The sequence below is a fragment of the Anser cygnoides genome, chromosome 13 (assembly GCF_040182565.1).
Source record: "Anser cygnoides isolate HZ-2024a breed goose chromosome 13, Taihu_goose_T2T_genome, whole genome shotgun sequence".
NCBI lineage: Eukaryota > Metazoa > Chordata > Aves > Anseriformes > Anatidae > Anser > Anser cygnoides.
Genome location: NC_089885.1, coordinates 7,046,458 through 7,296,924, shown reverse-complemented (window position 1 = coordinate 7,296,924; position 250,467 = coordinate 7,046,458). Strand labels below are relative to the sequence as shown.

General features: G+C 46.5%; 21 protein-coding genes, 3 long non-coding RNA genes and 1 other non-coding gene across 48 annotated transcripts; 15 read left to right on the top strand and 10 right to left on the bottom strand.

Annotated features, from left to right (window-relative positions):
• The first annotated feature begins 15,582 nt into the window (after positions 1-15,582).
• On the top strand, positions 15,583-21,561 carry PGRMC1 (progesterone receptor membrane component 1). The gene is made up of 3 exons (XM_048079311.2): positions 15,583-15,980; positions 17,548-17,703; positions 19,391-21,561. The coding sequence occupies exons 1-3, from the start codon at positions 15,650-15,652 to the stop codon at positions 19,489-19,491; spliced, it is 588 nt and encodes a 195-aa protein (XP_047935268.1). The 5' UTR covers positions 15,583-15,649; the 3' UTR covers positions 19,492-21,561.
• A 3,344-nt stretch (positions 21,562-24,905) lies between these two features.
• On the bottom strand, positions 24,906-30,097 carry LOC106037674 (A-kinase anchor protein 17B-like). The gene is made up of 4 exons (XM_048079151.2): positions 30,038-30,097; positions 28,450-28,684; positions 25,692-27,204; positions 24,906-25,102 (listed from the first exon to the last, which is right to left on the bottom strand). The coding sequence occupies exons 2-4, from the start codon at positions 28,537-28,539 to the stop codon at positions 24,966-24,968; spliced, it is 1,740 nt and encodes a 579-aa protein (XP_047935108.1). The 5' UTR covers positions 28,540-28,684; positions 30,038-30,097; the 3' UTR covers positions 24,906-24,965.
• A 10,540-nt stretch (positions 30,098-40,637) lies between these two features.
• Positions 40,638-59,234, top strand: SLC25A43 (solute carrier family 25 member 43). The gene is made up of 5 exons (XM_048079219.2): positions 40,638-41,004; positions 43,988-44,229; positions 45,188-45,360; positions 57,182-57,316; positions 58,134-59,234. The coding sequence occupies exons 1-5, from the start codon at positions 40,733-40,735 to the stop codon at positions 58,335-58,337; spliced, it is 1,026 nt and encodes a 341-aa protein (XP_047935176.2). The 5' UTR covers positions 40,638-40,732; the 3' UTR covers positions 58,338-59,234.
• On the bottom strand, positions 46,024-48,054 carry LOC136791837 (uncharacterized). The gene is made up of 3 exons (XR_010834685.1): positions 47,872-48,054; positions 46,626-46,747; positions 46,024-46,079 (listed from the first exon to the last, which is right to left on the bottom strand). It is a non-coding gene; the product is annotated as an uncharacterized lncRNA (long non-coding RNA).
• Positions 59,235-60,774: 1,540 nt separating the features above from the next.
• On the top strand, positions 60,775-62,807 carry SLC25A5 (solute carrier family 25 member 5). Its single transcript, XM_048079267.2, has 4 exons — positions 60,775-60,956; positions 61,073-61,559; positions 61,669-61,809; positions 62,414-62,807. The coding sequence occupies exons 1-4, from the start codon at positions 60,846-60,848 to the stop codon at positions 62,569-62,571; spliced, it is 897 nt and encodes a 298-aa protein (XP_047935224.1). The 5' UTR covers positions 60,775-60,845; the 3' UTR covers positions 62,572-62,807.
• Positions 62,808-63,842: 1,035 nt separating this feature from the next.
• On the top strand, positions 63,843-67,973 carry LOC136791836 (uncharacterized). The gene is made up of 2 exons (XR_010834684.1): positions 63,843-63,991; positions 65,385-67,973. It is a non-coding gene; the product is annotated as an uncharacterized lncRNA (long non-coding RNA).
• Positions 67,552-71,335, bottom strand: STEEP1 (STING1 ER exit protein 1). Its single transcript, XM_067004816.1, has 7 exons — positions 71,160-71,335; positions 70,946-71,063; positions 70,816-70,857; positions 70,220-70,358; positions 69,665-69,754; positions 69,416-69,508; positions 67,552-68,632 (listed from the first exon to the last, which is right to left on the bottom strand). Exons 1-7 carry the CDS (start codon positions 71,281-71,283, stop codon positions 68,570-68,572), a joined length of 669 nt encoding a protein of 222 aa, XP_066860917.1. The 5' UTR covers positions 71,284-71,335; the 3' UTR covers positions 67,552-68,569.
• Positions 71,336-71,517: 182 nt separating this feature from the next.
• UBE2A (ubiquitin conjugating enzyme E2 A) lies at positions 71,518-79,496 on the top strand. The gene is made up of 6 exons (XM_067004817.1): positions 71,518-71,713; positions 72,031-72,111; positions 72,196-72,221; positions 76,488-76,577; positions 77,577-77,665; positions 78,060-79,496. Exons 1-6 carry the CDS (start codon positions 71,670-71,672, stop codon positions 78,186-78,188), a joined length of 459 nt encoding a protein of 152 aa, XP_066860918.1. The 5' UTR covers positions 71,518-71,669; the 3' UTR covers positions 78,189-79,496.
• Positions 79,497-82,330: 2,834 nt separating this feature from the next.
• NKRF (NFKB repressing factor) lies at positions 82,331-90,029 on the bottom strand. Of its 4 annotated transcripts, none has more exons than XM_067004803.1 (4): positions 89,815-89,943; positions 88,836-89,040; positions 86,407-86,528; positions 82,331-84,827 (listed from the first exon to the last, which is right to left on the bottom strand). In XM_067004803.1, exons 3-4 carry the CDS (start codon positions 86,510-86,512, stop codon positions 82,837-82,839), a joined length of 2,097 nt encoding a protein of 698 aa, XP_066860904.1. In that variant the 5' UTR covers positions 86,513-86,528; positions 88,836-89,040; positions 89,815-89,943; the 3' UTR covers positions 82,331-82,836. The 4 variants fall into 4 exon arrangements, with proteins under 4 accessions (XP_066860904.1, XP_066860903.1, XP_066860902.1 ...); XM_067004802.1 differs by having other exon boundaries at positions 88,836-89,128; positions 89,815-89,937; XM_067004801.1 differs by lacking the exon at positions 88,836-89,040 and having other exon boundaries at positions 89,815-90,029.
• A 525-nt stretch (positions 90,030-90,554) lies between these two features.
• Positions 90,555-119,718, bottom strand: SEPTIN6 (septin 6). Of its 7 annotated transcripts, none has more exons than XM_048079175.2 (11): positions 119,586-119,718; positions 114,282-114,396; positions 107,800-107,995; positions 106,807-106,993; positions 106,406-106,567; positions 99,756-99,852; positions 99,320-99,488; positions 98,958-99,090; positions 98,081-98,271; positions 96,125-96,192; positions 92,346-93,665 (listed from the first exon to the last, which is right to left on the bottom strand). In XM_048079175.2, exons 1-11 carry the CDS (start codon positions 119,610-119,612, stop codon positions 93,604-93,606), a joined length of 1,407 nt encoding a protein of 468 aa, XP_047935132.1. In that variant the 5' UTR covers positions 119,613-119,718; the 3' UTR covers positions 92,346-93,603. The 7 variants fall into 7 exon arrangements, with proteins under 7 accessions (XP_066860909.1, XP_047935132.1, XP_066860906.1 ...); XM_067004805.1 differs by lacking the exon at positions 119,586-119,718 and adding an exon at positions 118,783-118,980; XM_067004809.1 differs by lacking the exon at positions 119,586-119,718 and adding an exon at positions 118,783-118,980 and having other exon boundaries at positions 96,125-96,167.
• Positions 119,719-119,916: 198 nt separating this feature from the next.
• Positions 119,917-125,183, top strand: SOWAHD (sosondowah ankyrin repeat domain family member D). The gene has a single exon (XM_067004814.1). The coding sequence runs from the start codon at positions 120,180-120,182 to the stop codon at positions 121,152-121,154; it is 975 nt and encodes a 324-aa protein (XP_066860915.1). The 5' UTR covers positions 119,917-120,179; the 3' UTR covers positions 121,155-125,183.
• Positions 125,184-125,372: 189 nt separating this feature from the next.
• RPL39 (ribosomal protein L39) lies at positions 125,373-128,928 on the bottom strand. Its single transcript, XM_067005192.1, has 4 exons — positions 128,859-128,928; positions 127,875-128,077; positions 127,470-127,573; positions 125,373-125,707 (listed from the first exon to the last, which is right to left on the bottom strand). Exons 1-4 carry the CDS (start codon positions 128,926-128,928, stop codon positions 125,659-125,661), a joined length of 426 nt encoding a protein of 141 aa, XP_066861293.1. The 3' UTR covers positions 125,373-125,658.
• LOC125184972 (small nucleolar RNA SNORA69) lies at positions 126,309-126,440 on the bottom strand. Its single transcript, XR_007169703.1, has one exon. It is a non-coding gene; the product is annotated as a small nucleolar RNA SNORA69 (small nucleolar RNA).
• Positions 128,031-135,964, bottom strand: UPF3B (UPF3B regulator of nonsense mediated mRNA decay). Its single transcript, XM_067004811.1, has 10 exons — positions 135,734-135,964; positions 135,492-135,598; positions 135,300-135,406; positions 133,656-133,754; positions 133,210-133,320; positions 132,484-132,527; positions 131,625-131,813; positions 130,982-131,133; positions 129,971-130,283; positions 128,031-129,123 (listed from the first exon to the last, which is right to left on the bottom strand). The coding sequence occupies exons 1-10, from the start codon at positions 135,908-135,910 to the stop codon at positions 128,977-128,979; spliced, it is 1,446 nt and encodes a 481-aa protein (XP_066860912.1). The 5' UTR covers positions 135,911-135,964; the 3' UTR covers positions 128,031-128,976.
• A 71-nt stretch (positions 135,965-136,035) lies between these two features.
• Positions 136,036-136,708, top strand: NDUFA1 (NADH:ubiquinone oxidoreductase subunit A1). Of its 2 annotated transcripts, none has more exons than XM_067004818.1 (3): positions 136,036-136,251; positions 136,352-136,471; positions 136,612-136,708. In XM_067004818.1, exons 1-3 carry the CDS (start codon positions 136,150-136,152, stop codon positions 136,630-136,632), a joined length of 243 nt encoding a protein of 80 aa, XP_066860919.1. In that variant the 5' UTR covers positions 136,036-136,149; the 3' UTR covers positions 136,633-136,708. The 2 variants fall into 2 exon arrangements, with proteins under 2 accessions (XP_066860919.1, XP_013039079.2); XM_013183625.3 differs by having other exon boundaries at positions 136,040-136,251; positions 136,352-136,441.
• A 1,589-nt stretch (positions 136,709-138,297) lies between these two features.
• On the top strand, positions 138,298-140,719 carry AKAP14 (A-kinase anchoring protein 14). The gene is made up of 6 exons (XM_013183661.3): positions 138,298-138,560; positions 138,711-138,845; positions 138,929-139,020; positions 139,189-139,368; positions 140,120-140,172; positions 140,489-140,719. The coding sequence occupies exons 1-6, from the start codon at positions 138,323-138,325 to the stop codon at positions 140,571-140,573; spliced, it is 783 nt and encodes a 260-aa protein (XP_013039115.2). The 5' UTR covers positions 138,298-138,322; the 3' UTR covers positions 140,574-140,719.
• A 422-nt stretch (positions 140,720-141,141) lies between these two features.
• Positions 141,142-146,214, bottom strand: NKAP (NFKB activating protein). The gene is made up of 9 exons (XM_048079216.2): positions 145,824-146,214; positions 145,491-145,571; positions 144,984-145,057; positions 144,644-144,763; positions 144,140-144,185; positions 143,627-143,742; positions 143,398-143,473; positions 142,758-142,907; positions 141,142-142,116 (listed from the first exon to the last, which is right to left on the bottom strand). Exons 1-9 carry the CDS (start codon positions 146,063-146,065, stop codon positions 141,942-141,944), a joined length of 1,080 nt encoding a protein of 359 aa, XP_047935173.1. The 5' UTR covers positions 146,066-146,214; the 3' UTR covers positions 141,142-141,941.
• Positions 146,215-149,532: 3,318 nt separating this feature from the next.
• AIFM1 (apoptosis inducing factor mitochondria associated 1) lies at positions 149,533-167,773 on the bottom strand. Of its 3 annotated transcripts, none has more exons than XM_048079141.2 (17): positions 167,350-167,773; positions 165,123-165,265; positions 163,130-163,223; positions 162,134-162,157; positions 160,917-161,029; positions 160,657-160,787; positions 159,780-159,870; positions 158,907-158,991; positions 158,172-158,248; positions 157,269-157,377; positions 156,479-156,586; positions 155,478-155,566; positions 155,255-155,395; positions 154,576-154,718; positions 151,979-152,103; positions 150,352-150,548; positions 149,533-149,759 (listed from the first exon to the last, which is right to left on the bottom strand). In XM_048079141.2, the coding sequence occupies exons 1-17, from the start codon at positions 167,573-167,575 to the stop codon at positions 149,688-149,690; spliced, it is 1,968 nt and encodes a 655-aa protein (XP_047935098.2). In that variant the 5' UTR covers positions 167,576-167,773; the 3' UTR covers positions 149,533-149,687. The 3 variants fall into 3 exon arrangements, with proteins under 3 accessions (XP_047935098.2, XP_047935100.2, XP_066861396.1); XM_048079143.2 differs by lacking the exon at positions 165,123-165,265 and adding an exon at positions 163,536-163,663; XM_067005295.1 differs by lacking the exon at positions 167,350-167,773 and adding an exon at positions 163,536-163,663.
• LOC125184748 (uncharacterized) lies at positions 158,246-163,392 on the top strand. The gene is made up of 2 exons (XR_007169133.2): positions 158,246-158,823; positions 159,676-163,392. It is a non-coding gene; the product is annotated as an uncharacterized lncRNA (long non-coding RNA).
• A 470-nt stretch (positions 167,774-168,243) lies between the features above and the next one.
• Positions 168,244-171,678, top strand: MARS2 (methionyl-tRNA synthetase 2, mitochondrial). 2 transcript variants are annotated; one of them, XM_067005297.1, is made up of 2 exons: positions 168,244-168,382; positions 170,449-171,678. In XM_067005297.1, exon 2 carries the CDS (start codon positions 170,476-170,478, stop codon positions 171,625-171,627), a length of 1,152 nt encoding a protein of 383 aa, XP_066861398.1. In that variant the 5' UTR covers positions 168,244-168,382; positions 170,449-170,475; the 3' UTR covers positions 171,628-171,678. The 2 variants fall into 2 exon arrangements, with proteins under 2 accessions (XP_066861398.1, XP_066861397.1); XM_067005296.1 differs by lacking the exon at positions 168,244-168,382 and adding an exon at positions 168,402-168,873.
• Positions 171,679-174,277: 2,599 nt separating this feature from the next.
• On the top strand, positions 174,278-178,910 carry RAB33A (RAB33A, member RAS oncogene family). The gene is made up of 2 exons (XM_048079300.2): positions 174,278-174,645; positions 178,402-178,910. Exons 1-2 carry the CDS (start codon positions 174,424-174,426, stop codon positions 178,855-178,857), a joined length of 678 nt encoding a protein of 225 aa, XP_047935257.1. The 5' UTR covers positions 174,278-174,423; the 3' UTR covers positions 178,858-178,910.
• Positions 178,910-181,865, top strand: RBMX2 (RNA binding motif protein X-linked 2). Of its 2 annotated transcripts, XM_067005290.1 has the most exons (6): positions 178,910-179,040; positions 179,131-179,246; positions 179,409-179,460; positions 179,532-179,661; positions 179,798-179,978; positions 180,912-181,865. In XM_067005290.1, the coding sequence occupies exons 1-6, from the start codon at positions 179,036-179,038 to the stop codon at positions 181,352-181,354; spliced, it is 927 nt and encodes a 308-aa protein (XP_066861391.1). In that variant the 5' UTR covers positions 178,910-179,035; the 3' UTR covers positions 181,355-181,865. The 2 variants fall into 2 exon arrangements, with proteins under 2 accessions (XP_066861391.1, XP_066861389.1); XM_067005288.1 differs by having other exon boundaries at positions 179,409-179,661.
• A 489-nt stretch (positions 181,866-182,354) lies between these two features.
• SLC25A14 (solute carrier family 25 member 14) lies at positions 182,355-189,965 on the top strand. 5 transcript variants are annotated; one of them, XM_067005292.1, is made up of 10 exons: positions 182,356-182,517; positions 182,593-182,740; positions 183,020-183,114; positions 184,265-184,350; positions 185,024-185,119; positions 186,493-186,617; positions 187,696-187,831; positions 188,626-188,765; positions 188,858-188,988; positions 189,750-189,965. In XM_067005292.1, exons 1-9 carry the CDS (start codon positions 182,454-182,456, stop codon positions 188,943-188,945), a joined length of 978 nt encoding a protein of 325 aa, XP_066861393.1. In that variant the 5' UTR covers positions 182,356-182,453; the 3' UTR covers positions 188,946-188,988; positions 189,750-189,965. The 5 variants fall into 5 exon arrangements, 2 of the variants coding, with proteins under 2 accessions (XP_066861393.1, XP_066861394.1); XR_010834881.1 differs by lacking the exon at positions 188,858-188,988 and adding an exon at positions 189,492-189,632 and having other exon boundaries at positions 182,358-182,517; positions 188,626-188,706; XR_010834880.1 differs by lacking the exon at positions 188,858-188,988 and adding an exon at positions 189,492-189,638 and having other exon boundaries at positions 182,358-182,517; positions 188,626-188,706.
• Positions 189,966-190,206: 241 nt separating this feature from the next.
• On the top strand, positions 190,207-195,482 carry GPR119 (G protein-coupled receptor 119). Its single transcript, XM_067005291.1, has one exon. The coding sequence runs from the start codon at positions 194,087-194,089 to the stop codon at positions 195,065-195,067; it is 981 nt and encodes a 326-aa protein (XP_066861392.1). The 5' UTR covers positions 190,207-194,086; the 3' UTR covers positions 195,068-195,482.
• A 2,339-nt stretch (positions 195,483-197,821) lies between these two features.
• On the top strand, positions 197,822-248,495 carry ENOX2 (ecto-NOX disulfide-thiol exchanger 2). 6 transcript variants are annotated; one of them, XM_067005103.1, is made up of 15 exons: positions 197,822-197,946; positions 210,001-210,144; positions 212,365-212,496; positions 217,649-217,804; positions 222,538-222,744; positions 225,320-225,553; positions 226,784-226,996; positions 228,512-228,618; positions 235,908-236,022; positions 236,912-237,093; positions 239,037-239,144; positions 239,976-240,032; positions 241,285-241,393; positions 242,852-242,937; positions 247,124-248,495. In XM_067005103.1, the coding sequence occupies exons 1-15, from the start codon at positions 197,835-197,837 to the stop codon at positions 247,253-247,255; spliced, it is 2,094 nt and encodes a 697-aa protein (XP_066861204.1). In that variant the 5' UTR covers positions 197,822-197,834; the 3' UTR covers positions 247,256-248,495. The 6 variants fall into 6 exon arrangements, with proteins under 6 accessions (XP_066861204.1, XP_066861203.1, XP_066861202.1 ...); XM_067005102.1 differs by having other exon boundaries at positions 212,362-212,496; XM_067005099.1 differs by lacking the exon at positions 197,822-197,946 and adding an exon at positions 201,149-201,733 and having other exon boundaries at positions 212,362-212,496.
• Positions 248,496-250,467: the final 1,972 nt, after the last annotated feature.

The window sequence follows — 250,467 nt, the reverse complement described above, 5'->3', positions numbered from 1 at the left end:
CCAAAAGAAACCTTAATATTAAGAAATGAAGGAAACCTCACTGGAAATTCATGTTTGTATTTAAAAGCAAGAAAGATCAAGTGGCTTTCTAGTGGGAAGGCCCAATCCTAAAGCCAGTCGAAGGATGTAATCCTGATGGCTTTGGAAGAATTTCATCATTTTAACGAGTGTAGAATAAGGCCCTCAAGCTTCAAAAGATTCTATTTTTTGCTAACGTGAAGCAGATTCCCTGCCCCCTAACCACCTGAGATGGTTTGTGTTCAGAATGTTTCCTTTCATTACTCTTTTGTCTTTCATGTAGTTGATTTTGTCTTGAAGTTACTTGAACATGCAAATCCTCAGCTGTTGGTTTTCATTTAGGCCAAACGTAGTCCTGTTCCCAGGAACTGGCAGTTTCACCACACACATTTAGAAAGATCCTTACTTTCCAAGAAGCACTGGTAAACAGTCATTAAAAATAATTACTCCACCTCAGGATTTAATCCTTTTTGATTCTCTATCTCCATATCAGTCTCCAAGCCACTTCATGGTAGCATTCCTCTGATTTTTCATTGCTAGCCCAGCTCCAAATAGCCCCACAGTGAGCTTTCCTGGGATAGATCTGAGCTCTTAGATGTTGATAAATATCATGGCCCCAAGTCCAGAGGTAAATCAGCGCAAGCAAGCAGTTATGCGATGCTGATACAGGCCTTACAGCCAAACAGGAGCCAAGCTGCCATTAGCTCGTTACTTGTTAAGTGCTAAACGAGTGGGCTGCTCTACTGCCAGTTAATTAATTAAAGCTGTTTTCAGCTTGGAAACTAGATGAACACCAAATAACCACAGAATACAGACCTTGGCAAAGCAAAGATGGCTCTTTAAAGATAGGAAAGAGAGCAAGTTCAGACACCTGGATGCTCAGTCAGATCTGGATTTCCTCTAAAGTTTGTGGCTTGGCTTGACTGAAATGGCCCATTCTAGGCCCACTTTGACTTGAAGATTATGGCCTTCCCCCTTGACTTCTTCACGCTCACTGTCATCGCTCTCCCTCTACAGCCCAACATCCACACCACCCTCTGTTACCACTGTACTTCCAAATCTGCCTCGCTTTGTCTTCCAAGTCTGCAGGCAGAGCGAGAGGCCCAGGTGGCAAGCTGCCGGTCCTCGGGGTACCAGCAGGGATGGAAAGGCAGCGGCAGAGCTCCCAGCGCCTGTCAAACTTTCTGGGTTTGTTAGTTCCTCCAGAGGCAAGTCTGAGCAAGGCCCTGCAACCCGATCACTGGGAAATGCTTGCACTAAAATACAGCTCATAAAATCAGCGAGTTACTTGTTTCACAGGCACTTTCACCTGGGCCACTGCAGGAGAGACCTCTTCAAAGTAGGTAACCAACAGCAACAAGTAATCCAACAGGGGAAACTCGAACAGAGCTGAAAGCCCTGGCTTGTTGCCACAGACACTTCCTACACACATACATGGGGTACACACCCGACAGCAGAGGTGTCAGGAGCTACACACACCACCAGCAATTCAAAATACGTTTCGTGTCCATCAGATCTACTGCTTTTCTTGCTGCCTCTTGCAGCCAGATCTCCAAGGGCTGACAATGTCCTCGCCTCCTGGCTCTCCGGCAGCAAACACTTCACGCTTCTCAAATGCCCACTCGAAGCTGGCCTGAGTGGAATCAGGACACGTGTGCAGTACAAAGCAGCAGGGATGGACCAGACATCACGCAGCTGTGAAAATACACAATTCACAAACTGTGTTTAAACATGGCTGTCAGATTATTGGTTTTTTAACCTGTTTTCAGAAAGAGACAAAAGTTTCCTTTGGATTTTTTACCACGCAACTGTAGGGGTAGGAATAGAAATCCTACCAGAAACTGATAGGCCATAACATTGCAAACTTCCAGTACATTTTGGTGTCTCTGAATGGACTTCCTGCATCACAAGGTACACTTCGGTTTCCTGGGGTCACCACAAAAATGCCAGACCATGGAGCTCTGCACACAGTGCACAAGCCTTTTGCAGCCCTGTCCTTGCAAACCATGCAGCAGTTCTCAAGCTGGGGCGAGGCATTTGCTAGGAGGAGAGGGGATGGGGCTGGATAAACTGAAGCAGCCTGTTTTGCCTCTTGCCACCGTTCCCTGCTACGGCCAGCCCGAGCACCACATGCCCTCCTGCATCCTTCCACACGGCTGGAGCCATGCAGCTGCACGGCGTCTCCCCTCCTTCCAGGGCAGGGCTGTGAGCTCTCAAAAAAATGATTTTTCAGTTTATTTGTTTAACTCTGAATAAGTAAGCCGGTCAGTGTCTGGACACCAAATGAGGCATTTGGTACAAATCCAGCAAAATCCAAGTCTAGTTTCCAGTTCTCGTGCCGTTACCATTAAGCAATGAAGGCTAGGTTCATTGAGAACTTTCAGACTAAATGTTATGCTGCACTTGATCATGCCTAAGTATTTCTAAAACTATGCCGTTCCAGCCGACCTGCATGTAGAGCATTCCTTCCATTATAACCTGTAATAAATCCTACACAGAAATCAAACCATATTATTGAATGGCACTTCATACCACAATTCTCTTTGCATTTGGCACATGGATTGTTTAACTGTGTGCTAACATAAATGTGACTATCAGGGAACACCTTCCTGAAGCAGAAACAGATTTAACTTTCTTACAAGTCAGATTCCCGGGCTGGCAAATGGGCCTGGGTTGGGGAGTTTCAGTGAAAACCCTTCAATAATAAAGAAATAACTGAATATGCATCGCTGTTAAAAGCTGCACTATCAGAGCTGTAAACAAACCGGGCTGGAATCAAACACAGCACGCTGCAGAAAACAAAGAAATGGAGATAAGAGGATTTCTGCCTTTCCGAGTTTATACATCCATCTGTGATTAATATTAGGCTTTGACCCTCGTTTTCCTCCTATCTCTGAAAGTAGAGTATAGCCAGGGGCCTCTAACTGTGCCCTGTATCAGCTTTTTATTCATGCATGTGAGCCTGAAGAATTGGCCATGATACTTGCTCTGGAGTCTAATTACTGTATGTTGATCTAATTATGTCTGGTTTTACACTCTGTGTTCAATGCCTGGGATTTGGGGGATTTTTGTTGTTGTTGTTGCTTTTGTTCCCTGTTAGATGTCTTTCTGCAATCTCCTTCAATAAAAAGAACATTTCAAAGGAAGCTGCAATACATATAATCTCTTTGATTCTAGTGTTTGCTAATTCCGAGTATGAACTGTTTCTCACAGTTTACCACTAGCATGCTATCTTTACCTCTGAGGAAGGAGTAAACCTCAGTATGGTGTACCCAGTGCACTACTGATTTCTGAAATATGGCAAAAAAGATAGCGGTATGCTAAATCTGTCCTCTCTAGTCTGTGCCTCCTTTGTGTCCTCACAACCATGAACTCTTCCTGGATTGTCTTGAGATGAAGGTCAGACCACATGTCATTCCAAAGGTAATTTCCCAGAGATTTGCAGCAGGATCACAAATATAACCTCAGACTTCAGTGTCCATCAGCTGCCAAACAAATAATACAAAGAAGTGTTTGTTTGACATTTTACAAATTTACAACAACTGATTTGCATGTAAACACACCATTATTTATAGTGAAACTAGCGGTATCCCTGTATGCATAGACAATATAGCCAGGATGTGCTGCTTCTCAAGTATCTGATTTTTTTCCATCCAAGATCATAAATCTAAATTCTAAAATTTTAATGAGTCTGAATGAAAAGCAGATTTTTATTTTTTGACACAGTGGAAGAGCTTGGTATTTCCTGTGAAAATACGAGCACGGTCAATATTTTATATACGGGAAAACTGTAGCTCTTTTGTCTAAGTTTGGGTAGCGCAGAAGCTGAACAAAGGCGCTCTATTTCTACCCGTTATGACTTAAGAAAATACCACGTTAAAAAACATTAGGTTCCAACAACACAACTTTTCCTTCTTGGTGTCCAGGCAGGCACCAATATGCAAGACCATCTGGAAAGAAACGTGAGAACACTACGTAGCTACAGGCACATGGATCATTGCCTAGTCTAGATGTCGAACATCAGAGGTAACAGTTACCGAGTCTAAACAAATATCCTGAGACGACTTGAATAAGGAATTGAGTTCTCCACACCCCATTCTTCCCAAATTCCCCTCTAGGGATAGATCCAGTCAATGTCCTTGCAACACTCCAAGCTCCCTTGGAGACAGATCAGACCTACGCTGCCAGTAATGCTTGCGCTGTGAATAGCAATCAAGTTTAATGACTTCCCATATATATTAGTTTTGCACTAATGTCGGCTCACCTCTCCGACAGAATTACTCCTGATTTGTTTGTACAGGTATAAGCAAGACGAGAACCAGGGACTCACACATCTGGAAAAATATTCCTAAAACCATCAGCATCCTGAATTTCTATTGCCACCGAAATAAAAATTGAGAAGTGAAGGTCATCTCAGATCCCATCTCCCTGGCTGTCGGCTGGAGTAATAATACGGGAAATCACGGAAGCACAGTTCTGAGGAAAGGGTTGTCTGACTCCGGTGCCTGCAAACACAAGGCTAAAGATAAAATGACCATTAACCTTCAGAGAAGGGCAGTGAGGTCGCAGAACGTCCTGCCTGCAGGCTTTATTGCTCCAAAGGGAAATGAACAGAAAAATACAAGTCAAAACTGCATACTGTTGACATTTAACTCAAATTAGTAGGCAACGGTAACATCTCTTTCTTTGTTAGCTTTCCTTTGTATAAAGGCACAAATGCAGTATCTGTTTCATTTCACAGCCTGCAAAATAAGTAGAAGGTATTGAGTAACAACAAATTTACTCCCACCACTTGATATCTGCAAGATTAATCACAAGCACCAGAGCTGTGTCCCTCCGCACAGAACGGAGTATCTCCCTGCTGCAGATACAGCTGGGAGAACTGAGGCTGAGTAACTCAGTGACTATTCCAGAAGCCATAAACTGCAACTGAACCCATAGTTCCTGGTGCCTGGAACAGTCTTTTAGAGTCTTTTCCCATCCTCCCTCACTCAATAAGGACAGCCAGAAAGCCCCTACAAGAATAGGCACCCTATAAATATCTAAGATAACTTTAAGTTCACTAGCCAGCCTTCAGCTGTGGGAACTCTTACAGAATCACTGGCATCAAAATGCTGGGTTAAATTAAAAATCAATGGCTCCACCTCACGATTTGGCCCAGTCTGTCCAGAGCTTTAAAATCATCACATAATAAAATACTCCCCATCTTGAGCCAATTTCACCAGAACAGTCCCAAACCCCAGCAGAGTCCTTATTCAGCAGTGCGACGTGTCACTCAGATTCAAGTTCTGGGAATCTTTAAATATCCACAGTTTTAAATATCCAAAGTTTGCTCCCGATGGTCTCTTAAACATGTTGGCACTGGTCCCATCATAATGGGAAGGAGAAAAAAAATATCTAATAAATATCTAGAAGCAGGAAATATGCTAATTGAAGAAGAAATTTGCCTAAAACTGTTGAATAGGCTACAGTTCTGAGTCACCGAGTCACTTAACCACGTGCTTAAGTTGGATCTCTGCTTGGTCCTTCCCACTCCAAAGGGTACGACCACAGGACTGCGCGTACTCTCGAGCAACACACTGAGCTGATGAGTTCTCTATCACCACAGGACCAGCGGGAGCTGAAAAAGCTAGTTAAGAGTCACGACAAACTGAAGTCCGCTGCTTTAGTGTCTTTCTGCCCTACCAGGGGGACTGGGAAACTCCGGCCCTGTTGCTGGTCTGCAGACACCACACACCTGAAATCCACTGGCATCGCTTCGCGTGCTGACTCCTGGCTACCAGACTCCTGCCATTTCAGCAGTTTCCACCCAGTGAAACACCAGCTGACACTGGTATTGAACAGAGCCCAGAGGGCAATACAGCCAGTACTGCTCAGTGTGGGGCTTCTCGAGCCCTCAAGGGACTCTGCGCCGCCTGCAGATGAGCTAGTGTGAAGCTGAAAGCTACACTTGGTCTGTGCTCAGCTACAGTTGGACACAGAAATGCTACGCAAGACCTCCATTCATTAAGGAATACTTACACATAATGTGAATTACAGACTGGATAGTATTTAAAAGCTACAAAAGGTTGCTGAGTTAAGTTACGAGATGGAAAATGGCTTTGCGCTGCCTTCTCAGTTACAGAATACCTAAGCTGTAATATTTTCTCACTGTGGATGAGATTTGGTATTTAACTGAGGCAAGTAAAACACTAATGGGACTTCTGGATTTTCCTCCTAGATTGTGCAAAGTTCTTTCACTGCAAATTCATATGTAATTGATAAATATAATAAGATGTTAACAAAATAATAATATAAAAAAAATCCTAGGGAAATGTCATTGAATGTTGTCAACAACTACTGGTAAAAATGTTGATACGCTGAAGCTTTTATTCTGATCAGAGGCTGTTAGAAAAACAGCAAATACATCAGCTCTGAAGAGTCCCACATCCACTACATAGGCAATGCCCCTTTCACCAGAACTAAACCACCTCCAAAATCTGACCTGTTTCTCCTTTGGAGGAAGGAGGCTACACGACTGCTGATGCTGTGCAGCTCATGGTAGAGCCAAAGCTTTTACCCCTCTGGTAACTGCAGAACAAAGAGCAGCAGTGGTGGCCACAGGTGGAGGGCCAGCAGAGAAGAGGGAATGTAATCACCAGAATCAGAGCACTTGCATTTCTCATATTCCTTTTGTTTCACCTTTTCACTTCCACAAAAACTGTGGTGACATTGTTTATAACACAGTTTCTTCAGGCTCATCACAATAATAATGGCTGGTTCGCTCCCTTTTTTCTCTTCCCCTCTATTTAACATGGTTTTACACTGCTTCTCATTAAAAAGATAACATAAACCCATTTGCATAGTCTAGGAGCTTAACAAATCAACTAAAGCAAGAACTTCAGAGATAAATGATAGACTTTCCTTGGCTCAGATTTCTTGCTCTAAGCTGATTTATTTTAAGAATCTTAATATTTTAATATATTTCTTGTACAGTAAGATAGCATTTTTAATTATTGCAGAATCCACAGCTTTAGGTGTTTAACACTCATTAAATCTTCTCTTCAGACATCACAGTAGCAACAGTGATAACGTACAAAAGCTAGATCCCCAAAAAAGAAAATGAGCATTAAAAAAATTCACTGCTTGAAGAAGTACATACTAATAGTTAACAATATGTACAGAAACAGTCTCACATGCTTCTGCTCATGGTATCATTAGTGCTCTTGAGTTCTTAAGAGGAAGCAAATACATTGTGGTTTTGAAATGCGCTCTGACGTGGAATAACTGCATGCTAAGTCTCTTTCAAAGGACCAAAATCTTTAAAACTTAAAAGCTTTATGCATCTGTAAATATGGTCTTTCATAATCTATCTGCAAAGAAAGAAGAATTTTGAAAAGAACTGCCATCCCCACGGCACACAGAGCAGTGCTGAAATGGCACCTCCAGGTGGCCGCTTTCCCAATGCACAGGAGGCTTTCTATGCCCGTTCTCTATTAACATCAGGTTCCTATCCCCCTTTGTTAAATACGATTTAAAGAGTTAGTTATATAAATCCACAAGCTCCCTATGAGGATCTAAATCATTTCCTGGCAGACTCAAACATAATGTATAGCTTGAAAAGGCATGGAAGCACGCTCACACACACTCCCAGCTTGTAGCATGTTCCTGGATAATTACACCATATATATGGGACTACAGCTGAAATTTATAGAAAAGCTCGTGGACCATTTCTCAAATGCCATGCCAACCACACAACTAGATTTCTTTCCCTTCTTCCCACTGTGGTAATGAAATGTGCCACACAAAAAAACAGAGGGCAAATTCAGAACTCAGAAATCCTGGCACTGCTTTGACAGAAAGCACGTTGAGAAATGCCTCTTTTGTAAACCTTCCCCTGCCCGTAATTACCAGTGCTTAGGAATATAGGAAGAGCTCCTTGAACCAGAGGGATAGGTTTTATCCTGGCAGGTGAGGAAGAGCTTCAGACCCCCGTTATCTGCCTGCATGTCAGCAAGAGGCCTGGGAAAAGATGCTGGTTTGCCAGGTACCATGGGCTAGGGTGAGGCAAATGTCCCCAGATCACACAGTATGGGCTACAACTCTAATAGAAACTATTATTCTTATGTAAAAAAACAAAACAAAACAAAACAAAACAAAAAAAAAACACCTTGGCACTCAAAAGAACAAAGATGGGCAAGGAATCAGCCAAACTGCAGTGGTCTGAACGCCTTTGGTGCTGGCAGGTGTCCTTCCCACTTATCCTACTGGAACACAAAGCTGCTGTTGCAAAGGGTAAACTGGGAGAAAGGAAAAGACACACTTGACTGCAAACTACTGTTACATTTTCTGGCTAATTATAGGGATTATATTTAACAGATTTCTGTGAATGATAACAGCCTCGTCTTATTTGTAAGTATCAGTTGAATGTAAGAGCTGTATGTTCAGCAGGAAGACAAACGGCTGAAAGAGCAGATGAAAATCCGAAGAATGGCAGTGAAAGCACGAGAGGCTGTCTAACTCCTTGACATACCATTTTGCTGACGTTAGCCCTAGGGAGGGCATCAAAGTTGTAAGCAAAATAAAAGTATGTGCACTAACCTCTATTTTCCCCCACAGACTTTTAAGGAGCAATTTAAAGAGGAGTTGTGAAATAAGATCCTCGTTACTCCCTACAGTTTTAAGAGCTTACAGTAGGACAGCCACCCCAAATTCAACACTCCTGAGTCAGCACAGCTACACAGTGGCTTAAACAAGTGGGTATTTTGAAAATAGTATTTGGTATTTCAGTTTCTTAATTGCTACAGGTCCTGCTTTCAAGCTCTGTGGCTGTGTATGCATCTTGGCAGTATTGCCTGGTCGGAAGAAGGCTTGGAGTCTTGCACGACCGTTTGGCTGTGTGAGCTATGACCTGAGGAGATCTCATGAGATTTACAGGGAAACTGCAGTAGCTTGCAACAAGGAGGGAGGAACATTAGTTAAAACAATCCTTGTTAATACCACCAGCTGCAAATCTTAGAGTCTGCTGCTCACCAAAGCGGTGGTTTCAAGTTCCAACCTGTAGCACTCCTTCCATCGCACATACAAGCTGTCAACCAGAGATACAGAGATAAGCCTCTCCAGATGGAGAAAAATTTATGTAGCTTTATGCTTAAACTACACAATAAACCGAGCTTAAACTGACAGCAGAATTGGCAGTTTTCTAGAAACTTATCAGAGGGAATGCCAGGGAGACAGGAGTGCATTTCCACTAAAACCAAAGTCAAGTAACAAAATCTCACACAACGTTTTTGAATTAATTTAGAAGAAACTGATGAAATTCAAATGGCATCTCTGCTTGTGGCATTGGCATTGCTTTTGCAAGCTATTTTAGACTTTAAGACGATGTGCATGCATCTGTGTGCTCATGACTCAACATGATGCTGGTGGCATTCCAATAAAGTCAGGCCACTGCTGCTCAAGTCTGGGCCATATCCAGAGCTCATTAGGATCGGTGAGAGTCTTTCCACTGAGTTCAGCCCCTCGTATCGTTGCCCAGGCTTGCGGTCTGAGGTACAGCAGGGACTGCAGTTACGCTGCTCTGCCCCCTGCGTGACTTATCGCACAGCAGGGCGTTTATGTTATATAACTAAAGATATTGAGACCAACCACATCGCACACACTGTCCTCAGCACAAACATCAGGATTACTGAAAATCCTCAGGAAAAAAAAAAATAAATCAACTCCCTAGTTTGCTGAACCCATGTGTAGTTTCTCTTTGTTTGTACAGAAAGAGTTCACATAAATAAATACACATATATGAATGAATCTCTAACATACTTCAACAGTATCAGACACAGTAAGCTTTCTGGTCTAAGTTGTAGAGGATTTTAGGAGAGATTAGGCAGTAAGGGTTGAGGATGTGTTTGCTGGTATTAAACATACTAGGCTCTCTCCCACCTACACAAAGTATGGCTCATTTTGCACACATTTTTCCAGCTGTTAAACAATAAGCAACACCCAGTATTTGCACGTGCACAGTGCTTTCTCGTGAAACATTCTACATAACCATGGAACTCTAAATAAATTTGTTTAGATTCTAAATAAATGAGCCTAAATGGGTCTTTGGACCAAGCACGATTTCTCATTTCTTCTTTGACTGTCCCACATCTTTTTCTGGTAAAAGAAAACATAGTTGTGCTTCTGTCTGCAGCACACTCTGACCAGTAAATTAAACCACATTTCCAGCGCAGAGAAACGTTAACTGTTTCAAAGAGGCCAATGCCAGTAAAACTTCTTAAGTTGCAAAACTTAACTTTGTGGGTTAAGTCTGTGCTTACCAGCTCCCAGAAAGACTTAAGAAAAGTCTAGAGAAGTAACTGCTTCCCAAATGCCTGAATACAGCCAAAAACATGTGCTGTGGGTTCCAAAGGACAAATAGTTTTGAGTCATCAAATCTGCACTGGGCATACCTCCGTCTTTTTGGTCACAGGAATCTGAGACATTTCAGAGAACTTCCATCAAATCTCCGATGGAAACACAAGCAATGAACCTAAGTGGAAAGGTATTCCAACCCACAATGATTTTAGAAAACTGAGAAATTTAATTTGGGTTCACGTAAAATCTAAATAACTTGGCTTTGCATAGCAGAAAAAGAGTGTAGTATACATACGTAGCTGCATAAATTTGCAGTTGTATTTGTTTTATAACAGCAAGAGTTGTGTATATTTGCATTTCTCACTGTACGATGTATCTGCAAAGATGTAGGAGTCCTAATTATCATGTAATGTATTGTGTGAGAGAAAAACAAGTAGAAAACTCACTTTCATGAAGCTGTTAATAACAAATAATGCCACTATACTTTCTTTGCTAAGACTGTTTAAAAGGGTCCCACTGGTAAACTTCAGGTTATCTGTAACCTCCTTCTGTTTCCACCATAAAGACAACACAAAGTGTAAAGACCCCCAGTGACTGTAACCCCAAGGGATCAGAATGCGTATTCTAGGTCATATCCTTCCACTTCTCCAATCCTCTACACCAGGGCTGTGATTACTAAAAACCCGTCTCAATCTGCATCAGAGGAGCTCTGCTGGTGGCGGGGGTCCAGCAGAGGAGCCTGCTCACTCAGAGATTGCTGCAGGACGTGGCACAAGGACAGAGCACGGCAGCTGGAAGGGAAAGGCACGGTTTTGAACAGCACTTTGAACAGCATTTGGACCAAATGGTAGAAAAGCCTGGAGGTGGTGGTTTGCAGGGGCCCTTGCATACTCCCTGCTCATCATACCTCGATGAAAGGCTCGTTACCTTGATGAAAACGCTTGCCCTTACCTGAGCCACTCCTACTGGCACAAGAATTGCATTGCAGGAAATTCATCAGAGATGCCTTGTGGTTAAGGCTTTGCTCCTGCACACAGCTGTTAGTGAGATCATGCTCTTACACCACAGACTGGATGAGCAAACCAAGCACAAAGGAGGCGACACGGTGGCCTTTCCAGCCTGCTACAGGTTTCATGCCCGTGATGCTCCCTCTGCCGCTCTTCTGCCACCGCCACAAACTGGCTCCAAAGAAAAAGAGACAGGGTGGGAACAAAGGGAGAGCTTCCCTACCGTGTGTTGAAAACTGGGTTCCACTGGATGGCTGCTTGGCAAGCTAACCGCATGTCCGAACCAGGCATGACTGAACTGCCTTCAAACACTTAATAAAATCAGAAAACCAAAGATAAAACCGTGTGTGCAACAGACAGAAATCTGGCTTGTACCTGGAAGTGTGTCTAATCAAACCAGGCACCTAGCTGATTTTGGAAAAAAAGCAAGTGATATTCCTTCTATGTGTCTGTCTTGCTACTGCTGTCGCCTTTTTTTACTCAGCTTCCCCATCTTGTCTGTGCTGCTTTGGATTTGGCCATCTAACTAAAGCAGAGCAAACAAAGGCAGCCAAAGCATCCTCCTCTGTACTCAACTGAGGGTCTTAGAAGCAGATTTCAGCTACACAGAAATGTCACTCACACTGAGATGAGAATCCATGCCCATCTTGTTGCATTTCTGTTACTAAAATGCTGCAAGCTTACACCTAGAAAACTCTGCCATCCCAGTTTATTGATACTTCCCCTCTTCTAACCACTAAACCTATTAATGCTGTAGTTGGTTGTCAATTCAGATTGAAACAGAATGGCCTGCTCTGTAGCAGAGGTGGCACGCCAGCAGAGTGGTAGAGGAATAACTGGTCCCACTCCAAGGATATAATGGCATAAGCAGAGACGGCTCACGCACTCAGAAATGCTAAGTAAATGTTTCCAGTGTAAGCAAAATGTGTGCCTTGTGAAGGACACGTGTACATGCAACAGGTATAATTCCCCTACCTGGCACCAATGGGACAGAGAGAATAACAGTTCCTACTCAGAAACAGCGCTACTGATTTGACTCATTCTGTGAATGGTCTGTTTCCTTCATGTCATCCAGTTATTTCAGTTATTTTCCATACAAAAAAAACCCTCCTGGTTCATCAAACCTCTAAGCGAATCCAAGGAGTTATTCTCAGGAAGCCAGGGATTTTATTTACTGTCAATCAGCGTGCTTTCTAGGGACACTGAGACTGTTACACTGCAAGAATCATACAGACTTGCATTTTCTTGTTCTCCCTGCCTCTTCCAGAAATATCTCCAGCCTGTCCAGATTGTTTTTGGCATCTGCTGCCTTTCAAAAAGGAGCTCAAACCGAGTTCTCACCTGGACCTTCTCCTACAGTTAAAAGGCAGTGAGACTTCTCCCCCACATCCTGGTGCGGTTGCTGTACAAACTGACCAAGCGAGCCTTCTTGTCACAGTGACCGTCGGTCCTGTTCGGCATGACTGAGCCAGAAGGCACAGCCCTGGCAGCCCGACAAGTGAGCACAGGGCTGGTGATGCTACAGGGGAAGGATTTGAGTTGCAAGCTCACATCAGTATGTTTCTGAGGAAAGAAATTCTCCAGCAGACTTTTCCCTCTGAGCAGTCCCTGCCTTTCCAACACCCCTCTCTGAGGCTTTTTCTAAAACTTGGTAAATAAAAATTTCATCTGGAGCTGTTTTATGCTGCAGATGTTTAGCCATTTATTGCTAGGATCTTGAGAGCCTTTAGCACACTGTCATCCTCACAGTGCAGGGTTCTTTCTTCTAGCACTTAGCTGGATGGCAAGGAACACAGCTAGACAGTCAGAAGATGTAACTGTAATAATAAGCAGTAATGTGACGGAGATGGATATTTAAAAAAATAAAAGGCCCAGCAGAAAGACAGCCTACGCTTTTGATCTGAGGACTAGACATAATTCAGGACATTCATAGGCCAGGTGCCCGCTCTCTGTACCTGGAACAGACCCACTCCAGCAACAGCTCAATGTAATGTCTGCTGCCAACATTAAGAGCACGTTTGGCCTGCAGGACCTCTGCAGATGAGGGAGGGGTTCTGTTTTCTTGGCATGGGTTGGCACTAGTCAGTAAAAGGAGAGCGAGATACCAGCTTGGCAGCAGCGGTCCCCATATCATCTGCCAAGGTAAAGTGTATCATGGGGAACGCAGACAAAGCACGCTTTGTTTAGAAGCACAAAATATGCTCTGAAAGATTCATTAAATATACCAGACAATTTCTAAAGCAAAAACAGAGCAGTAAGAAGAATGCTGAGGTAGAGCAGAGCTAATTTTGCTTTATCTCTAACAAATTTATACTGCTTAACAAACAAAACAAACAAACAAAAAAAGGAATACTTAAAAACTGTTTGGTTTACTTGTTTACTTTGATTTTTAAGGATATGAAAGTTGTAAGTTCTAGTGCTGTTTTCTTCAGTAAAGACAAAGGGAACTGCCCAGAACCGCTTTATCGCCCTATCTCATGGATGTAGTTAACAGAATGGTTTCAAGGACGAAACTATTGTTGTCTACAGAAAGGTAAGAAAAAAATGTGGGGGGGGCATAGCTAATGCCTGTGGTATTTAACTGGAGCTGGGGCCAACTCAGTTCTGACTTGAACTTCAGCTCCATTGAAACGTATTGCCAAATAAATGTGCTAGCAAGAAATGCATAACAAAGGCCCTGTGAATGTAGATAATTCTAAGTGATGTATCATAACTTTTTTATGTCCATTTATTTCTAAATATCTGTTCTCTTTTTTTTTTTTTCCAAATAACATGCATTTTGAGGTATATGAATATTTTGGGATATGCTAGAAGGTTAAAAAAAAATGAAATTGGGCAACTTAATTTGCAGTACCAGTGCTCGTGTGGAAGATAACTTGAGATCCTATCAGTCTTGGCAGTGTTTCCTGGCCCTCCTTTATCTAAGAATGAATTGTCCTCGCATGGTTTCTCTAGGATACTAGGCATTTTCCCTCCCTTCAGTGCCTGGTTCATGGTCAAATTCAGGGTTGGTGTTGCTTTGGAGTTTGGGTTTCTCCTCTGTCTTGAATAAAATGTAAGCAATGAAAGAAAAATCTCCACATAAATTTCTGTTTCCACATCTATTCCTCTAACGTGTAAAAATCAACATGACAAAATCTAATAGTTTTGTATCGATGCTAACCAGAATTAAGTCCCAGGTTAGGTAATACAGCTCCTAGTTTTAATAATTCTAAAGTTTAGGAGATTTATCTAGTATCCCAAGTAAGATCAAAATCCAGACCTGCCTTATTACCAAATACAAGTTTCTGTCACCAGATCCATGAAACAAGGAGTTTTTCAAGTTACACAGCGGCTAGAAGCAAAAGTCAGCATATACCAAGGCCCAAGTGCTGATCAATCAAACACGGAGCTTCCCAAATCAGACAGCAGGTGGAACCAAACACCATACCTTGCAAGGGCAGAGCCAATATGTTTAAAGATTGTACAACTGAGAGGTCTGGGGTGCATCCCAAAGGCAAAACCCTTCAACGGCAGCCCTGGCAGCACACAGAGTTAAAATTCCTGACAATTAGGAAATAAATGAAATGGACTGTTTCTTATTTACTTAACTGAATGTCCCAATGATAGGTCCCATATAAAATATCCTTTATCCACTGAAGCAATCATCTGAACCACCTGCCAAGCTACAAGGTTAGCACACTGCATCTCCTCTGAGTGATCTTACTGACTTGTGCAAGGGGAATAACGATATTCTGACTGGACATTTATTTATTTTCGTTAAAAATGGTGGTAAGGACACAGTTTATGGAGAGAAATACTCAGAATTTCACTTTTACAGAGACAAATACCCCAAAAGTGGCTTCTGCTTTTCCACAGCGGGTACTCAGGATGGGGTGACACCAACAAGCCGCAGCCAGCGCTCCACACGACCACCACATAAAACAGAGGGAGGTGTCAGCACTTCCTTCGCCTTAAGCTTTCCTCAACCAAAATTTCCCCTGAGAAGAAGCCTGAATAAAGCAGCCTACGGCCGGCCACGTTCTAAGAAGCACCTCAGGAGCTGCCGCCGGAGGGCTGGGGCCATTACCTGACGGACACAACCCCCGGAGCGCTGCCGCCTCCTCACGTTTGCCGCCTCGGGGCGGGCTGTGCAGCTCCTGAGGCGGGTCGCAGAGCTCCTGAGGCGGGGCGGCCGCCATCACGACGCCCCCTGCTGCTTCTCTCCGGCTTCCGCCGCCCCCCGCCTTCCTCCCGGCCGGCCCGCCCCTGGCAAGCCACCGCCCCGCGCCTCAAAGCCCGCCGAGCCCATGGCCCGTGAGGAGGCGGCGGCGGCGATGGCCGGCGAGGAGGCGGCGGCGGCCGGCGAGGGGGGCGGCTTGTTGATGGAGATCGTGAGCTCCCCGCTCAACCTGAGCCTGCTGGGCCTCTGCCTCTTCCTGCTCTACCAGATCCTGCGGGGCGAGCGGCCCGCGGTGCCGGCGGGCGAGGAGGACCCGCCGCCGCTGCCCAAGATGAAGCGGCGCGACTTCACGCTGGCCGAGCTGCGGCCCTACGACGGCCGGAGCGACCCCCGCATCCTCATGGCCGTCAACGGCAAGGTCTTCGACGTGACCCGCGCCAGGAAGTTCTACGGGCCCGGTGAGGGGCGGCGGGGCGAGCCCGGCCCGGGGAGCTCCGGCTCTCGGGGAGCTGCCCCCGGCGGGGAGCGGCGGCGCGGCGCGCAGCATGGTGCGGGGGCCTCCGCTCTGAGGCGAGGGCAGGGCCGGGGCTCCTCGGCCGGGCCTCGGCGCTGGGAAGGCTCCAGCTCTGCCAGCCCACATCGCGCCGTTATTCTTTTATTTTCCCCTACCTAAGCTGTTAGGGCAGGCAGCAGAAGCGGGATGTCCTCTCGGTGTTTGCATTCCATTCCAACTCTTACTGAACTGCATAATACTTATATTAAAGCAATACGTAGCCGCTTAGGTTAAGCCAGCTTTCTGTCAGGGGTACAGGCACTTCAGAAGTGCAAAGAATGAAGTAAGCTTTACAGAGCAGCTGGTGCTGAGGTGGGGGAGTGTGTGCACATAGATACGAGTTTAATCGCCTCCACTTTTACCAGAGGTCTCCGGAGATGCTTCACTGAGGTCTGAAAATTTCTGCTGTCTGGTGTGACCACTCTTGAGCTGTCCAGGCATCTGGTGGCTGTGGTAGTGAGCTGCCACCACTACTCTGAGACGAGAACACTGCAAGAGATATTAGGGAGCTTGATGAGGTTATTACTTGTGGCACAAAGACAGGAGACTGACACTAAGTAATGCTGGGCTGAGTTCAGCAGCACTCAAGATGATACGTACAGAAGAGTTAGTTGTACAGTTCTGTGTCAGTACTAAAACCCACTTGACTTAAGAACCATGCTTTAGATGTTACCCTTCTGGACAACACTAAAAGCTGTCCTTTGTATAAAACGTAGTCACCACAGTGCCTGGCTACTTGGTTTTCTTTTTAATGGAAAAGTAAGATTCTCTCTGAGTACAGGAAAAATGTCACTGTGGGAGGTGTGGAAGATGGGAGGCTCTGTGCGGTAACCAGAGTTCACATCTAGCTTCTTTAAGCTCCCTTAAGAACTTTCAATGTCCAGTTGCAACATGCTTGTCATGCAAGCAAGTTAATGAGTAATGAAGTTTAGCAAGAGTCTGCCTTGATAAGGTATCCCTGATCCACTGTGAACTTCACGTTTTGGTCATTTGAGTTCATCTTGCATTTTGAAAGCCTTAATAGATATTACTTCCAAGATAGTACTTTATAGTATCACTACCACGTTTTCAGTTAGGTCATCCTTTCAGCTCTCTAAGCCCACAGCATCTCTCAGAAAACCTCCGTTTCTCCTCAGGCTTACAAATCCATCCTCTGTTCCTCTTTCTGAGGATGTCCTTCCCAATCTGTATGCTTATTCTTACTCTGTGTTCCACACACTATTGCGTGATTTGTTGCCCAGAAGTTCCAACACACTCGGTGTCTCTTCCCATTGTTTTGTTTCTTGACTTCTTCCTCTGTTTTTCCTTGTTACCAAGTAAAATAAAGTCTGGAAACATTTCAGGAGTTTAAGATACTTCTGACCCTCAAGTCAAGGTAGGAACTCAATCTGTTTCAGTCTGGAGACTCTGATCCTTGAAGATCATACAGCATCTGTTGCCTCTGTAATAATGTTTATGTTTTTATTTTAAAGAGGGCCCGTATGGGATTTTTGCTGGGAGAGATGCATCCCGAGGTCTTGCCACTTTCTGCCTGGATAAGGAGGCTCTGAGGGATGACTATGATGACCTCTCTGATCTCAATGCTACACAGCAAGAGACCTTGAGGGATTGGGAGTCACAATTTACTTGTAAGTAATTTTAAACCTATTTACAAAGAAGTAGCTAACCAGCGTGTAATAGGGGAAGCAACAGTTAAAAGTCTGTTACTAATTTGAAGCATCGGTCTGGAAGCTTACTTTTGAGTTAATGGCTCAGTTTACCAGCTAAAATTCTCATTATTCAAAAAATTAAGAGAAATGTAAGGCATCTTCCCTCCCTCTGTGCCTTACAGAACAGTAAGAGAGTTGGAAACACTCTTTCAAAAGATCTGTAAAACCACCCAAAAAGTTGACAGAAATTGGAAGTACAGCACACCTCTAATACAGTTAAGACACCATCTATAAAGACAATTAAATTTGAAGCTCTGAAAAATGAAGCTTAAGTCCCATCCAGCTTCTCAGAAGTACGAGTAACATTTGAATTATTACTTCTTGGTTACTTTGAGTTTTGAATACCGTTTGAACAAGGCCTTTTTCCCTTTGGGCTCCTGATACAGCTAGATACAGCTATAACTTTTATACTATAACCAATAATTCTGTATTGCCTTGCTGATGACTTTATTAGATTCATGGAAAATTGCCCAGTTGACCTTCTACCCACAAAATGATTAGGAATGGGCAAATGCCATCCCTGGATGTAACTGTACCAGTGATCACCAGAGCAGCACAGGAAAAAGGCAACTTGCACACTTGGGACATTTGGTATAAAATTAACAGAAGGAAGTCATTTTTGTAGTTGCCCTGTTTTTCTCTGCTTAGCAGCGTAGGTTTTTAAAAGGCTTAGTGCCATGTGTCCCAACTTGCTACTCAAAAAGAAAATCAAACCACGGTTTTATGGAAATTGTTGTGTTGACCTTGTACCCTGTTGGCACGATTTTTTTTTCCTCCTATGATTTATCTTACTGATGAAAAATAACTCTTCCATATCTCATATTGCCTTTTAGGCCAGTGAACACCAAAGGGATTATTTCTGCTCAGATAAGACAGAAAATAATTCTATTAGTTAACTTATCTTAGTGAAAGGATTTATATTTATTTGATAAAAATTGCACATGCAAAGTTTGTATAGTAGAAATCAAGTATTTTTTGTTTTTAAATCCGGTATTAAAGATTTACTATCACTAGTTGGAATGGAGCTTTCTCCACATAATGTCATTAGAAGGTCTGAGTCCTGACCTGCCATGCCCCTGCTATTTTGGCTCTGTTTTAATCAAGGCTGTTAATCATGCCACACTGAAGGGTTGTTTTATGATGTTAACAACTACATCCCAGAAAACAGAACTACGTTATCAAATTTCTAACCTAATCTAGTGTTTGTATCTACCTTTTCAAGAGTTGGGCATCAAGATTGATGCTGAATTGCACTCAAAAATTAGCTTTGGCACAGCAAGAAAAATAATCGAATCCATGATTCCTTTTCTTTAGCTGGATGAGTCCCTCATTTTTCATGTGTCGTTACATTAATTCATCTTCTGGCTTAGCCAACAGAAGAATTATATTTCATACACTTTGCATATTTCTTAATTTATTACAACACTAATAGTTGTTCAAGTAGTTTGTTTTTTTCCTTCTCCCCACTGTTTGCAACAAGGAGCTCAGAGGTGTTCTATTACAATAGAGGCTTCTTGTTAATTTATGAAATAGAAGCAGGAGTTACAAAAAGTACCTCTTCAGGGCAGAATAATGACTTGATTTTTTTTTTTCTTCCAATTTTCAGTTAAGTATCACCATGTTGGTAAGCTGCTGAAGAATGGGGAAGAACCCACTGTATACTCTGATGAAGAAGAAAAAGATGCCCAAGATGCAAAGAAAGACTAGAAAGTGCAGTGAGGAACAGTCTATTTTTGTATCTTAAGGGATCGTTTGTAACATTCCAGTTCTGTTTTACAAGTTGCAACAGCAACAATGCTTACAAAAAATCCAGTTACAGTGAATCAGGTTTATTGCTCTAGGCTTCCTTTTCAAATTCAGTGATAAACTAGTAAAGGTCTAGTGTGTCTTCCTTTAAACCTGCATAATATGAAGTATGCACAAAAAATATCTGTGCAAAAGTAAATTGCAACTTTTGCAATAAAGGACTGATTTTATTCTGTCACTATTAGGGCAGAGTAGGGTTGAAATCCAGTTTTTCATTAACCTCCTAGCACTGTGGACACAAGCACAAGAATAACTTCACGTATGTAACATAAATTCCACTAAAATTCATTTAGCGTTAGCTTCTGCAGGATCTGGGCCTTCGGTTGTAATTCCTTTAGAATCACAGAATGGTTTGGGTTGGAGGGGACCTTAAAGACCATCTAATTCCAACCCCCCTGCCATGGGCAGGGACACCTTCCACTAGACCAGGTTGTTGGCAATTCCTGGCAACCAGGAATTGACTGCACATTCAATAGTGAATTAAAAAATATATATCCCCAGGAAAGGGTACGGTACCACCAGCTTTTGCCATAAAAAAAATCATGTAAGGAAGTTGCTTAGTTTAGCTGCAGTTTCATATTTTTTGTTTGCTCGTTCATGAAGCACCATACTCATTTGTGGTGCAATATAATTCAATATTATGTCTGATAATCTGGGTTTTAAAGAGTTACATAGAGGCTTACAGATAAAACACTAACTGCTTAAAAAAAAAGGCAAGAATTTTTGAGAGGTTAAATCACTTTTAGATACTTACAAAATTAGTAAGGACAGATGAATACCTGATGTATTCAGTCATGCAGCTGCATTAATACTCTTTGTTTATTTTTAAAGTACATCTGAAGTGTTACTTAGGTACTGAGTGTAACTACGCATCCTTAAAAACTAGGTTAATAATGAAGTACAACTTACCTGGACTATCATTTGTTCGTTTTTCTTAGAAAAACTATTTTAAGAATTTAAATAAAATGAGATTAAATGGGTAAAAGCAGCTGCTGTTGATTCTTAGGCCTTAAAAAAGACTTGCTGGCATGGCACGATTAACAAGTACTCCTGTACATGCACCTTTAGCAGAAAAACCTTTATGGTCCATGTAACTTATACAAGTTTCCTGTACAAAATAATAAAACGTGGTGTGAGCCATTTCTGCGTCGAGGCTTTTGTTGCTTTGGAATGTTGCTGTTAAAAGAAATGGCAAAATCTCATGCATAACCAGCAATGTTATACCTGGGGGAACTGACTATTGAATTGCATTTCACCTGTTTGCTCTTTTAGTTTACGTCTCTGCTTAATTACTAGGTTTGTCCCAACCATGTAACTTAGTCTCCTACCAAAGGAGGCCGAGTAAATGCGCATGACTGAGGAAAAATGTAAATTTGCCCCTTTATCAGCCAAAATACATTTGTATAATTTTACCAGAAATTTCCAGGGAGATAACTAATGATTTGTTGATCTCTTGTAAATGTGATTCTTGTCCAGGTGATTCTGCTTGGGTGCCTGTCTGGTATAGTTCCCCATTATTTAGTTTCTCTGGTTCAGCTCTTCTGCTGCGTTGTTTCAACTCGGCAGCACAACCAACATGATGAACTGAGGCCTGAGTGGAAAGGCGTGAACTAGACAAAATTGTTCAGAAGTAGAGTGCATTGCACAACAGAAACTTTCATAAATATGTTGACACAACATGCTGAAGTGCCTGAGACCGACTGCAGTGAGAACTAAAGACTTTCCCTCAATCCTCACACTTTCATGGTGTTTTTCCTTTCAGTTACACTGGGCCTCCCACTGAACAGTGCAGCTGTTTGAGCCAGATAGCTTGCATAAAGTGTTACTGTATGAACTACCTAATGAAGGTCTAGAGACAAGTCTAAGTCTTGTCATGGCCTTTGTGTTTTGCAAACTACTTCTAATGGTTTACCTCAAATCCGAAATGTGCTTTTATCTGTTTAAGGCAGAAAATAAATGTCTTGCATAATGGTGGTGTGTGTTTTTATTTACTGCGACTGAAAGTGATGGCTAATCCTCCCCCAGTGTTACAAATTTTACAGCCTACAATCTGTCTTTCTTACGTTATTCAACATGTAGATTGAGTATAACATGTTCAAGCTGAATGGCTCTGAATGTAGTTCTGTAGCATAACAATTTTTAATAGAATACTAAATTCAGAACATGTTCACATATTTTACTGTTGCAAAAGCAGAGTTAGGCATAAAAGAAACAAGTATTTGCTGACACTGAGCAAAAGCTGGAGTTCTGGAAGGCTGTCACGCAGTGGAACTGGGCTGGGCTGTAACCCACCCTTCAGTAGGTCCAACGCTGACTCTTAAGTTAGTCCACAACAAATCCTGAGGAACCAAGCACTATTTTAAGTATGAATCTGCACATCACAATATGATGCTTCCCAAATAAATGACAGAAAACTGGCAGTAACACAGGACAAAGTGTAATATTAAGCACGTGTGCCTCCTGGGAGGGAAGCAGTACAATTCAGATAAGACCAGTACCTTTTCAGAGAAAAAAATCATCATGAAAGGGAAAGGAGTGAATCACAAGAACAGTGGTTTCATGAAGCAGCAGGCACACATTTTCTCCTGAAGTGCTAGAGAAAATGGGTGTTTTCTGTCTTCTTTTTGTTCATCGCAACTTAATCTCTTCCTTCAACTGACTGGTTGCAATGACTAAGCAAAAAAAACACACTGCGTAACTTAATCATTTGTATATTAACCAAGGAGGACAATGAAAAACTAAAAGTAGAGATTGTCAATCTCCCTCATCCAAAGTGTTGAAATACCAGTTACTCGTGTCATGAAAACATACTTCAAGAACTCTAGAGCAAATCAAAACAAGCAGCGTCTCATTCCCAGCCAGTTGTGGCATACAGTCCACTGCTTCGTAAAATACAGAAGTTTCCCTCATCTGGGCACTGCCTGCTCTTAATTATCTCTAGTGGTTTTACAATAGGTGAGGTAAAAGGGCAGATATTTCTATGCACTGCTTGGAATTGCTGGATTTAGAGGAAAAGGACGTATCGCAAGATCTACAGCCTCAGAGCCTTACTTCATACTACAAGTGTCACAGTAAACAACAATTCATAAAAAAAAAGAAAAAACCCAAACCCCATCACTCCTTGAAACACCGTCTGAATACAACAGCATAAACCAAGCTCACGCAAAGATGTGAAATTCTGCTGGGAATGTTATACATTTCTGTTCCTCAACTATTTGAATGCTGATTTTAATGCCTCTTTTCACCTATTAAATGTTCAAGTTATATAAACATTCTATAACTTCCATAATTGAGATGTGACATTTACTCCTAAACACAAATGAAATTTAACTTACAAAGCTATGTGTTTAAAGAGTCTTAAAACAAACTGTTATATACAACTTAAAAGATTAGTCTTCAGGATAATAAGATTATACTGAACAGTCCAGCATAGGGAAAGATGGGGCTCAAATTAAATGTGCAAGTAGAAAAAGTGAGAAACTAATACTAAACCACCTGAGAACAGGTTCTAAATAAACCCACCTGTAAACAAAAAGGGAAAACATATTTCAGTATGAAAATTACCGTGTTGTCTCAGTCGAATGTGCACGTCTTTTATTCAGTAACAATGCTTTATACTGAATGAGGAGATAGAAGGGATTTGCTTTATCAATTTCAATCAATGTAGGTAAACACAAGAAGCAATTACAGAATTGGTGTATTTATTTGTTGACTGTTGTGACAACATTGATAAAAACACTGGAAATTTACACTGAAAGAAATGTAGAGTTCCTGCACCCTTAGATTAACACAAATAAATACTTCCTCACCTGTAATTGAAAGGGCTACCTCTTGGGAAAAGGGTACTTACAGTACAGAACTGTCTAGAGACTGACAGGGGAAAGTTTTGTCTTCTTTTCTTTAATCTGTAAATTTTGCATAGAGAAAAAACACCCTTGGTATGTCATAGCAGTGCAACTGAAACATTTTATGTGGTCAACAAATACAATTTACAGTAATGAAAATCTACTGAAGTACTAAAAAGGAGACTTAAGAGGGGCATGAATGTTCTCCGAAACAGTCAGAAAATAACTCTGTTGAGAAAATAAGGGTTTGTTGTTGGTTTTTGTTTAAGATAGAAGCAATAGATGGACAGTACTTTGAGTAGCAACCATTTGTTATTCATGATCCTGAAAAGGCACTCAACATCTGAACATGCGAAGAGACAGCTGATAAAGTCTGGCAAAGCCCGTAGGAGTCACCAATACTGAACATGGGGAAAACCAATCTACCATGAACAATTACTTTTTTTTTTTTTAATTACAATTTATTAGAGCAGAAGTTACAAACATGGGTAAGATGCTATAAAAGAAAGGCAACATCATCACATTAATTTAGTATATTGACATGTAATAAATTAAGCATACTAAAATGAAAGCTGAAATAATCAGTGTATTGTACTTAGAACTGATCCTCTATATCTTGCTAAGGGACTTTGTCCAAGAGCAACTGTGTCTGTCTTCTAAATATAGCCAGCTGAGTAAATATGGATATAACTCAAGCTCCTAGACTGCGTTTTCACATTTTTACCTCCATGCAGCAGAAATTTAACAACATTAGACAATTCCTCTGGAATTTTCTGTAAGCTAACTTGTACTAAATAGCTATCTCACTGCATGTGCCTTCAAAAGGGCATGGTTTTGAAATCTTGTGAACAAATTTTCAGCCTGCACGTGTGCGAGCTGTCAGCATGCTGACAATCGTTGCCCTTTTACTGTCCAACATTCAGAGCTCTGCTTAGATCATCATTCAGATTTCCGAAGCACTATATTTAACAAAAGTTTTGTGAAATCCCTTCTCCTAAAGACAAGTTTTCAGAAACACTTTCAGAAGATAGGATATTTTCATATTTGGGAAGCTGTTATTCCCCACAACTGAGAACACATGTCCCCCACTCCTTCCAGTCCCATCATTTTAACAATCTGATTGAGGAGGCACTTTGTATGCTTGCCCTAAGACTTACATATCTCCATGTGGGGTTTTGTTTGTTTGTTTGTTTTCCACAGGCTCGTTACTAGTAAATACTGTAACTTTGACATTTACGTGGTTGCCTACCTTTAATCAGACTAAGTCTGAGATCTCAATCTGTAAACCTTCGAATTCTTAGCAACTGGTCCATACAAGTTTGTTTGGCCCTGGGGAAAATTTTGGTCCTCTTATCCAAAAAGCAAATAAAAATTCTGGTTTTGTGGCTCACTACACCACTTAGTTTATTCGGACTGAAGGAATTATCTAAGCAAAAAAAGCCCCAGTATTTCCAATAACTTTTAACGGCTAAAGGGCTTTCTTCTCCCACTTCTACACAGAAGCTTAAGAGCTATTATATTAGTAGCTGTTCAGCATCCTCTTCTGGGCTCTGCTCCACAGAAAGAATCTGAGCAGGGGTTTGTCTGAATTATCTCAAGAGGAAAGAGAGGGCATCCTCTGACATCTGCATCCGTCTCTCTTCTCAACATTAATTTCCTCTCATCTCCTGTAGATAAGTATATGAAAAAGTTACTTGAAATGACTTTGTTGGGGGGAAAAAAAGGTACAGGGAGGCAGATGTTAGGTGGCTGCTAGTAAACTTGAAAGCACAGTGAATTGAGAAAGGGCTGTCAGTAACAATATCCAGAAATGTAGCAATTGTGTATAGAAATCAGATGACCACATACATATTAAAATCACTCACTGCAGACAGTACCTCCCACCCAGATGTACCACATACTGAGCTGCCTAACAACTTTTTGGTGAGTGTCTAGAGCATGGTGAGTCATTAGCATGCACGTTGTTATTAATGGCACAACAACCTATCTGCTAATGCACGAGGGAAACTTTGCTACCTGATTTAAGAGACAAATACTACTCTCTAACCTCAGCTGCTTGCAGTGTTTCTGAGCTGAACCGACAAAACCCTTAATTGCAGAGAAGTCAGTTTTTAAAAAGTACAAATATGGTACAAAAAAAAAAAAAACACTTACCCATTCATCACTTTAAGAAGAACTGCAGCAACTAACCTCACCTGCCAGAGACCTAACACTATCAAACTCACTCATTTCAGCTCCAGTTTACCTCTTTCTCACCTGGGCTCTGGAGAGTCTCTTGAAGTGGCGAGCCATCAGAAGCGGTAATGTCTGGTGCTGCCACAGCTGTGTGAAGAGTCTTGAATTTCACTTTGTCGTGGAATGCTTTATTACATTTTCTTTGTATCTTTCTAAGTGACTCCAGCTGTATGCAACTGTCCGCCTCTGAAAAGCCACATTCATCAGATAAAAGATTAGAAGAAAGCTTTTTTCTCTTTTTCTTCATTTTGCGAGTATTTCTCTCCTCTTCCCTGGATTGTCTCTCACTTTTCTGTCCTTCATGTCTTAACTTACTACTAGACCTCTTGCATGACTTTTTAAGCTTGTGTTCACACTGCCTTGCCAAGCCCTCAAGGGCGGAATTAGAACAGAAGTCACATTTCCTGCTTTCCTTTTCTTGACCTTCCAGAGTTACATTTTTAAGATAAACCAGTAATTTTCTCTCCCTCTTTCTTGTAGGCAAGCACCCTTTATCATAATTGCTGTACATTTCTTCACACCTTCTTTCTGTTCTCTTCATTGCACCACCACACGCCTCACTAAAGTACTCGGAATCACTGATCTCTTCCAACAAATCCTTTAATTTGCAAGCAGATCTACATATTTTGTATGGTATGGTAACTTCATTTCTACCATCTTCTTGATTGAGCTCCTTATCATGAGTAACGGTAGTGCAATCCAAAGAATGATTCAGTCCAGCATATGGTAAGCAATCAACAGAGAGTGTCTCATTCCTCTGTACTTGCAACTTTTTTGCAAGCTGACTTGCATAGGCCTTGTTTTTCAACACTGTGTCTGTTGATTCCAATTCCCCAACTGTGATCACCAGTCTATAATTATCATCACTAATAAAATTTCTCTTGTTAAGGTTTTGTACAAGACTCACTTCTCTGAAATGCTGGCCGTGTTTGTTACTCAAGCTGATGTGGAAACCACTATCATCATCAGACACCACTCTCTTCCACCAGGACTTGTTTGCAGAATTTTTTGGCTCTAAGCAAACACGTGCATAGCTTGGTGTCTGGTAGTAATTTAATAAATAATGAATGAATTCATCAGTCTCGTAAACCTTTTGCTTTCTGCAACCATCCTCAGACACTGTCTGCGTGTGAACTACATTCAATGTTGGGCAGTCCCTTCCATCCAGAGATTTGATGACTTTGCAGTCTTGGGTAACTGTAATCAGCAAAGATCCACAGCCAAAGGAGTTGTGCACATCTCTGCCAGTCAATCTGTCAGAACTCAGGGCTGTACTGTCATTTAAAATTGTCCTGACTATATGAGAAGTAGACGCATGGAACTTAGTCACATCTCCTTCCTCACTAGATAAGCTGCTGCTTTTTTGGGTTAATTGACACTTAAACTCCTCCTTATGCTTCAACTCTTTTTGCGTATTACAACGAGAGTTAATCTGTTCCTGATGAACGTCTTTTAATGCTCTTTCAGAAAAGGAATCGTCCTTCCTTACGCCCAGTGAAGGATCCACTTTTTGACTTGCCAACTGTACAAAATCCTTCAAATAAAAATCAGGAAAATGATTATGTACGTTTATTGAGCGTAGAGAACAGTAAAGACTGCTAAACTGCAAACTCATAAATATGCAGTTGTACATTCAGAAGAATTATACAGGTGAGGGATAAATTTGGCTTCATGCAGAGCTTGATCATACAATCTCACTACTGCTAATCTAAAACTAACAATACTTCATTGTTTCAGAATGCTGCATTCTCAAATAGGACAGTTAATCTTTCAACCAATTCATCTATCTCACTACAACTGCACAAGAAAATATTTATTCTGTTTTATTAAAGCGTCACAATCAGTGTTGTATGCAACAGAAAAGTTGCAAGACATTTGTAGATATAGTAAAGTGATTGTTCTAAATATTCTATGTAGTTTTTATGGGTCCAAATACAACCAATCTAAAGCCTTCCAAGTGATGAAACCAAGAAAAAAGTTTATTTAACTCATTAATTTCACAATTAAGAAGGTCAATATAAGACATTATGGAGCCCTAAAAATTCACACAGAATGGCAACTGTAGCCTCTGACTTCAACTCTTAGTGATAGTGCTTTAGAATCAATCTTTTTCCCCAATCTTAAGGATTGGGGAAAAACACACTTGTTAAAAGATGCAAGCAAATTTTTCTATAGCAAATAGTGAAGAAAAAATCACATTAGCACTCCTTCGATTTCAAACTTTTTTGTTTGTTAATCCCAAAGCACTAAAATAAGCCTCTAAACATAATTTCTCTACAAAACACTCCAATTTTTATCAGTCCTCTGCTGACTTTCTCAAGACATTAGCTGAATCAAACAAAACTGATAGCTTAGTGTTGGCCCCAACAGAGAAGCTATTAGAAATGAAAGCAGCATAATCCATATCAATTTAATTCTTTCACTTGCAGACTTGAGACCAAAATAAGCAGAGACATCTTCCTTTGCATTCCCTAACCTCCCTGTTTCCAATGTTGGATCAAGTCTAAGAGATTGATGTGGTCCTTCCAGCCCTATTTTTACACAGTAAAGACAAGGCCTCAAACAAACATCAAAGACAAAGTTTCTGGGTAGGATCACACTACCTTTGGGTAGGGCAAACTGTCTAAGGGCAAACTGTCACAAGACTTGGACCTCAGGCCTTCTTAATCACTCTCAAGGCATTCTTTTGAGCAGCATCAAGACACCAAACGTCTACTCAACTATTCAAGATCTAACAAATATCCTTCATAACTTAAAATATGTTTGAAAATGTTCTTACTTTCACACGGTTTAACAGGACCGTAAGCAGTCTGACAGACTCCACTCTTCTCTGAGCTAGCAGGGATTTCCTTTCTTCCCATTCAGGCATATTCTCTGGCCACTGCTGTTCTTCAGCTGGTACCTTCTGCTTTTGGGGATGTTTTTCATCTCCATCTATCTGCCTCTCTTCTCTCCTCTTGAGCTTAGCTTTCTTTTTTCTCTCTTGAACTTTTTGTTCATCACCACGTTTTTTTCTAGGTAGTTATCAATATGGGACAATTTAGACGACACTTGTTTTACATTTCGAGTCCTGGGAGATTGGATGTCAGTCTTTGAAATGCTAACAATAAACAACCAGTCACCAAGAATCCACATGTGGCTAATAAGAAATCTTGGCTGTTAGAATGATATATTTAAAAAACATTGCATATTGATGACACGCATCTAACTGATGCACACATTTAGAACACGTTAGTTCTGTACTTGTCTCTTCAAACGGTTTGTATTCTAGGGTTTTCTTTATATGCACTGCCAAGAAGACAGATTCACATTATCTTTTGTCTCCAAGGACACAACCAGAAGCTGATCATTCAGATCTAATTCTTACCTTAACAAAGCTCCCCTACAGATTAGCATGAGGGTGCCATTTAAAAGACATTACAAGACTATTTCCATTGTTATAAAAATTCAAGCTGAAGCTGTCACCACTTTTTGGAAACCTTGTCCTGTAGAAAACAGATCTACTAAACAACCAACATGATTTGTCACAGAAAACTCCAGAAAATTCAAGGAACAAAATGTTCACACAAACATTTAAAATATCTATTTTTAAAGTATTTGAGTAAGAAGATTCTCAATTAGCAACGGAAGCAGAGCAATGTTTTCAGAGATCGATCATACCAAAGGGTTGTTTTTTTTTTTTAATATGGAGGTGTGTAACATGATTAATTACCAGCGACAGTCTCGTGTGCAATACAAACACACTACCAAATATTAAAGCTTCCACATACTACTGTTACTTGCATACAAAAATCCTAAACCACTGCCCTAAAGATAACAACAATGAAAAACTAATATGTAAAAAGGGGTGGACAGGAAGGCAGAAAAAGTGTTTGTTTCTAGCTTTGAACCTTCCAGCCAACTGGAAGGCATACTTCAGAGCATAAAGACATTAATTTGTGGTGTTGCAGCACAGAACAATGAAAAAGCAAACACACAAATAAAAAGCACATGCAGAATTTTAAGTAACCAAGCCTCAGCTCTCAGATTTCACCCCAGGTCCACAGAATCTTAGAATAATCAAGCCTGAAAGGACCCCCGGATGTCTCTAGTCCAACCTCTTTATCATAACAGACTCCTTCATCTATGCCTTACACACAGAATTGTCATGTTGCTTTTTTTTTTCCTGCAGTAACACACAAATTTAGAACTACTCAGTATTGCTTCAAGTTTGTTGCCTCCTGTTTCCTCAAAGCTTTTTTTTTTTAAAAAAAATAAAAACCAAAACAAAAAAAAACAGTAGCATCTCCTTTCCTGGATTTTACTTGGTATGGAATAGTCTAGCAAATCTTAAGAAAATAGAACATTCTCTAAAAATACACTCTCACCTTTCAAACCCTTTTTTCCCCTTGTGCTCGTGTTCTCGGAGTGTCAGTCTTTTCAGGCTTCTCTTTCTTTATGGCTCCTTCACTAAAATTTCTGGTTGTATCAAAAGTCACCTGTCACAGAAGAAAGAATCAGACTTACCAGTCCAGTTTGCCACGTACAAACACAGCCTGCTACACAAACAAGAAACATCCCAGGTGACTACCAAATACTACTTCACTCGAGAGAATTACTTTCTCTGTTGTGGAATACCAGAACATGTCCTCTGAAGTTCACACTACGAAACGTCTGTTAAGCTCAAACACCCACCCCCAAACATCTCCTGCTACAACACCAGGGGTTCGCAAGCTGACATCATACCTTTGGCCAAACTTGTTACTGGCACGCTCTTCTGGAGACCCAAAGTTCAGTATGTTCAGCAGAGAGTTGCTAGCTGTACAATTCATGCAGTTCTGCCAAAATTAGAGTTCGCTGACACTCGGAGCAACATCTTTTGGATCCAATGCTTGTTTACCTAGCAAGAAATGATGAATCCTGTTGTGTGCTGCATTTAATCAGCTTTAAATACCCAGATGCAAGCATGTTAGAAAACATTCAAGCAAATTGCATCAAGATGCATCTACACTAGAAACGTGATATAAAGTGTTATTTCCAGCATTGAGACATATTGTTAGGGTCACAGTTTAGAAAATATCTGCTGGAAAAAGTACTGAAACAGGACACACCCTGATAAATAGTTATGGAGATATGCTATTAGGCTGCTGAAATGAAGCTTGCAGGCTGCAAACTTTCTCTAATAATGCCACAATAAGCATAGCACTTCAATACCAACCACACTGAAAATATTTACAACTTTTAGCTTACCTACGCCAGTTTTCCAGAAAATCAAAAAGTAAGACCCCATTATTGGATTAAAGACCTCAAGTTCAGATATACAACGTTCAGATATCAGTATTGGTTACATCCACTGAAAAAAAAAACAAGTCTTACGTTTTTCCCCTGATATGATTAAATGCCTCAAACTTTATGGAGGAGTATCAGCTGGTTAGCAGACTTAGCAACCTGACAAAAGCCTACAAGCTGGTTGTGACAGGTTAAAAACTCTGCTGGCATTACTTAGGGAATGCCTGTTGGCCTTCAATCTAGGAGTCTGTACGGGGAGGCAAGTGCAGTGCAAGAAGCCACCTGGTAAAAGAGGGTGGCTAAGGTTTACTAAGAATGAACAAAAAAGACATGTGGACTGAAGAAAATGCTAGTGTCGTAAAAAATCAGGACTCTGGAAGCACACATTGCAGCACTGAATTGCTCCTATTAAGGAAATTCACTCCAAACTAAACCAACTTTGTTGGATAAGGCTGACTCTCTGAATTAACCTATGAATGCAGATACTTGCATGCATATATATATATATATATATATGTGTGTGTGTGTATGTGTGTTTTACCTAAGTATGTATGTGTAAAAATCTTCATAGATATGTGATTTACTGATTTACTGCAGTAGCATGTGTACATCACCACGTACAAAGCAGAGCAGATACTTTAAGACAACCAAAGTTCTTACTACAGAACTGGAAAAGTCATTACTCTTTAGAATCCCTTCTACCCACTGTGCATGGAGATAAAGAGCTTCCTACAGCTACCTGTTATTTTATTATAAACCATACTTTTTCCATCACACTTAGATTTGAGTTGAAGCAGGTGAGAACATCCAGACGCTACTGTTGAAACCTGTAAATGTGTAAGACCTGAGAAAGAAAGAGCTGGTGGGCCCAAAGCTCGTCTTTTTCTGCAAGTACGTATTCTATTAAATCAGCTGATACTATCCTGTCTTTGCAAATCCTTCTTCACTGATATCCTTCACAACATCACAGACACAACCATATTCCTACTACTGCATTAAATCACCTAATAGTAAGCTCAAAAGTCTTGGCATAGAGCTGTCTGCAAGTCATCTATAGTGGCTTGGTAGTGCAGGCCATTATCCTTGCTCCTCCCTACTCTTATTCACAGCCAGGAGCAATTTAAGCATTAGAAACGTATTTCTCACGACGTAACTGTGTACAAAGCACATAATTATTTACTATCTCATCCACTGTGGCTTTGCCGCTCAGCTTCGTGGCCTTTTGGAATCAACCCTGACAGATTAATAAGCTGTCATCTTCAGGTTTTAATTCTTCCAACCGATAAATCACAAGGAATCTGACACTAGACCTCATTACCAAATGGATATTCACTTTTAGCCATTCTGCCGTGGTTATAACATTAGGAACACATTTACCCTTGCACTGTTGTTTATTACAGTAACTGCAGGCTCAACTGCCCCTTGCTACCTGCATGTCTTTCTTCTGTGATCACATCTTCTGCTAACCCCAGTGTACACCCACCCTCACCCCCTGCTAAATACTGTAAAATATAAAAAGGAAACAAGGAACTGAGACAGCGACCTGAGACAATACAAATTTGCGATCAGTTCCCAGCTCTGCTGAGGAATTCCTGTGAAACCCAGTAACTTCCTATGCCTCGGGAGCCTAATCTAATACAGCATTACAGAACAGATTCACACTAATTGGTACTATAACAGACCATCAATTCACTTACTCTGGCCTGTGCTGTATTCCACTTTAGTTTTACACCAGTGACAAGGCACAAAACTTAGCCCTCCTATTTGACTAAAAGCACCTCTTCCAGGAGGGAAACCTACCTGGTCCTGCTTTGAAAACACCAGGGTATGAAAATCTGCCACCTCCCATGGGCAGTTTGTTCCAGTCCTTACTCATTCACCAATGAAATGGAAACCATTTGCAGACACCGATTTTTCACAAGCATTCCTGTCCTAGATTCACATATTTTTAATATCTAGATGTGTTTGTGTTTTTCCCTCCTACAGGCTATAATTAAGGTGTCTGTAAGTCATCATTTTGATATAAAATACTGTGTTTGTGCTCTTTAAGAGCTTACGGTCTCTCACTGTAAGGCAGTTTCTCCAGCCTCTGAGTAACTTTCACTGTGCTATTCTAATTTCCAATTTAAATCGTATGAATCCCAAAACTGTACACAGTATGGATTTGGTCAGTGCCATGCACAGAGGAGAATGCACTCCTTCAGGCCTACTTTCTATCACCATTTAAACATATCCCCCACAAGACTGCAATGGAAACCCAAGATACTGCTAACGTATTACAGTAACCCTTTCACATCCTCAAAGAAAACCACAAAGATAAATCAATAACTCTGAAACTGACTTCCCTCAATATCTACATGGTTCTTTTCACATTGACCTAAGTACCTTATAACACCCTAAAATGCACCACCTAAGTTCATACATTAAACAAAATTAGACTTCAGGGAAACATTAACAGCCTGGCAATATTTAATGTGAAACACTGAAACACCCTTTTAGACCATATGAGTAAAGTGCAAGTACTAAGAGTAATTTTATTCAAAGGTGCCACTCACATTTGCACCCAGTACTGCTGGCTTAAACAGCTCTTACCATCCCCAGCTTCCCAGCTGGAAACTCCCACTCATTCCAAGCCCTGGGCCATCACAACCGTTTTTGAGACCTCACCATCAACTGGGTCAGGAAAAAGAGCTAGCCTGGGGGAAAAAGAAAGCCCTATTTTGCCAGGTTACTTTGCAGACAGTTCCCTGCTCTTGTTCACAGTGCAGCCCCACAAATGGTTCCAGCGGCACAGCTGAAGGCAGAGGAAATATCTTCATTCTGCAAAGGTGGGCAGCACGGAAACCTCCCTGCAAATGGCAAGGTGGCAAGAGTACGCATTGATCTGTAGTAGCAGAAGGAGTTTATCACGCAGGGAAAAGCATTTACCAGAAACAGTCACTTGGTGAAGTTTAAACAAGAGGTTTAAACACATGCAGATTTTCAATGGGCAGGATTAGTTTATTCAGCTTGCTCTGCACAAAATTAAGTGAAGAGCAGAGATGATCAGAAGTACTGCTTGCTGCTGCAATATCGCACACAAATATTGCAGTAGAAGGGGCTTTCTAAAGCTAACGCTGCTGGTGTCACTGTTTAATGCTGGATGTTTTGAGGTTGGTATAAGAACAATACAAAAGAACCCTATAATAATTGATAAGCCGGTCACAAGGCCACAGTCCCTGTGCTTAGCAGGACGCATGCTTGAATTCGGACAGCATCTGGAGGCACCACGAGCACGGCTGCTGGACCACCCGCCAAGATGAACCCCGCTGCATGAGCTCGGTGACAGCCAGGCCCGCACCCACCCCTCAAACATGTCAGACAGGCGGTGTCAGCGGGGTGCTGGGGACCCAAGTGGGGCAGGGCCGGACCCACTCTGCCTTTCCCCACACGCCCAGCAGCCTTTCCCTGGGTGCAGCCACCCCACCCGCAATGCCTGTGAGGAAACCCACCGGGCCCCCAGCACCCACTTGGCCACCCAGCGGACCCCCAGGGGTGCCCAACAGGGACACGGGGACAGCCGCTGTGGCACAGGAGGCGGTACCGGGCCGGCCCCGCCGCCTAGCACCCCTCAGGGCCGCTGTCGCCCCTCATTAAGCCCCCCGCTGGCCGCCTTTCCCCTCAGCCTGAGCGGCCAGGCCCGGAGAGGAGCCGCAGCCCCGCGGCCGCTCCTCAGGGCCGGGACTCCCCTCCCCTCCGCCGGCCGGGCTCCCCTTACCCCTCCGGCCGCCGCTGCAGCCGGCTGCCACCGGCAGCGGACGCTTCCAGGCGCCCTTCGCCGCCGCCACCCCCGGGGCGGAGCGCGGCGGGGCTGGGGGAGCGGCCCCCCTCAGGCGCAGCCCGGCCCCGGCCCCAGCCCCAGCCCCAGCCGCCTGCCGCCGCCCGCCCTGAGCGGGGCCGGGGCCCGGCTGCCCGCCTCGCCAGGGGGCGCCGCTCCCGCCGGGCGCCATTTTGTGACGGCTTGAGGTGGGGGGCGTGAGGGGGCGCTGGGTGCCGGTATCTGGGGTTGTGCAGACCCGCGGGGATTTGTGTCAGGGGATTTGGGGAATGGGTCGTAGAATTTGGGGCAGGAGTGAATCCCAAGAGTGGGGCTGGTGGCTGTTAGGTCACCTGAGGGGGACACGGTGAGGTGCCCGGGGTGTCTCACCTGCCTGCTCGCGCCCACCTGGTGTGTACGGTCTGTGATCAGCATGGCTGTTCATTATGGAAAAAAGGAAAGAAAAAGGCAAAAAGTTACTTCATCTCCAATTGCCAGTACCCCTTACTTAGGCATTGGGAAGGCCTAGTTGCAGGGTTCTGCAACATTTTTTGTCTTTGTCTTGGTGACAAAGATAGTTCATCTGTCACCACTTCATCATCTATCACTGCTTCATCTGAGCACTATAGGTACAAGGATTAATATTGTTTTTTCTCTGTTTTTAGTGCTGGTTTGAACATGTTTAACCAATGGAAACACAGTACCTGTATCTATTTGTACAAGCTGACAGTCAAATCTCCACAAAGGAGCAGCTCCAAGGGGTGCCAGGGTTCCTCAAATACACCATTTAAGGTATAATCAACATTTTCCAACACTTTGTTCTTCCTTTAAGGTCTCCAGTGAAATTCAGTTTAGGGCTCTTAGGATACACGCAAGGCTGGGGTTGCAGGCAGAGGTGTGTACTACACGCTTTTTTTCACAGATGCTCTAATTACAGTTACAACCTGAGAACAATTAGGTGTATTTTTAGGGTGGGTCTATTTATTTTACAAATTTGTGTCCCAAAAAGCATTCTGTGTTTTCTCACTATGTAGGTTGATACAATAGATACCATCTTTGTTTGCAAACCTTTTGTTTGGTCTAGTTATTTTCACAGTTGTTGGTTCTCCTTGCATTCTGAAGATTTTCTAGGAGTCTATTATACACTAGTAGTTGTTCACATTTTTCTTGTTCCCTTAAAAGATAAAATTGTGTTTTGATGGTGCAAATTATTAAATTCCAAAGATACTATCTTTCGGTTACATGATTTTTTTTCCTTTCTATGTATATTCCTCCAAAACTATACAGGTAAACTGGAACTTTATACTAGTTTGCAGCTGCAGACTAGTTATTTAGTCAGTACTTGTTGATTTTCCAGAGATGCAATAAGTTGAGAAACTCTAATGTTTTAACTTATAAATAAAATGCTTAATGTAGCTATGCAAAGGTATTTCTTTGTCTGAATGAGGGCTCCTGAATAAGAGAGAAGATACACTAATTACTACTAATTAGTAGTTGACAATGCTGTTAATATTTTGTTTGTCCTTTTATAAGAGGGGTCATACAAAAAGTACATTTCTATTTTCTAACTTCAATGGCAATTGTTTTATCATAATGAAATGCCAAACAATGAACAAACAGAGTTTAAATTTTGTTTTGTATTGAGCACTCTTGAACTCTTTGCCCCAAAAATGTATAATTTTCTTGTTATCAGTGCAGTAGTTTTGAGACTTTAGGTCTCATTGTCTTAGGCTTGTGACTGGGATAAGAATGCTCCCTTCTTTTTTAAGCACAATGCATTGCAGCCCAAGACTATCACATCTTAGGACCTCTGGTACCACAGGTACTCACACGAATGAATTAAAAACTGAAACTATGCCTTCTGGTTGTAGGTAAAACAAACTTAAAAAGTTTCTTGTCTGTAATTAAACAAAGTATATGTAAATAGAGTTTAACTGATATTCTTTATCTATATTTATATTCCAGGGAGCAAATTACTGTAAACTGTGGTCTTTTGCAATTGCAGAATATCCTGCCTACCAGGATAGAGCACGTTGCTGGAGCAGTATGGTAAGTTAACTCTGTGAATGAACAGCAAGTCATATTTCCTCTGGCAAAGGAGACAGGGAAAACAGATGTTATGAAAAATGCTCTGGCAATGTTCTGATGTTGAGAACAAGGGCCATGTGATACTAATTAACAGTGCCACATCCAAAACAGATAGAAGAAAATACTTTTACACAAGGAATAATAAGATGATGGCAGTCATTGATACAAAACATATGAGACACTGAGCACCTTGCTTTGCAAGTGGATTGATGTTTATAGAGGCAATAAGAAAATAGGGAGGTATTTTGCAAATACAACTTTGAGACAATATTAGCTACTAGATTTTATGCTTAAGACGTGACTGAGAAGTTAGAGATCTAGACTGACATAATTATCGCACATCTCCCTTTTGCAGAATAGTTATACTTTTCTCCGCAGCCTGCAGTTCCAGGCTTTATCCCATCTGTTAGCTACCTAGATTGTACAAACCCTGGATCTGCACTACTCTTAGAAAACTATCTTCCTAAAACTAGACAATGAGTAAAGGTGAAACCCTGCCTGCAGAAGTCACATGGTATCTTTGAAAATCAATGTAGGTAAAATGAGTGCAAAGGACTGTGTGCAGAGCCAGCTCTTTTATTTATTATGGGTTTATTCTCATTTAGCTGAAGAGGATACGAAGTACAATGTAATTTTAAATCCAGAGGAGTGTTCACACAGAGATTGCAACATCATAACCTAGCAGGTTTCAGATGGTTTTAATTTAAAGCCTGTCAACCAGTGCTTGAAAACGAGCTTTCTCTGTGAGCTTCAAGAATAGGCTGGGAAAAAAGGTGATTGGAAAAAACTTTGGGCATGAAGGGGTTTAAGTACGTGCAAGTAAAAATCTTGGCTATGGTTCTGCTTGTGGCTTGGTAACGTCATTACATGAATTATGGCTGAATATTATGTACTGCTCAAGTAATTTAAAAGAAAATATAATTTTCCATATCGAGACTATGTATCTCCCTAACTTTAGATGTACAGTCCATAGGAAAAATCAAAGCTTCATCTTGTATTTAATTTTGAAACAGAACAATAAGGGCTGCTTCAAGGGACAGTAGGAAACACTTGCAGTTTTGTTTCATTAATAACAATGCTACAGCCTTGTTTATTGCATGTAGTTGCCATTGCAGGTTTGTGAAACTAATTTGTGGACTGTTGAAATATTTTTTCCCTAGATACTGATTTTATCAGTTACTGAGTGAGAAGCAGCTCACCTACACAACTACTTCCTAGCCAGAAACAGCTGAATGATGGATTCAATACTGCCACCCACTGTCTGGCTGCACACAAATCTTGTGGAACTTTATTTAAGGGAATAGATAAAAGTACTTAATGGAGGGATTTTGTTTGTTTGTTTTTGTTTGTTTAAGGTGTTTAATTTTTCTGTCAGGACTTTCTAATCAGCCTGTATGATGATGGGTTTAATCTACAACAAGGTTACCTCCGAAATACTTTGTATATAGGCAGATGAATTCGCTTAGTGGTTTTAAAAAAATAAAAAGAAAAAAGTTCTTAGTTCAACATTTAAGTTTTGGCTCTAAGGATAGTTAGTTTTCTCAAACATAAACTGTCTAGCCACCAAAGGAAATGCAATAACTTATACAGAAAGTCCAGAATACACAATCCTACATCATATGATTCTGTTTTATAACATTTCTGAGCTATGCTTAGAATATGTATTAGTGGCATTAATTCTAGCACCAGCTTTGTATTATAGACACGAAGAGGGAAGAATTCTTGGTTCCTTTTTCTAAAGTCTACTTTACAACTGACAAAGCCAGCTGGCACTGTGAATCGCTCTTAGTACAGAAAGACAGGCTTGTGATTAAGTCATAGGAGTGGGAGTGCGAGGTCCTATTTCTGGCTCAGTCACAGACGTCCTGGATTATCATAAGCAAATCTAGTAATTTTCACGATTGGTCCCAGGGACAACCCGTGGTGATTGCTGAAGTGGCTTCTCCTCCCAGCCCCGAGGAAGGAACAGACCCAGAGCACATTGCACTCTAGCAGTCTCCAGCAAACGTCCTGGAGAGCAAGGACAACTAAACACCTCAGAGAGCTCTAAATTTAGAGCTTTTCTAACTTGTATCTAGGGATGGCATGAGCAGAAAAGTGGGTTCCTTGACAGCCTTGTTCATTCTCTCTCTCTGATCTAGAAGCTTCCTGTGAGACTTTAAGCGTGTTCTTTTTAAGTACTGAGTGCCCAAGGAAGATGGTTTAAAAATAGAATGTAACTTAATTTTGGAAAGGACAGCAAGCTTCAACACTACCTTTACAAAAAAAAAAAAAAAAGAAAATCAGGGTTTGACAGATTTTAGTGTGGTACCTGATTCTGATCTTAGCCACAACTGCATCATCCTGAAGCAACTTGTTGATAACAACCAAGCTATTTGTAAAGTTCAAAAAAAAACAAACAAAAACCTTGATGTTTTCACTGCAAGAATGTCTGAGGCAAATTTCAGTGATCGCGTGATTGATTAAAATGTGTCTAGTAATTCAGAATGATGTCATTGTGGGAGAGATTAAGGAATTAACTCACAGGTACTTTAAACACCTTGTACTTTATCCTTTATTAACTATGACTATGCAAGACAAGGTCTGAAGAAATACACAGCAATCTTCTTGTAAATAAAAGCTATTTTCAGAATAGCTTTTAAAGGACTTGATTGCAGAAAATGTATGCTCAATTAAATTCAGTCTCCAAGTATAATAGAAGTGTATTTTTATGTGAATAGCAAAAGAGACAAAAGAAAATCAGTTCCCTCTGAGGATTCACTGTTGCACTGGTTGTTCTTGTAGTGACAGCTTTTGAGATACAGGAAACTAAGTAGGACATAAGCAATATAAACTTAATTGGTCTGGCAGAAATAGTGAAAAGAAGCGTTTACATTAAGCATGTTTAGTAATCTCAGATCCTACTGGTGACTTTCTTTTTAATGACCAGTTTTATTTTGGCAGGTCCGTTTACACGGGAGAAAAAATAACAGAAAAAATAACACCAAGGATCATCTTCTCCACGGATTAGATTGTTCTGTGAGAAGCTGAGGACATCTGCTGATTCATTTTACCAGCCAGAACAAGTATGTTAAGAAAAAAAATAAAAAAATTCTCAACCACAAATGAATAATGGAAATGGGAAGACTGAATGGCAAAAAAAAACGTGCACAGGAAGAGTCATAAGCTGAGGCTTGTCTTGTGCAGACTAGTAAGAGAGGCAAACCCCTGGAAGAGACATCACCCTTTTATGGTTAGGAGTCTCCTGTTCCTAAGCAATATTAATGTACAGCAAGTTTATACCTGTGCGTTCTTGTTTCAAAATGGTCCTTTAAAGAGTTGATTTTTATCCCTTCCCTAGCGATTAACCACTTTCTTCCCACCAGGAAACACAACACCCTAAATAGTTGGGATCCTGACAACTAGAGATGTATTTTAGCTCTTGTATTGATTGGGGGATAGTCTCTTGGACGAGAAGCAGAGCATTTTTGCCAAAAGGGGATGTCCTTACGCTGGTTGGATGCACAGTACAGGGTACCAAACACAGGCTCATGAAGGTTTCATTTTGGTTCACGACAAGAAGCAGAGCAGACGCGCTGCACAAATCACTGCTCTTGCCTCCTCACTCCATAAATCCCGCTGGCTGCCTGGATCTCCTTTCCACTCCCTTCTCCCTGCTCCCCAAGCCTTTTTCCTCCTTTTTCCCCTTTTCCCTAGCAGCACATCCCCAAAACCCGCCCTCGCTGACCTGGGGAACCCCAACTAACTCACGCACACCGCCGGCCGAGGGAGGCGCGGGGCTGCTCCGCCCGCCTTGGGCAGGGCAGAGCCGGGGCGGGGCGGATCCGCGGCGCCCCCCGGCGGCCCAGCCTGCCGGAGCCGAGCCCGGCCGTGCTGATCCGGGCCGGGCCGGGCCGGGCCGAGCCGGGCCATGGCCACCTGGCGGCGGGACGGCCGGCTGACCGCCGTGCAGCGGCTGGGCTGCGCCGGGCTGGCGGGCGCGCTGAGCCTCAGCCTGACGGCGCCGCTGGAGCTGCTGACGGTGCTGGCGCAGGTGGGCACCTGGCACTGCCGGCAGGGGCTGCGAGGAGCCGGGAGCAGCCTGTGCCGATCCGAGGGGCTGCGGGCCCTCTGGAAGGGGAACTTCACCGCCTGCCTGCGGCTCTTCCCCTACAGCGCCCTGCAGCTCGCCGCCTCCCGCCGGTAAGCGGGGCGGGGGGACAGGGGATGGGGAGCAGGGAGCTGCCTGCGGGGGGATACAGCTTGAAAGGCTCTGAGATGGTGTTTGGGGGTCGCCTGGCCCCTCTCTCTGTGGAAGCACCTCTCCAGGCTCGCAGCTTCGCTGTTTTATTTATTTAGTTGTAGCTGCTCTTAGGGCTGGGTGATAGGCTGGGAGCATATAAAGGCAGAGGTGTTCTCAGTGAGGAGTGGTTGATAGGCTGGTGACTTTCTTCCGCACGTTCACATTCCTCTAGAAATGCAGTTACAATGTTGCCTACAGGTGTGACTGCGATGTCTGATCTTTGAGACCTGTTTTATTCCCTTATAAGTTTTCAAGTATTTGTATCGTCTATATCAAAGAAAATAACTACATCATGACTCAAATCTTTTCCCTATTGTTATGCAGCTGCTATTATGCAAATCTGATCATTTTTGAAGTTGATGCATGGCATTATTTGCTTTAAAATCTCATTTTCAATAATACCCAGGTGTTAGATTACTGTAAACCAGGGAAGGACTGCAGCAAGGTCTGTACAGAGCAATACTGCCCCAGCTCTGCCAGCCTGGATTCCTAGGATTCCCTTTTGCTGCCAGTATCTTTTAAGCATTGAAGGGACAGCCCGAGCGTTTACCCGCACCAGCATGTTTTGCCAGTTTGAGGGTTGGGTTTCTTTTTCCCTTATGTTTTTTTTTTAAGGTCAGCTACGTGCAGGCTGTGCGCTTGACATTTCTGCCCAGCTGGGCGATGGGTTATTCCAGTTCGTGAGCTGTGCTGGGTGGGGAGAGGCATGGGCTCAGCGCGTGCGGGCCAATCAGGCCTGTTGTGGCTCTCACCCGGGCTGGCGCGCAGCCTGCTGAGGTTCGTCAGCTGTCTGGCTGAGAGAGAGTCATCTCCCCAGCTCTGCCTGCGCCTTTCAGGAAACGAGAGGTGAAGCGGGCTTGGCATCAGGCGGCTGTGTTGTGTCCTGCTTGTGATGAGCACAGCGGTCAGACAAGGGTAGGGACAACGGCAGAGTGAAGGCAGAAACAGTGATTTGAATGGAACTGAAAGTTTCCAGAAGAGTCAGCGTGTTGCAGCATATATACCAGTTGATTTTGAGCAAAATAACTGGATTGTTTGTTCAGCTTGGAACACAGTACGTTCCCTTTGCAAGGCTATAGTTTGCCTCCGGTTTGCGCAGGGCGTTCCTCTCGGTTCCAAGTGGAATTAGGCTACCAGGAAAACTAAACAAAAGCTGCTTAGGCTTATTCCTTGGTACATTATTTGGGGATTTTTTTTAAATGTATTTTCTGATGGGAGAATGCTACGTAAAGGCAAGAAAGACAACAAGAGAGAAATGCTGTGCAGTGACTTCAGAAAATAGTGCTGCCCATGGCAGGAAGAGGTGGGCTGATCAGCGGCAGCCCCGGGAGGGGCAGAGCAGAGGCAGCCAGGGCTGGCTGCTGAGCGGCTGGGAATGAGCTGACTCCACACTCCTCCTGTGGTTACAGCGCACAGACTCTGTCTTTCTCTTGCTGTGGCAGTTTTAAATGTTGTCTGGGTAGTGCTCAGAGCCACCCCCTCACACATGTGTGCACGCACAGGAAGATCAGGCTGTGTTACTTTAGGAACTGTACAGGTCTCATAAAGGAAAAAAAAAAGTTTTTTCTCATAAGGAAAAAAAAAAAAAGCCCTTTCACTTCTGCTTGGCTAGTCTGTTCTGGGCCACAAGACAAGTAGATGCAGGGATCTGCCATGCGGTAGAAAACATCAGCTGCGCAAGCAGTGACTTGTATATCTTTGCAAATGATTTTGTTCTGGACATGGTAACACTGTGTAGTTTCAATACAAATCCTCTGTTTACACAGTTCAGTTAATACTTCAGAAATACAATAGTAGGTTTCTTCATGTGCAGATAACATTCTCCCCTCAACTCTTTTTACTTACTGCCTCCACGACACTTCTCACTGATTTAAGAACGCTTTACATACATAGAAAAGTCCTTCTGTGAATCACAGGTCTATCAATTGTAGGTCAGCCTTTAAAACTCTGTGCTTCTATTTCAGAGTTACAAATTTAGATTTAACCTCCTGAGCATAGTCATGCTTGGCCATAAGCCTTCTCTAGAAGAGCATCCCTGCGGACCCTCCCGTCCCAAGATAAGCAACAGAGGAAGGTTCAGTTGTTCCCAGAAGGCGTTTGATGGAGTTACCTACATATTTCTTCTTACATGATAACTTTGACTAGAGGAAAGCCTCGCAGGAGGTTGGACCATTGTCTGTAGCCAATGACTGATGATCAGAGAATTTCTTGCAGACGTATTTTAAGTTACAGTAATTTTCAGCCTGTAGGGCAAATGTAAATGAGGATTCAGTGGGCGAAAATGACTTTTTAAGTCTCTTGCAAAGCAGGTAAGTAAATTGTTTGAACAATTAGTCTCCATATCTCTGAAGGTTTTTTTTGTTGTTGAATTGGTACTCTGGACCTCCAGCAGGGTACAGCAACTCCAGCTGTGAGTTTAGTCTGTGCTGGGAAGTGTGGTGCAGGCTGAGCTACACAAGCTGCTGCTAAAAAAGCTCTTTCAGGTATTGGAAGCATTCAAGCTCAGTAATACTAAAAGTAAAGCAAATAGCATTTGGGGAGTTCTGTATTCCAGTCCCTGACGTAGCTGTTAATTTTAACTTCTGTATTTCAGCGCTCCTCTGCAGCCGCGGATTTACCCAAAATTTGTTTGGGATCTTAGACACATTGTTTAGCCTCTGCTGATGTTTGCCCATCCCCATGTTCTGATTCACAGAGATCTGATGCTCGTATGGTGTTATACAGCATAGTGAGGTCTTGGATGAAGTACATGTTGAAGTTTCGACTCCTGCTACTGAAGGAGCTCATGAGCAGAACAATCACATCAAGAATAATCCGCCTTCTTATTTCATGGGTTTTGTTCACGCTGCCATTAATAGTACCTCTTTTCTGTGCTTACTCTAGACTTGTTATCCTTTTCACGGATGAGTTGGGTCATATTTCCCACTGGAGGGCCATCATAGCAGGAAGTCTGGCTGGCATGGTTGCAACCATTGTGACTTACCCTACTGATGTAATTAAAACCCGGCTTATTGTGCAGAATCGCCTGGAACCATCTTATGAAGGAATTCTTCATGCTTTTTACAAAATTTATCATCAAGAAGGACTTCTTGCACTTTACCGTGGTGTTTCACCAGCGATATTAGGTAAAATAATAAAGAGGAAAATCACCTCATTGCACGTTGTTTATTGTAGCTGTATAGTGCATTTATTTGCTCACTTGATTCAAAGCAAATAGTAATGTTGATCTGTAGAAGGCATGTAGGTTTAGAAGGCACAACAATATTGGCTTCTGCTGCAGCATTATTGCTTCAAATTATGACCCAGTGCATAGCATTTATATATGGTTAAGTGTTCAGAAAGACACTCCTGTCCTTCTTTTATAGATGATCTAGTTGTGCTCAGATGTAGGACTTCCCTTGCTTAACTCTTTAAAAATGTATACGCGCTGTGTTCCTCATTCCTGCCTAGGTGTGAGGGTGTTTCCCTGTCTATGTAATGAAACCAGTATGAGCAGTGACACGTAGCTGATGTGAAGATAGTGATATTCTCTCTTTAAATAAAAGAGAATTTAAAAAGCCATTAAATGACTTTTAAATTATTTACCATTCATAATTTTTTTAAATGCCACTTGACTTTGTCTACTTTTTCACAATGCAGTGTTACAAAAAATCTGTAGTAATAATGTAGAGTGAAATTTAGGAGAGCGTAAAGCAAACGAGGACAGAAATATTCCTCATCAGCTTGACTGAAGAGGCAGCTCTGTTTACCTCTACAGCTGCTAGGGTTGGACTGGAGAAAGAGCTTGTTGCAAAAGAGCTGACGTGTCATGAGACTAAATCAGTAAATAATTCTGGCAAAACATGCAAATTTTAATATGCAAATATGTGCGTCTGTCACCATATCTAGATGCTACAATATGAGGATTTGGTGGTAAACCAGTGGTTAAAAAGTAAAGTTCCTCTAAATATTGATCTGGTCTGAGCAATGTGAGACGTAAACTGGCAGCAGTTCTTGCTGTCTGTCTAGGCCATGTGTTGAGCAGCTGTTTTCTTGGTGTACAGTGTGCTGATGTAAACCTTCTCTGTATGATTTGCTTTCTAGGTGCTGTTCCATTTTCTGCGGGCTCATTCTTTGTTTACATCAATCTGGACAAAATCTGGCGAGAACCTGTAGTTCGTTTCACTCCTCTTCAGAACTTCATCAATGGCTGTGTAGCAGCTGGGGTGGCACAGACGCTTTCTTTCCCCTTTGAGACCGTCAAGAGGAAGATGCAGGTACTAAGCGTTGATGTTGCTAGTACTTTGTTAGAGGTTCCTGTTTCAGGAGCCTGGGACAAGGTTAGCGAGATGATCATTACTGCCATGTTGTTTCACTTACCAATAGGCTACAGAGGCTTTGTTTTGGGTGTTTGGTTTTTTTTTTGTGTTGTATTTTTTAAAAACATCTAAAAATTCACTGTTATAAATGTGTTGTTACACTTTTAAGGTGTGTTTAAGTATGTCATGGAATTTATGTTTCCACTCAGTCTCTGTCTTTAGCTTTATTTCCTCTTCATAGCAATTCCGTCAAATTCTCACAATTCACAGTTGGCAAATCTTCTGTCAAATACAGGCATTCAGTTCCTTTGGTGGTAAGTGGGATGAATGAGACCAATGTTGTTTCCAGTGTTTGTGTGTCTGCCGTTTATGCCTGACCTACATACTGGCAACCACAAGAAACTTGTGCAGCGCATATTAAATCTGAAAGGTCAGAACTATCCTCACTCTTTTTTCTGACTGGTTAATGGGTGACTTCCCAGTTGCTGGTACTGCTGCTTTCCTGGAGCATCAATAACGTGAGAGCTACTATGTTCTTATATATTATCATGCTACTTCTTTTTCCTGAAAGTTTAGAAATAATAATTTTAACAAACAAACAAATAAAAACCACCCCACAGCTTCCATTTCATTGACATAATTTATTTGATGTTGTCTTCTTTTCATTAGAACTCCACCTGTAGAGTGAGAGTGAATAGCTGTCATCACTTGGTGGCTCTCTGGCTATGGTGTAAGAATTCGTTCTTTCAGCCCAGTTCATGGGACTGTAAACTTACAGGAAGCTTTTCTGATCTTACCCAAAAGTACTCATTTTGTGTGGCAGCATTATAGAATCTCCTTTCCCCCATCCCCTGGTTGATAAGTCACAAGCTAGAAAAAGGTTAGGGAACCTGTGAATTCCCCTTTCCAGCTCCCAGGGTTCCCTTTTTCAGACAGGCCTCAGATCTTAAAATGTGTCTGCTAAGAAAGAGGTTCTGAGCATAAAAACTGGTATTTTTTTTCAAGCTGTATCAGTGGGACTATGAAAAGCAATTACTAGAACTCTTCTTTTTCATTATGTTCTCAGGCTCACAGCAATACTGTTGTCCTGAAGAACAGCACATCAAATGCTTTCCTTTTCTTTTCCATATTAATCATTTTCTGTTGGTACATCAGTTACTTGAACATTCAGTTTTCAGAATCAGTTCAAAAGTAACTTTCATAGTAAATGGTGTGATACTCACTTCGGTGTCCAGCTTTGTCTTGATAGGCAAGCAGAGAAGTGGGATGAGCCAAGCATTCTTTTTGTTGCCACTAGGCTGTGCTCTTTCACTAAAGGGATGCTTAAAGCATCTGACTGGCATTTCTAGAATAAGAATGGAATTGGATTTATTTCCTAAATATGTAGGAAATTGTTATGTTAAATATTTATCTGAATGGAAAAAAGGCTCAACAATGGAGAGGTTTGTGTTTTTTTATCCTCACAGATGCATTGCAACAACTGAACAGTGATTTCCCAAGCTTAGAGAGACAAGACCTGTTCAGTGATTTATTCTGAAGTCATGGGAGAAGGCAAAGGTGTTTCAGAAGTAGCTGTCAACCATAGCTCATTTGGTACTGGAAATGCTGTAAGTCATGTAGGCTTGTCCAGAAATGAGACCCTCAGAAAATCACACCCAAGCTGACGCTAAGAGCTGACTGAAACTCATATAAAGTGATCCAAAAAGTATGTTTTTCACAGTTACCATCAGGATATGGCCCAGCCTTGCAGGAATCAGCTCTGCATTGCACTCACTTGCTGGTGTGCTCGGTTTGCAGGGTGGTGATCAGAAGAGAGAAATGCCTAGGACAGCACCAGCATGGATATCATGCAAAGGGACATAGGAGCGAAGAGAATAAAGAAAGGGAAAACAGCTTCAAGACATTTCAATGTTCTGTAGAAAACGGGAACAGACACCTCTGAGTTCTTGTTTTCCTCAGCCATTTTATTCTGCTCAGCCTCCCTTCCGTGTTTGATCTCTCTAGCTGATAAAAAGAGGGATGTACTGAAGAAGCCTTTAGCTACCCCTGGGCCTCATATGAATGTTTAGCAGTGCATGTAGGGAAATGCAGGCTTTGTTTTGGAGCTATGAATGATAGGTTTTTGTATGAAGAGGAAGCCAGCACATTGTGGAGGTCAATATCAGATGGAGGTAGTGTATTGCCAAAGACTCTTGCAGAGAACCTGTTAGTGATGGGGAAGTAGGAAGCTGTTAGGCAGCCTCAGGAGCTTCAGAAACTGAGATACTAGAGCACAAGGCTGTCCTCTCTTATTCTGGGATAGAGTACAAGCCTGAGACTCAAACATCCAGTTCAGATCTTTACTTGATATGCTAGGCAGTCTTGAAGAGTTAGCTCCATCCATCTCCTCATCTAGAAAAGCACAAATTGTTTGCAATAATTGCAAAGAAAAAAGAATGCTACAGGAGGAGGAGAAGTGCTATTTCTAACCTCTGTTGTAATCATGTTGTTTTATCCTTTCTCATTTTGCATATCTGAATCCTACAGTCCTGACGTCAGCAGCTTCTGTCAGTGACATCTGTGGGAGTAGGAGCTAAGTGTCAGAGAACAATTCTTCCTCTGTGTTTTGGTGATGATTTATGATGTCAGATTTGCTCTGTAACCATGGCTTCTTCCCCCTCTGCTGTTAGAATTATCTTTACCATGTTTACTTTTTTCTTCCAAGATGGTATGTTTGCTAAATATACTTCAATGGCTTTCTTAAAAGAAATATTAATTAACGTGGTTGAGTCCTACTGATTATGTGAGTACTCTTTGTTGTGATTATCCTAATTTTTTTCCTTTGTCTTCGTTTTTTCACTTTGCTCCTGATTGGCATGTGAGAGAATTAAGAGGTACTGTAAGCATGTTTCAGCGTGGACATATGGCTTTTGTTGTACATCTGTAGAAGGGGAATAGTGAAGGAGAGCATTGTTCAAAGGGATGTTTATATTAAATGTTTCCTGACTCACTCTTACGCTCTGTCAGCTTCTGACCAAAACCTTACTGATCATTATATCCTTCTGACTGTTTGTTATTCTTGCCCTTCCCTCCTCACCTCACAGTCACCTGTCATTGTTAAACCCGGTATCTAAGCCATGTTCAAGTCCTGCACTTTTACCTTGCAGGCTTATTTAAGTGCATACAAGAACACTTTTAAAAAAAATAATAGCAGGGAAATGTCTGCCTGTAAAGGAGTCTGGGTCTAAGGGAAGCCCGGGTAATATGCTTCTACTTCCCCATATCGTCTTTTTGTCAATGATGACCTTGATAAGTGCCTATAACACTGAGCTCTGGCATTTCAGCAAGGAAGGATGAATTCAGAGCTGTTACATGCCACACAGAAGATTATTATTAGAATGACACCAATCCTAGGCTATGTGAAGAACTGAGTATCTCTAAACACACAAGGGGTCAGTGCAAACCTAATACGCTAGTCTGGCACCTCCCTCTGTGCATATGACCCTCAGTGGTAGGCACAGATACCCCTCACTGGCACTCCTCAGCTTTCACTCCCAAATGATGTGGGACTTTGTGCGTTTTGCTTTACAAAACCACCAAAGATGACCCTGAAGTCTCACAGATACTCTGTCGACTGTACAGACACTTTGCACCTGCTTACATGAACAAGCTCTGCAGGCTTTGCAGAAGCTCTGTCTTGTGCTCATACTCTGCTGGTATCATTTCTTTTAATTTCTGGAATGAAAACCAATAAATGCTGCTCAGAAATAGCTCTGCCATCAAACCTTTCTAAAATAGAATAGGGATACTTTTAGTATACTGCAGGATTCAGCACACTTTTGGTGTTGACTGCACAGAATCCTTAAGTTTTGAGGACATCTCTCAGGGGACGCATTGTTCAATAGCGTCCGATCTTTCTGTTTTAAAATCCAGGCTATGAATTCCCTCCACTGCTGTAAACAAACAAGCTCGTTGTTCTTGCTTAGTGTTGACTGCTGCCATGCATCGTCCAAGAAGTGGACTCTCTTCAGTGACAAAAGTGAATTGGTTAGACCTCAGCTGCCTATAAATCTGCAGCTTGGGGGAGGGGGGCGTTTATGTTTTTTTTTTTTTTGTCTTTTGGAGCACAAGATGCGCTGCAAGCGTGAAATTTGTTGTAAGTGATGTAAATGTTTTGAGCTCTTTGTAACCTCAAGAAAACAAAGCATTTGTTTTCTTGTTGAGGTAGCTTGTTTAAAGTAAATGCAATCTTGTGCCCTGTTGGCACTTTTCTGAAGCCAGTTAAAGAACATATTGTAGTACTGTTATTTGAGTATTTATTTAAAAATAGTCCCCTTGCTGTGTTTCTTGCAAGGTAGAAGTCAGTCTAGTAGGAACCCAGTGGCTGGGCTATAAACAAAGTTTTGGAAAAAACATAAAAGTTCATTTGTAAAGCACCTTTTCCCCGCTGAAATGGGGAGACAGTGCTCCAGCGCTGCTTAAACTTGAGCAGCTTACAAAGAGTGCTCCATCACTGATGATCTGGTGCTGGCATGGCAGCCTCGGAAAGCTCTCAAGCTGTGGTGTCCCTGCTGTTTGTGAGATCTGTGTTTGTGTCAGCTGGGAATATGTTATTGGAGTCGTGACCTGGTTTAAAAATAAAAAATGCTTTTTGGGTCATGTGGTTCACATGACATCTCAAAAGCATACGTGCTCTGAGACTTGGTGCAGGGAGACCCTTTAGTGGTGAACTGCACGGGAGCCTGAGTCTTGAAAATTTTCAGAGATTGAGCCATTTGACCACAAATTGGGGCAAATTCCATAGTATGGAAGCACGTAAGGAGCAATATTATTACTCTGAGTATGATTTCCTGTGGAAATAAGGTTTGTGTGGTTCCCAGCTGTCTGTGCTTGCCCCCAGTACTTTCGATCCTGCAGTCCAACTTCAGCCCAACTTGACAGAGGTTTCAGTGATACTAATTTCTTTAAGTTTTGTGAAAGAAACTGCACAGATAGAAATTAAATTCTAAAAATATTCTGCCTGAGGGGAAGGATGCAGTGTTAATCCTTACTTTTATTTCTTCTACTCCTTGTGATTTCATGTTCCCCTTTCCTTGCGGCTAGGGTTCAGGCATCAGCCAGGACTCAATATGCTAGTTGTTACTTCAGCTTGGGACCTTCTTAATTTCTCTGATTATTAACAAATAGTTACTAGACTTCGGATTCTGGTTTAGGTAAAATCCCTTCCTTTCTCCTTTTTTGCCCTATGCCTAATTGCTTTCAGCTATAAGCATTTTTATTGTTTTGGTGTCACTATAAAAATATTTCATTCTGCTGGCTCTGAGGCTATTGTAGAATTGTGCCCTACTGCTTTGGGAAGTATTTGGTTGAGTAAACAGTTGAGACAATGCCCGAAAATAAAGCTACCTGAGACTAATGTGGGCTTTGCCTTCTGTAACAGCTTCAGTTAGCTTTTTGTACATGTGAACAAACCTCAGACATGTTTCTGTTAGATCCCCAAACTTCCACAGGAGAGCATCACAGAGCCTGACTGCTTGTGAAGGTGAAACACTAAAGAGTGACAGTGAAAAAAATCGATAAGAGGGAAAAATGATAAATTAAGAATCAGAAGTAGAACTGGGCTGATCTAACAGCCAGGTCTGCCTTGTGACAGTTTGTGCTATTTTTAGGGGTTTTTAACCCTGTTCATCCAAGGTGGTATGGTAAGGACAGCAAGGAGCTGAGGTGGATTACAGCGGTAGCTTAGTGCTGCAGTACAGTGGCCTTCCAGAGAAAAGCAGGAAATTGTACTGTGGCCGTCTGAAGGCAGGAGGGAGGGCAGACCATAATTGTCTCTAGATGGTTTTCCCAGATACTGAGGCGGCAGGTACACTCCCAGTCCTGGGTTTGGCAGTGCCAGCTAAGCGTGGCCACTGGCCTCTTACAGCCTCCGCGGCTCTGTGAGCTGTGTGGTATGAGTGAGAGCTCTCCCTTTGGGGCAAATCAGATGGGTTAACTCAACCCACCTCTTTAAACCATGTAAACTCACCCAGCTGACAGGGCCTGAGATGGAAGGGCACACTGCCGTGCACACACAGCTAGGATGGCCATAACTTTCAGCAGAGAGATGGTAATGTCTCCAGAGCGACAGCTACTGCTGTTATCCCCTGACATGAGTGCTCTTGCATCAGTCATACAGGAGAGCCTTGTACTGGTTTGGAGCATGTCTGTGCTTGGAGTGATGATCCTGTGATATAACTCTGATTAACTGTGCAAAATAGTCCAAAAGCAGGAGCTAAAACTTTGTGCATGCTCTCATATCTGATTTATTCTGATACGCTGTAATTCTGCATCTCACCCACGTGAGGCAATGGAAATACGTCCACTGTAAAGCCCCAGTCCTGCAGAAACATTAACTTTCTCCCCAGATCCTACAAAAACAGCAGGAGATGTGGGAACTAGTGTTGCTCTTCACTGTGTGCTGTGTAGGACCAAGCTACCCTGCCTGAGGGTTTGCACCATTAAGCCAAGCACTGCTCATGTACATGAAAATTGTGCGCCTGTTTGTAAGGGCTGAGCTGAATCATCAGGCAGTCTGAAACCACCCAGAGGTGTCTGTGCGGGGCGTTGCACTATCCGGAGGAAAAAGACCTCTGTGTTCCATGTTGAAGATTTCTTCGTAGCACAAGTGTTAAAAGCAGGGAAAGCTTGCGTTCAGTAGTAAGGGAGGGGTTCTGCAACAACCATGAAGCTTCAGGATACAGGCTTGGTGATAACGTATTTAAAGCTGAGTCAAACTCTTCTGAACAAACAGTAAACTGTTGTGCACGCTTGGTGCCATAAATGTCAGCAAGGCAAAAAGATTTGGCCCCAGTTCAGGTTACAGAGGAAAGGACAACATGTTCCTAGAGTGCAGGAAGCTGTAGGTCAGCTGCTTTGCCGTGGTGCTCTGGAAACGATTGCATCCTAATAGCTTGTCATGGTTTACCTTACCACATGCCTGAGTACCTTTGGTGGACTTTATGTTCCAGTGCAGGGGTAAGTCAGCATTACTACAGCACTGACACAGAAAAGAGCATGACTACCAAGTAAGGCTGTCCTCCAGGAGGAAGGGTTGGTTTGCCCAAGACTGCTTTTTTTCCCCCCAATTTTAATACCTGTTTACATTTCAGTTGTTTCTTATTCTTCTAAGTATTCAGTCTTGACTTGAGTGAAGTTTCTGTGGACCGTAGTGGCATTAGCCCGAATGAAAACTGCAATTTTTGTCCTTCAGTTTCCTTTGAACTACAATTACACATGCCTCATGCAAGTGCCCTTATTAACCCAGGCTACAAAGACATCTTATTTTAGCTTCCAGATTAAGAGTATGGACTTTTGAGCTCTGTTGTAAAATGCCTTCATGTGTTTTTTGTTTTGTATTATTGAAATTGATCAGAAGTGTAGGACACCCAAATCTGTTGAAAATATATAAATAACAATTTTACTGTATCTACCATCAGAATAGCGTACTTCCTATGGCAGCTATAGTACTGCATAGTACTATAATATGCCAATAGTACTGCATACTCCAAAAACAAAGAAAAAAAAAAGAAGAAAAAAAAGGCAAAACTTTGTACCAACAAAGTTTTTACAAACAGGAAAGGGGGAGGGCAAAGTACATTTAATGAAAGGGAAGTATTTCCAAATACTCTCTTCTAACATGTACATTCAGATAGTTGCAAACCAAAATGTCCTAAACTGCAAGTGGGAATTTGGGATCTGCAAAACTCTGGGCACAAACTCAAGTGGCGTAACCACTGTGCCTGCGTTCCAGATGCCTGGTCCCTGCTTTGTCCCTGTGTTGCTACTGTAAGCCTTGGAAAGATTTAAATGATTGATCTTTTGGTGGGCACAGCTCTCACTACAGCTGTGGTGCACTACATCCATCTCGTCCTAAGAGGAAGGGAATAGGAAGGGAGGGCCTGGAGGGGTTCATGGAAGAGGAAATTTTTGAAAGGGTCTGTGAGATTAGTTCCCAAAATAGCACTTTGTTGTTCTGGCAGTCACCTACAGACAGTAGGAGAGATGGTGTCTGGAAAATCTTCACCTAACAATTGTCTTTAACTTAAGCACTGTCACAAGACTCCACCCTTATTGAAATGTTTGGTTTATATAAAAGGTATGACCCAGGGTGCAGGTTGGAAGTTGTTGGTGTTTTTTTGTTTCATTTTTTTTTGTATACATTGCTCTAACTCTTGGGTTTAGATTGTCAAAGTAGGACAGATTGCTGACTTTTGGCATGTATTACACTGACTTCTTGGAGTTGGTGGCCTTTGGATTCTAAAAGACTGGTTTTGAGAGAGCAGATAGAACCAATTCTGCATTCGATGTGCTTTAAGGAGAACCCATCATCCGTCAGATGTAAAACGGTTAGCAACTTAACCCAGCTACTACTGTGACTGGGCACTCTGTTATATCAGCGCAGCGAGCTGTGCTGTATCTCCAGCCTTCTGCAGTGTGAGACAATTGCAGCTGGAGGGGAAGGAGGTCCTGAAAAGTGTTCTTAACAGGCAGGTTTCCATCCAGCCCCCGTATTGTCAGGTGGTATCAAAAGAGAGGAATTTAGGCCACTTAGAGGTCCACGGTGTGAAATGTCTCTGTCCACAGACCTGATCCTTTTGGAATGAGATTTGTTTGTCACAGTAGGTTTCTGTGGAAAAAGGTGGAGAAACTAGTCCGATCTGTTTGGTTACTTCCATTTTCCGGCTCTGGTGCCATAGGGTGGTTGTGAGGATTGTATTGTTGCAGACCTGTTTAGAGGATGCAGAACCTCCCCAAACCCACAGCTATCTTTTTTCATTAAAAGCTGTGCCAAATGAAACACCTTCCTACTTGTTTCTTTTATTAATACATTCTAACTTGGTTTAGCTGTGTTCCAAAATACTGAATTTTTAACTATGTCCTAATGCAGTTTTTAGTTGTTCTTTAGCAGTAGGTGACTCTGAGATTCTGTGGACAGTTGCTACTTAAATACTGTGCCTAAGGTCTTAGAAACATACTGCTCCTATAAAGCAGAAAGACTGGTGAAGCATACTTCACCCCAAAGCCTGAAATCTTGAAAATGGCTGTAACCATAGTGAATGTTACTATAAATAATCCTTCAGTAAATCTCTTAAGAGGTCAATCAATGTCTGTGGACAAATCAGAAACCTGAGGTTTTGACTTACCCGTTCCTTTTTAACCGTCTTCTGGCTGTGTTTGCTGCATGCAGAATCTTACTGAAATGTGCTGCATGCTTGGAGCCTGTATTAGTGTTGTAGGCAAGAGTACTGCAGTCAAAATCCATTGATATGTGCCTTTGCAATGTATACAGTAACTAAGGGGATTAAGTTAAACTCATGCAGTTAATTCTGGTAGGTCATGCCCTACCTACCACAAAGGGACTTAAAAAGGAAGGAAATTGCGTGCTAGCAGCATTCCTGCTTTCCTGAAGCATTTCAGAGAGCTGTTCCTCTTCACCGAGTTGCTGCCTGTAACTGTGCTTTACCAAAAAAGCTCATGGAAACTGGCTGATGGTCCAGAAAGTAGAATAAGATTCTGATTCCAGCTCTCCTATGACTGATGTTGCATTATTAAGGATATTTACATCATTTCGGTGCTCTTCTAAGCATCCCTGGTGCTACTGTCACCATTCTTAGTGGAACTGGTCCCTGAAGTCTCAGTTGCAGCACTCGGCGTCTTCTATAGCATGGTCATGAGAGTCTTTATAGAGGAGTTTCTCAAGTCCTGTCAATTAAGGCTTGAAAAAATATTTCACTTTGCTGGATTTAGCTATTTCTTTTTAAACCTTTATATCCCTTCAGTAACAGAGCCAAGCAGACAGCTTCCTTGTAGCGAAGGAGCAGAAGTGAACCTGTGCATGATCCTCGGCTACCAGAGTAGCTCTATTACCTTGATCTTTCTGTAAAGGCAGGGCTGGTAATGCTGTAAAATCCTGGCAGTTAAATCCCATAACGTCTGCCTCTCTGAGCCATAACCAGGAAGCTGTGGGCACTTGCGCCAGAGATGGGAATTACGGAAACAGCTGTAGCCCTATGCAGCTAGAAAGGCCAGTGTAGACTGAAAGGGAATAAGTGATTAGAGCAGCAGTAGAGCACTACTCTCTACTCTACAAATGTAATCCCTCTCTTGCAAATCAGGTAGGTACACTGTTGAAAAAGTTCAGAGGGAAGCAAATACATGAGCTCTCTCCTGCTTCAAGTGTGAAAGACCATGGATTAAATCCTCAGCCCTACTCAGTACGGACAGGTGCTTTCCCCAAGTCACCTCCCAAAGCCCTGTCAGAATGAAACCGCATGGTTTTACCTGCTGCCTGCTATCAGAAGCATTTCACATGTGCGTCAGTCATACACAAAAAAGTGAGGGGGGGGAAAAAAGCAAGAGTAAAAGAATCTATATGCAGTTTGTGTGGTGGTTAATTTTTGTGTTAGCTTCTAAATTTTCGCTGCAGACTTGCCAGTAATGCAAGAGGATGCAACAGTATTTAAACCATTTGATTAGCAACTTGTCTTGTATACCTGGACCATGAGTCTTGATCCACTTCCATTTCCACCGTCCAAGTTGCCAAGTATTTGAAATGCTATAGCTCAGGCATCTAGAAAATGTCATCACCACTTGTCAGTTAACAAGAGGCTTGTCATCATAGGCTTAGCAACTCTGAGAAGCTGCGGGTTAGTTTGGACAAGCGGGGAAAAATGCTACACCACGTGGTGTTTCAGATCAAAGAGGGGATATTAATGCCCATATTCACCAATCAATTAACTGTACGAGTCCTGTTCTTATCAAGCTTATGCCCTGTGGGGATTGGCTTGTAACAGACCAGTCATCAGTTGTGTCTGGGGTCCCCACACTCTCCTGACTGAGAATTGTCACTTGATGAGGGTATGAGTGAGACCCTGATTTGCTGGTGCAAAATAAGGCCCTGGCTGCATGTACACAGATGGATGAGGATGGGATTATTCAAGGTCAGGTTATCTTGTCTGCGCTAACGCAGTAGGAGATTAATGAAGGAAGGATTTTGCTGTTAAAAATGACCCGCTACACCTCCTCCGTGTGAACTGAGACAGTCTACACTGCAGTTGGGAATGTAGCTGCAGTCCAGCAGGATGTTCACAAGCTCACTTTAACTGGTTTGGATCAACTGGTCACGTAGCAAAACATAGCAGCACAGGTACCAACTGCTCACCTACAGCCCTTGGCGGTGGGCTTGTACAGCCCAGGCTGAAATGTGGCATTCCTTTTCTGCTGTGCTGTTGCTACTCAGTGCGTAGTGCAGTTCACCCGTTTCATTGCAGCCCGAGTCGCCAAAGTGAAGCCAGCGTGCTCTCCTGTTTTGAGCATTATTACAGGAAGGGACCGTGGTGTCCAGGGCCAACCCCAAGCTTCCCACTCGTAGGTGCTCCAATGCCAGCATTGTAAAATAACTCTCCTGAGACCTGAGCAGCTGGAAGGCATGGGCTTGATGCGTTTTGCAGCTCTGGTACTGAGGATTTTTAGTAGTGACATGGCACAAAAGGAAGCGCTGGCAGAAATTACTGCTTTCTTTCTCTTTCACACCTATCAGAGAGTGAGATCCGTTCCTGTTCAGTTTGTGTTTCAAGGCAAAACAGTTGATTCTTTTGGTTAACAGAAGAATTTAGATGAATGTGTTGAAACCTACCATAAAGTGTTACTTATGCCAGAATGGAGGTTACCTACCTACCAGCATGGAGAAAATAATTATCTTTAATTACCTTGGTTTTCTTTTGATTGTTATAAATCTCCCTGGATGTCTCCTGAACAGGCGCAGAGCCCTTGGCTTCCCCACTACGGAGCGGTTGATGTCCATTTCACTGGCATGGCTGACTGTTTCCGGCAAACTGTGAAGAACAAAGGTATACTCGGACTTTGGAGTGGACTCACACCCAGTCTGCTCAAGGTGAGGTTTTGCTTTCATCCGGTTAACTGAACCAAGACACGCTCTTGGACAATTAAAGTTATAAGGCATATGACATCCCTCCATGCTTATTAGCAGCTTATAGATGACGGAGCCCGTCACAGCCCAGGTGTAACCTCAGGCAGGTTACAAACCAGCTTTGGATCATAGCTTTGGTCATACTTCCTCAAGTGTGAGTTTGGCTTCTATACCTCTCTCCTTTCGAGTTCATTTAAATGTCTTTAGAGAAGGGAGTGCTGCTAACACGCGAGACAGAGTATGGCTGGGGGATTGCAAGCAATACACTTAAAACAGATAAACAAGTTCTCATTTTCTGCTCAGCTCCAGTAGTTTGACAGATTTACCTACCTGTAAAGAAAATATCCCTTGTAAAAAACACTTCCACAGAAGTATAAAGTAGTATTTTGCAATGAGCTAGCAGAGGATCAGAGCTGCTGATTCTGCACAGGGCAAAAGAAGAAGGGTCAATCATTCTGCAGTATGCAGAATAAAGCCCACATTTACTATTAGGAACTTGCTGAGGTAATCATCTACAGGCTAACACAGACCTTGTTCCTCATAATATCGTTATAATTTATGCACTAATAATAAACCCCTACTTCTAGCATGATGCAGGTGCCAGCCTAACTTGAAGTGACTCTGACTTTAGATAAATTATCGTAACTCTGTTAGCAGATCACATCTAACCTGAAATTCTAAAAGTTTCCTTTTTAAAAATGTAAGAATACTATTCCTGTATCTAATGTACTGCTTTTTATGTGTTTTTTATTATTTTTTTCCTTCTTTTTTTTAAAATCAGATTGTTCCATACTTTGGTGTTATGTTTAGCACCTTTGAATTCTGCAAGCGGGTCTGTCTGTACAGAAATGGCTATATCGAATCTCCTTTAAGTTACAAGCTAACTCCTGGCGTGGATCAGAGTTTACAGCCACAAGAACTGAGAGAATTAAAGCTCCTCCGAAGAGAAAACTTTGAGCCACGGAAATCAGCTCTTGAAAACTGACATCAGAGTGTTCATTGCAGAAGCTTTTTCTTCAGAAACTTTGCAAGAAATACATGCTAAGCTACAGGTACCAGCATCTCACCAGATTGCATGGTTTTAGGATTGAGATATCGGTGTGAGGGATGACTAAATCTTGTCTCATTTCCTGAATGGATACAAACAATAAGAATATCAAGCGCACACTGAAGAGGAGAGATGCAACTAGTTTGAAAACACTATGCTACTGCAACTTGAACTGATAATATACTAGGTGCTTTTCGGTGCTGAATAGCCATTCTAAGATAAAACCACTTGCAGAGAGCATGAGAACTGAGATGAGTACAAGCTGCATCTTCGGAATATTGAGAAAATTCACATGGATTTTTTGAAGTAACCTGAGATAGCAAGTCGTCAGAAAATGAGAAACAGACTATAGACTATATACAACGTGCAAGCATTTCTACTGAATTTTTTTTTTTATTTTAAGTGATAATATGTGGACATGGCATTCTGCAGATGCAGAATTAGTCCTGGTTCATTCGCACTCCAGAATCCACTCTTCAGTTTTTGAGACTTACTTGAGAATAATAATTTTGTACAAGTCTTTGGCATAACAATGAAAATATGCTGCTGCAACTGTGTTCTTGCTAATGGACTGTAATACACTGGAATGACAATCTTGCAAACTTAAGTGCATACTAGAAAATCTTTCTTCATTTCTCCTGTGTTGTAACTGCATGTACGTGAATTATTTCAGGCTTAGAAAAAAAAGTTTTCCTGAAATTCTCTGAAATATTTCCTGAAAAATGCAGTCCTTATACTTGTTAGATATCTCAGAGCCACAAGCCTTGTGATGTTTTTCAGCATTCTTAAAGCTCTATTTTTATATTAAACTGCTTTCTAGTTCCTGTGCACAGACCCAGGCCTACTGTGCTGCTCAGAACATGCCTGCAGAATAGCACTGTGACTTTCCCACCCGAACTACTGCAGCCCAGGAGCCACAGCACGTCCTTAGGTAGGGAACTCTCTGCAACACCACTGGGTTATTGCCATTGCCAATGGAATTGAAAGGCACCTTCCTAGAGAAAACTTTAAAGCCTGTGTCCACACGGGAAGGCGGCCGTGCCCTCTGTGGTATGTTGCCCACTGGCCTCTGGCTGCGGCAAGCTGCGAATCGCTGCGGCTCAGTAGGGCGTGTGCGCCCGCTGTTCTCCTGCCCTAGCTGCAGCACTGCCTGGTTTCCACAGCTCCTCGTGTGTTTTTGAACCACTTATGTCCTTGCTGAGTGGAAATAAGTAAATCTTATAAACTGCTTGGTTAGGCCAGGTCACAGAAGAGTGAGGCAGTGGCAGACCAGTGCAGGAACGGGCCGTCAATGTGGAGAGAGATTTGCAGAAAGATCAGGGATGATCGTAACACCAGCCTTGCACCTAACTCGCATTGCTGTACCCTGCAGCTGAGGTCTTGCAGTATCGCCAGTAACGGACTTGCTCAGTTGTGCTACGGTGGTGCTGCGTTCTGGCTTTCCTCTCAGAGAGAGATGCAGACCGGGACAGCAAAAGATGGTAGCGAGCAGACCTGCATCACATTGAGGCTGTAAGTAGTTTTGGCTCTCGCCAACCTGCCTAGTGGATGTGTTTATCTGCGCCTCAGTTTCCCTACCTGCACAGCGTAGGCAATAATACCGAGGTTTATTTGAGGTGTATGACTAAGGAGATGTGACTTGTGAGTTGGGAGGAGCTACTTTTTAAGAGTGCCTTTACCTCTTCCAAGTATACTTTTATATGTTTATACATATATTTTTACTAATGTTGTATTTCTTAAAGATTGAGTGATGGGTGGTGCATATGAGTGTTAGATCAGCTCTTCCAACCTCATGAGAGTCAAAGTTACCTCTAACTTGCTTCTGACATGCCAATAACCCCTTTGTATTAGAATGTACTCCGAAGAGCTATCAATCACTTATCAACCTTCTACCAGCAAAGCCTCTGCACTGTGCAGTCCCATCAACTGCTGACAAATCGCCCAAACGGTGACAGCAGGAGACCCAGCACTGCGGCGAGGTGCTTCAGCAGCCAATCCCTGGGGAATGGCGGCACGGTAAGGACGAAGCCGACAGCAGGGCTGAACTGCAGGCTCAGCGTAGGTGGGCGCCCTGTAACTCGGGTGAAGTTGGGGTGCGGGTGCCCCAGGAGCTCGTCCGGCACCGAGCCGCGACTGCTGCGGCAGAGCCTCCCGCTGCCGGCCCGGCCCGGCCCTGCCCGCTGCCCCCGGCCGGCCGCGGCGCTTCCCGCACGCTGCAATGAGCCCCGCCGCCCATTGGCTGCCGCGCCGGCCCCGCCCCGCTGCGGCGGTCCCGCCCCCTCCCTCCGCCAATGGGCGAGCGGGACGCGGCGCGGCGGCGCGCCACCGCCCACGTGTCCGCCGCCGCCCCTATATAAGGCGGCCATTTCGGCAGCGCGCCCCGCCGCCGCCGCAGCGCCGCCTCCCGCCCGCGCCTCGCCCGGCCTCGCCTCGCCGCCTCCCGCCATGGCCGATGCGGCCGTGTCCTTCCTCAAGGATTTCCTCGCCGGAGGGGTGGCGGCAGCCATCTCCAAGACGGCCGTCGCCCCCATCGAGAGGGTCAAGCTGCTGCTACAGGTGAGCGGCGGGGACGGGGGCCGCGGCCGCCCCAAGGTCGCCGCAAGGAGATGGGGACGGGGGGCGGCGGGTGGGCGCGGGGAGCGGAGCTGACGGCCGTGTGTCGGCCCCCGCAGGTGCAGCACGCTAGCAAGCAAATCGCCGCCGACAAGCAGTACAAGGGCATCATCGACTGCGTGGTGCGCATCCCGAGGGAGCAGGGCGTCCTTTCCTTCTGGCGCGGCAACCTGGCCAACGTGATCCGGTACTTCCCCACCCAGGCGCTTAACTTCGCCTTCAAGGACAAGTACAAGCAGATCTTTCTGGGTGGTGTGGACAAGCGAACCCAGTTCTGGCGGTACTTTGCCGGTAACCTGGCATCCGGGGGCGCCGCCGGCGCTACCTCCCTCTGCTTCGTCTACCCCCTTGACTTTGCCCGAACCCGCTTGGCAGCCGATGTGGGTAAAGCTGGGGCCGACCGAGAGTTCAGCGGGCTCGGTGACTGCCTGGTGAAAATCTTCCGGTCGGATGGCCTCAGGGGCCTTTACCAAGGCTTCAACGTGTCCGTCCAGGGCATCATTATCTACAGAGCTGCCTACTTTGGCATCTATGATACTGCAAAGGGTAGGTGGAGTGAAATCACGCTAAAGTGGAGATGCTGGCCTGCAGCAGACCTGTAATGTGTGTGCTGGTGGTTCATCTGCTGTTCTCACGCAAAACCTCTCTTCTGCAGGAATGCTTCCTGACCCAAAGAACACCCACATCGTTGTGAGCTGGATGATCGCTCAGACGGTTACCGCTGTCGCTGGTTTGACCTCCTATCCTTTTGATACAGTTCGTCGTCGCATGATGATGCAGTCTGGGCGTAAAGGAAGTAAGTTTGTACCTCCTTTTTTGGGAAATGTTGGGCAACATTTGGATCAACAGTTGATGGTGGATCGGAGGTGAAGACAGAGCGTTTTGGCTTTTGCCAAAACCTGTCGATGTTCTCTCATACCCTGCAGTTTAAAGGAGGGGCTGCAGAAGTAGCTGTTGGGCAGATCTGCCTGCAGACAGATCAGTCTATGCAGCATTCCTGTAAGGTGGCATGCACAAGTCAGGTTTATTTCAGTAGGTAGGAAGGGCAAAGCTTGCCTAAGGATGTTGCAAACTAGCGTCTCTGGGCCAAGAAGCAAGTCCCTAGTTGCAGGCTCAGCCTGGCTGAGTGCAGTAGCTTTAGGTTCTGGAAGTGTTGGTGTCTAGCAAACAGTAGCTGCCTGCTGCTCAAACCGGTCCTGCCAGTGTCTCCTGGGGGTAGTTCAGCAGCAACACCATATCTCCTGGGCGATCTCCTTCTCTAACGTGATAGTACTGGGGAAAGTAAGTCAAGAAACGGAATGTACTTGAGGCTGTAAAACTGTCAGATACATTAGGCCTTTTCTGACCTGGATTTTGGGGGTCATGGGCACCTGATTCCTAATGCTGTCTGTTTCCTGCAGCTGACATAATGTACACCGGCACTATCGACTGCTGGCGGAAGATTGCCCGAGACGAGGGTTCCAAGGCATTTTTCAAAGGTGCATGGTCGAATGTACTCCGAGGAATGGGTGGTGCTTTTGTCTTAGTTCTGTATGATGAAATCAAGAAGTACACATAAGTTATTTCTTGTTGTGAACTGGCATGTTATAATATGTTATCTATGACCATTCATGGACTTGTACGAAAACTGTCTAGTTACTAATAAGTGACAGATATTTATACAGGTTGGCATGGGGCAGGGGCAACGGCCTGCCCTGTCTTTATCAAGTCATTCCCCCTGATGGGATTCAAACATGGTTTCTATTTCAGTCACTCCTGTTTAAAGAGTACAAAGAAATAAAAATCTGACACCAATTTTCCTTGTCTCATATTTATTTGCACAGCAGCTGCAGTGTGAGGGGGGTGAGGGACCTCTGCATAGTGATTGTGGAGGAGGAAGACTGCATCTGGTCTCCAGCAGGTGAACACAATGCAGCCTGTAGAGAAAACTGTGTGGTGTTTCCTCCCTGATGGAGGCCAGCACTGGGTGCTGCAATAGGGACTGGTAGTAACGAAGGGGGAGGTGCTGGCCTTGTGCCAGCAGTCCTGCCTTTGGTCTGTCTGTTCCATGGGGTTGATGAAACCTCTTTTCAAAAGTGCAAAGTGCCCAAACCTTTTCCTGCAAAGCACCAGCCCTCCCAACTGAGCTAAATGCCTGGGAGACTAGGGAAATGTCGAAGGAGTATTTACTGCAGTCTGGAAGAGAAGAGCTGGCATCACATGCTCTCGCTTAGAAACCGAACTCCCTACTTGGACATGTTAAAACCCAGCCAGAGAAAATAAGTGCAGGTAATTGCTGCTCTTTCTTTAAAGCCCCTGGCTAGATTCACCCTTGTGTGGAGGTGCTGTGCTGCTGGGATGTAGTAGGTGGTTCCTGTGGCCCTGCTGGGTTCAGCAGGCAGGGAGCCAGCTCCCCAGACCCGTCGCTTGCCCCCTGAAAGCTAAGCTTTTTCCCAGCCCCAGAATCTGGGGGAGGGAGGAAATTCCTTCATGCTGCTGGGGCAATATGGGGAAAACAAGACTCCGCAATGTGTGTGGTTTGGCCTTTACCCAGACTTCTGGGGGTCTGTGAGCTGCCCGAGCCCAGCTGTTGGTTTGCGTTCCGCCAGCACCAGGCTGACAGTGGGTGATTCCTCACTGCCTCTGTTCTTTGGTCCTCTGGCTGCTTAGACCTGCTGGAAGCAGTTATCTCAATCACTGAAACTGATCTCAGCTGCTGTCCGAGGCAGGCAGACACGTGCTTGTGTGGCAAAGGGCGGGGGCTGCTGTTATTGCTGAAATGGAACCAGGGCAGCTGGGCGTAAGCACGGCGCCGGCCGCCCGCAGCCAGCACGGTCAGGTTGGTGAGAATGGGTGCGTGACTTTGTGTCAGGGGATGGTGGCACAGGTTGCCACGGGGCTCTGTGGGTGCCAGAGGGGCTGCAAGTCCACAAGAGCCTTGGCTGCTGCTTTTCAACCATCCTTGGGCTCCCGTGGTTGAGATCTCCCCACTACCTGCGGTAGGAACAAAACGGGCTGGAGGTTTCCCCATGAGCAGCAGAGCCGTGCCACCAGCTGTGGGCACTGTGCTGGGCCCTGGCAGGCTGTGCAAACACACCTTAATTAATTAAGGGCTCTCAGAGGTTATCGCCAGCTGCTGCTGAGCTCCCCTGAATTTCAAGGGTCTTTCTGAATGCTTTCCTCCCATGCTGGGAGCACAGGCCGGCAGCATGGGGTGCCTCTGGTGCCTCCTCAGCGAGCAGCGTGGCCTGGGGAAGCGGGCTGGGTGCCAGGGGGCCCAGTGGCTGTGCCTGAGCACATCTCTGAAGGGGTAGGGCCTTTGTTCTTGTGGGGATTTTCTTTTTAAACACAATTTTCCTGTGAGGAGGATCGACCGTCCCTCAGGTCATGCTCTGCTCCTCAGGGGCTGCGCCTTTGCTGGCCTTTGGGGTGGGCAAGCTCCTGTAGTGCTGCTTTCCTCCCAGCCCCTCTGGTGGCAGCTCCCGGCTGTAAATCCCCGGCTTACGAGCTGTTGACGCAGGCAGGCTGGGCACGGGATGGTGTTAAATATTTGCCAGTGGCCAGGGCAGGTGCCGAGCAGTGCTAAATGTTTGGAGCAGCTCCTGCGTGGCCTGGCCGGGCTACAGCTGCAGAGGCGGGGGGAGGATGCAGGGTAAATCGATCCCTTGACGCCCACCCAAAACCCAGCGTGCTGGGGACAGAACTTACAAGCAGATCGGACGTTGATATGCGTAGCAATAGCTGGGTGCAGATGAACGAGCGGCAGGGCTGGCCCGGGCCGTGGGCCCGCCTGTATGCGGCCTGATGGGCCTTTTGGATAGCACCGGCATAAGCTGTGCCTGGTTGGGCTCAGGCTGGTCTGTCAGTGCTGTTCCCCAGCTGCTTGCCTTGTCACGCACCAAAAAATGTTGCTGTGTTTATTAATAGCCACTGCAATAGCCCAGGGAGTCACAGCAAGCTGTCTGTACACCAGGACCCGCACAGCCCAGGGCGAGCTGTAATAGCTGGCCAAAAACATTTGCCTCCTTCGTGCTTTGAGGCTGAGCTTTACAGAGCGTCTGGTGCCGGGCACTGCGGTGGCATCGCCCCATGAGGCTGCACATGGAGCCAAGTACCTCTGTGCCAGCTCGCCCGAGTTACCCTTTCACCTGCTGCAGGAGCGGGTGAAGGGCTCTGCCAATGTTTAACATGCACCTGGCCTGGCCCCAGCGGGTGCCGTTCTTTGGAGCACGACTCAGCACTCCTGTGCCGCCCCTGTGTGCGGGGTGGCAGGCAGGGGGACGCTGCATCGCTCCCATTTCCAACTGCAATCAACACCAGGGATTTCTGGTTACTGCTTCTGTTCAATGTTTACAAGCTGTGTGTGGTTTTTGTTGTTGTATTTTTTTAAAGGTTATGAGGAATAAGGCAGCATTGCTACGCATGGAATTACCCTGACATGGCAATTCAGACCATGTTGTTCCTAAGGCTCTTGGAAATTGGAATGGACTAACCCATGAAACACATTAAGGTAAGACTGGCTATTTCTGACATCATTTTTGGAGTAGACTTCCTGCTCCACTTTTAATTCACATGCTGCTTTGCTTTGCAATACCTCCACATCCGGACAAGTTCTTATATACAAGCTCAGCTAAAGAAAAAAAAAACTACCCACCTCTATTTACAGAGATATAAAAACTAAGGCTGGTTTTTATGGAAACACAAAATCTGACCTTTGTCTGGTCTGAACACTGCAGCTTACCCAGTTACTACCAGGGTGTAAAAAACATTACAGAATAGCTAGTTTTATTTGTAACAAGACATTTTGTTTTAAATCGAGCACTTCAACTAGGAGCCCCTGCTTCCTGTTGCAGTCGTCAGATAACATCTTTTAACTTACTTAGATCTAGAAATGAAAACTCCAACTTGATTTAAATTGTGACCTACGGCTAGTTAAGCATGGTGAGAAATACACGCTAAATAATGTATCATGTCAGAGTCTGTTTTGTAGATGTTTCAGCCACACACTGCATAATTAGAGCGTATTAAAAATATAAAAGAGATGGCAAGCTTGGCAGAATACATTCCCCATTCTGACCGAGTCCATGAGAGAGTCCTGAGATGAACTAGGCGGCTCTCTAATTACAAGAATGAAACAAATGCTCGCTGTGCACGGGCTGGCATTCTAAAAGTGAGAAAAAGTACTTTTGCTGTGCTGTTAACACTGCCTCAGGGCTTGAGATTTGCAGCTGGAGAAGTTGATGATGGTTGTAATAACTACTTTGGCCAACTTACTCTGAGCTGTGTATTTTCTTTGTGCCTCATCAAATTGCAGAGATGTTCCCAGCCCTGCTGGCCACCCTTTTACAGCCCCACTTCAGCTGAAGCCCCATGTCTTGTCCCTCTCAACCTTAACCCTTACTGTAACTGTAAACTGTACCTAACCGTTGGTTGAGTCTTAGCCCAAGACCTGCAGCCACATCTTTATTTAACAGGTTCCCTGCTGTTTTTTATTTATCTTCTTTTTTTCTCCTGCCTACCTGCCTTTGGCAGCCCCACTCCAACTGACTTTTTCTCCACTCCTAACCCCACCCAGACTCACATCCCATTATTAAGGCTACCAAAAACCTGGTGCGTATGTGGTATAGTACCATGCCAACAACACGCTTGGGTGTTGAGCTTCAGTGTTTCCAGAGGAAGGCACACAAGTTACACCAGTCTGGAGTGGGCTTTTGTTCTTGGTGTCTCTTGAAGCAGGACCACACTTCATCCTTTATGACACCTGGGGACTAAGTCTGCATCCAAGCAGACTTCACGCTTTCAAAATTGATTTTCAAATTTCTAAGCTATATTCCATCTTTGGCTCCTAGTTGGAATTTCAATACAATTTCTAAAGAAAATTAAATACAGATGTTAGCCATTAAGTACACCTTCTAGTTTCAGAGGAACAGGTAGGTGAATTCAGCAGTACTTTGTATATAAATGATGGATGTCTTCTGCCCTTTCTCTGGGTCCAGGGAGAAATACTTCTTTGGTTGGAGGGAGGCTGACTTGAGGTTATTTAGGGGTTGGGCTGCTCCTAGGGAGCCCTAAGGCCCTCACCTGGCTGGACTGTGCTACCGCACTTGGAAAAGGGTTTTGTGTAAAGGATCCGTACCCACTCATTTCTCCAGCCCTTCCCAGCTGTTAGACACCCACCACCTTATGAGAGCTCTAGAAACAGGCTTTGGATTAGCTGAAGATCAGCACTGAACCAGATCAGCACTGCTCGAGTTAACTTGAGTATGTGCTTCCCCATCCTGGCATTAATCAGCACACAGACTTCTGCCTTCCAGCGCTGACCAACACATCCCACCCAGGCTGCCAGCTCTTTCCCTCCCTCACACATTAATTTTCCACGGGAAGAGGCAAACATCCTTCATCTAAGCAGACCTGTTTCCCAGTTAAGGTTATAAAGTCAGATGGAAAATGTATACTGATTATAGGAAATCTTTCATAAGAACTGTGAGAAATGAAGCATCTTACACGCTAATCACAGGTTGTTACCATACTCAGGAGTAAGGACACCCTAGGAAAAGTATTTTAGTTCAAATCCGTAACATGTCATTTAATCTCAAGTAGAGCAACACTGACAAGGGGATGACATAAGGAGCAGTGTAATTACATCACGCAAGGGATACAAAATATTATTTCCCAAACAATGCATTTTATACACAGATTCTTAATGTTGTCTTTGTCCAAGTTCTTAATGGTCAATGCATTCAAAAGTTTTCTTCTCCGTATTTTACAGCTGCAACTACTGTTTGGCAGAACATTCAGAGATGCAGAACATCCAGAGATGCAAGTGTATTCTACCTTAACTGATCAGCAATCATAGCAGTAGTTTCCAGTTATATATTTGTACTCATTAGTGGTGTAATACCTGGCAGGTTTTGTTTTCAGTAGTTTAAAATAGGGTTGATTTCATGTTCTTGTAATGGGCAGCATAATTCTGAACAACTGCAGCTTTCCAGTGTTCACCAGGGACTAAGACCTCCAGCCAAGCTTGTGCTGACTGCCTGTGACCGCCTCTCTGCTGCTCAGGGTGAGAAGCAGCCTGATCCCCAAGCCTTGCATCTGAGTCATTCTAACCTGTGTTGAAACAGCACCTCTCTGAGGACGCTGCGTGTTTTGAACACATTTTAAAAATACACAAGTGAACAACACGAACGTAGCTTACTTTTGTAACGATCTCTTTGTTGTACAATGGTCCTATCTTTCTAGTACATTTACGGATATCTTACACATCTGAAAATTCTCAAAATAAAAAGATATGTGAAGGCGCACTGAACTCACAAAGGCACCGAGTGAAGATTTTATGAAAACTAAATATTCTGGCTGGAACTCCTTGCCATTGTGTAGAAAACCAGTTTCAGCAAAGTTCCCAGTGCTATTTGAGTTAATAAAATTGGTAGGAGAGCATCGCCTACACCAGAGGGGTACTCATCCTCCAAGCTGGCTGCAGCACACTGCTCTTGAACGATGTCTTTGGGAACAAACCTGCTGAAGTTCCTGGTAGTTTTCACCTGTCTCCAAATCCACAGCAGACGTAGAGTGCTTTATTTGAACTGGTTATCAATCAGAGTTCCTTTCATCTTCGCTTTCTTGGCTTCCAGCTCAGCCTGATTAAGAAAAATATGACACAATTAAGTAATGTCTGGAAACGTTTCCTTTCAGTGCTCCAGTGAAGTCTGCCCTTTTTATCTGACCACTGCAAGCCTCTCACATAGAAGCAAGAGTAGTTCAATTCTTTTTCTGACTCTCTCCCCCCCTGTGGTACCAAAAGGGAGTACCACCTTTAAAGTCATAAAAAGCCCCAAAATAACTGCACACGACACAATTTCACATCACCTATCCTGAGGTGGAAGCTGCACATTTTTCTCCCCCCCCCCCCCCCCCTCCCATCTCCTACTATCCCGTCACAGCAGGTAAGATCAGCTGTAACGTTCTTGCTGTTAATTCTTCAAGGCACCCTTGAAGAAGGCAGCAGCTGAGCTGGCACGTCCTCCACTACGGTGTTAGTTTGCCCTGATACCTCATGGCAGAGACCTGCTCTGTCAAGCAGGCTTGAGAGCACAGCATTAGGGGTGCTCTGAGTGACAAAGCCTCAGCATGGTCCCCTGCTTCCACGCCCCTTGTCTAACAGGCCGTGGGAGGTCTCCCTACAAAATTTCTGCTGTCTGCTCTTCAGTTAGTTTTGTAGGTAACTGCATATGATTTTATGTTCAAGAGTGGTAGAAAAATATCTCTACACAACCTGTAAGGGAAAAATGGTCCTGCCAAAGCTACTCGTTACCCATGACTGTACCATATAGTCTCTATACTCATAGTCTGACCAGCCATTTAGCTTGTGCGCAAAGCTAACAGATCTCGGGGACTTCTGTTCAACTCTACAAAACACTCACCAACTCCTGTAGCCTTCTTTTGCTCATTCCTTTCCGTTCCAGCTGTTTCTCGATCACTTTTGCGTTCTGTGCGTAGGAGTCTGCAATCTCCCTCTGCAACACACACACACAGTGCCCCTTTGCAACAGCAAATCCTAAAGCATCAACATCTCATCCCAATGGCGAGATGGTCATCAGCTCTGATCGGTGGCCAGCTGGGACAACTGCCCAACTCCCATACGACTGCCACTATGGGCAGAGAAAACTCACTGCTTCGATCTCTTCCTCCTCTTCATCAATTGTGGAGACCGTGACAGAACTGAACTTGCCCATGTCTTTGGTCCGTTTGGTCATCATCACCTAGATAAGAAGCAAAGTATTTTGTTAAACCCGGGAAGAGTTGTGCCACTAGGGGCTACTTCCCCCTCCAAAGCTTTTAAGACTTCTCACGCAAGGCATAAAGATTTCCTGAACCTGTGTGTGGCACAGAATTATCCCCAATAATTTCTGGGCATAGTGCTGTCATTATCAGAGGCAAACTCACTGACATGCAGTAGATTAGCCAGGTTTTGAGAATCGCCATGCAGATTACCAGCCTGATCTATTTACAAATGGAGACTTTCTGGTAACTGAGCCCCAAAATGAGGCAAAGTCCAGACTGCCAAATTTGTTTTGCTTTTCTTTAGTGCTAGGACTCCAAGCTGCAGCGACCTCTCCAATTATAAACTTAAGGCAAACAGACAGGGAGAAGATGCAGAACTGTGTAACTGTTTATGGGTCCTTCTCTTCCTCTTGCTTTTTCTTTCCTCCCCTGGAGCAGGTTACCTTTTTGGGAGGTTCTTGCTTCTGAGTATATATGTTTGTTTTCCCAAAGCCCTGCCCAAACTTGACCACAGCACCATCAACGATGAATGTCACCGGAGCGTTCTTCTGCTGGTGTTGATAAAAGAGCAGCAGTCCACACCTGGAATAAAAGCACATCTGTGTGCGAGAAAACGAGCGTTCTGGCTTCCTATAGCTACCCAGCAGGCAGACTGAAAACTACCAAGGAAAGCCACCACCACACTCCTACTCTTGCAAAAATTAAGGGTTGAAGGGTACTATAAGAGGTTGAAGAATCTGTTCAGAAGTGAAGAGTGAAGACATGAGAATAAATCTGCCGCCATTAAAATCAAAACCCACTAATTAATCTTTAATTGCACTAGGATGCCCATTTCCCTTTGCACACTCAGCTCCTGCTCTCCCAAGCCACGAAACCGAGCTGTACAGCTGCAGCAGGAGTCGAGGTGACAGCACAGTGCCCTGGCAGGAGGAGCAGAGGTTCTGGAGCCATCACAGGGAGCAAACACCCTCTGTAGGGGATCACAGGCAGCTTACACAGAGCAGGGAGCCGGCTGCAGACAACACGCCCCATCACTTACTTGCCGCACTTCTTCCTGAACTGCCGCTCGATGCCTTCGGGCCTGGGGGCACAGAGGGGGCTCAGGGGGTTGCGGGGCGCACAGCAGCCCGCAGCGGCCCCCCCCCAGCCCCCGGATAGCGGCTCCCCACCTGCGCAGGAAGACGCTCTCCTCCTCCTCGGCGTTGCAGAACTTGTGCGCGTGCTTGGCGGCGTCCATCACCCGGGCGCGGTCCCGCGGCCGCATGGGCAGCTTCTCCAGCTGGCAGTCTGCGGGGGGGGGCGGGGGGGGCCGTGAGGGGGCCCGGCCCGGCCCGGCCCGGCCCTGCCCTGCCCTGCCCGGCCCCGTCCCCCCGCCCCGCTCACCCAGCACGAGCACCATCTGCCCGCACAGGCAGTAGTAGACGTGCAGCGGCTTCTCGCCGTCGTCGTACTCCTCGCGGTCGCGGGTGTCGGAGCACACCACGGAGCGCGACACCACCTTCGGCATGGCGGCGGGGGGCGGGGCCTCGGCGTCGTGGGCGTGGCCACCTCACGGGGGGCGTGGTCACCTCACGGGGGGCGTGGCCACATCATCACGGGGGCGTGGCCACCTCACAGGGGGCGTGGCCGCGGCGCGGCGCCCCCGCAGCATCCGGCTCCTCCCTCTCCCCCCCCCGCCCCCCCGCGGCGCTTGGTACGTGCCGGGAGCGCCCGGCGGCAGCGCAGCGCTCGGCGCAGCCCACGCTCGCCGCCTCCCCCCCCTCCCCCCGCAGTGGTAGCGGCCGCGATCGTTCCCGGCCGCCGCCTCAGCCCGAGCCTCCCGCCGCCGCCGCCGCTGCCGGGCGCCCCGCGCTGCCCGCGGCCGTGTATGAGCGATTCGTAAGGGCGGCCGCCATGTCCACCCCGGCCCGTCGGCGCCTCATGCGGGACTTCAAGAGGTAGCGGGGGTGGCGGGGGGGGGAGGCCGAGGGGCGCCGCGCCCGGCCGCCGGCAGAGGAGGGGGCAGCGCAACATGGCGGCGGGGCAGGGCGCGCTCCGCAGATTGCGTAGCGCCGGGCCGCGCCGCCTGCCTGCGGGTTACGCCGTTTGCGCAGCGGCGGGCGGCTACCTGCCGGGGCTACGCCGAGTGCGTAGGGGCGGGGGAGGAGCGGGGGAAGCTGAGGGGACGGGGGGCGGCCTAGAGGGGACCGGGGGGGACACGGGGGGGGGCACGGGGACACCTGGTCCCGGCGCTGAGGCCCGGCTGTGCCCGCAGGCTGCAGGAGGACCCCCCGGCCGGCGTGAGCGGGGCCCCCTCCGAGAACAACATCATGGTGTGGAACGCCGTCATCTTCGGGTGAGTGGGGCCGGGGGCGGCGGCGGGGCTCCCCCTGGGGCCGGGCGGCCCGCGGTAACGCTGTGCTCTGCTTCCCTCCCGCAGGCCCGAGGGGACCCCCTTCGAGGACGGTGAGTGAGGTTGTGGGGGGCTGCGTCCTGCCCCGGGGGGCTCCGTGCTGTCCCGGGGCTGGCTTCCTCGGGGGGGGCTTGGCAACAGGTGGGGGCCTGGGGACACGGGAGGGACGAGGGCGGGTGTCCCACTGCCCACCCACGTACCCAACACCCACTAAACTCGGTTTTCTGCCCTGCTCCGAGGAAGCGTGAGGCCCACTGCTAGGCTGGCTTACAAAAACATGCAAAAAAAAAAACAACAGCAACATCGGGGCTTGTTTATAGTTGCTAAACCTGGGTATCTGAAGGCTAATTTAACCTTATTAAGGTTTCGTTGAGCCCTGGGTGGCGTTTTTGGGGATCCTTGTGTTTGGAGCGATGTCAAACTTGGTGTAGAAGTGCTGTCATTCCGAATTATTTGATTTCTGTGTGTTGTTCTGACACTGAAAGTGCTTTGCAAATAAGTCCCCATGTGAGTCAGCTGCATAAGGAAACAGGCCGGATGTTTGAGGAAGTCCAGAGCAGAATTCTTTTACTTTTGTTCTTGACGTCTACTTCACTGCACTACAGCTGGTGTTGTTTGGGGTTGAAGATTAAAAAGACTTCTTAGCTTCTAAAGCAGGCTAAATGGGTCCTTGTGGCACACCTGCATCCAGCTAGTGTCTTTTTGGTGTTATGGTGAATCCTTCAGCAACCCTGTGAAAACTTGTCAGACACGAAATGCCGTCCAGCTGAAATCAGTGATGCGTTTTTTAAGATACTTTCAGTGCAGGCTATAATTAATCCTAGATCTCCGTGACTCATGGCAAAAGTATAAGAAAAACTCCGTAACTGTTACGTTGGTCTTAGCTAACTACTTTGTCTCTGTTTATCCTTGGAGGTAGCACCTGTAGGTATGCCTGTAAATGACAGATGTTTTCTGTGAAGATTCTGTGTGTTTTAAATACTTCAGGCAGTTACTTTTTTTTTTTCAAGTGATTAGTTAAGAAATTTGGTAGAGTAGAAGACTGATGTTTGGAACTTGAGTATTCCATAACACTGAATGCAGAATAGGTGGATCAAATGTATTTTATTATTTCAAAAACTTGGGATTAAGGGCCCTTTTAAGCATCGGTGAGGGGTTGCCGGAGCTGCCTAGGCTTTCGGTGCTCTGCTGTGAATAGAAGGACTCAATGTTTGGAGGCAGAAAGCCCTCTCCTTGCAGTGTGGTGAAATTCAGGTTGTTTCCGTGTTCAGGCTCTTCCAGCGCAGTGTGAGGTTAACAGGTGATGTAAGGGCTGTTTTCCATATATTTCCATATAGTTGGAGACTGCTTCAGAGAGCCCTGATGTTTTGATTGTGTCTGTGCTTCCCTCTGTGGTAGCGTTGTGCCTTTATCTTGGATACTTGGGGCACCTTGTGCTTGCAGCAGCCTGAAGTTCAAACGAATGCTCAAGTCTGCCACTGCTGTCCTGCTTTGGTTGATCTAATTACACAGTCCTGGTGCGTGATGGATTGCTCTTTTCATAGCAGAGTGTGTGTTTTTCACAGTACACGCTCAGGAAAACAGATAATGCATTGTGTTGCGGGGTATGCTTATCTCTGTCTCTCTGGGACATACCTTACATTTTGCCAGATAACCACAGACTGAGTGCAGCCTGGAGATACGGGGCTGGGGGTGCCGGTGCTGTGCTTTTCCCTGCAGTGACAGGATTCATGGCAGCCCGCTTCAGATCTGGTTAAGCTTAATGTAGCTAATAATAAGCTAATAACTAAGGAACCTTTTATCTAACAGCATTGAGCTGTTCTTTGTTCAGACCCCTGCTGGGGTTCCATAACCCTCCTTGGGAAGCCTTTTGCCAGGCAGTGTTCTTCAGAAATCACTCTGTGTTCCTGTGTTCAGTCTCTGTCACTCCCCAGTGGTACTGTAAGACTTCAGATACCTTAATTCTCGTGAAAGTAGACTGTGAAAAGATTTAGTTGTACTGGAGGTGTAATAATTTCAACATTGTGGGAATTACAGTTCTTCATCCTTGTTCTGGTGAGGCCCTTCTCCACTCTCAGCTTCTGAGGCTTTGTAGCTTTGTCTGAACTGAAATCCCTAGGCTCAAGCACATCTGCTTGCTTGCTGTGCGGAAGAATGCTGCCAACAGCCCTCTGTTCCCTCCACCCCCAGACTTCAGAGGGTGTTTTCACATCTTGGTGTGCAGGCTGACTCGGCCTCGGAGCAACTACTAATTTAGATCAGCAGCCTGCCTTCCATCTTCTGGTTTAAGAGGATTCAATTGCAGGTGTCTGCAGTAGGACCTCAGGGACGTTTATCCTACCCTTTGCCGTGTTTCTCAGAATCTCTGTGCTTGTGGCACGTAACGTGGTAACGCTGTCACTGATGGAAGCCCAGGTTCCTTCCATTCTTCAGTCCTGTTCCTCTGAAACTGAATTATGATATTTTGGTTAGTGCAGGGTTCCTGGCTCGAGAGGAGAGTTCAGTAACAGCTAACGTAGTGTCCTGCCTCTCTGCCATCACACAGGCAGCTAGAACAGACAGCAGAGCATTTGCCCTCCATATGGCTTGTTCCTCACCTAAGGAATGTAGATTTCAGTGCATGACGTGGGGGCTCTTTCACAGAGCCATTGCTTCTCTGGGTCTTGCTTTGAGAATCTGACTGGGGAAATGCTCCAGCTGGAAGCTGTCTAGCCACTCGCTCAGGTTTGTGTAAAAGTAATGCTGTCGTGTCCCTGCTGGGACAGGTGGCTTCCCTTTCTTTTAGTAGCTTTAAATGGATTCCAAGAGCAGACTGCCCTCAATACTCTTCTTTGGCCATCTTATCTGTCCCCTGTGCTCCCACTTCAGTGTTTTAAAATAACATGCTCTGGAGTGTGCTTGTTGAACTCTATTATCTGATGGTTTTCTCCAGCCTACTGCTTGCTTAGTCACTCTCCCACAGAAGTGCCTGCTTTAGTAGCGCATAAAGAGGCTACTGAGAGCTGGAGCTGGGACAGAGAGCGCTGGGAGTTCTCCCAGTACTTGATTCTAAAGTGTTTGTGTTGCCTGGGGCTGTCACTGTGTCGGGAAGGACAGGTAGTCCTGAGCAGATGTTCGCAGCTGGCAAAGTTGTTGCAAGCTTTCCAGGGTTTGATTTCGAGCTGATAGCAAATCTGCTGCTTTGCCTTTGGATGAGCAAGAGTAAAACTGGAAGTCTGCAGTGGGGCTTTCAACTTACTTGAACAATCTCAATGCATAGACTTGTTCAGAAAACCATGCTGTTCTTGTTTTACAGGGAGATAGATAGTATGCTGCTAGCCCTGTGCTCCCATGTTGGTAGGCTGCTAATAAAAAACAAACATGCAAAAACTTATTTTTAGGACAGAGACTTTCCACTGCTGTACAGAAAGCTCTGAAGCATCTGTACTCTGTCTTCATATGCAAACGGGAATGTCAAAGCAGTGACCTTCATTTCTTGCAACTCAATGCTGTGGTTTTTGTCCTTACAAAGGAAGGAGCCCCTGGGAAATACTACAGACCCTTACTGATAGGGGGAAAAAAGAAAAAGAGGTTGAAATCTTTTTTCTTTAAGGGGAAGAAAAAAGAAGTGGTACACCTGCTATGGCAGCTTGTTATGACTATTACTATAAGGTGCATTCCTTCTGCAGGAGAGCTGTGCCTTTATACAGGGGTGCCCCAGGTATTTCTCTCAGGACATATCCAGGCTTGGGTGGTCTGACATGATAGTACGGGAAAGGTGGAGGTCCTTGGTTACTGATGGGACTCGCTAGCAGTGCCTGCTGCCTTGGTGCCACATTCAGGCAGGTTAGTTAACAGACTTCTGATTTTCAGATTAGCATGGCCTGAGGAGAAGGGCTAAAATAACTTAGATTGATGCAGGCTGTTAGATCAGTTGGATTAGGACTTAATTATACAGTTTTCTGACCCCTCTTAATGAACCGTACTCAAAAGAAGGCCATTGAACATGAAGTAAATGATCAGATTGTGTTTTTTAAAATTTCCAATATGAATGTTGCTTGCAATACTGCTCTTCTACAAAATGATCTTGTGATGGGAAGAGTTGTTGATTTTTTTAAAAGTATTTCCGTGAAATTTAAGCATTTTTTTAGCAGTAAGTTAGGGGAGAAACTCTTTGCAGAGAGAAGAATTGCTGTAGGACTGAGCAATCTGTAATTTTTGTCCAGCATATATGTACAATCACAGCTGTATTGGTGTGTGCTTACGGAGGAATGCTACTTGTTCATCCCTCGTGTCAATTCATTCTGACTAAAGGTTACCTATCTCTCTTTCAACTCCAGGAACTTTCAAACTTACAATAGAATTCACAGAAGAATATCCTAACAAGCCACCTACTGTTAGATTTGTCTCTAAAATGTTCCATCCAAATGGTAAGTACTTACACGGTATCTGTGTATTTTAATTACAGCGTTCTCTAAGCCCTATAGAAAGGGACTACTTATTATAAAAGTTTCCCCTACTTAAGAAGCTAGCACCATTCCAGTGTGGTTCTGTGGGGTTTTGATAAGGGGTGCGTGCGAGCAGTGCTCAGGCTTGAGACTAAGGGTGCAGTAAGAGCAGCCTCTGTGCTTTCAGGTGACACAGCCCAGTATTTTTGAGTCTATTCTCTCTCAACCATCTGTTATTAAACCCGAGAGAATATTTTGTACCTAAATAGCAGGTGCCTTCAGCTTTTACCTATACATACTGCATGCATATCAAAACGACCTGAATGCGGTTGTCTGGTATCACTTTCATTTTTCCAGAAGTGACTGCCTGTATGCATGCTGTACCTTGAGATGTAGTACTAGTTTCCAACCATAGCTGGTAATGCTAAGATCACTTAATTAAGCCCCTCCCTTGGTAATTAGAAGGCTGGTTCCTTGTCTCTGAACAATACTAGCTCCATGAAGAAGTACCTGAAACTTTCAAATGTAGCAAGTTAAGCATGTGTGGTCTAAGTGCATCCGGGGAAGGTTCTTCTGAAGCTGTCACGAGAGAGGTGACCAGGCAGTGACTGCTGTAGGTACTTTCCAGGGGAACCTCTTGTGTAAACAGCTCTTTAAAGAAGTGTTCTTTATTTGGTTCCCATGTGGGTAGCATAAATTTTTTGCCTTAAATCTCTTCATGGTTTTCATCCTTTCTGTAGCGCTGGTTGCAGTGTCACAGAGAAGCTTGCCATTGAAGAATGAGCAGGGTTTGAGGCAGCTGCCAGTGACAAGCTTCATCTCTTCCTACATGCAGGCTTGTCTGGTCAATTTAAGTCTCAAACACTATTGGTTTCTGTACTGTTTGTCAGTACCTAGATTTTTCAGGATCAGGCAATACTAAGAAAAATTGAGTAGCTGTACAACTTCTGTTTTAAGCCATTCTTCTTGAACCTTTTCTAGTCTATGCAGATGGTAGTATATGTCTGGATATTCTTCAGAATCGTTGGAGTCCTACTTACGATGTCTCCTCCATCTTAACATCCATACAGGTAAAAGAACTGTGCATGAAAAGGCAGAATGAAATTAGGATGCTCGGACAATAAAAAGAAAAGCTCAGGAGAAGTGTTTTGGTTCCTGGTAGCCAGTACAGCAGCTACATGTTGATATTTGATAGAGTATGAATGCTTACCACGTGTAAATTCTAGACTTACTGACACACAGTGGTCACTGCAGGGACACATCCGGTGATTCCACTGCTCGGGTACTGCTGCACTGTAAAGAGAGCGCTTATAGTAATGTCCAACTGGAATAATGCAATATATCTCACCTACGGCTAGCTGAACTTCTGTGCTCGTACTAGAACTGTGGATAGCTTAACAAATATGTTGCTGAAACCCTACGTGCTGTCGTGTGTCTAAGAGTCTTTTTCTTTTTTTTGCGCAGTCTCTATTGGATGAGCCAAATCCTAACAGTCCAGCAAACAGCCAGGCAGCTCAGCTATACCAAGAGAATAAGCGGGAATATGAAAAACGGGTTTCTGCAATAGTAGAACAGAGTTGGCGTGATTGTTGACCCAGGATGATGCAAATGAACACTCTGGTGATGAGGAAAATACATGAAGTGTCTGAGTCATCATCTTTCTCCTAGCATCACTGCATTTACTTTGAAAGCAGAATAGCTGTTGTGCTGTTGCCACCCTCCCTTGCTGAAGCTTCTTCTCCTTGGACATCAGAAAGCACCCACTTTGAAGTCAAATGTACTGTACTTGGGTTACTTGCAAAAGAATTACTGATGCTGAATTCATTTTCTGTGGTCCCTCTCCAGTCTTAGGGCAGTATTGTGCATTTCTGTAGTGTACACTAAGCTTTTAATTGTAATTGTGTTATACACAGTGATGCTTATGTGTAGCTTGATAAAAGGGATGTTTATATACATACACATTTTTTAACTGATATTACTAAAGTGCTGATCTGTCCAGGCTGGTCATTTACCATTGGTTTAGACCCCACTGCATTTGTAAGTACTGAGTGAAGAAATAACCTTGTTTCTCATCTGTATTGGTTTATCAACTCCTTACTTATGGAAAAAAAAACACAGCTAAACCAATTGCCATTCAGTTAGTAAGACCATGGAATGCTAGTCACTTCTGCACCTCCCATGCAGGATTTATGTACAGGTATACATAAATCACTACAGCTGTGGTACTTTCATCTTTGCTGAGGGTGAGAAACCCCGTTTTATTTTGTTTTAAATAGTGTGTTAAAGGACATGCCTATAGAGACTGCTTAACTAAGTTTCTATAGCCTTGTTGCTGAGGCATTACTGGACAAAAGCAGGTGGAGCTGTGGTATTCTGAATGAGAGACCTTCCCAATTCAGGAAGAGGTAAAGCCTGAAGTGTTCCAGAGGTGGAATTACTCTTTTAGTGTCTTTCTCCCTCCCCTCATCTTTATCTGAGAAAGCTAAGTTCTTTGGGATCCAACTTTGCCTTGTGGAAAGTTTGAATAAAGTATGGGGTAGTCTCTGCAATTCCTGTTCCTTGTTGATTATCGTGTGGTTTACGTGAGCTACTGCTGCATGCTTGAGTTAGTTTTCCTTCCATTTTATGAAAGTATTTTTTTCAACTCTGAAAAAAACAGTTCTAAGTCCAGACTCACTTTTTTGTAAGGCTAAGTTAGTACATTTGGATACAGTACCTTAAGCAGCAGTGTGGGATGAAACCTTCCAGTTGTGTTGTCCACTGTTCCAGTGTCTTTTGTGTGCACATTGGTCTGTTAGTTGAGAAGTATAACTTTGCACAAGTAACCCATGTAAGAAACTGTACATTTTTCAAAACTTGTAAATAAAGTGTAACCTTAATGCTTATTGTATAAATAGGCAAGAGGTGTACAACTGTGATTATTTTACTTGGGACAATAGGAATCGTCAGGTAGAAGCTGCTGACTTCTACAACCCAGGCTATGAAATACTTCCTTACCTCTTGGGCAGGAGCTGTTGTGCTCAGGCTAAGCTCTACATTCACCTTGCATGGAAAATAAAATAAGCCCTTCCAGCTAGATCGAGGAGGCCTGGAGAATAAAGAAGGAAAGACAGGCCAGGATTAACTAACTAGCGAGCAGAGAAATGGAAAAACAGACAAATCCTAGCAAAAAAAAAAAAACCACAAAGCTCAGGACAATTTCATTCCTACTAGTAGTAAGCTGTTGCCAAAAAAAAAAAAAAAAACCAAAACCCCACAAAAACAAATCTATGATAAGTTATTAACAGCAACTTAAAACCCTCAGTAACTAATTGATAGGGGAATCATATTTCTACTTTATGCCTGTCTTGTGGAGAATAGGCTTCAAAATGACATAACGCAAGCTGGTACTGCGCCTTAGCGCCACCGTTAAGCTGCCAGGTTCTTCAAAAGATTTCTATCAGGCTTTACACCTCCTCTGCTGTGCCAACACTCCCCCCCCCCCCCCAACAGGCCTTTTGTCTTACACAGAGCAGCTTTTCACCACTGAAGTCCTACTCAGCAATCCTTGGTAGCTTTCCTAAAGGACAGTGGCTTCTCTGGACCCTTGAACCAGCTGCTTTATCAACCACAAGAGGTAGGGATAGGATTAAACTCCACGCACTAGACCTGATGGGCTCTTACAGACACGGTGAGTCTGCCTCAATTCGTTTGTTTCTTTAGCATTCCCTGTGCACAACTTGCCCAAGCTGGAGCCAACCAAGCAACAAGCATCCAGTTACTCCAAATTACAGCAGTGCAAAACAGCCCCGCTGCCTGCATGGGCCGGGAGGACTGAAGCCAACCAAAAGGTTCCTGAAGGATCATGATTTCCTCAGTATCATCTGTAGCTGGTTCTGCCTTTCTGAATGGCCCAAGTGATTCTAATCTCATAGCAATCCCTCCATTTTTGTGTTTGTCTTGCTAGTCACTAAAATAATAAAAGACAGCATCGACTCTAAGGTAGCCAGAAACGAGCACAGAGGTGAAAAACCTCACCTTTACTCCTTTCCTACACAAGTTACCATCCACTAACTCAATGTTAAACCACGCAGTGCTGGCTCCAGCAAGCTTACAAGCTACATAAATAGGAGCTGGAGCAGGCAGCAGTTCTTCACTGCCAACAGCTGATGCCCAGCCGGCCAAACACATCCACCAACAAGCAGGAAGGCAACAGAAAGGGCTGGCACAGTGCTACCCCACTGAGCAAAGACTTTGGGGCCCTCAAACCCCGGATGCTACCCAGGAGAGAATAAAACCACCACGACACCTTGCACGGACTCCCTGTCTATCACTAACTCTGTTACGGTACCATTACATTTACCCTGTGCCCTCACTGCTCAGCAAAAAGGCATTTTTCAGCCCCAATACCACACTGGTGCTCTCACCACCCTGCCTGGTGTCGCCAAGCTTCAAGACCTTCTGATAACCGAGTCAGGGAGGGGGAGCCACACTCCTGCTTGCAGGAATATCTGCCTAGGAAGTACCAGGCTTCTTCCACACTCCTACACTGCCATCTGCTATAGCCCAGCCTCCCTGGGAGCAGAATTCAGAAGGAGAGAGAGGGAACAGTGCACAAATAAAAAGAAAACACTTTCAGAATTTTCTACCAGATTATTTTTCTTCAAAAACAGCATCTTATTTCAAAAGTCCAAGCTAACAGAAGCTGTGCTGAAGCCACCCAGTTAAAGACAGGAGGGGATGCTTACCTGGAACTGGAATTCTTCCAGGTTAACCTCTTTCTTTTCACACTGCTGGGATGAAAACGTCTCTAGCTGCACATCACCTCTTGGCTTGTCTCCTTCATCAGTAGGGGTCAGCCACCCTCTCCTCAGAGCAGAGAGTATTAAATAAAACAGTATAAGAGGTGGAAAAAAGATGTAGGACAATGCAAAGAAATGAAGAGGCAAATACAGGAAGCAGAAACCAAAAGCTGTAACTGGGACATAAACCATCAGGTGAACAAGTAAAGAAATACTTCATTATGCCTGCCTTTGCGCTACAGAACCATAAGCTGGCCCTACTGGTCACAGCAAAAAACAACCAACCAACAGCATCTCTGAGCCAATCTTACACTTGGCTGCTCCAAGGTCGATCCCTGACCTCCACGTCTCCAGGCATGAAGCAGGCGTTCCTCCGAGGCTGGAGGCTCCGTGCGTGGCGCAGTGGCCGCAGCCCGCTCCCCACACAAGGAGAGGTCTTGGTGAGATGCTGCCCTCACACACCTCCGAGCAACACCACTCAGTTTACTTTTGAACTGCCCCCGACGTACACAAGCATAGGTACATTAAATTAAGCGAGTAGAGAAACGATTAGGCACAGAGTTGGTTTTGCTCAGGATTAAAGAGCTTACATTCAAAGTAAAAAAAATAACTTATGTAACAGTCCCCACGAACATCTCTGACGCGTGGGCTCTGCGGTTACCTCCGGGTTTGTATTTCACACATTACCGTGGCATTTGCACGTGTCAAGCAGTGCTTCGAAGTAAAAATCCACTGGAATTATTTAAGTTCAACCCACTCCTGGCTAAGGTGCTTTCAGTGACTTTCAGTACGGGAGAGACAAGGTAGAAACCTGTGAATAGAACTGTAAGCTGGTTAAGGACACCTCTACATACATACACAGCAGAGACAAACAAGACTGTACCATAGATATGTTTCACAAGAATAAATGCAGTTTCACACTTTTTTTTTTCCCAATACAACACGTGACAAATCTTGTGGTTATTTTTTTTCCAGAAATAAAGCTGTATTTTTATTGTCATTAATACCAACTTTACATACATGTTTATTCCTCCAAACTGCATTTCCTTTGCTTTTTATTCTTTTTTTTGTTGTTGTAAAAAAAAAAAACAAAAAAAAAACACTTTTTTTCCCTCCTTTCTTGGACAGAAAGAATAAGGGAACTATAATTTTAAATGGTGTCAAATTCCTCCTGATTGGACGTGTGTTTTTACTATTACAAAACTATTAAAATGTGAGGGAGCAAGTAATATCAAAGACATACAGTAATAGCACTACTGGTTTGGGGCTGTGCTAATACACTTGAACAGAACTTGGTCAGTCCTAATTGTCTAGTAACATTTCCGAAATTATATGAGCAAGGTAAAAGATTTTACTGTTAATATATCCCGCAATAAGAAAATGCAGCATCTTTCTTTCATCGGGTGTCTAGGAAGTTTCAGTTCATCGCTACTCCCACCAGTGAAGTCGGACACCTAACCTCAGTTTGCCTGAGGCATGATGAGCTCATAATGCCCAACCTGGCCTTCTTGCTTCAGCTGGTCTAAGAGATCCTCCTTGCGCCGCTTTCTGCTTACCACCAAGTACCTATCGTGGCCCTGCCCGTGAGATTTACTCTTAAGACCATATTTTTGGGCAATCTGATGTATCTGTTTCCGCTCGTCGTTCGTCAGTTCTGTAGAGAATGTCAAGTCAACGTGACTTTCTGAGCGTGCATAGTTTCGAATGATCTGTTCGATATCTCTTTTAGCGATTTTATTTACCCTTTCCACATCAAGCCCCAGTCCTTCCCTTTTAAACTGCTCCTTCACTGAAATAGGCTCTCTGATTCCTTCGCCGTCTTTCCCTAGGCCACCACCTGTCCAGCCCATCTTTCTTAAAATTTGATTCCCAATGTTGTCTTCTTTGATCTTCTGTTTGAAAGCCTCTTCTGCTGACCGACCCTGAATCTCGTTTCTCGAGATGACGTCTTCAATGGTGCCTTTCTTCAGATTATTAACAACAGTCGGCTGAGTCTTTTTGAGGATTTTCACGGCTTCCTCTGCTGCCTCATGCTTGACAGATTTCTTCACTCCGACTGCTTCTGCGATGAATTCGTTTTCAAGCAGCACCTTGCACTTCCATCGCATGCCAGTCATCCTTTCGAAGACGTACTCCACTGTCATCTTGTTGAACTGCGCGGTGTCGTTCAGCGTGCACACCGGGTTATCCGAGTTCTCGTAAACCACCAGGTCCTTCAGGTCCTTCTTCCTTCCGGAACCCCGCGAGGAGCAGCCCACTTTCTGAACCTGTGTCACTTTGATGGCGGTTAAATTTGACTGCGTCTTCTGCAAAATCTTCAAGGCCTCGTCAGCTGCCGCGTGCTTGCTGGTCTTCTTGGTGCCGAACCCCTCGGCTAGGCAGTGATCTTGTAGATACACTCGACAACGCCACATGCGGTTGGGCATTAAGTCATATTTATATTCAACAGACATTTTATTATATGAGGCAGAATTGTTAAGGATTCCTATTGCATCGCTAGCGTTCTCCGTGAGGACAAAACTAGTCCAGTGTTTGCTGGTGTTGGGGGAATTTTTCACAGACTCAGAACCAGGCTGCATGGGGACGCAGTCCCTGTTGGCCACCACGAACTCCTCGTGAGGTTTGAGAGCCGGAGGGAAATCCGGGCGGTTCACGCCTGCCTCACACACCACCAGGTCTTCGTGGTAGGTGTGTCTGAACTTGCGCTGAACGACCCTGACTTCTACAGACTTCTGCAGCAGCCTGACTGCCAGCTCCGTAGCTCGGTCCCGCGATCCATTTTTGCTGCCGGCATAACCGGTGGTCAGGTAGACGTTCTGACATCGTACTTCACAGGCAAAGCCATCCGTTAGGAGCTTCTTACTCTTCGGGAGGTCGGCAGGAGCGATTTCTTTCAGAGGAGCATAAATATATTCAGGATTTGTCTTGCAGGCCTGAATTGAACGCGTCAGAAGATACGTATAGTTAATTTTTTCAGTCCCGGTGTTTGCATCTGGGTTAGCAAGGTTTTTCCAGATAGCTGCTGACAGTTTCTCGATAAAACTCTGCTTCAGCATTATAGCTGACGGAGGGAAAGTCTCTGATGCAGACTGGACAGCTGAAGGAGAAACAGAAACCTGCAAAGCGCCACTTGTAGTAGCGTCCACATTATTCACAGCCTTATTGGCTGCTGCTGGCTGGCTTGCGAAGCCAAACCCAGCTGAGTTGGAGAGCTGGGGATCCACCTCCTGTGCGTTCCCTAATGGAGAATTTGTACAGTTCTCAGCCGGCTGTGCCACGCTGTTTGTATTTGCCTCCTGGTTCACTTCCTGCATTTGGTTATCCAGAGGATCCTCCTTCTTGTCGTCCTTCTCCACGCTGGTCACAAAGTGGATGGGTTCAAAACGTGGTCGCACCCGGAACCTGGGGGCCATCTTTTTGGGAGGCTCAGGAACCTCTTCCGGCTCTGGACCTGCAGGGTAGAAGAAAATTACAAGATCACCAATAAATACGTGCTGTGACAGAGAGACAACATCTTCACAGAGCCATCTCCAGGAGGAGCGTGCAGGGTTCAAACACAGGATTCCCACTTAGCCACAAACCAAAAGGAGACACTTACAACTGATCAAAACAGAACACTCGTTCGTGTGCAGGTCACTTCAGGGATACCCCCAGATCCACAAGTACCATACAAAAATCTCTACACATTTAGCTGCACGGATTTTAGGTCTGAATAATCACCTGCTCTGCCCCGCAGAGTGGCCCACCGAACCCATCCAGCCATTTCTGAAGTGAATCCACATTACTGACAGACCTCATTTCTTAGCCAAGAGAGATGTGAATGAGGCGCAACATCCTGGCACACACAGCTACTGCAGAAATGACAAAACAGCCAATAACTCTGTTACTCTACCTCTAAATGACAGCCACGCAAGGCATCTTCTGCAAAAGATTCAGCCCCCACATGCTGAAGCGGTACATGGATGTGATTTCATCAGAAGAGCAAAAGGCCACCCCGGCACCCTGGACCGAACTGCCTGACCCAGTGCCAACGCGTGCAGCTGTGATACGGGTCAGGTAACAGCAGCCTGGGCGTCGTGCTACCACAGCACATTTATCGCAACCTTGTTCAGTGCAGCTGAAAAAAGCACTTCACATACAGCAAAAACAGGCACTCAAATGAGGTGATGAAGCTCTTACACTGGTTCAGTCCTTCAGTCATCACAGTGCTGATGACTTACGGCAACGTTTACATTTCTTGCTCAGCTTGGTACTTGGCTTTCTGCACTGCAGCAGCATCTAAAGGCCCTCAGCAGCACAGCAGCTCTTTGCTGTGCGTGTAGCATGCAACAGAGAACCCTTCCCAAAGCACTGCTGCCTAAGAGACAGACGTAGCACAGGAGGAACGTCGTATTGTTCTCAGCTTTGCAAGCGGGGCAGGGAAGCTCAAAAGATGACCAGATTAACAAAGTATGAGAAGAAACTGATCACCCTGCTCCTTCCCGAGATGGGGCAGGGAGCTCTGAGGGCCTGGAGAGGAGCCTGGGGGTGGAGCTGCGGACCAGCCGGCCTGCTCTGCCCACTGCTTTTCCTCCACAGGAAAAGCTATGGCTGGGAACATTCATTCCTGAGAGCGTGGGGCTGGTCTGAGCTACACAGGACTCTTCCAGGCCAATCCTGACAGCCAGGCTCCAGGCAGGCCCTCCCTCAAACCCAGTAAGTGGAATTCCACACCTCCATGCAGACGTACAACCCCTTCTCAGGTCAGAACATCACCCCTCACTACAGCGAAGGACAAACAGACAGGGATACTTAATGACACAGATCCAACTCCCTAGCACTGTCATTAGCAAAAATCTATTACGTGGCAATTTCAATATAAATTTCCTAAGCAAGGAGAGATCTCTGCGTGAATTACACCCCGTGACATGGCAGAGGAGGGAAACAGCTGCAGCCCAGCAGAGTGCAGCCCGGTCCCTCTCCTGCTTGCTGTGGGCCCGTGCCACCCCACTGTCCGCACGCCCTGGCAGGGACAGGGATGAGGTACTCACTGTCGGAAGGAGAGAGCTGCCTCTTCAGCTTCCTGCAAGGGACGAGCTCAAACGTCCGCATCTCCCCGATGTCGATGCCTTCGGCCATCTTGAGAACCTTCTCCATCACCTGCGAGCCGTATCTGCGTGGATCCAACAGCACACCACGTTACAGCTGCTCCCGCGGGGGCAGCCGGCCTCAAACCAAGCCCTCCTGCACCTGCTCCCGAGCCTAAATCACCCTGAGTCTTTGTGTCAGCAAGGGTCCCGGCACTCGCCCCAGGCAGGTCAGCCAGAATAAAAACACATCTTTTAAAAACAGCCTGTATGATAAGCAGGACCTTTTATTACGGGAAAAAAAAAAAAAAAAACCTACAGCTGTCTGAGACACTGAACGTGGTCCAAAGGAGCCCCTCAGCCTGCTCCAGTACTAGCAAAGGACCTGAGCACTGACCAAAGCCTGACCACCGGCACGGCGAGGCTGGGGCAGGAGAGCCGCGAGCAAGTCGCCTGGCCCCCAGTGAACCTGTCTGTGAATAACAAGCAGAGCAGCCACCGAACCCAGGGGGTTTAAAACTTCAACATATATGCATTATCTGCCTAAATGCAGCATTTGCCAAGGCTGGGAGGATCACTGAGGAACAGAGGGGGATGGAGGAGGCGGCGTCTCAGCGGGCATCACAGAGGCAGTGAGCCAAGCACAGGAGCGACTCGCTGGCACTGAGGTTCCTGCCCGGGTCAGCCGCCACAGCCCGCACGTCACCAATCCCAAAGTCACGGCTGTCAGGTGACAAAGGCACTCCTCTGCCTTTATCGGACACCCTCTAAAAAGCCATACTCGGTTTTCACTTGGGAGCCGTACATGTAAAGTTTTCAACCCCTGAGCCACAGAACAGGCGAGGCGGCCGCCAGAAGCTCTGTGCAAAGCCCGCACCCCGCTGCAGCTCCACGGAGACAGGACGTGCACTGTGAAACCCATCCTGCTCAGCCATACAACCCTGACCCTCTGAGCATCCCATTACTTCTAAGATCTGTCACGTTTTCAAACCATTTGCAAGGCTAAGGCTGAGCAAGAAAAGAAAAAAAAAACTTTCTAACTGAGGCATGTTTGTAAGCTTGGCACAAAACTAGACTTGGACAGCTTGGCGCTGGGGCTCAGAAAGGAGAAAAGGCAATCATGCACCTGCTCCATGACATGCTTATCTTCAAGAGACAGCAGCCAGTGACACCACCACTGAACCAGCTTTAAGCACTGGGGCTCAGATTTCTGCCCAGAGGAAGAGCAAACCTGTCCCGGCATGTGTTCATCCAACCTGGCCGCTGCAATCTCACCTCGTGCAGACTGCACGTGGAGGCAGAGGAATGCCACGCCTCCGATGCCTAACTGAAGTCTGCCTGGTTTGGTTTAAGTTTGCTACCTCTTGCCCTGATCCCAGCATAATGGGTTATTTTCCCCGTTGTACAGCTACCTCTAACACATCTGAGAACGCAAGCACCTTCCCCCAGAGAGCTCTAAGCTAAATGCATGCTGTTATTTAACTGCTTCCCTACAGACCACGTTTTCTAAGGCCTCTGGACATCCTCCAGACAATCCTCCAACAGAACACTCCCTCAGGTTTCATCAGCAAAGACTGACTTGTATTAACTCTGACAAACGGGTGGTCTTCAGCTGTCAAGCAACCAACGATTAAAAAAAAAAACACATAAAAAAACAAGATTTAAAAGAGAAAACAACAAAACTCAAGTTATTCGCACAGCAACAACAGCTCTTCCCGAGCAGCTGAAGGCAGTTCCCGAGCAGGCTGCAGGCTCGCTCCCTTCCTGTCCCCAGGCAGCTCTGCATAAAGCTCCCACCTGCTCCCTGGCAGCGCTGTGCTCATCAGGCCCGTGCAGTGTGTGCAGATTCGTGCCTAACGCAAGCTTTGGGGAAATATCCTTACTGGTATCAACTCTGCACGGCGTGCCTAAACCTATTGCTCGTGTCTCCCCTGAGAGTTGCTGCTAAAGAGGTTCATCAGGGAAAGTATGCACACTTACAGGCGTAACTTGGGTCATTATTTATGTTTTGAGGTCCTGCCACATAGCCCTTCACTTCTGCTATCAGCGCCCTGTGCCCACATTGCAGCAGTGCCGTTCCCAAAAGCACTACCACAAAGAAGGCCCTCCATTAAGAGAGCATAAAAACTTATATACGGACAAAGCAAACCATGTCTGAAAACGATACCCTCAATCTGAATAATCTAAAATTTTTAGAATTTGAAACTACTTTAAAACTAAGGTCAATTTTAATGCTCACCGAGCAGAATGGTTTAGTACTTGGATCAAAAAGAAAAAGGAGAAGACTTAAAGAAGTCAACTTGGATGTATGCAGATGATGCACAGCATTGCCCAACAAAACTCTGGGATAGTAATGTTAACAGAAGTAAAACTTTGTGCCCTTCAGTACTCACAGGTTCCTCTCCTGTCGCTGCACAATTAGCTGAAGTCACTAAGCAGTCCCTTCTTCTGCCTCGTGTCTGGCTGGAAACCAGCCCCAGCACCAGAAGTGCCAGTCAGGACGCATGAGGTTTCTGGCGACCCCACAGCCTGGCTAGTTGTTTCTGCACCTCAGCAGCGATGCTGGTGAAGGTGGGAAACCTCTTCCACTCGCTGGGCCTGTTCCTCTCAGAGAGCATCAAACTGAGCGTTAAGGGGATGGTATGGGCTGCTTTACGCTTGGAGGGATGCTTTCTTCTCAATTAAGCTACAAGGCACACCATGTGCTTAAAAAGCCCTCAGGAGTACAACACCAACACCTACTTCCAAAATACAAAATATGCCTGCACTTTTCTAGTGCCCTGCTCCTCTTCTGCTGCTCCCCATGTCCTCCCCCTGCCAGCACAGGAACGGTGCCCTGGCCCCAACCCCTCCAAAACCCCTGGGGCTGCGCTCAGGGGAACGGGACGGGCCTGACAGCGGGGCTGGGGCCTGTCACAGCCGGGGAGGGCACGGCCACAGGGCTCCTCAGGGAGCGCTCACCTCAGGGACTCCCTCACCTCAGTGCCCCCCTTCACCTCAGGGGCCGCTCACCACAGGAACCCTCATCTTCACCTCAGGGCTCCCCCCAACTCCACTTCAGGGGTCTCACACACCTCATGCGCCCCCCTTCACCTCAGGAACTCCCCTCACCTCAGCCCCCCCCCCCCATTACCTCAGGGACTCCCCACTTTACCTCAGCCCCCTCCTTCCACCTCAAAGCCACCCCCTATTACCTAAGGTACCCCCCCCCTTTCACCTCAGGAACCCCCCCTCCACCTCAGGGGCCCCCCACCCCTCACAGCTCCCCCTCTTTACCTCAGGGACCCCCCACTTCACCTCAGCCCCCCACCCTCACCTCGGAGGCCCCCTCCCTTCACCTCAGGACCCCCCCAGCCCCCCCGCCCCGCCGACCTGCATCCCAGGAAGACGTGGTTGGCCCAGAGGACGGAGAGGGCCAGCAGCTGGTCGATGGCGGCTCCGGGGTACCCGCGGAGGTGGCGGAGGATGAAGCGGCGGCGCAGCGCCCATTGCCGCTCGCTCTCGTGGTACTGCCGCCACTGCTCCAGCACCGCCTCGGGCACCGCCTCCGCTGCCGGCGGCGACGGCGGCGGTGGCGGCATCGAACCGGAGGGGTCGGCCGCCCAATCGCCGGGCATGGGCGCGGCCGAGCGGCGCTCCGGGGCACCGGGCGGGCCCGAGCCCCACGTGCGGCACAGGCCGAGCCTCGCTGCGGGGCCCCGGGGGGTCCCGGTACGGCCCCGGTGCGGCCCCGGCCCCGCGTCCCCCCCCCCCCCCCGCCCGGTGCGGCCTCGGCCCCGCCCCTCCCCCTCCCCGGCTCCGGCCGCGCTCGCGCCGCGCGGGGGCCCCCGGTTACCGCCGCGTCACGTGGCCGCGCGCCACGGCCGCGCGAGACGCCGCGAGACTCCGCCACCGCCACCCCCCCCCCCGCCCCGGTCCCGTCACGGAACGGCGCCGCCCGGCGGCTTACGCTGGGAGCGCAGCGGCCACGCTGGGAGCGCGGCGGTACGCAAAGCGTGCGGCGGCTACGCAAAGTGCGCAGGCGCCCCGCCGCCGCTGCGCCGCAGGAGGCTCCGCTCTCCACAAAATGGCGGCGGAGCGCTGCGAGGGTGAGAGACACAGCAGGACACCGCTGAAAACACGCAGTTCTTCACTTTATTGTCGTTAGAATTAAAGACTTCGTGGCTGCCGACATCGCAAATTGCGCCGCGCTTCTGTTTTTCTTCGCGCGGTTTTCCAAAATCAATGGAACAACAGCAGATTGGAAATACTTAAAGGCTTCAAACCCCGTGGAAGCCCGCGACATTTATATTATTAAAGACAAAATTAGAAAAAAAAATGCTCGTAACAATGTTTGAAAATGTATTCGCTACATCATTAGTCCGAACATCATCACATTTGTGTTTCTCTTCAAGTAAACCAGCAGCCCCCCGCTGTCTTGCCACACAAATCACAAGACACCTTGATTTTAGATACCATGCAAGTCAGTACAAGAGCTTCTTCCCCAGACACTAACACTGAAGGTTTGCTCCCCCCTCCCCAGACATAGGATCCCTAACCTCTTCTAGAAGTGGCAGTCTTCTCCCTCAGACCCCGTGCAGCTGGCGAAGACAGATTAAAAAAAGCTAGAGAGAGAGAAAGGGGAAAAAAAGAGAAAAAAACAGAAGATTAGCAAAAAAGAGAAAGACATTCAAAAAGCAGGGAAAAGAGATGCAACGTGAAAACAGCTGAGAGGAGAGATGGAACCTCTTTCTGTGAGGTTTTCTATCTCATGGCACCTCAGACTTCAAGGAAATTACACAAATAAAAACCTTTTTTCATTTAAAAGACTTTTAATTGCATTCTAAGAAGGCAAATGACCAGGAAGAACAACCAGTGGTTGACCTGTGGCATGGTGTTTAAAAAAAAAAAAAAAAAAACCGACATTAAATGCTTCTTTTATCAGATGTTCCAAAAATCACTGGCAGAACAATGCTGACTGGTTTTGGGAGCAGGCACTCAACAGTAATGGAAGAAGTAAATACTCCGATTATTTTAATTTGCTTAAAAAAAGAACCAAATAACTTTTCAGGAAATAAAACTGTATTTATAGTGAAACAGAATACCTGAGAAAATACACTGCAATCGAGAATTTTAGCTGCCTTGATTGCTGGGAGAGGCCATGGCTGCAGTTTGGTGCAAGCCAGCAAGACTAATGGGAATGGAAGAACTGCTCGTGAGGTCTTAGCACCATCCCTAACACCTCCCTAGCACAACTGTCAGCAGTGGTTTGCACTACAAATGGCATTACCTATCCTGGCTAGCTCTGAGGTGTGCTTATCATCCAAAAAACCTGGGGTTTAAAGGGTTTCTGTTGGAACTATTTGCTAGTACACATCCTGATCTTTTAGCAGGGTTAGGACACATGGGTTCATCCTGCCTGCAGACAGTGCCTGTATGCAGTGCAACTGAAGGATCAGGGTCACAACAAGCAAGTCTGAAATGGAAATGAGTATTAAATGCTAGTCTTTAGGTAGCATGAATTAGCAAAAGAAAACATAAAAGCAAATTAAGAGAGATAGGTGATGTCATGAAAATGACACCAAGTATGAAAAGAAAAGAGTTTTCAATCTCTCGACTGTGATAATTTAACTAAGGTGGTGTTCTCACCTTAAAGTCACCAATAAATACATTTAAACTGCATTGTTATTTCGCCAGCAAAAATAACTCACAGAACTTATTTCCACATTATCTGGGTGGAGAGGGACCAAGAGAAAGGGGAATCTATTAACTGCATGGAAAAAAAAACATTAAGATTTAAAGTTGCAGTGTCCAAAAGCTTGTTAGGACTCATTTTACATTGTTTAATAAAAGCAATAACCACCAGTACATAGTAAAGTCAGGTTCACAATGAGGATATAGGAGAGAGCAAGAGTAACACCATGGAAAGGTCACAGCTGAAATGCTGTCACGTTTTATTAGACCCTGTGATTTAACAAGTAAATGAAGGTCCATTCCAGCCCATTGTATTCAGGGATAATTACTCAGTACAGAGCCATGGGTTACTGTAAAAGAAGGGCAAAGAAAACAAAAAAACAAAAGAAGTAAATGTTAACCAGAATTCACTGTCTGATGAAGACTTTATTTAAAAAAAAAAAAAGCATAAAAAATAAAAACAAAACAAAAAAAAACCACAAAATCATCCAGAAATACACACAGAAGATACCTGCAGGCAAACCACAGTTGGCACTTGGCCACTCACTGAACTCCTGGCCCCAATGAGCAAAACACCTCCCTTTTTAGTGCACATCTTGCATTAAAACAAGGCTTTTGCTGAATAAAAAAAAAATATATGAGGCAACCTGCCAACATCTGTACACTTCTGAACAGATGTCAAAAAAATATATATAAAGGTAATACTTTTTGCATTAAAATTAGAAATTGTTGGAATCACTGAGAAGAAAGTCAAAGAAACATCATCGTCTTTCTTCACAAACACTGATATGTACAGCAAGGTGACCAGCTTTCCCTGAGATTGGATCCAGGAAGTGCATCCAGCCCAGCACACTGAGAGGGCGACAAGGCAAGAGATCCTTCGTGACCCCTGCAGCATTCAGAGAACACTTAGTTGCAAACCATGGATCCAAGTTTGAAAATCCCCCAAGCCTGGGGATTCGAGGTTTGGATTCAAGACCTCACGCCTGTGAGGATGTCAAGTCTTGCAAAAAGTCCTTTAAACTGATTTGAGTTGCGCATGACAGCACAGTGGGGTAATGATGGGTTAGACACAACAAATTAAAAAGGGGAGGGGGCAGCCAGTCTCTTGAGACCACCACGCTGCAGCGCTGGGTTGCATTCACAGCAGTCCCACGACAGGCACGAAATGCACGCCGCCAAGCAGCTGCACTGTCACCATGCAGCCCTCGCACAAAGTGGAGGGGACAGGCAAAAAGCTGAACAACTGAGCAGTGGGGACGCTAGTCCTACAAGCGCTTGGCAGCCTGCTATCGACCAAAAGGGGAGAGGTATCAGCCCCGAGCATCTCTTGCCAGTTCCACGTAGGCTGTTGCTGAGTTTTTCACAAAAAAAAAACATAACCCAGAACAGCCAAGGGTGCGGACTGTCGCTTAAAACAAAATGGTGAGCACAGTAAGGGAGCAATGAGTAAAGGTGAGCAAACAGGCACAATGGCATAGCTGCGTGTTAACCGAATGTGGGGGCATTCGCTTCTGGTGTGAAGGGAAAGGTTCTACAGGAAACCCGAACTGAAAATGAAAGAAAAAGGCAGATTAATGGCTTTATGGATTAATGACAAAATTAAAAAATAAAATAAGAATATAAATATGTTTCCTAACACACACACACAAAGAAATGTTGCTAAGTGTTAATACAGTTTAATTTGACTACAAAACATGCTTTATGCACGCACACATGCATACACACACACTCAGCAGTGGGATGAAACACTTCTTTTCTACAACAATCCTATCACAGTTTTGCAAGCTGCAAGACTCATCAATTGTGGCTTGTTGGTATCCTTGCAAAACAGTGGAGCCCTGCAATACTTACTGGATCAATATTGAGAGTATTTTTCTGAATTCTGGAAAAGTACCATATATACATATTTAATTTAGCAAGGACAAATGCCCTTTGAAAAAGGCACTGCATGCATTTGTGTAGTGGAAACAAAGAACTTCATTTGATTCACAGCCCAGTACACAACAGTGTACAGTTACACCGCCTGCCAAGAGCAATCCAAACCCAACAAAAATCAGTAATGTTCACTCTAACTGCACTTTAGCCGTGCCTCCGTACTCAGCACCAGTAACGAACACTGTTATTCTTTGAGCTTATTTTTCAACATTCATACCCTGAAAAGCAGAGAATTGTTCTTTTCAGTGTGTTACAGTTACTGCTGGCAGCAGAGGCATTCATTCTACCAGACCCCTCAAGACGACTGCGAGCTCCAGTTTGAGTCAGTGCAAGACCCTTCTGAAGCTCTTCTGTTAAGTGGAACATCCCATTGAAATAAAACTCGAATGCCTCTCACTGACAGCGTGATGTTTAGGTGCTATTTCTCTTCTCTTGGTGGAGACAAGAGGGAAGAAATCCTGGAATCAGCTTTTCTCTATTTAAGGGCAGACCCTAAGTTAGTTTGGACTGCATCCAGCAGAGAATGTAAAACCAGGCCAGGTTTGTCTGCAAGGAAGGTGGCCTAGAGGCTGAGATTTTAGGGTTTTATACTTTAAATGCTGCTGTTCCACCACGTTCCTTCTCAGGGAGGTGTGTCTCACACTAGGGGTGCTGTTACCCTCACATTGGTATTGCTGCTCAGTCAAGAAGCAAGACATTTCCATAAAAGCTTTCCTTTTCCTCTCACCAGAGAATCAAGAGCAAATTAAAAAGGCTCATTTAAACATGCCCAGCCCAGCTATAAGTCGCCCACTGCCATTAGCAGTTTAGCTAATAACCCTAACGAGGATCTGCTGCCAGGCTGGTGCATTTCTCACACATCTGGGTTTAAATTAGCCTTCATTTTACAATAGCTGTTGGCACTTCACGCTGCAGACTCTTGCTCATGGTGAGATTTGTTAAGCCTTTTGGGCATCCTTATCTGTTCCACGAGCCTGCCCATGATGACGTATCCACCTTCTCTCCCTGCTCACGTCAAGGCAGAGACACTCTGGACAGGCTCACAGCGTGACACCACTGGCAGGGCTCTGCTCCAGCAGGAACTCCCTGAGCCTTGCCAAAACTCCTCAGAGACTCGGATGCTGCCCTTAATGAGAGGCAAAGTGCTCTGGCAGGCTTTCTGGATGCATCTTGAGCACAGCCTTCTTCTGTCACTAGTCTTACCCCACTGGGCACACTGCGCCTGGCTCCCAGACGTGTGTCTGCACCTGTCTGCTACAGCTGAGTATCTGTCCATGGGGTACCCCACTGGACTATTAAAAATGTCATGAAGTCTCTCTGTCTATATCCAGAGCCTTCGTTACTTGGTAAATGCTCAGTATCTCTCATGATCCTGGACAAACAACTATAACCAGCCAGCAGGTGACTATTTCTCTGGTTATTTAGCAGCGGTTCCTTAACACACTCACACACACACTCACATGTCTTTCTGTATTTCTCCGGTGCGTTAGGACAAATGAAAGCTCTGGTATGGACAGATTTTACCATCTGTTGGGGGGGGGGGATGTTGAAACCAGTCTCGCATCCTTCTTCACCTGCACTGTAACCACAAGCGAGCCCTGCACCTTGCAGGGGTGGGAGGGATGGAGAAGAAAGGGAAGAGACATTTTCAGGGCTAGCTGGGTTCTGTCATCACCATTTCTCCATAGCAACTATTGCCATGGTATCGACACGGCCTACGTGATTAAAGAATATCATTTATTTCTCGGGGAGCTAAAATAAAGAGGACAAAGCCAGCAAAGTGCTGGAAACATTTAAAAGGAAGAGGACCTAATCCTTATTTTCCCACATTAAATATCCAAGTACTGAATCTCCCTGCATTTTACTTTGTGGAATTTTTAATGATTGGCTTCAATGCATCCTTTTTCTACAACTGCATATAGAGAGACTGGTAAGGCATATACAACGAGGGTGAAAGCAGTGGAAAACAGGGATGATAATATTTTTAGGCTTCTAGACTCGCACAGGGTCTGCTTTTTTAGGAACTGTAACTAATCCCACTGTGAGGTCTATATTAGTTAATGACGCTTACCAGGACAATGTGCCTCATGCACCATGCAGCCAAGAGCAGTTAACTGTAAAACAGCATACATGTAAGAACTAATAATGGTGATGATGATGCAACAATATAAAAAAAAAAAAAAAAAAGAAACCAAGTCACAATTAGTACAAATTACCGAGCTTGGGCTTAAAGAAGTCTCTGTGAAAGAAAAAGGCTAGTGGACTGACAGTTATTATTAAACAAGACATGATTAAGCTACTGGCTTGTGAAATTCAGGGATTGTTATAGAGATTTATGAATTAAATAAATACTGAAATGAAACATTAAGGACAATTGGAGAAGTTAGAGCAAAGAAAACATCACTATTTTTAACACAGCTGTTTTCCCGGAGGAGAGAGGCCTCCTATTACCTCCCCAAGCCTGAAGCAAGCACTGACCCACCGCTTTCAGTTTACTGTGCCTCAGACTTAACCAACAAGGACAGTACCAACGTGTATTCATATGGATATGTGTGGTGTGAAGGATGCTTCTGAGATAAGAACTGCTTCTAGGAACAAGTGTGTGACCTGGCCACAGCTACTACTCACTGACACTACAGGGCACGTTGTCCCCCTTTTCTGCATTCCTCACCCAGACTAATCTCATGGCACAAGTCTGCAGTCCTCAAAGTGCAGACGCGTGAGGGCTCTGAGCATGAAAAGAACTTAGTTGTGTATTCCTCACATAGTCCAGGCTGTCCCCAGTCAGTCTCAGGCTCCTCATTTTGCAAAGATATTAAAACCCCCTGAAGGTAATTCAAAAGGGCAAATCAAAATAGGCAGTGGAAAAAGGAACGGACAACCGAGAGAAGGGCAGGAGCACTAATTGCTCATCGCAAAAGAATGTTGACATTGAAGCAGTTCCAGCTCAAAACGAAAAAGACTAAAATAGGATCTGATTCTGGTTATTGGGTTTTTCCCCTCCTGTCTCATTTGATTCCAAGTTTAACAGTAAAGGACTATTTTTCCTGACAAGTGGTTCTGTCAGCTATCTGGGCATGTGCCATATTCTTCGTATTAACAGCATTTCTCCATGTACTTAAAACTGCATCGTGCAGGCAAGATTCCCTGGGTTTGCTTCAGGGATGTGCAGAGAGGGGATTATATGGCAGTGATGTAAAAAACAGACACTTGTTTATCCGCACACTGCTGTTTGTATGCATGCTAAGGTGGCACAGCCCTCCACTTTGGATAATGTACCACAGTGAGAAGAAAAGGAGCTCCTCATTGCTAGGTGGAACAGGAAAACTATTTCAGCTGTACAGCTGGGCTGCTCTTGAGAAATTGCAGAACATTAAGAGCCTGGGATGGGCACTGCTGAGAGCCCAGACAAAAGAACCACGACCAGAGGCTGAATCCTGTTGCACCAGTCCCTGGCATGAGGAACCTTTCTAAATCCATGCATTATTTCTCACTCCTTCTGTGGAGGTCAAAATGTTGGTTTAGGGCTAGAGAGGGTACTAACACTTTTGCAGCCTTACATTTTGCAGATTCAAGAATTTCAGACTATTAGGCTCCCTGAATAATCTCCACTGCATAAACTTTTCCCAAACCTAACCAAGACCCCAGGACAGGACACACTCCTCTCTGGGGGTGGTGGGACATCCCCGTTAACCACACCCTAACCTTGGCAGGCAGTTTTGTTCCACTTCATTACAGGCACTGAAAGACCAAGGGAAGATCAGGGAATCCCAGCAAATGGAAGCAAACTCATCCTCTCCCATGCTGTCAGCAAGCAGTGAGGGAGGTGAGTACTGTGCTTGCTGCTCCTGAGGATGACAGAGGTAAAATGCTTCCAGCTACTGCTCAGGCTTGCTAGAGATTACATCTGTCTGCAAACCTTCCCCTGATATGGACTGGCTAAATTGGAAAAGAGCTATGAATACCCAGGAAAACATTAAGAGAGAACCATTACTGAAAAGCAAATACCACCAGGTTAGCAACTTACTTTTTTCTTTCCTTATCTCTTTTAAGAGTTTGCGATCCTCCAGCCTGCTGAGCCTGAGATTGGAGCAATTCAGCTGCTGTCTTCCTTTGTTTAAATGCATTTACTTCATCATCCAAAGATTTCTTCTTATCCTCTAGCTTCTTTTTTTCATCCTGATGTAACTTCTTCAGACGATCAAATTTTTCATGCAGCTAGAGGGAAAGGAGAGAGGCAAGCATTACTTCAGTTCACTGGAGAAAAGAAAGATGGAAGGCTCCCATGAGACCTCAGACCACAAGTCTCTGTTGGTCTTTACATCATTTCTAGCCCCCTGAGCTGACACTGCAGAGACAAAGGGCAGGGAACAGTCTTCTTCCAAAGCAGCCTACAAACCAGGCAATGCTCTACTGATGCACCATTGCACGGACTAACAGTAGAGGATTAGGAGAGTGTAATCATAAAAACATTTTAATCCACTTATTTTTCTTACCAGAGGTCTCTGCTTTATTCCTCTTTAAAAGGCCAGTACACGAATGCATTTTTGTGCAAATGGATTTATTCCTTTCCCAACACTAAAAGCTGCATGGGTATATTTCTTGTATAACAAGGTTACATCAGGGGCTTTGTTTCTCTCCTTGAATTTTAGCACACCACAGCTGTCTATCAGAATCACAGAATAAGGCACTTTCATGGTGCAGTAAGCTGTATACTGCAGTCGTTGCCATCTAGTTTTGTCCTACAGGATGAACACCTTAATGTCCCCATGATCCCAAGTTAAACTTCAGACTTTTTGATAAAGTCCTAAGCTACACTGCAGAAAGTGCTTTGGCAGCAGCTGCCCACTTGGGAGTAGATCTATCACCCACAACCACCAAGAGACAAGTACTGTAGTCTTCACCTCTTTTTCAGCCTCCTTCAGCTCCGCTTCTTTTTCCTTGACCCTCTGGACAAACATTTGCCTCATTGCCTCTTCCTTTTTCTGCAGTTCCCCCAGAAACTCATTTCTTTTGGCCTCGTAAGTTTCTTGTAAGCTAAAGAAAAAGGAAAGTCCAATGACATGAGCGGGGACAAAATCTGCTTCCCCTGAGCCTCTCAAATCAGGCCCTCATCATGAAAACCACTGGATTTATCTGACCTGGCAGTTTTTCTTGCCACATTGGTTCTTTACATGCTCTCTCAAGGATGCATGCATACACACACACACACAGTGCATCCACCAATGCCTCCCTTGAGCTCCCCTGTCTACTCCAGGGATCCCACCTGAAGGGTTTGCTGTCTGGATCGGTGTCCTTGAAACCCATCTCCTCCAGCTTACACCGCCGGTACAGCTCGTAGTGGCGTGTGTGGGTTTGTTCACGCAGGTCTTCCATGTTCACACGGATCAGCATCTCTCGCAGCTTCACAAAGTCGCAGTGAGCTTCATTCTCCACTATGAGAAGACATGATAAGGAATTAAGGCAGGGGTAGAAACAAAGATCTCTTCCTGCAATCCCCACATCTACTCCTCCAACAGGTTTAACAGCCCTTCTGAACAGAGAAAACTGTTATTATAGGCCTGACACAAGGATTTAACAAGATAATCCCCCGCAAGATATTGAAAACCAGCAGGTCTTTGCTCCTCTTATCAGAGCAAGCCCACTGCCTCCTGGTGGAAGTGCCACCATCCACGCCATGAAAATCCCAGGTCTTGACTCACCCTGCACTGTGCCCCAGGGGTACTGACGAGCTTTCATCATTTTGTTTCCTATTTTCAGTTCCTCTGTGCTCCCGATCACTGCAAACGGCAAGTGGGCCTGGAACACATTTAATGCAACCCTCGTTAGTCCCCCTCAACTCCAGCTGACTCGACAGCACGCGGAGGTCAGCACAACCACTGAGCACGACAGCCATTACGCACAAGCTACTCTCTGGGAGTCTAGTCACTGGCCACTAGCCCAAGGCAAGGAGGGAGAAGGGAGGGTCCTTTTTGGAAACTTTGTTAGTGCTACCATGCTACATCCTCTACCTGGCTGATCCTCCCAGCCACGGGACCTCAGGTGAGATGAGCCAGTTCAAGACTAGCATCAGAGAGACAGCTCCAACAACACGCTGCGGGGCTCTGCCTGCGCTGCTGTCCCGGGGGCTTGCCGTGCCTGAGGAGAACATCTGCACAAGTACAGAAGCAGCAAAAGAGGTCTTGGAGCCTTCTTGATTTTATCCCACCGCTCCCTCGGCTCACAGCAGAGCACAAGACAACCTAGGGAGAATCTCCATCCTTTACTGGATGCGAGGGGAAACCTAGTTACTAAGGATGAGGAAAAGGCTGAGGTGCTTAATGCCGCCTTTGCCTCAGTCTTTAGCGGCAATACCGGTTGTTCTCCGGACACCCAGTGCCCTGAGCTGGTGGAAGGGGATGGGGAGCAGGATGTGGCCTTCGCTATCCATGAGGAAATGGTTGGCGACCTGCTACGGAGCTTGGATGTGCGCAAGTCGATGGGGCCGGATGGGATCCACCCGAGGGTACTGCGAGAACTGGCGGAGGAGCTGGCCGAGCCGCTTTCCATCATTTATCGGCAGTCCTGGCTATCGGGGGAGGTCCCGGTTGACTGGCGGCTAGCCAATGTGACGCCCATCTATAAGAAGGGCCGGAGGGCAGACCCGGGGAACTATAGGCCTGTCAGTTTGACCTCAGTGCCAGGGAAGCTCATGGAGCAGATTATCTTGAGGGTCATCACGCGGCACTTGCAGGGCAAGCAGGTGATCAGGCCCAGTCAGCATGGGTTTATGAAAGGCAGGTCCTGCTTGACGAACCTGATCTCCTTCTATGACCAAGTGACGCGCTTGGTGGATGAGGGAAAGGCTGTGGACGTGGTCTACCTTGACCTCAGTAAGGCTTTTGACACCGTTCCCCACAACATTCTCCTCAAGAAACTGGCTGCTCGGGGCTTGGACTGGCGTACGCTTCGCTGGGTTAGAAACTGGCTGGATGGCCGGGCCCAGAGAGTTGTGGTGAATGGAGTCAAATCTGGTTGGAGGCCGGTCACTAGTGGAGTCCCCCAGGGCTCGGTACTGGGGCCGGTCCTCTTTAATATCTTTATTGATGATCTGGATGAGGGCGTCCAGTGCACCCTCAGTAAGTTTGCAGATGACACCAAGCTAAGTGCGTGTGTCGATCTGCTCAAGGGCAGGAAGGCTCTGCAGGAGGATCTGGATAGGCTGGAGCGATGGGCTGAGGTCAACTGCATGAAGTTCAACAAGGCCAAGTGCCGGGTCCTGCACCTGGGCTGCAACAACCCCAAGCAGAGCTACAGGCTGGGAGATGAGTGGCTGGAAAGCTGCCTGGCCGAGAAGGACCTGGGAGTATTGGTGGATAGTCGGCTGAATATGAGCCAGCAGTGTGCTCAGGTGGCCAAGAAGGCCAACGGCATCCTGGCCTGTATAAGAAGCAGTGTGGCCAGCAGGTCGAGGGAAGTGATTGTGCCCCTGTACTCGGCTCTGGTGAGGCCGCACCTCGAGTACTGTGTTCAGTTTTGGGCCCCTCGCTACAGGAAGGACATGGACGTGCTCGAGCGAGTCCAGAGAAGGGCGACCAAGCTGGTGAGGGGTCTGGAGAACAAGTCTTACGAGGAGCGGCTGAGGGAGCTGGGCTTGTTCAGCCTGAAGAAGAGGAGGCTCAGGGGCGACCTCATCGCTCTCTACAGTTACCTGAAAGGAGGCTGTAGAGAGGTGGGGGTTGGTCTATTCTCCCACGTGCCTAGTGACAGGACGAGGGGGAATGGGCTAAAGTTGCGACAGGGGAATTTTAGGTTGGATGTTAGGAAGTACTTCTTTACCGAAAGGGTTATTAAGCATTGGAACGGGCTGCCCAGGGAGGTGGTGGAGTCACCATCCCTGGAGGTCTTTAAAAGACGTTTAGATGTAGAGCTTAGGGATATGGTTTAGTGGAGTACTTAGTGTTAGGTCGGAGGTTGGACTCGATGATCTTGAGGTCTCTTCCAACCTAGAGAAATCTGTGAATCTGTGAACTTGCTCTGTCAGATCAGGGGACTGAAGTCCCTCCTTCACCCCCAGGATAACAGCTTTCCTCCCTGTCTGCTTCAGGCCTGGTGAGGAAGGGCTGAACAACGTCCCTCCACCAGCTCAGCTTCTGCATTCATGCGTGCCCTGAGGTCTGGCCACCCCAGGCACTGAGGGTGCCCCAGGCTGTGCTGGGAACGACCCTGCATTCACCAAGCCTACCTACTGCTTCTTCTCTCAGCTCCTGAGAAATCCAAAGGAGTGTTGATGGCTTCACAAAATCCTCATGATGCTGATGCTATGCATAGCCACTGCTAGATGGCTGCACAGCAAGAGGACAAAGGAAGCTGAATCCAGGGATCATACCCTCAGGGAGCGACCTTGGGGACAGCATTGCACAGCTGTACTGCTATCTCAGCCATGTCTCATTATGCTCTTCAAGCCAAGACATACACTCCATTGTTGCTATGGTTGATACAAGTACCTTGTATGGTTACAAGTTCCTTGTATGGTTGTCACAAGTACCTGACACTTGACTAAGAGCGAAGGGAATTTGCTTGTTTTGACCCAGAAACACAAAATAGTCACTTTTTAGTGAGAGTTTAAGAGATTTGCCCAGTGCAAGTTCAGCAGAGGTGGAACGAAAACACTGCCAACATCACTACAGGCTCAGAAGACCTCACCTTATGCTCCCCCCATTCCCCAAACTCAGGCAGCCAAGCAAACCCCTCAGACTCTGCTACCTTTCTTCATTTATCTGTTGTGCAGTAAGTGAGATCTTCCCCCACCTCCGCTTCCTCCTAGGAACTACACTGCATTCTGCCAAGCTACAAAGAAGTCCAGTGGAAGGTTTCAAGAATTAAAAATAAAGTTGCCAGTTCCCTGCACCCACCCCTTCTGCTGAGTTCTGCACAGACACATTTGTTAGCTTGAGCCTTTAAACTGCATTTAGTTCTGGGCAATTAAAAGGGCCCCAGGATGCCAATTATATGGAAGATCAGTGACCTTAGATTGCTCACAAGAGCAGGTGGAGAATCTTTAATTTCACAGGTCATCTGAAAACCTGGACACGTTGGTAACAGCCAGTACAAGCAAAAGATTTCAGAGATGACATTTTCTGCTTTCAGAGCGTGGCTCATATAGTAAAACACCAAAGCTGCCTGCAAGCACCCACAAAGATGGGCTCTTCAGCTTTCATTCCCTGCCTTGCAACTCTCGCATGGGGAACACGACAGCATAAATGTGGCTGGTGGTCAAGTGGGTGGGGCTGCTCTGGGCCACGCCGCGGCTCTGAGCACCTGAGACACTCTCCACGCAGTTACCTTTGCAATCATGCTGGAGAGGCCAAGCAGCAGAAAAAGGAAAGTGGTCTCCCAGGTAGAAGGAATCTGATCTTCAGCAGAGGGCTGTCTAATTGCAAAGGATGTGTGCAACTGGTCTGCACCTGTGTCCCACTGTTGGAAGCTCTGCAATGCCCCAGGTACTGAACCCCACAAAGGCCTCCTCCTCTCCAGGCCTACACAGTGCTGTTGCCAGAGGAAAAGCCACTGCAGTTTGGGGGCACCTGAGGCCAGCCAGCACGTGGGCTGGGCCCAAGCTGCTCCCCATCCAGGCCATGGGATTATGCCAGTACTTGCTAGAGGCAAAATGGGCTCCCCTTTGGTGACACCTTCCCCCACAGGCCACCAGAGCTGCCCTCTTCCCATCCTGTCGTTCCTGGGTGAGTTTCCAGACCTCCCTGTTGGCTTCTTCAGGCTGTTCCCCAGGAGCATCCCTTGGCTGATTTCTCCAGCTGCTGTAAATGCCTTTTGTTTGTTTCACACTCAGGTCTCTGGAGGAATGAACTAAAGGGATGTCCAAGAGACAAACTGAGCAATGGGAGCAAGAGGAGCAACCTGGGGCAGTGGCAGAAACTGAACCTTGTCTGTCTGTGGGCTCGGTCACCGTGAATGGCGGAGTCAGTTCCTCCATCACTGTCAACTGTCTGGCTGCTGCCTTCGCCAGGGAGAAAGTGCTGGTGATTTCCTTTTTCCACAAGCAAGTTCCAGCTCCCACCATCTGGGACAGCTCATGTGGTTGCACGTGGTTTCATTTAAATAGCAGGTGCAGGGAAAATATATTAATCGGTCATTAGACTAATTCATTCAAAATGGAAAAGCCAGTCGGGAGTTGAAAGAATAGGAGAGCTTGTTTTTCTTATTATGATTTAAGAATAAAATCCGGATGGGAGGAGATCCAAAGAATTTTGGAGAGTGTTTTCAAGTGGTCTCTACATCTCTGAACTTGTAAATATCGGCATAGTGGGATTATCAAAAAGACCAGATCAATTTCAGGCAAAATCAGGCATCTTGTTCTGAAGATTTGTTTAATCTGATTATTTGCTAAATACTCCACTTGACGCCTTTGTTCATGGTTAAATACTTCTCTTTCTAATCACGATGGCACAGATCTTAAATCTTCAGTTCATCAATTCCTGTCACATCAGGCAGTATTTTGTTTAGTAAGTCAATTCTGTATGCAAAATACCCTGAAAAAAATTACTCATGCATCCAGCACAAGTGAATATAATAAACTAAAATGCACATTAAGCAGTGAGTTTGCATATTTTAAAACCCATTTTTACTTTTCATGGAAAAGACAATCAATGCAGATCATAAGCAAAACATTAAGTAATCAAGAGACCAGTCTCAATTTTCTCTGTAATTAAAAAAAGAAAGGTAACTGATCTAGAATGTTTGCTGGTCAGCAAGAAGCCCCACTTTAGCCTGAAGACTTCATTTATAACCTTTCAAAGATGTTGATCTGTAAGAGGCAAAGACAATGAAGCTTTCTGGAGAGAATAACAAACGTGAAGGTTAAGCCAACTGATTGAAATAAAAGTTTTCCATTCCTCAATTTCAAATCTGATTAAAATTGGCAATTTAAATTTTAAACCTAAATCATCCCATCCTGGCTTTTTTATTGGTCTCAATTCCTCCATCTCCTCATCTCCTGACCTGAAGCATAAGCAGATTTGTTTTCCAAAAAATTAGTATTTGGATACCAGTTTTCCAGGTGTGCAAAACTGCCTTGATTAGATTCAGATTCCAGCCTGCTTAGTCCCCATAAAGCTGGTAATTATGATTTATATCAGTTTAATGGAGGATTTAAAGAGTTGATCTCTGTGCAGCAGCTGACACAATCCAGAACGCCTACGATCTGAGACAGCAATTCCCTGTCAGGAGACATGGAAATGACCGAAAGCAAAGATAAGCAGTTTACCTCCACCCTCAGAAGGGCCAACGGGAGAGGACCTCTCCCTTTGTCATCACATCTCTGGTTCCTTGAGGACCGAGTGATATTGTATCTTCATTTCCAGCAGTAATTTAAATCTGGTGCAGTGAGAGCACTGAGCAAGATGCCATCACAAAATTACTCTGACTAGGAATTAACTTGTGTACTCTGTTTTTCACACACTGGTGGTGCATGGGACAGAAATCCTTGATCTGAAGATGGTCAGAGGCTAAGGAAATATTTGGGGGAAGCATCATATACCTTCTCTCTCTTCTTATGTACTCCAAGAGTGACCAAGAGCAGATGTTTAGAGACGAGAGGGGCCTCTGGTCCAACCCTTGTATTTTATGGCTGAATTACAAATTTCTCACAGCAGCACTTGGTTGTAGCCAAAAGGAAGCCATTACTCTAACCCAGCCTCACTGCACACCCCTGCTCACCCATTCTGGCCAACAGCACCATCCTTCACCAGCGCTGCGAGGCCAAACCAGACACAGGACCCAGCTAAGCAACAGCAGATCAGTGACAAAAGCAGATCAATAATAAAACAGCAACTCAGTGCACAGGAGGAGTACCAGAGCCGGCCAGGTGAAGGGGCTCTGCTCCAAAGACAGCCACAGCCAAGAGGAAACACCTTGTAGAGGCAGAGCTTCACAGGAAACACCATTCCAGGAGAGCAAAGCTGTTTGGTGTGGAACAGTGAAGCGCCTGACTGTAGACAGTCTGTCCCTCACATGAGACACATAATATGCCTCTGATTAATTCATAACCCGTGGCTGTCCTTGCTCTGCATAGCCAGACCTCACCATCTGTCCAATTTCCTGCATGTCTTTCAAAATTTATGTATTAGAACAAGGAAGGGGTTAAAAACCATCTGCTTTCTTACTACAAAACCCTGCCAGAGAGGCCGTAGCCTATCACAAGGCTCTGCTAACCACTACACAGATGGGATCCTCTGTTTTTAAGACACAAAATTAAAGGGAAAATGGATTTAAGAAACACCCCATTATAGGCCACCACCCCTACAGTGAGAGTGCTGAAGTGCTCCGGGAGAGGAGGAAGTGCTGAGTCACTTACATTCATTGTCCCGTTTATCTCCGCCACCGACTCATCGTCTGTTGGGAACTGGTAGATCTGAACCCCGTTACTGACCAGCTCACTTGTGATTTTAATTTTAAATTTGGTCAGCTCGCTCTTGGAAATGGCATCCGATTTGGCAATGATAGGAATGATGTTGACCTAGAAAGGAACAGAGAGATAAGAAGTCCTGAGCTTCGCTCCAGGTAGTTTTTCCAAGTCTACAATACAACTTACAAAAAAATTAAAAAGTGCTTAGGAAGTCTACTGAATTTAGCTGTCAACTCAGCCATCTTCACTAGCATAAAGGCTAAGCAGAGTGGGGAGATATGCCCTGGAAAAGCAGCAGTATTCCCATCATGAGCAAGGTGACCTGCACAGTACCAGTTAAACGTGCCTACCTTGCTGTCAAGCTTCTTCATTGTCACCAAGTCCAAGGATTTCAGTGAGTGGCCCGTGGGAGCAATGAAGTACAAGCAAGCATGGATCCGGGTGTCATGGTAGTTGTGCAAGACCCTCTTTATCTTCAGTTCTTCTTGCAAGTAGGCTTCAAACTGAGCATCGATGAACTCAACGATGGGCTTATAGCTTCAGTGAAAGGAAAAAAGGGTTATCCATCATCTCACAGTCAGAGAGGTAAACAGACAGTATTCCTTTGCTTGCTTTTTAAAAATGAGCTGCTCGTTAGATTTCACTTTTCAGGACCAATTCTCTGACCAATTCAAATCTGCAACTCCCTTCCAAGGCTATCTGTAATACAGAGCCCGTCAGCCTTGCAATATAAAGGGCATCAGTGCATCTTAAACAAAACTAAAAGAAAATCTAACAGACTTTGTTTGCAACAAAGCAAACCCCATCTGTGAAGATGTGCATTGGACAGGGCCTGGTGGAATCACACACCTCTTAACTCCCATGCTCCAGCCCTGCTGGGACGTGAGCTGCCAGAGATAGTTCCCCAAATCACATTTCACTGAACATTAATCGTGCGTCCTTCGGCAAGATGGAAGAGCCCTGCCAGAAGCGGTTGTTAAACCGAACGGTCACTAGACCACGCTAGTGGTTTGGTTGGCAGCTTGCGGTCAGCACAGCACAGGGCAACGAGCACAGAAATGCCCTGGAGCTCTCAGCAAGCCCCACTGGCTGAATTTGGGCAGAAGGCTGCCAGCAGGCCAGATATTGCTCTGACAGCGTACGAAAAGCTGCTGTGACAGCTGGAGCAGTGCTGACACACCGGGGTCTCTCTCCTCTTTTCTCCCTGTCCCATCCCAAAGAGAGGACAAAGGCAACTTGTAAGAAGGAAAGAGGAGAGCATAATCTGGCCCAAGAAGGGCACAAGAGAAAGCAAAGCATGAGAGAACGAGGTCAGGATACGGCCTCTCTCCCTCTTCACTTACCTGTCCTCTTTGTTGATCTGATCCCCAAAGCCCACTGTGCTCACAATGGTCAGTTTGAGGTTGACGTTGCTCTCTTGCAGGTCGTAGGTACTAGACTTGAGCTGGACCCCAGGCTGCGAGTGAGACGCTGGGTCACCTTCAAACTTGGTGTTGAACAGGGTGTCCATGAGGGTGGACTTACCAAGGCCAGTTTCCCCTGTTGGAAAAAAAAAAAAAAGAGTTGAAATGTTTTGTTGAATATTAATATGGCTTGCCCTTTCAGCATCCAAACATTAACAGGGGTGAAATTGTAGCAGATGAAAGCAGATCTCATGCTCCAAAGGGACCGTCTGGCAAGCAGAAAGGCATGTACAATGGGAGGCCTGTATTCCAGGCAAATTACATTTCACAGTCTAATGGCCATTAATATCGTTAGAAAATAGAGATGAAAAGAAAAAGGTGAAAAGGCAAAGGGGAAAGCATCACTCAGATCCTGCAGAATCCCATAACTACACTACAGAAGATCCTGCTTTCATTAAAAGGTGTGGGGGGGGTGGAAATGGGGCTTATTGCCATCTCCAAAAAAAGACTCTCCAGATTAATATTTCTGCAGCCACTGAGATAGCTTCCTTCAGTGCAGAAACAGAGCTGGTTCCAATCCCACAGCAAGCTGTGCAGATGGTTTCTTGTACCCGCAACAGCCTAATTTGGGGCCCAGCCTTCTAGAGCAGAAGGGACATTTTCTGTAATACCTGGTTTCCATATATTAGGAAATATTCGGCTGCACAACTCGAACAACACTCAGAAATCTGCTTCCAGAAGTTCTGCAGCATTCAACTGCTATTTGGATCCCATCTATCAATGGGGAACTATTTCCTTATCTGGCAGGAACAGACAAATCCCAGAGACCAACCTTAAATTTGTTTTAGATACATCCCAGGGAGAACCAAACAAACCCCTCCGTGCACTCATTCCGCCGGGCAGCCTCCCTTACCACGCTCTGGCAGCAGAGCCAGCTTCCCCAGCCCACGGGACCTGACTTTGCACCGAACCTCTAAGCAGTCTGGTTTGTTGCCCCGTGAGGACTGTGGTATTTTGGGGAAATGGCCATTTCTCAGCTACCCGTCTGGTTTTTGCTGAAACTTCAGCAGCCAGCTGAACCCCACCCACTGCGCGGGCTGCTCCTCCAGACTGCCCCGGGACCACAAGGAGCCTGTGTCTCGGTGAAGCAGCCTTTCCTCCCTCCCTCCCTCAACTCCCTAACAAGACATCATCATTTTCCTACTTTGCTCGGAAGAAAAGAGCTTCTTATTTTTGAAGGCTTCGAGTTCTGCAACAGATCCAAACTTGCATGAAACACCCGATTCAATAAGGGGAAACTCCTCCCCTTCTTCCCCCGTCCAAATCTCTGCGCCTCTCCCCTGCAAGCAGGCAAATTCCTCTCTCTTGGCCCCAGCGGGGACTTCTCCAGCTCAGGGCAAGGCAAACCTGCCCTGCTCTGGGAACCACACGCTCTCTGACCACCAGGATCATACACCAGGTACCTTTCCAGAAGGCAGAAAGATCCACTGACATCTGAAAGTCAACACAAACCTCGAGCTGCAATGCTAATAGTGTCACAGATGGATGCCAGCTTCGGCCAGAAGTCCAGTGGTGTTCACACCAACCTTGTCTGCAGCCCCACGGGGAGAGGAGAGAGTCAGCACCGGGTGTGCGGTGCTACAATCCTGCCCCGGTCTGGGCTTTTAGGGCAGCATTTGTCCCCGGTGGGGAGAAGGTGCACAGGGCATGGGGGCCAGAGCATCGCAAGGGTCTGGATGGGGATTTCAAGAGTTAAGAGCAGAAAGCCTGCATGACCTTGCCAGGCCTTTCGCAGGGATTCCAGGAAAACGTCGGTGTAAAAAAAAGACCAAAATCTAAACAGCTTGAGAAGGCGGCAGCATTTCCAGAGCTCCTGCCAAGGGTTGCTGCCCGGACCGGCAGGACGGAGCAGGCAGGCGGCTGCCTGCATCCCTGGTGGGGACCGGGCAGCTGGTCCTGCTGGGGGGGCAGCCCCACACATGTGCCAATGCCCCGCGCACTCCGTCCCATGGAGTTTGCAGTAAGAGTGATTTTAACTGTCGGGGAGAGGTGCAGAAGGGATGCAGGCCAATTCTGAAGACAGAGCATGCTGCTACACTCCATCTCCCGCACGCTGCGCAGGGCCAGTAGAGGTGACTCCGAATTCCGACACCGAAGTTTTCCTTTTGGAAGGGGAAGATGGAAACTGTTAAGCCACGATGACACGGATGACAGCTTCCCATCCAAACACCTACACCTTCGTGTTTAGAAAACAAAGCCTCCAGGCACTAACGCAGCATCTCAGATGTGAAGCCTGCACATCAGCAATCCCACTCCAGATACAGCATGGTTTAACCCCCCTGACACAGCACGGCATCAAGAGCCTGCCAGGGAAGAGGACGGAGGAGAGCAGAACGACTCTCAGCTAACAGAAACGTGGCACTAATGCTAGCAGAGCGACGTGAGATGGTAACGCCCTGCTTAAAGTGCTTTGCTGTGTTAAACATGACCAGAGCTAGGGAGCAGCGCTGCTTTGAAGGGCAAACGGCAAGAACAGAGGATTGCTGAGCCTCCTGGGAGATGCTGCCTGACACAGAGGCAACTTTCTGCTAGCTGGAAGATGAAAACGGTGCCAACTGCTTCTTGTAAGGACGGGAGTCCAGATGGAACAGATGTGCTGATGAAAAGGACAAGCAGTCTGTGCTCATTCCAGCCAGCAGCACTGGAATCTTCTCCAAAAAAACAGAAAGGATGAATGGGGATTAAGGGAGGCAGAATTACCGTGGAAAAAGCAGCGGTGTACGCAAATCGAGCGAGAGGCGTCCTTGGCAGGAAGATTATTTCCTGATGTCAGGCGTAGAGGCACACATGGGATTTGATCTCCAGCACTGCACTTAAGCTTTATGCGACTCTGCAGCGGTCTGCTCTCCTGGAGCAGGACTGGCAAGGCGCTGCGGGGAGGACAAGGTAGGGACGGTGACCTTTATTGTTAGAGCCCGGCACCAGGAAGCTCGCACAGCCCTTGAAACGCGGGAGCATTGTGCCTTTCAGCGCCGGGTGGATTTTAGCTTTCAAGTCTGACGATTTTCAGAGACAGGGGGAAATTAGAAAAGAACGCAAGGGACACTACAGCAGTCGGATTCCGGATGTGTGGCATCCCCACACCAGCTCACCCAACGCCGGGTGAGATGGAAAGGGCCCACAGCCCCAGCACCACACCTGCCGAAGTGCACGCTGTGAAAGCCCTACCTCCTCTTCCTTTCTGAGCCTGGTGGTTCAGTTTGCTTTCCCCTGGCACAAGTTAGGCAGAACAACGACTGACTGCTCACTGGCCCCCTTCTCCACCTCACTCAGGATTTAAGAGACCCTCAGTCGACTCTGCAGTAGGTCAGAAGAGTCCTCAGAGAATTCAGCTGTTGGAAAGCACGGAGTGTTTGAACCCGCACAGAGCCCTTTCAAGAGAGAGCAACCCCTGTCCTTCACAAGGTTAACACCCGTGGCTCCAGATATCAGATAATTCCATCCTATAGAAGACGTACATGCACGCACAGCCCTTTCGTGTGAAGGAACGGGAAGTAATCCGATGTAGCAGGTTTGTCAGGACGAGCCCTGAGGCAGCACAGCCTGATAAGGCCATCTCTCAGGGAAAAAACAGCTCTTTTCATCTGACAGCACACCATCGCAAGGCAAAGGCCAGGCTTGCGGGGGGCAAGAGGAGCAACAGGGGCCCATGAACGATGCAGAAGCACCTCAGAGGAGCCCGGGGCCTCCCAGCCGTGTTGCTGCCATCTGCCCCGCGGGGCAGCGGCTTTTCAGTTGAAGAAAGCCTGTTCTCAGCTGGTTGCAGCGCTGACCACAAAACCCATCGTTTGGCAACTCGCGGCACCACAGCTCCTCACCCCACTGAAAGCCGCCTGCCGGAGAGTTGAGGGCAGCTCTGCACGAGGAAACCCGCGTGCATCCCACCCTTCCCCTGCTGCTGGTGCTCACTGGTCTGGGGACCCAGCACGTGGACTTACTGCTTCTTTAACACAGCCCCCTTGGGGTGACACCTCAAACTTCGCTCCCACCATCACTGAGTCCAGAGTAATTCCAGCACAGACCGAATGCTGGGAAGTAATAAGCCAGAAATGGTTGGGACCAGTTTGGGAGCTGCTGAATGCACACGGAAAAAACACAGGAACCACTCTTTGTGAGTCCTCAAAGCCGTGGTGCAGCCCTTGGGAAAAGAGAAGGTGCTTCCCCAGCAAAATAGCAGTTTCTCATTGCACTGACTAGGCTGCTTAGGACAAATCCCTTGCAAATCCTGGGAGGGAGGAAGGGGGAAATTCCTGCTCATAATGGGATGCTAGTCTAATACATCTATAATCTACCCTGGCCAAAACTGAGAAAGTTCACCAAATAAAAACCTGTTCTTCCCCTCCTTCCCCCACCTCGCTGAGCAACGCAGTCAGCACAGAAGGGCTCAGCCATTAAAGACTTCCCCAGCCTTTGCACTGAACTAACACTCAGCCAGCATTTTAGCAGCGAAGCTTCACGGAGAAAATGGCTGTGCTGAGGAATAAAATATCAGAGAAACCATCCACAGCCCCTAACTTCTTCCGAGAGCTTTGCTCGTTCACTCTATCTTTGGCTTGTCTGAAAGGGGAGACAGCTTTCAGCATGAGAACAGCTAAAAATTGCTCTAATCTGGACGTACTGCTGAGAGCCGCTTCTGAAGCTTTCCCCGGCTCCTCCGCTGGGAGCTGGAGGAGTCGGTGGCTCGGCTCCAGCACGGTGCAGAGTAAAACTGTCGCTGGGTTTTTCCTCCAACCAACTCCACACACAGCTGAAAAATGGGGAGTAACAAAGTGTCTTTCTGTCGTGTTTAGTGGCCTGACTGTGGCATCAGTTCACCTTTTTCCTGTTTTGTTGGCCTCGATCCTCGTTCGTTTTCTGTTCTTTCAGTTTTTCACCCCAAACTCCTGTTGTACAAGTGAGACCCAGCAGTCTAAATGACAGATGGATTCTGGGACCTTTTCTTTTCTCTCCCCAGGATGTTTAAGAGTTTAACTTTGTTACCACAAGTTAACAGAGGCTCTTACAAGCCATGTTAAAGCCTGAGCTCATCAACTAAAAATGTGCACATCTTTTTCTAAGGGAGCTTATTAATTTTTTCTATGAAGCTTCTTTATTTCAAGATTTACCATGTCTGTGTTGTTACCATTCATAAAAGACTGACATTAACAACTAATGCACATTGATCTCGGTGAGCCCTTGTTACTCAGAACAACCGTTTACTGCATTCCCGTTCTGCTGTGCAAAGAGGAAAGCAGGGGTATTCAACTGCTTTCCACACATCCAGGGGAACACTTAACCACGAGAGGCATCTGCCACTGCACCTATAACTTGCAGAAAATAACACAGCAGCTCAGTAAGTGCAAAAGGAAATACAGTAAGGCTTCAGCTTGGGGACAAGAGTTTCACTAGGTCACATCTCATTCGTGTACAGTGGAAATCACCTACTGACTCAGCCTGACAGTGACCTCGACTTGTCAGCAAAGTTTAGCATCTCACAGGAATGCCATTGTCAGGGAAAGTTTTCCTCTCGGCTCCATTTAACAGGGCTCTCAGCACTCTGCTCCTCTCATCCCAGGCTTAACCCTGGGTCCGTGCCCCGCGCTGGGTCTCAGAACAGCACAGACAGCCTTTGTGCGGACGCGGAGCTGACCACCAGCAGAGACGAGTGCCCAGGAGCCATCAGCAGCTGCAGCACTCCCCTCTGTCACGCCAGGCACTGCAGACAGGGCTTACCCCCAGCGGCCACACAATAAATTCCTGTTCCCAGAGGCATCAGCACATCAAAACAACCGTCCTCACCGTGGGGAAGACCTGCGAGAGGGGCAGACACTGCGGGACAGACACCAAGTCCTGCTACAGCGCCAGGGCCCAGCTCAGATGCATACAGCTTGGCAGCCTGGATGGCTGCATGACCAGCTAAGGCTTGGCCAGACACTATTTAATTCAAGAACGCACAGGAAGGAGAAGAAAAAAATAGCTTTAAGTGCTTTAAGAGGAGTATGACTGGTATTTTGTTAAAATAATTATAATAATAACTGAGTGTCTGATCAAACATGACCTCAGAACAGAGTTCTCTGGCATGAATACCTATTTTCTTTTAAAAACACGACGTTGGAACATACCAGGCAAATAAAGATCATAATAAACGCGTGGGACTTCAGGCATTTCATTTCTGTGGTTCACTGCTTGGTAGAAAGCCATACTGCATAACCCCAGCAGGGATTTCCCAGGGCACCACTAAATCTTGTTACTGAAAATAGGCAGAACAGGGGAGTGGAAATTCAAATCAAAGCTACCTTGTTAACTCTATTACCTATAAGCTACATCCAGCTGCAGAAAAGCCCTTTTCAACAAACAGAGCTTCCCAAGATGGAAATACTCACCCACACACAGGATGTTGAAACAAAACCCATGATTAACTGACTTATTAACCAGCTGGTCAGGCAAACTGTCAAATCCCACGTGTCCAGAAAGGGGGACAGTACGACAGCCTTCACCCTGAAATAATGAAAAATACAGTCTGTCATTTTCAAGCAAAATCCACTTATCTCTACATGCCCTTAAGACCTCCCAAGTAGAATAAAGTATACAGTCCACGCACAGATTTGCACATATATTGTAAATCTTGTGATAAATGTAATCAGCATCCATCACTCTTTGCCAAAACAAATGCAGAGAGCATGAATCAAACATCCTATTTGCCCTACACGAGAAGGTAGCCCTGTCAAGAAAATACCGAACTGCGCAAAACACAAACCCAAACACAACTGCTGAAACGAGGAGTTGACGAAACATTTCTATCATATATCTATCTATATCTATCTCCAAAATTATGTAGACACTCAAGTCTCACCTTATACCGAAAACAAAAAGAATCCCCTGGGCAAAGGAATGTATTAGCGATGCCTCCTCCTGCACGCCTATTGCAATGCACATTAAAACTTCAATTACAGAAACGAGCTAGCAACAATTAGGGAAACTGTACCTACATCGGTAATTGAACAGCCCAAACACAGCCTCTGCACAGAGAGAGAGCTGTAGAGAAGCAGCAGAGAATGAAGTCTTTGAGCTACCAAACACAGCGATATCTTCCTTGCTGTTGCAAAGACGAAACTCTCAGACTGCAAACAGGAGCCTGTCCCTGTCCAGACTTACAGAACAGCCATTAGCACCAGGAGACGCACGGATCATTGGAGGAAGCTGCAGGGAAGATGCAAGACCAGAGCCTGCCCCAGTGGTGAGAGGGATGAGCTCCAGCCCCTCCGTGCCACGCACCCAGCACAGCCGCTCGCTAATGGAGAGGGGCTCCGAGACATTCTCCTGGCCACCAGGGCCTCCTTACCTCCCGCCGCCCCACAGAAAGGGATTTCTCTCTGCCGATCACAGGCTTTTCTCTTAAGAATGTATTTTGGTGCCAAATGCAGAAAATTCCCCTCTGGCCTTTTAAGCACATCATCAGCTTGCAAGAAATATTACAACCACGAGGCAACAGTTTATAGGGGTGTAATTTTCAACTTATTCTTTCAGGATGCTGTTTCCACATACATCAAAAAGCTTGTTTATAGGGACAGGCATACTGCTTTTCCTCTTTTGTTAACAACCCTCGTGTTTTAGGTCAGCAGAATGCCCCCAAGGACTGCATCTACCACTCAGAGCTGGTGGTTTTTTTTTTTTCCCCAAATGTGAGGATCCAACTACATTTCATCCATTAACCATATTTACAGCCCTGTGATGTGTAAATATGTTTCCCCCTAGCCATATTTTGTGTATTAGTCTGATTCTCCCTGCCAAGATGTTCACAAATACGGCTCATTATTAACTCCTGAGCACCTTACCTCCAGACAACACGCTAACCAGGAGGGCGCCCCACTCACCCAGCAGATTTTGGTTTTGCCTGCTGAGGATGCAGCTCTGAGGCCAACAATTCACAAACTGAGAGATTTTATACGAAGCAGAGGAAAGGGAGAACCAGAAGACTGTCAGGCACATGGAGTTTGTGACAGCACATCTCGACTCTCCTCCTAAACTGCTTTCACCACCAAAGCCCCAGCGCTGGAGTATCTCGTGGTGAGGTTTTATCCCCAGCGAGGGAGCAGCACGGTCCTGGTGAAGAGTCTGCAGAGGTGAGAGAGACCCACAGACAGCGGTCTTCCTGGGGAAGGAGAAACATCCAGTGTATTTTTAACACCCAGCCTTAAAACTGCGCTGTTGGGAGACTGTTTGAACACTACCCTCTGCAGGAAGCGTGGGTGGGTGTGTAGGCTCTCATTAAGAACAAATCTTCTCCTGGTCCCTAAATATAAGCGTGATCCAGATGGAACAAAGTAAATGGTGAAAGTTAAGCCCCTCTCGGCTAAGAGGAGGCATTTATTGTCGCGCCGAATTCAGCCTGCGAGTCATTTCCTGTACCCTGGTTTTCTAGTCACCTGTGGTTTTATAACAGTTAAACCACGCTTCGCATTTGTTTCAGGTCACGAAACAAATACGACAAAATCTGATTTTCAGTCGCAGCAGCTCAACCTTCACGTTAAGTACACAGCCACAAGGTGCTGCACTGGCTGAAAATCCAAAGCCTGCAATGTCCATGCATTCAGAGATCAGGCGTGTTGAAAAAAAAAAAAAGAGAGAAATTGTGTTTTATTTTATATTTTAAAAAGAATGACGTTTTTTATTTATGTGGTGTTGACACACATCAGAAAGTTGTCAGCAATTACCAAGCCTCTGGAGAGAAAAGAACCATTTTCTACCTGATCCCCCAAGAAACAGGGCAAGTAATAAGTCTTCACATGCCACGAGGTGTCTCTATATCCAGAATGCTGCTATATATAAACAGCACCATCATAAACAACATATGAACACGGCGATTAGTCATACTGCCTGGATATTAGATGTAGATTTGGATTACCTTGTTCAAAATCGAAGGAGAATATGTTAAGCTCATAAAACAATTTGTGCTGAAAAAGTGTTCAAGAGCTGCCATTGTTTACCCTGGAAAAAACAATGTTTCGGTTAAATTTAAAATGCATGAAGAGGTATCAGCAAGGGAAGCGAGGTTTAACTGCTGCCCACGCGGAGGCTTTTTCCGCTAGCACCGCTGAGCGCTGGCTGGCTGAGAGCCCTTCCATATTCTCTGGTTTAAAGTTAGCATCTTCTTGGACTGAAGACAAAGACGGGAGTATCTGGGAAGCCAGTGTGAATACTGGCACTGCACCAAGACACCAGATGCCTTTTTTTTTCCCATACACGCAGAGTGACCCCCCTAGGATAGAATGGGCTGTTGTTGCTCGGGAGGAAGCAAAGCGTGTTTGCCACAAACAAGATTAAAAGAACAAAAAGAGCAACACACTCTCCTGCTGCATTGCCAGGCGGGGCTATTTCAGAGCAAAAGTAAAGAGTAGCCTCTTGTAGAAGTTACTGAAATTTTTTCCCTGTCTCTGGAGGATCTACACACCTTCTGGGAGGGCCTCTCCATGCCACAGGAACCACTGCTGCCTGCTCTAATTCTTACAGAGACGTACCTCAACAGCATGGAAAATACGGAGAAATTAATTACCCCAAGCCAAAAAACCCTGCACATTAAATGCTACTTTACAAAAACGGGCAAGATTTAGACTCCAGGTGTTTGAATCTCTCCAGGATGAAAAAACGATTAGAGAAAAATCTTATGCTGAACTTGCATCTCTGCCTTCCTGCATCTCAGGTACAGCTCCTGGGACGTCCTCGGAGCGCCGAGAGGCGATTGCTGCTCCGTGGGGATGAAGCAGGGTGTCCTCTCCGAGACGAGCAGCGTGCTGCTCAGTGCAAACATCCACGTGCCGTATTCAGGATGGTTTCTGGTGGCCTGTACTAACAGGAATTATGAAAAAGGACACCACGGCTAAGAAAAAGCCTCTTTGGCAGTGCTCAGGCAGATCACAAAAAATCCTACAGCTCTGAACCTAAGGGACCCAGTGTCCAAACGAGGCCTGCACAACAAGAAAATGCCCCCCAGCCCTGCAGTACTACACTTTTTCTGCACTTAATTTAAAAGAGCGCTCCTGTTTGGGACACGTCTCCCCAGACGAGAACCATTTCAGACACCGAGGCCTGGGAAGCTCCCTTCAGAGGGAAGCTAAACAGACCCCAAATTCGGGGTTTTCCAGACTGTCGGGGTTTTCCAGACCGTATTTAAGTGAGAACAACGTCAGATCCCTTCCCATGACCTCGGCGTTGTGGCAGCCACTTCCCCAGACTGCGTTTGGCTCTGATTAAACAACAAATTAGAGCAAGGCTTGTACCAATTAGTTCTCACTTGTACAAGTGTGTAATTCCCTTATGCAATGAGGGAATTATCCAGTAGACAGCAAAAACATTCACCATGAAACAAATGCAATGCGGGGATGTAAAGCGAAGGTATAGACTTGCTCTGCTGACAACAAATCATCAGGGTGAATATAAAAGAAAAACAACAGAGAAGCAGGAGAAATAGTTCTGAATCAGCCACCACGGAAAGCGAGAGAGATCTCCCCAGAACTCCTGACCACTGACCGCTCCCTTGGGCTGTATCGCATCCTTCAGCCATTCAACGTTCACAAACGGGCAAAAGCTTCCAAAATCCCCAAAATCGCCACCAGGAGCCCCCGGATCACCAGGACGTGAGAGCAGACCGCTTTGCCGGCCGCAGCCACGACCCGGGCTGACAAGCCGCCGGTCTGGGTGAAGGCATTTCTAATTTCTCATCCGTCACACGGCTGGTTTTCGCTTTGGCCTCTGAAGAGAGGCTGAGCCGTAACGTAATTCATTCCAGGTCATCAGCAGATGTCTGGAAGTCCTGCACATTATCTGAGGAAAGCCTAACGCTCAATTTTCTTTAAGACAGGGGAGCAAGTGAGTCACTGTACATACCTTGGCACAGCGCACAAGGCAGTGGCTATGTCCAGGAGGAAATAACACCACGAACCGGCAAGGGACGGCTGCATCTACCCGCTCAGCAAGATTTGGTCCGTGAAAAAAAACATGCTTTGAAGCCGAAGCGGCAGGCGCTCGTCCCAGGCAATATTTCCGTGCTAAGGCACAGTGGAAGCCCATCACACCACAAGCAAACCACTTCCACACGCGGGTGCGTGACGGCGGTTCTGTACCGAGCACGGAGGTGGCTCGGCTCCCGCCGCTTCTCTTCTGGATATTTCTCTGAGGACGGACGGACGGGGGGATGGACAAACAGACAGAAGGCTCTGCCCTGAGGCAGCGAGGGGCTTGGGGTCCCTTGGGGGACGAAGCCGCCCGGCTGGGTGCAGCACAAGGCCCTGGGATGGCGGGTTTGTGAGGGGGACGAGGATGGGGATGGGGGCGAGGATGAAGGCGAGGGTTTGGATGAAGGTGAGGCTGAGGATGAAGGGCACGGCGAGGGGCCGTGCTGCCGGTTGTCCCCCCCGCCAAGGAATCCCCTCAGGGCCGGGGGGGCCCGGCCGCAGCCAGCAGCCCAAGGTCACCGGGCACGGCGCTGCCCGCCGCGACGGCGACCGGGGACACCGAGGGGACCGGGGGCACCGATCCCCGCACGCAGCCGCGGCTCCCATCCCCGCACCCCTCGGGGGCAGCCCCGCTCCCCGCAGCCCTCCCGGGGCACACCGCCCCGGCCTGGCCGTGCCGAGCCGTGCCGAGCCCCCCCGTGCTACGCGGAGCCCCGCGGCCGGTCCCGCTCCCACCTGCCGCGCCACCTCGGCCGCCGCCATCGCTGCGCGCCCTCCTCACGGCCCGCCCCGCCCGGCCGGGCGGCTCCGGGCGCGCCCACGGCGCCGCCTCACGGGGGGGGGCCGCGGGCACACGCGGCCCCTCCGCCGCCCGCTGCGCTCCCCGCTGCCCCTCGCCCGCCCCGCCGCCCTCACCGCCGCGGGGCCCTCCCGGTGCCGCCGGTACCGGCTCCGCCGCTGCGCTGCGTGATGCGCTGGGAGGGGGCGGCCCCCCCCGCGGCTGCTGCCGGTGGTGCGGCCCGGGCTGAGGGAGGCGCGGCGGGGCGGGGGGCGGGGGGCGCGGGGCGGGCTGAGGGGGGCGGTGGCGGCCACGGCCCCTCACGGGTCCCGCCCGGGCCCCTCCCGGCGGCGGGGCTCGGCCCCGGCTGCCCCGGGGATGGTCCCGGCGTGGAGGAGCCGGGCCGGGGCGGGTAACGCCGGGAGCCGCCGCCGTCTCCTGGTGCCCGGAGGAGGGCGCCCGGTGCCCGCCGCGGCGCGGCCAAAGGTCGCGGGGCCGGCGGCAGGTGCGGGGCCGGGCGGTCCCTCGGAGGCTCGCCCGGTGCCGGAGGCATGGCCCGGAGGGAGCGGGAGAGGGCCGGCGGCTCGGCGGAGCGGCGGGCGGCGGGGTCCCCCCGGGGCTTTGGGCGCCCGGAGCCGCCCGGCGGGGCCGTGGCCCGGGTGTCCCACCTGTGGCCGGGCGCTGCGGGGAGCAGGGAGCGCCTGCAGGCCCCGCACCCGGCTGACCCCGGCGGGAGCTGGGGCAGGGCGGCGGGCAGGCCGGCCGTCGGCCCCGGCAGCACCCGGAGGAAGGAGCTGAAGGGAATCCTCCTGCAGAGCAGCGGCAGCACGAAGCGGAGCGCCCCGGCACAGGTGGTGCCCGGCGGCAGCGGGCTCCTGGCCGGGCAGCACCAGGAGCAGGAGCCTCCGGAGCACAGCCCCGAGGTGCTGTCCCTTGCCTTGGACCCTCTGGAGCACGAGTGGCTGCTGACGGTGGCCCAAGGCGACGCGGAGAACATCGTCAGGCTGCTGGACCTGGACCCAAGCCTGCTGACCAGGAAAGACTTCGTGACGGGCTTCACCGCTCTGCACTGGCTCGCCAAGCACGGCCACCACGAGAGCTTCATCGAGGTGGTTGCCCACGCCCAGAAGAAGGGTTATCCCGTCAACGTGAACGTCCCCGCCGCCAGCGGCGGGCTCACCCCCTTGCACCTGGCCGCCCTGCAGGGCCACGAGCTGCTCATCAAGTTGCTGGTGGGAGCTTACGGCGCAGACACCAGCTGCAGGGACCACAGCGGGCGCAAGGCCTGGCAGTACCTGAGGGCAGATGCTCCCAGGGAGCTGAAGGAGCTGGCGGGGGCCTTGGAGGAGGACTTGGCCCAGCTGCACATTTGCAACACCAACAACAACTGTAAGTCATCTGGAGAGGCCATGGCAGGGAGGGACTGTGTGGATTTTGGGGCTGGGGGGAAAACCCAGCAGCCCCGTAGCCTGTCGACCCTCTGGGACTTTGTCAAACAGGCGTTCACCTTCTTCCATGAGCGCTGAAGTGCCTCAGGCCCGTGTCACCTGGAAACCCGCACTGAACAGCAGCTGGACAAGCCTGCGGTGAGCTGAGAACTTGGCACGGGCTGGTGCTCCGAGTCCCTGCCAAGCCAGGATTAAGCCCCTGCATGGGGGCACCGTGGCTCTCCTGGGGCTGGCCCAGGACTTGCGTGATCTCCTGGGGCTGTGCCATCTGAGTGGGTGTGGGAGGTGTGGGAGGCCATCAGGTGCATCTCCAAAACACCTCCTGCCCTGCTTTGGGGGATCCAGGAGCACCTTTGCTGCAGCGTGCTCCCCCGTGCTAGGGTGCGAAGGGCGACTTGGGATGCTGCAGCCCTCCTGTCACAGGCACCGGGGGCTGCTCGTGCCCCTGGGGGTCCAGGAGGGGACGTGGTGTCCTGGGCTGGGGGCTTGGGGGAAGAAATTCATGCTGCCCTTCCCGGGCTAATGGCAGACTTTTGCTGTGGCCTTAGCTGGGTCACGTAGCGAGTCGGTGACTGGATTTTCCCATCTGTAAAATGAGGCCGTTGCTCTGCCCTGGCTCCCAGCAATGCTGCGAGGTTGGACTTGTCATTGTTTCTTGGGTGCCTGGACTGGGACACTGGCAGAATGTAATTAAATGTTTCACAACCGTACTGAGTTGTCACAGACCTGGTGCTGGGCAGACAGAGGAAAAGCAACCATGGCTTCAAAAACAACCCTTCCCCCCTTTTCTTTTTCACGCTTCCCTGCTGGCAGGGAGGGCAGGTACCAAAAAGCAGACGGTGTTGTCTGCTGTAAACACTCGTTAGCTCCCGGTGACATCCAAGATCTCTGCCACCTGTGTTTCCTTTGGGTTGCTGTTTGTTTATAGAAGATAAAGCTGGTTCTCAGTAAAGGAAAAGCTGGAGTTCCCAGTTTGTCAGGGTCCAGAGCTGTATGAAGTCCAGGATATTATCTCTGTTTCTACCTCTACAACAGCACAGCACTGAGCGCACCGCTAACTGAGCCAAGGCTCTGCTCGTTTGGGAGCATTCTGTTCGCCACACAGAGCTCTACCCAGCCCGTTTCAACTTGTTTTTCACATTCTCGGAAGGCCACGGCTGCTTCAAACCATCTTCAGAAAAACAACTGCCTCTTCCTCTTTTTCAGCAGCCAGAGGTGATTTCTGCCCCCTTAAATAGCAGTCTGATTTGAGAAGTGATTCTCAAACTGCAGCTGGGGAGTTTCTGTTCCTTTTCCTGGAGCAGCAGCCCTCACGGAGAAGGGAGAGGAGCCGCAGGCTCTTTCTGGCACCTTCCTGAGGTTCTGCAGGGGTGCACACGGGAACTGAGCCCATCTCTGGCCTTGCTGCACAGGTGAACCAACACCTCGATGCAGAAAGATCCACAGGTAACCTGTCTCAGGGAAGCTTCAGCCTGTGGGTTTCACACCCCCTGAGCTAACACCATTTATCTTCAGACTGTGCCCTGAAATGCTGCTTGGACACAGGAATGGTCCAGTCAGCAGTGGATGGTACATGAAGAATGGCTTCCAGGTGACTCAGTGGTGATCCAGTGACTGGATGTACAGATAGAAGTGTCCAGGCAGATTTTTAATCAGTGAGGTCAGCAGCTGAGACATACAAGATGTACTGGGAGTGGATTTAATACCTGATCTACACAGGTTTTGTGATGCTTTAACTAATAGATTAAAGAACGTGGTGACACAGCTCCTTTTGTACCTTGTCTGGCCACATCCATGCCAGGGGAAGGCAGGCTGGCTTCTAACAACTCCAGTTAAATCCACACAAACTCTGTGAAAAGCACCGATGCCAAAGTACCTGTAATCTTTAGGTCTGGTAACCGAAGTGTTGTTGATAAGACAGGTGGGTGCATTTTTTGATCTCTTAGTCCTCTGTCATCATCCTTTCACGGCAGCGTGCTGCTAGGGAGAGAGCACGGGATCGCTCTTACATCCTCCTCTGAGTAAGCCCCAGAGTAAACAGTGGAATTAGTGAGAATGGCCTTGAAGGAGCCGTTTCCTTGGCACTGCTAACGGCAGCTTAGTCACGCTCCACCAGGAAACCTGGACTTGAATTTTCCATTCACAATTGAAATCTAACTGTCAAATGCTACTGCTCAATCTGTATGATTTCTAGTATTTGCCTCCCCTTAAGAGCCAACCAAAACCCCCCTAAAAGCAGCTTTTTTCCCTGTCTTCGGTCACTGGTTTGAAGCCCTGTTCTGGTCCAAGGTTAGCATGAAATCCCTGATCCGCCCCCAAAAGTCTCTTAGGGAAGGAAAGGGCAGAGAGCTGCTACAAAAGAAATTACCTCAAAGGTATTTGTGTTGGTTAAGGTTCTCCAGAAGCTTCATTTTAACCAAATTTTAATTCACACTGAATTTTCCTCATACTACCCCATAATGCCCAATTTGAAATGCAGTTTCAGTCAAATGGGGAAGAACACCACAAGGGGTTGCTTTCCCAAGCAGCTCCATCTGATAAAAATAGCACGGTAAGGAGACAGAAATGGGGGGACAGTTATAAACAGTTTGATCTATTGCTTGGGAAAGTTTTTCCACAAATGCCATGTAGAAAACTGTCTCTTTCCATTCTCAGGTCCATAAAATTACTTTTCCGCTCATCAGCCAGGTCTTAATGGACATGATTAAAGAGAAACTCTGGGGGCAGCTCTGTCTGGCTGTGCAGGCACAGCAATGCAGCCAGCAGGCCTCCAGGGCTGAGCTTCGATCCTCATCACTACCGTCTCTTCTGAACGTGTGCTTGTGTTTAGAGAAGAGCACAGAAATGATTTTTTTAAAAACACGGGGGTAAAAGTGTTTTTTACTGTGACAAAAGAAGTACATGGGCCTCTGCTGAAACAACTTTGAAGCATTTTGAAACATCTCTGGCAGTGCTCTTTGCTGCTTTCCTGTTGCAGCGACTTACCGCTTCCCCCTGATGATAAAGTAGAAACTAGACGTTATCTAGACTATTATCAGACAGGAAAAGAAGCTAAGAGATACCCCTGAAGCATCCTGAAGCTGGTAAAAATCCCAGCCTTGCCTTCCTGTGCTCAGAAAAACACCACTTAAGAGGGAGAGACTGACACGAGATCTGAGCATAGCACATGTTTAGTATGCATCTCCGTGTGCCTGGCATATGCTGCTGCCTGCCGTTATTTACCTTCGACATAAAAGCGCAGGTGTGGCAGGCAGACTTCCTCAGGAAGCTGCCACCTAGGGCCTGAGGCACCGCGGCAGGCTGAACCCAAAGAGCACCAGAGCACTTAGCAGCGCTCAGCGTCAGGAGGGGCTCTGCTGCAGCCACATCCGAGCAGCGGAGAACACAGGCATCGGGGAGCTGGGGTGCCGACTGCTCAGTTTATTCCTTCTTTCTTCTCTCCCCTTTCTAAATTGCTGCTAATTCACCCTCTGAGCACACCTTGCTGCCATTCTGCTGAGAATGATTTAAATTAAGCTGCCCCTGCGGCTGGCATCAAGACATTCTTGATCCAGCCATGACAGAGCTCCCAACAAGACTGAGCAGCAGGTTGTTACTTACTCTGTCACCTGAACGACCAGAAGGGCCTAGCTATGCTATACTGTGGTCCACCCCTGGGTGCAGGAACGGGTTACGTGGGAGGTAACGGGGAAGTGGCAGCTGTGACAGAAGTCAGCCACTGCGGACACCCATGTCAGCGTGATGGGAACTGGAGACCCTCACACAGGAAGCCATCTCACCCAGAGAAACCGTCCCAATGCACTTTGTGTTGCAGCTCCATAAAACGTAACCAGTGGAGATACACAGACACATCTTTAGCAAACTCTGACAATGCTGCTTACTTTTCCTAGTCACCTTTCCTAAAACTAACCCAAAATGTGATCCAGTTTTCTCTGGAGTTAACCAGTCAGACACCGGTACCTCAGTTACTGCAGCCATAGAAGCTGTGGCTCACAAAGTCTGCCTATTTCAAACCCGTAGATGTCCTCTGTCTCCAAAGGACTGTTGTTTTTTTCCCTACAATTTGTCTAATAAAAGATTTTCTTCAAACTAACAGTTTTAAAATCAGTTTTGATGTTTACCCCTTTTCTTTAAAAATTGGTACTCTTTGCTCAGAGCTACAGTAAGTGAAAAGAAGACCTAATCCATCTGGAAAGCTGATGGTTTCTCCTGCTAGGTAAGATTATGTTCGTAGTAACGTTGCCTTTATTCTCTGTGTTGCTGTCCCACCACATACATAGGAAATCATTTCAGCCATTTCGTTCAGGTCCATGTTTATTAACAAGCTCGTACACTGTCAACACTTAGGATGCCTGAAAGAAAGAACACTAATAGAACACAGTCTTCATGTTTCAGATGGCAACCGCCTCAAGATTATTCCCATTCAAATCATTAACCCAAACCAGTTTATACAAAAACAACTGGGCACTGCAGTCCAACACTACGGAAGGAATGACTGAGGGGATGTCCAGCAGTGTGTGGGGGTGTATCAATCTGACGCAGAAAGACAAGTGTTATTAGAGTTCCCGGGAGACAGTCTCTCTTACAAGCCCAGTTTGGTCCTTCTCCAGTGTCTCCTTTTGGAGTTGTACCTAAGACAAAAGCAGTGGAAGTTAGCAAAATGCACACTTGAGGATCCAGGTGGACCGAAAACACCTTCAATTAGTTCAGCAGTAAAGGACAGAAATCTTTTTTACATGCTACAGTTGCAAGCTGCCAACAAAAATCAACTTTGTACTGGTTTTTAATCAAATTTCCATCAGTTTACTTTCTTCATTCACTAATTACGATGCTACTGCAACAGAATCTAAACCCCGAGAAAGAAACATGTCTAGAGAGAGATGCATTAGCACTGGCATGTCAATATTCTGCCTTGTCTTTTGGAGACAAAACGTTTATTGATTGTCCAATGATAATGAATGCTACCTCGTTAATGTAAATTCACAGCCTAAAACAAAAATTATCATTTTTGTCCAAAACATGGAAGAGCAGTGTATGGAAAACACCATCACCCCTGGAAGCATTCAAGGCCAGACTGGATGGGGCTTTGGGCAACCTGGTCTGGCGGGAGGTGTCCCTGCCCATGGCAGGGGGGTGGAACTGGGTGGGCTTTAAGGTCCCTTCCAACCCAAACCGCTCTGTGATTCCATGATTCTTCCAGGAAAGTATGGATATTCATTTATGCACCACAACAGATGTACCTGTTAAGGACAAACGGTTTCACCAACGGGTAGGTAAAACCAAAGACAACATTAACAGAGTTACTCTCAGCAGGGAAATGGCAGTACTCCCACAGAATGAAGCACTGCAATTGCAGCCTGCTTTAGTACACAGTTTGGAATAAAACTGATGACTGAGGTATCAAAGACAAGACAAAAAATAATGGTTTTGCCCCATAATACAGTATTTCAAAGTACTGCAATTCAGCCAAAACAGAAGCCCTTTTAAAGTTGGTATCTGGAAGACAAAGTTTGTGGCACTCAACTTTGATCTTTCCCAGAAAGAAATGAGTTAACAAAAGCAAAAGGACAGAACCTGGGTGCACTGCCTCAGTGCCTGAGCCAGCCACTGCTACTGTCACTCTCCTCACTACTTAGAAGAAAAAAAATAAATATATCTGGGAGAAAGAATCCTATTCCCTCTAAGAAGTCTAGACAGGGAAGCATACAAGCTACAGAGCTGGCTGCATGTGACTAGACTATACTTGTAAGCCAAAGGGCTTGGATAAGCACCACCTTTCATACACCTCACATTTATCTAGTATTCTGCAGCATTCTCTTATCACGCTTCCTGAAATTCAGTGGAACTCCTTCAAATGAATGCCACAGCAGTGAGTCAAGGATCTTATACTGTCAATTTTATAGTGCCTAAACCCAACAAGACCTTTGCTCCTCTACACACCATGCGCATCTCTGAACACCTGCTTTGTGCAAGGTACTCTTCCATGAAGATGCAACAACAGGGACGGCTGGGAGAGAGAGCAAAGGTGCTGGGGAGAGGAGTGTCAGGAGCAGAGTGGCTGCCAAAGTAAAAATTTTGGAATAAATCATCCATATGTTCGGCTTACGCTTTCATGTCTCCATGCTAACATCTGTAGATACTGACAGAGAACTGGAATAAAATAACTGCTACAGGATGAGAAGACACAGGAGCCCCACACAGCCTCAAGAAAACACAGCAGGACAACAGAATTGGGTGATCTGCCCCAGTAATACTCGTATGGCAGTCACACCCATGAAACTGCACTCTTGCACACACGAATGCTGTGACACACTCAGCACCTTCTCACGTCGCACAGGCCGCCTGCTTTAGGGCCCGTGCAGCTCCCTGGAGCACAGGAGCCGGTCTCGTTACCTGATCTTATTGCCTGTTTTCATGCGGATCCACTGCGGGATGGGCCGGTTTTGCTTCTGCTTCTTCGCGAGGAAGCGTTTGATCTTGAACGTCTTGTGGGACGACTGCAAGAGAGAGCGGCCGTTAGTGCTGCGGGAGGGGGCCCTGAGGAACCGTGAGGGGGCAGTGAGGGACCATGAGGGCTCTGACGGGCCGTAAGGGGACATGAGGGACCGTGAGGGGGCTGTGAGGGCTCTGAGGTGCCATGACGGGCTGTGAGGCGCTGTGAGGGAGCCGCCATTTCGCGGGCGGTGAGGGAAGGCCCGATGCGGCGCCCCCCGCCCCGCCGTGTCCCCGCCGCCCCCGGGGAAGCCCCGTCCCGTCCCGGGGCGGCGGATGGCGGCGGATGCCGGCCGCCGGTCTCACCATGGCGCGGCGGTGCCTGGCGTCCCGGCGATGGCGGCGGCGGAAGGGGCGGCCCGGGCGGGAGGAGGCGGTGACGATGGCGGCGACAAGATGGGCGCGGGCCCGGCCCGGCGCCTCCTGGCGGCCCGGCGGAGCTGAGAGAGGGACGGCGGCGGCAAGAGTTTGTGCGAGTTTATTGGGTTCGGTACAAAAAATCGCTATGGCTAAAATTCGCGAGCTTAAAAGGAGCTGCTACTGGTGAAGTTCTCTTTCTCGGCTGTAAGACAATACTTGGAATTAGAGGGGAAGGGGAGCGGGCACCGAGAGGGCAGGAGTGCGGGAGTGTTTCAGGCTCCAGACAAGGGAGAACGCTTGAAAAGAACCCGACGTACAACTACATGTGATCAAAAATAAGCATTTCAGTGTAGGTAGACTTTACATGAGAATTTGTCAACAAGTATCCAAAACTAAGCCAGCTTATTCATACACTCCAACTTAAGTGGTTCTCTGGATAAATTAATTAATTCAGAGGCCTTAGGAAGGTCTCTCCCTTCCCAAGGTCTTTATGCAATTCCAGATGTTCTCTTTTCACGAGCAGAGGGCTCTACTCCACTGGTACCTCAGCCACCACCGCCTGCATACCTGTCTCAGTGCTAGAGCAATACAATTTAGCTAACACAGTCTCAGGTAGGAGCACCACACAACACAGTAACACCCACATTAACTCCGTGCCACTTCAAGCTTGCTCTGCTTAAGTGCATCAAACACTGGCTCTGATTGCTTTACAGTAAAGCTCTGGCATTAGATCCAGGTGTCATCTCCTCCTGACTGCATGACTCATTTAATATCAAACTTAAGGCCACAAAGTCTTTCTACTTTGCAAAGATTCTCTTCTCTGTTGTAGTTAGATGCTGGGAAAATAAACTCAAATAACTGAAAATACAATGAGAACACATTTCAAATTCCGAATCTACAACTGAGGTTCTTTAGCCAGAAACATCCAACAGCGCAATGCCCCCTCTTCTTCCTTTGTTCCTTCTTCGCTTCGAAGGCACTTCTGGATTGCGTAGTACATGCTCTTTGGCTGCACAGACAGTCAGAACACATAAGGCCTGCATGCTAGTCACTCCTCTTCCTTCATGTTACTGGTCTCACTCTCTTGTTTCTTATCCGCTCCCTGATCTGTCGGCTTGGCAGCACTGTCTTCGTACTGACACAATCTGCTTCGGCTTCGGGCTCCTGGCTGGTACAGCTGCATTGCTGGACGATCCTGAAATAAATCAAAGCTATTTAGACCCTTTCATAGCCTCAGTGCTCTCGTGGTTATTACGGTATCAGCAAGATTAAAAATGGCTCAATTTCAAACTTTTCAAGATGCTCTAAGCTATTATTCCACCAAAGTGGCAATGTAACTTCAATTGTCTTGAATCAAGGCTGTTCCTGTTCAAGCCACAAAGAACACTGCACATTGAAATTATTTGTAATTTACTTTTATCTTTGACAGGTGAGTTCTCCCTCTCTCAGAATACAGACCAACTTTAAAGATCCTCCAAAACTTCTGAGTTCCATTTGTATCCAATAATGTCTCAAGTGACAAAGAAAACTTATGTACTAATACTGCAAAAACAGATTTACAAATCATATAAAACTGAATTCAAGACATTATATCATGAATTTATACTATCGTGTGTTTATTCTATCACATTCCGCATGTAGCAGAATCGTCCCTGTTTTGGAGAAAACTGTTCAATCACTCTCCCATGTCGAGATGTCTTTTCAGCCATGCATAGCATCAGCAAAGATACACAGATAGAATTACTGATGCTCTGCTGACACCTTAAAGATTGAGCCTACCGGCATAAATCATCAAATAAAGTGAAATCAGTGCATTTACAATTTAGCCCACTACCTTGGCTTAATTCCTATACAGTTACAAGAACAAAAAAAATCACAAAATTTAGTAAACAAATGCGGAAGCTTTCTAGCAGGGGCAAAGTTCGTTACATTAACATGGAAAAGTTTAACAGAAACTATATTGTTCTTTCCTTAAGTGTATTAATCCTAAAATACATACTGGCCCCTATGAACTAGCACATGAATTTAAAGAAACCCAGCACCTTGTTTCTGATACGATCCCTCTTAATTGTATCCTCTTTTTTATCGTCTTTGGTTACTTTCTCAGATTTGTCCATGCCGCTGGTAAAGTCTGTAAGATCACTTTTCTTTCCCTTTTCTCTGAGCAAGTCTCTTTCCTTTTTCACCTCTTCCTCTTTTCTTCTAAAAACCTTCTCTTTCTCAAAGCGCTCTTTCTGCCTCCGACGCTCTTCTTCCTGGCGTCTCAGTTTCTCCCTCTGTGCTCTCTCATATTCTCTGTCTCTTTCAAAATCTCTATCTCGGTCCCTGTAGTCCTTTACACACTCATCTTCTGATCTGTATGAAAACAAAACTGAAAATGAAGCTCAAAAGATTCATCAAACAGAGCTGGGAGATCAATGTAATACTGGTGTAAATTTGCAATATGAAGACGACAGATTGGTAGGTTCTAGGGAGCTTTTGGGAAACTGTCCTAACCCGAGTCATGCATGATAACCAGAGATGGCACTGAGTGCTAGCATTTCTTAGCCTTCTGCTCACATAGCTGGCTGAGTTTCCTCTGGCTTTGGAAAGCACCTCAATTTCTCTGCCTCACATGGTAGAACTGAACCTTGAGCAGATCATGGAGCTGTTGAGAATTAGACTTTCCACTCTGAACTTCTACAAGACTTAAAAGGCACTAGTAACTGGAGTATGCCTCTCCTCTTGCCACGGTTATAATTCTCTCATTGCAAGGATTGTGCCCGCGGCCTGCTGTAGGTCCTCTACCCCTGGGCTTCTCTTGCAGAGCTCCTAGAGAAAGTTGCAAAAATATTCAAATTTGTCCACTAGTGAAGAAATATCGGGTAATTCACACAGCTTCTTGTAATCATGGGGATGTGCACAGCCACAGAGAACACATCCCAAGCCTTTTATCAGGAAAATGATTTGAAAAGAATTTCAAAACATGGTCATGGCAGAGCAGCCTGACCTTCAGTATGATCAGGAAACAAGTTATATATACATATAGATATTTATAGCAAGTACTAGAATACTTTTTTGCCTTCTCTTCTTTTGTCTCCCCATCAGATCGTTTGGCAGATGCACTACTCGCATTTTTTTCCTCCCTCAGAGTCTCTTTTTCCAGTTTCTTGGATTTTTCTTTTTTCTCCAAGTCTTTTTCATCTTTTTCAGGCTTCTTAAGTAGCTACAAAGAAAACAGAAGTCTCAACTAAAAAGCTCACTCTAACACACATTGTTTGGCACAACACCGAAATTGCATCAAAGGAACCACAGTCCAGTAGGAAATATACGTTAACGTTACTGCAAATCGCAGTACTTCTAAAAGCTGGAGTGTATGAGTAAGCGTAATCCACACAGCAGACTAGGGTTTTTCTCCTAAAACACGCCATGTTAGGAAGCTTAAGAATAGTCTCTATTCCATAGTAAATTCACAAGTCTGTTCACCACAGCATGTACAACAGTCACATGACAAAAGTTTTAAATAGTACTATGAAGCATTACAGCACGTTAACTTTTACAATGCCTAATATTGAGTGTTACAAAAAAAGTGGTCATTTACTAACACCAAACCCATGTGTTTCTTCACACAATACTCAAAGCACATTTTGAAAGACTGATATACAAATAATAGGGGAAAGGGAATGTAACAGTTTATAATAAAGAACTGTTCTAGACCTTAATCTTTGGTTCTTCTTTTGATCTGTCTCTTTCTTTTTCTGGACATCTGTCTACTTTCTTCAGTTTTTCTGCTTCTTTTCTCTTCCTTCTCTCCTCCTCTTTCCATTTTCTTCTTTCTTCTTCTCTTTGTCTTTTTCTTTCCAGTTCTCTCCTCCTCCTCTCCTCTCTTTTCTCCTCTCTCAGTCTCTGCGTTTGTAAAAAATCAAAAGAGAAACAGTGCATTTTTATTATAGAAAACATCCCTTTAAGGCCAGCAGGATATCTTGCTACAAAGCGATGGAGTATTCCATCAGAAAATAACTCATCTCAAAACTGTCCCTATTGTTAAAGAAAAACGTGTTGTTGTCTCTATTGCACTGTTGTGAACCTGAATTTTTACAGCAGTTTGTTGTGGTTTTGTTTTTTAAAAACTGTACAAGTCAAGACTTATGAAAGGAAATAAACATTAGACTTAGCCTTTATCATTCTGATTTCAGTTAAATCTGACCGATCTGTGATTTTCTCCATCGCTAAAAGTTAAAATGATACATTGCAGGAGAAAGATCACCTACAAGGACCTCAGCCACAACTGCATTAAAATGGAATCTGATTTTGCAGCACCACAGAAATATCTAGCACGCTGCTAGCTGTGACCAGAACGTGCATAAATCGCCACCATTAATACAAAGGCCAGCACTCTAATAGTGTGAACCATATATTAACACGGAATTTGGGCTGAAAGCTTTTTCTTTAAAAGGAAGAGCAGAAACATACCAATTTATACCTTGCAAAATACGTATTATACATATTCGTACTCTAAAGGAGCAAATTAATGCATCTGCAGGCAACAAGAAGATTCTGGAGAGAAAAGTCTTACCTGTTTATTTTTCAAGAAGTTCAATAAGGGAGTAGTCTTTTTAGCTAGAGAATATATGAAAGCAAACGTAAACAATGTTTTATCCAATACTGCAATACCTATAGCAAAACTCTACATGCTATGAAGAAGCCTTATAGAATATGCAATCTGTCTCACACATAGAGCAACACAGCAGTGAAACAAGTATTCCAATGCTATCCTAAAACAATGACAATAATTACAGTTCAATGAATTTGTTTAGGATACTAATATGTTAGTCAGCATACCTATCTGTAAAGGGATATTTAGTCTGCATTATGATTTTCTCAGCTTCCCTCACTTTGAAAAACATACCTGTAATGTGCTAACATGCTTAAAAAATAAAGATTATTCTTCTTCTGGTCCATTTTACTCAACCACAATAGAACTTATCGTGTGCCTGCATGGAACATCACTGCATCTCCCTGAAATGCAGCCACTCCACAGCCTTATCTGGCTAACTAACACCTGCCTTGCAGTTTAAACCAGGAAGATTATCTTATAAAATTCAAATAAAGGTGTGAATTTAGATCATAGGAGCAAAAGAAGCACGCTGAATAATATTAGCCTAAAGGTTCAACAATACCAATTAAACAAACGTACAAAAGAATACACTCTTCAAGGTTGAAAAATCACAGCTTCAAATTACACCACGTATGTTTCTTTGTGCTCTAGGAAAATGTAACTACAGTATGTCGATTTCCATACCTATTAGCTCTTTGTTTCTTGCCTCTATTTCCTCCAACAAAGTTTCAGGAGTAGAGGTTAGCTTTTCATCATCTGCACTGTAACTTTCCAGAAACTTCTTGTACTCTGGATCTATGGGAGAAGGGGAGAGAAGGAAAAAGACATGCACTGTAGCATGAAGAAGAATCTGCTTGTGCGCTGCTGGAAGTTTGGAATAGGTTTCTACAAGTTGTGTTGTTTATATGGTGCCTTTCCATGAATTGGCAATCCTCAAATAAGCTGCTGTATTAAGTTGTCTGGGACAATCATATTTAACCAATTTGCAGCTGACAAAGCAGAAGTAATAAGCTTCACATATAATTAAGCATTCTATCAACACGCTATGGTGTCACACTGAAAATGTTATATTCCAGCTACTGGTAGGACTTCAGTCTCTACATGCAAAACAAATTAGCTAGCTGTTATACCATCTTCAATAGTCCCAGTTTTGGCATCCTTTTTCTTGCTCTTCTTTTTTGCAGCTTTTTGGAAAGGTGCAAACTCTACGATGGCAGCATATTCCTGACCTGTTAAGAGGGGAGGAAAAAACACATTAAAATAGAGATGGAACAGATTTGAAATAGAACATAGTGTATGTGGCTAAAACAGGAAGATAAGCCTCACCAGGAATATGCAATACTAGAAGAGACTACTGGAACGACATAAAAAAAAAGCTTGCATTTTAAAAGCCATTTAATTAAAGTAATTTTAGAGACAGCAAAATTTTACCCTCTTGCAATGTTAACATACTATCAAATTCACAGACCCACAACAACAAAGAAGTACTGGACTTAAGACTGCCCACAACCGTCAGTTCAGCCACCCCAGGTACACTGTACCACACAACATCCTCGTCCTACAGACTATGCATTCATTGTGCAAGCAGAAGAGAACATTTTAAGTTAAGGCAACTGAGGCAAACCTCAACTGTTGGCAGCATGCAATAGAATACAACCACCACACGTTACAGGCTGGCTTTAAGATTTCGTCTTGCAACATAAATGCTGAATAAATCTAATATTGTTGTTTGATATGGCAAAGGCACTGAGTGAGCTGTTACACTGCAAAGTAACATCTTTAAAAAAAAAACAAAACAACACACATGGGCATTATGAGAACCTGGTCATGCAACCCTTCTAAAGAAGACAGGCTTTCATGAATAGACCTTTGTGTCACATAGAACACCCGGATGGATGAAAGTTAAAATGCATGTACTTGAAACAAAGCTCAATGTGAAACTCTTGGCCTACTGAAACCCAGACAACTGCTCCTGACAAACCTTCCACTAAATATGCGATTTTTAAGGTCTACCAGCGATAGCCTAACAAGTTTTAATGCTACCCACCGTAAGCCATTTTAAGCTACAAAACTGAAAGACATGAGATGTGCTAACATCTAAATACCTAACAGGTATTTAGAAAAGAGATATGTAGTGACTAAATACCTGGGTGTTTACCCAATTAATTAAACTAAATTTTTGTTTCTGACAAGATTAATGTTGCCAGAGAGCAGTCACTTCCACAACTGCAGGGAACAAGCCGTTCCTTGTACTGAACCAAAATGGCTTGCTCAGTTCTGAAGTGCCAAAGATATTAATTTGAACTAAAACGTGACCAAAAACAGGTCATATTGCTAGAAGCGTAAAGAACAGTAGAGACGAGGCACAGATGGTGACAGCACTAGTCTCAGTTTCCTTTTCTTTGGAGAGGGACAACACCCACCACTGGCACTCTGCAGGCTTCGTACTCAGGTATGACAATGCACGACGCGAGTATTAGCCTCGCCAACAACAAATGGCTTTGATATCAGTACTATCCTGAACCACACTTCACTAGATTTAGCACACTATATAAAATTAACCTGGACTAATTTCTGCAAAGAATAGAATGTTTGATCTGGGTGTTTGTTTTTTGATGTAGGGCATCACGTTCACTTAAGGCATTGAAAATAAGCATCCAAGAAACCAGGGGTGGTGTGCTGGGAAGCTCACACCCACCCCTCGAGTCCAGCCAACACACACACCGCTCACACGAGGCTGGATGAAGACACACGGCCGCGGGCTGCCCACTTGCCTTTGTGATCAACGAACACGTAGCCGTCAAAGCGATCCCTGAAGAGCACGATGTCCTCCTGGTTTTTGAAGTTGATGTAGGCTCTCGAGAACATGTGAGGGTACAGGCTGTGGAGAGAGACAAGGCGCGCGGCGCGGCTGAGCAGCCGGCCGGGGCTGGCGGGGCCCACCTGCAGCGGGGAAGAGCTCCTACCTGGAGTCGTTGGCGAAGAACTCGAAGTAGTCGTGCTCAGGCAGGGGCTGCAGGTGCTCCTCCAGCTGCTCCTTGGTGAGGCTGGGCGGCAGCCGCCGGATCACCACCTGCGGGGCCGTTAGGGCCGTTACTGGGGTCGTTATTGGGGCGGCCGTTGGGGCGACCGATGGGCTCCCCCCCGCCCCCCGAGGCGCCCCCAGCCCCCTCAGGCCCCGTCACGGCCAGGGCGGCGCAGGCCGCACCTTGCTCAGCGCCTCCTTCTTGTCCTTGGGCCGCTCCAGCCGCTCCAGCTCGGCGCCGCCGGCCCTGCCCTCCGAGCCGGCCCCGGCCCCGGCCCCGGCCCCGGCCCCGGCCCCAACGGCGGGCCCGGGCCCCCCACGGCGCTCCTTGGGCCTGGCGTTCTCCTTGTCCTCCTTCATGCCGGGCCCGGGGCAGCGCCGCGCACCTCAGCGCCCCCCTCGGCCGCGCGGCTGCGCCTTGCCCGGGCCCGCCGGCCGCGGCCTCCCCGCCCCCGCCCCCGCCCTCCCCGCGGCCCGGCCGGCCTACAACTCCCGGCGTGCACCGCTCGGCGAGCGGAAGCGCCGCGGCCGTGAGGGGGCACGCCGGGAGCGGCCGCCTGAGGGGCAGGGAGAGGAGCGGGGCGAGGAGCGGCGCGGGGATGTGGTACGAGGTCCTGCCCGGCATGGCCATCATGGCCGCCTGCCTCACCGTGCCCGGCTTCACCACCGTCTTCTTGCAGCGCTGGTCCAACGGCGGCAAGGTCAGCGCGGCCGGGCCCCCCCCCGGCTCCCCCTCAGCCTCCCCGGGCCCTCTGAGGCCTCCCCTGCCCCTGTCCTGACGGCCGCCCCTGTGCCCCGCAGGAGAAGAGGGTGGCCCGCAACGCCTTCCAGTGGGCGATGATGCAGAGGGACAAGCGGCTCTCGGGGGCCAGCAAGCACTACGTGGTCAAGGCAGGTGCCGGGGGCCCGGCGTGCTCCGAGGCACGGCTCGGGGAAGCCAAGGGCGCGGGGTGGCAGACGGCTTGCTGAGCCACACGCCCTGAGGGCAGCGCGTTTGTCCCCAAAGTTTGGGGACGGGCGTGGTGCTGAGACGGCTGTCACTTGGTTGCTTTCTTTTTTAGGGTTTGGAGAACATACACTGAGGCGGCAGCGTTTCAGAGAATCTGCACGGCTGTACCTTATGGTCTGAGTCCCTAATAAAGATACACATGTATTTAACCCTTGTGTGCGTGTTGTCTGGGAGCTTTGGGGAGAATTGGTTCCTCTGTAAACCAAACATTGTCTGCTGCCCTCTGGCAGATGTCAGAGTGAAAGGCAGACCCTGTGTCGCTGCATTAACACTGAATCACTTCTTTCTCTGTGATGCACAATTATTTTGCATTCACACGGCATAAATGACAGCAAGTTCAGATGAATTTTCATCTGACTTCCCCCGATGGTTAGCTGGGATGTGCCTGAGCGTTTCTCAGTCCCCTTGAGCTGTACATCGCAGTTTGTGTCACTGAGCAAGGACAGGCACATCTGGCACCTCTGGGGACGCTGGCCAGGCTCTAAGAGGAAGCAGTTAATTAAGCTTTCCAGCTGCTCGTGCTTTCTAGAAGTCCTCAGCCTTGGTTTGGGCCCGTGCATGACAAGCTTGACAAAGTCTTTTCTGTCGGAAGGACTGAGGAGAGCTTGGGAATCAGTGAAATACAAGCTCAAAGCACCTACTACCAAGTGGAGAAGTCCCAAACTACACCGACATCCGAAAAAGCAAAGCAGGGCTGCTTTAAGTAGAGTTTGCTACAATCCTTCCACATACCAGGGCCTCGAAGCCACAGCAAGATGTGTCCCGCCTGGGTGAACGAGGAGGCAGAGGAGCCAGAAAGAGCAGCCCGTCCCTGTGGAGCTTTCTGGGCTCAGCAGAGGCTTTTCCGTTTCACACCACATCTTGTGCTGTGGTTACCCCAACAGAGCTTGCCCCAAGCAGCAGCTGGAAGCTTCCTTTGTTGCACGAGATGCTATAAATTTTTTTTACTCACTCGCACTGCACACACACAACTCCCCAGGGGTCTGTGTCCCGAGCCTCACCTCCCCAGCGGCTCCAGGGCAAGACCCCCTCAGCTGCTGAGCCATTTTCCAGCTTATTGACACAACTCCCCAGGGGTCTGTGTCCCGAGCCTCACCTCCCCAGCGGCTCCAGAGCAAGACCCCCTCAGCTGCTGAGCCATTTTCCAGCTTATTGACAAGCTTCCCCATGGAGGCTTCTGCATTTCTTGGCACAACTTCTGGGCCTCTGGGCCTTTTTTGCCAATCTGTTTCAAAGCAGCCTCTTGTGTTGCACTTCTTCCCAATTTTCTTACTGAAGTGATGAGACCAAGTAAGCAAAAGTCCAGTGAAAAATGCAGAACATGCAAATGAGCAAAGGGAAGTGCCTCTGTCAGACCACAAGGACCAGCATCTCCACTTTGCCCCTTTATTCCTCTACTAACATTCCCCTGCTGTCCCGGCAGAGCGGCTGCTGGGGGTTTAGCACCCTGCGTTTTGCTAAAATGTCTCTGACTTACAGTCAGTCAGTGGTCCAGCACCCTCTGGAGGGCCCCACGGCCCAAGCACCTCTGTGCAGCGGCATAGCCCAAGCCTGAGTTTTGCAGAGCACAGAACTGGAGGCAGATGCAGTTCCCAAATTGCTGAGCCCGACAGACACTACAAAGCCAGACAAGTCTGTGTGTGTTTCCCTGCTGGCACCGCCTTCCTGCCTGGGAGCCTGTCCTGCTGGAGAGGAATTTCCGCGGCCCTTACATTCTGGTGGGATGCCAAGAGCCTGGATCAGCTCACCATGACCAGATCACCATGACGACTCCCCCAACACTCCCCGAGGCGGTAAGGCAAGGCCATAAGGGCTCGCTAGCTCCCACAGGTAGGACGGGACAGCCACAGCAACGCTGCCAGTCTGCACAGCTCCCCAGCATCACCTCGGCCACCCCTATAACCGCTCCGCCAGGCTTCCACCAGCCCAGGAAGTGCATTTTTGAAGCAACAACAGTTGGCCTCCGCAGCTTAAGGCTGCTCACATTAGGTCTGAGCAGAGGTGAGTGCGAGGAACAAGGGATCATACGGGGAGGTGGGCCTGCTGCTGTTTCAATATCCCTGTCCAGACCAGCCTGAGTTTGTCCAATGGATCCTGCAGCTCTGAAGGCCAATCCTCTCTCAGGGCATTTGTGCATTTCTCTTTTTACAGTTCTCTTTCTAAAGGTGGAGATAATGGACAAGGAAAATGAAAATGCTGCCCTTGAGGCAACAGTAGAGATGATCGTCGCAAATGTGATACGTGGTGCAACAGAACAATTCCTAGCCCTGCAGAAAAAAGGGAAAGGTAGTGTGCTCGCCCTATTTGCAATGTCTTAGAACATTTCAGAGTATTTCCAGAAGAAATTCTCAGCATTCTGTCTGTTTTAGAAGCTGAATATGTTGCCAAAAACATTCAGTGGACCACCTGCAAGGACTTCACAGTGGAGAGAGGACGGCAGCAGATTGAAGAATACATTTCTGTGAGTGAATATTCCATCCACTCGTGACTCAAGAGGTCACGCCATCTTACACAGGCACAGGAATAGTGTGAAAAATGAAATAAGAGCACCTCAGTTTCTTTTTAGCACCTCTCTTAAGTCATCTCTACCAGACAGAGGGAATCTTAGTGCCATGTGTTTGTTCAGCAGACATGGGAGGTTCATGAAAGCTGGCTTTACTGGTCAGAATTTCTCCGTGAAGAGGAACTGATGTACAGCAAGAGGTACCACTACAGAGTTCTCTGGAGCATCCCGACACGCAGAAAACCCATCCCACAAGCAACAGCAAGCGTCTATTTCGTTATAGAGATCTCCAAAATCAAACCTGCTGTAAGTATTCAGAAATGGTACACAACAATCCTTTCAGGTAAAGCAGTAGAACTCCAGTTTCACTTACCTTGAATGAGAGTAAGCAGTAAACAGTTCTAGCCTCTAACAATTGACACTGAGTTAAAGTCCATAACTACACTCCAAAGGGAGCAATTTTATCATTGAGATCATTTTCATATTTTTGCCTCCAATACCAAGCATACATTATATTCTAGAAAAGACTTGAGTCTACTAATTCATAAGGCATAGTATTCAACACTTTTTCTCCTTTTTACTTCCTGCTTTAAGTTTTTACTTCACTTGCTACTGAAATTCTTATTTAATCACATTGTCCACACATCCACAGTTCAATCTTCACCCATACAATGGTATTTTGTGACTCAAGATAAAAAAAAATAAAAAATTGCATGCAATAGATTTTTTTCCCCTTCAGAACCTATGCTTAGTTGTATTGTACCTTAGCTTTCCTACTTAGCTGCAATGGGTCCCTACCAGCGATCCAGATAACAGCCACTGGTCACAAATCTTATCCTAGCAAATTTACAATTGTAATTTCCGAGTCATTCCCTTCACAAGAGAATGCTCAGAGGCTTTAAACAAAAATTAAAAGCTATTCCAATCCATATCAGAAATGTTGCACAAATACACAGTTATTTTTGAAGGAGTAGCTCTCACCTAATTAAAATGACTGCTTTTTTTTCGGCCCTGTAGCTCAGAATGTGAACTCTGCCCTGTATCTCCTCTCTTGCAGACCTTGCCAGTGGAGGTATTCTTCTTTCTGGAGTCCAGCAGGCTGATTCTCAGGTATGCTTTGTTACTTTTCCATCACTGACATGACTGGGGAGGTTCTAGCAAGCTGTCCCGTGCCAAAACAAAGGGGGAGCTCGATGTAAATAAGAAGTTCACAGTAATATCAGAGAGTAGAGGAAGCTGTCAAAGTCTCGTTAAGCAAACCCGAGTGACCCTGCCTATCATTAGCTTCGCTCCAACACAAATAGCCACACGATTATTATCTCCTTCTACATAATCAATTTGTAATAAATTTATACAGGTCTCCAGGCATGCCCTGTGAATAAAGACCAGCTTTCTTGCTATTTACTGTTTTTACTCCCTCCTCCAGGCCAGAACAATGTCGATTTAGAGAAAAGTGGCTTAAGGACATCATTGAAAATAAACTAATCCTCAAGCGAAGACTCACATTTTAATGAATAGCTCCAACTCACAGACATCGATGCTCTCTTGGTATTTGTGGAGGATAAACACACAAAACGAAGGAAAAACAGCTCTTCCTTATTAGTTTGTGGATTACTTCGTGTATGTGTAAGAAGCATTAAACCTGTGCAGAATCATGGCCTGACCCAGCTGCTGGTTTTAAGTCATAGTCTCCTGCAGGTACAGGTGGGTGCAACAGGACAGGACCAGGTCCCAGGGTGTAAACAGGAAGAGGCAGCTGGGCTGGAAATGTTTGCAAACAGGCCTGCAAGACTCTGGGGCAAACATTATAGGACTTATTTTTGTTGTACAAATGTACAAGACATCTCTGCTGCCAAAACTACAACACAAAATTGAGGAGGGGAGAAAGCCCTCTAGAAAACCCTCTGTTTTTAAACACACTTGAGAAAAAATAAGCCTAAGGAAGTTACTTTTGGAAATATACAGTCGAATCAAAGGTAGCTGCCACAGAAGAATTACTTGGAGTAGGCTTCCGAGTATGGTGTTTAAAAAGAGTCATGTCATACTGCTGAAACAGACCAAATTAAGATAACACAGGAGTTAAAATAAGGCTTTAATCTAGAACACTTCCATAGACCAAAAAAAAAAATAAATTGAAAGATACATCCTCGTTACCACCTGAGTACATCCAGGTTCCAATCGCTGCACCCCACCGCTCTGATACCTATGTATAACATAGCAGAAAAAGAAGCAAGCAACGTAGCAGTTCAACATGGGCTTTGAGAGATTCAAGATCAGACCCTGCTATTACTGTTACTGTTATTTTATACCCCAATTGCAATCTGCTTGCTTTAAATAACTGAAGCCAGTCTGTATTAAATTACAAATTTACACCTATATACAGGAGTATTCTAAACCACAAAACAAACAACTGTTTTGAGAAAAAAAATAAATCTAAAACTTATGAAAAATACATAAATGGGAATTCAGGAATTCCTTCATTTGTGCTACTCTCACTAGTAGCTTGCTTGTGATGGTCAACCTACTCTCATTAGTGAAAATAAATGCAAAATAGCATTTAGCAGCAGCACGTACCAAAGCCCTCCCATGGAATCCACCTGCTTGTCCAAGTGAGGACAGAACATTGCCACCTCTAACCTTCACTGCCTGTTCCTGTCTCCTAGCCTTTCGATTTACAGGGATTCCTTGCAGACAGTGAACAAATCCTCCAACAAAATCTGGTAATAGTAATTCTATTCCCTTGATACAAGTAATCCATTCCTGAGGCTTGGCCCTGTTGGGTGAAAGGCACTGCAGCACTTGCAGCTTTTTTCAGATTGTGACTGGAACAGGTTAGCTGCTGCTTGGTAAAATCTATGGCAACCAGTTCAAATGAGAAATTATTTTTCTTCTTTGCCCTTAGTCTTTCTGTAGACCATCTCTCGAAAGCTTGCAAGGATCTTATTCTCTCTTTTCCTCCTCTCCTCCTGGTTGAAGGATGCCAGAGCTCTCTTTTCATCTGCGCTGTAAATCTGGTTCTCTTTACGCAGACGCACAGCTTCCATTCGACGATGTCTGCAAAGGAGAACATTGTCTACATCAGCATGGGCACAAGGATGTGATGCTCCACCACAGCCTCCATCCGTTAACTAGCCTGAAGGCTTTGAGAGATTAATAAATGAAGATACCTACATCAGGGAACCCAAATTGCACAAAAACCTCCACAGAAAGGAGCACAGATGACTTAGAAGCTGACTTTTGAGGGTGTCTGCTCTCAGGCACCAAACAGGGTGCCTAATTTGCATTCTCCCAGGGTGTCAGCTGCTGGCTCACCAAAATGTAAGTGAAACTCCTGTTGTACTGGTAGAAAAAAAGGTATGGCCAACCTCTCACACTGATTTGTGCCATAATGATGAGCCAGCACATCACCTCTGCTGTCCAAACACACAACCCTTACACCATCTGACACAAGCATCTCCTGATTTGAAAAACGTGAGAATTAGAAGCGTGTTAGCTGTAAATGATTTTTATTCTTAAGGAAAAGGCACCCTTAAGAAACTCAGCATTTATCCACAGAAATAGGGAGTTTAGCATAGATTGCTGCAAGCACAAAGAGCACCCGCTCTTCCGTGCTTTCAGATAGAGCCTGGAAGCAGCCTTCCAACAGGCCAACAGAGGAAAACTTTACTGAAATATTACCATCATCAAAACCATACCTGCTGCCACTCATTACATAACCAGAGCTCTCAAACGATGCGATTTCTTCACTGGTCAAGCCAATTTCACCTCTCCGGGGTATACGTTTTCCTGCTTTTACGTATTCTGCCATTGCTGCACCTTCACCAGGCAACAGGGCATGTCCATAGCTTTAAAAAAAAAAAAGCAGATGAAAATCAGTCTCAAATAGAAAAAACACACCTGAGCTAAACATCCAGCTTCCCTGATCACTACTGGCTGCAGCCCCATTTTTAAGGACTCTCCTATTCTTTCCCACATATTTGCCTGTTTCATTCTTATGGCTACCCCTAGCAAGAACATCTTAAATAACCAGCTTACTCACAACTGGTTAAACAGTAATGAAGGTTGTATAAAGTCACAATATTGCAGAGGATTAGAGTAAAGGCACCTTACCAAAGTAAAGAACAAGTAATCTTCTATGAAACCATGCTAAAAAGCATAAGACTTTTGTACTTGAACTCAGGTCAGGGTAAAGACTAGCACCACTATTACTTCTGTCGGTACGTTCCTGGTACAGCATCTCTCTGATACAAGTCATAATATCATAACAGCCTTTTTGAACACAAATCTTCATGCTTGATTTACTCTATTTGATCCAGGTACCATTAGAGCACTCACTTCAAAGGCCTGTCATCTTGAGATGCGTGCGTTTTGGGAGCTTCTGGTCCAATCAAGCTATCAGCTTCTGTATTTTCTGCAACAATCAAATAGTGAAGCAGATTAATATTGTGCCTGCTACTCTTTGTTATCAGAACCATTATCAGGCCAGCAACACCTAACAAAAAAAGAAAATCATGAGAAGAACACCAAGAAGTTTCAATCCAAGTTTGAAGGCATATGAACCTACTTGATCTCTCAATCCAGAGATCTTCTCCTTGCAATGTTTCATCATCAGAATCTTCACTACTTGAATCACTGGATTCCTTCCTGCTCTTTTTATTTTTCTTTTTCTTATACCTCTTCCTGTAACGAAGTCAAAGACAGACATGCTATTCACCAAAATTGAAGAGGAAAGGACGTGCTAGGAATCCTACTCAAGTCGTGAGTTTCTCCAGGCAACTTCCACCTACGGGAAGACTGAACGTCTGCAAATAGGTTGTTGTTGTTTGATAGAACACACGTGATAGTAAAACAAAGATAACATATCCACTGTTGTGTGTTTCATACAGTGCTAGAAACTGGCTCCCTATCACAGCAGAGAGCCCTCTATGATGCATGGCCCTGTACATTTGAAGCCAATCCATCAGATTAAGATTATTCCACTGTGTTTATAGCCCTAATTACAAGAGTGCTCAGTCACCCTGCTAAGAAAGTAGTGCTGCCCTCTAGTTAAACGAAGATAGTTACACTTGAAACTTACTTTCTCTGCTTCTTTTTCTTCTTTTTGCTTTTCTTTTTATCTTCATCTAAAAAAAATACAAGTTTATGTATCATTAAAAAGAGATGATAAGCCACAGCTAAAATGGATTATTTTCCTGCACTGTGAATAAATAACTGCCTCCACCAGAACGCCTTAGTACGCAGGTTCTCAGACATGATTTGTTTAGGTAACAAATAATCCTGAGAAAATAGTAATAGAAAGTTACCTGCAGTATTGTTTGACATGAGCCATCTGGCATGAGATGCCTAATGGATGCTAAGTTCAGAGATCCTATTTCCTAAGGCCAGACCACAAGCACTTAAGGAAAAGGCATTGCAAACCCAAGAAGATGGGGAGAGAAAAGAATATTGGATTGATGGTGTAGCTCTGTAATTTCAGAACACTGCAAGTGTGCAACAAAAGCTGGAAGCGTCACTTTGCATTTGGAGGAGTACAAGGAGAGCTCTCAGGCCACAGACCATAACAGAAACCGTCTTTTCTTACCACTGGAGTTCTGCTCAGACTCTGACTCACTGTCGCTGTCCTCAGAATGCTTTCTGTGTTTTCTTTTGGATGTCTTCCGCTTTTTCTTCTTTCTTTTCTTCTTCTTTTTCTTTTTCTCCTCTGGAATGTTTTTAAAAGATAACGTTAGAGAACAGATGAAGACCTTCTAGCTCTGTATGTACTTCTGAATCTTCACAAACCAACATTCTCATTTGAACTACAGCTCATCACACTGACTTCAACCCATCAAAGTCAATGAATTTCTTGACAGCAACAACAGCAGATTCTAGTTGTAGGTAGCTTCTGATTGTCTATAAGCCATCTAAACACAGCAAAATACCTTCTGAGCTGGAATCCGAAGAGCTACTCTTAGATTTTGCCTCTTCATCTTCTACTGGTGTGTGTTCATCAGAACTGAAAGAGAAAAAAAAAAGTTTGTTATTTAAAATCTATTTTGTAGTATTTAGTAATTCAAGATCAAATGCACACAATATACCCAAACACATGCCTGCACATTCTGAGCCCATTTTTGCAACAAACTATGAAACAGCAAATTTGCAAAATGGGAACTGCTTTCAGAACCAGAGCACAGCAATTACCCGATCTACAATACGTCATACCTTATATAATTGGTATGTCAGAATTATTTGGGAAAAAAAGTTGAAATCTGGTTACATTGGTTCAGAAACCAACTTTTGACACAATGTGAATTGTGGCAATGAGAGCAGTGTAGAGGTAAGACATTTCTGTACACTGATGCATTTGCAGTGCAATAAGACATTTCTGTACATCGATGTATAATTGATATCATAAAAACCGGAGGGAAAGAAGAAGGAATATGCCTTACTCGGGGTCAGGAACCTTTGGCGAAAGTCCCCAGACTTCGGGTGCGCCCAGCTCTCCAATCCTCTCCCTCTCATTGAGCCTCCTGTAACACAAAACACCTTCAGTGAAGCCTAACGTGCTCCACCTAACAAAAACGCATTTAAAGCCTTATGTTTACTAGAATTTATGCTCAAATAGCTACAGTAAGGAGAAAAATAATTATTATAACAATAAAAAAGAACATCAGAGCAACCAAGGAGCGGCCTCAGAGACCAGAGCCCCCGACATGATGGCGGGGCCGCCCCACCGCCACAGCCCGAGCAGACAGGGGTGCCGTTCCGGTCGGGGTGCCCACCTCTGCCGCAGGATCTCCTCCTTCTCCTTCTCGTAGTACTCGGGCCAGGCCTTGCCGTGGTGGTGGTGCCCGGCGGAGCGCGGCCCGCCGGGGCTGCGGGATCGGGACCAGCTGCGGCTCCGCCGGCGGCGCCTCACGGCGCTACGGGAGCGGGACCGCGACCGGGAGCGGGACCGGGAGCGGCGGCCGCGGCCTTGCGGGCTGGCGGCGGGCGGACTGCGGGAGCGCGACACCGGCGCCATGGCGGAGGCACTTCCGCTGCCTGTTCCGGGCCGGGCCGGGCCGGGCGGTTCCGGGTCGGGCCTAGCTGTTCCGGGCCACCGGGGAGGAAGCGGAGCAGACACGGCCGCCGGGGGCGCAGCGCTTCAGGGGGCCGTGTGGTGAGGCGGCGGCGGGGACGCGAGGGAAGAGCCGGCGGCAGGTAAGCGGAGGTGGGGGGGGGAAAGCTCGCCTCGGCTCCGTGTGGGGCCGGGAGCTGGCCGCGCTGGCGCCGGGGCACCGGTGCCCGGAGGAGTCTCTCAGAGAGAAGGGGGCAGCCGGGTCAAAGCAGAAATTGGGGGGGAACTGCGCAAACCCGGCACGGAAAGCACCGGTTTTCCAGGAAAACCGGTTTCCAACCAGGAAACATCCTCTGTGAGGGGCCCCGAGACTCCTCCTTTCGGTTCATTTGCACAGCAGTAAGCAAAGCCACGCAGCAGCATCTACTTTTCGTGCGGTTAAGAGAGCCCCCGTCCTCCCGTTGCCGGCTCTAGTAACGACGCTTGCTTTAGTTAGAGACCGTTAAGGCGACGAAGCCAGCCCCCCCCCTCCTGGCCCTGGCTTCCCGCCCTCCCCTCAGGTATTTGTGCGGCCGCTCAGGAGACCTCCCCGCGGTCCCCGCCGTCCCGTCCCGTCGTGCTGAGCGCGCCCGGCCGCGCCGCATTTGCGTAGCCCCGCCCCCGAGCGGCCCAGCGGCCGCTCAGCTCTTGGGGCCAGCCGGAGCCCCTCCTCCGCAAGGGGGCGGCGGTAGCCCAGTGGCCTAAGAGCGCTCCCCCGCCCCCCGCCGCAAGCGGCGAGAAGTCACCAGGGCCGAGGGTTCGAGACGCGGCCTGGGGCGGGCTTACGCCGGTCTCTTTTCGCGCCCAAATCCTCTTTCTTACCACTCCCCCCTCTTTTTTTCTGCGCTCTCGTTGCTTTTTGCGTTTCATTCAATTATTAGAAATGCAGCTGCATCTGGTAGAGCCTGGGGAGCCTGGCTTGGCAGCACAATCGTTTCTGCTTGCCCGTTAACAGTTCCTATCCTCAGAGAGGTTAGGACTCGACTTTTCAAACCGACTTAATCATAGGAGAGATGAAACAAGGCATCGTCATTAAGAAGACGAATCCGAGTAACAGATAAGATACTATCTGTTTTACCCGTGCTGGTCCTGGGAGCCAGGACCAGATGTGCCGTTCAAGATTTAAGACCTTCCAGGCCTGTACACCGGCTGGTTTTCTAATCCCCTTTTGTAAGCTCTTTAAGGGCTTTCCCGTTATCGTCAGTTTTAAGACAGCAACTTGAATCGTTCGGCTTTCCATAGACACCTCCTCCTTCTGCTAGTAGGTAATCGAGGACCATGAGACGTTGCGTTATCGCAGCTCGCAGCCGGGTGGCTTGATGAGCGAGCTGGTCAAGCACCTTGGCGGTTCGTTTGGTGATGATTTCTCTGTCCTGAGGACACTCTAATTCAGTATAGGACAGCCCCTTTGCCCAACCAAGTCCTGGCTGAGACAAGCCAGGATGCCGTTGGCCTTCTTGGCCACCTGGGCACACTGCTGGCTCACGGTCAGGCGCACATCGATTAACAGCCCCAGATCCTCTTCCTCTGCGCGACTTTCCAGCCGCTCTGCCCCAAGCCTACAGCACCGCGCGGGGTTGTGGTGGCGAAAGTGCAGGACCCGGCGCTTAGCCAGGTCGAACCTCATCCCGTTCGCCTCTGCCCATCGAGCCAACCGGTCCAGATCCCTCTGCAGGGCCTTCCTGCCCTCCAGCAGACCAGCGCGTCCTGCCAACTTGGTGTCGTCTGCAAACTTACTGAGGGTGCGCTCAATTCCCCCATCCAAATCATCAAGAGATTAGAGGATGAGCCCCTACACCGACCCCTCCGGAACAAAGATCATCCAGCTCCGACCCCTCTGCCATGGGCAGGGATGCCACCCACTAGATCAGGTTGCCCAGGGCCTTGTCCAACATGGTCTTGAACACGTCCAGTGATGGGGCATTCAGAGCGTCTCTGGGTAGCCTGTTCAGTGTCTCACTGGCCTCTGAGTGAAGAATTTTTTCCTAACCTATAATCTAAATCTCCCGTCTTTTAGCTTTTAACCATTCCCCATTGTCCTGTTATTATCTGACTGAGCAAAAGGTTGCTTTCCATCTTCTTGTAAGCTCCCTTCAAGTATTGAAAAGCTGCAACAAGGTCTCGCTGGAGCCTTCTCTTCTTTTGTCTGAACATCCCCAGTTCTCTCAGCCTTTTTTAATAGTAGAGGTATTCCAGCCCTCTGATCAACTTCCCTCCTCTGGACTTTTTCTTACAGATCAGCATCCTTCTTGTGCCAGCAGCCCCAAGCCTGGACGCAGCACTCCAGGTGGGGCCTCACAAGGGTGGAGCAGAGGGGCACAATCCCCTCCCTGGACCTGCTGGCCCTTCCTCTGGTGATGCAGCCCAGGATGCAGTTGGCCTTCTGGGCTGCAATCGTGCACCTCTGGCTCATGTCGAGCTTTTCATCCACCAGAACCCCCAAGTCCTTCTCTGCAGGGCTGCTCTCAGTGAGTTCTTCTCCCAGTCTGTGCTCATGTCTGGGATTGCCCCGACCCAGGTGCAGCACCTTGCGCTTAGACTTGTTGAGCCTCGTTAGATTCACGTGCACCCGCTTCTCAGGCTTGTCCAGGTCCCTTTTGATGGCATCCCTTACTTCTGTCGTATCAGCTGCACCACTCAGCTTGGTGTCATCTGCAAACTTTGCAGAGGGTGCGCTTGATCCCACCCTGTCATTGATAAAGATATTAAACAGTACCGGTCCCAAGACTGGTGGAAATCATCTCCAACTACAATCTGAAATGCTAACTCTCTGGCTCCACTCCAGCGTATAGTGCTGTAACCCATCTCTGCATCTCTCTTAACCTTTTGTGAACAGCTGAGATCTCAGTTTTATCAGAAAGCACCCCAATTCCCACACAGTAGCGTGGGAGGTAACATGCTGCTGCTATCACACCCTGGGTCCAGCATCACCAGTGAATGGTTCTCCCCACCCCCTCCAACCTGTTTTCTCCAAACCTGCATTAGTGTACCTCTTCCAGCAGTCTCATAACATAGTCCCTTATCTGCTGCCTTAGCACTCTAAGCTAAGTCCTAATTTTTCCCATCCTTTCTATATCCTGTCTTATACTGGTCACCAGACTAGTGCAGACCCCTGGCTTTAAATGCAAGCTTACATAGGAGACACCCCATCAATGTACTATTTCATTCCATCTGGACTTTTCCTATGTCGGCAGCACCTGCCCCCAAGAGCACAGCCCTCCACAAAGTTAGCCGGCAGTACTGAAAGCTCTCCAGCCAGGAAGTGCTGCAAGAAAACAGGCACTTCTGCAGGCTTTCTTCACTGCTGCTAAGAGGGAAAAACTCAGAAGGGCACACAGCACACTCCCCTTTCAAAACCAGCAATGCACATGTGCAGGAAGAAGACATTTAACTTAGAAGAATCTGATTTTATTGGTGCAAACAATAGATTTCTAGGTGATGGGAAATATTAACGAGTGCTCAGAGCAAGTTCTCCAAGATGAAGGGGTGCACACAGTCAGCAAGAACCTGCTGCCCTACTCCTATGGCAGTGATTGAATTCTGGAGTTTAGTCTTCATGGATGTTGAAAAGCTTTGCTACTTCATTGAGATCAGCGTGCTCCTCCCCATCTTTGATGATCTGAAAGAAGGAAGCTTGCATTAAAACCTGTATATGCTATAAACAACCAGTATTGCAAACCCTAAACAGTCACCCAGCCAATGTGACACGTTTTAGATCCTCTCTAAAAGCCTCCTGGTGACAATATATTGTCTGTGACAATAACTGGAGAGTGATCTCCCTGCCCTTATCTTAACCCTTGAGCCCTTTTTTTCATTACATTTTCTCCCCCTCTCCCTTTGAGGAGGGGAGTGAGAGAGCAGCTGTGCTGGAGTTCAGCTGCCCAGTAGGATAAAACCACCCCCACCACATGCCAACAGTACTTACTACAGCCAAATTTAAATGTAGCAATATCTGTCTACAACACAGACTTCACCAGCTTCTTTGTGAGGATCTTAATGGGAGACAGCATCAAAGACCTTCCTGAAGCCCAGGAAGACGATATTCACTGCTCTCCTTTCATCTATCAGACTTGTCATTTCATTACAGAAGTTTATCTGCATTTATTTGTTCTCATTTCATTTGGTAGATTTGTTTTTCGACAAGCAAATCCCAGATCTAAGCAAGCTGAAAGCAACAGTCCCTCTGTTCAGCACACTAGTCCTGTACTGACCTTTCGAGCAATAGGCATCCTGTTGAAGATATTCCATAACACAATTCCCACCACAACTTTATCCCTGAGGTAGAAAACGACACCTTTGCCATAGTCTTCTCCTTGCTTTGGAACGTGAGGCATTGGTGAAGCACTTGGAGAAGTGGGAACTTCTGAAGCTTCTGCTTCGGTTTCACTTTCTGATCGGATACCTGTCCCTAATGTAAAGAGGTCATATCAAACAACCAGTGCAGAGAAAAGCAGCAGCTCTCTACCCGTGATGATGAAGGCAGGCTAAAAAGAAGGCTTCTGTAAGAGACTGAAGTGTGTTTTTCTTTGACTTGACACCAGCAAAAGTTAAGATTCTTTAACACAATAATGAAGCAATCCTAACACAGAGCAGAACACTGACAGCTCCTGGCTTCCATCACCACACGCGCTATAGAATCACAGAATGGTTTGGGTTGGAAAAGACCTTAAAGATGGTTTGGGTTGGAAGAGACCTTAATTCTAAACCCCTGCCATGGGCAAGGACATGAGATCCACTAGATCAGGTTGCTCAAATTCTCATCCAACCTGACCTTGAGCACTTACAGGGAGGGGGCATCCACAACGTCCTTGGACAACTTGTTCCAGATATCTAACCATCATTGTAAATAATTTCTTCTTTATATCATCTAAATCTACCCTCTTTTAGCTTAAAACTGTTGCCTCTTTTCCTATCACTACACACCCTGGTGAAGAATCTCTTCCCCATCTTTCCTGTAGGCCCCCTTTAAGTACTGGAAGGCTGCAATAAGGCCAAGCCTTCTCTTCTCTAGGCTAAAGAACACCAACTCTCTCAGCCTCTCTTCAAAGGAGAGGTGCTCCAGCCCTGCGATCATTCTCGTGTACCTTTGGGACCAGCTCCAACAGGTCCACATCTTTCTTGTGCTGGGAGCCCCACGGCTGGATGCAGTACTCATGAGAACGGAGCAGAGGGGGGTGATCATCTCCTTCAATCTGCCAGCCATGCTTCTCTTGAGGCAGCCCAGGATACAATTAGCTCTCTGGGATGCCGGCACACAATGCTAGCTCATGCCAAGTATTTTATCCACCAATCCTCCAGTTGTGGACGACTTGTTAGTGTTAGGTCAGAGGTTGGACTACGCGATCTTGGAGGTCTCTTCCAACCTAGACGATTCTGTGATACCCCCAAGTTCTTCTCCACACGGCTGCTCTCAATCCATCCATCACCCTGTCTGTAAGGATGTTCGGGATTGCCCCAGCCCTTACAGGACCTTACACTGAGACTTTGAACAGTCTCCTTCTTGCAGACTGTATATGAAAAATAAATACGCTTAGACTTGCACAGTTTCTTTTGTGCATAACCTGATCAGTTTATTGCTATGGAGGAAATTAAGCTTGACTGGGAAAATAAAGTGTTTAACCTGGTAAATGAGTTACATGATGTTGTCTTGGTGAACACTGTTTTAATCATGTTTTAACGTTAAAACCAGCATTCAAAGCTTGGTCTAGAAAAGAAGCTTACAGATGATGTGTCTTACAGTGCTCCACCGTGAGATCAGACTGACTGTTGTCACTACGCAGAACAAGACACAAAACCTTGCACGCACACAAACAACTCCAGGGAAGACTATACACCTACCTGATTGCTCTGTTGCAGATTTTGGTGTGTCTTTTGCTGTTGCTTTAGCAAAGACCCCTACTGTTGGTAAAGTACTGTCAACAAGTCCAATGGCTTCATACCCTACATCAGGGCCCAGATCGCTCCTAGGAATGAACGAAAAAAAAAAAAAAAAGCTCATTTATAGGATTAGCATTACAAATGTAGAGCAATTCCAACCCAAACCCTAATGACAGTGTCATGCGAGAGATCATGGCACACACGCTGACTAACACCACCTCTTATGCATACGTAGTGTGCTTATGTGGCAAGGTTTTGGTACGGGGGGGCCACAGGGGAGGCTTCTGCGAGAAGAACCCAGAAGCTGCCCGATGTTAGATAAGGGCCCCGCTGCTGGTCAGAGCTGAGCCAGTAAGAGATGCTGTTTGCACCTCTGTGAGAGCACATTTAAGAAAGGGGAAAAAACTGCTGGGGAACAGCAGCTGGGAGAGAGAGAGAAGTGAGGAACAGCCCTGCAGACCCCAAGGTCAGTGAAGGAGTGGGAGGTGCTCCAGGCGCTGGAGCAGAAGTCCCCTGCGGCCCATGGTGAGGCCCCTGGTGGAGCAGGCTGTCCCCCTGCAGCCCACGGGTCCCACACGGAGCAGATCTCCACGCTGCAGCCCGTGGAGGAGCCCCCCTGGTGGAGCAGGTGGATGTGGCCTGGAGGACCTGGAGGAGGCTGCGGCCTGTGGAGAACCCCCACTGGAGCAGACTCCAGGCCGGAGCTGTAGCCCGTGGAGAGGAGCCCATGCAGGAGCAAGGGGCCTGGGGGGAGCTGCCGCCCGTGGAGGACCCAGGTTGGAGCAGTTTGCTCCTGAGGGATGGACCCTGTGGTACGGACCCTTATCTGGAGCAGTTGTTGAAGAGCTGCTGCCTGTGGGCAGCCCCCGCAGGATCAGTTTGGGAAGGACGGCATCCCGTGGGAGAGACCCCATGGGGAGCAGGGGAGGGGAGTGACCGAGAAGGAGCTGCAGAGACGAAGTGCTACAGACTGACCGCAGCCCCCATTCCCCAGTTCCCCTGTGCCGCTCTTGGGGAGGAGGTGGAAGAGGGTGGCTGGGGTGGGAGGAAGGCGTTTATGGTTTCTTTCATTTGTTTCTCACTTCTCTAGCTTGTTAGTAATAGGTAATAAATCTTCCCATCTCCCTACTCTGAGTCTGTTTTGCCTGTCATGATAATTGTTGAGCAATCCTTATCTCAACCCTTGAGCCCTTTTCATCATATTTTCTCCCCCTTTCTTTTCGAGGAGGGGGAGTGAGAGCAGCTGTGGTGGAGCTTGGCTGCCCATCTGAGTAAAACCACCACAGCATACATCAGTGTGAAAGAAGTAATCAAGACAGAGCAAGTCTAAGGTCATCAGTTTCAGAAGAAACCAGCTAAGCGAATAAGAACTTAAAACCTGCTCCTTTGGAGGAAATTTAACTAATTCCAAGAGCTGTGTATCTTGACCCTTTGGAAAAGTTACTCATCTGACCTCAGGACGTGGATATGAACACTGGTAGACAATTACCTGCTTATAATTACTGGTTGTACTAAATTGTAATTAGTCATTAGAAGTACTTGCAGAAGTCTTCTGTGTTGCTTGCTAAGTACCAATGTCACTTGGAGAGGGGGTTGAGGCAGAAGCAAGTGTTCCTGCAGGTCCTACTTAAGGCCATTTGACTAAACTTCTGGCACGTTTGTTTTATAACCACTAGACTTTGCAGCATAGACAATTATTTAATGCATATTTGAGAGAGAGCATTTAAAGACGATTGAAGAGAACTGCATGTTGCTTTAACACCTCCTTGAACTGGGCACCAGTTGAATTTGAACTCATGTGCTTACAGTAGTCAATTCAGCCGTAGTTTGGGGCTTAGTAAGTACAGTCTGTCAAAAGTGTTCCCAGCTATGCTGAGGACAAAGATGCATTACACAAAACAATATGGATATCTCTGTATGTGCATTACTAAATTACTGGTCATAAACCTCAGATACAGACTGGGGAGAATGAAAGGAATACCAATAATATGCCAGCCAACCATGCAAGGAACCGACCTCAGCAAGGATCTTGAACATGCTTGAAAAAAATGTAAAAGGATTTCCTGCTATATGGCAGCTTTTTAGCACAGGAAGTCTAACTCAGGAAGGGCTGGCACACCTCCAGCATTAACACCTGTCAACAAGACAAGACTGCAGCTCACAGTCCCCCACTGTCACGGTCAGAGTGTCTTGAAGGAAAACACATAACTGAAACAGATACTTCTGTATCCTTGTTTAACAGTTAATAAACTCTTCTGTGTCCAGAGTCTATGCAGTACAGACCAAACGTCCAGATAAACGATGGCACATCATAGTTATTTTTGAGCGATTTTTTCCCAGAATAGTAAAAGCCCTTTCCTGATATTTAAATTCATGCTAGCGCTATATTTCTGATACATTTTGAGCTAGCAGACTTTTTTTTTCTTATTATTTTTAAATAATTTAGAAGAGATACAGCGGAAGTGCAGTCAGAAAACAGAACGTTTACAAGGTGTATCTTGTCATAGCTCCTACAACGTGCTCAAATAAGAAATACCAAAAGAAGCACTCAACATTACCAGAACATGGACTGATGCCAGTAGGGCTTTGCAGCTCCTGTCATGTTTTCTCCAGCTAGCCTTCCACTCACAACGGCATGATCGTGGTGCTCTACACGTCTCCTACCTAGTTTGATATCATAGAAGCAGGCAGCATCCCCAGCCTTAAAGAGAGATTCATTCAGTGAGGACTGAACACAGACATCAAAAGCTCAAATTAATGAACAAAAGAAAAAAGGCATTGGGAGGAGAACCAACTCGAATAATGAACTGAGTCTTCCTGACAACCCCCAACTCAGACCTGCTCCCGCTCCCCAGGCCACACGAGTTCCACATTCTTAACATTTTTCACTGATCTTCAGAAAATTAAGACAGTATCAGGTACATGTTTTTCAGAGGAGCCAAACTCCTGACTCCCACCAAAGAGATATTCTTATGCAACAGAGTAATTTGTGCTACCCCAACTCCTCTTACACAGAACAAATATTCAAAAATATGCATTCATTACCATAGTAACAAAATGTGCTGTGGTGCACGAACAGGCTCCAAGGCTGCTGGCAGGGTATGCGCTACTAGTGGACTCATTAAATTGCTATTTTTGGCCTTATTCACTTAATTGAGGTACGTCATACCCCACAATTCTGTGTATTCTGACTGCATCAGCTTAACCAGCAGACAGAAAACTCCTCCACATACTCACCACCCAGATATTGGAGCGTGCCTGCAGCTCTGCATTGACCCGGAACCCTCCAAAGTCAGAATCCACCTCCAGACCAGCAGACTTCGCTAATTCCACATTAGGCTCCAACCCTACTGCAGCCACGATGTGATCGGTCTCCACCTGTTTGAGAGTTTATAATTATTATTCTAATTCTCTCAGTGGCCTCTCTGCAAACTTACCCACTCTTTGCATTTAAATTTACCTTTCGGCCATCTTTTAGTTTAATCATCAGTCGATTTCCAGAGACAGAGACAGACTTGACCACGGCATTAGGCATAACATTAACACCCTCTGGAAACAAATGTAATAAATGTAATTACTTGCTCAGCAATAGTCTTCAGGTGAAGCAGGTGTCCTTAGTGCAAACTAAGATGGAGGCAGTGCAAAGACGCAAGGAGAAAGAAATCTGGCCAACAAGTCAGAAAGAGCTACCTAACTGACAATTAAAAGTACATCTCATATGATGACAAAGTCACATCCAGAAGAACTCCCTAAGACAGGTTCTCAGGCAATAAGGATATTTAATTACCTACTGTTCTGTTACAGCCAGACCCAGAGGTTCTACAAGGAAAGCTCCCACAAACACAAGAAAGTAAATCAGACCCATCAGTTACTGGGCCCTGCAGTCTGCAGCCCGTTTCCCTCCTTCTTCTATCCCCACTCTACCTATCAATCCAGAGGAACAGATGCTGCACTACATATAGGAAACGGAAAAAAGGTGTCTCAGATCTTACAGATCAATTTAACATTGCACTAAAGGTGTATGTATGAGGCATGGGGATACACAATCCTTCTCTCTAATTCTAGGCCAACTGGATTAGGCTGTAAGAAGGAAAATTACATGAGGCTTAGAGCAACTCAGAACTTGCAAGCTGTATGGCAGCAGGGGTCACTGTGTGTCGTGATATTCCAGGTGTATCACTGGCATCACCACGCATATTTGTTTGGCCTTGCCAGAGGAACGACTAAGAAGCGAGAGCCCTGGCAGCCCTGTGCTACCCAAACTGCTCAAGGGCAAGCCTGAACCGCAACTTGTTTTGTTCTGCACTTGGGCCGCCTCGCAAGGGACCCAGTTTTCCTGAGACTCCACAGGCTACACAAGCAGAGATCTGTGTTGTACAAAGAAGAGTTAAACAACAGCCACTGATCTAAACATCACAGCTCAGCCACTTGCAGAGAAGGAGCACTGAAGCAAGGCTTCACCTCTTCTGACTTTCTCTGTGGTCCAGTTGCTCAGATATTCAGGCAAGACTTTGCCCATATTGCCATTTTCTGGAAACAGCTGAATCACCTCCAGGCCTCTGGTTCGCGCTGAGAGGAAAGCAAAGAACAGACTTCTTACATCTCATCAATAAAGAGCAGTAGCACAGATTTCAGGACACAAGCTTCACTTTGCTTTACACAAGGAGCTTGGCAGAGGTCTCCAAAACTGGGAGTTCTGGCTCCCAGACTTTCCCCAGGAATCAAAAAGCGACCATCCACTTTGTCACATACACCTGAAAACTCTAGGGTAACAGACAGCAAACTTCACAGTAAAATGCTTAACATCTCGGTTTCTTATTGGAAACCTGCAGAAATTAACAGTAATAGTCTATTCAGAAAGCTGTAGGCATTTGACAATTAAAAAAAAAAAGTTCACAGTTTGAAGTAATTTTATGATGGCTTTTAGTATGAGAGCACAAATATATTACTTTTTACAGGGTGGAATGACTTTGCAACTGGTCTGCAAAGCTTCCAGAAAGCCCAACTTATAAAAACATTTGTAGTCAGGGTCTGCTTGACAGCTAATGAGAGAACTGAAAACCAGGCCAGTCCATGCAGCCAACAAAAGGCATGTGCATTAAGGTTATTTCAGACAAATTAGAAATTCGTGTGAAAGTTCAGCAGTTGTGGAATGAAAAGGAAGCTTATAACGTCAGGCTGCTTGCACTCAATGTCTGTCACTTCTGTAGAGGTGCCAGATAAAGCAAGCTGCCTGCAGAAGCACACTTACCTCTTCTTCCCAGAGCACAGGCCAGCTCACTGCCAAGAAAGCCACCACCAATAACTGTGATGGACTTGACTTGTCTTGAAATCTTCTCCAGACTTTTGAAGTCCTCGACCTGAAAGATGTATTCCCATTTCAAATATCCTCAAACAGGAAAGGCAGCAGGGTAAATTCTTCAGTTTCTCCCTTTGAAATAAGAGTAACTCTCTCCTCAGCTTAGAAAAGGGAAGGAGAAGCACATTTCCCTTGTTCCTCTATCACACAAAGAAAAACAACCTCTGGCTTCCCAGTCTTTGTGCAAACTTTTCCCTCTCCAGACAGCCTCAGATTCCTGAGTTTTCCCCCCAGAATGAAATTTCCAGACACAACTGATCTAAAGTGCACACAGTACTGTAAGCACACCACAGATCACAACACACAACTTTCCCTTGCCACAGTTGATCAGACCAAACCTGACCATGACCAGACCACAGTGCAAGTCCAGCACAGAGCAGAAAGATTCCATGTGGCTAACTTACACCATCTGATCATTGTCCTGAAGGCACACAATGCTTACAGTCCAAACTGACTTGCAGCCTTGGATGAAAATCATAGAGCTTATGCTGCTCATGCGTTTAAAAATGCTTGGAAGGTACAACAAAGCCATACAGGAAAGACTAAAACCAACACAATAACACAGCTCTCAGGCCTGAGGTAAGGGCAAGAGTAGTGTCAGAGACTCTTAACTTGTTCACCCGCCCAGAGAAAGGAATACATAGCAAACGGACTCCTGTTTTATCAGCTGAGGGAAGCTGATGCCATGGAAAGGCTGTCCTAGACCCAAAGCAGAAGAGTGAACAAGCTGAAAATCATGGTAATGGTTTCGATTTCTTCAACCTCACCCCAGGACTAGCAGAGACTGGAGCTTACCTTTCGGAACAGTGTCAACCTTTGCTGGACTTCTTTTCCTGCTCTTTCAATGGCGGGCAGATTCCTTGGGGAACCACCTGAAGGGGCAGGTATAAAGAGAGACTAGTGACTGCTGGCCCTGTCACTGTTTATCTATACAGTGCAGAGCTAACTTCAATCTTGACTGTGCTTTTCAAGCTGTTACAGTAAGTTCTATCCACTGTTGTGCTCTGAGTTTTTACCATGAAAGATTTCCTGTGCAAGCAGCACGTGACCCAAGTAACACAGTGGAAAAATAAATAAAAATCCAATGCTATACACTTCGTTCCACTAACTGGAGACAGTCAGTTCCACTTTAACTACATAGGGCTGTGGAACTGCTAGGGGTAGGTGCTAGAGCAGTGTTCTGCCAAGGCAGTTGGTTCTCCTTGCTACTGCTACAGGCAGGATTTGAAAATGTTGAGTTGTACAGGAGTTCCTTTACCCAGCTGCTGGGGAAGTCACCTCTTCCTCCTTTCCTACTGATTTTCAGGAGTAAAACTTTGAACATCCCAGAGAAGCTGGCTCATGCAAGGCAAGTGGAAAACCCAATGGCACGTTTGTCGGTCTGACTGCCCTTCATGTGACTGTTCTGCCAAGAGTTTGATACGCATGGCAGGAATTTCCTTGCCAGGTAAATGTCACTGAAATAAAAAGCCTGACACAACACACAGAATAAGGAGATGAGAACAAAACACGCACACAAAAAAGCCTTACCAGTGGCAATCAGACATTTGTCATAGGATATCTGGGTACCATCACTGAGTTTCACCATGTTGCCTCTAACATCCATATGCACAACCTGCAAAATTAAACAAGCAGGAGAGCTCAGGCTTCCACCCACTGTAATTCCATCCATTTGAGTTAAAATTGCACAGACTACTGGTTAGAAAACTTGTAACATTTTCCCACCTTTAAGCTGCTGCTATTTTTCTACTGGGAGGCAGAAGGGGGAGGGCAGGGCAGGCAGGGAAGGGAGAAGACTGGAAGGAGAAATTCAAAAAGCTTCTTTTGGCAGCAATAACAGATCGGGCTGATCTTCCCAGGATCTGAATCTAGAAGTGATTCAGCAGTAAGAAGACTGAAATCACTGAAGTCTTATTTTAGCAATACACAGAAAATTGAGGAAACAAATATATTAGAAGCCTCACCATGAATTCTTTTTCACCTTTCTGCTGCCTCTGTACAGTGCTCTTCCTCATGTTATGATCCGCAACTCAGATGACACTCTACTCTCTTTACCTCTCCTTCTAGTTGATACATAGCCTAGTTCCAATTTTGCCACACCTTGTTTGTAAGCTGTATATATTCTCGTCCCATGCACATACTCCAATCTCATCCTTCCCGCTTCAACTTCCCTCAGATCACTACAATTTCTCATAGCTTTTCCTGCTTTCAAGCTTCACGCATGCTGTCCTTAAGATTAGGATAGTCCCATATTCACTGTATAAGTTTTTCACAAAATTTTTCATATTCTCCTCCTCAGCCAACCCCCACAACGGTTTACAGCTCTTAATTTTCAGCTTAGACCATGGGTTCTGTTTGGGAAGAACTGTATGATGATAGAACAACTGCTACTGATGTACTCACCTTCTTGCCACAGAGAACTGCTACTCCACCATTTTCTACAAAAGGCAGATCACGAGCAGGCACATAGAATGACGGCGGCTGGAAATATATGCTGAAAAAAGCTCAATTATCAAATGAGTTCCAGTTTCTCTCTGACACCAGCTATCTGGAAATTACCGATGATATGAAGACAACTCTGTGCAACCATAATAAGCTCCAGAATTTATTTATTTTTAAAAACTACCAGCTTCACACTGTTAAGTTCATGTATTTACTTCAGTAAGGGTTTAGATCATAAATGGCGCAAGGATCCAGTAGGATCCTAGGTTCCTAGAGCTCTGCTCTGAACTGTGAAGCTATACCCTCACCTTTACTATTAACTTATTTCACAGGATTTCTCCCAGTGGCGTATGATTAAGGGAATCAGAGCAAGATTCAAGTTATGTTCAGTACTAAGCTAACACAATGTACTAAGCAGCACATATCTTGACAACTGCCAGCACTGCCACACCTTTCAGTCCGATCCTTGCTGCTCAACTGCCATCTCTGGAACATCTCAACATCTCTGAGAAGCCACTCTGCACATGCCTGCAGCCTTTTATTGTGGAGTCTCTTGGACTCCACAACTCAGATGGTTCAGCGCAAAATATCACACAGGTTCTGCCCACAACATGCAACGCTCTGGTCCTTCTTCAATCAGTCTAGTGACAACGAACAGATCCATGCACAACCCAGGGCTCTCTTCATCACAAACATAAAATCTACTCAGTGATCTGTTTAAAAAGCATTGCTGCTGTGCTCTTCAGAGCTCTCCAGTAGCTCTCTCACAAGAGCATTTTTATCATCATAAACACTTTCATAAACACTCTTCTTCGTCTTTGCTACCTAAGCGACATACCTCCTCTCCTTGCCATTCCACTGTTTGAATCGCAGAGTCTCCGTCACATTTGGATCATCTGAAAACCACAGCTCTTTGGAAAGGGGTGGACGCATGTAGGGCAACGCAGGATCTTCAGACACAATCAGCACCTTTAATTAGTCATTAAACTTATCAGTTGTAGTGATGCAGGCAATGCCAACACACACTACAAGGGCTCCGAAGCAAGCATGGTATTCAGCCATCCACACAACTCTGCTCTAGAATAGGGCATCTCTTACCCGGGCACCAGGGTCACGAGCCCGAATGGACCGGGCAGCAGCAAAAGCAGCAGTTCCTCCACCAATTAGCAGGAAAGGAACATGAGATGGGACCTCAGGGTGAGCTTCTGGAGCTGCAGGTAACATATTAGACAGTTTACTACAAATACAGCATGGAAAACTGCCCAGAAGCAAAGAACAGAGTACACCACCAGATGTCTTTCACATACAGACTTCCTTCATCAGACTGCCCTTCGAATACTTTCTCCTCCCTTCCTTTCCGTCCCAATATATTTCCCACGAACCACACTGCTGCTTCACTAAAAGTGGGCTCCCCGCATAACTCAAGCTGTCATATTTTATCAAATGGTTTTTCTGAGCTAATCTGCACAGCTGAGCTCAATGACTACTGCAGAGTTTCAGAACAGGCCAGCAGCACAGGTTACATCATCTACCTCTTCTATTATAGATCTACTTTTCTCTGGTTTAAGAGTTTGGGAGGAGTAAGAATGATCTACATAATAAGTCTGAAATACTAACATTTGGACAGCCTGTTAAATGCTAGTCCAGCAGACTCTCAAAGAGCTTCTGTTACTAACTGCTCTATTTAAGAATGCTGCTTACATTTGCACAGCTCAGTGAAGAGGCTGCAAAGTCAAGACCCACGAAGTTTGTTTCTGGCATTGAACATGCAATTTCAGAAGCTTCAGATCTCATCAGGACATTCTCTGTACAGTATATTCAGGATAGCAAAAACATGCTCAGCCTCTACTTTGGCCAAATATTGTACTAGAAATCCAACAGTCAGGTTTTATAGTAAATCTGTTGAGTTAGCAAGAGAGACAGCCAAAAAAAAACATTCAAACCACCAGGCGAAAAGACCTCAGAGTTCTACATGACAGGGTTGCCATTCAAATCGGCAACCAATGTCAAAATTATTTGGGAAATACAATCTGCTGAGTGTTTGATCTAGCTATATTTCCTCATTACCTTTATGGACGTAAATCAAGACCAAAACTCTGCACTGGCCAATCAGTGGACAGTTTGTAAGAAAACAAAATTCTCAAAACCATACCAGAAATCCTAAGGTATATTCTCCTTTAACTGCATTCCAAAAGGAGACCAGCTTTTGAGTTCCTACCAGACTACATTTCCTCTCACACGCAGGTACTGTTTCTAAACAACGTGCAGTTAGATTGTATGGAGGAATAAGTCAAATATTACCATTAAGACCTCACCTGCTGAGCCCCGAGAAGCAGCACCTGTATGTGAAAAAAAGACGACACTGACTTAATGCAGCAAAACACGATCTAACAAGGATAACTTTAGGAAGCTGCAGTTCAGAGCTGATTCAAGGAGACCATGTTATTAACAGGCTCTTCATCATAAAGGGGCAGAGTCTCCAGAAACATTGACTTACCAGATCTCTGCTTCAACATCTAACCTCTCACTCTCTTTTCCGGCCTCAACCCTGATAAACATGTTTTATCCTCTTCTTCAGACCAAAGCAATTACTTTGCTGTCCTGTTTCCAGGATAATCTGTTGGTTTCATAATCAAGTGACATAGAACATCCTATTTTCTACAACCTAAAGCCACTCTTACTATGAAATACACCATTCTTTGGCCCAACAGCTTAGACAGTGCAGCTTGAGATCTTACACTACTAAAGACCTTCAAGAAGTAACCTGTGGGCGACACAGTCTGCAAGGCATCAAGAGCTTCGCTAATTGTCAAGATTCCTCCATTTATACATGGCCCAAGCATGGTACTCCTTGCATCCCCAGCCTGCTATGCATGGAACAGGGACATGGCACAGCACGGAGGGTTTAGCGTTGGCAGACCATACTGTTCCCTTGGAATGTCTTAGCCCCACCAGGTAAGGGTGAAAGCCCAAAGCAGGACCTTTTCTCTTTTTATCAGGGAAGGCGTAAACTGCAGAAAGAAACCCCGAGAGACACGCTACTTTTATCTGTAAGGATGTGTGTAAGGATACTTCATCTGTAAAATAGAAGCTTGTTCTGCACCAGGGAAGGCTAGCACCACATTCCATGCTGGGAAGACAAGTGAATTCACAAAAAGAACAGAATGCACTAAGAAGCATCAATGCTGTGAAGGTACAACTTACGCTAATCTGTGTTTTGAGAAGGGCTCTGTTCTATTTGTTTTAGGAGTCTCAAGTTAAGAGCTTATGAAAAATAAATCTAAACGTAGAAATAACAAGCTAGTACCCACCAGAAGGAGACGATGCATTTTCTTGGGATCGTGCTGTTATTGTTGTGACACGGCTGGTGAATCGCTCTTTGTTTTCTCTCAATGTTTTGTACACCTAGAGACAGACAAGAAAATACCTTGTACATGTTACAGCATCAAGGCATCATTCTGCTTCCCGCACCTGTAAACTTCCGTTTTGGATTATTAAATGTAAAAAAGTTTATTGTAAGGCAACTTTTCCCCTAAGAACTACATTATTTGAGAATATTAAATCTGTAAAATTATTTGTCAATGTCCCCTGAAATTATTCGAGGCCAGGGAGCACAAGGATGGCTTAACTGAAGTAAATAACTAACTTGGTATGGCATTAAGGTACCCTCCCTCCACCCGCTCACCCAATAAAAACACATTTATTTAAGCATCTTACATAAGCTCCTGCCCCTGTGACTGTTCCTCCTACAATTAAGTAGAACAGTAGGTTGCTGCCAGCTTTGCCAGGAACACCTGAAGACATTAGTGATCTAGAAGGATATCTTAGATGATGACACTGCAAAACTGTAGGTGAAGACAGGCAATGAGAGAAAAGAGAGGGAAAGTGCTGAGTATTAAGGACTCTTGATTAAACAGATCTTGGGAGAAAGAGAGTATGTTTTCAGTTACCTTGTTTGTCAAAAATGAAACAAAAAAGCAAAAAAAAGAAACATTGGTGCTACAGGTAGAAGTACATATACTTACAATTTCGGACTCAGAAGATAAAGACCTCTTATTTAAGTCATCTTTCATGTTCAAAACAAAAGGTCTGGCTCAGATGAAGGACTGATTTTCCAGTGTGGACTAGGGGAGGGAGCTGGGAACACACATGTCTCTCAAGACTATCTAATAATGTTTTCCTTATTACTAGTAACAAAGATTTTGCTTTTTTAGCTTTTAGCAGACAATGAGTGAAGTTTAAATTAAATGTGTATATATATATACACACACAGTGACAGATCACAGCTGCCCATGGTTTCTGGCCCTTCTCCAGAATTTTTACCACAACCTTCTTTCCAGCTAGACAATAACTACAGATGTTCACACCATTAAAATGCTGTTCTATTTCACAAAGAAGCTTTTCACACTCAGAGTTGAATCTCCTCCTGAATGACAGAGCAAAGCTGCTTCTCCTTTCACGTCCATAAAGAAATTTAAATGGCTTCTTAATTAGTTTTTCCTATAGCTGCTGTCTTCAGCTCAGGCAAGACTGCTGCTGCTACTCAGTAAGAGTTGGCAGATGGAAGAAGTACAAAAGGGCAATAAGGGCACATGAAAGAATATTTAATAGGAAAACATACTTTTCCTCCATGCACTGTTTTGAAATTTCATTTATTTCTCAGAAATCTTCTGCATGGGGTAAAGTTTCATTAGGAGAAAAATCACAACTCATAACTTTTAAATAAATATGATCTTCAAAGACAAAAAAACCTTAACGAAGATTTGTATAATGTAATCTTAGGGCCTGTCCCCTTCTAGGTAATGCTTTTACTCTTCAGCTGTCTGGGAATGTGTTTTACTCTCTTGGTTAGACTGAAAAGGTTTACTCTTTTGAATCTTTGAGTCAGACATAAACATGTGCTTCTACACATTGCGTTGATTTGGTATACTTACACAAGCTAAACACTGATGTTCTGAATTGAAATCTGTCAAATAAAGGTTTGTTTTGGTATTAGCAGCATATACCATCAAATTCTCACTGAACCATATGCTACTATCACATACAAGACAACAGATAGAGCTGTGGTTAGTAAAAATGTGTGCCTTTATAGTTTAAAAAATAAAAAAAATAAAAAAATAAACACCACCACCACCAAAAAAAACCATAAGTTAATTTCCAGATAGTTCAGTTCGCTCCCCTCTATCAAGTTGACCAAAGGAAGAAATAGCTAGAAAGATAAAACGCTAAGGAAAGTTAGCTGAAATACAACAAGCACTTGATAGGAGAGCATAGCTTTTTTCTAAGAACTACCTTTCTACTTACATATACACCCGCTCCTAACGTTGACAAGCCCATAATAAGGGCAAAAACAGAACTACTGCCTTTGCCCCCAGGCACATCAGAGCTAGCCACTTGTCTGCTCATCTGTAGTCCTATGGGAACATTCCAGCGCTGCAACAAGTTGCCTAAGAAATACAATTTATTAGACAAAAACACAAAAAGATTGTCAATACAAAGTTATGTTTTAAAATGAGAGACTAAGTCATTTCTGAAAACAAGTAAACAAGCTATTTGTTTGAAAAGCACAGTATCACATCACTGCAGTGAATTATTCTATGCCAGAACTAACGGCTACAGGACTGCTCCAGGCACCTGTGGACACCAAAAATACAAGCAAGATCAAAAACTACTACAAACAAATTAATAGCAAGATCATCTGCAGTGAAGACCCATGAACTATCTCCTGCTGAAGGAGCCTTCCAGCCACATATCACTGGGAGAGTACATCAGAGATATGTGCGTATTGTGCATTTGCTGTTCTTACTCCCTGCTCTAGGCCTCTTCTGTCAGAGGCAGATGCTGGTCTAAAGCATCATTTTCTCGTATTCAGCCAGAACTTGCTGCGTTCCAGTTTGTACCCATTGCCTCTTGTCCTCTTGCTGGGTTCCACTGTAAAGAGTCTGGCCCATCTTCTTGACACCCTCCCTTCAGGTATTTGCACACGCTTATAAGACCCCCTCTCAGTCTTCCCTTCTCCAAGCTAAACAGGCACAGCTCTCCCAGCCTCTCCTCGTATGAGAGACGCTCCAGTCCCCTCATCATCTTCGTAGCCCTCCGCTGGACTCGCTCCAGGCGCTCCATGTCCCTCTTGTACTGGGGAGCCCAGAACTGGACACAGGACTCCAGGTAAGGCCTCACCAGGGCTGGCTGGATGGGCAGGATCCCCTCCCTCGGCCCGCTCGCAGCACTCTCCTGAATGCACCCCAGGAGACCATTGGCCTCCTTGGCCACGAGGCCACGTTGCTGGCTCGTGGTTAACGTGCTGTCCCCCAGGACTCCCAGGTCCTTCCCCATAGGGCTGCTTTCCAGCAGGTCAGCTCCCAGCCTGTACTGGTGCAAGGGGTTATCCTGCTGCAGGTGCAGGACTCAGCACTTGCCTTTGCTGAACTTCATGAGGTTCCTCACTGCCCAGTGCCTCAGCCTGCCCAGGACCCTCTGGTTGGCAGCACAGCCCACAGTGTATCGGACACTCCTCCCAGTTTTGTGTCACCCGCAAACCTGCTGAGGGTGCGCTCTGTTCCATCGTCCAGGTCATTAATGGATAAGTTGAACAGGACTGGGCCCAGTACGGCCCGCTGGGGGCCACCACTAGCTACAGGCCTCCAGCCAGACTCAGCGCTGCCGATCACAGCCCTCTGAGCTCGGCCCTCCAGCCAGGTCTCCAACACGTGCAAGTAGAGGCTAACGTAACCACGTTAGGACAATCACTAGGTATGGTTATACCAACAGAAAGTCCGTTTGCCACCAGAGTTTTTTTATTCCACCGAGGAACAGCACCACCAGGAAGAGGCTCTTGCTGACAGCAAAGGCATCCCCAATGAAAGGCAGCAGCAAGGGTTGCCAATTCAAAGGAAGACCAGTAAACTTTGCAAGCAAGACAAAAAGCACATCTACTTGAACAGCTACGTAACATTAGGCTGAAGTATGAGATTAAACTCCAGTATCTCCATTAGATCTCTACCAGCATCAGTGACAGCTCTGAGCAGTGCTTATAACACCGCAGGCCAACTGCGGCCGGGCTTCTCTGCACAACACATTCCCCCCAACACAGAAAGCGACTTCTGCCTGCTTTAATACTCGTAACACACAAATTGCTATACCCACTTGATTTCTTCGCACATATTAGCGAGACAGAGCCACAACGAAGTTATAAGAATCCAAACGGATACAAGCAAACTAACCCCATCTAAGCTATGGTTTCCTGAAACAGCCTTTGGAAGCTAACACACCTCAGCAGCTCTCTTGGTACGTGCCATCACCACAGGCGCAGCTCACAGCCGCGTTTCACCCACAGCCCTTCTCTGACAGGGTTCGCAGCAGAACCGAGCGGCCAGTTCGGCTGCCGCGCCGGGAAGACACACAACTCGCCCCGGCTTTCCTGGCGCACAGCTTTTCTTCTTAATGCCTCCCGGCGCAGCTCTGCGAAGCGTGCACCGCCCTCCCCCTTCCCCCTCCCGCAGCAGCCCCCCGCGCGTCAGCCCCCCCTCACCTGCGGCGGGGCCGAGGGGCCGCAGGCGCCGCCGCGCCCCGAGGGCGGCCAGGCGGCAGCACAACATGGCGCCGCCCGCCTCGCCGCGACCCGACCCGCTCCGACCCCCGCCGCCCCCGCGGCGCACGCGCGGCCGCCCGGCTCCCCATTGGCCGCGGCCGCCGACCCCCTCCCGCGCGCCCGCTCTGCGCCGCCGCCGCCGCTGTGGTGGCGCCGCCGCCGCCATGTTGCGGCCGTTCCGCCGCCGCCTCCCCGTCACGCACCCGCCGCCGGGCAGCCGCTCCTCCGCCTCCGGGCCCGGCCGCCGCCGCCTGCTGCTCTCGACGCCTATCTTCTACGCCAACGGGCCTCCGCACCTCGGGCACCTCTACTCCGCGCTGCTGGCCGACGCGCTGCACCGCCACCGGGGGCTTCGCGGCGCCGGGCCCGGCCGCCTCTCCACAGGTGAGCCCCGGCCCTTCCCTCCCGCTCCCGGGCTCGTCCCGGGCTCGGTCCCGGCGCTGCCGGCTCCCCCGGCGCTCCTCACGGTGCTCCATGGAGGTGCCCGGTAGCCGCGGCTTCCCCCCCGTGTCCCCTCAGGGGCAGGCCAGCCCCCCCCGTCTGCTCCCCGCTCATGCCCCTCTGGCGTTTCAGGTACCGACGAGCACGGGCTGAAGATCCAGCAGGCCGCGGCTGCGGCAGGAACGTCGCCCCCAGAGCTCTGCGCCCACATTTCTGCTCTGTTCCGCCAGGCCTTGACCCAGGCAGCCGTCTCCTTCACGGACTTCATCCGCACCAGCGAGCCCCGCCACCAGCGAGCTGTGTGTCATTTTTGGGGTGCCCTGCAGGAGCACGGGGCGCTCTACAAAGGGTCGTATGAGGGCTGGTACTGCACTCCAGACGAGTGCTTCTTGCCCGAGAGCCAGCTCACCGAGCGTACGGACACCCAGGGGCGCACGTACAAGGTGTCTTTAGAGACTGGCCATGAGGTAACTGCAGCACGTCTGCATAAGCACTGCATAACTGTCTGGTGCTTTGTTCTAGGAAAATCTAGGTACGTTTAGTGCTTCCTGTAGGCTTTGTAATTCATGTCAGTTGAGATTTGCCTATACTTCAAAGAATGTCTTTCTGCTGTGTATGGCTGTATAATAAGGGAGAGATGGCAATGGGATCCCAAACCCCAAGTGAATTTTAAATTTCAGCCATGTGGCAGGGAAAGGATTCACCGGCTGCTGAGTTTCACAGGCCATTGGCTTGGAAACAGTGTTTTAAAGCAGTGATGAAAGACGTTAGATGTAAGGAAGGATAAAGCTGTTTATAACTGAGCTCTTTGTTGGGTGCCCAGAATTTCAGTTGACCTAGTTGGTGAGGCAGTTTCATTTGGCCTCTAGATGTTTTTCATCAGTCATGTGTCATTACACGGGTTTTGGATCTACATAAAACACAATAACATTTCTTGCCTGTGGCCTAGTCTCACAATTGAATGGTGCAACCAGGAGTATGGGACCTGACCCAGAGTGTCTCTGCCACTGCAATTTCTATAAGGTATCAGGAGTTACGTGATTTAATACAATTGTGGCAGATAATCATGCTTCAGAGTTTCTTTTGATATTTGTGCTAGATTGGGGTATGTGAGCATTGGTTCACACAGAAAGGAGTATGTTATGAAATAATCTCTTGTTAAAGCACCTAATGTAGTTCGGGCCAGGGAGAGTGAGTTTTCAGGCAAATAAATCATTCCTTAGATCTGAAATACAGGCAGCAGGCTTCCGTACCCTGAGGACAAGCTCCCTGTACCTATAAAGAGATCATAAAGAAGATGGAGCCAGGTTCTTCCAGCGGTACATGACAGGAGGGTGGGAGAGAACGGTCATAGGCTGAAACAAGAGGTTCAGACTGGATTTAAAGAGAAGCTTTTTCCCCATGAGGACAGTAGAACAGGCTGCCCAGGAAGGGTCTGTGACCTCCATCCGTGGAGGTTTTCAGGATGTGTAGGTGACTGCTGTAAGCAGGAGGCTGAGCTACCCCGTGCTCTTAAGACCAGGGCTGGATGGAAGACGACATGGTATATCAGCTCTGTGTACAGTGCTACTCCTGGACAGTGCTGAGAGCTGATAACCCAGAATTGAAGAATCTTACAGAAAATCATAAAGAATTCAGAATTTAAAAAGTTTGTATAACTTGTTTATGATTTATGCAGGGAATAATGTCTTTTGGGGTAACCTTTTAATCAAGTAAGCAAAGGCAGTAGCAGCTACAGACTGAAATTAGATAAACTGAAGTGCAGTGTACCAGTAAAACAAATTATTCTTTAGTTTCTCAACTTGAGATGTGGTATGTTCTTTACTGGTTGTATTGAGAGCGAGGCACTTTCTGGCTCAGCCAGAAATCGTTGGATTCAGTGCTAGAAAATTAAACTCTCCTGCGTGATGCTGTCTTATTTTAGAGCCTTAGTCAGCTTTAAAAAGTAAGAATTCTTGACCTTCCCACAGATCTCTTGAGTATCTTTACACAATTCACTTGTATCTTCTGTACCCACAGAGTTTTCATTGTTTTAGCTGTGTCAGGTTATGAATTTAAATGTGTGAGAGAAGAGCTGTCAGTACTTAAACAGAATTATAAGCTAAAGTTGGCAACTAAAATGCATTAAATTTTAAATGGAGGAAAAAGAGTAGAAGCACCTAGGAGAAAAGCAAGGGCGCCTACCAGGATTGTTAATAAGGCAGTAATTAGCAATGTTATTTTGTCGTCTTATAATTTTCTACTGTAATTGCAAAACTACATTTCTAAGAAAGTGTGTTCTTGTCTCCATTATTCATGCCTGATGACACACAAACCCGGCTTGTAGAAAGGTGTTCCTTCCCTGGGGGCATGAGGATCCTTCAAAGCTGAGTGCTGAGCCATCCCAGGTGCCTTGGTTCTTAGGTAGTTGCTCTGGGGAACCTGGGGAGGTGGTGTCTTTGGAGAGGAGGTCCCTCTAGGCATAGAAGTATACCAGGGCTTTGCACCCAAATACAAAGGCAGCATGTGACAAAATCCACGCTGAGAGTGCTGTGTGAAAATTGTAAAACCATTTGCAGAGTGTTTGCACTCTACTTCTTTTCTCTCCTGTCTTCTCAGGTGCACTGGACCAAAGAGGAGAATTACATGTTCAGGCTCTCTACATTCCGGGACCCATTGCAGAAGTGGCTCCGTGACAACCCCCGTGCCGTTTCTCCTGAGCCTTTCTACCAGCGTGTGCTTCACTGGCTGGGAGACGACTTGCCAGACTTGTCTGTCTCCCGTGAGAGAAGCCGGTTGCAGTGGGGTATCCCTGTCCCCGGTGACTCAACGCAAACTATTTATGTGTGGGTAGATGCCTTAGTGAATTATCTGAGTGTCGTGGGCTACCCTGAGACACATGGAGAGTGGTGGCCTGCTGCACACCACATCGTGGGCAAGGACATCCTCAAGTTCCATGCTGTCTACTGGCCAGCGCTGCTGATGGCAGCAGGGCTGCCACCCCCCGAACAAATACTGGTGCACTCCCACTGGACTGTCCGTGGGCAGAAGATGTCCAAAAGCCTGGGCAACGTGATTGACCCTTTTGCTTGTATTGGACAGTACACGGTAGATGGATTTCGGTACTTCCTGCTAAGGCAGGGTGTACCTGAGCGGGATTGTGACTATTACGATGACAAGGTTGTTAAGGTACTGAATTCAGAACTGGCAGATGCGCTTGGGGGACTTCTGAATCGGTCAACAGCCCTTAGCATTAACCCCAGCAACACTTACCCTTATTTCTCAGAGTCTTGTTTTCCAAAGATCTTGGATTACAGGGAGACAAAAGCCTTGGGTAGGGCTTCTGCTGAAGACTATGAGTTTGTGGTGTCTGTGGCTTCTCTGCCGCTGCAGGTGGCTAGTTATTTTGAAGATTTCCAGATCTACAAGGCTTTAGAATGTATTGCCCTGTGTGTAAGGCAGACCAATGGTTTCTTCCAGAGACACAAGCCTTGGAAACTCAACAGAAATCACCCTGCAGAGAAGCTCTGGCTTGACACCATCATCCACGTTACGCTGGAATGCCTGCGGGTCTTTGGGACTCTCCTGCAGCCAGTGATCCCATGCACTGCAGACAAGTTGCTTTCCAGGCTGGCTGTTGAGCCAGAAGAGAGAGGTCTCTCAAATTTGACTTTTCTTCCACGTTACAATGGGAAGCCATGTCCCTTTGAGGGGAGACAGCTTGGACCTGACACCGGTGTCTTATTTCACAGACTCAAGAAGTCAAGTCAGCATCAGATAGAGAACAAGAGGCTATAGTCTCTTACAAATAGCTTTTGTAAATAAAAGCCTTCAGGAATGCCCAGCAAACGTCATCTTTATTGGAGCATGTCCCTCCCATCTCTTGGTGGTGATATAAATTAGATAAAACTGAGCAGGGCTGTGCTGTCCCCTCTGGTCCTGTGTAGGTGATTGCCGTAGGTGGCTGCCTGAACTGGTGTGGTGGTTTTACTCAGCTGGGCAGCTGAGCTCCACCACAACCGTGCTCTCACTCCCCCTCCTCAAAGGTAAAGGGGGAGAAAATATGATGAAAAGGGCTCAAGGGCTGAGATAAGGAGATGACTCAACAATTATCGTCATAGGCAAAACAGACTTAGCCTAGGGAGAAACTAAAAACTCCTTCCTCCCATCCACCCTCTTCTACCTCCCCCCAAGCGGCACAGCGGAATGGGAGCTGTGGTCAGTCCCTAACACTTTGTCTATACCACTCTTTCAGTCACTCACTTTGTAGAATCACAGAACGGCTTGAGTTGGAAGGGACCTGAAAGATCATCTAATTCCAACCTCCCTGCCACGGGCAGGGATGCCACTCACTAGATCAGGTAGGCCAAGGCCCCATCCAGCCTGACCTTGAACACTTCCAGGGATGGGGCATTTGCAACTTCTCTTGGCAGCTTGTTCCAGTACTTCACTAACCTTACAGTGAAGAATTTCCTCTTAATGTCTAATCTAAATCTATCCTCTTTTAGTTTAAGACCATTCCCCCTTGTCCTATAATTACCTATCTGAGTAAGGAGTCCTTATCCATCCCTTTTATAGGACCCTGTTGAGTATTGAAAGGCTGCAATGAGGTCTCCCTGGAGCCTTCTCCAGGCTGAACATCCCCAGCTCTCAGCCTTCATGGAAGAGGTGCTCCAACCCTCTGATAATCTTTGTAGCCCTCTGAAATCACTCTAACAGGTCCGTGTTTTTCTTTTGCTAGGGACCCCAAACCTGGATGCAGTACTCCATGTGGGGTCTCACAAGGGCCTCCTCCAGGCCACATCCACCTGCTCCACCGGGGGCTCCTCCACGGGCTGCAGCGTGGAGATCTGCTCCATGTGGGACCCATGGGCTGCAGGGGGACAGCCTGCTCCACCAGGGGCCTCACCACAGGCCGCAGAGGGGAACTTCTGTTCCAGCGCCTGGAGCACCTCCTGCCCTCCTTTTGCACTCACCTTGGTATCTGCGGGGCTGTTTCTCACCCCTCTCTTTTCCAGCTGTTGTGGTGCAGCAGGTTTTTTTCCCCTTTCTTAAATCTGCTGTCACAGAGGTGCAAACGATGTTGCTTATTGGCTTGGCTCTGGGCAGTGGTGGGTCCATTTGGAGATGACTGGAGCTGGCTCTTACCTGACATGGGGCAGCTTCTGGAGTCTTCTCACAAAGGCTACTCCTGCAGCCCCCCAGCTACCAAAGCCTTGCCATGTAAATCTAATACAACTGGGAAGCAGACACACTCAAAGTAGTTGTATCAGCTGGGCTGACAGCTAGGAAGGCTTCTGGGGTAACACCTTGGGGGGACACCTAAGCAGTGTAGTTGGTAGCAGAGAATGACCTGAAGGCACTGCCTAGGGTTTGAATATTGCTGCTTTGTTTCCTGGTGTACTTTAAGGGACATAAAAACGGGTTGAGGCAAAATACTTACCCTTTAAAACAGGGCACTCTCTGTGTACTGCCTCTCCATTAGAGAGCCCTCTTCCCTACATGTATCTTTACAAGGCAAATAGCCTGGGACGCAGATGGCAGGAATGCCAGACCTCCTGCAGGAGTAGAGATTGCAGGTGACAGCTAGAAACAACCCTTTAACTTAAGACCCTAAGGCTATTGGCAGATACAATCATCTAGTCCAGAAAGGGATTATTTGGTGATCTCCCATTCAGAGACTGATGCTGTTACAGAGCTGTGATGAGCATTTCCAGTAGCCCTGCATTGCTGAGAGCAGGCTAGGGTTCAGACTGAATCTCTAGGAGGATGAAGCTGTCCCTGAGAAAGGGCTCTTTCCGTGGGCCCTCTCAGCAATGACTGTCTCTCTGCTCGCCCAGGGAGGGAGCTGAGCAGCAGCTCCACAGCTGATGTCCTTGTGTCCCCTTGACTTTGCCCTGGAGGTTTTTGGCTAGGCCAGGACCAAAGTGTCTGGGGGTAGTCAGAAACGGTTTCCTGACGACACCTCTGGGATGTACTCCAACTGGATCTGTTGAGTCCATCAGCTGAATTTCCTTTATGGGCCAAAACCTTAGATCAGCTGACGTCTGTGAGAAATCTGTCCCAGCTTTTGGCTCCTTCACTTCTCACCAAGTACCTTCACTGCAGCAGACTTGCGTCCTGGGCCAATTTTAGCAGGCTACAACCTCTTTTGGAGGTGCCTGGGCTGCAGTAGCGGAGGCAGCAGCAGTACCTTCCCTCTCCCCTCACAGCACCGTGGGTCTCTGCATGCAGCTGAGGGCAGGGCAGGGCAGGGCAGGCTGCTTCCACCTTGCTTTGCTCTTGTGGTTCTCTGCATAGAGCATCCCGGCACAGGCAGCGAAACCGCGGAGGACAGGGAAAAGCGAGACCCCGTCCCCGTCCCCCACCGGCGTGGTGCGGGGCCGGGCTCGCCTCACGGGCTCGCCTCACGGGCTCCGCTCCGCGCGCCCGTGCGCGGGGCGGGGCCGCCTCGGCGCCGGTGCCGGGTGCCGCCGCCCGCCGCCCTCCGCCCGCACCGACCACCTGATCCCGCTCCGCCCGCCGCAGCCGCAGCCTTTGTGTGAGGCGCGGGGCGGCGCGGGGCGGCCCCATGAGGCGGTGAGGCGGCGCGGGATGGCGGCGGCGGGCGGCGGGCGGCCGCCGGGCCCCGACTCGTCGCTGGAGCCGTACGTGCAGACCCGCATCTTCAAGATCATCGTGATCGGGGACTCCAACGTGGGCAAGACGTGCCTGACCTTCCGCTTCTGCGGGGGCACCTTCCCCGACAAGACCGAGGCCACCATCGGCGTGGACTTCCGCGAGAAGACGGTGGAGATCGAGGGCGAGCGCATCAAGGTGGGCCGCGGCGGCACCCGCACCCACACCTCACCCGCACCCGCACCTCACCCGCACCCGCAGCTGCCCGGCAGGGGCTGGCGGCGGCCCCGCTCCTTGCCACGGGGCCGAATCTGTGCCCACCGAACACCTCTCGGGGCTCTCCCGTTCTCATTCCATCCCGAGGGAGGGGAACGGGAAGGTTTTTCCTCCCCGCGTTGTGGAGACGTCCTCTGAACATGCCGCTGCTATTAATAAATAGCTACATTGCTTTTTGCTATTTATATGCTGTTTGCTTGAGTCTGCAGGGGGGCTGAAACAATAGCTCGGAGTGAAACACTGCAAGCATCCAGCGTAACGGGGTCCTCAAAGCGTCGGGCCGGCCCCCGGCTTCAGAGGCTCGACCACAGCAGCAAAGGGGTGAAGCTGTAGGGAGCTGGAGGAAGGAGCTGTGTGCAGAAACCAGAGCACAGCTCGCACAGAAACCATGAGAGCATATGGTTGTAGGCTGGCTAGAGGCTTGCTGGAAGGCCGGGAGCTTACACCGGCTGGTTGCAGTGGGCCTGACGGCTCTGATGTTAGTGCACAGGAATGTTAGCAGGCAATCGGAGGATGCAATTTCAAGGGAACGAAAATAGGACTAATTTGCTCTATGTAGACTAGCGTCACAACTGTAAAGAAATTCATTAGCTCAGACCTGAGGAGATCTGCAGATCAGCGAGCAGTGGGTAGAAAACAGCCTGGGAAGCACAGTTTGCAGCAGATCTTGGCCTGCCTGGTTATGTGGATCAGCACAAGCAGCAGTCTGTGTGAAAGACTGACTTCTACAAGAAGCCCATACTGCTATTTTGCAAACAAATGGAGAATCAAAAGTTGAGGGACTGATCACAATGAATTTAGGGCTAATGTTGGCTGATAAGAACTTTAGTTGTGCTTTTAAACTGACCATGACTTTTTTCCTCTCTTTAAGACGAAAGGTGTTCATTCCCCCCCTGCCCCGTGCCTTGCCCAGCTCCATCCAGTGCCCCTGTCTGTGTTATAAGCTATAATGCAGCCTGGCATGAAGCTGTCCTATGGCCACTAGCTTGAAAACGTTGCCATGCTTTCTACCTTTGGATATTACTTCTGCTCCAGCAAGCAGGACTGGGAGGCAGGGCAGCAAACTGCCCTTCTCCTAGGACCATGCATCCAAATGGGGAGGTGGGATCAGTTCCTTTAAGTCGCACTTGTTCCCAGCAAGCACCCTGGGGACAAGAGGCCTGGGGCTCTTGCTCCTGCTCTGCCCAGAACTAAACAGCCTGGGATAAAGCGGCATGGAGATGAATGAGAGGTACCTCTTTGTTGACAACATTTTTACTCTCTGAAAGATTGTGGGGCAGGCACTGTCACAATTCAGGGTGGCTCAGATAAATCACACTAATTTAGAAATTGCCAGCTTGCAACTTACAGAAGTTCTTACAGAAGCAGACTCACAGCAAGGTGCAGGTTGGAAGGGACCTCTGGAAGCCATCTGGTCCAATCCCCCTGCTCAAGGAAGACCACCCAGAGCAGGTTGCCCAGCACCATGTCCAGATGGCTGTTTAAGATCTCCAAGGAGAGAGACTCCATAACCTCTCTGGGCAACCTGCTCCAGTGCTCTGTCACCCACACAGTAAAGAAGTGCTTCCTAAGGTTTAGAAGGAACTTCTGCTGTTGCTGGGCAATGCTGAAAGAGCCAGGCTGCTTCTTTGCACCTTCTGTCCAGGTATTTATACATATTTATAACATTCATTTATAACATTTATATATATACATATTTATAACACTGATGAGATATGCCCTCGGCCTTCTCTTCTCCATGCTGAACAGCCCCAGCTCTCTTAGTTTCTGATACAAGAGCTGTTCCAATCTCTTTATCATTTTGAAGGCCCTTTTCATCTCCATGTCTCTCTTGCACTGGGGAACTCAGAACTGGACACAGTACTCCAGATGCCACCCCAACAATGCTGAATAGAGGGGAAAGATCACTTTCCTCAACCTGATGGCGATACTTTGCCTAACACAGCCCAGGACACCATTATCCTTTGTGGCAAGGGCACACTGTTGGCTCATGTTCAAGCTGGTGTCCACGAGTACCCCCAGGTCCTTTTCTTCAAGGCTGCTTCCCAGCTGGGCAGCCCCCAGCATGTCCTGGGGTTGTTCCTCCCCACGAGCAGGACTTTGCACTTCTCCTTGCTGAACTTCAGAGGGTTCCTTCAGAGGCCCATTTCTCCAGCCTGTCCAGATCCCTCTGGATGGCAGCACGGCCCTCTGGTGAAGCAGCCACACACCCCACTTCCGTGTTGTTTGCAAATTTACCGAGGGTGCAGTCTGCCTCCTCATCCAGACCATTAACCAAAATGTTGAATGGGAATGGACACAGTTTTGACTGCTGGGGTACTACGCTCGTTACTGGCCTCCAACTAGACTTTGTACCACCGACTACTACCCTCCGGGCCTGGATGATCAGCCAGTGTTTGATCCACCTCACTGCTTATCCAGCCAGACTTCATCAGCTTCTCTGTGAGTATCTTATGGCAGACAAGTGTTGAAAGCCGTTGTTGAAAGAAAGTGCATGTAGACAATATCCACTGCTCTTACCTCATCTAGCAATGCCTCTAGGCCTGTTTGCCTGGCTACCTGTTCACTGGGATGGACTGCTCTTGAGCTTGGAGGTGGAGATACTTGAATATTAACCAGTTTTCTTGGGCCCATCTTTTGTGTTTCCTTTTCAAAGTTCATCACTGTGGTCTCAAATTTTGCCGTACTCCTTCCTCTTGGGATCCTGAGCTCCACCATCTCATGGTCAATGAGATGGCTTCGACCTTGACAGCCCTTCCTTGTTGGTATGAGGCCCAGCAGAGCACCTCCTCGTCTCTGCCACTTGGGTCAGGAAGTTGCCACCAACGCTCTCCAGGAAACTCAACAGCTCTTTAATCCTAACCCTTAAATTCTCGTTTGGCTCTTTATCCATCCCCAGGCAGAGCACCATGTGGGAATGTTGCTCTTCTCTTTGCCCTGCCTCTTCTGTACTGTTGCAATTCTGTCGGGTTCTTTTTTATGGCATAGGGTTACGTGGGCCAATGTCCTGATCTGGTGCAAGAATGTTTCTGAAATGAGAAGCACTTTGTGGCATTTGTTTTGGTGGTGGGGCTGATGGTGAAGTGCATTAGGAAGAGGAGGGCTGTCTGGCAAGGCGTTTCAGTCAGGTAAGTCATCAGGCAGGGACTTTTCTCACTCAGAGCACAAACAATGAAAGGGTGCTGTCAATTCTTTTGAATATAATGGATCATTTGCAATGACTGAGAAATGGGATATGCTGTGTAGAGCCTAGCACTTGTCTGAGAGCACTGAAAGTGAAGGAAAGTGCTGATGTGATCTCTCTTACTAGATGCACTAGGCTTACTGTTTGAATTACACAAGCATATGCACTGTCATATACAGCCTTGGACACTGTCAGCATATGCCCCAAAACCACTGTAACTCATCCAACAATCCCGCTTCATCTAGATAAGAACTTGCCCCTCCTGGTGTTGCTGGCCTTGCCTGTGTCCTGGGGCTGGCTCAGTGCTGTTGCTCCGTGCTGCACTGTCAAAGATGGAACAGCAGGAAGCCCTCCTGCCATCTTTCTGCAGCAACAACACACGAAACACACGAACGTACTCCTGAAGCAGCATGCCCTGCCTCAGGGTGGGCACTCGGTGCTCTGGTAGCCTTCTGTCTTTGTGCGCCTCAAGAACACTGTGCTTTGCTTCCTAGGTGCAAGTGTGGGACACAGCTGGCCAGGAGAGGTTTCGGAAGAGCATGGTAGAGCACTACTATCGCAACGTGCATGCCGTCGTCTTCGTTTACGACGTCACGAAGATGACTTCCTTCACCAACCTCAAGATGTGGATCGAGGAGTGCAACGGGCACGCGGTGCCCCCCCTTGTCCCCAAGGTGCTCGTTGGGAACAAGTGTGACTTGAAGGACCTGATCCAGGTGCCGTCTAGCATGGCCCTGAAGTTCGCTGACGCTCACAACATGCTTTTGTTCGAGACCTCAGCCAAGGACCCTAAGGAGAGCCAGAACGTGGAGTCCATCTTCATGTGCCTGGCCTGCCGGCTCAAGGCGCAGAAGTCGCTGCTCTACCGCGATGTGGAGAGGCGGCCGGGCCGGGCGCACCGCCTGGAGCTGACGCGCGACGCCAACGGTAAAAGCGCCTGCCCGTGCTGAGCCGGGCGGCTCCGGGCGGCCCCGCCGCTGTTACCAATAAAGTCTGTGAGGCAGCTCTGCGCCCCGCCTCTTGCTTTGCGCGGCCCGGCTCGGCTCGGCTCGGCTCGGCTCGGCTCGGCACGGCCCGCGGGAGCGCGCATGCGCGGCGGTGGGCGGGCTCAAGCGCCCCGCTGCCGCCATGAAGTAGGTTGTGGGGACCGGGGATGGGGGGGCCGGGGGGGGAAGGCCGGGTGCTCACGGCGCCTCCGGCGCTAACGGTGCCCTCGCCCCCAGCCCGCTGACGAAGGTGAAGCTGATCAACGAGCTGAACGCGCGGGAGGCGGAGCTGGGCGTGCAGGAGGCGGTGTCGTGGCACGCCGAGTACAAGGACAGCGCCTGGGTCTTCGTCGGTACGAGCGGGGGGGGGGCGGCGGCCGCGCTCCTTCCGTCCCGTGAGGGGCTGCCGCGGCTGCGCGCCCGCTGTGGCCAGTCCCCGTCCCCGTCCCGGTCCCGGTCCCGGTCCCCGTCCCGGTCCAGGTCCTGGTGCCGCAGCGCCGCCGCTCTCCCCGCAGGTGGGCTGCCCTACGAGCTGACGGAGGGGGATGTGATCTGCGTGTTCTCACAGTAAGTGTCGTGGCCCCACAACGATGGGGCCTGCCTGTGCGGCTGCTTGCGGCGCTCACGGTGTGTTTCAGGTACGGGGAGGTGGTGAACATCAATCTGGTGCGGGACAAGAAGACCGGGAAGTCCAAAGGCTTTTGCTTCCTGTGCTACGAAGACCAGAGGAGCACCATTCTCGCTGTTGACAACTTCAATGGAATCAAGGTGAGTGAAGCTGCCTGCGACACAGCTGCGGTTACTCCTGACGCGTGGCTTCAAGCTGGCCGTGCGGTTCTCTGGTGTCCCACCGAGCTCAGGGAATGGGTCCGCAGCTTTGCTAACGACGTGACTCCTGTTGCAGATCAAAGGAAGGACAATCCGAGTGGACCACGTGGCCAACTATCGGCCTCCCAAAGACTCCGATGATTTAGATGAAGTCACAAAAACTCTCCATGCAAAGGGCTGTGGAGTTAAAACGCCGCCTCATACGTCGTCTGATTCTTTGTCAGAAGATGATGATGTGCCAGCAAAAAAGCAAAAAGGTGAAACCTGTTCCTGCCAGTCTTTACTGTGGATGGGTGGGACTGCACGGGTCTCAAGGGCCCTTAGCTCATGGAAGCAGCGTCAGCAGGAACAGCAGGGATAGGTGTCTGAAATGGCTTCTGGCCTGAAGTGGCTTCTAGCTTCCAGGATGAGCTGATTTGGCATGGTGATGTTGGCGTGAGGGGGGGTATCAGTTATTCTGAAATCAGCCTGGTGCTTGCAGCATGCAGAGGAAGCTTCTGTCACACACCTGGGCTGTGTCTGTGACAGGCAGTTATGTCGTCTGGGTTTGAGACCTGTCTTTATTCCTATTCCCCTATCAGTACAGTAGTTCAGTACTATGTTGCGCAGATTGAGGACATGGGATGGGGCCTTAGCATGGGGGAGAGGGTGGTATAAGCCAGGTAAAGTCCTAGTTTGAGAAAAGTGGGTTGGAGGAAAGAAAATAAGCATGAAACCAAGGCTGGAGACGAGATGTCACTGCACAGAGCTGAAGAGATGCACGAAAACGAGAGAGACAAAGGGGAGTGAAGAGGGAAGAGAATCACTGTCAACTCTGGAAATTCTCCAGATCCAGTGACATTCTTGTTGTGTGTGCATTGCTTAGAAAACAGAATTTATGGCAGGTGCTAAGCGTTGCAAAAAGTGCTCAAATTCATGAGAACAGCCTAGCTGGGGATAACACAAGGTGACAAATGTTAAAGAAGGACTTAGTGTGACTCACATTGGGAAGAAAAGTGTCAGGTTTGGCAATAGAATAGGATCTCTGGGGGGTAAGGAGGCTGTGAAATATGAAGCTTGGGCCATGGGTGGGAGGAACTCAAAATGGGAGTGGAGTTGGAAAGATGCTGTGGTGCTAGGTAGCAGAGCTTGAGGAGCTGAGGTGATGCTTGCAGGACTGTCCACCCCTAAAGATGAACCTTTTGTTTCAGATAAAGAGAAGAGTAGACAAGAAGGGCAAAAGCAGAGCTCGCAGTCTGTGAAGAGGGCAGCGTCTGCTGAGGAGGCACATCCTAGAATCAAGATTAAAAAAGAGAAGGAGGATCCTGCCTATGACCGATACGCCAGTGGGAGTCATCAGTCCTGGAATGGGTCTGAGAGGAAACATGCGAGCAGGATGCAACGAGAAGAGGAAGAGCAGAGGCATCAGAGGCAGTCAGAGAGAAGAGGGGAAAAGAGCTCCCAGGAACACAGGGGACAAAACAGTTCGCGGGAAGAGAGAGAAGAGACTGGCAGGAAGAGTGAAAGGCACAGCAGCAGGCGAGAAGAGTATCCTGAGGGGACCAGATCCAGGGACCAGCGGGAGAGTAGCACCAGAGAGCCCCATCCCAGGCACAGGGAGCGGGGTTCCACTAGAGATTCCAGCCACTACTGAGCTGTCCTGTGAGCACTGCCTAGGGCCATGGTTGCTCCCACGGAGAGACAGCTGTGCTCCTTGAGCCTAGACAAAAACTTGCACAGGGTTTCCTGACACCTCTGTGAGGGTACCACAGCTGGTCCATTCACCTCCCACAGCTTCGGCTTTGTCTCTCATTTTACTTTTTGGACAGGGGTCTCCTTGCTGTCTGTGCTGGCAGGCACACAGGTGTGGCAGGCTGCACCCTGCAGAACGAAGGTGGTTGCTGAGGGTGGCGGGGTGCTGCTCCAAACTGCCCGGTGCCATCCTGGTGGGAGCATCCCCCATCTCTGCGGTGAGAGGCTGGTGGGTGCCTGCAGGCCTGACACGATGCCTGTGTGTCCCGGGTGCATCCAGCGTGTCTTCCTTATGTGATGAATCCCAAGAGATGTGCTGTTGAGTTAGGGTGCTTTCTTGTGTTTATTTTTTTAAACTCTTCTTAATAAAACTACTCTGTTAACCAGAAGAGAGAACTGAAGCAGCACTGTCATTTCCTGGTGTACAAGGTGTGCTTTTTTTTTGTCATACTGCGTTCAGGCTGACTTGACCTGAACACCAAAGGCAATTGGCGTGGAAAGGGGGAGGCTGTAGGAAGGGCCATCTTGTAGCTGTATCTGGTTGCTACAGGAGTGCTTGCCCCGTTAAATTATACATTATGGTAAGACCTGTAACGGTTCCAAGTAGTCACCTGGCCGCAGCGCCTCCAGAGCAGCGGGTCAGAGGTGCTCGCAGGCCTTTTGACACCGGGCTCTCCACAGCCGACGGTCTGGGGGCCTGAAAGGTGAAACACCGGCCCGAGGCCCCTGAGGCGAACGGCGGCGCGCAGGGAAGCGGGGACGGCTCCGGGGGGTGCGCGGTCGGGGCCGGGCCCCCCTGACGGGGGAGATTGGGGGGGGGGTGGACGGAGCCGCGGCCCCAGCTCGGTGCCGGCCCCGGTGCACCGGCAGGGGGCGCCGGCCGCCGGCTGCGCGCGCCGCCCGTGTCGGGGCGGTTCCCGTTCCGTTCCCGTTCGCGTTCCCGTTCCCGTTCCGCTCTCGGTCCGGTTCCGGCGGCGGGGCGGCCCGCGGCCCGCCATGCCATGTCCGCGCTGAGCTGGAAACCCTTCGTGTACGGCGGGCTCGCCTCCATCGTGGCCGAGTTCGGTGAGGCGAGGCGGGGCGGGGCGGGCGGGAGGCGCGGTGCCGGTGCCGGCTCGCTGACGGGCGCTGTCCCCGCAGGCACGTTCCCCGTGGACCTGACCAAGACGCGGCTGCAGGTGCAGGGGCAGAGCGCCGACGCGCGGTTCCGCGAGGTGCGGTACCGGGGCATGTTCCACGCCCTGTTCCGCATCTGCCGCGAGGAAGGCGGCCGCGCCCTCTATTCGGGGTAAGCGGCGGGGCCCCGGCCGGCCCGGGCCTGCCCTGCTCGCGGGGGGCCCCGGGGGGGAGCAGCGGGGGGACCGGGGGGACCGGGGCGGCGGCTGCCGCTGGGCGCCGCAGGGGGCCTGGAGGCGCTGCCTCGGACCCGGAGCCGCGCTCCTCAGGGCATCGGAGCTGCTCTGGGGCGCCGGGGGCACGGGCCCTGCCTCCGACGGGCGGGGGGTTACCTGCGCGTGGGGCCTGCGAGGGCAGGGTTCAGCCGGGGCTCGTTTGTTCCCCCGCTCAGGATCGCCCCTGCGCTGCTGAGGCAGGCGTCCTACGGCACCATCAAGATCGGCATTTACCAGAGCCTGAAGCGGCTGTTCGTGGATCGCTTGGAAGGTCGGTGTCGGGCAGCGTGTCGGTGTCGGTGCAGGCACGTCTCTTCTCGCAGGAGGTGCAGCACGAAGCCTTGTGCTTTCTGTTCCGTGTGGTCTTGCTCGTTCCTTTCTCTGCCTTTCCCAGCTACAAACCGACAAAGAAATGGAGTTGTTTTCATTTTCTGCTGTGTGTTTTGTTTGTATAACAACAGCAAGCACAGGTTTCAATATAGATTTGAGTCTCGCTGTGCTTGGCACTGCCCACAGTCACAGAAATGATCCCTAAGCCAAACACCTGCCCCTCCGGACAGATCTTTACTTTCCCCAGCCTTTAACTCTGTTTTGGGTTTCAGAGCACCCCCCCCCCCAAAAAAAAAAAAAAAACACAACAAAACAACCCAGCCTCTTCCTGTGTATGGCTCTACACACATACGCTGGGCTGCACACCTCTCCTCACTTGCTGCTGCAGCATTTCCAGTTGTGAGTACTGTTGTTTGAATATTTGTCTTCCTACAGGCCTGGGGCAGCCAGTGGCCTGGTCTCCTCTGGAAAGTGCGGTGGTCAGTACCAGCAAAGGGCCATACCTTCTTCCAACATAACTACCACTCTAATACTGGGCCTGGCAGTCTTAGATTTTTTTTTCTCCTCTGGGACTAATTGCATCTAACGTTCTCTGCCTGGGTCACCTACTCTCTGTTTTCTCAAGGTGGCCGCATATTCAGAGTGTGGCCAGCTGGTGCTCCAGGTTAAAACTAATTTGTATCAGGTTGCCTTCAGAAATGTTTAGTTGCCCCACTTTGTCTACCTCTGTCTTGCTGTTCTCTACTGTGAGAAGTGTGTCACTGGGCACTGAAATCTCAGATAATTGTTTAGAATTTTCATGTGTAGAGGTCTTCCTGGTCTGATCAGCTAGAATCATCAGTCAGACCCACTTCTCTCTGACAGCGTGTTGCTGTTTCAGCTTCTACTTTCTATCTCTGGCAGCTGAGGCAGTTGTGGGGATAGGTCTGCCTTGAGCTGATTATAAGTTGACAGTTTCTGCTTGTGCAGCTTTACCATGTGATTTGAGAACTTACCTTTTCTGTTCTTTCTAGAGCTTCTTGCTTGTTCAGTACAATCTGTACACCTTCTCTCTAGATCTTCAGAATCTGACTTTCTTTTCTTGGTTGCAGATGAAACGTTGTTAATCAATGTAATCTGTGGAGTGGTTTCAGGGGTGATCTCCTCTGCACTTGCCAATCCAACAGATGTGCTAAAGGTAAGAAGTATATGTGGCCAGAGACAGCTTCCCGTGATTTGCTGTGTGCTCCTGCTTTCCAATGAAGATGCATCTTTCCCAGCTGCGGTGACATGTTCTCTAAGCCACTACTGGCATTTTCACTAATTTGGGCTTGTTAAGAATGGGAATAGAAGCCCAGAGCCAATAAAAAAGAGTTTTTTTTTAAAAAAAGCAGCTCCTAAAAATCAAGAAATCTGCGGGGGGTCCAGGCTGTGTTACCTTACCTGGGAAAGGTGAGTGGGGTGGCAGCCAGCCATCAGACCTTCTCAGCTCCATTCCCTTTGATGACTGTGTTTAGCTTTGTTGATACTGTTCAGCCCTACCTGTTGTGAAGAGAGTCTGGAGAACTTTCCCATACTTCCCTCTTGTGTAGTTCAACCTTCTCGGGCTCCGTTCAGAAGGGAAAGACCATGCCTGTCACTCTCTGTTGCTTGAATTTTTCACTGCCCTTCCACCCTGTTGCTGTTCCTGCTGCTTGCCTGCCCTCATCTGCTGCATGGTTTGCAGGGAGAGATCGTGTGGATAGTGGGATAGCAGTGTCTGCTGTAAGTTTCCCCATTACTTCTTTCCGCCAGGAAGTCCATTGAGCTGCTGTCCTCGTCCCCCTCGGCAGACACTGATGCTCTCCCACTGGCTTGTGCATTTCTTTCAGATTCGAATGCAGGCTCAAGGCAGTTTATTCCAGGGTGGCATGATTGGCAGCTTCATCGATATCTACCAGCAGGAGGGTACCCGAGGCCTCTGGAGGGTGAGCACCACCTGACGGAAACCACCCACCAGTGGCAGAATTAACTTCATCAGCTTGTTTGCTACTCCTGCTCTGGCTTCAGGTGTAGCTCTTGAGGAGAACTGTGAGCCAAGGATGGTACTGAAGTCCTGCTTCTGGTTGCCAGACAAACAGAAACATGTCTGTGGTGGAGACTGGGTCTGTGCTAGGCAGCATCAGCACTGGGCCAGGCAGACCTGGTTCCCAGGATTAAAGCTAGTGTGCATAAAGATGAAGATTGATGAAACGTACCAGTACTCAGGCTGTACTGTTTGGATTTTGGCAGTAGTTCTTTAGATTTTTGTAAAAGATTCTCACTCTATCCTTCCATTACAAGTTTTACAGATGCTGTTATCCATCAGTCTGCCTAGTTGCGATGTCAAGTATGGGAACTCCATAATCACAGTGCTTTTCTGTAGGCAACAGTCTCCCGAAAGGGAGGCTGTCAGATGCTGCATAAGTTCAGCTGGCTGGGCAGAATGGGAGCCATAAATTTGTAAAGTACTTCTTAGTATTTTGGTTTTGTGTGCTGAGAAAGTTGGCTGTCCTGGTGGGCTGGCTCATAGTTTGGCACACTGAAGAGTTGTTCCTGGTTCCAGTGACTGGGAAGCTTTGTCATGATAACATGGGTTTCCCTGAATTACTCAGGTGATATTAGAGTTCCTGTGAAATGGCCAAGCTCTGCATTGCTGCTGTGTTCTCTGTGATCTGGTACTCAGTGGAATTGTAGGTGCTTTTACCTGTTTCCTGAGGGTGGTGGTTGCTACGTTATTTCCCAGATGGAACATAGCGCTTACCTAAGCTCGTGCTTGTTCTTTCCAGTAATTGTTTTGTCAGCTCCCAGATCAATGTCCTGCCACTGGCAACTTTTGTAATACACGGTCATCTCCTAAATCAACAGTCCTAACAAAGCAAAATCTAGTTGCTGTTGTGTAGCAAGGAGGCCCTGGTCCTGGGAGGACCCCATCTGGTTCTCTAAACAGCTGCTGGTTTTGTGGTGCAGGATCTCTTTTGGTGTTGAAATCCCTGGGTACTGTTCAGTGAGGGAAGATGAGTAAATTGTAGCCTAATTCCTGTGTGTTAGTGACTGAGAGGAGAGAAGCAACATCTGGTTAATCTAGTTGGGGTAAAACTGTCGCGGTGCAGGATGGAAGAATCCTTTTTAGCTTTGGAGTTAATGCTGGGAGACAGTGAGCTGGTCCACCTCAAAAGCTGCAGCTGCGAGACAGGGCAAGGAGGATACCAGGTAGATAGTCAGAGAAAGGCTCTTGACAGGGGGGTGGGGAGAGATGTTATACTAGCTGCAGGCCTCCAGGCAGCAAACTGTGCTTGTGACTGATGTTTGTGCTCTGCAGGGTGTTGTCCCAACAGCCCAGAGAGCTGCCATCGTGGTTGGGGTGGAACTGCCAGTCTATGACATCACCAAGAAGCACTTAATTCTGTCAGGCCTGATGGGCGATACAATCTTTGCCCACTTCATGTGAGTATTTGCTGCAGCTGCTGGACTCTCCAGGCTTGGCAGGGTATGTGGAGCAGAGGAGCAAGCTGGGATTTGGAGCGAGATCTGTTTATAGAGCAAAGTGCTCTGGAGCTGCCAAGAACAAGCTCAATACTTCTGAGAGATCTGGTGTGGTGATTGGAGCAGCTCAGGGTGCCCAGCAAGTGTCCCTAGAGAGACCTCCCTCAAGAAAGGAACCTAACAAATCCTTTTGGTGAAGTGAAATTACAGCTTGAATTTAGCTCACTGATGACCAGAAATGCTGTTGCTCCATGTCTCTGCCCTGGTACAAACAGGGCAGGAGTTTTGGTTGTGTAGCAGTCAGTTAAAAGAGCTGCTCCACTCCTAGGTGCTCATCTCTGCAGACAGTGTCAGCATGCAGCCATTGCTGTAAGAGTTCTGTGAAACAGAGATTTGCAAAACTGACCAAGAGAAGACCCTGAGCAACCTGACCTCGTTTTGAAGTCAGCCCTGCTCTAAACAAGGGGTGGATTAGAGACCTCCCAAAATCTTTCTTCACCTACATTTTCCTATTATTCTTCTAGTGGACACTTTAGCTGGAGGTGCTGCAGTGCTTCTGTTGGGTTTGCCTGCTGTGGGCTGAAGGTGACAAGCACTAGACCATATGTGCAGGGAGGAGACTAGCAGCTGCATGCTCCCTCTTGCTGTCTTTGGTCTTCCTCCCTCCTTCCCTGCCATGAAGAAATGTTTGCTCTGGGGAGAAGGATGTGCACTTCCAAGAGGCTGCCTCCAGGTCTGTGTCACCTTGTCAGCACGAAGAAACCCTTGCTGGACTGCAGAATGCCCCTGCGGAGACCTGGCAGTGGGCTCTGACAGGGACTTAATCAGATGAAACTGAGTTTTTACCTTCCTTAGCTCTATGGGGTCTCAGAGTGGTATGATTCCTTTTTCTGGGTGGGAACAGAGTATAGCTCATGTTTATTGCTAAACACCGTTTATAACATTCAGTGAAAGATACTCTTGTGCTTATGTCACGGCCTTTCTGAGCCAGATTGGCCATACTCAGCTATTCCTCTCTGATGTTTTCGTGTAAATATAGTTCCAGTTTTACATGTGGGCTGGCTGGGGCCATTGCTTCCAACCCTGTGGATGTGGTGCGGACACGGATGATGAACCAGCGAGCAATAGTGGGCAGTGTGGAGCTCTATAAGGGCACTCTGGATGGTCTCGTGAAGGTAAGGAGGTAACAGGTGGGCAAATCCCTTTTTTTTTTAGAGACTTGCCAAATTCAAGCTGTTGAAATATGGGCTGGATGAGCAGTGAGGTGGATCAAACACTGGCTGATCATCCAGGCCCGGAGGGTAGTAGTCGGTGGTACAAAGTCTAGGTGGAGGCCAGTAACGAGCGTAGTACCCCAGCAGTCAAAACTGTGTCCATTCCCATTCAACATTTTGGTTAATGGTCTGGATGAGGAGGCAGACTGCACCCTCGGTAAATTTGCAAACAACACGGAAGTGGGGTGTGTGGCTGCTTCACCAGAGGGCCGTGCTGCCATCCAGAGGGATCTGGACAGGCTGGAGAAACGGGCTGACAGGAACCGTCTGAAGTTCAGCAAGGAGAGGTGCAAAGTCCTGCTCGTGGGGAGGAACAACCCCAGGACATGCTGGGGGCTGCCCAGCTGGGAAGCAGTCTTGAAGAAAAGGACCTGGGGGTACTCGTGGACACCAGCTCGAACATGTGCTCAGTGACACACATGGCATTAGGGAGACGGGCAGAGCATGGACTTGATAGGACTGTACTGCGTAGTGTGCCAGGAAGCTTGGAGCTGTTCTGTGTTAAGGATATTGCACTCTGTGAAGGATGTTTACCATGCCTGCCACAATGAATTCATCCGCAACACATGGACTTGCTGAAAGCATGCTGCAGGTGTTCCCACAGCAGAGGTCCTCCCTGGGCCTTTGGCTCTCTGCAGTATCTGTGACTGGGCCCGAGCTGTGTCTCATAACTGGTGTCTCTTCTCTCTTCCCAGACATGGAAGAGCGAGGGATTCTTTGCACTCTATAAAGGTTTCTGGCCAAACTGGCTTCGGCTCGGTCCCTGGAACATCATTGTATCCTTCAGTGTGCTGCTGGGAGGCCGTGAACATGGACAGGCAGGGGAAGACAAGCTGTAAGTAGAATTTCAGAGCAGACACGCTGACGGTGTACCTCTTTGTCTTCCTCACAGTAGCCCAAAGTGAACTCCCTGTTCTGCTTGGACAGATGTAAACTGATGGGCTGCAGATGGTTCAAGTGCCAAAAAATGCCACTGGTGGCGACTGCTACTTCTAAAAGCTCTGTAAGTGGCTAGTGCAGGGACTTCCAGTGCAGCAGCATGGGTACTTTCCTGTAAAGTAAGTGCTCTCAAGTGTTTGGCTTTAAACTTTCCATTTGGCTTGAGTTGCTAGAGGTGCAGCAGTTTCTGGATTGGCTCCTGTTTTTGGGGGGAAGCCTGGAGAATTTCTGCCCTTAGGAAATTCTGCTCTGCAGAATCAGCACTTCTGGATTGCTATAATGGTCCTTCTGGCCCTCTGAAATCATGTATACAGCTTATTTTAAAGAATTCAAAATTTAGAAAGTCCCAGTCTGGGGTTAGAGTCACCTCCCATTCTCAGTGGTCTTGGCAAGCCTGGCCCAGCTTGCTTCTGGGTCGGTTTCTTCCTTGTCTTGGTAGCTCTCCTACAGCTCTCTTCCACCTCTAGAGATCACTTTATGCTGCCTGGAAGAGGGACTTTCCCATGGGTTTTCTGTACTGATCTACCTGCCTTGTCTTGTCAGGTATGGCCTGGTTATGAGGGAGGTCCAGTGCAGCTGCTATATATATTTGTCTGTCCCAATTCCTTAACTTTCTCTTCAGTTTTTTATCACGTATGAGCAGTTGAAGCGACTCCCGTTCTGAGAGCTGGCTTCATTCCATGGGTGTCATCTTCAAGACTTGCAGCAGTGTTTTGCTGCAGCCTTCCTCTTCATTTCACCATCCCCGTCTTTTGATGTTTTGGTACATGTGGGTCTGGACTCTCCCCCTCCCCCAAATGCATGGTCCCTGGAGCATGTTCTGGCTGAAGTATAACTGAGAGGCTGATTGCAGGTACTGCATGTGTTTTTTTTCACACAGAAGCAAGTATTAACTGTGTACAAGTGTCTGGGCCTGAAGCAATATCTTCTGTGAAGATCTGTGCATTCCAGTGGCCTTTTGATGCAGCTGTGGTTTGTTGTTTGGCTCATGTGCATTGTTCTGCCGTGCCTGTGGGGTGAGGCTGGAGGCTGGAAAAGGGGTGCTGTCATGTTTTCTTGCAGAACTGTAAACTCATTAAATTATTTATTGACTGGATGGTATGAGTTTGTGTTTGTGCAGACTTACAGCAGGTATATTTTCCAGAGCAGATGGTGTGTCTGCCCTTGGGGAGAACATAAAGTATTTTCTCTGCACGCTATGTATCCTTTTTTTTTTTTCCAAATACATTTTTTTTTTCCTTATCAATTTTTACCTTTTGTTGTAATATAAAAGCTTCTAAAACACGGTTTGTTACTGTCAGGAAATTGTTACCTTAGTTTTGCAAAACCTCAGTCTCTCATAACCTTATTGCTTATATTATTTTTAAAGCAAAGTAAATTGATTTAAAAATGAACTCAGATGCCCCACTTCTTTAAAATGGTGGTCTAACATTTCCAGTGTGAAGCAGCACATCAGGTTATTTTCATCATTCTCTTTTTTTTTTTTTTTTTTAACGTGTATGTCTATGAAAGCGAACAGCTTAGGTTTTCCTATTTCCTTCCTTCTTTATGGGGCAGCTTTAGTTTGGATGAAGGTCTCTTGTGACATACAGCAATGCTTCCTGTTCACGAGTGCTGTAAGCTGAGACTCACTGTGCAAATTGCACAAGGGATGTTCAGCTGAACTGAGGGAATTGTTCGCTGTGGTTTTGCAAAGACCTAGGTGTACTGTACTAACTGAATGCATAAGGAATTTGACTCCAGTAAACACCTGAACTTAAATCATGCCATGAACAGAGTAGTAGCCTGTAGGTATTCCTACAGGGCCACAGCTCCTTCTCGTAGGGCTGGGAGGATTGGTTTCAGAATTAAACCGCAAGATACCAGAGACTGGGAACAGTGGATTGAAGGAAATGGACAACATGCATATGCTTCACCTTGCTTTACTCTTCAAGAGAATTTCTAAACATTACAAGTAAATAAATAGTTACGTGATGGAATGAATATGAGTCCATTTGAGAGATGTAATTTAACTTCAGTTCCGTAAATTCTTTTGGTTTTCTTTGGTGTTCCTGTAACTTCAGTTCTGGAGCAGTTTCTTCTGTGCAACTCCATGCTATATGGCTATTGTTAATTTTTGGACTGGACACGTGACAGTTCTTTGCTATCGGCTGTTGCTAACCTGTCTTTGTTCTTCAGGCTGCCACAAGGAGCTCCTCAGAAATGCATAAAGAATGTATCCATGGCCACTTTGTTGTTTGTATTTTTCATTGCGAGGGGCTGATGAGAGGCTCTTCTTTCCCCCATCTTTCCATTGGATCAGCTTCCCCAGATGGCTTTGGAGATGCTCCTTCCACTTGCTTGAGTGGTCCTCAGCCCCTTGAGATGTCCCTTTCCTGAGCTTTCACAGAATGTTAGGGATTGGAAGGGACCTTGAAAGATCACCTAGTCCAGTCCCCCTGCTGGAGCAGGAACACCTAGATCAGGTCACACAGAAATGTGTCCAGGTGGGTTTTGAATGTCTTCAGAGAAGGAGACTCCACAACCCCCCTGGGCAGCCTGTTCCAGTGCTCTGTCACCCTCACCATGAAAAAGTTTTGTCTCGTATTTAAGTGGAACCTCCTATATTCCACTGCACTGTCTGTCAAAAATGTTGCCACACGTCACTCTGCCTAACTTTTTCAATAGTAACTGCAAGTAACTGTATGGTGGTGGTGATCTCTGCGGATGTGGCACTGAGGTGAAGGCTGGTTGTGAGCACTGCCTCGCATTATGTGCCTTACCACAGTGCTAGCTGTTTTCTGAAGGTGCTCATAAAGCCCTTCACCCCCAAAGCATCTTACCTTTGCAGCCAACAGGGAAGAAAAGCTGAGTCCCTTTGGGTTTCTCAGTTGGTGAAAGACGAGTATTTGGCCAGGTGTTTCAAAAACAAAAAAGAAACCAAGAATCCCAACCCTTAAACCTCAGTGGTAACTGCTTGTGCAAGTGGCTAGTGCTGTTAGAAATTTAGCGTTTTCTAAGGAGGTTGGTTGCCTCAGGTTGTTCTTCCTGGAAGAACTCCCTAAATGGGTCTTATTCTCTCAAGTGTATGTGGTGGTGTTTTTTCACGTTTTCTTAGCCATACCAAGTAGTATGTGAGAGTGTGGCTGAGTGGTCTGTGTACCTAGTTAGTCAAACGTGTTGATGTGGATCCTGTAATTGCCTCAGGAAGCAGGGGTACCTGAGCTACCGGGGCCACAGCTGCTCCGCTCTGTGTTGGCCGTGTTCATGCCCTGAAGGCGTTACCAGCTCTGCCTTCAGTGGCTGTGCCATTTTGCAGTGTGCTTGTGTGCTGAGGCATCTTTCTAGAGTATTCAAGGTCATAACAGGGAAAGCGGGCGGTGGTGGGCTGCGGGGGCTATCGTGAAGCAGAAATACGAACTGGCACTATGGGAAGGAGGAATTGCTGCCCGTGATACCTGCTGAGCCAGCTGTGGTCTCACGACTTGAGGTCTGTGCTGCTAAGCGATGGTCTCGTGAAAACACCTGCTGAGTCCTTCTGAAGTGGGGTGGAGGAGCCCCTGCAGAGCAGGCCTGCCCTATCACCAGGAGTTACACATGGGACAGAGCAAGGATGCATCCACAGGGAAGAAGCCGCTCCAGTTTCTGTTTGTGCTTTCTCTCCAAGCTGTCCTGCCATTTCTCTAACTTCCTGTCCCCCTTGATCCCATGCTGTGGAATTTGGACCTTCCCCCCTCATCAGGCCTAAGGCACCCCAAATGTTTCTTTATATGAGACTCCCCATGGTCCAGGGCCACAAAGGCTGGGCAGGGGTAACAAGGTGGCTCTGGAGTATTACTGCCACCCTGTTGTCCATGGAGTTACAGCACCATGCTGGGGACTGGCTGCACCTCTGAGCCCAGACCTGCTGTTACCTCTTTCCAAGTGTCTAGCCCTCCCTCTCTGGGGTGACCCCAAGGGCTCTGGGGAAGGTGATCAAGGAAAGAAGTAATCAGCATCTATACAATAAGGTGTCAGGAGGGGTCCTGCAGCCTGGTGGGAGAGAGGCTGGGGAGAATCAATTCACTTGGACAGGAAAAAAGAGGAGGCTGTAAGGACACCAGAGTTCTTCCCCATGGCTTTTTGTGCAGTGCAGACCCAGGGTCATCACCGGCCCATGGTTCTGTTCACAGTGGCCTCAATTTATATGTTTGCTGCATCCTTCCTGCTGCAGTATCCACAACCTGCCCTGTACCATGCTCTGCCCTTGGCTGGTGTCAAAGCCGTGTCCTTGGCCATGTCCTGCCCCTGGTTCTACTCTCAGCCTCTCCCCAGCAGCCTGCTCTCCTCAGATTGCTATTTGACAGAGGAAGTCTTAACCCTTCCCTGTTTCCTTGCAGCTTTAATTTTTCCAGCTCACGTGGCAGGAGAGGTGGCTCGTGGCACTTTGTGTAAAGGGATCAGTATTGTTTCCTTGGTCTCAGGGGAAGAGGCTGCCCTAGGTCTGGCAGTGACCCTGCAGAAAGGAAGGCCCATGAGCTGTGCCACCTCTGCATCCCGTGAGGGTTGTACAATTGTTACTGCTTGTTCTCCTTCGTTAGCACTTGGGTCAAAGCAGGGCATTGTCTCTGCTCAGGTCTTTGGTGCTTGGCTGGGAGTGCCCACCTCCCGATGTGCCATCATAGCAGCACTGCTGGACAGGGGGGAGCGGCTGGGGTACGATCCTAGTGCCAGAGTGGACTGTGGCCTCCAAGCAGGTCTCACGGTCACGCTGCAGGAGATGTTAGAAAGGCCAACAACGGTGTGGGCAGCCCTGGGGCAGGAGATGCTGAAGAAACCTGTGCAGGGGCTGCTGTGCTGCCAGTGGGGCAGGGAGCCAGGGGAGCATGAGTGGGCTGTTTGTGAGGAGAGCAGCGTCAGCCTGGCCGTGCACGGGCTTCCTGCCCAGGTGCTCTCTGCTCACCCTCCTGCTCCAGGGTTGTCTGGAAACGTGGCTTAAGGGGAGGGACCTGCGTGGGCACAGCGGGTGCCGTGAGTGCGCCAGTCCCTTCCAGCAGGCAGCTGCACAGCAGAGCTCTGCTCCTCAGCCCGAGACACCACTGCACCCAGTGCTCTCACTGCACTACCTGGAGAGTGAGGGGCTGCGCCCGCTGCTGCCTGGTTGCTGAGCTGTACGTACCAAGAAGTACCAGGTGAGGGATGCTCTAGAATCGTGTTGGAGACGCACAACTTTCAGGCTGTGCCCCACAGTGGCCAGACATGGCTAGCTCGGCACTGGGAACCATCCTTGCTGTTCTGGCCTCGCTCATCATCACTGCCAACGTACTGGTGGCTATCGTCCTTCTTCGCCTTATCCAGAAGAGTGGCTACAAGGGACACTATTTTGTCCTTAATCTCGCTGTCGCAGATGCCATGGTTGGCTTTACGGTCATGGGTCTGGTCATGGATGAGTTTTCCAAGCCCTTTTATCCACCCCAGATCTTCTGTGTCCTGCGAATGGCTTTTGTGACTTCCTCTTCTGCTGCTTCTATCCTATCCTTGACTCTGGTTGCGTGTGACAGGCACTTGGCAATCAGAAAGCCTTTCCACTATTTCCAGTTGGTCACGGGTTTGCGGGTTGGGGTGCAGCTGGTGGGGCTCTGGCTGCTTGCTGCCATCATTGGCTTCCTCCCAGTGTTTGTCCCAGTCTTTCAGAAGATCTTTGCCCAGGAAAAGTGTTCCTTCTTTGGAGTCTTCCACCCCACCTACATGCTTACTGTCTCCTGCATCGGCTTCTTTCCAGCACTGTTTCTCTTCATTTACCTCTACTGTGACATGTTGAAAATTGCCTCTGTGCATGTGCAGCATATCCGTGAAGTAGAACACGCAGGGCTGGCTGGGAGCTGCCCCCCACCCCACACCACTAGTGACATGAAGGCCTTGCGCACCGTGGCTATCCTCATCGGGTGCTTCGCGCTGTCCTGGTTGCCGTTCTTCATCGCCAGCATTGTGCAAACTGTGTGTACCGAGTGCTTCCCCTACAAAGTCATTGAGAGCTACCTCTGGCTTCTGGGACTGTGCAACTCCCTCCTGAACCCCCTGCTCTACTCCTGCTGGCAGAAGGATGTGCGGCTGCAGTTCTCCCAGCTAGCTGCCAGTGTAAAGAAGAGAGTCCTCCTTCACTTGGGCAATCGCCACCGTTTCCCCGGCAGAGGCACCAAATCCCTTCCTACTGTGTCCTGCTTGCGGCTCCAGGACTGACGTGGTAAGGAGTAGCAATCACTGGCTTTCTGGGTTATCTCCTCCACCACAACCATGAACTCAGGGCCCGCCGGCTGTGGAGGAGATCACGGACAGGGTGGGACAGGTCTGGATGCTAATTCCCAGACGACAGCATGGCCAGCACAGCTGGTTTTGCACCAGCTCCAGGGCAGCCCAAATTGCAGGTGCATAGCGCATGTTAAATTTTGCTTGGAGAGCCTCAGCAAGAACAGCCTTGTGTCTGCTGGGACCAAGCCCTTGGCACCCAATCCACAGGCTAAGATCCTTCACCTTTTGCTGCCTGGATTCCCCAGTCCATACCTGGGGTCCGTCTGCACTCGCCTCTGCCTGTAGAGTCAGCTGTCTGGGTCAGGTCCCCCGGCACCTGGGGCAGGGCTGCTCTCACTGTGTTGGCTTTGTTGCCCTTGGCCCCTTGGCCAGATGCAGTAGAGACTGGGAGACGTGTGCGCATCCTAAATCTGTCCAGGACCACATGTGCTCCCAATCACTGCCCTACTTAAATCAAACTCAAAATCCTACAGATGCAGTCTGGATTGTCCTCCAAACCTGTCCCCTGACTGCAATCAGTCCTGCATCTGGAGAGGTGGCAGGCTCATCCCACCCCCAGGCTGCACTCGCCCCAGGCAGACGTGAGGGGTATGGGCCTGGGGTCCCTGCTGTGGTGCAGGGGATGCAGTCAGGGGTCTGCTGTTCTTCAGCAGCAGCTGTACCTGCACCAGAGCAAGTCCTGAACAGCCCCAGGCACTGCATGCCTGGGAGAAGTGCAGGGCAGCACAGGTTGTGCTGTCACTGTTTGGCTTGAGCTGTAAAGCAAGTTAATGAGTAACTGACTGAATGCTGAGCTTTAACAAGGAGGGAGACCTTGGAGACAGGGAAAACCCTGTGCAGAAGGGCTGCTTTGTCCCACCAAGGCTGTAGGATTGGTCATGGGACTGCAAAGGTCCCTCTACACTGACTCACAAGGTGGGTGCACACAGCACTTGTGCATGTCGTCTCACTGTGGTGATGGCCAGACTGCTGGCCCTGCCAGAGGCTATGATAACATTTAATTGTTTTTTGTTAAATCACATCCATTTAATCCACATAGTAATAATTTTTCCCTTGAAACAGGTTTCTTAGCTAAGAACTCACTCTAATGTGAAAATGAGGATGCAATGCATAAAATAGCAGTTGCTTCTACCTCTGTCAGTTGCCCTGCTAGTAGATATGAAGGCTCAAGGCCATATCCTGTATGCGTGCAGAACCTGCCTTGGTTCTGAGGCCATCCCCATACCAGAGGAAGAGAAAAAAAAAAAGTGCTCTATTAAAAACAAACAAAAAACAGTGGGCACTCTGTGGCACTCATCTCTCTGCCTGGGAAGGGCCTGAGACCAAACACCACTCATCAGATCCTGTTCCTGGCTGCATGTTAGGGGAAGAGCCTGAGATAAGGCTCGTATAGAATAGACCTGGCTCTGTGTGTGTGAACTGGTGCCTTGCAGGTGGATCTAGTGGGTGGATCCAGTCTGATTCAGTTCTGGGGATCAGTGCATCATCTGTCTGCAAGATGTGTTTGCTGCGTGAGCTCCAACAGCTGTTGCTTTGCAAAGCTGACCTGTCCTTGCTGAGCATCTGACGATGCTGAAGCCATCCTCTGCCTCCCTCACGTGTGCTTCCTGCAGCGCATCACGTGCGAATACCCACTGTGAACGGAGATGCTTTGCAAGTGGGCCTCTTGCTGCTTCCCGAGCTTGCTGACTCGTGCATCCACCGCTGTTCTGCTGCCCACAGCCCCACAGCAGGCCAAGCCATGGACAGTGTTTGTGCCTGGCACAGAACCACAAGGGACAGCAGATCCGGAACAGGCGGCTATCACGCTGGGTGCCCAGCAGCAGTACCCCTGGATGTGTAGGCCTGCAGCCACCAGGGAGCCCCTGTCTGCTGCCGGGATTACAAGCTCCGACCACCTCCTCGGTGCCAGAAACGCCACAGAGACTCAGGCTGGTGGAGATAACACCCTTCTGCCGATTGTGTGGCTGGAGAACATAGTCTAGGTGGAAACAGAGCATCTAGCAGGGGATCCCTTGCTGAGCATCTGCGCCCTGGCACTGACCTGCTCTTCCTCCCTCTCTTTGTGCCTTGGGTGGAGGTGGTGCTCGCAGTTGGGGCGCCGCTTTCAGGAGACACCTCTGGACCTGACAGGGCCATTCCTGGTGTGAGACCGTGCCTGCCCGCACAGAACCACAGCATCATCCAGGGTGGGAGAGACCTCTGAGATCATCGAGTCCAACCTCTGACCTAACACTACCAAGCCCTCCACTAAACCGCATCACTATCCCTTGTTCCAGAGTGTGCCCGTCCCCAGCTCTGCCTCGCGGTGACTGGGAACCGAGCACTGGGTGCGCTGGGAGGCCGCGGGGTGAGGACGGCCCGGCCGTCCTGCCCCAGCGCCACGGGGAAGGGGGCGAGGAGCGGCTCCCCTGCTTGCTGCCCCGCCGGCTGGATGAAGCCCGTGTCTGCGATACAAATAAACAAACAAACAAACAAATAAATAAGTTTATTAATTGATGCCGTGGAGGAGGAGGAGGAGGAGGAGGAGGAGGAGGAGCGGGGAGGTGAGGTGCCCCAGCCCCGCCCGTCCCGGGGCGCAGCCGCCACGGGGCGGGGCCGGGCCGGGCCCCTCAGGGCCGCCCGCGGGTGCCGCCGCCGCCGCTGTCCCGGCGTGCCGTGCGCGCGGCCCGCCCGCCCCCTAGCGACGCGGCAGCCAATGGGAGGCCTGGGCGAGCCGCGCGGAGGGGCCGCGGCGCCGATGTTCGCCGAGGGCGGCCGCGGCGGGGCCGGGCGCGGGCAGGGGCCGGGGCCGGGGTCGGGGCCGGGCGGTGAGTAAATGCGGGCCGGGCCGGGCTGGGCCGGGGGTGGGGGCGAGTCCCCCGCGGCGGGCGGGCGGGTGGCCTGCGCTGCGTGCGGGCGGGCCCGAGTCGGGCCTCGGGAGGGCCCCGGGAGAGTCCCGGAGGCAGCCGGGAGGGGCTGCGGGGAGCTTTAGTCCAGAAGTGGCCGCCGAGCGGTCGGTCCCGGTCGGTTCAGTCACTGCTGCCCGGCGCACACACGTCCCCGGCGGCAGGCTGCCTCTGCACGGAGCACCTCCCCTCGCGGGGTGCCGGGAGGCCGCCGGTGGTGTCTGGTGGGGCGGCGGGGGGGCTGCTCGGGAAGGCTTGTGTCGTGTGTGAGACCTCCGGGCTGCCTCTCTCGTTCGGTGCTCATCGAAATGCCCCAAGGTGGGTGGAACAAGATGGAGGGTGAGGTGAGGCGGATTTGCTGACACTAACAGAGTGCCTCCTTCGCAGGCCGCTTCTGGTGCTCCAAGAACGGCTGGTTTGGGAAGGGGTAGGAGTGGTAGCAGCGTCTCACCCGCTGGGTGTAACTGGCGGTGCTCCCATCTCTCCTGAGCACCGGGCAGGCTCGGCTGTGCCCAGCGGAGTAACTCACATCTGTCCTGTTCTGGTACAACCGTCTGCAGGAAGCGATCCTGGGTTTTGGGCACGCTCCCGGCAGTAACCACAGCTGGCGGTGGTGTTAAACTCTGTAGCTACCATAGAGGTGCTCTGCAGCACACTTGTACATGTACACAGATGTCTGCACACATGTTTATTTGGTTCTTTAAGCATTATACTCGAGCTTTATACTCATGTGCTTCTTACTGCCTTAATTATTTTACTGATGTTTTGGTACATACCTCAAGGTCCATCTACTAACAGCAGCATACATTCCGATTGTGCTGCATGCAAATGCTTTTGTTCTTTAATGCCATGTTTCTTACACAAACACATTAGTCCTTGGATAGACTGCTCATTATTACACATACTTCAGTCATTGTTTATCTCCCCTGTACTTCATTTGCGCATCTGCAGTAGTTGAGCACCACGCTTTCCTGACCTGCAGAACGTTGCTGCACAGCAGTGCAATGACAGGTAAAATGCTAAGGCGACCTGAGGTAGCCGCTTGTCCAGCAAACTTGACTTCCTGCCCTGCTACTCTAGCTTTTCATCACTTATCAGGGAGTGTAGCAATAGGGCAAGCATAATGACTTTAAACTAAAAGTGGATAGCTTTAGATTAGGTATGAGGAAAAAAATTTTGACTGTGACGGTGATGAAGCCCCGGCACAGGTTGTCCAGAGGAGCTGTGGGTGCCCCATCCCTGGCAGTGCCCAAGGCCAGGCTGGATGGGGACTGAAGCAACTTGGGCTGGTGGCAGGGGGTTGGAACTAGGTGATCTTTAAGGTCCCTTCCAACCCAAGCCGTTCAGTGATTCTATTTCCTTCCGTCTCTGGAAGCTGAGTAGTTGTTTTCTCTGTTTCTTGTTATTACATTTGGGGCACTCAGTAACATCTAACTGTAAAGCTGTCTGTGTTAAGTTGTTGAAAGCTCCGTCTGAGCCACTGTAAGGTCAGGTTTCTTAGCTTAAGGTCATGTTTTTGGTATCAGTGACTTCAGCTCGTAGAAGGGGTGAAGTTCAATCTCCAAGTAATTTCAAAGATAAGGTGTTGCTAGAGAGGCATTCTGAATACCTTCCAAAGATGGTGTGAGATTTCTCACCTAATCCCCAACTTTTCTGCTGACATTCTTCCAGTGCCAATGTGTTCATCCCAAAGCAGTGTTTTCCTACAACACCCAGCTGCTCTGCTCTCAGCCGAGACTTTGCAATTCCGGTCCTCGTGCTGGTGCTGTAGCTGTCCCCTGGCCTCTGGTCTGCTTCTATCTCTCTGCGGATGCCTTGTTTGGGGAGCAGCAGCCGTCCTTATAGACCAGGTTTGAGCAGGATTTTGTGATGATCCTGGCTGCTGGCTCTGCTGGACGCTGACTGGCTGTTCTGCAGAAAAGAAAGCTCTGGGGAGACTTTACAGCAGCCTTCCAGTACCTAATGGGGGGCTATAAGAAAGCTGGAGAGGCGCTCTATCAAGGACTGTAGCAGTAGGACAAGAGGTTATGGCTTTAAACTAAAAGAGGAGCAGGTTTAGGTTAGATATAAGGAAGACATTCTATACTATGAGTGTGGTGAGGCACCGCAACAGGTTGCTCAGAGAAGCTGTGGATGCCCCATCCCTGGAGGTGCTCAAGGGCAGGCTGGACGGGGCCTTGGGCAGCCTGGGTTGGTGGGAGGTGTCCCTGCACCCCCTGCAGGGGGTTGGAAGTGGCTGGTGTGTAAGGGCCCTTCCAACCCAAACTATTCTGTGAGTGTGAATTTTCCACGGGAATTCACTCTCCTGCTCCACCCCAGTAGGTCTATGTCCGAGGTTCGGTTATTCCTGCATCCCTTCGTTTGTAGAAACACATCTGATCTGCTTGCGTGTATGGTTCTGCAGGGGTGATAGAAATGGAAAACTGGTCTTGACAGGGATGAGTCTCTGAGCCTTTCACAGTGGTATTTTAGATTGTGCGTTTGTGCAAAGGTGCACGTATTACTTTCCGGAAATACCGAGAGTGAGGTTGGCAGGGTGGCTTCTGGAGAGCGCTTCGTACCCCAGCTAGATGATGAGCTGCCTGGGATTAGGCGTGTTCCTCTCTGTACTGCAGCTACGTGCTGTGCACCTCCGCTTCCAGAGTGAGTCTGCGCACCGCCTGTAAGCGCAGGTGTTGGCGTGAAACGAGTTCTAGATGTTGTGTCACAGGGACAGGTGGTTTGACAGAGCGATGTGAGTGTCCTAAAAACACTCTGTGCTGTGAAATATTTGGAGATTTGTCACGGTGGTTAGGCCACGGAGGCTTTGTTAGGACTGTTGAGGACTTGCCACAGGGAAGCGAAGACCAGGCGTCTGTGGATATACACGTGTAGGTGCGCACGCACACCAGTACATCGTGTTTTCCTTTGTGTCTTCTCTGTTTATAACAGGAAACAGAAAACACGTCTCATACACAACTTGATCAAGTCTCCGTGTTTTTGCTGCTGCGTTGGCAGTGGTTTGTGAATACATGCCATTTACTTGAAAGCGCTACAGATAGACCTTTAGTGTTGTGAATGTTGTGTCTCTGGAGGCAAAGAAGAGAGTAAGTCTTCACAGCTCTTTTCTTACAGTGCCCTGCTAGAATAAGCTTGCCTGAAGTTAATATTTCTTTTTCACTACAAGCTCCCAGAATCAAGAAGTGGGCTGTGTGTGCCTTTTATCTTCAAGGATTACCAGGACTTAATCTTTGGTGCAGAGGCAAGTAATTTCAGGCATGCAAACGGGGTTTGTTTAACTGCATGCCAGCGCTTAGAGCATTGATGTATGAAATCCCTCGCGGATTCAGATTTATTACTGCTAATCAGTTTTCCAGCTGCTCTTTCACCTCCTTCCCCCCCCACCCAAGAATCAGCCCATTGGTGTCAGTCACTGGAGACTGATGGGGACACATGCGGTTGCAGTTTGTAAACTGTCGTCCTAACCTGTGCTCTCGATGCCTGGGCTGTCACTGCCTGCTGGTGGGGAACTGCAGTGGTAGTTTTACTGACCCACCTTCCTTTCGTGCTCAGTGGCTTTTGTGGAGCTGCACTAAGCCAGAAGCCTTGTGTGGGAGCCGAACCATCCACCTTTCAAACAAACAGATAAGCAAACTGGAGGGGGCAGGAGAACTGGCTGAAATATTGAAGTACTATCAGTATCTTGCCATGTTTCTCGTGCAGTATGCAGGTACCGTGTGCGTTTCGTGTAATTCTCTTGAACGTATGTTTCTCTGAGGCTGTCTGGATGAGTGTCCTTAGAATAAAGGATTATATGGAATTGACAGAAGTAACTATCAAAAGTATGTTGATCTCTTCAGCCTGCTTAGGCAGCTTCTCTATCAAATGTGCGTCTGTTAAACTAATTGTTATAAAGCTCTAACCATGACAGTTTAGACAGGAGAACAGTAGAAAAGAGTGCACAAACACAACAGTAGGTTTTAAACCTGGGAACTAGTTTCAGAAAGCAAATGTTTGGTGTTGAAATGTGACTTCAAAGCCTCGGTATCTTTATTCTCTCCTTTCCCTTGTTGTTTTCTTTTCTCTGTGTTTTCTAATTGATTACTGTCGGTGTTATGTACTTTTTCTTCCAGAATTTATTTCTTTAGACATAAAAACAAGTAGTTTGTAATCGGATGGAAGTTTGTATTCTGCAATTCTGTTTGTTCCTGGGTAAGAAAAGGGACCGCTGTTCAGGTTGGGAAATACGTACTTCCAGCATTTGCCAATGTTGGCAAAAGGTAGACCAATATTTATAGCAAAGCCTGCGTCAGCCCGTTTCTGAAGTTCTTCCTTCTTTATGCTGAGGCAAGTGAGAAGCTTGGTGAATGGTATAAACCATGTGGGCTTTCTGAGTGTGCGATTAAAATACTTACAGGACACCTTGACTTACAGGGTACTTGTTACTACTTTTTTTTTTTTTGAGTTACAGGGGATTGATTTGTGCACCTGCATTTTGTTAACTAGTTGGATGGCAAGATGTTGGAGTGCCTAAACGGCAGTAGCACGAGATTGCTGTTAGGGTGTGCACCCTGGGCGAACCGCTCTGCCTCTAAAGCAGTGCTAGGCTTGTGCACAGAGCTTGTGCTGTCATTTGATTGAACGTGGGTGAATCCAGCAGGTAAGATTTTTGCAAAAATGTTGAAGTGGAAGCCCCGCTAGGGTCCTGTTTTAAGGAATACAATTTTAAAGCACACCAAGCTGTGCGAAGTTGCATTTTGGGTAGAATTGTTGCTGGCATTTTCAGCTGTCGGTAATAAAAATGATCTGTAAAACAATGCTTTTCAGTTCAAAAGAAGTTGACTCTTTTTCCTTTTTTTTTTTTTTTTTTCTGATCATTAAGACCAATGGCCAAGTTCTGTTAGCGGGAACGAGTGGTTGGAAAATGAAGTCTTGTCAAGGGGCTGGCATGAGACCCAGTGAGGATAGATCCTTCCCTTGATTTATGCCTGGAACACTGTGATCTTCCTTATCACTATTCAGACTCTTTCTGAACGTGTGCTGTGAGAGCTGCAGCTTCCATCTGTGCATGTTTTTGTGTGCGACGGGATATGGATCGGAGCTAAAGCTGAATGTTAGTTCACAGACACAATACAACAGGCAATTGGTTCTGACAGCGGCTGCTGGGCATGGCACTGACCAGTTGTAGGGTGAAAATTTTGATATAATGAGGATTTTCCATAATGTGTGATTTCATTATGTGAGCAACAGAGAAATGTGCTCTGAAGCACACTGAAGATCTTCTCTCTGGCTTGGTTTGTTCTGGGAACAGAACCCATGCTGCGGGAGAGCAGTGGCAGTGTGCTCACTGTCTGTGCTGCTTCTGTTCTTGGTAATGCTGCGTCAGTTGCCTCTTGGCCTCTGCCTTTCTCCGTCTTGGGGAAGCAAGTGAAAGCTTTCCCAAGGTGGGGTACTTCTCAGTAGTTAGTGTGTTGTAACAGAAATACTGTGTCAGAAATACTGGGGCCAGGGAGGCCCCAGTAGGAGGAGGGAGGTGATCGTCCCCTGCACTCAGCTCTGGTGGGGCTGCACCTCGAGCGCTGCGTTCAGCTTTGGGCCCCTCGCTACAAGAAGGACACTGAGGTGCTGGAGGGTGTCCAGAGAAGGACCACAAAGCTGGCGAAGGGTCTAGAGAACAAGTCGTGTGAGGGATGGTTGAGGGAACTGGGGTTGCTCAGTCTGGAGAAGAGGAGTCTCAGGGGAGCCCTTATCGCTCTCTGCAACTACCTCAGAGGAGGCTGTAGTGGGGTGCGGGGGTCAGTCTTTGCTCCAAAGCAACAAGCGATAGGACAAGAGGAAAAAGGTGCGCCAGAGGAGGTTTAGGTCAGATACTAGGAAAAAAAATTCTCTGAAAGGGTTGTGAGGCATTGGGACAGGCTGCCCAGGGAAGCAGCTGAGTCACCCACCACCCCGGAGGTATTCAGAAGCCCTGTAGATATGGACACAGGGACGTGATTCAGTGGTAGACCTGACGGTGCTAGGATAAAGGCTGGACGTGATGATCTTAGAGACCTTTTCCAACCTATGCTATGATTCATCAGCTCCTGGTTTCTTCAGCTTCTGAAGACTTCTGACTTGTGGAATTCTTGTCGGAGTCCATTGAAAGAGGACGGTGGGCTTCTCTTCCACAGCACTTGGACCACGTGCTCTGCCTGCGGTGATTAAGTTGTAAGCGCAAAGGGTTAGCTTTAAAACCAAGGAAGTTCTTTCTTCCTATTTTCATCTCTTGAAGAGGTTTAGACTATATGGAAGGGCACATACAATGAGAAGGGTAGCTCTAAAGCAGTTTTTACATTGCAAAATAACTTGTTTGGCATAAAGCAATTAATTGGAGTGAGTTTTACAACAGGAGTGCAAACTTACAGTAATATTTTCAGACACAAAGCTTGATTTGAAGCAATAATATTTTAGCTGTTTAAATCTTACCTCCTAATTCACAGTAAGGAATCTTTGCTGCCTCAGCACTGTCTCAAAGTGCATCCTATGCCTGTGAAATACCAGTTGAAAAAAAGGTTATAGAAAAATCAGTCTCTTGTGCTGGAAATCTCTGAGCAACCTAATAGGTTTTGGTTTTAATCCTACTCTTGTCCCCTCGTTGTACTGGTATCTCTGTTTTACGATTGCTCTGTAAGACGTGTCAGTTGTTATGTGGCTTGTGGTTAAAAACAAACCAAAATCCTCCAGTGGGGAGAAAATGAGGATTTTAAATCTGACCTCTTCACTGATTTACTCCTAATGTGGTCTCACAAATATTGCAGTGGCGTGACCTCAGCCATGGCTTGATGAGACGGTGAATCTGGAGCTGGATTTCTGGTACTAGTGCCCCCTTAATCATGCCCTGTGGGGTTATCGTTGAGCATTAATCTGACACCGTGCATTTGTGCTAGTGCAAAAAATGCTGCTGCATTCACGTCTGGGGGTCATGTGTTGCATCTGTCACAGATCATATCAGATTATATTTAATGGAGAGCCCATAAATAATAATTTTTTTGGGAGTGGGCTATTCATGAGATGTCTGGAGCAAGTCCATGGTCCGTTCTCCAAGGACTGTGGTGTCTCTGGTTGTCTTTATAATGCTTTGGTTGTGTTGTGCCCACATCGCTCACAGCCAGTGCCTGGACCTTGATAATTAGAAATGCGTTTGGTTAGGTGATGCTGAGCTGAGTGCATCCTCATCCTTTAGACAGCCATCGAGTTCAAACCGAACTTCATTTGCTTCCCCCCTGCCCCCCCAAAACAAAACAAACAAATAAACAAACAAAAACCCACCTCCATTGAACTTTAATTCATGCTACTGTTGCCTTTAGTCTCCCACCTACCCTTCGTACAGGGGTAGCCTGCTTGTGAAGGTGGGTTTAGATCATTTTGTGAGCACGAGGTAGGCTGTGATAGCCAGGGATGAGCGACCTCGTTCCTAATATCTTCCAGTGGCATGGGATGTTTGTTTGTTTGCTTGTTTTGTGTCGTGTGTGTCTTCCCCCTGCCCAAGCTGTCAGACTAGCCAAGCTTCTACTTGTTGCTGCAGGCACTGCCTCTGCCCTTGCTCCAGTTACAGAGACCGCAGTGCTGTGGTGCCTGGTGCTAGCTGCTGGAGGTTTGCCCTTCACCAGGAGAGAGGGGTTTTCGTTCTGTCAGTTCCTGCACTACCTCTCGTTCCCTGGTTCAGACCCTCTCTGCTTTGGCATGGGCTGCTAAGGAGCTCTGAGCAGTCCCTGCTTCGCTGACCACAGCTGTTGGAAGCTGCTTCCTGCCCGGTGCTGTGAACGAGCAGAGCAGTTTAGCTTCATATTGATGTCTTACTCCATGTTCCAGTTTCAAGTGAATTCCCAAATTGTGAATCCTTTTGTTCTCCCACTGGGAAAACTGAGAGGTTCAGCCGTCATTCGTGTCTTCCTGAGCATTTATGTGATGCTCTCTGGCTATGGTTAAGCAATAGCCTCGTTTGCTGTGATCTTTTTAAACATCTGGCAGTTCTGCGCTTGATCTAGTTAAAATCTAGTGTTCAGGACTGAACGGGATATCTTGTTGGTGCCTTACAGTTGTTTTGAATTACAACAGCCTAACTTTGTGGATTTTAGAAAACAGGTTGGTGATGAAAGTATTGTTGATTACCTGGCTCTTTGTGCTCTGCGTGACTGTAGAGCCTGTGAGGAGTTAGATGTCCTGTAGGGAGGGCAACTCAGGATTACTCTGCTCTAGGGAGCCGACAGGAATCTGTCCCTAAAAGAGGTGTCAGGAGCAAAGGTGGCTGAGCTGGTGGCTGAACATAAAGCTGAGAATCCTGGCTTGTTTGGGAGGTGATGCTGGGAACCTAATGCTGCCGCAGGAGGGTTCCTCTTGGGGGGAGGGAAACCCCAGTCTGTAGCATTATGGAAAAGACTGATGTAGTGCCTGTGGTTGGTGTGTGTTGAAACGAATGGGCCTATCCACGTGCTTCTGGAATAGCCTGTGCTTAAGGTAGCTGTGCATACACAACAGCGTGCCCTCCCAGCAAACGAGGTCGGCAGCCTCCTGGGCTGCCTTAGGCTGAGCATGGACAGCAGGGTGGGAGATCACTGCTGACCCTTCCGTTCAGCACCGGCGCAGGCGTCCCTCGGGTGTCGTGTCCGGCTCTGCGCTCCCCACTGCGAGGCAGTCGTGGATGTACTAGAGTGAGCCCGGTGAAGGGCCATCAGATGGGATCGTAGAAGACGTTAGTGAGCTATGAGAGAGCTGGGATTGTTTAACCTGGAGAAGAGCAGGCTTGGGGTGGGGAAGATCTCTCTTATCTCTTGATAAAAAGGTAATATCTCTTATATCTCTTATCTCTTGATAAGAGAGGTAAGTTTTACAGTCGCTCTTTTTATTTTCTGACTACTTTACTGTGCACGGCCTCTCTATTTTTAACCTGCTGCATTCGTGATTTGTTTTCCTGAAGCCTTATGACCTCCGTGATATTTTGACTTTGGAGTATTTAAGAAACAGCATTGTAGGCATCTTGCATAGTTGTGCGTGACTATTGTTGGTTGTTGCCAGCTGAACAGTGCTTGTTTTCTTGGCTGCTTCTTGCATTCTCACCTTTCAGTAGCTAAGAGAAGAGCCCCCTTAGACTCTCTGTATCCACTCTCTTGTCTATTTACAGCCATACACAGCAACTGTATTTATTAGCAAGTTCTTGGAAGTGGAATCCTCTAGAATAGAAATCACGGCGCTGCCTCCAGCTTGCAGTGTGTCTAGGGAAAGGATCGGTATAAATGAAGCTGTTGCCATGTTTCAGCCTATCAGTGCATTGAGGCAGCGTAATTGGCATCTTTGATACTCCTGTAGTTTTGCTGGTTTCTCCCAGGAACATATGGCTTAGCAGAAATGCAGCTATTTTTATCACTTCGTGTTAGTCCAGATTTTTTTTGCATTGGCTTTGTGTTCACAGTGAGTTTGATGAGATAAAGATAAATAAAACTGAAAATTTTAGTGTCCCTTCAGTCTTGCATCCCTGCAAGGGCTAGGTCCAACAGAAGGTGGAACAATGAACTCAGAGCTCAGTTAAGGGCAGTATACCTCTCTAAAACTTGCTGTGATTGTTTACAAAGTACTTTTTTCTTATTACCTTTTTTTTTTTTCTTTTTTTTTTTGAGAAAAAGGCCATGGTAAAGAGGCAGGAATGGTTAGGGACAAATTCTTTAGGCACGTAAATGACACACAGCTGACCATCACCTCAGTTTGTCCATAACAGATCTGTGGAGAGTGATTATTGAAGCTCAAAATTACTCTGGAATGGTTGTAATGCCTTGAACTAGGAAACACGCTGGAAGCTGCAAAGCAAGATTTCTTCAATCACCTTTGGTTCAAATTTGCGTAATTAGTTTTTCTTCATGTATATAGTGGCTGGATGTGGTTTGTCTTTTTATTCTGTTTCCTGATATCCCCTAAAGGTTTGTAGATGTTGCTGGGTTGACTAGGTATCCGTCCATACTGGGAGGGCAGACATCTTAGAAATACACCCATAAGTAACTGCATGAATGTTGGTGTCCTGTCTTGAATTGGGTGCTGTCCCAGCGGCTGTGCTATCCTCTGGATCGGGTGTTTGCATGCTCAGGGTGTGCAGGTGGAAGTTTGAGTGGGCAGAGAAACTAAAGCCTAGTGATGGAATGAGTTTAAGGGTTGCTTCTGTGGGGTGGAAGGGGAAGGAGTATTTTTTTTTTTTAATTATTTTTTTAAAGTCACTTCTTTTGAGACTTGACTCTTTCAGGCCTCTGGGTAGCCTTTCAGATCTTTACTTGAGTAACTCCAGGACAATTTCTGAGACACCAAAACCAACCAACCAAAACCCCCCCACCTTTTCCTTGGAGCAGCTTCAGAAAAGGTAGTTTTACAACGTTGGTCAGAAAGGCAGAGGGATGTTGGGAGTTAAACTCTGAAGAAGAAGCAGTCTGAGGACTACAGTCATCAGGTGTAGGAGTCTGCCAGGACCTTATGCTGTTGGCATTGCTATTGAATGTTCTTCCATTGCTACTTCACTTTATCAGTTTTCTACCTGTTGCAGGGAGCCCTCTGTATGTGCAGCCTGATCTGAAGTAGCTGGTTGCCTCTTCGGGCTGTGTGAGCGCAGGTGGCGGACTTCAGCTGTGAAGCGCTTGGACACCTGTGGTGGAGGCTGGGGGTAAATGCACAGGCTGGCCTGCCAGTGAGCGTTTGCTTTCTTTCTGGCAGCTTTTGTTCTGCTCAATCGTATTACTCTTCCTTAACTGTTGCTCCTTCTTCACGTGTAACATGGTAAACATAGCATTGGGTATTTCTTGTGAAACCCAGACTCAGCACTGAAATAACGTGTCCTGCATGGAAACGGGGATATTTGTGAGTGAGGAAAAACTCAAAACTTTCACGAAGCACAACAAACGTGATGTTGAGTGATCAGCGAAGTAATTTTTAAGTAGGGTTCAGACTATTTGTTTCTTGGTATTGCAGAATGTACTTTATGGCTAGAGAATATTTAAGAAGTTACCCTATTTTTAACACCTTATTCTGGTCTTTATGGGTCTGTACGGGCCTTGACATCTCCTTCAATTGGGAACCATCCTGGAAAGCATGGGTAGTGTCCTCCAAAGATCATGGCGTAACTCAGCTTGTAAGGTGGATGATGGGCAGCTCAGTCTAAAGCTGACATCGTGTGCTGTCAGAGGTTGTGTTTACAGTAAATTTTGTGTGTGGATCTAAGCCTGCCACAGTTCCGTACTATTGTGCTGTGTCAACCACATCTTAAAAGAGCTATACAGCTTTTGCTCGGTACCGTCTCACTGCAAAGTAGAAGAGGAGGCATAGGTTCTCCTGATTGAGCTTTTAGGGTGGAGTGGAGGTTAGAGCAAGGGAAAGAGATGGGAGCTTCCTGTGGCACAGAAGCAGGCGAGGAGGTCTCAGTTGTTCATACCATCTTAACTGTTCTGGTTTTATATCTTCTAAATCTTTTTATATCTTTGACCCATGTTAAATTAAATAAGCCTACCTACACTTATTCTTGAGTAAACCAAAATCATCAGTAGATCTTCTCTATCAATAACAAACTCTGAGCAATGTGACTAAAGGCACTCCGGCATTCCGAGAGCCGTGACTCTGCCAGCACCTCTTGCAGCATGTGTCCGTGTGTGCCCAGCACACAGGCAGGCCAGCCATGGCTTCTGAGTTTCCGAACTGGGAAATGCTAGACAATGCCAGGGAGACGCACCTCTGGTTTATAGCATAACACGCTTGATTTTTGTGAGTCGAGAGAGGAGTGTTGGGATTAATGTTTATGAGTAATAATTCGAAGTGATATCAGTGTAACATTAAGATCAGGCATACTTGTGAGGATAAACAGCAGGCACAATTCCTTAAGGGGCCTGAAGGGTACCAGCTGTACCTGGGACTGGGCATTTCTTTTATTACTGTGATCCTGAAGCATCCCAAACCATTGTAACTGTATCTGAGTGCGTTTTTGTCTTTCAGGCTTAAACCATATGTCCTTTGATCCTGCCAGCAACAGCAAATCTCTGCAGTTCAGCAGCACAAGTGGTGCACGGGTGTTGGAAAGCCCAACTGAGAATGGAAATGATCCGGGCAAGAAGAGGAAGAGAACAAACGTTCCTCCAGGTGAGCTATGTAGCAGCTGAGTATTTGATGATGGACAAGACACCTGCTTAAGTGCAGACCAAAACCAGCTGCTGTGCTAAGATGTCAGTGCAGAAATTGCTCTGCGCTGGATAGATGGAAATAAAGTTGTGGTCTGGTACTGTTTGCAGTCAGACCAGTGTTTGTGTTTCCATTCTTACATGGCTTTGAATCAATCATCTTTAGTATTTCTGTGTAAAAATGAAAGCAGTTTTGTATTTTTCAAAACCATTGTGGAATCACTATACCTGTCCCAATAGATGTTTTTTTCTAATTCAACAATATCTCAGTATTAAAATCATGACTATAATGAAAAGTAGTAACTTAGAAGGTAGAACAGTCTGAATGAATGGAGACATTCATGGTTAAGATAACATAATGAAACCAAACTTGTTGAAGCTATTATTGTCTATTTAACACTTTTCCTTGTCTGTTTTGCCCTAAGATATCTCTTTTCAGCCAAAGTAGGGCTCCTTTTCCTCTTCTGAGTTATTAAAGAAGATAGCTTTCTCATCTTCTTGGACACATTTTCTCCAATTGTAGAACAAGACATAGCGTTAATTTCAGTTTTGCAGTGCATAGTGTGATGTGTTATAAAATCATTACCTGCCTCTACTACCAAGAAGCTACGAACATCAGGAGTTCTTTGGAGGTGTGAAAGCCTGAGTGTTTTGCTTGGGAGTTCAGTTAACATATTGATGGCATGTGAGTGTCTCTCACTCCGAATGTACCTTGCAGTTGCACACCTCTCCCAGGTGTGTTACGTGCAGCAAGTGTGAGACCTCTCTAGCGTGACAGAAAGAGAACTGGAGGGAATTTGCTTTTTCCCTCTGGAAAGGATGTGGTGGCTTCCACTTTTGTGCTATCAAATATATCTCATGTGAAGTGAGACTTCAGTCAATTTGCAAGTACAGGTAATGTAGATGTAGCCAGTAGGACTGTCCCCTGTCTGAAAGCAGTCCTAAAGGACTGGTTCAAGTGGGTAGCGTCAGGAATTTTTGTTCTTTTCATTATTTCTCTGGACTTTTTGCCTGTAATTAAAGAAGGACTTCTGGGTGATGTGAAGATTGGAGGCCCTCTTGGACATAGCGATCACAAATTAATAGAGTTTTCGATTCTTGGAAAAGTAAGGAGGAGGCTTAGCAGAGCTGCCACCTTGGACTTCCCGGGGGCAGACTTTGGCCTCTTTAGGAGACTGGTTGGCAGAAGCCTTTCTTCTTGCAGATAACTAGTGACAGGACTAGAGGGAATGGCCTCAAGTTGCACTGGGGGAGGTTTAGGTTGGAAATGAGGAGCCATTTCTTCTCAGAAAGAGCAGTCAGGCATTGGAACGGGTTGCCCAAGGAGGTGGTGGAGTCACTTTATTGGATGTGGAGGGAAACATAGTGACAAGACATGAGACAAAGGCTGAGGTACTTATTGCCTTCTTTGCCTCAGCCTTTAGCAGCAAGACCAGTTGTTCTCTGGGTACTCAGCCCCCTGAGCTGGTAGGTAGGGATGGGGAGCAGAATAAAGTCCTCATAATCCACGAGGAAATGGTTAGTGAACTACTACAATAAACTTTTCTGTGCAAACAGAAAGAAAAGCATTTTGTCTTGGTAGTGGTACATGGAAGTAATCAGCTAAAGGCATGGTTGACCCAACTAAATCATTGAACATTTGAGTACTTAACATGAAGCCAGGTATTTGTATAATGGTAATGGTTCCACCTGGCTCCCCAGATAACTCTGCTAGATGTTGAGTAAATAACAATGGAACTGCTGCGGCCAGAAACACTGTTCTCTGCTTCATTTCTCCTTTTAGAAGGGAAGAAATGTCTTCAAATGGGAGTGGAAATATTCTCTGCTTGAGCAGACTGGCAATCTCCAATTTCAGTGTAATTATGGCAGTTTATGCCTGCTGAACATTTGTCCCTTCTTCATAAATTCTTATCTTTAATCAGTGTTCCTTCAAGGTCCCTTAGAGCTGTGTATTGTAACATACAAAACATAATTTACATGCTTTTGGAAGTCAGTTCTTCCATAGACTTGCTTCCTTGAAATGTCATCTACTTGATTTTTTTTTCAGTTGGCCCTTTTTCTATATGTTAGGGTCAAATCTGTTTTTGTATGCTGATACCTTAGAGCCTTCTTGAGTAACATATGTCCAGCAGAAAACTGAAGATATGCACTGAGCTCTTCATTACCTTTTTTCTCTCAGCAGATAGTGGCAGAAATCTAAGCCTAGACTCCATTCCGATGGGTTTGCCAATGTCAGACCCAACTGCCTGGGCCACTGCGATGAACAATCTAGGGATGGCTCCCATGGGAATGACAGGACAGCCCCTCCTGCCTGGTATGTGAGTTATCCAGACTGTGTCCACCTTTTCTTTCAAACAAGTCTTTGGGAAGAACCTATTTCACTTTAGTTAGATTAATGTGTTTTTTATGCAGTAGGCATTTAATGCATTTCAAACACAGCGTATAATGTCTACAAGTGATTTATTTAAAGGTCAGTGTTTTAAAACTGATTTCACAAGAAATGAGAATACATATTTATTGATGCAGACAGTGGCTGCTGGGGGTTGGTTACCTCAATAACTCTGCAGTGGACTAGCAAGAGGAGCATCTTGCACTGAGACATGTCTACAGAGCTCAGGAAACCAATGACGTCAAGTAACACATTCTAAGATGAACTGAAACTGTGCTTAGACTGAAGGGGGGAGGAGAATGAAGAAGAGAGCAACAAAGCATTAAAATGGATATGGTAGAAATTAATGGAGGATTCTGCTCAAGAAATGGCCACTTTGTTCATGGATGAGTCAACCTATCCAGTTTGTTAAAGAGCTTCTGTCATAACAGACCTGCGCTGTACCTGTGGTGTTTTTACTCGGGTAGGCAGCCAAGCTCCACCTCAGCTGCTCTCTTGCTCCCCCTCCTCAAAGAGAAAGTAAGAAAAAAATATGATGGAAAGGGCTCAAGTGTTGAGATAAGGATGGGGAGATCGCTCAACAATTACCGTGATAGGCAAAACAGACTCAGCGTAGGGTAGACTTTTCTGTCCCCTGGGCATAGTTTCACATTTGCCTTTGCTGTAAGAGATGCTTTCATGTCTTTTTCTCCTGCTCACGTACATGTGCCAAGTGAAAATCAGTAGAAGTCTGTACTGGGAGCGTATGCAAGTTTGAGGCCAGTTTCCCATTCCCTGATGTAAGAATGGGGAAGGCTTTTGGTCTTCTGAGTAGTGTTCATCCTGATCCTTTTGAGAGTAGACTTTGGGATCAGGAGTTCTGCAGCCAACACAAATGACTGAGAATGTTTTAGAAGGAGCATGATGTTTTTTCTGATCTGATTGCAAGAGCAGAATGCCCTGGTGAATGTGGATTAGTTCTCACACACAATGATATTTTGAGGTTTAGACCAGTCATATTTGTAGTATCTACATAAAAATAAAAAAAGAGAGACAGTGGAAGCTTGAAATGCTGTGGACCATCTTTGCTTAAAGCCAGGTGAGATTAAAGTTTCAGGTCACAGTAAAAAAAAAAAAGGCTAAAAATGCTTAAGAACTTACTAGCTTAATACTGTTTCTACAGATGAAGTAAAGCATGTAGTTGTGAGATGCTTTGACAGGATTGCAGTATCTAAAATGAATACACAGCATCTTTCATGCCATCCAGGTAAAGCCAGTTTTGTATTGAAAGGTTATCAGTTTTCACCAAACAAAACTGCACCTGCCAGGCCTGTTTCTGAACTTGTTAGAGTCCTTGAAGACTTTTTTCCTCCTTTTTTTTTTTTTTATTTTCCTTACAAATGGAGCCTGACTCTTCTGATTTTGCTTCTTAAGCCTCTTAGGTGCTGGTCTGTAGCCACAGGCTGAGCTTCTTAACAGGAAAAGCAGACCTCTAAGCAAGACAGCAAGTTGTCCAGCATTTGAATATTGCTGGTTGAGCAATAAAAAGTGGGGGTCACCACAAATCCAAAGACCACAGGTTCTGTTTCCCTCTGTATACACACTTTCTACCTTTCTTTACAATGTGGTTGTTCACTACCCTGCCAGTTCTTTTGCTTCTGATAATTGTACTTTTTACACACTTTTTAGGAAGCTGTAAGTCTAGCGTAATCAGAGAAACACCCATCCTAGATTTCTTCTCCTTCCGATTCCTCAAGCTCCTCTGCTACTGTGTTCCTCCATTAGGATTTTCTCTGATTGGCATCTATGTCCATTACTGTCAACTGACCTTGAAGGAATAACAAATTACCAGGACAATAGGAGACCACATGCTCTCATTGGTGTGAAGATTTACAGAATATGAAGAAAATTAATTTAGAGGCTTACAAAAGCAGTAGCAGTGAATTCACTTGTCTGTTCTGGACATGTGGCAGACAGCCCAGAGTAGGGCTGGGAGGAAGAGCCACCATCCTTGCCAAGGATGGTGAGCAGGTGGCTGAAACACACCATATTTTGCACCTTTTGCTGCCAGCTAGTGTGATTTCCCTGCAATAGCATTGTGAACCTTGCTTCCCAAAGATGGAAGACTTGGCTGTCATCAGTTCTGATGTTTAATGATATTTATGCTCTATTCCCGTTTTTTTTTTTTTCCTGCTGTGTCCATTTTCTGCTGGCCAGCAGTGAAATACTCCTGATCTCATAGGTGTACCTATGCCAAACTGTGCAGAGATGACAAGCAGGACCTTTAGATTCTAACACATGGGCATTTCAGCAGTCTGCGTTTTCCAGCAGATCACTACTGCTCCCTGTCCCCCATCCTCCCTACTGTCTCAGCAGTGTGAGCTTTGGCTGTTCCTCCTCCTTCCAGATGCTTTTTATGGGCAGCAGTGGGCAAGGGCCAGATTCTCCCTGCTGATGTTTCGGAGTACAGCTCCAAGAAAATGATGAGTTTCTTTGCCATTTCAACAACGATTTCTGTAGGATGATACCAAGGCTGTGTTTATCATAGCACAAGCTGTGGAGAAACGATGAGTTGTGGGTGTGCGCCAAAGTGGCATGGCTCCATCTGCACTTCTTAGAGGGGTACCTCGGGGCCTGTTCCGTTACCTGCAGCATGGACAGGGTGTGGTTGGGATAGACAGGCAGTATTTGTGAGAATGGTTCAAAACTTCACAGCTGGGATTGAGTTTACTAGCACAGATGTCCTGCCCTCCTTTTTGGCAACAAGCATCTCATTGTAAACCTTTGAAATCTGAAAGAAGTACTGGTAAGTTGAAGGTTAGGACGTTGGTTTTGGCAAGTGTTCTTTCAGCCCTTTGGGAAAGGGACTGTAACTGTGCTCGTTGTATTTCAGTTTGCTTTCAGTGGTGATATTGTTTCAGGTTGCATCAAGACACTACTTGCTCAGGACTAAGCCCTTTAGTTTTTCTCCTGCTATCTCACATCTTCAAGTGAGTGTTACCACTGAAGGTCACAGCCATTCACAAGGTGACCTTCATCTTGAACTTCAATTGACCAGTACATGAATGTAAACCCCAGGGATCTGGGGTGGGGCAGCCCCTTTGCATTTTCTCTTTGCTGCTCCAAGCCTGTGAGCCAAACCCCAGCTCAAAGAACACTTGCATGGAGGATTGCAGTAGAAGAAGCAAATCCTACCCCACGATAGCAGACGTACAGGTATATCATTGATCATACAGCCCCAGCCTAACCCTAGATCTGAAAGTCATACCTTGCAATCTATTTCCTCTGTAAACTAACAACCAGTGTATGTTTCTGGGGAGTTGTGTGGCACCAGCATATGTGCTGATCCTTTTTTTAAGACAAGTGAAAGTACTGTTTAAAATAGCTGAAAACAGTGCTGTCTGCTTGGTCTTTTCAGCAGCATAATTTCTGAAATCTACATGGAAGTTTAAATATTAAAATTCTGTAACTTTAATGTCACACATTGCAAGCCAGGTATCACAGACTGGATATCTCAGCGTTAAGTGATTGTGAATAAACTAGTATATCTCAAAAGGATAAAATTCACATGTATCTTTAAATCGATTTTTTCCACAACTGGCTTCAGGGAAGTTTATTTTCCTTTCTCTGAAAAGTCTGTTTCATGGCAGAGGATTTGCTTCATGTCAGAGGATTTGTGTTTGTACTATGACGCTGTTCATGTGTGGTGTGAAATAGCGAACAAAACAATATACATAAAACTGTGTAGAAATGTAGCCCCAGATAAAATATTTTAAAATACAAAGGAAAATAGAATTCAGCTACCAAACTCAGACATCCAATTTGTACGCTAAAAGCTGTCTTGCATCCAGATTATTGTTCATCCAAAGTAGGAGCTTTTTCTAAGTAGAAGAGAAGAGTACAAAACTGCTTGCCTGCATAAGGGATATGAATAGAACCTGAAATGATGCCAGCTTAGGATCAAAGGAAAGTGCTGCCTTGCACCACTCAGTTCTGCCTATTTGTAATTTTCATCTGTGCCTTACAAAATAAATCTTATCTGCCTACATCTGAAAAAAAGCAGCCAGATTCAGAGGTTCCATAGTGCTCAGGATAGCATACTCAGTGGTAGTGTTTTGTGGTATTTTGGGGATTGCCTAGATCCTCAGAATTTCTTCTGCTACAGAGAGAGGAATGGTGGTAGACAGTAGAGAAGATGATGTGCACCTGCAAGAGGAAATTGTTCCTGAGATCTCAACCTGATAGTACCAGCTGGCCCTGGTGGTGTCGGTTGTCCATACAGTTTAGCTGCTGACATTCTCAAACTCGTGAGCTTTCTTTCTAAGGAATTTATGTATATGGTTTCTATTTTGGTTGCATGCAAGTATTGCTTCCGCAGTGTTCACAGCTTCAGAACAGATAAAATACCTCTCATTTGATAATTCTCCTTAGCTTTAGTTAGCATTGGAGGTTAAATGCAAGAGCAAAGTCAGAATAAAATGCTACTTATTCAGATATAGTCAGAATACTAAATAAAGCCTAGAAACAAGTTAAGCAGGGTAAGATGTGTGTTGCCATTGCAGGTTACACTTAATGGTAAAGTATTTCCTTAAATGCTCCTGTTTATTTTATCCAGATTTCTTCTGGCATATTCTTAGCTGCTGAAATTCGTACACTTGTCTAGTATGCAAGGTGGTGCCCTTAACACCATGTCACAAGCTGTCTGCCCTACTTAGCTACCTCACAAAATTGAGCTGGGTTTGCTTTTACACTGTTGCCATACATCATGGATTTTTTTTTTATATGGGCAATATAATACTTACTGGGAAAGGTTTTGATGCTAGATAAGAGATGGTATCTACAGAGTAGAAAGGGAAGTAGTTTATTTGAACTGAGGAAGTCTATTTGGCTGAGGCAATTGACGTAGTTTTTTAAAAGTTTTTCTAAGGGTATAAATGTAAAGTTTTCTGGTGAATTCTGATTTCTGGAATCCCTCTGTGTTGTTGTTTATTCAGCTAATTTTCACTGATGCATGTGGGTGGAGTACTTAATTTGCTGTCTGAATGAACAATTACTGTATAAGTCCAAAACTGATTCCTTTATTCTCTTCCCCATTTAGATTTTGATCCTGCTCTTGGGATGATGACTGGAATCCCTCCAATCAACCCCATGATGCCAGGCTTGGGGATAGTCCCTCCTCCCATTCCTCCAGATATGCCTGCTGTGAAGGAGATCATTCACTGCAAAAGCTGCACTCTCTTCCCACCTAACCCACGTAAGTGTCTATTTATGTTTTGTCTTCTTTCTGTCTGTATATGAATGTGTGTGTATGTGTACAAAAATATGTATATAAAAATGTGTATATGAGAGAAGAGCCATTGCACTGCCTGGACATAGCTGCTGTGGGGTGAGTCACCATGCTCAAAAGCATGATGCTGAAAAACAGGTGACAGAGCTGTAGGAAAAATCTGCTTTTGTCATTGAGTGTTTGTAATTTCAATAAATAGTGTTTTCAGTTCAGTTAGGTTAATAAAAATTGGGAAAGAAAATATTTCAGTCCCTGGAACTGGAAACTATACAGATGAATAGTGGTGGGACATAAGTGCCAGCTGCAATGTTAATACCTCTTGTATTCTGGGGAAAGTGTTGCTTGGCCTTATCCCATGATTGCAGCCCCATATGCCTCTGGGGGAGCATTGCTGTTGCATCATTTTTTTCTGCCACATGCTGGTGCATGTGCAGTAGTGTGAAGACGTGCTCGTGACCTCTGTCTCCCGATCCTGAAAAATCTAAGTAACAGGTGATTTCAGATCTCAGTGATTTTTGTCTCAGGGAATTAAAGGAATGTTTCCTCATTTTTTAGGGCATTTTTTAGGTTTCAGAAAAAAAGTCATAAATGCTAATGCTGTGGTTGTTTTGTTTTTGCTATGTAGTGGCTGATTCAGAAAACAAAGCATGTTTGACAAATAATGTTCAGTGTGGACTGTATGCTGCAGCAGAAACTCAAGAGCAGCCTTAACAAAAACTGCAGTTTCGCAGCTGTGTTCCACATGAGCGTGGTGGGAGCCTGGGATAGTGAGCTGTAGCTGGTGTTCTGCAGGAATCTGCCTTCTAATGCCCAGTAGACCTTCTTAAATCCCCGTAATGCTTACCATCTGGGCTCCACTGGCTATCTTCCTCATCAGAAAAAATGAGGAGCAGACTTCCCTTTTTTCCCCTGAGATTTATTACAGGGCCATCACCATTGTGGATTCCATCTGGAAAACTTGAAATTGTTCTTGAACCTCACTGAACATCTAATGACAGCTTTCAACACTTCTTAATGGAGGCTACCGTGTTGGCATGTAGTATAACGGGTATATTAGATTCCTCTTCTTATTAGTGTTGCTCCTGAGGAAGGAGCTTTCCTACCTGACTTCTTTCTGTGGTCCTTATTCTGTAGTGGGAATCAAAGAATATTCCTGCTGGGAACATGTCATTCTTGTTTTCTGAGTTACAACCTAAATTACATAGATAATTACATAAACATCACTTTTATAGGTAGTATGGATCTGTGTGTGCTGGTGTAGCTCGAGAGGTAAGTGTGAAGCGTGTGCAGCTGCAGTACAGAGTTTAGTTTAGTTTTGCCAAATGATGGTGTGAAGCTAGTTCCTGGTCTGGTAATTAGTAGTAAACTGTTGTGGCCATGAGAGTCTGTTAGACCTTTTAAGACTGCTAAGTCCAGCAGCCAGCAAGGTGGTAACCTGGAGCTTGTCAGTATTTTGCCAAATATCACTGTGAGACCTGTTGCTGCTCTGGGGAGAGTGGGCTTACGTTCTTTGTCAGAAAGCAACCTCAGACTATGTCTTTATGTAAAAATAAAATGTATCTTTTTGAGTGTTCTGGTGGCTTCTTTTTCTGGGGTCTAGGCTGCAATCTTTATATGTTCAGACGTTTTTCCTCTGCTAAAGCTAGTTATCATATGAGGGAGGATATTATAAGGGAGCAGACCACTTTCTTCAAGCTTCTGTAAGTAATGTTTCTTGTGTTTGGCTTGCATTCCTACTTGTAGGCTTTATAATGCTTCCTTTTGTTGCATATATAATGAAAAACATGAACTGTGCAAGCTGCTCTCAGAGTGCATAATGTACATCTTGCCGTAAGTTTTGTATCGGGTCTACATCACATCTAAGCAATGCTGCCAAGGCTGTTACAGATTTAGGAGGGACCTTCTCAATACTGGATACTCCTGTTATACATGGAGCAAAGTTTGGTATGTTCCACGGAAGTGCACAGCACACTTGTATACCTAGGAGACTGGGAGGACAAGGCTGTACTTACAAAGGGCACATTGGACAAATGTTCCTCAACACCTTAACTGTATCAATTAAACCTGTGATCAGCTCTGCCTCCCCGCTGGAAAGAACATGAACTCCATGGGGCTGTTTTATTCTCCTTCGATCTTTTTGACTGGTGCTGGGGCCTTGGTCACTCCTTGTTACATGACTGTCTGTGATACAGTAAATGTTTGACTTGGAAAATCAGAAATATGTGACCTAATGTGATTAATATTGTCCACAGAGCAGTGTTGAGCTGTGGCACTGCAGTGCTGTATTATTGCTCTGAGCAGACCAGTAGCAGTGGGAGGCTGTTGGCAGTTGAGCAAGGACGTAGTTCTTGGCCAAACCAAGATTTAGTAATGCATCTCACGTTTGCAGGAGCCTGTACATGCTGTCAGCAAAGCTCACGTCAAGATGTAACAATTGCTTTTGAATCCTCCTTACTTGTAGCCAGCTTAGCAGGAGCAGAGGTTGCAGATCTACCACAGCATTATCAGTGGGATGCGGGCTTGTGCTGCTTCATTTATCACTTCACTAAACTGACTCTGATTTGAACAGCGGAAGGTGCTATTGCAGAGAGAGAGAGGGCAGGTCTTAGAAGTCTTAGTTTTCTCTTTGAAGAAAACAGGAAAAATAGTGAACGCTCAGTAGTGTAGCCATTTTGATGTGCTTGTCATGAGACTGGATTTCCCATCACAAGATACTTATTTGCAAGACTTGTGAAATGAGTTAACAGCTTTTAATGGCCTGTTTGTCACCCTGTGGTTGGAATGGGGCACCTCCACTTGGTTCACATTACTGGGGTTGACAGGAGCTGCACATAATCATGTTCCCTTTGTCTGCTTTCTGCAGTGGGTACCAACATATGGCAGAGCCTGGCATGAGCCCTTATGTTAATGCAAGCAACTTGGCAGCAAGCACTCCCCCAGTCTTCCTGAGATTACTGTGTGCTAGGTAGGCAGGGCTTTGCTTGCCTTGTTTTCAGAGAAGAAGGTGCCAGATCCCGTGAGCTGTACTTACTGCCAGACAAGCAGAGTGAGAAGCACACCCAGTAAAGCATCAACAATAAATTTTCAAGTAGAAAAATAAACAAAAGTTATGAACAGGGAAAGATAGAAGTATGAAGTACAATCTCAGGCATACTTCTCCCCTGAGCCTGTGTAGCTCAGCCACAGCGTTGGGGCCCTGCAGAAGTCTCTGGGGCTGTTTCAGGTAGGAGAGCCTTGAAATTCTCGATTGGAAAAAGAGGAACTTACCTAATCTTTTCAGAAACAGTGCTGTTCCCTGGAAATATGACACTTTAATTATGCGGAGAAGATGCAGGAGATTTTTTTTTAGCTGCATGTCACTATATAATTCACAAGAAGGTGCCACCAGATGGCACCCAAATCTGATGGGCTCCCAGGAGTGAGAGTCTGTGATGTTCCCGTGCCCAGCATTTTAAGTAAACTCTGGTAATGCCTCGTCTCGTGATATATCAATTAGTATACCATTCCCCCAAAACAAAGAACCAAAAAAAAAAAAAGAAAAATAACATCCAACTGTCCTGGAAACAGCTTTTTATTTTTAATTAACTGTTTACAAGCCAGTTCAAAAATTTTGAACGCTATGTCAGAATGAAGATGCACTGCAAGTCTTCCCACCCTCTGAACGTGTAACAGTGTAATGCATCTCTTTGTGCTGGCAAACAAGTAACGCTCACACTCAGTGTTGTGCCCTTTAAGTCCCAGCTCATGGCCCTGATACCCCACCATCAGAACAGCCAGGTGATAATGTGCTCAGTTGGGCAATGGCTGAAATCACAGAATCATGGATTGTTCAGCAGCTTTGTGCCGTTTGTACATGTCCTACCATTGGCAACGGGGAAGAAGAGGAAGTAATGACTTCTTCAGGAAGTAATGCAGAAAGGCAGCAATGTTCAAGGATCATCCCACTGTGGAAGGATGAAAAGCTGACAGCTCCCTCACTGTCTGGGAAGTGCCTGTCCATAAGAGACCACACCAGGGTAATTAAGCACAACACTATTTATCTTACCTGTCCCTTAGCACACCAGCCACAGTCCAGTACCATATGCATTATTCAAACAACAAATCATTGAATGTTGTTCAAGGTCCTGGTCTTGCATCTCTGCATCCAGTGAAAGACACCTAAATAAAAATAATATTTGGATTTGGGGATCACAATGTGGGCAAATGAAGGTTGTTTCAAAACACTCCACAACACTTTGCAAGGCTTTCCCTGACTGCAGAAATCCTGCCAGCACACTGTCAGGGCACAGACTTTACAGACTGCAGTATAGCTTTAGAATCCTCTGTATATGTTTTCTACTTATTCTGTATGTTTGGACAGTCCTTGAAGCTGTGCTTGTGTAACACCTCCTGTGATAACTTTTTGAGGTCCTAGCTGCTGCTCAAGTTTTATGATAGGAACCAATGAGCCTTAGGCAAAGCGTTTGGAGAGCTTCACACTCCTGAGGTCTGTTTGTTTGGAAACAGGGTGGTAAATGTGTTTGTTCTTGTGGAGCACCTCAGCAATGCTTGTACAACTCTTTGTTAATCAAGTCAAATACAATATTGCTAATCATACATTTGAAGGAATCCAGGAACCCTGTTAGGGCACACGGGCAAATGAATAGAAAGTGTTCTGACAAACCTAACCTGGCCTCTTTTCTTTCTGTTGCTGTTTTCAGATCTGCCCCCTCCAGCAACAAGAGAGAGGCCCCCAGGCTGTAAGACCGTGTTTGTTGGAGGACTGCCAGAAAATGGGACCGAGCAGATCATTATGGAGGTGTTTGAACAGTGTGGAGAAGTCATAGCTATTCGGAAGAGTAAGAAGAATTTCTGTCATATCCGCTTTGCTGAGGAATTCATGGTGGACAAGGCACTTTATCTTTCTGGTAGGTGTATTTCTGTCTGTTATGGCAGCTTAAAGTTCTGGGATATAGATGTAACGATGTCTTTATAATTACAATGAAAGGCTTTGTTTGTTGCCATTGGAAGATTAGTCTGATATTGTGTCAGTTCATGTCTTTTTGTGCTATTACTGCAATTCTGCTTAAATATCTGAAAACTGTGCCTGATAGGAAAGATAGCAATGCTTTGTTACCTTCGGTGCTCTGCAAAATATTGGGATGAGGTACAATCAGAGTCCATCCCCATCTTACTTGGGTAAATGTCCAGTAAATTCTATAGAGGAAGCTGAACGTTCCTTTAAAAGTTTGCAGTAGCTCTCATTTACCTGTGAATTCATAGACTCACAGACTGGCTTAGGTTGGAAGGGACCTTAACAATCAGCTAGCTCCAACCCCCCCTGCCATGGGCAGGGACACCTCCCACTAAATGAGGTTGCTCAAAGCCCCATCCAACCTGTCCTTAAATACCTCCAGGGATGGGGCATCCACAGCTTCTCTGGGCAACCTGTTCCAGTGTCTCACCACACTCATAGTGGAGAATTTCCTCCTTATATCTTTAGATTAGATATCTGCCCTCTTCTAGTTTAAAGCCATTATCCCTTGTCCTATCACTACATCCCTGACAAAGAGTCCCTCCCCAGTTTTTCTGTAGGCCCCCTTTAGGTACTGGAAGGCAGCTATAAGGTCCCCCCAGAGCCTTCTCTTCTCCAGGCTGAACAGCCCCAACTCTTTCAGCCTGTCTTCATAGGAGAGGTGCTCCAGCCCCTTCATCATCTTTGTGGCCGTCCTCTGGACTCATTCTAATACCTCAATGTCCTCCTTGTGCTGGTGGCCCCAGAGCTGAATGCAGGGCTTCATGTGGGTTCTCACAGGAGCAGAGCTGAGGGGGAGAATCCCCTCCCTTGCCCGGCTGGCCACGCTGCTTTTGATGCAGCCCAGGATACAGTTGGCTTTCTGGGCTGCAAGTGCACATTGCCAGCTCACGTTGATCTTCTTGTCAACCAACACTCCCAGGTCCTTCTCATCAGGGCAGCTCTCAATCCATTCTCCGCCCAGCCTGTATTTGGGCTTGGGGTTGCCCCAGCCCCGATGCAGGACCTTGCACTTGGCCTTGTTGAAACTCATGAGGATACTCCATTTTCTTTCTTGTTTTCATGGCCCTTCACTAGACTCTCTCCAGTATCTCCATGTCTCTCACGCACTGAGGAACCCAGAACTGGACAAAAAACTCCAGGTGTGGCCTAACCACTGCTGAACAGAGGGGAAGGATCACCTACCTCCACCTGCTGGTGATACTTTGCCTAATGCACCCCAGGACACCATTAGCCTTCTTTGTGGCAAGGGCACGTTGTTGGCTCATGTTCAGGCTGATGTCCACCGGTACCCCCAGGTCCTTTTCTTCTGGGCTGTTCCCCAGCTGGGTATCTCCCAGCATGTCCTGGTCATGAGATTCTTGTCAGCCCATTTCTCCAGCCTGTCCAGGTCCCTCTGGATGGCTGCATGGCCCTCTGGTGCATCTGCCACTCGTCTCAATTTGGTGTCGTCTGCAAACTTGCTGAGGGTGCACACTGCATCATCCAAATCATTAATGAAGATGTTAAACTGGACTGGACCCAGTACTGACCCATGGGGTACACTGCTAGTTACAGGCCTTCAGCTAGACTTTTTGCCACTGACCACTGCCCTTTGGGTCTTGCTGTTCAGCAGGTTTTTGATCCACCTTGCTGTCTGTCTAGCCCATATTTTAACAGCTTCTCTCTGAGAATCTTACGGGGGTCACTCTCCAAGATCTTACCGAAGTCCAGGAAGACAATATCCACTGCTCTCCCCTGGTTCTTCAGATTGAGGAAACTTCCTCTTGGCAGTTACCCCTACTACATGAAACCCAATACAGCCTCTTTAGCTCCAGGCATTCTCTGTTTATAGTTCTCCCTGATCAAAGTTATAGCTGTGTGCACGGTCATCAGTGTCCTCCATGCACAATTGTTGTTTTGTTTCTGGGTTTGTTCTTTGCACAAAGTCTCTCTGTAGTTAATATTTTCTTCCACACGTCCCCCCCCCCCCCCCAATGCCTTTCTTAACCACAGATGAGGGCCTTCTATCATGTCTGATGTGCATCCAGCAAAGGAGTCCTGCAAACAGTGCTGGTGAGAATTGCTCCCACACAGGAGACATGCACATCTGTTGACCTTTTCCTCCCTCTAATCAGATGCTTGTTCCAAAGATTACTTCCATCCTAGTATCTCCATTTATTACCCTCTTTGCTGTGTTTCGCTTCTCATTTCCCATCTTCCCATCCAAACTTCCAGTTTTTGCCAAAGCATGGAAGGATCCAAGGCAGTTCTGCCTTCCCCTTGAGAGCAGCTGAGCATAGTCCCACCTCCAGAGAGTCCCACTTCCAGAGTCACTCTGTGCACTAAGCTCTTCAATAAACTCTTCTGTTCAGGGACTTGCTGGCTTTGTGGGAGTCGCAGGTGGGTCCTACTGGGTTTATGGAGACTGAGATACTGCCCTGTGCAAGCCACCTGGCTTATCTGAACACTGTTGTCATCACCACCAGGCTATCGCATCAGGCTGGGCTCCAGCACTGACAAGAAGGACACTGGGCGCCTGCATGTGGATTTTGCACAGGCTCGGGATGATCTGTATGAGTGGGAATGTAAGCAGCGGATGCTGGCAAGAGAGGAGCGCCATCGTAGGAGGCTGGAAGAGGAACGCTTCCGTCCACCCTCCCCACCTCCTGTTGTCCATTACTCTGACCACGAGTGCAGCATCATTGCTGAGAAACTAAAAGGTAAGTGGTTCTGTGGGCATGCAGCTACTTGTCTGCACAGATACTGAGGTAGGGAGTTGTATTCTCCAGTGGTGTTCTTACTGAGCTGAGGTGATGGTGTAACTTTGTAACTTCCCTCGTGCTTCACATTGTATGTTAAAGTTTAGACAAAGAACAGCTGGTGATGATTACTTATAATGTTAAGGAAACAGAAAATATAGGGGGAAAAATACTGTTGAACTGTTACAGAGGTGGATTTTAAAATCTCATCACTTATATTCTGGAAGAGGTGGCATAGACCCTTTTGCGACCCTGTAACAGCTAATACAAGAATGTGTGCTACTGGATTTTTTTTTTGTTGTTTTAATATCAATACATCTCAATCAATACATCTCTTTCTCCCCATCTGCAATTGTGACAGCTGCCACATTTGTTGTGTATTTCTTTATCATCTACCCTCATCTAATTTACTGGCTCTGTGATGTTCCTGATTTTTCAGTGTTTAATATAATTTAATTAACTATATGGGCTGAAGTTTTTAATTGTTGGTCTTTACTAGAATATGAATTTTTGGCAGTGAGACAGGATGGATAATACATTTTTTTTTGCTTTCCCAAGAAAGTCCATTCAAACTGAGCCCTCAGGCTGCACACAAGCTGCTCAGTGTTGCCTGTGGCTTCCGAGTATAAACAGAAGATTCTCATAAGCCTTACTGCACCAGTGCATCTCTTGTGCGTAGCTCTCAGCTCTATGCCATGAGCTGCTCTCCCAGCATCTCTTTTTCAGAATTGTTTGTCTTTTTGTAAAAATGAATGTATATTTGAGTACAACAGTTTCTTCCAAACTTTTTTTTTGTTTATGTTAAAATGACTGGTCTAAGTCCCAAGACCTTTTATGAAGCCTAAACCCCATCTGTAGCCTGATTCTTCCAGTCAGAGAATATTCACTGTCATGAAAGAATATGTCTAAATAGTCATATGAAGTTTTCCAGTAGGTTTTTAGCAGTTGATTTTCTCCTCTTTCTTTTTGTGCCTGAAAAGACAGTTTGCTGTCAGCTTGATATTAGACTTGCATTCCTTTGTGTAGTCTTGTGTTTGGTTAATACTGTGCTTTCAAGAATCCAGATTTGCCACTATAAGTAACTTTCAAAGGTTTCAAAGAGAGTAGTTCAGTGATGTCAGGGAAAGGACCTGCAATCTATACAGGCAAACTTGTACTTTCATGGTCTAAAGATGTCTTTTCTTGCTGCAGATGACACAAAGTTCTCAGAAGCTGTACAGACCTTGCTAACCTGGATAGAGCGTGGAGAAGTGAACAGAAGGACTGCGAACAACTTCTACTCTATGATTCAGTCGGCCAACAGCCACATTCGCAGACTGGTAAATGAGAAGGCAGCTCACGAGAAGGAGATGGAAGAAGCTAAAGAGAAATTCAAACTTGCTCTCTCAGGGATTCTGGTTCAGTGTGAGTAGTATTTTTGCACTGAGTGTTGGTTGTCTGTTGTTGTAGGGAAGACACTTAATTTCTAGAGTCTGGTGAGGTCATACTGAAAAAGTTCCAGGAAAAAGAAATGGCAATCCTTTTTACTCAGCTACAGTTAGTTTATAAGCTTATGTCATTAACTTATCAGAACTTTCTTGTGGAACTTTTCTTTGATGTCAGAGTCCGCATCCTGGGGGAGGAGAGCATGAATTCCTAATTTTTTTCCTCTTTTAATTATAGTCTATTAGAAATTCTGTCATCTTTTCAACATTGCACTTCTGTGTACAGACAAGGTAAGTTCCTGGTAATGTGATGCCTCAGCGAAATGTACAGGATTTACTCACCAAAGGTAGGATGCAGTAGAGTGTTCCCAACACTCTGTTCTCAGTCACAGTGTAAGAAGTTACAGTGTAAACATGTTGCAGAGTAGAATTTTGAACTTTGGTCTTTCAAGTCCCAGTACTTTATTAAATCATGAAATCAAGTAAGAGTCATTGGGTCTGTTCCAGAATGTGATTTATAACAGTTCCTCAAACCACTCATTGCCTCTTACGCATCCCTTCTTTAAGTAAGTCTGATTATTTTAAGAGTACCTTTTCCATAACCGTACTGTCTCCTTGAGCCCCTTGGCTAGGATATGAACAGTATTAATGTTGGTTTTATATTCAGTAATTTTGGCTGTTACTTATCTGACACTTATTTTTATTTATTTTTTAATTCTGTAAAAAATATGGGCACGTGGTCCAGAAGACAATACAGTAAGCACTGCACAGTAAGTAGTAATAGCAGCATGCAACTCATCTCTATAAAACACCTAGCGGTATCTGAGACACTTTCAGATTTAATAATTAATCTAAATAGCTGAGAGATGTTTTTATTTCATCAGAGTTATGCCTCCTACAAGATTACATTTGTGGGGAAAAAAACAGCTAGGTGTGCTTTCTGCTGTTGGGTGAATTCTCATCCTAGGAGAGGCACTTCATATTTCAAAAAAAACTCTGCAAATTTTTTAGAAAAATATTTTAGAAGGAATAAACCTAAGGAAACAAAAAAGTTGATGGTTGATGGATTGGATGCAGTGCTCAGGCTGTTGCAGTGTTCTTTAGGACTGGACCCACTGGGCCAAAGAACATCCAAAGTGCTAGCTTTCACAGTTGTGAGAGGAAATGTTAGAGAGCGAATGCTACCTAGGTGTATCTGTTGCACTCACAAGCAGTGTTGCTCAGTGTGTTTGAATGTTTTTTTTTTCGGTGCAACATATGCCTTCATTTTTTCCAGTTGAGTGCAGATGAAGTTTTCCCAGTTGATCATGGCCTGGTGAAGCCCATACTTTCCTTTCCAGGCACAGAGTCCTGAGCATGGCTTCAGCACAGTAGTGTTATGACAAAAGGTTAGCCAAACCACCTGCCTGATTCCACTCTTTTACTCCTTTACTCCTTTGTTCGCCCTCTCTGGATGATATTCTGGCCTGATTTGACTGCTGATTTGATACTACAGTCGAGCAGATAGTGGCCGTGTACCATTCTGCCTCCAAACAAAAGGCTTGGGACCATTTCACGAAAGCTCAGCGTAAGAACATCAGCGTGTGGTGCAAACAAGCAGAGGTTGGTAATTTTCTATTGTGTTAGATTCTCCAGCGAGTCTCTTTCATGTCAGGATATTGATTTTATGTTTGCACAATGCTCGCATGGGTAATGACATCTTAATTCACAGTGTAAGATGGGAATTACTCAGTCGTCTCTTGTGTTGCAGGTAATAAATTTGCTCATTGTACTTGTGTTACTAGAAGCAATATATTAAGATCTGTATGCCAATTGAAGTTGTGCACAATAATAATATTAGATCTGTTTTCTACTGTTTTTAATGTTAAAGCAAGAAGTATTTCTAGAGAGATGTTAAAGAAAACAAGTATCGTCACCGAGATCAGCTTTTTTCACATTTTCTTGAAAGATTTGAGAGATTGAAATGATTGCAGCTGGACAGTCTTGAAAACCTGAGGCAACATGTTATCATATTCATATATTTATCTCATGCAGCAACACTGTTAGTGAAAAAAGGATTTGAAGATGGTGGCAAGGGTGGGGATGATGGAAGAAGGAGTGTTACTCAAACTGCTGTTCCTGCAAGAGGAAGAATAGTCTTCAGTCCCTTGTCTGATCTTATTTGATTCAGATACAACATCAGAAAAAATAAACCTAAGATAAAGAAAGATTGTCTGTTTGGAAAATGATGGTTTTGTCAGATATTTGTCCTGGAGTCTGAGATGAAATATGTGCTGCCTTCTGTCACCTGTGTAGTAGGGATGTCCCGTTGCTTGGCTGCACCTGGCAGTGGAGCACATCTTGATGCTTTGTGTCTGGCCTGAGGAAGGCTGGAGGAGATTGTTGTGCTCCTGGGAATGTGGAGGGCTTCCAAGAGGAACAGAAGAGCCCCATGGTAGGTTAGAGCTCTTCTTCCATAGAATCTCATTTTTGTGTTCCTTCCTAAGAAAGGTTAATGCTCAAAGTGGTAACAGAAGTATTGTCACATTGGGGTATGAATAGTTTTGAAAGAAAAAGCAAGAAGTTGTATTTTTCTTGCTCATTAACCTTTTTAAGTTGCATGAGGCTTGAATCGGTTTTTACTTCTGGCAGTACACAGATGTCTTCTAAGCAGCAGGAAAAAGCAAACAACAACGAAACAAAAACCTGCTATGAAAAGTACCTGCCTTTTAAAGTAACCCTGCTGTGTTTAGATAGTAATTTTTTATTCACTGTGAAAATGCTAGCAATTTAGAGATGTTGTCATTTATGTTTCAAAAATTTGGCAAAGCGTATGCTTTCTCATCTCAGCATACCCTTAAGATGATTTACAGCCCAGTTGGTTTCCAGTGTTCCCCAAAGCCGTGCTGAGAAGAATATCAGCCTGAATGGGTAAGGTGGCATACTTGGCTGAAGGACTTGAAAGGAGTTGGATGTTTAGCACTACTGTCTAAGTGTTCCCATGACAGATATGTAAATAGGTGACAGTGTCTTGTCTCCATACACAGCTGAGTAGTCAGGTTTGGGTGAGAAATCCTAGTCTGCTTGGTGGCTTTGGATTTCTTTCTTTGTTTTGGTTTCGTTGCTTGGAAAGCAAAGGCTACTGAGTGCTGGACCTCATTGTGTGACTTCTCAGAGCCCTGTGCAGTCATTAGTGGATTTATCATCTTGAGATGGGGATAGGAGAGGTAGTGGATGAAGAAGTGTTTGCCTGATGCTGCCCAATAATTCTCTGGAAGACCAGATGTTTTAACTCCCAGTTGTGGATCGGACTCAGTATTTCTAGCACAGGAGCATGTGTGTCTGTATAGATTAGGTAGAACTGAAAGTCTGGAGATGCTTCATGACACCCACCCCAGTGAAGGCTGTGGTAAAAGAGATGTGCATTCTGAACTGTTTGTTTATTCACAGTAAAAAGAACTCAAATATATAAGCAGTAAAATAGCAAAGAGGAAGGATAGCTTTTTAACCACAGCATCTTGTTCAGTTGCTCTTTCAGTGTGATGTTGAAATCCTGTTCTGCAGTATTGTGGTGTCTGTCGCAAAGGTCTCTCCTGGTGGAGCACCAAGGTAGAGAGCACATAAATTCTACTCAGATCCCAGGAGCATGCCAGTCTAGGCATGTCGCTTTCTGCAGGACACTTCTGCACCTTTCATGCACTTTGGATCTTATTGAATGTTGTAGAGCAGAACTCATACATTGATTTCTTTCAGGCATTTGAAGGCTAGGCTGTACCAAAGTCCTCTGTGTGGTAAGAGCACCCCAGTGCTATATAGTGTGTTCTGAGGGATATGGAAGGAAAGACTTCCATCGTCACTTCTTTACTGATAATGTTCAGAACAGGGAAGAAGAAATGGCACACAAATATTTTAAATGTTTTTAAAATACTCCATTTTTTGTATTCAAAAGCTACAGTATTAAATGAGTTCACTGATTATGTTAGGTAGCTACAACTCTGCAAGAACACCATACTTACCAAACATGACCTTTGATAGCTCCAGAGCTGTTCTGTAGGTTATCACCGGATCTTCATGAAGTCCTAAACCCGTCTCAGACCTGTGTGGATCTGCCTGGACGTGTTTCAGTATAAAGCAAAACAGCTTTGCTTAAACCACCTCTGAAAACGTTACTCTGTGTTTTTACTCTTAACTGTATTAAGATCACATCTTTTTTTTTTTTTTTTTAACTAAGCCTGTAATAATGAGCATCTAAAGAGAAAGCTTTTATTCTCTGAAGGATGATAATTTCTGTGAAAGACGTGATTGTTTAATCTAGGGCATGGAAATGAAAGAAGTAGATCAGTGTATACTTTCATATAGGACAGATCTTGCAGGGTTGCTTTGGTGAAATGGTACTTAATCCAGCACTCTCAGGTGCAAGTGCAAAATGCTCGTGACATACATCATCCTTATTTTCTAGTGTAAGTCAAATTTAATATTTAATAAAATGGTGAACCGTTGATATTCCAGTGTATATGTAACATTGCCAACAGAAAAAGTGCATCAAGTATCTGATTAAACCTCTCTACACATATCCCATCTGCAAATGCATAAATAAATGATAGATCTGAGATAAGAACATGATTTGTCTGCAAAGTAGAAACATGATAAAGTTTTCTGTTTGGGTTCTGTTTATTTTTGTTAGGAACATTCCTGTGACGACTTAGATATGTCTTCCACACTACTCATGCGTTGTGGGTAGTACAGAATTAGTGACACAGTATCTTCTCTGTACATTCTACTTACAAGACTATAACACCATAGAAATTGTATACTAAAGGAGAATTGTTTGGGGTTGTGGACATATCCATCACCTTGCTGCTCTTCACTCATCATCACATGGGATGTTGGAGAATAAATTATGATAATTTTCAATAAGGTCGAGCAAGGTTGTGTGGATAGAGATCAGGAAATTCGTAACAATGAGACTGATCAGTGGAAAATATCACAGCCTTTATTTGCTTGGAGGTTAAGCAGCAGCAACTGTGTAACAATTCCTTGGTTATTAAAAGGAGTGTATTAAAGAATGTAGCTTACTGTGAACAGACTAAGTTTTTGCTGGAGAGAGGCTCTTTAAAAGAAAGTGCACTTAACCAGCCTGTGTTTGAGCAATGAGATTGGACTTGATTCTTTTCCTCTGCTTGGCACCAGGGAAACCATAGTAGCACTGCTCTGTCTGGCTTTGCCCCCTCTCTTGTCTCCACCACCCATATGACAAAGATGACAGTGAATCAGAGGGAGCCCAGCAGATACCTGCCAGGATGTTAAGAGAGCTGGGCTTTTGTAACCTGGAGAAGAAGAAGCTGAAGGGCCCCCACCAGCAGCTTTCCGCTATTTAAAGTGGAATGGCCTGAAGCTGCAACAATGGGCAGTTCAGGATGGATATCAGGAGAAAGTTCTTCACCCAGAGGTGGTCGGGCACTGGGACAGGCTCCCTAGCGAAGTAAGTGGTCCCGGCACCGAGCCTGCTGGAGTTCATGAAGCATTTGGACAACGCTCTCAGACATAGGGTCTGGTTTTTGGGTGGTCCTTTGGGGACCTAGGAGCTGGACTTGATGATCCTATGGGTCCCTTTCAACTTGGATATTCTGTGATTCTATAAAGGGCCCATGAAGAAGGCAGGGATGGTCTCAAGAGGCGCACAGCATGAGGGTGAGAGGCAATGGGCACATGTCACAGCCGTTGTTGTGGCACGTTTGGTTTAAGGCCAAGTTCTCTTCCTGAAAACCAGGGCAGCTCTAGAGAAGAGCCCAAAAAGATAGTGAAATCCCCATCTTTGCAGATGAGCAAAACCCAGCTGAGTTTTGAGTAAGGTCCTGGGCAGCTTGGTCTGGGCTTGCAGGGAGCACTTCTTTGAACATGGCAGGGATTGACTTAGACACTTTGGGGGGGATTGCTTACAGCATAAATCTTCCTGTGATTCTATGTTTTTTTGATATATTGAGTTTCTTCTACAAACATCTTCTACAAACTTAGAAAACAAGTTTATTCCAAAAAAGCCAGAAGTCATCTTTCACCATAAAGATCTTTTAACATTAAATGTAAACTTGATCTAGGCAAAGTTGACAAGTTGGTGGTAACTGTTTATCCAGAAGTCATTTGTGACTGTGGGGTAGGTATGTGCAGGCCACCTTTCAGCATAGCTGCAACCTGAGAAAAATCTGAATATCTGTAGAGTTGGATAATATCCAACTTTGGTAAAAAACAAACAAACAAACAAACAAAAAAACAGGTGATTGATCCTCCACAGTGACAATTTTCCTGGGAATTTTGCATCTGTGAACCTTCCCATGAGACTGCACTTCTGAGACTTTCTTTCCCGATCCCACTTAGTCAATCCTTTCTTAGCAGATGTAAAGGAGGAGCTCATGTTTTGTTTTATACCAAAAAAGATAGTTGGAGGGTCTTGATTCAGGTTATGCCTCTTCTTTGAGCCCTAGCACTTCTGTTTTCTTTTCTGCTTGCCTGAGATTGCTTACCGTGACTGGGGTGGGAGCGCTCTCTCCATTTGGAGTGGTCTTTTGTTCCAAGGTAAGTTCTCCCAGTGCGAAGAGGCAGTGAGACCAGTGGTGAGGCCTCTTACAGAGACACTTGCTACTAGGCTCAGCTTTCTTTCCCTTATCAGGGTCTTTTCTTAAAGGAAGGTGGACCCCTAATATGCATCTTATTGCTACAGCGTTTGTTGGAATTTAATCCTGTGGTTGATAGCATCAGAGGAAAGCCTGGAGGACAGCTTGGGGAATGGGTGTGTACTGGGGAGTCACTGGGCTGGGGCCAGGGTTTTATCTTTGCTGCTCTGTCAGTGGTGATATAAGATGGCTTTGCAGGTGGGTCCTGTAGCTGAGGGTAGCTCATGAAGAAGCCATGGCAGCTTGAGACTTGGTGAAACATTACAGTGCGGTAACTGCCAGCTGCCTTCTGTCCTTGTTTTGGAAGGGCTTTGTTCAAGTATTTGTCCTCTGGTGCTTTTCCCTCCTCCATGCAGGGCTCCCCCTCAGACACAGAGCAGCCATGGCCTGCTTGGTCAGGGCACTGGTAAACCCTGGCATGTCCAAGCTAAGCTTGGCCCCTCTGTGTGTTGTGCTCTCTGCAGGCTCCTCCAGCTTCAAGGTCACTTTAGGATTTTAGCTATTGGGCAGAGTTGGTTAAAAACAACAGGAAAATTTTTCTACAATTTTCAACCCCATTTTATGCCTGGTCCCCAGGGCAGGCAGCAGGTGTTTTGGAGCTGCAGCCAGCCCTGTCCCTCATGCCTTGGTCTGCCTTGTTCTTACCCTCTTCCCATTGCAGTCTCCAAGGTATCCACACACCCAAACTGAAAGCACGCTCATTTTGCCTGTTGGCTGAGCTTGGCTGAGGTGTGTTTGGTGCTAGCAAGCAGAGTTTTTGAAAGCTTCAGGCCATTAGAGTAAAATCTGCAAAGAACTGGACATTGATTTTATTTCATAAGTAGGTCTTCTGTGTCTTTTCTCCTACAGCTGTTCCTGGGGTGTATAATCTGAGTGAAGTTTGGGTAAACTGACATCAGGTAGGGAGACTTGGCCAGCTGTGCTAACCTCTAGTGAGTATTTTTGGCACCTCTGTCTTCTTGAATACTGGCCATCACTTTCTGAATATCTCTTGTGCTGCCCTTGTGCAGGGGGGTAAGTCTGGGCTAAATATTTCCTTGTGTTGCAAACGGGGCAGTCTGTGCAGAGTTCTCTGCAGCCTGAGTAGGGGACAGAGCTGAGGGATGGGTGAGGTTGGCTGGCTCTGCTTGGACAAGGTGAAAGGCATGGAAAGGACACGTGAGCAGGAGCTGGGGTCACTCAGAGGGCAGTGTCTCAGTTCCTTTCTGATCCCTAAGGTGCAACAAGGCTGTGACAGAGGAGAGAGGATCTCAGCAACTGCAGGGGGAGCCACTGTGGTGCAGGCTGAGCCCTGGAAGTGGGCACAGATGCAAAAGGAGAGAAGCTTCAAAGCTCACCAGGGTTGATACGAGTTAGGAGGTGGCTGGGCAGTGTCTGGCCTCTATCTGTGTACTTGCAATTCCATCTTCTGTTTGGCACGATCTCCATCTCAGGTAGGTTTTGTTGTAGTAGCCATGCGGCTGTGTGGAGCAGGCACGCAGCACAGAGGAACAGAGTGAGGCAGCGCTATGGATCACAGCTATGATCACACTGCAGCAGGGCAACATAGGGGCACGGCAAGGTTCATGGTACCGGGCACCATGTAGGCCAGTGCTTAGGAACGTGCAGAGTACGTTGTATGGCAGGAGAAAGAAATGCTGGGGAGATGTGTGCTGCAACCTGACACACTGTGTATGTCAGGAGGGGACGTCATTAGTGGAGGTGCTGAGCAGGAGAGCATGGTGTAGAAGTCCAGCAGAGAAGAGGAAGGGAAGAATGGCACTGGGAGGTATGAGAGTGGCATGACAACAGGGTGTGTAGGGCAAGGGGGGACAGCACTGATGGTTCATGGTGGCAGGGAGTTCCTGATCTAGACACATGCTGTGAGCAAGAAGGCACAAGGCGAAGTGAGCCAGTGGAGGTTATGAAGTTTGGCAGCAGTAGTTGCAGAGTTGTACAGATGTCAAGCAGGGCGTGTGGGGAACAAGGTTCACCAAGAAAGAACCCTGCAGACAAGGTTAGTTGCCTGCTCTGGGGTAAAGACTAGAAGGAAGATGGAGGAATCAGTAATGCCAGTAGTGCTGACAGATTGACTCATTCTAGACATTGTTCTAGATTTAGTAGTCTGTGCCAAAAATTTCTATCATTTCCCTTTTCTTGTATCATGGAGTTGCAGTTTGCAGACTTAGATTTCAGCATTTCTTTATCCATCCAGTAGGTTCCTTATAATCTGTATTGAAAAAAACTCTGCTTTCTGAACCTTAGGAAATTCGTAACATTCATAATGATGAACTAATGGGTATTCGAAGAGAGGAGGAAATGGAAATGTCTGATGAAGAAATAGAAGATCCATCAGAGATGAAAGAAACAGAAGAATCAGGTAAAATCACTTTTTGCAGCTCATACGTAAAATACACGTCTCTTCAATGGAGTCTTCTATAAACCCCACTCAGATCTGACTGTTTACCTGCTGCTGAGGTTTAAAATTTTGCATAGTCTCTCTAATACATGTTCTGCCTTATATTAACCTCATTAAACTTTTGTGTATTCATGCAAATTCTGAAGGACAAAGAAAAGGTCATAGCACTGTGACAGTGCCAGGACTTCAGAAGAAACTGTAAGAAACCTGCTATAGACAAGTGTGGTATTGATGGATTTCAATATTTAAGCAGTGGGTTTTATAGCTATTTATGTTGGTATCAGATGCTTTACCTTAGCTATTACTGCTGTTCTTCCAAACCCCTGAAGTCTTTTTGAATTTGTTGGTAGACATCCTGTTGCAGCGAATCTTACAATTGTAGATATAAAACACATCAAATGCTCTTCCTTTTGCATTTGAAGGTTGTGTTATGAGAGAGAGTAGAGGGCTGTTTCTCCCAACCAGCTGTTAGTTTACATTCATTTGTCGTGGCTCCATTTGATGCCTGGCTTCTCATTCATTCCTTTCACGTAGATTTTGCATGATCATAATGCTTGAAATACCTGTCACTTCTTGTTTCTTGTCATATCCTACTTAACTGAGGTGAAGCAGCAAGGTAATGGCTGCAGTTATGTACATGAAATATTATAGTATTTGATATTTTCTTCTGAGGAGTTGTGCTTTGTCCAGAGCAGCTTCTTTTCTAAAGAGGCATCAGGAACAGTGGTTGGGATAAATTTATTTTGTTTATTTGGGTTTGTAACTGGTAGCTGTGAGCCACAGAGCTGTCTACACACTGTGGGGAGAGCACTTGGTGATTTCTTGTCCCCAACTCTGCCTTATTCTCCAGCACTGGTGTCACAGGTGGAAGCCCTAAAAGAAGAAAATGACAGTCTGCGCTGGCAGCTGGATGCCTACCGGAATGAGGTGGAACTGCTAAAGCAGGAGCATGGCAAAGCAAGCAGGGATGAAGACACAACCAAAGAGCAGCAGCTGAAACTTCTCCAGCAGGCTCTGCAGGGAATGCAGCAGGTGGGCCTAGGTTTTTCTATAGCTGTGGCCTTGCTAGAAAGGAAAAGGGGCTGTGGTACAGAGCATGGGCACAAAGAAAGGCATTTTGTTAATTTCAGTGGTAAATGAGAGCAACTTTCTGTCATTTCTGGTATTGCAAAAAACCAAAAATCTCAGAACAGTGATTGGATATGAGCTGATAACAGCTGCATGGAAACAATCCATAGTTATGGATTCCTTGTGTGCTGTTTACTTGACCACACTATGACTTCCGAAATACTGAGTCTGTGCCTACCTTCCTTGTAACCCTGTAAGATCCTGGTTGCAAGCATGAACAACAAAGGGGGAAACACAAAGCTTGCTTTACTACCATTTCTAAAGTTTATTGGACTTTCATTCTCACAGAAACTGTAGGACATGTGTTGTTCTTTGGTATTTTCCTTAGCTAAATATAAAGTGTTTTGGGTCCCTGTACACCTTAACAGTATTGTCTCATGTATTAAGCCAGACAGATAACCAAAACATAGAGTTCAGCTAATAGTTCAGCTAAGCACTTTATTAAAATTAGAACTTGAAGAGATATTGTGAAGGTTGTGATTGTTTACTGGATGAACCTGTGGTAGGAACTAATTGCATTGGCATTTGTAATATTGGAGGTGGCAGGAGAAGCTTTCTTTGGTCACTGTCAGCTATCCGTGTGTGAGGAAATGGCAGGAGCTGCAGGACATAATAGATTTTCCGTTGTGCAGGTGTCAGGGAGTTAAGGCTTCTCTACGTACCACTGCCAGGATAAGTAATCGTTCTGGAAGAGCACTCTGGAAGATCTACCCTGAGGAAAAAAGATTTTTGTAAATATTAGCAAATAGTGGTGTTTTGTTTTTTTTTTTTTTTGTACATGAGATAGAAAAAAATATTGAAGTATTTTTCTGAGCTTGAAAGAAAGGGTTAACTGAAATACATGTGTCTGTATCCTGGTTTGACCTTGGAAAGCTGCTAACCGTAACTTAGCCATATTAGTGTTTAATCTTCTCTCATCCTGGTGACATGATCTTGCCCATTTCTGAAAGGCCCAGTGGTGGTAGCAGTTTTCTGAGAATCATTTTCTTCTGGCTCTGATGGGGAATCAGTCATATTTTTTCCTCTGTTGCCCCTGTCAGATTCTTGGTTTGTTCACTAAGGTCTTTGTACTCATGTGCGTTCAATACAGACACATTCAAGGCTACAAGTTTGTTCTCAGAGCAGACCATTATATCCACAACCACAGCCTGGTTTTCCTTGATAGGAAAATCATTCTACTCACCTCTGAGATGCGGTTTGTGATTCACTACACCATCTTTCTTCTTAGCTTTGCTAGTCAAGGGAGTGCACAATGTGTCGTGGTATCTGCTGCAAGCATCCTGAACTGCTGGACTGATGTCGAGTGTGGGAGCACTCATCACATTTTTCTGCTATGCTGAATTGTGCAAATAATAGCACAAACTTTCTTATCTAGTATCTGTTACAGAATATTTTCTTATATTGCAAGACATCTTTGTTTTAGCATATAGGAAGAATTTAAGGTGACTTCCCGGGTCACTTGCTTCTGTGCTGCTCGTTCATATATTGTGATATGTATGGCTATAGCCAGCCATACAGTGAACCAGACTGAGGAAGAAGAAGGTCTAGCTTTAACAGGAATCAGGCCATCAGTCTAGTGCACAGCACATGCTTTATTTTGGGGACAGGAAAGGTTTCATGATGATGGAATTACTACCCCCTGTTTACAAAGTCATGCTTTTTGTGTATGCTAATAAGCAAAGAAATTGCTTGAGTATAGAAAAGATTTCTTCTTTTTGTATACCTAACCTGTTAATTGTTACGAACATGATCTGTCAGGTCTTCATGGAAGAGTGTTTATTCGGTTTATATCCTTTAAATAGTAGGGGGTGAAAGGCTATGAGCTGTGTTTAACTTTTCTCTTCCAGCATCTTTTGAAAGTACAAGATGAATACAAAAAGAGAGAAGCTGAACTAGAAAAAGTGAGAGAAGACAAACTAAAGATAGAAACATTGCTAGAAACCCTTAAGGAGCAGGTATGTAACTTGCCAGTCCTTCCTTATTCTCAGTAGTAAATGCAGTCCTTGGATTTCATGGCCTATGGCATGTGCAGGGAAGAACAGAGTGTAGGAGATGCCTAGACCTGGCTTAGAAGCAGTCTTTAGAAAGCTGGAAAAACTATCTGCTTAATTGGAGGTTGCATATTAGTAGTGAACTTGCTGATCGCTTCATATAATAGTGAGAGAATCAACAGAAACAACTATATAAACAAAAGACTAACCTTCATTTTATAGTGCACAGTGGTATTGTAGCTGAAATGTGTTTTTATGCAAACTAACTTTTAAAAGATAAGAAAAAAGTCAATTATCAAACATCAATATTAGAGAAATGTTTTGATCTGACCTTCATAAAACACGAATGAATTTAAAGTTTTTGTCAGTGTTATAATATTCTTATACTTTCTGGATTTATTCTGAACATAAATGCATACTGTTTATTCTCAGGTATGATCCATTCTGTATTTTGTTTGTGGACCCACATGTGAATCTAAGCTTTCTTGATCCTCTCTTCCATAGCATGGTCTCAATTATACGTGTACCTACAGAATAGATGAGAAACGTTACAAAGCACTTCTCATTGAGGACCACAGAGCCAAGTGCTAGGTCCTTCCTCTGAATTTCTATCTTTTGCCCCACCATTTGGTGCCATGAGCTAGGGAATATAATAAATACTTGTCTTTCCATTAATTAAAACAGAGTTTGAATACCAGTAATCTTCAGTGCAGGAGCTTTGGTGACTTTTTGTATCAAAGAACAAAAATAACAGACCATCATCAGTAATCTTTCCTTTTCTTAAACTATGTATAGCAAAGCATAGCTGATGAAGAGGACAAGGAGAGAGATGCTATTGATGGCCAAGGGAATGTAAGTCTATTTTCTGCTGCTTTAGTCAGAGTATTTTACTGAGGGAAGTAGAGACACCTCATTGTAAATTGAGCAATCATTTAGCATTTGATTTCTTCTGAAGTGTACAAGCATAGTACGTATGGACTGTCTATATATGTACAAATGAAACACATTAAACTATCCATAGCGGCTTCTGGGTGGAAGAGCAGTAGGTATTTCCAATGCTGTGGTGTGGACATGGGCTTTTGTGTGCAAGGTAATTTTTTGCACTTTTTCAACTAGTCTTCCAAAATGCCTGTTGGATTTCCAAGAGAAAGGAGGCCATGCATTTTCAGTATGACATTACTGGCTGAATTACAGTTCCTGTATGAATCTGAAGCTAGCTTTGTTTCCACAAAGTGCACACCATTACTTTCTCCTGCAGAAGCAAATTATAGCCTGCTTAGGCCAGGACTGTGCAGTTTCAGTCCTGTGTAATTCACAATTGCACTAGAGTGAGAAGCTAATCAAACCCGAGGAGCCATTTAATTCTATCTTTGTTATTGGGTCATGTCCATTTCATTTTACTAGTGACTGAAGGCTATTTCCAATTATAGCTGCCTGTATCTCTCAGACCACTGGAATTCAGGCTATAACTTAGGAATACAAGAAAGTTATGCTTTTAGTGCAAAAACCAAACATTTGCTTCATGTCTTCATAGTCTTATATTTATTTGGGGGATAATAAATTATGCGAAATTCTGTTTGATTTCAGTACCACAAACTCAAGTCAAGGACAGCCTGATCCCAAATCCTTTGCATCCAATAGGCGCTTGCTTAATCGTACTGCCACTGTTAAGGCATTTAAAAAATGAACATCTGTGTCTCAGTTAGTCACTGCAAGACTTCCTTTCTAGTCTTTTTGTTTGACTGGTTGAGGGGTTTGTTTGTTTTTGTTTTTAAGGCTCTTGCAGAGTAGACATACCAGTGAACCAGGGACAGTGAAAGTGCATGTTATGGCGTCTTACTTTACTTCATGGGCTTTAATCTAGTTTGGTAGTTCAGACACGCAGTTTCCAACAGCAAAATGAACATCACTGTGTTTTATTGGAAACATTTTGCAGAATAAACAACAGATAAAGCAATGCAGTGACTCACAGAAACAGGAAGACAAAAATACAAACTCCGTCAAGTCTTACTGAGCTGCTGTAAGAGCATGTAAGAGTGACTGCTGTGCTGTCAGTGTTTGAAATGGGTCCTCTGTGTTTTGTTTTGTTTTGTTTTTTCTGCAGGAGAGCAGTATGTCCAGAGTTTGTGCATGCAGTCAGGAGAAGGAAGGTCCAGTTGAGAAGACACTGAACAATAGTCCTGTGAAATCTGAACGAGAAGCTCTGTTAGTTGGTAAGGCCTTTTGATGGACTTGGTGACAATGTTAGAGACCTGGACTGAATGGGAGTTGCTTCAAATGGCCTCGCAGCTTCCACTGGTGACCTTTTGTTCCTTGGGTTATGCCAGTAGAGGTGGGAGTCCTCAAAGCCTTTAGTCTTGGTGATGGTCAGGGTTTCACTTGGTGCATTGCTCACACGGAAATCTTGTGCCATGCACGTTTCAGTCAAAACCACACACATGCAAAGTGGCCTTGGGTGTAGTGACAGTCCAGTTCTGCACATACAGGAATGCAACTTGCTCTTCAGAGAAGCGTCACTGGAGGTAACTTACATAGGAGGGTCTGTCTTAATTCGAACACAGCTAAATCCACTTGTGAACCCACACAGCAATGAGGCACACCAAAAGGTCAGGCATAGTGTGCCATAGAGTACAAGCAGATAAGCTCTTCTAACTTTAGAAGCCATAGCCAGAGAGGAAAAAAAGATAGAGAAAGGTGGCAGAGAGGGAAGGGATGGATTTAGGGAGATGAGAAATGTGCCAGTGTTTTCGAGTAATGCTCAGGTACAAAGGGATTGGTGAACTCTAGTTTACAGCATAGGCATATCTGCTATACTTTTTATTTCCTTTCTTCTTGCTTAGTCCAAGTGATATTGAAAAATAACCTAACACTGCATGCTACAAATTTTCAACCAAAAGCCAGTAGCTGAAAAAAATTTTGAAGCACTAATTGGGAGGAACAGAAATTCTCTTCTTGATGGGACAAGGTAGTTTCTTTCTTGTCACTCAGTCTAGTTCTCTTTGGCCATTCCTCCACATATGATTTGAGAACAACAATAAATCATTTACTGCTATTCAGATGGGTCTGTTTGTGCTAGATCATGGTCTGGTGTCTGCAGAGAAAAAAAGGGGACTTTCAGGGAAAGATCACAGGCACTAGCTTTTACTTCAGATGATGGTCAGAACTACAAGTTAGTATTTTGGATTTTACAGTTCTGCCTGTGAGCTAGAAAAGCCTGTGAGTCTCTGTGGGACAGGTTACAAACTTATGTTGCTCTGTTTAACTGAGTGCTGCAAGACTTGTGAGATGGGGCACATATATCACTGCCTGCTCTCTCCATTTGCCTTCTGTCTTTTCCTGCTCCTTGAAGTGATACATCTGGAGCACAGCTTTCCCTCTCCTTTAGCCTTGAATCCCCACATTTATGATAACCTCTTGCTGAATTTTGACAAGGATCATCATGGGGCACATTACCATTACTCAATAGGTATTGAGAGCAGTGAGGTCTGTTTTAAGTGCTAACCAATTGCATCAATTAGCTGTTGTTTCCTTTGCAGCCTCCAAACTTCACTGTATTTAAAACCAAAAATGCCTGATAAGATCCCTGTGTTCTGTGCTAGCAGTGGCAGAGAGCTGGGGTTCCTAACTAAGTCTTCTCATGAGAATGATGTTTGTGGTGTTCCTTTCTCCAGGAATAATTTCAACATTTCTTCATGTGCACCCATTTGGAGCAAGCATAGAGTACATCTGTTCCTACCTGCAGCGCCTGGACAGCAAAGTAGGTGTACCAATATCTCCATTTCCTTGAGCAAGCCTAGGCAGTACGTTTGTGTCCTGAGTGTGTAATTTCCTCCCTGGGAATGATGCTGGTTGGGGGTGAGGACTGTAAGAGCTTGTGTCTATTACCTGGAATAATTTGCTGGAAGAGGAGAAGGGTAAGGGTGAACTTTCTTCATAGCTTCTGGCTTAACCCTTACACTGCTTAATGTTAACCTAAATACGGAGCTGAAGGTGATGTTCTTATTGCTAATGTTTGCGTGTGATCCTGCTCATAAATCAAGAAAACCCTTTGACACTAAGTGTATTTTGCAACAGTGAATTCCATGTTTAAAATCTGCATCTGAAATGTATTTTTGTTTATTCTGTTTAAGTTTACTGTTAAGTTACCTTTGTTTCCCTTATCCTTACGACTTCCAAGTTAAGAGAAAATAACTTGCCCCTTTCATACTGTTTATTGTACTGCTTTGCCACTGTATATATTCTATCTAAACTGAACAGACTTAATGTCTTTGTGTCTCTGTGCAAAGTTCTTCCATATTTCTGATCATGTGGCTCTTTATCGACCCTTTTCTGTCTCTGTTTTGACAGTAGAAGTGAAGTCATTTTTAGGAGGCTGCTGTGCCTTAAACTATGAGAGCATAAGGATTGAACCACGACCCCTGGTACAGAGGTCTGTGCTAAGTGGAGGGATCAAGTTCTTGGCGCAGGGCTCGAAAAGGACAATAACAAGAAGAGCACTTGTGCATTTTCCTTAGTACAAGTAGAAGCTGCTGTTTCCTGCACTACTTATGTATATTGCTGGCTTCGGACTCCTTATCAGAGTAAATGGGGAGGGACTGACCTCCCCATTAGGGGGGTTGACCTCATGGCGGCCTGCAGTTCCCTCACGAGGGGAGTGGGGGGGCAGGCACTGAGCTCTGCTCTCTGGGGACAGCGACAGGACCCGAGGGAACGGCATGGAGCTGGGACAGGGGAGGGTCAGGCTGGGGGTTAGGGAAAGGTTCTGCACCCAGAGGTGGTCGGGCACTGGGACAGCTGCCCAGGGCAGTGGTCACGGCACTGAGCTGCTGGAGTTCAAGAAGTGTTTGGACAACGCTCTCAGACACAGGGTCTGATTTTTGGGGTGGTCCTGTGTGGGGCCAGGAGTTAGACTCTGATTCTTGCGGGTCCCTTCCTGCTCAGGATATTCTGTTACTGTGTAAAAGCTTTTGAAGGTTCAAGCAAATTGCATCTTGCTATTGTACTACACTTACGTACTTTGATTATCTTCCTTAAAGTGCTCCATGAACAGGATACTTACCATCATGGGAATCATCTCTTGTGCCTGGAACTTTCTCGGGCTGCTTTTGTTTATATCTTAGTGCTTAGTTTTCCCCATTCTAAGAAAGTGATCAGGCTCACTGGCCTGCACTTTCCCAGGCTCGCTCCATCCCTTTAATGGTATGCATAATAGTTCATCTTCTCGTGCAAGTTCTGAATTTGTCTAAGAGGCAAACAGCTACCTTTGTTTTTCTTTGGAGCTCCTAAAGGAATGCTGCCATGTATTTCATCAGGCTTCTGACATTTCCTGTTTGTGATTTAAAGTGTAGGAAAGTGCTTCACTTCATTGGAAATCTCTGCTTAGCAGAATTTCTGCTTAGCTTAGCAGAAAACTACAGTGAAAAGCGCATCCTTTAATCTCTGCAATGCTATCAGTCCTCTTTATTGTTTGCTGACGCTTGGGTAACCTGCTAACTTCAACAGGATTTTTGTGTGTGATCTCTTAAAAGAAGGTCTTCCCATCTCTTCTTCAGGTTACATCTTAATGTTCTTGCCTTCATTATTGTGAGAGCTAGGTATTAATTGTGGCTTTTGTTTTTAAAGTCTACCTGTTTTTGGCTTGAGGTTGGGCAGGGGTAGAGAGAGAGCACCTCCCCACTTCTGGGCAGCACCTATTTTTTTGAAGCTGCCAGCAGGGAATAAAGGAATATCTTTCCCCTATTCACTGCCTGTCAGTCTCACCAAGTAAGCCAGCAGGTTAGCAGACAGTGCAGAAGTTAAAATCAAGGGCACTTTGGAGCCTTGAAATAATCCCAACAGAACTTCTCCAATACTGCTGTGAGCACTGCACGTGCTGAGTAATATAGATGATGGTTCTCTTGGGGTGTCTACTATCTGCTCCATGTTTTAGGTTGAACTTCTTCTTTACCAAACCCATTGCCAGCCTGAGCTTGTGCCTTTTCTTTGTCTTAAAACTTTAAAACTGTCATTTCTACCTGATTGGAAAACAGAATGATGACAGAAGTACACCTGCCAAACACAAACCCATCTTGCAAAGCAGGTGCTCTTGATCTTTATCACGTCAAAGAGTTTTTCATGCACTTGCACACTATTGAAGCCTTAAAAGTGAATATACATTCTGCTACTTCGTTTTCTCAGTGGTAAATGGTAACCTGCCCTCTTGGAAGTAAAGAACTTTTCTGCCCAGCTGAGTCCTACCTAAAAACTGTGATTCTTGCTGACATACAATGAAAACGAGTGAATCAAAAGAACAACGTAATGCTTCTTTTAGAGGGTCAGAGTCAAACATGACTTTGAAGGATGGTAGGAGAAATGACTCAAGATTATCTACTGGAAAATCCGGTTATGCATTGTATTAGACAGCATGCAGTGGGATCAGACTTGACATTACAGAACAGTCACACGGAAACCAGTGTCAGAGGTGGAAACGAAGCAGCAACAGGAAGCATTGCTGAGGTGTGTGGTCCGTACACACCAAGCTTGAAGCACAGCCCCTGAAAACTGACAGTACTGCAGCAGTAGGACTACAAACTATGCAAACTCTAAAGGGAATTAAAACCAAAACCAGTTACTGTGGTAGATCAGCAGAACATGTGAAAAAGATGTCACATTCCCTGCAGTCTTGGAAAATACCCACATTTTCATCCAAAAATGTATCCTAATGTTTTACCTATCCAGCAGGTGGATGAGGTTATTGTGCAGAGGTAGCTCTGAACATGTGTCAGAGCAGTCCCAAACACACAAGAGAAGCAAACTTGAATTGTTATTAATACAACAAATAAATTTTTAATGGTTCTGCTGCAGTAAGAAAACAGTTGCAGGCAATTGAACATAAGGTGGACACAGCCTTTGCAGTTTTTATGTCCTGAAACTTGCAGCATCTTAGAGTTGTTTTTTTTCACTTGCTGAACTTTAATTGTATCTAATAAATGCCAGAACAGTCAAATTTATGGCCTGCTTATGTGTCATTGTGATGTGTGACTAGGCAAAGATGCTAGCAGCTAGGTGTACTGCTTCAACCCCATGAAAACACTATGGAGGCTTAAATTTGGGCTTTTATAGGAGGCAGCACTGACAAAACTCTTAAATTTGCCACGCTGGTTCTAGAGGCTTTAAGAGCTTTATGAGAAAACTGTGTAACATACCTTCCTGCCACTCGCAGCGTTAGAAACATTTAAAAAGCTTCCTCAGAAAGTGCTTCCTGAAGAAAGCTGCCAAGAGGCTCCTTGAAAGGTGGGTAGTGTCACATCCCTGGAGCTGTACCAGAGAGAGCTCTGCTCTGCTTGGGAATTGGATGGGTCGTTCTCTACCATTGGTCACTACTTGAAATAAGACAAGCTGAAATAAGACTTGCTCAAGCAAGCCTGACTACACATTTAGGTTACCTATCTGCACCAGTGTAACCTCCAGATACTAACTCCATATGAGTAGCTCCGGACCTGTTAGGGACATGATAGCTGCATTGTGCGTGAATGTTTGTGACTGTTCAGGATGAGAATCAAAAGTCTCCGTAAGTTCCCAGTGTCCCCGATTTCTGTATGCACTAGCTGAGAACTCTATTCTCAAAGCAGTGGTAGTAGTATTTACTGTTCAGTTGCATCAATGCTTGGGAGTTTTTAATCCATTATCTTGCATTCAACAGTGAAAAAAATAGGACGTTCTTTTTACCCTTTATTTATTTTTAGTATTATAGCTGCAGCCATCTCACCCCGAAGTGTGACAGTAGCACAACTCATGCCATCCCAAAGTTATCACTGTTAATATTTGGACAAGAGACCTAGGGAAATCCTAGATGTGTTTCAGCAATTAAATGTGCTTGAGTTTGAATGTAACCAGTCATTACAGGGCTTCTGTAACCAAAAGGATCTTCTTTTTTTAGTGAAGTTTTCCTTTTGTTTTCACAGATTTGCACCACCGAAGTGGAGGTTCTCATGACCAGACTTCAAACTACGTTCAAACAGGAGTTGAGTGGGGTTGGGGCCAGTTTAGAGAAAAAATGGAAGTTTTGTGGTTTTGATGGGTTGAAAACGACTTGAGCCTCAGTTGAACTGACTTAACACTGAAAACAACAGCAGGATGTGTGTGTCAAGAAAACTTAGGATGCCTCTTACCTCTGTTTATGACGATTATCTTGCACGCATGGGATAATATGTAAGTGAAATTTTAAGTCCAGAGTAGCTCTAGAAGAAACCTGAAGTGCTGGAGCTTCTTTGATCAGTTATTTTGTTAAGAAGCAAAGTGCTGTTTGATACATTTTGTGTACAAAGTTCGTCTGATATTTTTAAGCCCATTGTGTTGACCATACGTTTTGCCAATGTTGTATGCGTTTTGTGTGCCTAAATCTCTCATCCTGTACCTTCTTTTTACTGGTAGGAACAGCCATAGACTGTCCACTGAAGCACCAACAAAAAATAATTTTCTGGTTTCCAGAACCACCCAGAGGGAAAAAATGACATTTTTTTAGACATTTATATGACAAAAAAATGAGGTATGTTTAAACGGAAGACGACTTAGTTGGTTCAGAGTCTCTATGAGCCTAACAGTCAGATCTTTTTCATGCTCTTTTCTCTACTGAAGATTTAACTGTTAAGCTAATTTGAAGGCAGTGTCACTAGGAGTGTGATTATGGTGGTTTCTCTGAGGGTTTGTGCATTGCAGAACCAGTCTGTGAATAACTTTCGATGTAGGAGGTGTATTTAATTTTCTACTGATCTGGGTAGAACAAAGGGCCTACGTCAGACCTGTATTTTTCTAACAGCTTACCATCAAATTTCTCCATCCAGTTCGTTTTTGAGATTGAGCTTCAGAAAGTGCTAGAAAACAGCACAGACTTTTCTCCTCCTGAATCTTCCCCAAGGCTGTACCTCATATTCTCAGTAAACATCAGGTTCCCCAGCCCTCTACAGAAGGTTGGTTAGATATAGGGTAAAACGCTTTAAAAAAAAAAATAAATCTAAAACCAACCAACCAAACAAACCATATTCTGTCATCAGAGAGAGCTCTGGCAGTGGATGCCTCCTGGAGCTTTAGAACCTAGTGAGAGATCTGTACGTAGCTCGTTTTGGCACAGGCAGCAGAAATGGGTGGAACAAACCTTTCTGTTGGGACCAGGCTTCCCATGGGTGTTGGGGGGGAACTACCTGCTCACTTTTGTTCCTGACACTGAAGGACTGCTACACTGGAAGCATATGAAAACCCTTTTTAATAATTCTGAATATTTCTGTCACTACAGGTAAACGTTGTATTTTTAAGGAATAAACATTTTTAATGTTCAAATCTTGGCCTTGTTGCTTTCTTTTTTCTCACCCAACTTGCATTGTCTGCTATAGGAAAGGGAGCGCTCCATCACTAAAATGAAAGGTTTGAGAGAGTAGACATTGGCCCATGAACTCTTCTCAGTGACGCTGCCATGCACAAAGCATGTGTGACATTCGTGCAAGAAGACATTAAGTAAATTTTAAGAACACTCAGAAAGATAGCAGCCAGCAATTGAATAGCAGCAAACTGCTACAAAATGCTCCCTGCTTACTCTCTGGGCTTTTGTGATTTATTGAACAGTTACTGAATTCAAGGTCTGTGACCTCCTTCCCTCTTCCTCAGAGCAGATGGAGTTTGCTAATTATGTCAGTGTTTGGGGCAGACATTAAAAGAAACAATGTGTGTTTAAGGGAAGCTGAGGACACTCATGGGCTATGGCCATGTTGTGCAAGTATGGTTCTTAGAATCTTAGAATAGAATCATAAAATATACAGAGTTGGAAGGGACCCACAAGGATCACCAACTCCTGGCTCCACCCAGGGACTCCCAAAAATCAAATCATATGTTCTTTCCAACAAGGACATGAGAAACAACCTAGAAATGGCAACTGGCCATGTCACTGTGCTTCCAGAGTTGGTGGAGAGCAGCAAGAGTAGGGAGGAGGCTTTTGCTTCATTGTGTTTCTCCTTTCTGGATCACACAATTGTTTTCACTGCTTTAGGAACTGTTGTGCTTGTTTTTACTAAGACTGATGCTAACTGCGTACGGGAGGGTTGCCGTGTAACACAGTTACTGGGGGTCGCTGCATCCCTTCTCTGTCTCACTGGTGGTGCTGCTGATGTGGCAGAGCTCCAGCAGAATGATCTGTCCCGGAGGAGATGCTTGCCCAAGTAGGGGCCCTTCATCTGGGCATGGTTCATCTGGGTGTTTTGCTGTTACCCTGCTGTAAGGCAGCCTTCAACTCTGGTTTTCAGTGTTTGCCTGTGTGGGGTGGTGTCAGTGCTTTATAAACCAGATGCAAGCAGTGGGACCCAGGCAGCCTGAAGATCCCTGCTCTGCCTGGGGCTGGCACAAAGGTAGTGCGGTTATTTACACGCTGCATTGCATTGTGCTGTATAGGCTGACGTCCTGCACTTGAGGGCATTTATATTCTGTGGGATTCTTTTTCCTGCTTCCGTATCTACACCAAAAGCATGTGGTGCTGATGGGGCTTTATGTTTTCCAGTGGTGCAGTGCTTGTGCAGCCAGGTTTGGTGCAGCAGATCACCAGTGCTCGTAAAGACGAGACTCCACAAAGGGGCGAACAGCATTCCAAGGGGGTTCTCATGCAATGGATGCCCATTTTGGAGGTAGCTGCAAGCCTGGCTGGGACTCCTCAAAGAGTAACTGCTGCAAGGAGGGAAGCAGTTCAGCTGGTGGCAGCTGGTGCCCTGCCTGCTGTATTGCAAGACGCCGAGCCCCCCCACGGCAGCTGGCAATGGCAGAGCCAAGTCCCAGATAAACAGGAGGCGTCTAGTTTAATAAGGAGCCTGAGGATAACCTAGACATTCCTGGAGAAAGATGCTCTGGAGATATAAGAGCTGGTCTAGGATTGGGTGTGTGATCATGCATGTGCTAGCAGAGTGTTGTGCAGGACTGCAATACTTCGGAGCATAGGAGCCAGGAGTCACCTCACTCACCAGTGAGCACGGAAGAGCTTTCCGTGGTTGAAATTGCTACATGGAAGCTGGCGCTAGCAAACCCTCTGGGGACAGGATGACCACCAGCGAGCAGATGTCCGGCCTGTGGTCCCCAAGGTGCTTGTGGGCTTGTTGACTTGCAAAGTTCCCATTTCAGGTCTCGCCGTGCATGTTCTGTGGCTTGTTGTAGACAGGTAAGGTTGCCTGAGATCTGTAACCGCCACACACAACGTGTTGTACAAAACGCCAGCTGTGCACCGATTCTGTCAGGCCTGTGAGCTCTGTAACGCCAAAGCTTCGCACAGGATGTT

Excerpts from the sequence above, each read along its gene's own strand:
- UPF3B (XM_067004811.1), bottom strand. The coding sequence starts at position 135,910 with ATGAAGGAGGACAAGGAGAACGCCAGGCCCAAGGAGCGCCGTGGGGGG. Across the intron at positions 133,755-135,299 it reads CGTGTTCGTTGATCACAAAG|GTCAGGAATATGCTGCCATC; the intron begins GCAAGTGGGCAG and ends CCCTCTTAACAG. Across the intron at positions 131,134-131,624 it reads AAGAAGAACCAAAGATTAAG|CTACTTAAGAAGCCTGAAAA; the intron begins GTCTAGAACAGT and ends TTTTCTTTGTAG.
- UBE2A (XM_067004817.1), top strand. The coding sequence starts at position 71,670 with ATGTCCACCCCGGCCCGTCGGCGCCTCATGCGGGACTTCAAGAG. Across the intron at positions 71,714-72,030 it reads CTCATGCGGGACTTCAAGAG|GCTGCAGGAGGACCCCCCGG; the intron begins GTAGCGGGGGTG and ends CTGTGCCCGCAG. Across the intron at positions 77,666-78,059 it reads CCATCTTAACATCCATACAG|TCTCTATTGGATGAGCCAAA; the intron begins GTAAAAGAACTG and ends TTTTTTGCGCAG.
- AIFM1 (XM_048079141.2), bottom strand. The coding sequence starts at position 167,575 with ATGGCGGCGGCGGCGCCACCACAGCGGCGGCGGCGGCGCAGAGCGGGC. Across the intron at positions 159,871-160,656 it reads TGGAATGGCAAGGAGAGGAG|CATATATTTCCAGCCGCCGT; the intron begins GTATGTCGCTTA and ends AGCTTTTTTCAG. Across the intron at positions 149,760-150,351 it reads GGATGCCTATTGCTCGAAAG|ATCATCAAAGATGGGGAGGA; the intron begins GTCAGTACAGGA and ends TCCTTCTTTCAG.
- SEPTIN6 (XM_067004805.1), bottom strand. The coding sequence starts at position 118,965 with ATGGGCTTCCACTGTGCCTTAGCACGGAAATATTGCCTGGGACGAGCG. Across the intron at positions 99,853-106,405 it reads AGATAAACGGGACAATGAAT|GCCCACTTGCCGTTTGCAGT; the intron begins GTAAGTGACTCA and ends AATGTGTTCCAG. Across the intron at positions 93,666-96,124 it reads GCATGAGGCACATTGTCCTG|TTCGGGTTTCCTGTAGAACC; the intron begins GTAAGCGTCATT and ends TTTCATTTTCAG.
- AKAP14 (XM_013183661.3), top strand. The coding sequence starts at position 138,323 with ATGACGACTCCCCCAACACTCCCCGAGGCGGTAAGGCAAGGCCATAAG. Across the intron at positions 139,021-139,188 it reads AGATTGAAGAATACATTTCT|ACATGGGAGGTTCATGAAAG; the intron begins GTGAGTGAATAT and ends TTTGTTCAGCAG. Across the intron at positions 140,173-140,488 it reads TCCAGCAGGCTGATTCTCAG|GCCAGAACAATGTCGATTTA; the intron begins GTATGCTTTGTT and ends TCCCTCCTCCAG.
- RBMX2 (XM_067005288.1), top strand. The coding sequence starts at position 178,996 with ATGCGCGGCGGTGGGCGGGCTCAAGCGCCCCGCTGCCGCCATGAA. Across the intron at positions 179,041-179,130 it reads CGCCCCGCTGCCGCCATGAA|CCCGCTGACGAAGGTGAAGC; the intron begins GTAGGTTGTGGG and ends CCTCGCCCCCAG. Across the intron at positions 179,979-180,911 it reads GCCAGCAAAAAAGCAAAAAG|ATAAAGAGAAGAGTAGACAA; the intron begins GTGAAACCTGTT and ends CTTTTGTTTCAG.
- SOWAHD (XM_067004814.1), top strand. The coding sequence starts at position 120,180 with ATGGCCCGGAGGGAGCGGGAGAGGGCCGGCGGCTCGGCGGAGCGGCGG.
- LOC106037674 (XM_048079151.2), bottom strand. The coding sequence starts at position 28,539 with ATGCCTGAATGGGAAGAAAGGAAATCCCTGCTAGCTCAGAGAAGAGTG. Across the intron at positions 27,205-28,449 it reads TCCTGTTAAACCGTGTGAAA|GATTTTGTACAGTTGGCAAG; the intron begins GTAAGAACATTT and ends TTTTATTTGAAG. Across the intron at positions 25,103-25,691 it reads AGAGACTCTCCAGAGCCCAG|GAGATGAGAGGAAATTAATG; the intron begins GTGAGAAAGAGG and ends ACTTATCTACAG.
- STEEP1 (XM_067004816.1), bottom strand. The coding sequence starts at position 71,283 with ATGCCGAAGGTGGTGTCGCGCTCCGTGGTGTGCTCCGACACCCGCGAC. Across the intron at positions 70,858-70,945 it reads GAGAGCGTCTTCCTGCGCAG|GCCCGAAGGCATCGAGCGGC; the intron begins GTGGGGAGCCGC and ends CTGTGCCCCCAG. Across the intron at positions 69,509-69,664 it reads AGGAGGAAGAGATCGAAGCA|AGGGAGATTGCAGACTCCTA; the intron begins GTGAGTTTTCTC and ends TGTGTGTTGCAG.
- RAB33A (XM_048079300.2), top strand. The coding sequence starts at position 174,424 with ATGGCGGCGGCGGGCGGCGGGCGGCCGCCGGGCCCCGACTCGTCGCTG. Across the intron at positions 174,646-178,401 it reads TCGAGGGCGAGCGCATCAAG|GTGCAAGTGTGGGACACAGC; the intron begins GTGGGCCGCGGC and ends TTTGCTTCCTAG.
- SLC25A5 (XM_048079267.2), top strand. The coding sequence starts at position 60,846 with ATGGCCGATGCGGCCGTGTCCTTCCTCAAGGATTTCCTCGCCGGAGGG. Across the intron at positions 61,560-61,668 it reads CATCTATGATACTGCAAAGG|GAATGCTTCCTGACCCAAAG; the intron begins GTAGGTGGAGTG and ends TCTCTTCTGCAG. Across the intron at positions 61,810-62,413 it reads GCAGTCTGGGCGTAAAGGAA|CTGACATAATGTACACCGGC; the intron begins GTAAGTTTGTAC and ends TGTTTCCTGCAG.
- GPR119 (XM_067005291.1), top strand. The coding sequence starts at position 194,087 with ATGGCTAGCTCGGCACTGGGAACCATCCTTGCTGTTCTGGCCTCGCTC.
- PGRMC1 (XM_048079311.2), top strand. The coding sequence starts at position 15,650 with ATGGCCCGTGAGGAGGCGGCGGCGGCGATGGCCGGCGAGGAGGCGGCG. Across the intron at positions 15,981-17,547 it reads CAGGAAGTTCTACGGGCCCG|AGGGCCCGTATGGGATTTTT; the intron begins GTGAGGGGCGGC and ends TTTATTTTAAAG. Across the intron at positions 17,704-19,390 it reads TTGGGAGTCACAATTTACTT|TTAAGTATCACCATGTTGGT; the intron begins GTAAGTAATTTT and ends TCCAATTTTCAG.
- NKAP (XM_048079216.2), bottom strand. The coding sequence starts at position 146,065 with ATGGCGCCGGTGTCGCGCTCCCGCAGTCCGCCCGCCGCCAGCCCGCAA. Across the intron at positions 145,572-145,823 it reads GAGGAGATCCTGCGGCAGAG|GAGGCTCAATGAGAGGGAGA; the intron begins GTGGGCACCCCG and ends TTTGTGTTACAG. Across the intron at positions 144,764-144,983 it reads TTCGGATTCCAGCTCAGAAG|AGGAGAAAAAGAAAAAGAAG; the intron begins GTATTTTGCTGT and ends AAAACATTCCAG.
- SLC25A14 (XM_067005292.1), top strand. The coding sequence starts at position 182,454 with ATGTCCGCGCTGAGCTGGAAACCCTTCGTGTACGGCGGGCTCGCCTCC. Across the intron at positions 182,518-182,592 it reads CTCCATCGTGGCCGAGTTCG|GCACGTTCCCCGTGGACCTG; the intron begins GTGAGGCGAGGC and ends CTGTCCCCGCAG. Across the intron at positions 186,618-187,695 it reads ACAATCTTTGCCCACTTCAT|TTCCAGTTTTACATGTGGGC; the intron begins GTGAGTATTTGC and ends GTGTAAATATAG.
- SLC25A43 (XM_048079219.2), top strand. The coding sequence starts at position 40,733 with ATGGCCACCTGGCGGCGGGACGGCCGGCTGACCGCCGTGCAGCGGCTG. Across the intron at positions 44,230-45,187 it reads TGTTTCACCAGCGATATTAG|GTGCTGTTCCATTTTCTGCG; the intron begins GTAAAATAATAA and ends TTTGCTTTCTAG. Across the intron at positions 45,361-57,181 it reads CCGTCAAGAGGAAGATGCAG|GCGCAGAGCCCTTGGCTTCC; the intron begins GTACTAAGCGTT and ends TCTCCTGAACAG.
- MARS2 (XM_067005296.1), top strand. The coding sequence starts at position 168,829 with ATGGGACCTGACCCAGAGTGTCTCTGCCACTGCAATTTCTATAAG. Across the intron at positions 168,874-170,448 it reads GCCACTGCAATTTCTATAAG|GTGCACTGGACCAAAGAGGA; the intron begins GTATCAGGAGTT and ends CTGTCTTCTCAG.
- NKRF (XM_067004801.1), bottom strand. The coding sequence starts at position 90,023 with ATGCCGCCACCGCCGCCGTCGCCGCCGGCAGCGGAGGCGGTGCCCGAG. Across the intron at positions 86,529-89,814 it reads CACGTCTTCCTGGGATGCAG|ATACGGCTCGCAGGTGATGG; the intron begins GTCGGCGGGGCG and ends GGATCCACGCAG. Across the intron at positions 84,828-86,406 it reads GCAGCTCTCTCCTTCCGACA|GTCCAGAGCCGGAAGAGGTT; the intron begins GTGAGTACCTCA and ends TCTACCCTGCAG.
- NDUFA1 (XM_067004818.1), top strand. The coding sequence starts at position 136,150 with ATGTGGTACGAGGTCCTGCCCGGCATGGCCATCATGGCCGCCTGCCTC. Across the intron at positions 136,252-136,351 it reads GCTGGTCCAACGGCGGCAAG|GAGAAGAGGGTGGCCCGCAA; the intron begins GTCAGCGCGGCC and ends TGTGCCCCGCAG. Across the intron at positions 136,472-136,611 it reads GGGGCCCGGCGTGCTCCGAG|GGTTTGGAGAACATACACTG; the intron begins GCACGGCTCGGG and ends TTTCTTTTTTAG.
- ENOX2 (XM_067005099.1), top strand. The coding sequence starts at position 201,457 with ATGCGGTTGCAGTTTGTAAACTGTCGTCCTAACCTGTGCTCTCGATGC. Across the intron at positions 226,997-228,511 it reads CTCAGGGATTCTGGTTCAGT|TCGAGCAGATAGTGGCCGTG; the intron begins GTGAGTAGTATT and ends TTGATACTACAG. Across the intron at positions 241,394-242,851 it reads ACGAGAAGCTCTGTTAGTTG|GAATAATTTCAACATTTCTT; the intron begins GTAAGGCCTTTT and ends TCCTTTCTCCAG.
- RPL39 (XM_067005192.1), bottom strand. The coding sequence starts at position 128,928 with ATGTACTACGCAATCCAGAAGTGCCTTCGAAGCGAAGAAGGAACAAAG. Across the intron at positions 127,574-127,874 it reads CCAGGCACCGCCGCGCCATG|TCGTCCCACAAGACGTTCAA; the intron begins GTGAGACCGGCG and ends TCTCTCTTGCAG. Across the intron at positions 125,708-127,469 it reads AAAACAGGCAATAAGATCAG|GTACAACTCCAAAAGGAGAC; the intron begins GTAACGAGACCG and ends CTTTTGTCTTAG.